A 246,793-nucleotide genomic window follows, 5' to 3' on the forward strand; every position below is an offset into this window, starting at 1 on the left:
CATTTCTATCTGTCGCTGGCATGTTATTTGTGTCTTCCACTGTGACGACCGACCCAAAAAACCTGTTCAGTTCCTCAGCCATTTCCTCATCCCCCATTATTAAAACTCCCTTCTCATCCTCTAAAGGACCAATATTTACCTTAGCCACTCTTTTTTGTTTTATATATTTGTAAAAACTTTTACTGTCTGTTTTTAGATTCTGAGCAAGTTTACTCTCATACTCTATCTTACTCTTCTTTATAGCTTTTTTAGTAGCTTTCTGTTGCCCACTATAGATTTCCCAGTCCTCTAGTCTCCCACCAATCTTTGCCACTTTATATGCTTTTTCCTTCAATTTGATACTCTCCCTTATTTCCTTAGATATCCACGGTCGATTTTCCATCTTTCTACCGTCCTTCCTTTTTGTTGGTATAATCCTTTGCTGAGCACTGTGAAAAATCGCTTAGAATGTTTTCCACTGTTCCTCAACTGTTCCACCATAAAGTCTTTGCTCCCAGTCTACCTTAGCTAGTTCTTCTCTCATCCCATTGTAATCTCCTTTGTTTAAACACAAAACACTAGTATTTGATTTTACTTTCTCACCCTCCATCTGTATTTTTAAATTCCATCATATTGTGATCACTCCTTCCGAGAGGATCCCTAACTATGAGATCATGAATCAATCCTGTCTCATTACACAGGACAAGGTCTAGGACCGCTTGTTCCCTCGTAGGTTCCATTACATATTGTTCTAGGAAACTATCGCGGATACATTCTATAAACTCCTCCTCAAGGTTGCCTTGACCGACCTGGTTAAACCAATCGACATGTAGATTAAAATCCCAATGATAACTGCTGTACCATTTCTACATGCATCAGTTATTTCTTTGTTTATTGCCTGCCCCACCATAACGTTACTATTTGGTGGCCGATAGACTAGTCCTATCTGTGACTTTTTCGCCTTGCTATTCCTGATTTCCACCCAAATGGATTCAACCTTATCCTCCATAGCACCGATGTTATCCCTTACTATTGCCCGGATGTCACCCTTAAATAACAGAGCACACCACCTCCCTTACCATCCACTCTGTCCTTCCGAATAGTTTGATACCCTCAGATATTTAAATCCCAGTCGTGACCATCCTTTAACCATGTTTCAGTAATGGCCACTAAATCATAGTCATTCACGATGATTTGTGCCATCATCTCATTTACTTTATACCGAATACTACGAGCATTCAGGTAAAGTACACTTATGTTGGGTTTTTTTTACCTCTGTTTTGAATCTTAACATGTCCAGTTTTATTCCTTTTCGTATTACTGGGCCTATTCACTGAGCTCCCCTCAGTCACTGTACCTTGTACTGTCGCCCTTTTTGATTTTTGACTATGTCTTCTCTGTCTTGAACTTTTTCCCTTACTTCCTTTTGCTTCTGTCCCTGTTTTACTACCTTCCAACTTCCTGCATCGGTTCTCATCCCCCTGCCATATTAATTTAAACCCTCCCCAACAGCTCTAGCAAACACCCCCCCTAGGACATCGGTTCCAGTCCTGCCCAGGTGCAGACCGTCCGGTTTGTACTGGTCCCACCTCCCCCAGAACCGGTCCCAATGCCCCAGGAATTTGAATCCCTCCCTCTTGCACCATCTCTCGAGCCACGCATTCATCCTATCTATCCTGACATTCCTACTCTTACTAGCTCGTGGCACTGGTAGCAATCCTGAGATTACTACCTTTGAGGTCCTACTTTTTAGTTTAACTCCTAACTCCCTGAATTCCGCTTGTAGGACCTCATCCCGTTTTTTACCTATATCGTTGGTGCCTATGTGCACCACGACAGCTAGCTGTTCACCCCCCCCCCCCCCAGAATGTCCTGCAGCCGCTCCGAGACATCCTTGACCCTTGCACCAGGGAGGCAACATACCATCCTGGAGTCTCGATTGCGTCCACAGAACCACCTGTCTATTCCGCTTACGATCGAGTCCCCTATCACTATAGCCATGCCATTCTTCTTCCTGCCCTGCTGTGCAGCAGAGCCAGCCACGGTGCCATGAACATGGCTGCTGCTGCCTTCCCCTGGTGAGCCATCTCCCCCAACAGTATCTAAAGCGGTATATCTGTTTTGCAGGGAGATGACCGCAGGGAACGCCTGCACTGCCTTCCTACTCTTGCTCTGTCTTTTTGCTATCTCCCTCAGTAACCTTCACCTGCGGTGTGACCAACTCGCTAAACGTGCTATCCACGACCTCCTCAGCATCGCGGATGCTCCAAAGTGAGTCCATCCGCAGCTCCAGAGCCGTCAATCGGTCTAACAGGAGCTGCAACTGAACACACTTCTTGCACGTGAAAGAGCCAGGGACAGTGGAAGTGTCCCTGAGCTCCCACATCGCACACGAGGAGCATGACACGGGTCTGGGATTGAAGCCTTTCTTGTGACAATATGCTATTATTATTATTAATAATAAGAAACGACTACTGAGCTTGGATCTTACGACATACCTAGATTTGAGCTGACTCTGTGAGATGGTTGTTTGTTATGAGGAATCAGAGTTCCTACTCCTCCAAAATCCCAAACACGAGTATTAGAAGAACTTTGCCTCAGTCACATGGGAATTGTCAAAAAACCCAGGCTTGTCTACATGTATGGTAGCCATGATGTGGAGATGCCGGCGTTGGACTGGGGTGAGCACAGTAAGAAGTCTTACAACACCAGGTTAAAGTCCAACAGGTTTGTTTCAAACACGAGCTTTCGGAGCACGGCTCCTTCTTCAGGTGAATCAGAGGAAGTGTCTAGTTTTACAATAAAAAATTCGGCAGCGCCTCCGCACCGAAGCTCCGCCTGGTAGGGGCCTAGCTGCGGCCCCGGGTAAAATTCCTGGCGTTCCCCATATAAACGGCTGGAGAATTGCCGGGTCCGTGGCCGCACATGCACACGGTATGTGGATACCTGAAGAAGGAGCCGTGCTCCGAAAGCTCGTGTTTGAAACAAACCTGTTGGACTTTAACCTGGTGTTGTAAGACTTCTTACTGTACATGTATGGTGACCACATTTGGATAAACACATCAGAGGAATTGTCAGTGACTGCTTTTCAGGCCAAGAAACAAAGTCCTCTCCTGCACCTGCCCGATTGCACCCATGTGGCTTAACCTGACCACCCATGGCAGAGACTTCATGTGGACTTTGCCAGACAACTTCTCAGACGTTATTGATTGCGATGGATGCCCACACAAAATGGTCTCATGTTATGCCCACAAAGTTAACTACTTCAACAAATACCTTTGATCCTTTCCGGCATATGTTCACTACCTTTGGATTGCTGGAGCAGATTGGATCTGACAATGGCATTCAGTTCACATCATATGTATTTCATTCCATGAAAACAATGGAATCAAGCAGCTGCAGACATTCAAAATGGCCATTTTAAAGGGAGGACGTAAAGAGATTGGGGGGCGGGATTCTCCGTTGCCCAATGCCGAAATCATATTCGTCGATTGAGTGGAGAATTCCCTTTTGCGACCGAATCGGGGCTGGCACGTTTTTTCGATGCTCCGTCCCTTCAAATCGGCATAATCTAGGAGCATGCCACAAACAGTTGCAACGGCATCAGTGCGTTGCTCTGAGACCCTCCCCCAATACTCTGCCCCCCCCCCACCCCATGGCCCGTAAACCTGGCGTGGTGGCTGAAGACTATGTCCCGCGTCGCCACAGTCAGGGGAAGCCATGCTGCTGTCAGGGGGGCCTTCGGAGACGGCTTGGGGGTCAGGTGGGGGGTGGTCCGGGGATGGTGAGGGAGGGTCCACTATTTGGCCCGCCGGGTCCATGCGCAGCCAGTTCAAGGGTGCGACCATTGCAGGTCGTCACCGTGTCCATGTGCGGCCACGGACCCGGCAATTCTCCAGCCGTTTATATGGGGAACGCCAGGAATTTTACCCGGGGCCGCAGCTAGGCCCCTACCAGGCGGAGCTTCGGTGCGGAGGCGCTGCCGACTTTTTTATTGTAAAACTAGACACTTCCTCTGGATATCGCCTCAAAATCAGAGAATCCAGCCCTGGAAGTTTTGCTGATGTATCATTAAACTTCACATTCGACAGCATGCATTCCTCCTACTGCGTTGATGTTTGGAAGAAAGCTGTTTACCAGGATGCTGTCTCTGGATTTGAAAGAAAAAAATTGGTTCAAAACAACATGATCTGAAAGGGTCACATAGCTCAAGTACACCAGCTTGTGAGTTTAGACTGGATCAGTCTGTTTGGGTCAGAAATTACTGTGGAAACCAAAGTGGCTCCTGGGAAGAATCAGCAAGATTTGAGGAGCATTGACCTGTGGTCTGGAATCTGGAAGAGACACACTGATTGGATTAGAGAAATCAAATCCAAAGATCCAAATTTCCAGCGATTTTCAGATTTGTGGGAAATTTATGCACCAGAAGTGAAACCCGACTTGGGGACGGGACAATGGGACAGTGGTTAGCAGTGCTGTGTGGAGTTTGTAAGTTCTCCCCGTGCCTGCGTGGGTTTCCCCTGGGTACTCCGGTTTCCTCCCACAGCCCAAAGATACTCACGTTAGGTGGATTAGCCATGTTACATTGCCCCTATGTGGGGTTACAATGATCGGGTGGGGCTTGGGTCTAGGTAGGGTGCTCTTCCGGAGGGTCGGTGCAGACTTGATGGACTGAATGGCCTCCTTCTGCACTATAGGGATTCTATGATTCTGCGATTCAATGACTGAACCGACAAACCTATAGCACCTGTAACGGCAACAGTTGAACTTTAACAGAAACAAGTGCAACAGCAGAACTAAGCAAACCAACTAAAATGCCGAAGCCAACAATCTTCTCCAGACCAAAGTGAATTTGCAAACCACTTGACCAATTTGTTCCTGGCTAAAGGGGAAGGAGATGTGGGCCAGAATTCTCAGGCCGATGGGATTCTCTTTTCCCGTTGGCAGTGGACCCCGCCCACGGGATTCCCGGCAGTGTGGGGTGGCTTCAATGGGAAATCCCATTGAGAAGAGAGAATCCCGCTGCCAATGAACAGAGCACTGCTGAGAAACAGGCTGGGGGCCTGAGAATCCCGTCCGTGATGTTTGTATCAAGTTTATGATTTTTTGAAAGAACATTTAGTTAAAAATATGTGTTAGACAAAAAAACTGCCAGTAATACATGTTAAAAATAAAGTCCCGACTGCATCTTTTTTTGGAGAGAGAAGAATAAAAGAGACTTATGGGCCGGGATTCTCTAATCCCGCAACCAAGTTCTGGCGCGGCGTGAAAAGTCGCGCCAACCACTCTGGTGTCAATGGTCCCCGATCATCAGGTATGCTCCCTTTCCTAGGTGTCTAGGGAGTGGTCCCCGCAGCTCCAGCAGGTGCAGCACGACCGGCACGAGTTCCCGCATGCTCGCCACGGCCGGCACGAGTTCGCCCATGCGTGTGGGTTCCTGTCTCCATGCCGGCCCCCGGGCAATATGGCGGAGCCCTACAGGGGCCCGGCACGGAGGAACACAGGCCCCCACGGAACCAGATGGCCCTCCGATCAGTAGACCCCGATCGCGGGCCAGGCCACCATGGCCCTCGACCGGCGGGGCAGCGATCCCGCGGGCGCCCAAGAATCGGCGGCGGAGAATCGGCGAGCTGGTGTCGGGTCGGCCAGGGGGTCGGAGAATCCCGGCCATGGGTTTTCATGGGAATCTCAGTCCAGAAGCGGACGTGTGTGTGTTTGTGTTCTCACTTGTTTAGAAGTGACAAAACATTTCAGAGAATTACTACAGAATTCCGAGGTGCAGAGGGATCTAGATGTTCTCGTGCATGAATCATGTGCTGATTAAGTTTGTGTTCTCTCCCATCATTTTAAACTTTCAAGGTATCATGCAATCTACATAGATATCTGAAGTCTTTTTAAATAAAAGCTTGCTTGAACGCCTGGGACCTGAGCCAAACTCCATCAGTTAGTTTTCAAGTTGAGCGTTGGTCACATACTCCAGATTTCTGCCAAGCTCTCTGTAGGTGGGTTGAAGTGTTTCTTGAAGGAGTTTGCATTAGTGAGACTGCAAACAAGCTTTTGGGAATGTTTTATTCTGCCTCTTTCTCTTAAGTGTGTGCTTGGTGCCTGCGTGTGTGCTGTATTCAGGGAGAACATTGCTGCCATTATTAGATTTCTAGTTTTTGCACCCAATGCCTGATACCGATCTTAGTAAAACAAAGTTGTGTGGGACTGTGCAATGGCAAACTATTAGTCAAAGCCCACTGCTTCTCAGAGAAGTTCACAATGATGACGCTGACTGATCAAATAATAATAACCATTCACACTGTGCTTCGCGGGTTAAGGACTTGTGAACGATGCGTGTTGCTTGCTGCCACAACTGATCTCTTGTTATCAAAGGATCCTTTGAGCTTCCGTTAGTTGAGTCATTGCTATACACAGGGAGCTCATCCCTTAGCTGGATGTGATCAGTTTTAGATTCAGCCTCTTGTTAGATAAAGACTTTGCTCTGGAACTTGTCTCTGCCAAGTCACGTGGATCTCACGAAGATAGAGGCAGCACCAGAATGACTTAGTAGATTCCTCAATGCTGATGGCTGGAGGAAAAGAATACATCATTTAAATGTCCACGTGAACAGGCGGACGTTATCTCAACCGTACGAAAACAAAAGATAACGGATGTTAGATTCAGAAATATAAAAGCAAAAAGTACTGGAGCAGTCAGCAGGTCAGTCAGCATCTGGGGAGTGTGTGGGAGAGCGAGAAACAAGTGTTCACATTTCAGGCCAATAACCTTTCATCAGGATTACTTAAAGAATGAGATCTCCAAAAATTCAGCCCACACTCAGTACTCTGTTGCAATACCAAATGGCATTATGGGCCGGATTCTCCAATAATGGGGCTATGTCCCCACGCCCGAGAACAAACGCACACGAATCACTCTGGACTTACCTGGAGGCTAGCAGGGCCTGGGAGTGCTCCTCACAGCTCCGGCTGCCGCTAAGGGGCCCTGCACTTCCGTTCGGGGGTCTGCGCATGCACACGGCGGCGGACTGTGTTGGCCGCCCCGTGCGACAAGGCCAACCCACACCGCGGACCGTCACCAAGAAGATAGTCCCCCCGCCCCCCCCCCCCCCCCCCCCCAGATTCACGCGCGCTCGTGGATCGGTGGGCCCGATCGATACCCTGGCTGTCCTGAAGCCCCTCTCCTCCCCCGGTGAATGATCCCCCCACACCCCACCAGGGCGGCCACAGACTGAGTTCGCAGCCGTCATGCCGAGTGCCCACCGGGTGGAACCATGAGAGAACCATGCCGGCGGGAACTTGGCCAGCTGCACTTGGAGAATCGCCGCCGGGGTTTTTTTCAATGGCCCCCCACCGGCGCCGCGTCGACTGCGCGCGCCCGATTGCCGGCGATTCTCTGGGGACCGGCAATCAATAGCAGAAATGCACACAGATCTTGGGCAGGATTGTCCGAGCCACCGCGCCGAAATTGCACTTAAATCGCAAGAGCGGCGTCGGACCTGATCTCAGGTCGGACACCAATTCTCCGCCCCCGCGCCGAGCGCGATTTCGGCCCGGTGGCTCAGAGAATCCCGCCCAAGATCTGTGTGCATTACTGCTATTGATTGCTTTCTTAAAGTTGGCATCAAATGCCGTTGTAGCAGCCACAGCATTTTGAGCTCAGTTTCCTGTAGAACAAATATCTGGAAAGAAAAGTGTAAAAATGATGATGAGGCTGATGGATTGCTGTGAAGCCCAGCCAAATGTCAATTTGGGTCAGGATTTGACTCGGTGACAGGAAGCAGAGGGTTGTGATCAATGGATGTTTTCCAGACTGAAAGGTGATTTCTAATGAGGTGTCTCCCAAGGTTCTGTTTGGGGCCCATTAATCTCCTCAACTTCGATAAATGATTCATACTCAGATGTAGGCTGCAGCGTGGTAAGCGTTTGCAGGTGACAAGAACCTTTGCAATATGGTGTGAATAGCGGTAAAGATAGTTCTTGACTTCAGGATGACTGGCTGATGATGGAGAGCTGATGGTGATGCCTTTGGATGGACTAATGTGGAAAGATAGTGGGCGGGATTTTCCGGTCTCCTATCCTGGGATTTCCCATTGAAGCCACCCCGCTCCACCAGGAAATCCATGGGCAGGCGTGCATTGCCAATGGGACGAGAGAATCCCGCGCCAATGAACGGACGGAGAATTCTGGCCGGTTTATTTAAATGACACAATTTTTGAAAATTGTAAATGATCAGAGAAGAATTGGTAACCTTTTGTCTCCATCTTAATCCTTTTTCTAATATCTCATACATTTTTTGTCTGAATGCAAAAACCCTTCCACCCTGCCACCCCTCCCCCGGGCATTCTGTCACCTGTTCTAAAGTTTGTTCCATCTTCATTGCAATCTCTCCCAGCTCTCACTATCACTGTTGCAGCTGTTCCACCCCATTTATATCATATCCAAGACATTTCCCCTCTCCTTTCATTCTGAAGAAGAGTTAAACGGAGTGCAAGCGGTAATTCTGTTTTCTCTCCTCACAGATGCTGCCAGGCCTCTCAGAGATTGTCCAGCGTCCTCTGACTTTGTTTCAGATTTCCAGCATCCTCAAAATTTTACTTTTATTGTAGTAGAGAAGCATTGGTGTTCACATACGCAAATCTTTAATAGTTGCAGGGAAAGCAGATAAGTTAGTAAAATAGCAGATGGTTTACCTGGATTTATACATAGTGGCACAGAATATGAAAGCAAGGAGATTATCGGCTGGATCCTCCCCCGCCCGCCGCAGGTAGCTCAGACCACACGTCAACTGCGCGCTCAGGAATGTGGCCCATTGAGGGCGGAGCATCGTGGGAGGGCATTCCGATGACGCGCCAATGCCGTTTCAACGCCGTGCAGCGCGCGACGCGATGATGCCCATTTCGGAGGGGGAGGCGACTCAAAAACCGGCATCAAACCTGCGCCGCCCCCAATTTGGGCATCAGGAGGGATTTTGTGTCCGATCGCTGATTACGATATCGGCCTCGGGTAATGGAGAATTCTGCCCCATGTCTTTTGAGACTCGTGGGAGGAAATCGGAACACCTGGAGGAAACCCACGCAGACATGGGAAGAACGTGCAGACTCCGCACAGACAGTGACCCAAGCCGGGAATCGAACTCGGGTACCTGGTGCTCTGAAGCAACAGTGCTAACTGCTGGGCTACCGTGCCATCTAAATGGCCATGACACGGTGACCTTACGGTGGGCCAAGGGGTAACTCTTTAAGGGCATTGCCCCCGAAGTAAATTGGAGGAGTCCCTCCCGCCCACATGCAAATCCTGCCCACACCACCACTTCCGCCCCCACCACCAGAGCCCCACCCCCAATTACAGGAACCCCCACCTCAAAGTCCCCCATTACAGAGACCTCTGCCTGGAAGCCCCCAGGCTAGCACCACCAGCCCAACCCCACCCTCCATCAACACACCCTTTGCACTGAACCCAGCCCAACCCCCGCATCCTTCGGACACAGAACCAAGGCAGTTCGGAGCATTGGTGAACAGGTGTTTACAGATATATATAAGTATTGAGCCCTAGCCTCAAATGCGAATCCTGTGTGCTTCACCCGTGCTGACTTTACTGCTGACTACCTTTCTAATCTTAGGTGTTCTCTTGCTCCATCTAGGTGGATCGCCAGGCGGTACAGCAGATTTGGAGTGGCCCACTGACCAGGGTTCCCTTTGGCTGCCATCCTCTGGAGTGATGGGGCCTGGATGAGCCCGCAGTCTTCTGGATGTCCCAGGTGGCATGGTGTCACCCCACCCTGTTCTGCCGCTGCCCATCGGATGTGCTAGGGACAGGTGGGGAGGATTCGGAAGGCGCTGCGGTGTCCAATCACCTCCCCTGCATGAGTCAGCGGCACGGGCCTCATCACCTCCTCCTCCCACGGGGTACCCAATAGCCCCTGGGCTACTCCTTGGGATGGGGGTGTGGCAAGAGCAAGGTCTGGGGGCTCCGCCATCACCTGGTGCTGCCAGTTCTGGAGGTCCGCTCTCGTCCCGATCAGGGTCTCCATGCTCGCAGCCATGGAGCACAGGGTCTGTACCAGATCCCTCTTGGACTGGTCAGCCAAGGTGACTCATGTGCCATGCGGACATCGCAATTAATTGGGGGGTCACTTGGTTGTCCCAGTTGACCTCAGCCTCAGCGACTGCCCGCTCTCCCACCCCACCAAGCCAGGTCCATCGCCCTCTGCTCCGCGGTGGTGAAGACTTGCAGGTCTCCAGTGTTCTCCTGTTCCCTGCGGTTGTGGGCTGCCTTTTCCGCTGCAGACCGATAATGAACAGCGTGAGACACAAACAAGTACAGGACAGGGGGTAGGCGGCTGGTGGCCTGCGTGTGCAGGGCACGCGGCCATGGCGGACGTTATGGGTGTTGGCATGTGTTGCAGAGTGGTGTGCAGCAGGCTGCCGACGGGTGGGGTTTGATCGCCCCCGAGGAGGGAGGGCAAATATACGGGGTGTGGGACGAGCGATCAGGAGCCCTGATCTCTAAGTGACATTAAAGACCCTGCTCCACGTACCCCGCTCCCTGCTCCCCCACTGATATCGTGACCTCCCTCCCGCATTGATGGCATGTCACCCATCACCCACCCTACTGAATATAAATCGCCAGCCTGATCTCCCCAAACGTAGATTGCCGGCCAAGGGGTATTACGGTCTCCCTATAGGCCCCGCTCCTTCAGTCCCTGCCACTTGGTACAGCCCCTGGCATCTGGAAGTTCGAACTTGGCAATGCCAACCTGAAATTGCCAGTTTTGTACTGCCAGATTGACACAGCGAGGATGCCAGGCCGCCCTCGCCATGTTCCCAACCACTCGGGGACTACAATCGTCTCTGAGCCTCCCGGCGTGGTCATCACATCTCGTCTCCATTTGAGGAGACCAATAGTGATACCCGGGCAGTGCCATGTCATGCCGGCATGTGGGAACATTGCAAACATCCTGAAAGAAGCTGACGACCTCCTCAGGGCAGCCAAGGTGAGTACCCAGCATTGTGCCCCTGGCACCAACCACCCTAGCCCCCCGACACATGTGACCTCCTCCCCCCACCCCACACACACATGTGACCCGCCACCCCAAGGGAGATGGTCCCACCCCCACCCTGACACACACGGCTGCACCCACCCATACCAGCCACAATGGGCGTGTGCCCTGTGCACTGATGCCATCGGAGAACCAACCCCTAGGCTGCAGGCGTCGGACCGTCTAACACTGTTGCTGTTTGTGCTCCACCCCCCTTCCAGGAGAAGTCCACTCAGAACCACCGGGAGCAGGAGACGTCCAAAAGAGGACCACCAGAACTGCGTCCCCTCACCGTGCCCGAGCAGAGGGCATTGTTGGAGGAGCGGGAGGTTGTCGATCCAGAGGTCGGAGGTGCGTCACCAAGTGAGAGCCCCCTGCCTGTATGCGGCCCCTCAAAACACATGTGTGCCCACCCCCACCCCCTCCCTCCACTCTCCAACCCCCTCACCCCACATCTCAACCCCACCCTCCAATCCCCTCACCCCATCTTCCAAATCCCTCTCCGCAACCCCGACCATCCCTCACCTCATCCCCCAAATCCTCACCCCAACCCCCCCCAACTCCCAGCCCCCTCACCCCTCCCCAGCCCCCTCACCCCACCCCCTCACCACCAGACGCCTCACCCCCATCCGTCTGTCTAACCACTAACCTCACATGCTGTCTTGTGTCTTGCAATTGTTCAGGCCATGCGGCGGCCCCCCCGCCCCCAGCCAGTGCACGGGTGATTGCCCCCCAGGGACCCAAGCACCAACGGGAGGGCAGTCGTAACAACAGCCCTCTGCCCGCAATGAGCCAGGACACCACGACCCAGGGAACAGAAAGACAGGGGACCGACACACAGCGGATCGACACACAGCGGATCGACACACAGGAAACCACGATACAGGGGACCAACATACAGGGGACTGACACACAGCACACCACAACACAGGAGACCCCAGACTTTGGGCCCAATGATGACATAGACTTTCCATCACTGCTGTCCCCTACACCCTCCACCATCTCAGAGACTATCACCTCAGTTGGGCTCTTTGGTAAGGAGGCTTCTGGGGCACTTACTGTTACGCACCACACAGCCGTTCCGGTACAGCAGGTGGAGGTTGGAGCAGCTGAGGGGGCGGACAGTCGGACGGCAACCCGGCCCCAGCAACCAGCTGCCGCACAGACGGGTCATGGGTTCTTGGAATATCCATTCCCACTCATAGTCCAGGTGCAGTCAGAGACCCAGGGACCAGAGAAGGGGATGACGGCCGGCTTCCAGCACCTGCCAACGCAGGCGGAGGAGTCAAACCACCTGCAGGACCAGGGAGTGGTGCTAGTCATGGGTGCCACCCAGGCCGAAACCGCATGGGGGGTGTCCACGGTGGAGGCAATGGGAGTCAGGCTATGCAAGGCCTGGGGCTATCTGTGCAGGCGGAGGCCATAGCCCAGGAGAGGGCTGCCCACTCACGGGCAGCCATGTGCCAGAGACAGCTGCAGATTGCCGCAGCGCTCCTCAGCGTGGCCCAGTTTTAACAGGCCGTGGCTGAGAGCATCGGTGCCATTGCCCAGGTGCTGGCCGGCGTTGTACAGACCCAGAGGGAGTTGGCGCAGCCTCAGGCAGGGGTGGCCCACTCCCTGTGCTCCATGGCCGCTAACGTTCAGACCCTGGTTGATACCAGAGCAGGCATCCACGACTAGCAGCGGCAGGTGTCGGGGGGGCCCTGGGATCTGGCTCCGCTCGCACCATGGAGAAGCCCAGGGGCCATCGGGCACTCCGAGGGAGAAGGAGGTTCTGGGGCACTTGCTGATGACTACTGCAGGGGAGGTGCCGGGACAGCGCCGAACCTCGGACTCCCCCCCGCTCCTGTCCCTAGTGCACCTGGTGGGCAACGGGCAGAACAAGGCGGCCCCACACCAGCCGGGACACCTGAGGAGCAGCCGACCCATCCAGGCCGGGCCGCCCAAGAAAACGTGCACCAACGGGAACCCTAGTCGCAGGGCAGGAGTCTAAGCAGTCCACCTCCACTCCTGCTCTACTGCCTGGGGAACCACCTAGGAGTAGTGATAGGGTTCATAACGCCAGGAAGATTGAATGCAGTTCAGTTGGAATGGGTGCAGGGCCCAGTTTAGTTCTTGGGGCTAGGGCACGGAATGTATACTGTACATTAAACACATGTTAACACCGATGCAGCCTGCCTCTATGCTCTGTCTGATGGGTGTGGGGGTGGGGCAGCAAGTGACGGCCACTGGGAGCGGCGAGTGGTGGGCGGATGGCCCAGTGGGTGGGCCTTGCAGCCCCCCCCCCCCCCCCCCCCGAACGTCCCCATCATGCCGTCCCCAGCAATTTGCCAGGGCCATGTGATGGACTGGCCAGCTCGCATGCAGGGATCACCCAGGTAGAAAGTGCTACTGTGGGCATGCGTCAGACATTGTCTGATGATGTGGAGCTTGAAGCTCATCGCAAAGCGGGCTGTCATCATCCTCCATCCCATGCACCAGGACCCGCTGTCACTGGCATCCCAGTGCCCCCAGCTCATTGTGCCGCAGCTGGATATATAATGGATGGGTGGTGTGCATGCGGGTAGTTTGGCTGTGTGGGAGGTGCGTGTGATCGGTGGTGGGGGAGGAGAGGGTGTTCGGTGCTGGAGCAGATGAGTGTGTTCGGTGGTGTTCGAGGTGAGGGTGTTCGGTGGTGAAGGGGTGTGGTATTGTGGTGTCCGTGCCTCTGCCGAGCAACCCCCCCGTGCCCCCCCGCCCTCCCTCGTAGTTGGTGAAACATGTGTCCACTAATGCATCCCTTGCGCGCTGGCCCTGGCGATAGCGTAGTGCTGCCTCCCGTGCCTGGCCAGCCCCCATGTCCTGCTCATTGTCCCCCTCCCCCTCATCCTCCTCATCTGACAAGGCCTGCCCTTGCTCCTCATCCTCCTCCAGCATATCGCCCCTCTGCTGGGTTATATTGTTGAAGATGCAGCAGACCACAACATTGCGGCTGACCCTCCATGACTCATATTGGAGGGCCCCTCCAGAGTGGTCCAGGCACCTGAAGTGCATCTTCCATAAGACATAGGAGCAGAATTAGGCCACTTGCCCATCGAGTCAGATCGGCCATTCAATCATGGCTGATATTTTCTCATCCCCATTCTCCTGCCTTCTCCCTATAACCCCTGATCCCCTTATTAATCAAGAACCTATCTATCTCTGTCTTAAAGACACTCAGTGATTTGGCCTCCACAGCCTTCTGCGGCAAAGAGTTCCACAGATTCCTCTTCATCTCTGTTTTAAAGGATCGTCCCTTTAGTCTGAGATGGTGTCCTCGGGTTCTAGTTTCTCCGACAAGTGGAAACATCCTCTCCACGTCCACTCTATCCAGGCCTCACAGCATCCTGTAAGTTTCAATAAGATCCCCCTTCATCCTTCTAAACTCCGAGTACAGACCCAGAGTCCTCAACTGTTACTCATATGACAAGTTCTTCATTCCAGGTATCATTTTTGTCAACCTCTTCTGGACTCTTACCAAGGCGATCACATCCTTCCTTAGATATAAAGGAAAACTGCTCACAATGGGGCGGGATTCTCCGACCCCACGCAGGGTCGGAGAATCGGCGGGCAGCGGCGTTATTTCCGCTCCCGCAGGGTTTTTAAATCTCCCACCGGCCAAAAACCGGCGTTGTGCAAATCCCGCCGGCAGCCTCTGAAAACAGCTGGCGCCGGCGGGATTTCATTTTTTTTTAGTGTCCACAAATCTCCGGCCCGGATGGGCCGAAGTCCCGCCGACGTGGCCACGGGTCACGTCGGCGAAAATCACAGTTGCTTTAAAACGTTGTCAACCATTGATGATGGTTGACGCCGTTCAGTGTCGGGGGGGGTGGGTTGGGGCATCGGGGGGGGGGGGGTGGGTTGCGGCATCGGGGGGGGGGTGAGTTGCGGCATGGGGGGGTGGGTTGCGGCATCGGGGGGGGTGGGTTGCGGCATCGGGGGGGTGGGTTGCGGCATCGGGGGGGGTGGGTTGCGGCATCGGGGGAGGTGGGTTGCGGCATTGGGGGGGTGTTGCGGCATTGGGGGGGGGTGTTGCGGCATCGGGGGGGGTTTGGGGGCAGCGGCGTGCAGAGAGGGGGGGGGGCGACGGATGCCCGGGGCCAACGCACCGTCGTCCCCCCCTCTGTACGCCGCTACCCCCTACCCCAACCACCCCCCCCTCACCACCCCTACCTCCCTCCAACGCCCCTACCCCCCTCCCCACCACCCCTACCCCCCTCCCCACCACCCCTACCCCCCTCCAACGCCGCCCCCCCATCTCTCGCAACGCCGCAACCCCCCACCCGCAACGCCGCAACCCCCCACCCTCAACGCCGCAACCCCCCACCCTCAACGCCGCAACCCCCCCTCATCACCGGGTCCCCCCCCCTCAACGCCGGTACCCACACACCCCCCCCTCTCTCCTCCTCCCCCCCTTCCTTCCTTCCCCCCCTCCTTCCTCCTCCCCCCTTCCTTCCTCCTCCACCCCTTCCTTCCTCCGTTAGTGGGGGGGGGGGTGTGGCGTTAGTGGGGGGGGGGTGCGGCGTTAGTGGGGGGGGTGCGGCGTTGGAGTGGGGTAGGGGTGGTGAAGGGGGTAGGGGTGGTGAGGGGAGGGGTTTGGGGTAGGGGCAGCGGCGTGCAGAGGGGGGGCGACGGTGCGTTGGCCCCGGGCATCCATCGCCCCCCTCTCTGCACGCCGCTGCCCCCACCCCCCCTTCACCACCCCTACCCCCCTCCAACGCCGCACCCCCCGACCCCCCACTAACGCCGCACCCCCCCCCACTAATGAGGAAGGAAGGGGGGGGAGGAGGAAGGAAGGGGGGAGGAGGAAGGAGGGGGGGGGTGTGGGTACCGGCCTTCAGAGGGAGGGGGACGGGGTGTGGGTACCGGCGTTGAGGGGGGGGACCCGGCGTTGAGAGGGGGGGGTTGCGGCGTTGCGAGAGATGGGGGGGGCGGCGTTGGAGGGGGGTAGGGGTGGTGGGGAGGGGGGTAGGGGCGTTGGAGGGAGGTAGGGGTGGTGAGGGGGAGGGAGGTAGGGGTGGTGAGGGGGGGTGGTTGGGGTAGGGGGTAGCGGCGTACAGAGGGGGGGGGGCGACGGTGCGTTGGCCCCGGGCATCCGTCGCCCCCCCTCTCTGCACGCCGCTGCCCCAAAACCCCCCGATGCCGCAACCCCCCCCCGATGCCGCAACCCCCCCCGATGCCGCAACCCCACCCCCGATGCCGCAACCCCCCCCCCGATGCCGCAACCCCCCCCTCCCCCGATGCCGCAACCCCCCCCCCCCCAGATGCCGTCAACCCCCCCCGATGCTGCAACCCCCCCCCCCCCCCGATGCCGGGTCTGTCTCTCTCCTCCCCCCCCCCCCCCAAAATGCCGGGGTCTGTCTCTCTCCTCCTCCCCCCCCCCAAAATGCCGGTCTGTCTCTCTCTCCTTCCTCCCCCCCCCCCCCCACCCCATGCCGGGTCGCTCTTCTCCCCCCCCCCCCCCATGCCGGGTCGCTCTTCTCCCCCCCCCCCCCCCCCCATGCCGGGTCGCTCTTCTCCTCTCCCCCCCCATGCCGGGTCGCTCTTCTCCTCTCCCCCCCATGCCGGGTCGCTCTTCTCCTCCCCCCCCCCCAATCACGCCGGGTCGCTCTCTCCTCCCCCCCCCCCCCCCCCCCCATGCCGGGTCGCTCTTCTCCTCCCCCCCCCCATGCCGGGTCCGCTCTTCTCCTCCCCCCCCCCCCCCCCCCCATGCCGGGTCGCTCTTCTCCTCCCCCCCCAATCATGCCGGGTTGCTCTTCTCCTCCCCCCCCCCAATAATGCCGGGTCGCTCTTCTCCTCCCCCCCCCCAATCATGCCGGGTCGCTCTTCTCCGCCCCCCCCCCATGCCGGGTCGCTCTTCTCCTCCCCCCCCCCAATCATGCCGGTCGCTCTTCTCCTCCCCCCCCCCCCATGCCGGGTCGCTCCTCTCCTCCCCCCCCCCCCCCCATGCCGGGTCGCTCTTCTACTCCCCCCCCCCATGCCGGGTCGCTCTTCTCCTCTCCCCCCCCCCCCATGCCGGGTCGCTCTTCTCCTCCCCCCCCACCCCCCCATGCCGGGTCGCTCTTCTCCTCCCCCCCCCCCATGCCTGGTCGCTCTTCTCCTCCCCCCCCCCCATGCCGGGTCGCTCTTCTCCTCCTCCCCCCCCCCCCCCATGCCGGGTCGCTCTTCTCCTCCCCCCCCCCCAATCATGTCGGGTCGCTCTTCTCCTCCACCCCCCCCCAATCATGCCGGGTCGCTCTTCTCCTCCCCCCTCCCCAATGCCGGGGTCGCTCTTCTCCCCCCCCCCCCCCCCCCCCCCCCCCCAATGCAGGGTCGCTCTTCTCCCCCCACCCCCCCCCCCCCCAATGCCGGGTCGCTCTTCTCCCCCCACCCCACTGGGTCTCTCTCTCTCCCCACCACACAAACGGCGGGACTCGCCACTTCCGCAGCTGGAGAAACTGACGCCTATCGCGTCAGTCCGCTGCTGGCCCTTCCGGGAACGGAGATTGCCGGCTGAAAAGAAGGCCCGGACGCCGGAGTCATGCGCACCGCTTTTTCCCGCCGGAAATGGGCGTCACGTCGGTCCGCGGAGATTTTCGCCCAATACTCCAAATGGGGTCTGACCAGGGCCTTATACAACCTCAGAAGAAAATCCATGGGGCAAAATTCTCCGCTCCCGGGAATAATCGGGAGGGCCGTCGTGAACTCGTCCGAGTTTCACGACGGCCTCAGAGGCCGCTCCTCACCCCCTATTCTCCCCTCCCGGCGGGGCTAGGAGCGCCGCTCCGTAACTCTCGGCCGCCGGGCGGTGCGCCGAGAGTGACGCGACGGCGGCGCCTTTGTGACGTCAGCCGCGCATGCGCAGGTTGGCAAGATTCTTGGTAGTGTAGATGAACAGAGAGATCTCGGCATCGAGGTACATAAATCCCTGAAAGTTGCCACCCAGGTTAATAGGGCTGTTAGAAGGCATATGGTGTGCTAGCCTTTATCAGTAGGGGGATTGAGTTTCGGAACCACAAGGTCATGCTGCAGCTGTACATAACTCTGGTGCGGCCACACCTGGAGTACTGCGTGCAGTTCTGGTCACCACATTATAGGAAGGATGTGGAAGCTTTGGAAAGGGTTCAGAGGAGATTTACTAGGATGTTGCCTGGTATGGAGGGAAGGTCTTCCGAGGAAAGGCTCAGGGACTTGAGGTTGTTTTCGTTAGAGAGGAGAAGGTTGAGAGGTGACTTAATAGAGGGGTGGTAGATATAGGACAGATGTCAGAGGCAGTTTCTTTACTCAGAGAGTAGTAGGGGTGTGAAACGCCCTGCCTGCAACAGTAGTAGACTCGCCAAATTTAAGGGCATTTAAGTGGTCACTGGATAGACATATGGATGAAAATGGAATAGTGTAGGTCAGATAGGCTTCAGATGGTTTCACAGGTCGGCGCAACATCGAGGGCCGAAGGGCCCGTACTGCGCTGTAATGTTCTATGTTCTTCTATGTTCTAACCCGCGCATGCGCGGCTGTCGTCACGACGGCTGACAGCTTGAACCCGCGCATGCGCGGTGGCCGTCTTTCCCCTCAGCCGCCCCGCAAGACGTGGCGGATTGATCTTGCGAGGCGGCGGAGTGGAAATAGTGCGTCCGATTGAGACGCCGGCCCGACGATCAGTGCACACCGATCGCGGGCCTGTTCCCTTCCGAGCACAGTCGTGGTGCTCATTCCCCACCAAGCCCCCTACAAGCCCCAAAACAGGCATCTCATGGCGATTTCACGACGGCAGCGACCAGGTGTGGTTGAGAATCACCGGTCGCCGTGAAAAACGGCGAGCGCCGATTATTCCAAGCGGGGAGTGGGAGAATCGCAGGGGGCGCCAGGGGGTCGTGAAATTAGTCGGGGGGGGGCCCTCCCGCGATTCTCCCACCCGACGTGGGGAGCGGAGAATCGTGCCCATGGTCTTGTATTCCAGCCCTCTCGACATGGATGCTAACATTGCATTTGCCTTCTTAACTACCAACTGAACCTGCACGTTAAACTTAAGAGAATCGTGAACAAAGACTCCCAAGTCCCTTTGTGCTTCCGATTTGCAAAGCATTTCCCCATTTAGAAAATAGTCTATGCCTGAATTCCTCCTTCCAAAGTGCATAACCTCACAGTTTTCCACATTGTATTTAATTTGCCACTTCATTGCCCACTCTCCTAGCTTGTCCAAATCCTTCTGCAGCCCCCTTGCTTCCTCAATACTTCCTGTCCCTCTACAGATCTTTGTATCACCAGCAAACTTAGCAACAGTGCCTTCAGTTATTTCTTCCACATCATTATTGTATATTGTGAAACGTTGTGGTTCCAGCACCAACCCCTGAGTCACCGCTAGTCACTAGTCACCGGCTGCCATCCTGAAAAAGACCCCTTTATCCCCACTCTCTGCCTTCTGCCAATCAGCCAATCCTCTATCCATGCCAGGATCTTACCCTTAACACCATGGGCTTTTAACATATTTAACAGTCTCCTATGCGGCACCTTATCAAAGGCCTTCTAGAAATCTAAATAAATCACATCCACAGGTTCTCCTTTGCCTAACTTTCTTGTTACCTCCTCAAAGAACTCTAACAGATTTGTCAGATGCGACGTCCCTTTGACAAAGCTGTGCTGACTCAGTCTTATTTTCCATGCACTTCCAAGTACTTTGCAATCTCGGGGAGGATTCCCCGACCCCCCCGCCGGGCCAGAGAATCGCCAGGGGGCGGTGTGAATCCTGCCCCGCCGCCCCGATGTCGGCTGCTGGATCCTCCGCCGCCGGTTTTTCGGCAGGAATCGCGTCGCACTGTTCAGGGGGCGGTGGCAGTGGCCCCCCAGCGATCCTCCGCTCAGCGATGGGCCGAGTGACCGCCTGTTTTCGGCGCGTCCCGCCGGTGTAAATCAAACAAGATCCTTACTGGCGGGACCTGGATCTGCGAGCGGCCTGCGGCGTCCTTGGGGGATGTCGTGGGGGGGATCTGGCCCCGGGGGGGTCCCCCACGGTGGCCTGGCCCGCCATCGGGGCTCACCGATATGTGGGCGGGCCTGTGCCATGTGGGCACTCTTTCACTCCGCGCCGGCCGCTGTAACGATCCGCCATGGCCAGCACGGAGAAGAATCCCCCTCGCATGTGCTGGGATCACGCCAGAACACTCTGGCGCTCCCGCGCATGCGCCGACCTGCGCCGGCCAGCAGAGGCCCTTTGGCGCCGGTTGGAGGATTCCGCACCTTCCGGACGGCCCGATGCCGGAGTGGTTCACACCACGCTTCAGCGCTGGTATGGCCCACCCCGTCGGATAGCGGAGAATCCCGGCCCTCATCTTTAATCTTACCAATGACCAAAGTCAGTCTAATCGACCCATAATTTCCCGTCTTCTGCCTCACCCCCTTCTTAAACAGTGGTGTTACATTAGCCACTTTCCAGTCCTTTGGAACCCTTCCTGCCTCCAGTGATTCCTGAAAGATCATCACCAATGCCTCCACAATTTCCTCAGTTATCTCTTTTAGGACCCTGGGGTGTAGTCCATCCAGTCCAGGTGACTTATCCATCTTTAGACTCTTAGTAATGGTCACTGCGCTCACCTCTGCCCCCTGGTTCACCTGGAGCTCTGGCATCCCACTAGTGTCTTCCTCTGTGAAGACTGATGCAAAGTAACTATTCAGTTCTTCTGCCATTTCTTTGTTTCCTATTATTACTTCTCCAGCCACATTTTCTAATGGTCCAATGTCTATTTTTGCCTCTCTCTTACCTTTTATATATTGAAAATAACTCTTCCTACCTTCCTTTATATTACTAGCTAGCTTGTACTCATACTTCATCTTCTGCCCCTTATTGCTTTTTTAGTTGTCCTCTGGTCGCTTTTAAAGACTTCCCAATCCTCTGGCTTCCCACCAATCCTCGCCACTTTGTATGCCTTTTCTTTAGCTTTTATGCTGTCCTTGACGTCCCTCGTCAGCCATGGATGCCTTGTCCTCCCCTTGGCGTGTTTCCTCCTCCTTGGGATTAATTTCTGTTGTGCCTCCCTAATAATCCCCAAAAGCTCCTGCCATTGCTGTTCCACTGTCTTCCCTGCGAGGCTCCTTTTCCAATCATCTCTGGCCAGCTCCTCCCTCATGTCTTTGTAGTTACCCTTATTTAATTGTAATACCATTACATCTGATTCCAACTTCTCCCTCTCAAACTGCAGGGTAAATTCTATCATATTGTGGTCACTGCTCCCTGAGGGTTCCTTCACCTTAAGTTCCCTAATCAAGTCTGCCTCATTACACATCACCAAATCCAGAATTGCCTGCCCCTAGTAGGCTCTGTCACAAGCTACTCCAAAAAACATATCTTAGACATTCCACAAATTCCTTTTCTTGGGATCCACTACCAACCTGATTTTCCCAGTCCACCTGCATATTGAAGTCCCCCATGCTTATTGTAATATTGCCTTTTGTACATGCCTTTTCTATCTCTGATTTATTTTCTGCCCCACATCCTGACTATTGCGAGGGGGCCTGTACATAACTCCCTATAGGCGTCATCGGCCACGACCGCAATGGGTAACCCCTGTCACCCAGCAACCAGTCCCGCAGCCGGGGGCTGGTGGTGGGATGTTGGGGGGGTGGGGGGGGGGGGGGGGGGGGGGCATGCCAGGGATGGATGATTGTGCCAATATGAATGAGTCCTGTACACTGCCCGGATACTGGGCACAGATGTGCAGGATCTTCATCTGGTGGTCACAGACTACCTGAACATTCATGGAGTAGTACCCTTTCCTGTTTATGAACATCAGCTTGTTATCCGCTGGTGGCCGCAGGGCGACATGCACCCATCAATTACCCCCTGGTTCTTGGGCATCCTGGCGACAGCAGCGAACCCCACTGCCCAGGCATCCTGGTGGGCGCAGTCCACAGGGAACTGTACGTACTGGTCCGCCAGAGCATACAGGGCGTCAGTAACAGCATGGATGCACAATGCTGGACGATGCCGGACAGGTCCCCACTCAGCGGCTGGAACAAACCCGTGAGATAGAAGTTCAGGGCAACGTCACCTTGACGGCCACTGGTAGCGGGTGTCCTCCCCCACTCCCATGTGCTGCCAGGTATGCCATCATGTGACAAATGTGAGCAATGGTTTCCTGGCTCATCCGCAGCCTCCTCCTGCATGCCCGGTCCAGGAGTTCTTCAAAGGACATGCGGCACCGGTACACACGAGGCCCCATCAGATGCCTCCTTGGCACCACCACCTCCTCCCTTTCCTCCTCGTCTTGTTCTCCCTCCTCCTCGCCCTCATCCTGTTCCTCCTCCTCCCCCTCCTCGGCCTGTCGGGCTGCTTGGACGGCTGCCACCTGCTCCTCTGCTGTAGCCTCCACTTCCTCTCTGAGCCGCATGCGCTGACGCTGCCAAAGGGCTGCATGCAGGGCAACAGCTCCCACTACAGTGGCCAACATCATTGGGTGGTGACTAAACATTATGATCTGCAGGGGGTGAAGGGGGACTTGTTAACATGGCGCATGGACCCGTGCACAATCAGGTGCCATGCTACATGGTCACCCCGGTTAGCACCGTGCGCCCCAACCACGCATGCCCCCCGCCCCGGTCCCACCAGTGCCCCCATTTCTGGCACCCGTGCCTGCTGCCAGGGCACCGTTTGATGGCACTGCACTCAATGGGGGCTGCCGTCAGTGTGGCCCTGGGTGTTCCCCCGGTGGGTGCTTGGTGCGTGGGCACCGCCCTGTCATGTTGGGAACTCCCCAACTGCTCAGCCTCGCCCCTCCCCCCTTCCCCTCCCCTCCGCCGACCCTGGCAGGCACTGGCACCGCCCCCCCCCCCCACCCTCAGATATCACGGCCGGCGTCCATTCCAGGTGCCCGGGGTCCCCCCACGCCAACCCCTACCTCCTTCCGCAGCCGCATCAGCCAGCATGCCGGCTTCACGATTTTTTATAGGAGATTAGAACCGCGCCATCGGGACTTCGGCCCATCCAGGCCGCAGAACCGCTCATGCCCCAGATAATCGCCCATCGGGGCACCTAATGCCATTCTCCGGGCCGAGCGGCGGGTGCCACGATTCCATCATGTTCGGGGGTCCAGAGAATCGGAAATCGGTGAGAAACTGACGTCAACACCGATTTCAGCATCCGAGCCGATTCTCCGGCCAATCGCGTTTTCTGATTTTGGCGCGGAGCTGCGGGGAATCCCGCCCAATGTTCTCCAAATTGATTTGCTTGGGAAGAAATGAAGTTGTGAGTTTCTTTCACAGAGTTATAGCATTGATTAGATCCTCCAGGGTTTTTGGAATGCTGTTACATGAATCCTTTTGTGGGAGAGATTGCAAGAGGGATGAGAGTTAATGAGCCAAGCATTTTTATTTCCCCGTTCGACATTTATAGTTTTTTATATTGATCAGAAATATAATCCTGACATGAACAGAAGTGGAAAATCCATCCCTTTAACTGCAAAATGCCATTGAACTGAATAATTCAGCACTTCTTTCCCAGCTACAGCACCTCCCTCCAAACTCTAATTATAATTCAACTATAAATGGTGCCCTTAGGAGCCTGTCCTTCATTGTGGCCACTGCTCAGCAATCGCAGGTCACAATTGTCTTTTGTTTGAAGCAGGCGATGAAACAAGGCATTTTTCTGTTTGCAAGTTATGCTGTCAGCGTCAAACTTCAGAACGCCAGCCCTTAGGCAGTTGAAGTCTAAACGTTAAACATTTACCAGAAGTATCTTTGAACAAGTAACCACTGAGCACTGATCTAGATATGATCTCAGCCTTGTTATAGTCACAAAGTGTGGCAAGATTCCTTCATAAACATTAGACTTAGAATATAGGACCAGGAGAGAGGAAAGATTCATTAGGGTCCAATCACCTGTTCTTTTGACTGAGAAAAGTCCTATCCACCCATTTTCTCACCACAACCAACTAACCATCAACCATTCCTCAACCCCACTCAACCGTGTTCTCACCACACCACTCAGCCCAGCATTTTCCCATCATATCCTTCAATGCATATTCACTATTACTCATTGTCTTTACTCACCAGATCCCTCAGTCAAGCTTACACTCTGAACCACAAATCCTTAACCCCCCCCTCCATCCTCTCACTATGTCCCTCATTCCATCTCTTTCCAGATACATCGTCCTACAAAAGAGATTAGCATTTAAAATTAAACCGCATGGGATTAGGGGTAGTTTGTTGAGATGGATAGAAAACTGGCTGGTAGTCAGGAAATAAAGAGTAGGAATAAATGGGTCTTTTTCCAAATGGCAGGCATTGACTATTGGGATACTGCAGGGATCGGTGCTGGGATCCTAGGGGCTGGATTCTCTGTTTCAGGGACTATGTCCCCATGCCATCATACAAACTGTGGCCTTTCACACCAGAAAAACTGGCACCAAAAGGCCAAATATTCACAGCCCTGCAGGGGGCTAGCAGGGACCCATCATGAAGCTCGCAGCTCCATCTGCAGATATGGCCCCCCCCGCACTTCTGGGTCAGAGGCCGCGCCATGCTCCATGGCGGACTCAGACCGCGGAGCTGGACCTTGTAAATAGTGCCCCCTGATCAGCCATGCCCCCGACCTGGACCGCCCGCTTGAAAATACCCCGGTCCTGTATGAGGCCCCCCCTGCCCTCCGATCAGCACGCCCCCGACCGTGGTGGCTGCAGACTGAGATTAGATCCATGCCGCCAGAACTTCGGCCAATCAGGGGTGGAGAATAGAGGGGCGGGCCTCTGACAATGGCCGCAGGTGGGTGATACGCGGCGCGGCGGACTTCCTGGGTACGCCGCTTTTCCTGGGCCGGAGAATCAAGGAACCGGCACCGGTCTCGATTCTTTGTGTGGAACTGGAATCTCCGCCACGGCGCCGGATACAATTTCAGCGTCGGGGTGCGGAGAATCCCAGCCTCAGATATTCACAATATATATTAATGATATAGATCATAGAATCATAGAATTTACAGTACAAGAGGAGGCCAATCAGCCTATTGAATCTGCATTGGCGCTTGGAAAGAGCAGCCTACTTGAGTTCACGCCTCCGTCCTATCCCCATAACCCAGTAACCCCACCTAACCTTTTGGACATTTAGCATGGCCAATGCACCTAACCGGCACTTCTTTGGACTGTGGGAGGAAACCAGAGCACCCGGAGGAAACCCATGCAGGCACGGGGAGAATGTGCAAACACCACACACGCAGTCACCTGAGGCTGGAATTGAACCCGGGACCCTGGAGCTGTAAAACAGCAGTGCTAACGACTGTGCCACTATGCCGTCCCATGAGGGAACAAAATGTAATATCTCAAAATTTGCAGATGACACAAAGCTGGATGGAAGGATAAGCTGTGAGCAGGATGCCTCAGTGTAATTTGGACAAGTTGAATGAGTGGGCTAATGAATGGCAGATGCAGTATAATTTGGATAAATGGGGGGTTATCCACTTTGGTTGCAAAAATGGGAAGGCACATTCTTATTGAATGGCCATAAATTAGGAGAGGGAAATGTACAATGAGACCTGGGTGTCCTTGTACACCTGTCGTTGAAGGTAAGTATGTAGGTGCAGCAGGCAGTAAAGAAGGCAAATTGTATGTTGTTCTTCATAATGAGAGGATTTGAGTACAGGAACAGGGATGTCTTCCTACAGTTATACAGGGCTTTGGTGAGACCACACCTGGAATATTGTGTGCGGTTTTGGACTCCTTATCTGAGGAATGATGTTCTTGCTATAGAGGGAGTGCAGAGGTTTATCAGACTGATTCCAGGATGGCAGGACTGACACATGAGGAGATATTGAGTTGGTTATGATTGTATTTACTGGAGTTCAGAAAAATGAGGGGGGGATCTCATAAAAACCTGTAATGTTCTAAAAAGACTAAGCAAGGTAGATGCAAGTAGGATGTTCCTGATGATGGGACTGTCCAGAACCATGCATCATAGTCTGAGGGTACGGAGTAGTCCTTTGTGGACTGAGATGAAGAGAACTTTCTTCACCCAGAGTGATCAGCCTGTGGAATTTGCAACCACAGAAAGCAGTTGAGGCCAAAATATTGTTTATCTTCAAGAAGCAGTTAAATATAACTCTTGGGGCAAAGGGGAACAAAGAATATGGGGATTAGGATATTGATTTGAATGATCAACCATAATTAAAATGATTGGCAAAGCAGGCTCGAAGGGCCGAATGACCTCCTTCTGCTCCAATATTTCTATATGAAACTATCCTATTCACCAATTCATATGGTCCAATTCAATGTTCTTAGCTGGACTGTTGCAGAGAGAGGGGGTAAGCCTATGGAGTGATTTGAACACCAGGACGAGAATTGTCAATCCAGTAGCCAGTGCACACCCATAAGCAGAGGAGTAATGGATGAAGGGGACTTGATGCAAACCAGGATGGACAGTGGGGATTTGGATGAACTGAAGTTAATGGAGGCTGGATGGCAAGGGGTCAGCTGGGAGAGCATAGCAATACATGAGTCTGGAGATAACAAATTTTGACATATTGATACAAATATTTGGGAGCCATAAAGAAAGCCAAGTTGAGGCCATGTATTTTTCTTCATTCGCTCATGAAATGCAGGTGGTGCTGGCTAGGCCAGCATTTATTGGCTATCCCCAATTGCTCTTGAGAAAGTGGTGGGGATCTGCCTGCTTGAACCGCTGTAGTCCCTGTGGTGTAGGCACACCTACAGTGCTGTTGGGGAGGGAGTTAGGTGTAGATCAGTGTTCTTCAAAGTCGGGGGCGTGACCTGCGGGTGGGTCACGGGTGGGTGTCGGGAGGGTCGCGGAGCCATTGTTCGCAGTGCTCCCGATCGCGCAAATCCCCGCGCAGCAGCCGGCTTTTCATAACGCCGGCTGCAAGAGGCCGGGTACATATCAAAAAAACTTTTGGCAGCATTGCGCATGCGCGCACGATGATTGGCGCGCATGCGCATTCCGCGAACATGTTAAAAAAATTCAGCCGCATTGCGCTTGCACGCACGATGATCGGTGCACATGCGCAAATCGGGCACGCATGTGCAGTGCGACCGCTATTTTTTTAAACAATTGCAGCTTTTCATATTACAAGTCCTGTAGTGGTTTTTATTCATTTAATTTACTCATTTTAATTTTTTTACAAGTTCGGGGGGGTTTTATTCATTTTTTTTCATTTATTTTATTCATTTTAGTTTTTTTTACAAGTTCATGGGGGTTTTATTAACTTTTTACATTTATTTTATTTTTTTTTACAAGTGCGGGGGTGTTTTATTCATTTTTTCATTTATTTTATTCATTTTATTTTTTTTACAAGTTCGGGGGGGTTTTATTCATTTTTTTCATTTATTTTATTCATTTTATTGTTTTCACAAGTTCAAGGGGGTTTTATTCATTTTTTTCATTTATTTTATTCATTTTATTTTATTTTTTAAAAAGCTCCGGTGGGGGGGGGGGTTATTTGATAAAACTTTACAGGAAAAAAATTTAGAACTTTGGACAGATGGAGACTCCATACTTTCCGACACAGGAAGGCTTCACCTTCATCCAACAGGTTCCATTGGAGGAGCATGTACGAGGGCCAAAGGGACCAAAAGCCATGTCCTCTATTTTTGTCAGCAGCAAACAAGGTAAGAGAAAATGGTGGGTCGCGCAGGTCGGCCAGTGTGGGACGCGAAGGTCGGCTGGCGTGGGTCGCGAAGGTCGGCCGGTGTGGGTCGCGAAGGTCGGCCGGGTTGGGTCCCGAAGGTTGGCCGGTTGGTAAAAATGGGTCCCCGGAAAAAAAGTTTGAAGAATACTGGTGTAGAGGTTGTAGGTTTGGAAGGTGTTCTGAAGGAGACTTAGTGAATTGCGACATTGCATCTTGAAGATGGTGCACACTGCAGCCACTACAGAGAGTCAATGTTTGTGGAAGGGGTATCAATCAAGCAAGTTGCTTTGCCCTGAATGGTGTTGATCTTCTTGAGTGTTGTTAGAGCTGCATTCATCCAGGCAAGTGGGGAGTATTCCATCACACTCCATACTCGTGCCTTGTAGATGGTGGACAGTATTTGGGGAATCAGGAGGTGTGTTACTCTCTGCAGAATTCACAGCTTTTGACATGTGCTTCCTGCCACAGTATTTGCAAGGCTGGTGCACTTAATGGTAACCCACCAGGATGTGAAGAGTGGGGGATTTAGTGATTAGTGATAGTAATGCCATTGAATGTCAAAGGGGGATGGTCAGGTTGTCGCTTGTTAGGTATGGTCATTGCCTGACACTTATGCTATGCAAATATTTCTTATTAGCCCAAGCCTGAACATTGTTCCGGTTTTGTTGCATTTGGACATGGACTGCTTCAGAATCTGAGGAGTCACAAATAGCACTGAACATTGTGCAGTCGTCAGCGAACAACCCCACTTCTGACCTTATGAAGGAAGGAAGGTCATTGATGAAGCAACTTAAGAATGCTGGGCCCAGGACACTACTTTCAGAAACTCCTGCAGTGATGCCAAAGGACAGAGATGGTGAACCGCCAAAAATCACAAGCACCTCCTTTTGTGTTAGTTATTCTGCAACCAGTGGAAATTTGCTCCCTGATTCCCATTGATTCCAGTTTTGTTAGGGCTCCTTGATAACATATTCAGTCCAATGCTGTCTTGATATCAAGGGCAGTCATTATCACCTCACCTCTGGCATTCAGCTCTTCTATCCATTTTTGAATCAAGGCTGTAATGAGATCAGGAGTTGAGCGACACAAGCAGAACCTAAACTGAGTATGATCGAGCAGGTTATTTCTGAGGAAATGTCATTTGATAGCTCTGCCAACAACCCTTTCCATCACTTAGCTGATGATCGCGAGTAGACTGATGGATGGGGGTGATTGGGGTGGATTTGTCCTGCTTTTTGGGGCGGGGCACATGTGGACAATTTTTCACATTGCTGGCTAGATGCCAGCATTGTAGCTTTACTGGAACAGCTTGGCTAGTGGTGGGACCAGTTCTGGAGCACAAGTCTTCAGAACTATTGCCGAATATTGTCACTATCCTTAGCCATTACAGTATCCAGTACCTTTAACCATTTCTTGATATCACATTGAGTGAATCAAATCCTGCTCACAAAATCTTGACAATTCTCCAACTCACTGCCTCCTCCCCACGACAATCCCAGTCATGATTTACCTGATCACCAAGCTGATGACTTCAAACCCATTCAATATTTGTAGGCTGGTGAACAGCCTCTGGACCTCTGCTTCATGCAGCCAATTGGGCGATGAAATGTTAACAAAGCCAAGCAGTTATATTGGACAAAGCCTCTGACTGCAGTTTTCTCCCAGAATTTAGAGTTTCCAGTGTGGAGTCACACAACCCTCAGATATAAAGGCCCTCTCACCCATAGCTTTTAGGTGCTCAATGGTGACTACTGTCAGAACATAACCTCTGACCTCCGCTCTTATCGAATGTCAAAGCCATTAATCTGCGGTTTCAAGCAAATACTCACTCACGGATGTACAACAGTGAGGCAAAAAAGTTAACCCAAAATAAATCATAACAGACAAAGTGCGAAGAATGTTATCATTGTCAAATACTCCAAGTGAGATTCATGTTGAAATTCATTGGAATATTTTGAGTTCCTTCTCAGTTGAAGAACAGAATGTGGTTTCCTTTATATATTCCTAGATTCTTGACGTCAGCGGAAATGCTGATTTTTGTTTTGTTTTGCCATTCTTAGATGTCCAGAGAAAGAGGTGATGGTGGGGCCTTCTTTTCTAACCATTTGCAGTGCATTGATATAATTGAGTGGCTTGTTAGGCCACTTCAGACGATGGTCTTGCATAGGTGTGGGACCTGATTCCAAAAATGACAGACCAGGTAAGGATGCCAAATTTCCTTTCTTATAGGAATGGCTAAAAAAATGCTTGTGTTGTGGTTAATGTCAGCACGCTGAGAATATGTAAAGGAGACATGCTCTGTTCCTTGACTGAGAAGGAATTTGCGCTATTCTAGTGCCATTCAGCATTTACACTGATCCAACAGCCTCATGATTATTTTTACTGAGACTTGCTTTTTATTTCCAGGTTTTAAAAACTGAATTCAAATTCAAAAACTTGTAGTGGTGGGATTTGAACACGTCGTCTCTGACTTATTTGTTCAACAACATAACTGTGACACCGCCCTCGCAACCAGTTAAGATTGTGCCGCTTAAGAACTGATACGTTTTTGTTCAGTGCCCTGTCATTGTTGAGCATATCCTCAAATCCCCTCCATCCCTTTTGCCCTGCATCCATCTCCCTCCATCTCCAATACCAGGCACTGCCAGAGTGACGAGTTCAGCCTTCAGTTCGACAGGAATGCAGCTGCAGACTAAAGGATGCCTGGCACCATTTCAACATGGTGCACTTGGCAAGGGAGGTGGGTGCTTCTCTCTCCATGTGTGCATTTTGGCAAAAGGCCAAGGTCAATTGAAGGTCAATCAATCCGCCCATAAATAGATAAAGGAAGCACAATGTACTATGGCTGGAATTTGTGTTATCTTTAGAATGCAATGCATTACCTCACCAGTCTCTTCACAGCACTTCCCAAAGGCATGACCCTGCCACCTAGAAGGAGAAGGACTGCAGTGGATGGAAACACCAATACCCACAAGTCCCGTCCCCCCCAAGTTATACATTATCCTGACAAATGTTGTCATTCCTTCATTGTTGTTGAACCAAGATCCTGAAACATCCTACCTTTTTCTTTTATTACTTTTTCTGAGTTATAAAGCCAGAGCTCAGAGTGTGGACAGGGGTGCACAATCCAGCTCCTTGCCTGCTCCAAAAAACAATTCAAATTGAATCCAATTCATGGTCCCCACCAGAGAGACATACCAGATCTGAGCCAAAAGGCCGAGCAGATACTACACTTGATCTGAGCCAAAAGGCCGAGCCGATACTACACTTGATCTGAGCCAAAAGGCCGAGAAGCGATCTGAAACATCCCTATCTAACATTATTGTGGGCGAGGGCCTTCCATTTGGACTGAAGTCAGGGCTACCAGACGGTAGTCATTGAGGCACGTTGCCTGGTTCTTCTTTGGCACCGCTATGGTGGTGGTCTTCTTGAAGCAAGTGGGGCCTCGGAGTAGAGTAGGGACAGGTTAAAGATGTCCACAAACACCTCTGCCAGCTGGTCCGCGCAGACTCTGAGTGCACGACCAGGGATCCAGTCTGGACCCGCCGCCTTCCGAGGGTTCACTTTCAGGAAGGCCGATCTGACTTTGGAAGCTGTGATGGTGGTTATGGGTGAGTTACGGGCTGCTGGGCATTCGACAATGGATTGTTCATTTCCTGCTTGAACCAAGCATAGAATGCATTAAGTTCATCGGGGAGGGGTGCGCTGCTGCCAGAGATACGGCTTGGCTTCGCTTTGTAGCTCGTTATGTTGTTTAGTCCTTGCCACAACCGCCGAGAGTATTCTTTCTTGGTATCTCGGATGGCTTTGCGGAGGACATACCTGGGTTTCTTGTGTAGGTCAGGGCCGTCTGTCTTGAACGTCTCAGACCTGTCCTTCAGTACGGAGTCAATCTCACGGTTGAGCCATGGATGCTGGTTGGGGAACATACGTACTGCTTTGGTACGCAGCCTTCCACACATTTGATGATAATTTTAATAATAATCGCTTATTGTCACAAGTAGGCTTCAATGAAGTTACTGTGAAAAGCCCCTAGATGAAGTCTGTGATGGTGGTGGCATACTCATTTAAGTTGGTCGCTGAGTTCTTAAATATGGACCAGTCCACTGTCTCCAAGCAGTCACGTAGTTGCTCTTCTTCTTCCTCGGAATAGTACCGCACGACCTTCTGCACAACGAGGTTGTGTCAGGCGATCAGACGGGATTTGTGCCGGGATGGCAGCTCTCAAATAATATTGAGAGGCTATTAAATATGGTTATGAACCCGTCGGAAGGGCGAGTCCCGGAGGCGATCACATCGATGGACAGGGAAAAAACCTTTGACCGGTTGGAGTGGCAGTACCTGTTCAAGACCTTGGTAAGTTTTTGATTTGGACTCAAGTTTGTGGCTTGGGTATGGCTACTTTATGTGTCCCCTACGACAAGTGTGACGACAAATGAGATAACCTCGGGTGTAGGGGAACAAGACAGGGATGCCCGTTGTCGCCATTGTTGTTCGCGTTGGTGATTGAGTTCTTAGCCATTGCACTCTAGGCTTCGGAGAGGTGGCAGGGAACGTGAGGGGGGTAGGGAAAATATGGTGCTTTGTGCACCGTCAACTTATTGTTGTAGAGAGTTAACCCGCTGGACAGCATGGAGAGAATTATGGATCTGTTGGGGAAATTTTGGGTGTTTTCCGGGTACAAATTGAATGTTGGGAAAAGTGAGGTTTTCCCGGTGAATGCTCTGGGGTGGAGTGTGAACCTGGGGCTCTGCCATTTAGGGTGGCTAGGGTCAGGTTTTGGTATTTGGTATTTAGAAGAGGTGGTGCGTGATTGGGCTATTAATCACAGATGGAACTTGAGGAGACTGGTAAAGAGGGTAAAAGGGGACTTGAAATGGTGGGATATGCCGCACCTATCGTTGGCAGGGTGGGTACAGATGGTAAAAATGAAGATGCTGCCAAGGTTCCTCTTTATCTTTCAGTCCCTCCCGATTTTTCTCCCCAAGGCTTTTTTCCGAAGAGTGGATAAGCTGATTTCAGAGTTTGTTTGGGCTGGCAAACGCCAGGGGTCAGAGGGCCCGATTGAAATGACGAAGGAAGTGGGGGGGTGTCTCTATTAATCTGCTACATTATTACTGGAGGTGAACACTGAGAAGGTGAAAGGGGGGTGGTTAGACTTGGTCCGGTGGGGGCAGGGTTGAGTGTCTTGCCGATGGCCCCATTGCCGTTTTCTTCGGGGAAGTATACAAGCTACCCGGTGGTGGAATCTTTTCTTAAGATTTGGAGTCAGATGAGGAGGCACTTTAAATTATAAATATGTTGGTGTGACCCAACTATGTGGGAATCACAGGCTTGTACCGGAGGGGGGGGGATGTATGAGACATGGCGAGAGGAAGGGGCACTGAAGGTGAGGGACTTGTTTGGGGAGGGTAAGTTTGTGGAAATGGAGGAAGTGTGGGAGAGGTTTGAGTTGCCAAGAGGGAGTGAGTTTTGGTATTGGCAGGTGCGGGACTTTACTCGGAAGGAGCTGCCCTCATTCCCTCAGTTGCTGGAATACACCTTGTTAGAGAAGTTGCTGCTCCCAGATGTGTGGGGGGGAGGGAGGATTGGGGATATTTGTGGGTGGTTTGGGGGAAAGGGGTCGGCATTGGTAAAAGGGTTCAGTCGGAAGTGGGAGGAGGCGTTGAGGGTGGAGGTGGGGTGGGGAATTTGGAGTAAAATAATGCGCCGAGTTAACTCAACGTCCTCCTATGCGAGGATGAGCCTCATAAAATTTAAGGTTGTGCATTGGGTTCATATGACTCGGACCCTGGTTCTTCCCGGGATTGAAGATGTGAGAGGTATGGGAGGCAGCTGGCTAATCATGTCCATATGTTTTGGGGGTGTACAATGCTGGACAGATTTTGGGAGTCGGAGTTTGAGACTCCATCAGGGAGTGTGGGAGTTAAGATAATGTAGGACCCTACGGTGGTGATTTATGAGGTTTTGGAGGTGCCGGAGGTGCAAGAGGAGAGGGGGACCGATGTTCTCGCCTTCGCCTCTCTGATTGCCCAGTGATGAGTTGGGAGGGATCTGACCAGGAAGAAGAACCTTGGCATACCTGCGTTTTATTTGACAGATATATCAATATGTCTCCAGAGTTGCTGAAAGCAGCAAGAAGCCAACTTAAGTATTGGTTTAAGAAGAAAGAGACTGCAAGCAAAGGCACTGACTTACTGGGGATCCTGGGTTTATAAGGCTGGCGCAGTAACATGTGCAAACTGCAGCAACTGTACTACATGTCAGGACTAAACCCCCAGAAATGCCACCAAACATCGGGAGGAGGCAAATTTAGCACAAGCCTGAAGATGGCTGAGGCCTCAAGGAAGTAATAGCTTGGATAAAATTGATAACGGTTGGAAGTTTTTAGTAAACTAAGAGTTAAACTTGAAGCATTGTTTTGTGAAAACAAGCATTTGCATTCATTGAAAAATGATCAGCACAGAGCCCTCTCTTATCTCACTCATGTACTCTCCTGACTGCCAAAACACAATATATCACCCACATTTACATAGGTCAGCTGCCTCCTTTCTATTCGATAAGGCAATAAATTTGAATCGTTACAGCTAAGGTCCCAATTAGATGAATGAATTTGTCGGCAGATGTAAATGAAGTTCCACAGGCCAGCATATTTGTTATTCACAGCTGAACAATATGTACACGTGATAGCCAAGTGCCCACTGTGTTTTCATATCCAACGCGCCTTAAATCTGCTCCGCTGGTTTTAACTCTACTCAAAGACGTTACTAAGGAAAAGTGGATACGATAGCAGGAAAGGAGAAAGGTGTCAGGGGGATGAATCTAAGCAATGACTCTGATAGGGTGGCCGGGGCAACTGAATATGAGTGAAGTCCTCTCTGCGCAATAACAATGGGAGGCTGGCAGAGGGAAGGTGAGACAAGGGCATTTTCACTTCAACAAGGAGAGAACTGTCAATAGTGGGCCGTCCACCCCCATCCCCTCTTTCTCCATTGTATACCACTTGCACATTTCCCTCCAAGCTACACACCAGCCTGGCTTGGAATTATACCGCCGTTCCTTCACTGTCGCTGTATCAAAATCCTGGAACACCTTCCCTAAAAGCACTGTGGGAACTGCAACACGTGGACTTCAGCGTTTCAAAAGGGCAGCTCACCACTACGATTCCAAGGGCAATTAGGGGTTGGCAATAAGTATTGGCCCAGCCAGCAAATCCCACATCTTATGAACAAATAAAATAGAATGCCCTTACTTCCGGTTGCGGCTATGCGGAGCTAAGCCGCACGTTCGGCAGCTCCCGCTTTAATAGGACTTGTGGGCTCTTTTAAGGGCCCCAAACGGCGCTGATTTGACGATTCCCGGTGGATAAAGGGGTCTGGAGCAAAACCCCCCGGGATTTATGGCGGGGACCCGGAGTGGGGCGAGGAGAAAAACGGCAGCAGCTCCCCTGGAAAAGCGGGGGAAGGTGGACAAAATGGCGGCCGGTGGAGCCCCTGAGGAGTGGAGGCAGTGGGTGGAGGAGCAGCAGGCGGCCCTTCTGCGCTATTTTACGGAGCTGAAAGGAGAGTTGCTGGAATCCCTGAAGGTCACGACAACTAAGCTGCTGGAGACCCAGACAACTCAGGGTGCAGCGATACTTGAGTTGCAGCAGCAGGCCTCTGAGCATGAGGATGAGGTCTTGGCCCTCGTGGGGAAGGTGGAGATGCACGAGGCGCTCCACAAAAAGTGGCAAGATCGTTTCGAGGAGATGCAGTTTCGATCAAGGAGGAAGAACTTGCAGATCCTGGGACTCGCGGAGGGGCTGGAGGGGTCGGACCTGCCGGCCTATGTGGCCGTGATGCTGAACTCGCTGGTGGGGGCAGGATCCTTCCATCTGCCTCTGGAGCTGGAGGGGGCCCACAGAGTACTGGCCAGGCGGCCTAAGGCGAATGAACCCCCGCGGGCGGTGCTGGTGCGGTTCCATCGGTTCAGTGACCGGGAGTGTGCGTTGTGATGGACCAAGAAGGTGAGGAGCAGCAAGTGGGAGAATTCAATAGTGCGCGTCTACCAGGACTGGAGTGGGGAGGTGGCTAAGCGGAGGGCCGGGTTCAACCGGACGAAGGCGGTACTCCACGGCAAGCAGGTGAAGTTCGGCATGCTGCCGCCTGCGCGCCTGTGGGTCACCTACAAATACTGACATTACTATTTTGAGTCCCCGGAGGAGGCGTGGGCCTTTGTGCAGGCTGAAAAGTTGGACTCGAACTAGGGATTGGGGGCTGTGGGAGTTTTTTTTTTGTATCACTGTGGATGCTGTTGCTGGTTATTCAGTTTGGTTTTTTTTTCTCTCGCTTTCGGATGATGTTGGTTATGGTTTTGTGTCTTAAGGTGGGTATCGGGGTTTGTGGTTGATCTGTTTGTGTTTGTACGGGGTTGGTAGATGGGTTGGGACTGCTATTTGGGAGCTGCGTTGGGGGGGTGGGGTGGGGCAGTGTGAAAGCACAGACTTTCCTCTGGTTTCCCGCGCTGCGGGACGAGGGGGGTGGAGCTGGTGGCAAGGGGCGTGGATATCAGATCCATTTTCCCGCGCTGAAGCGGTGCCAAGGAGCTGATGCGGGGGGGAGGGGTGACCCCATATCGGGAGGGGTCGGAGTTAGGGTGGGAGCTGCCGGGGTCAGCAGAGGTCAGCTGGCTCATGGGAGTACTATGGAGGGAGCGTCGCGGCTAGGAGGAGTCCTAGCCTGGGGGGGGGGGGGGGGGGGGGGGGGATATCTGGTTGCTGCTGGATTGGCCAGGGAGGAGCTGGTGTTGGTTGGGGTGAGGTTCTATCACCGTGGGAAACGGGCCGAGTGGTTGCTGGCCAGGGGCGAGCAGTCGATGGGCCATGGCTAGTCGACGGGGGGGGGGGGGGGGGGGGGGTCGGGGTGCCCCCTGATCCGGCTGATCACGTGGAACGTGAGGGGGTTGAATGGGCCGGTTAAGCAGGCCCGGGTGTTTTCGCATCTGGAGGGGCTGAAGGCGGACGTGGCCATGCTCCAGGAGATCCACCTGAAGGTGGCGGACCAGGTTCGTCTGAGGAAGGGGTGGGTGGGGCAGGTTTTCCATTCAGGGCTCGACGCAAAGAACCGGGGAGTGGCGATCCTGGTGGGGAAGAGGGTGACGTTTGAGGCGACTGAGGGGGTGGCTGATAGTGGCGGCAGATATGTGATGGTGAGCGTTAAGCTGCAGCGGGAGAGGGTGGTGTTGGTAAATGTGTACGCCCCAAATTGGGATGATACTGGTTTCATGAGGCATATGTTGGGCCGCATTCCTGACCTGCAGGTGGGGGGCCTGATCATGGGGGGGGACTTCAACATGGTGCTGGATCCCCTACTGGATCGTTCTAGTTCAAGGAAAGGCAGGAGGCCGGCGGCGGTCAAGGTGTTGAGGGGGTTTATGGACCAGATGGGAGGAGTGGATCCCTGGAGGTTTGGGAGGCCGAGGGCTTGGGAGTACTCTTTTTTCTCCCATGTGCACAGTGTTTATTCCCGTATTGATTTCTTTGTCCTGGGTAGGGGACTGGTCCTGAGGGTGGAGGAGGCCGAATATTCGGCTTTAGCGATTTCGGACCATGCTCCGCATTGGGTGGATCTGGAGATGGGGGTGGTGCGGGACCATCGCCCGCCTTGGCGTCTGGACGTGGGGTTGTTGGCTGATGAGGAGGTGTGTAGGAGGGTCCGGGGATGTATTGAGAGGTACCTCGAGGTCAATGATACTGGGGAGGTCCAGGTGGGGATGGTGTGGGAGGCTCTGAAGGCAGTGATTAGTGGGGAGCTGATCTCCATCCGAGCCCATAGGGAGAGGGGGGAGAGGAGGGAGAGGGAGAGACTGGTGGGGGAGCTGTTTAGTGTAGATAGGAGGTATGCAGAGGCCCCAGAGGAGGGATTGCTGGGGGAGCGGCGTAGCCTGCAGGCCAAGTTTGATTTATTGACCACCAGAAAGGCGGAGACACAGTGGAGGAAGGCGCAGGGAGCGGTCTACGAGTATGGAGAGAAGGCGAGCAGGATGCTGGCGCATCAGCTTCGCAAGCGGGACGCGGCTAGGGAGATTGGTGGAGTGAAAGATAGGGGTGGGAATGTGGTGCGGCAGGGGGCAGAGGTCAATGGGGTCTTTAGGGACTTCTACAGGGAACTGTACCGGTCGGAGCCGCCGGTGGTGGGAGGGGGAATGGAGAGCTTTTTGGACAGGCTGCAATTTCCAAGGGTGCAGGAGGTGCAGGTGGAGGGACTGGGGGCGCCGATCGAATTGGAGGAGCTGGTCAGAGGGATCGGCCACATGCAGTCGGGGAAGGCGCCGGGACCGGATGGGTTCCCGGTTGAATTTTATAAGAAATACGCAGACCTGTTGGGCCCCCTGTTGGTTCGGACCTTGAACGAGGCATGGGAGGGGGGTGTTTTGCCCCCGACAATGTCGCGGGCGCTGATTTCCCTGATCCTGAAGCGAGATAAGGACCCCTTGCAGTGTGAATCATATAGGCCAATTTCACTGCTGAATGTAGACGCCAAGTTGCTGGCGAAGATCTTGGCCACTAGAATAGAGGACTGTGTGCCGGGGGTGATACATGAAGATCAGACGGGTTTTGTGAAGGGGAGGCAGCTGAACACTAATGTGCGAAGGCTGCTAAATGTGATAATGATGCCGCCGGCAGAAGGAGAGGCGGAGATTGTGGTGGCATTGGATGCGGAGAAGGCCTTTGATAGGATTGAGTGGGGGGTACTAGTGGGAGGTGTTAGAGAGGTTCGGGTTTGGGGTGGGGTTTATTAAATGGGTGAGGTTGCTGTACGAGGCCCTGATGGTGAGTGTAGCGACAAATGGGAGGAGGTCCGAGTACTTCAGGCTCCACCGTGGGACGAGGCAGGGGTGCCCCCTGTCCCCCTTGCTTTTTGCGTTGGCAATTGAGCCTCTTGTCATGGCTCTCAGGGAGTCGGGGAGGTGGAGGGGTCTGGTGCGTGGTGGGGAGGAGCACCGAGTGTCGCTGTATGCAGATGACTTGCTGCTGTATGTAGCCGACCCGGTGGGGGAATGCCGGAGGTGATGGAGATTCTTGCTGAGTTTCGGAGTTTCTCGGGCTATAAATTGAACCTGGGCCAGAGTGAGCTGTTTGTCGTACACCCGGGAGATCAGGAGGAGGGGATTGGTAGGCTCCCGCTAAAGAGGGCAGTGAGGAGTTTTAGGTACCTGGGGGTTCAGGTGGCTAGGAGTTGGGGGACTCTGCACAAGCTTAATTTTATTAGGTTGGCGGAGCAGATGGAGGAGGAGTTTAAAAGGTAGGACATGCTGCCGTTGTCGTTGGCGGGTAGAGTACAGTCCATTAAAATGACGGTGCTCCCGAGGTTTTTGTTTTTGTTTCAGTGCCTCCCCATTTTCATTCCGAGGGCCATTTTTAGGATGTTGAACAACAGCATTCTGGGATTTGTTTGGGCGCACGGGACTCCGAGGGTGAGGAGGGTCTTTTTGGAGCGGGGCAGGGATAGAGGGGGGCTGGCACTGCCCAACCTCTCTGGGTACTATTGGGCGGCTAATGTCTCGATGGTACGCAAGTGGGTAATGGATGGAGAGGGGGCAGCATGGAAACGGCTGGAGATGGCGTCCTGTGACGGCACGAGCCTGAAGGCGCTGGTAACGGCGCTGTTGCCGCTCCCTCCAATGAGGTACACTACGAGCCCGGTGGTGGCGGCTACCCTCAAAATTTGGGGGAAGTGAAGGCGACACAGGGGGGAAGTGGAGGGCTCGGTGGAGGCCCCGCTGCGGGGGGACCACCGGTTTGTCCCAGGGAACATTGATGGCGGGTTCCTGGGGTGGCACAGGGCGGGCATTAGGAAGTTGGGAGACCTGTTCATTGACGGGAGGTTTGCGAGCCTGGGTGAGCTGGAGGAGAAGTTTGAGCTCCCCCGGGGAATATGTTCAGGTACCGTCAGGTCAAGGCGTTTGCTAGGCGGCAGGTGGAGGGGTTTCCTTCGCTGCCCCCGCGGGGCGTAAGGGATAGGGTGCTTTCGGGGGTGTGGGTCGGGGATGGGAAGGTGTCTGACATCTACCAGGTGATGCAGGAGGTGGAGGAGGCGTCGGTAGAGGAGCTGAAGGCTAAGTGGGAAGTGGAGCTGGGGGAGCAGATTGAGGAGGGGACATGGGCGGACGCCCTGGAGAGGGTGAACTCCTCCTCTTCATGTGCGAGGCTTAGCCTCATCCAGTTCAAGGTACTGCACAGGGCTCATATGTCCGGGACGAGGATGAGCAGGTTTTTTGGGGGTGAGGACAGGTGCATTAGGTGTTCGGGGAGCCCAGCAAAACATGCCCATATGTTTTGGGCATGCCCGGCACTGGGGGAATTCTGGCAGGAGGTGACGAGGACGGTGTCGAGGGTGGTAGGGTCCAGGGTCAAGCCAGGCTGGGGACTCGTGATATTTGGGGTTGGGGTGGAGCTGGGAGTGCAGGAGGTGAAAGAGGCCGATGTTTTGGCCTTTGCGTCCCTAGTAGCCCGGCAGAGGATCTTGCTGCAGTGGAAAGATGCGAGACCTCCGAGCGTGGAGACCTGGATCAATGATATGGCGGGATTCATTAAGCTGGAGAGGGTCAAATTCGCCCTGAGGGGGTCGGTACAAGGGTTCTTTAGGAGGTGGCAGTCTTTCCTCGACTTTCTGGCTCAACGATAAGGAGCTAGGTCATCAGCAGCAGCAACCCGTGGGGGGAGGGGGGGGGGAGGGGTGGGGGGGGGGGGGGTGGGGGGGGTGGGGGTGGTTTCCAGGGGGGTATTGTTTAAGTTAATTTGCTTATTGTTAATTTATTTTGTTGTTTATTGGGTTTGGGGGAGGGGGTGGGGGGGTTTGTTACATGCGTTGTTACGGGTGCTGGGGGTTGTTTTTTATTATTGTTATTATTATTGTTCTGTTGCGATATATTTTTTTTAAAATTCCAATAAAAATTATTTTTAAAAAAAATAGAATGCCCTTGCCACTCAATTGCTCCATGCTAGTGTTATTCTCGATATGAACTACATTGTGCTTAAGCAAGAGCACGACAAGGCTGTTAAATCGCAGGAGAGGCCTAAATTGAGAACTGCACCAGACGCCAATCTGTTTGTGATCAAGCCTGTCTGCTCCCAATGGTGAAATCAGGGGCGGAATTCTCCGACCCCCCCCGCAGGGTCAGGGAATCGCCTGGGACCGGCGTAAATCCCACCTCCGCCGTGGCTGGAATTCTCCGCCACCCGGGAATCGGCGGAAGCGGGAATCACGTCCCGCCGATTGCCGTGCCCCCTGCGGCGATTCTCCGGCCCGCGCTGGACCGAAGCTCCGCCGCTGACAGGCCCATCCCGCCGACGTGGTTTAAACCACCTCTGTGCCGGCGGGATTGGCAGCGTGAGAGGGCCCCCGGGGTCCTGGGGGGGGGGGGGGGGGGGCGTGGGGCGATCGGACCCCGTGAGTGCTCCCACGATGGCCTGGCCCGCGATCGGGGCGCACCGCACCGATTGGCGGGCGGGTCAGTGCCGTAGTGGCACACTTTACTGGTGGTGACGTCAGCGGCCGCTGACGCTCCGACGCATGCATGGACCGGCGACGGCCTTTTGGCCAGCCCCGACGCTGGGCGGCGTATCACCTAAAGCCGTTGGGGCCAGTTTTGGCGCCAGACGGTGGAGCGGAGAGCACTCAGGCGCGGGCCCAGCCACTAAAGGTGCAGAGAAGTCCGCACCTTTGGGGAGGCCCGTCGCCAGAGTGGTTGGTGCCACTCCGCTATGCCGGGACCCCCCGCCCCGCCAGGTAGGGGAGAATCCCGGCCCAGGATCCAGCCTTAACCTGGTGAGAAACCAATAATCACCACTTAAGCCCAACCTCCGTTCAATTAATGGGAGTGACCCCCTATCTAACGCACCTCCTGTGAACTAACGGCTTCCCCAGCAAGTGGTTATGTGGGCGCCGATGAGTACTCCGTTTTAAAAATGTGATGTTGGCGGAAGAGCTATTGCGAGAGCCTAAGGAGGTGAGTAGTAATTTTTGCTCCCGGCCAATGAGCCCAGAGGCACCAAGGTTGGTGCCCAAGTGGTTGAGGGGGTTGGGGAGACCTGGGTGGCCAGCTTCGGTCAGGGTAGGCTGCCAGATGTGGTGGTGGTGGTGGTGATGGTGGAGGGACACGGAGCAGGTGGGGTGACTGCCCATGGTCTGGGCTGGGCTGGCGGGGGGGAGATGGGTGTCTCTGTGCCCATGGGTCCGCCATACCAACCACTGGATCATTTGGTCCTGTTCCGGGGCAAACCCAGTCCCTGCCCGTCTTCGCCCCTGACCACTCCTAACTCCCACTGACCGTAGAGGCCTCTGGCCGCGCAGTTGAAGGCGAGTGCTAATTGGGGATTGGCAATCATGGATAAGTGAGCACTTCACACACCCCAAGAGGATTCCCGTGTGTAGGTGGGCCACATAGCATATGGAGGTTATTGTCTAGCACCCCAATCAGACCACGATACCTGGACACTGTGCCTGGGCACTGCAGGAGGCAACACCATGTACACAGCGGTCAACATATGAACATCCAGGGGCTGGGTGTGCGCCCAGTCCAGGTAATGTTACGTGTGGGTGCCTGTGGTCGGGGTTGCATGGGCATGGTATGCCTGGTTGAGAGGGGAGGGGGTAGCAATGGGGGAATGAAGGGTCCTGGTGTGGAAGTCGGCGCTAATTGTCAGTCTCTCACCATCTCCAATTCCTCAAATATTACATGGGATGGATGATATCTTGGACTCTGCGGAGGCTGTCCTCGCAGTGCTGCTGGTAGGGCAGGAAGCCAGATGCCAGAGAAGACGCTGGAAGCAGCGTCGGCAGAAACTCGAGGTGGTGGCCCATATGCAGAACCCTGCCCCACACCCTGAGGACCTGGTCACCCATCAGGCCAGGGAGAGACCAAGAGTGGGATGCCAGCGATGGTCTTTCGAACCGATGATTGACTGCGTGTGCCGCAGGAGCATCTGCCTCAACTGTACGGTACCTGTGCCCTGTCCTCGCGGACTTTGCACCACATGGTGCTCCCATTCCGGTGGCTGTCAAGGATACCCTATTTGCCCAGGCAGCAAACTATATAAACTTTGACATGGACCAGGCCCAATGACATGCCCGGGCAACAGGGTTCTCTGCGATAGACTTGATGTCCCAGTTCACAGAGTAAAAGATGTCATTCATGTTACCAAACCTGCACCGGGCCATCAGTGAGTGCCCTACATCAACAGGAAGTGGTTCCACTCCCTGAACATCCAGCTCATGTGCAACCATCACATGAAGATCATCAACGTGTCTGCATGCTTCCCAGGGAGTGTGCACCGCAGCTACACCCTGGCGGCTCCCAGATATCTGCAGCATGGTGTCGATGTCCTTGGCGATGCTCCTCAGTGACTGGGACATACTCTGGAGCGCCCAGCAATGCCCACAAGTGACATGGACATGCTCTGGAGTGCGTCAGCAATGCCCACCTTGTCATCATATACACGTTAGTATATAATGGTGCAGACACACAGTGACTGTCACACTGCAAGACCAATCAACACACACAACACAGCAGCCAATAACCAGTTAGAGCAGGCTCACTATTAAGCCAGAAGGCACTAGTTTTCCCGCTGATTCGGGATGCAGCCTCTGAGAAGGACAGAGCTCGCAACGTGTAGCACAGATCTTCACCATGAGCTGACAGTCTAGACTGGTCAGGATAGGCATAGGTCTCCAGTTTAATCTAACATAGTGTCGACCCACAGTGAAAGTATGTTCAACAGTTCCTAGCTTAACAAAATAGTGTTGTAATATTTCAAGTGTTGGTAGCCTGTATGTGTTACTGCTAGGGTAAACGCAGTCTCCACAGATCCAGAGTACCCAACACGTCACATCTGAAACTCCGCAGCAACTCATAAAGGTCCGCCTGGGTCTGGGACACGTCCCCCAGCGAGTCAGACATGCTGTCAAGGCGCTGAGCGATGGCCATCATTGACTGAGCCACACCTTGAACACCTCCGCTCATGCTGCTGACCTTGTGTATCAGGCTCTCCATTGAGGTTGCCACGCTAGCAGTGTTAACCTCGGTGCCACGCATTGCCGCCGCCATCTCCTGCACCCGTAGCATCTGGGACTCCCATCAATTGGCTATGGACCTGCTGGAGTGTCGTTGACATTCCACTCTGAAAATCTCAGCTGCATCCTATCAACGGCATCAGCTCCACAACAGACTGGTCCAGAGGCTCAGCATCTGACTGGGACCCAGCTGCGGCCTGGGAACCAGCAGACCTCCGACTGCTGTCTCATCTGGGCATTCCTGCCTCCACCTGTATTAGCAACCATGAGGTGCTCACAAGAGTGTGCTCGAGAAGCGTGACAACTACTGTTGTCCACTGAGGTGCGTGCCTCTGTGCTGGTGAAGCTTGGAGACAGATGTACCGTGGTGGTCTCCTCGAAACTCCCCTCTGAGGTTCTCATGAGATGCGGGGGAGGGGGGACTGCCCCTGAAGGGCCGGCACCATCGGATGGAGATCCTGCGTGATAATGGACATGCGGTTAATGGCAGGGATACGTCATTCTGTATGGCATTAGCAATTGACGTGTGACGGGACATCTGAGTGGTGGCTGGTGGATCCTCACCTCTGTGCCATATGCCAACCTTTATCTTGGTGACCGATCTGTACTCGGCCACCCCCACGACCTCCAAGGCTCATTCCTCATAGTCATGAGGACTCTGATGTCCGGCAGGGCCAGGTTGGGAGGGGAGGCGGAGGGAGGAGCAATGGGGAAATGGAGGGCCCTGGATTGGTCACTGGTTGTCAGTATTTCACCCTCTCCAAATCCTTACAGATATGATGTGGGATGGATGATATCTTGGACCCTGTGGAGGCTGCCCTTGTGATGCTACTAGCAGGCCAGGAGGCCAGACGTCGGAGAAGATGGTGGAAGCAGCGTTGACAGAGACGAGAGACGGTGGCCCATTTGCAGGGCCCTGCCCCACACCCTGAAGACCCGGTTGCCGATCAGGCCAGGGAGGGACTCAGAGGGGGATGCCGGCGATTGCCAGTCTTTCGAGCAGATTAAGAAAAGCGTGTGCTGCAGGAGCGTCTGCCTCAATAAGGGGACAGTGCGGCACATGTGCCATGTCCTCAGAGACTTGGCACCACATGGAGGTGGAGGATACTCGCATCCCTGTGGCTGTCAAAATCACTGCAGCCCTTAAGTTCTACACCTCAGGATCATTCCAGGGCTTGTGTGGCATTTCACAAACTGCAGTCCACAAGTGCATCTGTGAGGTCACAGTTGCCCTGTCTGCCCGGGCCGCAAACTATATAAACTTTGACTTGGACCTGGCCTAAAAACTCACGTGTGACAGGTCATCTGGGTGGGGGGGAGGCGGCACCTGTACGCCAACCTCTACCTCGTTGACCATTCTGTCCTCGGCCACCCCCACGGCCTCCAAGGCCCATTCCTCGTAAGGGGTGAGGACTCCTGTGTCCGGCACCCCGCCGCCCAACTGGGCCCCTTCCCGTCTTTTGTGGAAGAACATCTCCTGCAGGGACACAAAAGGGCATTGTGAGCCACATGCTTTTTTTATCGCGGGGGGGGAGGGGGGGGGAATGGGGCGGGTTGCGGTGTGGCTGGAACTGCTGGACATGGGTTGGCCAGGGCACGGTATTATGCTGGTCAGGGGTGGGACCAAGCATATGGCCATGAGAGAGTGGCGCGCAGACGGTGGTGGGTGGGGCCAGTGCCAGGTGGCTGGTGCCAACCCACACGTGCCGGTCCTCATGGTGACGCAACCCGAGCTGACAGCCGTGCCACCTCCCCCCCAGGTGACACTGGCTGCCCTGCGGCCAACCCTCCGAGCCCCTCGGGAGAACAGGACATCCGGTCTGGACTCGACCACATTCAACAATCTGACCAGGCCGGCATCCCCAAATTGTAGCACTAGTCTCCTCGGTGGCATGGCTGTGAGCAGTGTGGGGATGGCTCTGTAGGAGCGGGACTCCCCTTTTTCGGGGGTGCTTGCAGGCGCTGTCTGGGCGGATCAGTCGGCTTGACCATTATTTGCGGTTTGAAGCCTGTGGGGCCTCGTTAAGTGGACCAATTAGTGTTTGATACCGGTGACAGCCTCAGCCTCGGGTGGAGTGTCAGGAACCTCGAGGCAGTTCCCGCTCGCCAGCACACTCAGAAATGTTTCCATTAAATCGTGCCTGTTATTTATGGAGGTGAGTTAAGGGAGGTGGGATCCTTTGTTTTGGAGAACTGCAGACTTAGGTTTGAGGATTGACATTTGGAAGGTGATGAGGAAATCACCTTGTTCAAGTAGACAGTTTATTGAAATTAAATAGATCATGAAGTGCAGGAGCAACAATTTTATGTTGACCAATACCGGAACCAGGTCAGATGATCAGGCGGTGGTTCTTTCAGAAAAACAAAGCATCTCTGGATCAGATTGCTGCCATATAGGTGGACTGCAGTTCATTTATTTTTATATTTATTCTTTCACAGAATGTAGACATCACTGTCTCGGCCAGTATTTATTTGCCATCCCTAATTGTCTTGAGAAGGTAGTGAGCTGCCTTCTTGAAAAGCTGCACGCTATATGATGTAGATCCACCCACAGTGCTGTTCAGAGGGAGTTCATTTGGACCCAGCGACAATGAAGGAACGGTGATATATTCCCAAGTCAGGATGCTGAGTGACATTGGAGGGAAACTTGCAGGTGGCATTGTTCCCATGTATCTGCTGCCCTTGACCATCAAAGTGATATGTCTGGAATGTGTTGTCGAAGGAGCCTTGGAGAGTTGCAACCATGCATCTTCTATATGGTACACACTGCTGCGACTGTGCCTTGGTGGAGGAGGGAGTGAATGTTCAAGGTGATGGATGCGGGCGGGGGGGGTGGGGGGGGGGGGGGGGGGGGGGTTTGGGGGGGGGGGGGTGGTCACCCATGTGGTTTGCCTTTCCTAAATGGTGTTGCACTTCTTAAGTGTTACTGGAGCTGCATTCATTAATGCTCGTGGACAGCATTCCATTACACTCCTGACTAACGTTTTGCAGATGATGGTTTTGAGGAATCAGGAGGTGAGTTACTCTCAACAGAATTCCTTGTCTCTGACCTGCTCTTGTAGCTATATATTTATGTGGCTGATCCAGTTCAGTTTCTGGTCAGTTGTAATCCCTTGCATGTTGATAGTTGGGGATTCAGTAGTGGCCGTGCCATTGAATGTCTCTCTTTCTGAGGAATGCTGGAGGGATGCTCTTACCGCGCATGCTGGAATCTGAAATGAAAGAGAAAATTCTAGAAAATCTCAGCAAGTCTGGCAGCATCTGAAACTCTACCCCACCTCGACCCATTTCATTTCAACTGTCTTTTACCATTTCTTTCTTAATATACATTTAATTTTCCCCCCAATCTTATCCACTTTTTCTTCACCTTTCTCCTCTTTGCTTCCCCCTTCCCCTCCCCCCACATCTACAGATCATCATCTGTTGTTAGTTTCCCTGCTCTTCATTCACCTGAGGAAGGAGCAGTGCTCCGAAAGCGAGTGTTTGAACAAACCTGTTGGACTTTAACTTGGTGTTGTAAGACTTCTTACTTTCTGAGGTGGACATTGGTACTGGTACTTTGGTGGCATGAATGCTGCTTGCCACTTATGAGTGTTGTAAGGTGTTGGGCGTGGTCCAGTTAGTCTTATTAAGATATTCGAGGCCTTAGAAAGTTCAGTGAGTAAGTGTTTATCAACTATGAGAAACTATCTACATTGGTCACTAAAGGTCCAAGCTCAGAGCTGTCCCTATGCTTGTTTCTACACGTGGCTCTGTCCAACACTGCACTGACCCCTATGTGCAGGTAATTTGTTCTCTTGCATCACTGTGTGGGCGGTACCATACTCAGTCCCACATTAACCTTGGATAAAAGCAAATTACTGCGGATGCTGGAATCTGAAACAAAAGAAAAAATTCTGGAAAATCTCAGCAAGTCTGGCAGCATCTGTAGCTATCCACCACCTCGACCCATTTGTTTTCATTTCATTTCAACTGTCTTTTACCATTTCTTTCTTTCTTAATATACATTTAATTTCCCCCCCCCCCCCCCCCACCACAATCTCATCCACCTTTCCTTCACCTTTCTCCTCTTTGCTTCCCCTTCCCCTCCCCCCACATCCACAGTTCATCCTCTGATGTTAGTTTCCCTGCTGTTTGCCCTTTCACATCTTTCGTCCTCTCTGGGGACTGCCATTAACACTCTTTCCCCTTGGTTTCTGTGGCCATTAGCACCCGGTTTCCCTGGGTTTCTGTGACTATGACTCATCTTTCATTCTCACTCCACAGTATAAATATTTCCCACTTTCCCTGTCTGTTAGCTTTAACAAAGAGTCATCGGACTTGAAATGTTAGCTCTTAGCACACTGGGCTAAATCGCTGGCTTTTAAAGCAGACCAAGGCAGGCCAACAGCATGGTTCAATTCCCGTACCAGCCTCCCTGAACAGGCGCAGGAATGTGGCGACTAGGGGCTTTTCACAGTAACTTCATTTGAAGCCTACTTGTGACAATAAGCAATTTTCATTTCATTTCATTTCCCTACAGATCTTCCAGACCTGCTGTGATTTTCCAGTATTTTCTCTTTCATTCCACATTAACCTTTTATGTGCCAGATCCTTTTACTACACCTCGCCTGCCTTTATCCAATATATTTACAAGTTATCTCTGTTTACCCCATATATTACATCGTCTCCCCCATCTCTGAGTCCACAGGTTCAGGTAGACTGGAAACGTTATAACCTTTCCAGCAGTTTTCGCTACTGTCAGAGGAGTCTGCTCTGTCACTGCAGGTGAATTTTGTTCAAACAGAGATTGTTCTGCATCTCTTGTGTCTTGTACAACAAGTGGCTCTCAAAACAGTCTCTTATAGGGTCAGTCGGTCAGGAGACCTCTTAATCCTTTGAGAGCACCCAACTCGCTGGCCGGTGCTTCAGCAGTAGATGTGACTGGTGTTTGACACTCAACGGGCTGTCTCTTGATAGGTCGAGATGTATCCATACAGCTAGTTCCCTCAGTTCACTTTAAAACAATACTGGGTTCATCCTCGGGCACCTGAAACAAATTATGTCTATGCACATCCATCTTGCTGACAAGTCGACGAGGGCCAGATTGTTCCTCTAGTTCGGCACAAGATTTTCTTCTCTTTAAGTGGTCCAAATGTTTTTTCTTCTTCCTTGTACTTCGATCTCGTATGGCACTGGGCCAGTTCTGTCCATGATTGTTCCCAAGGGCCAACTTGAGCCAGCACCGAAATTCTTTGCAGAAACTAAATCTTTGAGGTATGGTTTGTTGTCTGCTCATTCTGCTTACCCTTCACACTCCACTCCAAATTTGGAAATCTAAGATCTAATCACGTTGTAATGCGCTGGCCCATAAATAACTCAGTGGGTGGAACACCTATGGTGGTATGAGGCACAGCATGATAGGTGAGTAGGAAATAATGCAGTCTGAGTTGTAAAGAGGTCAATGATTGCTTTTTTGTGCCAGCTTTGATGGCACTCTGAGCCAATCCATTTGAAGCAGGGTGGTAGGGAGCAGTCCGAACATGTTGATTACTGCTGATCCGCATAAAATTTCGCACTTTTAAAGGCAGTCCCATAGGTGGCGAATGTCGATCACATTTTTCTCTACTGTTGCTGATGAGGTTGTTGACTACATTTTGTGTATTTCCAACCATTTGGAGTGAGAATCAACGATAAGCAAGAACATGGAGTCCATAAATGGGCCAGTGAAGTCAATTTGCAGTGACACCTAGGGTTGACCAGGCCAATCCTAAGGGCGCATTAGGGATTTAGACGGCAAGTGTTGCTCCATTTGACACTAGTCACATTGTTTGACCAGATTCTCTATGTTAATGTCCAACATAGTACAACATAGAAAAGCACTGTACACATCCCTGTCAGCATCAACGGGGCCGAGGTGGAGATGGTTAGCAGTTTCAAATTCCTAGGGGTGCACATCACCAAAAATCTGTCCTGGTCCACTCACGTCGACGCTATCACCAAGAAAGCACAACAGCACCTATACTTACTCAGGAAACTAAGGAAATTCGGCATGTCCACATTAACCCTTACCAACTTTTACAGATGCACTATAAAAAGCATCCTATCGGGCTGCATCACAGCCTGGTATGGCAACTGCTCGGCCCAGGACCGCAAGAAACTTCAGAGAGTCGTGAATACCGCCCAGTTCATCACACAAACCTGCCTCCCATCCATGGACTCCATCTACACCTCCCGCTGCTGGGGGAAAGTGGGCAGCATAATCAAGGATCCCTCCCACCCGGCTTACTCACTTTTCCAACTTCTTCCATCGGGCAGGAAATACAGAAGTCTGAGAACATGCACGAACAGACTCAAAAATAGCTTCTTCCCCACTGTCACCAGACTCCTAAATGACCCTCTTATTGACTGACCTCATTAACACTACACTGTGTATGCTTCAACCGATGCCAATGCTTATGTAGTTACATTGTATATCTTGTGTTGCTCTATTATGTATTCTCATGTATTTTCTTGAATTTTGTTTAATTCCCTTTTCTTCCATGTACTGAATGATCTGTTGAGCTGCTTGCAGAAAAATACTTTTCACTGTACCTCGGTACACGTGACAATAAACAAATCCAATCCAATCCAATCCAATCCTAGGTCACCACACATAACTGTGCGCAAGCATCTTCATCTTCATCATCCCAGGATGGTGCAGTGTAACTCCTCTAACAATAGCTTCCTAGCAGGGGTTGGAATGACCACCCTAACTCTTCAAAAGAATACGCGTCTTCACAACTTATCTTGTCTTTTCTTACCTGAAAAGTGATAGCAATTCAGAGTTGTTACCGTAATGCCAGCCATGTAGGACCATGTTCTTGACTCCAGATAATAAGGGGTTTTGGATCCAAAGCTTGACCTGCCTCGCCAACACTGGCAAAATAACAAGGGAGTGCAAAGCAAGAACGATCTCCTGTGGTCCCAGTGGAGACGTCGGGGAAGACGTCCCAAAGTGTCCGCATTTGAAATGTGGGTGCCCAGCTGATGTTGAAAATTGTACTCATATGCTGCTAACAATAGAGCCCAGTGTTGGACTCAAGCTGAAACTATGAAGGGAATGACCATGCCCTCCCTAAATAACCCCAACAGGGCTTTGCGGTTGGTAACGGCTATGAAATGTCATCCAAAGAAGTATTGGTGGAAATTTTTGACTCTGAATATAGCGGTCAGTGCCTCCTTTTGATGGGTCAAAGTGGACCAAGAGACTGGATGACTGTGAAGCTAATTTAACCTGTTCAAAGGCTTCTTCTGATGCTCTCTGCGATAAGGTCTCTGGTTCTTCTTGAGTGGGGTGTGTAAGGGAGCCAACAATGTGGAAAGATTGGGAATAAATCTACTGAAATAATTTACCATACCTAACAATAATTTAAATTCTGCCATAGTTTTGGGGGCTGATGCATCTTTAATCGCTTTGATCTTCCCCTCCATAGGGTGCAGCTCTTTGGCATCTACCCTGAATCCTAAGTACGTCACTTCCTGAGCTTGGAACATACACCTTTCTCATTGCAGCCTTACTCCAGCCTTCTTAAATCTCATTCAGACTTCTTCAGGATTTGCTAGGTGCTCCTCTTATTAGAATTTACAGTGCAGAAGGAGGCCATTTGGCCCATCAAGTCTGCACCAGCCCTTGGAAAGAGCACCCTACCTAAGCCTACACTCCCACCCTATCCCCTTAAACCAGTAACCCCACCAAACCTTTTTTGAACACTGATGGCAATTTAGCATAGCCAATCCACATAACCTACACATCTTTGGCCTGTGGGAGTAAACCTGAGCACCCGAGGAAACCCACGCAGACACAGGGAGAAAGTGCAGACTCCGCACAGACAGTGACCCAAGCCGGGAATCAAACCTGAGAGGCTGGAGCTGTGAAGCAACTGTGTTAACCACTATGCTTCAAACGCCCCAGTAATTAATACATCATCTAAATAGACAACCACCTTGGGTAGGTTCTATTGTAAATTTTCCATGTGCACTGGAATATTGTACAGGCACATGAGACTCTGAAGGGTAGCTGGGTGTATTGGTACAAGCCTTTGTTGGTGTTTATAGTAACAAATTCCCTGCAGTTTCATCCAGCTCCAACTCTTGGTACGCATGACTCATATAAAATTTGGTGTAAGTAAACCTCCTGCTATGTATAGCCCTCCTTTTGGCACTTATCATAGCCTGGGCAAACTATAATTCCTTCTTTAAGGTAATCTCTGCCTCTACTAGCAATTCTTTTTATATGGCCAAGTCATTAACATGTTATTGAGGGGGTGAATGGCAGACATGTTAGCATGGTGCATATCCCCGTGCCCAACTAGGTCCACCGGGATACACGGTGGCCCATGTCTGCACTGCAACCCCTGCCCCTGCATGTTCACCTCCCCTTCCCCACATCTTGTCATAATATACACACAAGTATATGATGGTGCACAGACAGACACTGACTGACACACTGAATGACCAATCAACAACCAGAACACACCAGCCAATCACCAGACAGGACACGGCCATTATAAAGCCAGAGGGCACTAGTTTTCCCGCTCTCTTGGGATGCAGCCTCTGAGACAGCCACAGCTCGTGAACAGCAACACGAACATCCACCATGTGCAAGCAGGATAGTCTGGTCAGGTTAGCCTCAGGTCTCCAGTCAACTCAGTATTGTGTCAACCCACAGTTCAAGTATGTTTAACAGTTCATAGTTCAATAAAATAGAGTTGCATTTCTACAAGTGTTGGAAGCCTGTTTCTCTCACTGCTATGGTAAACGCAGTCTTCGCAGACCCAGCATACCCAACACGTCAATATCCACTCCCAGCCGTTCTCCTGGCACTCCACCCTCCACATCCCTGGCCCCATCGGTGCCTGGCATGATGGGGTCCTCTGGTCTTGGCGCCCATCCCTGCTGCCAGGCCCACCACGATTTTAGCTTCATGACCGACTCTCCACCCAATCACCTTTCCTAATTTCGGCACCGGCCGCGGAGAACCCCCTTTTCAGTTATGTTCACAAATTAATTCAGAAGGTGAATCTGTTTCTATCATCCTTTCAGGCAGTGCATTCCAGGGCTGGGGCACGTTCATTTAAAAATGAAATGAATGAAATGAAAATCGCTTATTGTCACGAGTAGGCTTCAATGAAGTTACTGTGAAAAGCCCCTAGTCGCCACATTTCGGCGCCTGTCCGGGGAGGCTGGTACGGGAATCGAACCGTGCTGCTGGCCTACTTGGTCTGCTTTAAAAGCCAGCGATTTAGCCTGGTGAGCTAAACCAGCCCCATGTGTGGAGACAGGAGCAGCTACCAGAAGCGGAGCGGAGGATGGCGTGGTTTAGTGGTAGTGGGTTGGTGGCATAGTGGTAACATCATTAAACTATTAGATTCATAATTTAGGTGCCCAGACAAATCCTTTGTGGACCTGGCTTCAGATCCCACCATTGAAGCTGATGGCATTAAAATTTAATTAATAAAACATTTGGATTGTCCCTTAATTGGAAAAGAAAATAATTGGGTACTCTAAATTTATTTAAAAAATAAATAAAACATTTGGAATTGAAAGCTAGTTTCAGTAATGGTGACCATGAAGCTTCCATTGAATGCTGTAAAAGCAATCTGGATCACTAATGCCTTTTAGGAAAGAAAATCTGCTGTCCTTACCTGGTCTGGCCTACATGTTACTCCAGATCCACAGCAATGTGGTTGACTTAACTGTCCTCATGGAAGGCCAAGCAAGCCACTCAAGTCTGGGGCAATTCATCATAGATAACCAGTTCTGATGCCCACATCGCATGAAGTAGCACATTTAAAACAGCCACTAACAACTTGTTCTCTATACATACACATATATGTAAAATTCCTTCTGGCTTTCTTGCCACGTAACTTAAACCATTGTCCTTTGGTTACCAACCAGCGTGAAACTTAAAGTTTTATCCTTATTTACTACCTCACAAACCCTCATAGTCTTCAACACCGACATCTCCCCTTCGCCTTCTCAGCTTCTCTCATCTGTCCACCTAACTAAGCCCCTCAACCCTGGTAAAATAAAGATTTTTCGAATACACAAGGATGTGGGGGAAAGGGAGAAGCCAAAGAACAGAATTAAATTTATAATCCACTGTAACCTAGACTGTAAGCTATTGAAAAACCCACTACTTGTGTGGGATTTAGCATTTTTTTTAACAATGCCATTGCGAGGTCAGTACTTTTTTAAATCATGAAATTCAAAAACCCACAGAAATATTTGGTTGAATAACATCCCAGAGTAATTTAAACGATTAACACCTTCACCCGGATTGGGAGTGATCTGACATAATTAACCTCAGCTTGCAGGCTGGGGAAAAGTGCACACTCCTGATTGACGGAAATTGGTTATTGGTGCAAAATGTCTGCTACTGACTGGGAAAGGAAGCACACATTTGTGCTGCTGTGTGTGTCAAAATAACATGCAGTGCTTGCCATCCAGGCTTGAACATAAGGAGCAGGCACATACAGTGAGGGTCCGCCTCCCGCCGCTGAGAAACACGGGGCTGCGAGGCTAGAGGATCCCGCCCTTAGTTAACAAAAATCAATTAATCTCGGATTTTTAAATGAACAATGATAACTTCATCCATTACTGTTTCTAGGAGAGAATCTCCAGGTTCGGCCATACTTCATGTGTCGAAGTGTTTCCTGACTTGTATCATGAAAGGCTAAGCTTATGGGCTGTATTCTCCCCCCCCCCCCCCCCCCACGCCGGGTGGGAAAATCGCCGGGGTGCCACGCAAATCGCGCCACGCCGCCCCGACCCCCACGTGCGATTCTCCCACCCCCCTGAAACCAGTGCCACGTGAATCGCGCCGGGCCGCTCACAGTATCGCCGCAAACGGTGAGCGGCGATTCTCCGGCCCAGTAGGGCCGAGTGGCCACTCCGACACAACAGGGTCCCGCTACCACCTAGCACCGTCCACCCCTGGTCGCTGCCGGCGGGAACTCTCGGGGGGCGGCCAGTGGGAGGGGGGGGGGGGGGGAAGAGGGGCTCCTTCACCGGGGGGGCCCTCCAAAGGGGTCTGGCCCGAGATCGGGTCCCACCAATCGGCGGGCCGGCCTCTCCCCACCGCGGGCCTACATTCTGCCATGGCTGGCCCCTGAACACCCACGCCATATTGCGTCGGGGCCGGCGCGCGCAAGAGGTTCCCCGCGCATGCGCAGGATGGCGCGGCCCAACTGCGCATGCGCAGGATTGAGCTGCCCCAACTGCGCATGCACGGGTTGGCGCGGCGCCCATTTAGCGGATGGCAGGAGCTCATTGGCAGGATTTTCCGGCCCTGCTGACGTCACTGGACTTTCGAATGGCGCATTTTACAGCCCCGTCCCTGCTGTGACAGGGCAGTAAAATTCCACCCTCAGATTCCCAAACCAGTGGATCCAGCTATCCCACCCGCTCCCCTTAATATCCTGAAAACTTTGATGCAATCACACCTTAAACTTCTAAATTACAGGGAAAACAACCCTGGATTTGCATAAGGGTTGGTAATTTAGCTCTTGCAATCCAGATGTCATGATATTAATTCATCTCAAGGAGCACCTTTTTTATTTATCTATCCACAGTATGTGGAAATCGCCGGTAAGAATGGCATTTATTTCCCGCCCCGAATAGTCTTTAAGAAGGTGGTGGTCGGCCACATTCTTCAAACATTGCTGGCTATGTGGTCCAGGACTGTAAGATAGGGAATTCCAGGATTTTGACTCACTTGATATTGCCCTCTTATCCTTCTATTCCTCTTTTCTTCCATCCACCTATTCCGCTTGAGTTTTGACGTTGGGTGGGATTTACCGAGCAACTCGCCACATGTTTCGCGGTGGCAGGAGGCGATTCACCATGGGCCGGTGGTGGGATCATCTGGTCCCGCCATTGTCAACGGAGTTCTCAGTTGAATGTGCCTCCCCACTGCCAGGAAACCCATGGCGGGGGGGGGTGCTGTCGGTGGGACTGAAAGATTTTGCCAGCGTGAACAGCAGTAAAATCTCGCCCATAGTTCTTGCCTCAACCACTAACCCTGGAAGTGATTTCTGCAGCCCTACAATTCTCTGTTCTCCTGTATTTTGTTCGAAATCTCTTGTATTTAACTTTGTTTTGCGGACCTTTGCTCTTGACCCCTCAATGATTTTATTTTTAAATTTAGAGTACCCAATTAATTTTTCCAATTAAGGGGCAATTTAGCATGGCCAATCCACGTACCCTTCACATCTTTGGGTTGTGGGGGGGGGGAAACCCACGCAAACACGGGGAGAATGTGCAAACTCCACACGGACAGTGACCCAGAGCTGGGATCGAACCTGGGACCTCGGTGCTGTGAGGCAGCAATGCTAACCACTGCGCCACCGTGCTGCACCTCAATGATAGGGAACATTCAGCTTCAATCAACCTTGCTCCATTCCTTCATAATTTGAAACACTTCTTGAACAGAAATGCAAAGGTGGGTTTCTTTAATTTCGCAAATATTGGAATCCTATTGCCAGTTAGCTGTCAGATTGGTTATAATTTTGTTTTTGTGCAATAGTATAACACAGAGGATGGTAGGAATGAAAACAGGGGGAGCTGATTTCCATCCGGGTCCATAGAGAAAGGAGGGAGAGAAGGGAGAGGGAGAGACTGGTGGGGGAGCCCCTAGATGTGGATAGGAGGTACGCGGAGGCCCCAGAGGAGGGATTGTTGGGGGAACGGCGTAGCTTGCAGGCCAGGTTCAACTTGCTGACCACCAGAAAGGTGGAGACACAGTGGAGGGAGGCGCAAGGCGCGGTTTATGAGTATGGGGAGAAGGCGAGCAGGATTCTGGCGCATCAGCTCCGCAGGCGGGATGCGGCTAGGGAAATTGGTGGAGAGATGGATAAGGGTGGGAATGTGGTGCGGAAGGGGGCAGAGGTGAACGGGGTCTTTAGGGACTTTTACAAGGAACTGTACCGGTCGGAGCCACCGGTGTGTTTTGGGGGGGGGGGGGGGGGGGGGGGGGGGGGGGGGGGGGGAGATGGAGAGCTTTATGAACAGGCTACGTTTCCCAAAGGTGCAGGAGGAGCTGGTGGAGGGGCTGGGGGCGCCGATTGAGTTGGAGGAGCTAGTCAGGGGGATTGGTCAAATGCAGTCAGGGAAGGCGCCGGGGCCGGATGGGTTCCCGGTGGAATTTTATAAAAAGTATGCGGACCTGGTGGGCCCTCTGTTGGTGCGGGCCTTCAATGAGGCATGGGGGGGGGGGGGGGGGGGGGGGGGGGGGTTTCCCCCGACGATGTCACGGGCGCTGATTTCTTTGATCCTGAACCGGGATAAGGACCCCCTGCAGTGTGGATCATACAGGCCAATCTCGCTCCTCAATGTGGATGCTAAGTTGCTGGCGAAGATCCTGGCCACCAGGATAGAGGACTGTGTGCCAGGGGTGATACATGAGGATCAGACAGGATTTGCCAAGGGAAGACAGCTTAACATGAATGTGCGGAGGTTGTTAAATATTATTATGATGCAGGCGGTTGAGGGGGAGGCGGAGATAGTGGTGGTGCTAGATGCAGAGAAGGCCTTTGATAGAGTTGAGTGGGGGTACCTGTGGGAGGTGCTGGAGAGGTTTGGATTTGGGGAGGGGTTCATCAAATGGGTGAGGTTGCTTTATGAGGCCCCGATGGCGAGTGTAGTTACTAATGGAAGGAGGTCAGAGTACTTCAGGCTCTACCGTGGGACCAGGCAGGGGTGCCCCCTGTCCCCTTTGCTTTTTGCACTGGCAATTGAACCTCTGGCTATGGTGTTGAGGGAGTCGGGGAGGTGGAGGGGTCTGGTGCGGGGTGGGGAGGAACATCGGGTATCACTGTATGCGGACGACCTGCTGCTGTATGTGGCGGACCCAGTGGGGGGAATGCCGGGGGTAATGGAGCTGTTGGCGGAGTTTGGGGGCTTCTCGGGCAATAAGCTGAATCTGGGTAAGAGCGAGGTGTTTGTAGTGCACCCGGGTGATCAGGAGGAGGGAATTGGTAGGCTCCCGTTTAAGAGGGCAGTGAAGAGTTTTAGATACCTGGGGGTGCAGGTGGCCAGGAGTTGGGGGACTCTCCACAAGCTTAATTTTACCAGGCTTGTGGAGCAGATGGAGGAGGAATTTAAAAGGTGGGATATGGAGCCGCTATCGCTGGCGGGTAGAGTGCAGTCCGTCAAAATGACGGTGCTCCCGAGGTTCTTGTTCCTTTTTCAGTGCCTGCCCATCTTTATCCCTAGGGCCTTTTTTAGGAGGGTAACTAGCAGCATCATGAGCTTTGTTTGGGCGCATGGGACCCCGAGGGTGAAGAGGGTCTTCTTGGAGCGGGGCAGAGATGGTGGGGGGCTGGTGTTACCCAACCTCTCGGGGTATTATTGGGCGGCCAATGTGTCGATGGTGCGCAAGTGGGTGATGGAGGGGGAGGGGGCAGCATGGAAAAGGTTGGAGATGGCATCCTGTGGAGGCACAAGCCTGGGGGACCTGGTAACGGCGCCGTTGCCGCTCCCTCCTACGAGGTACACCACGAGTCCGGTGGTGGCGGCTACCCTCAAGATTTGGGGGCAGTGGAGGCGACATAGGGGGGAAGTGGGGGGCTCAATGGAGGCTCCGCTAAGGGGGAACCATCGGTTCGTCCCGGGGAACATTGATGGGGAGTTCCTGGGGCGGCACAGAGCGGGCATCAGAAAGCTGAGGGACCTGTTCATTGACGGGAGGTTTGTGAGTCTGGGAGAGTTGGAGGAGAAATTTGAGCTCCCCTCGGGGAACATGCCCTGGAGAGGGTTAACTCTTCTTCTTCATGTGCGCGGCTTAGCCTCATCCAATTCAAGGTGATGCACCGTGCCCGTATGTCCTGGACTAGGATGAGTAGGTTCTTTGGGGGCGAAGACAGGTGTGTCAGGTGCTCGGGGAGTCCAGCGAATCATGCCCATATGTTCTGGGCATGCCCGGCACTGGAGGAGTTCTGGAAGGGGGTGGCAAGGATGGTGTCGAGGGTGGTGGGATCCAGGGTCAAGCCAGGCTGGGGACTCGCGATTTTTGGGGTTGCGGTTGAACCGGGAGTGCAGGAGGCGAGAGAGGCCGGTGTTTTGGCCTTTGCGTCCCTAGTAGCCCGGCGGAGGATCTTGCTACAGTGGAAGGATGCGAGACCCCCAAGCGTGGAGACCTGGATCAATGACATGGCGGGATTCATTAAGCTGGAGAAGGTCAAATTCGCCCTGAGAGGATCGGTACAAGGGTTCTTTTGGAGGTGGCAGCCTTTCCTCGACTTTCTGGCTCAGCGATAGGGAACTAGGTCAACAGCAGCAGCAACCTGGGGGAGGGGGAAAAAAAGGGAGGGGGTGTTGACTATGTTTATTTAATTTAATTTATTTTCAAGTTCTCTTGTTGTTTACCGGGTTTGGGGGGTGGGGGGGGGGGGGCCTCGATATATGCGTTGCTACGGTTTTGGGGGTGTTATGCTTATTATGTTGTTTTATTGTTGTTTGTTACTGTTTGTTGTTATATATTTTGTAAAACATTTTCAATAAAAATTATTTTTTTAAAAAGGAATGAAAACAGGGAGAGATGAATGTATAACAGGCCGGTGGTCATCTCTTACACTATCACGCTAACATCTCCCCCAGTGTACCAGGTATTAAAGAGGGGGCAGGATGAATAAGAATCGCAATAGCTGCAGCAGCCAGCAATAAGCGATCCATTTTCAAACCACAGGCTGACTTCACCAGAGCAGGCGATGTCAGGGACTAACTGGGAGCTGGGGGAAAGATTGGCGCAGACCAGGGGCTATATTGTGTTGAACTTACAGAGGCTGCGTCTGCATTGGGCAGTACAAACAGTTGATTGAGAGTGGCCCACTCTCGGACGCACTCTCCCTTGCATTCTGGAGTGTGCCCATCATGCAAACTGTGCCTCTATTGTGGCTTCTCCTCACAGTTCAGAAGCATTTCTTTGTGAGTGGTGCGGAGCCAGTGGTGTGACACTCTGTCTGCATTGTACCATGCACACCCAAAACCTCTAACAATCCCTTATGGTGCTCAGCAATCTACACCGCAGAAGTGGACAGTCTCCAAAGCATCCTCTTCAGGTTGGGAATTCTCATCAGTTTGTTTTTTGCATTGTATTTGCTGAAAAAGATTCTTAACTTAAAAGAAAATGGAATTTGAAAAATGCAAACGAATGACAACCTTTAGGCAACAATGGAACGTCCGATTGGTGTCAAAAGGATTAATGCTGAGTCTTATTGTCTGGTTAACTTGGAAAGAAATGTATTCGAAAATATCTTAATGATGGAAAAGTAAGAGCTAATTAATGATTTCTGATAAATAGCACTGAGTGGGAAAAAAACAAATTCAGTGACTGAACCAGGGAAGAAGTCAACAAGTCTAGTTTTGCCTTTTCGCTTAACATTCAAAAATATCAAATTCCTGTGCAGAATTACCAATTCAGTGTCTTAGTAAATGACCGTTTGTCTGCTGTGGTTTGTATTGATTTGTTCTGATATATGAAAGGAATTAGTCAGTTTTTTTTACCTTTGAGGTTAGAACCAGTTGCTCAATAGATAAACAGATCATAGAGCACAATAGGAGGCCACTCAGCCCTTCTTCACCTCTGCCTTGGGACAGACGTTTCTCCTTTTGCTCTCTGCATTTGTCTTTATCACTACCCTGTTGTTATGCCTCTCTTCCCCCTTTCTTGCACCATTTCAATGTATCCATCTGTAAGTATAATTTGCATTCTTACACGTCAGTCTTTTTCTTTGCTTTCAGGAAAGCTGTGTTATTCTACGTAATATGAATTTTAGTCACTTCCCATGAGTACGTCAGATTTTTGCAATGGGAAATTTGGGCTTTGTTTTTTTAAAATGCAGTTTAATTTTTCAAGGTTAATTAAGGTGCATTTCCTCTTGATTGTTAAAAGATGCTGCGAATTCCAGTTACCAGTGGCATGTTATCTTGTGATTGGCTAAGATGGCAATTTGGTAAAATAAATATTTTAATGCACATGGGGTCTTGCAAGACCCCAGGACATTGCAAAGTCCTTTCTAAACATTGGAGATCTTTCCTTCAAGGACAGCCACTGCTGTAATGTTGGAAGCGTGGCAGCCAATTTGCAGGAAACAAGATCCCACAAACAAAATACTGATCAGAAAATATGTTTTACTCATGTTGCTTGGGGGATACATATTGACCAGGGAAAGTTCTCCTGCTTGCTTCTCCAGAATAATAGAATGGGATCTTTCAGGTCCCCTGACAGGATCAATTTTTCTTATTTGAATGTCTGATTAGTTTTTTTATAAAAAAAACTAATGGCCCTTTCAGGAAGGAAATTTGGCCTACATGTGACTCTGGACCACACCAATATGTAGTTAAAATGGTCTAGCAAACTACCCAAATAAGGTATGATTGCTGGCCTTGCCAATGACATCTACATCCCATGAAAGGAAAAAAATAAATGAGCCATAGTTGATATTTCCATCACCAAATCAAGAAGGCCAGAAGCCTGACCTTTGATTAGTGTTGGACAGTTCAAGGGCTTCAGATAGCTTCAAACCTAGGGGCTAAGGAGAGGACTAAATCAAGCAAGATTCCTGTTCACCATTACTAATAACCCCAGGTAGAAGCACATTGGGTGAGAATGACACCAGCCTTGCTTGAACCTCGTACCAGGAAAGAATTAGCATCTCTGGAAGTCAGGAAGAGTTACAAAGTTAGTCATTAAGGTGGCTCCATTAAACAAATCAGGCTGAGATTTCACAAAGGGTTTATCACCATGTTGGACATAAGCTGCTGTCGTTGGTTACACTTCTGTGCCCAGATCGTCTAAGTGAAGAAAGCAATATTGGACCTTGTGGGCAGCAGCCCTAAAGTCCTAGTAAAAGGATTGGAACAAAGTGCAGGGGAACGGTATTAGAATAAGGTTAAGGTAAGGAGTTGGGTGGGATTGAGATAGAGAGATTGCTGTGAAATTTGGGGGGGGGGGGGGTGAAGGCAGTCTGGGGGTTGGAGTAGAAAGTGTTGGAGGGGAGATTGGGAGATTGGGGAGAAGAATTAGAGAAAGTGGGGGAAGAAGTTTGGAAAGAGTGGGTGGGGGAGATTAGAGAGGATTGGGTCGAGAGGGGGAGGGTGAGAGTGGGGGAGAGGAATTGGAGAGAGTGGGATAGAGAATGGGGAGGAGGATTGGGACAGAGTGGGGGATGGAGACTGGGGCAGGATAGTCGGGAGGGGCGACTGGAGACCATGGGGAGGGAAGTGGGCGTAGAACGGGGAAGGGAATTGAAGAGAGTAGGGGGTGGGAATTGGAAGATGTGGGAAGGGGGACCAGATTAGACAGTGGGAGATGAAAATTTGTTAGAGATTGGGGGAGGGGGGTTGAACAGGGTTTGAGGAGGGGGATTGTAGTGGGTTCATTGAAGTGAGAACAACACCAATTCCTCTGGAGTCTGTGTCGATCACTCCTGCTTCTCAAAAAAGTATCTTTTAAACCTGCCTGGGATGTTCTGAAGCAGGGCAGGACCAATATCTGCACCAATCATTGTTGACTAATTTCTGGATGGGACCCATCACCACGTGGGAGCCTGACAATTTCAAGAAGCCAAACACCACCCATCCGCCACAACTTTAGCAGTGGGAATAACATCAAAGCAGATTTGCCTTTCCAACTGCTAAACTTTGTGAGTGTTTAACAAACCTAAATACAAAACTATTTCTATGACAGCATCTAACTTAATGAGATGAGTGCAACGCTATAACTGCAGGAACTCCATCACTTTGATTTAAAACAATATAGATTTAAAGGAAGTCTGAAGAACATTTATGGATACCACAAAAATGCATACTCCCAGAGAGGGAGAGTACTGGGTGTGCAGGGAACTTTCTCCGACTACATATTTGGAATCTTAAAGCTTCAAACTTTGTTCCCTAACTATGGAATTCAACCCTCTCCCTGGCAGCAGTTGGTGATTAAACTAGTCTGTTTGCAACCTTGATATTACATTTGACCCTGAGGGGAGCTTCCAGTCTTATATTCGAGCCATTGCTAAGACCGCCCCTTTCCCCCTCCGTAACATCATCTGACTTTGCGCCTGTTTCAATTCATCTGCTACTGAAACCCTTATTCATGCCTTAATTACCTCTTGAATTGACTCATCCAATGCACTCCTAGCTGGTCTCCCACATCTACCCTCTGTAAACGTGTGGTCACCTAAAACTCTGCTGTCTGTGTCTTTAACTCGTACCGTGTCCCATTCCCTTTTAATCCTATGCTCACTGATTTGCACTGGCTCTTGCTAAAGCAGCTTCTTGTGTGTTTTTTCAGTTACCACTCTTGTTCTCAAATCCTCCATGGCATTTCGACTCCCTATTGCTGTCCCAATCCTCCTCCCCCATTCTCTATCCCACTCTCTCCAATTCCTCTCCCCCACTCTCACCCTCCCCCTCTCGGCCCTATCCTCTCTAATCTCCCCCACCCACTCTTTCCAAACTTCTTCCCCCACTTTCTCTAATTCTTCTCCCCAATCTCCCAGTTGGGCCGGTGCCAACCAACGCATGCGCAGTGGCCGCCCCGCACAAACATGGCGGATGGATCCAGGCTCGCCGGTGGAAGAAAGGAGGCCTGCCGACAGAGAGACCGGCCCACGGATCGGTGGGTCCCGATCATGTACCAGGTCACTCCGGCGCTTCCCCCCCCCCCCCCCGAAGGGCGCCGAAGTCAGCTTGCCCGGGGCGCCAGCAACCCTAGGGCCGGCGCTGGTCTCCTGCAGTCTGACAAGGCTTTGAGATATCTCTGCTCCTCTAATTCTTGCCACTTTTGCATCCTCAATTTTAATCTCTCCACTATCAGTGGCTGTGCGTTCAATTTCTTACACTCCAAGCTTTTGGTCATTTGAATTAATATCTCCATAGAATCCCTACAGTGCAGAAGGAGGCCATTCGGTCCATCGAGTCTCCAAAATTAGTCTTCCAAGGCCCAATTCCTTTCTCCCTTATCCCTGTATCCCCAGTTAACCTGCACATCCTTGGACACTAAAGGGCAATTTAGCATGGCCTATCCGCCTAACCTGCACATCTTTGGACTGTGGGAGGAAACCGGAACACCCGGAGGAAACCCACACAGACACGGGGAGAACGTGCAAACTCCACACAGATAGTAACCCACAACCGGATTTGAACCCAGGTCCTTGGCACCTTGAGGCAGCAGTGCCAACCACTGCGCCACCGTGCCGCCTTGTGAGACCCGGTGTCCTAATTTACTTTATAATGTTCCTGTGAAGTGTCCCTGGAATGTTTTACTTCATTAAGTTGTTATTGCAGTGTGATAGTTCGGTTCTGAAGAGAATACAAGCCCAATCTATCTAACCTGTTCTCGCCATTTAATCTTTTTGCCCCAGTCTCATTCTGGTGAAGTGCCAGTGGCATGAAGTCAATGGTATGCAACATTGGCATCAAATATATAAAAAATTAAATTAGGAGTAAAATGCTCGTAGCGAAACCCCTTATTTATTATTTTAAAAAGGATAGCCAGTAATCTGATAATAAAATCAATAAAAGACAGGAACACTCAGCGGTCAGACAGAACCAGCAGTGAGGAAACCAGAGTGAACATTTCAGATCAATCTTTCAGCGGAACTGGTCGAAACATCACAGATCATTTCACCCTTGTGTTTATTAGGCTCCCCCAGCTAAAATTTCTCTTAGGTTGACCGGGGGGGGTGGTGAGGGGGGGTAGAATTTCTAATGGTAGGAGAGCACAGAGCTATTTATTTGTCAAAAATACATGTTTGTAAAATTGCCTTTTAGAAAAACGATTATTATTTCAGCCCTGCAGTTCTGTGGCTACAGGTCTTGCAAAGGGGCTGGTCGAGAGCAGCTAAAGTCTTCGAGCACAATGAGAGTTCAGTTGTTGTTCTGACAGATGTGGGAGTTCACACAACATCCATTGCTCAGCCTGGTTTAAATCATCTCTTTGTTCTCTCTGCTCCATTGTCTATTGTGCAGGTCTCAATGAGTCTGATTGTCCCCAGCTGCTGTGTGTACATGTCCCATTGAGGGTGAGGTCTGCACCATGAACACATCACACTGCAACCTGGCACTTATAGTCGTGTGTCTCTTCCAGGGTGAGTACCCAATTCCACCAATAACTGTGCTAAAGTTTTGAAACTGCATGGGAGGAGACAATTCAACTCTTTGAAGAAGCTACTTAGTCCCAAATCCCATTGCAGAGCTCTACAATTCTTTTATTTCCAAACATATATTCCATTCCTGTTTGGAACATACAATTCAATAATAGTAATAATAATCTTTATTCGTGTCACAAGTCGGCTTACATTAGCACTGCAGTTAAGTTACTGTGAAACTCCCCGAGGCGCCATATTCTGGCGCCTGTTCGGGTACGCTGAGGAAGAATTCAGAATGTATAAATGACCTTGCGACACATCTTTCGGGACTTGTGGGAGGAGCCGGAGCACCCAGAGGAAACCCGCGCAGACACGGGGAGAATGTGTAGACTCCATACAGACAGTGACCCAAGCCAGGAATCGAACCTGGGACCCATGGCGCTGTGAAGCAACAGTGCTAACCACCGTGCTACCGTGCCGCTCTGTATAGACAATGCATCCCAGATCAGAACAATATGCTGCATTAAATACCTGAGTAATTCTCCTGCGACCTTTGTTTGTCAACCCACCGCCCTTCTCCTTATTTGCTCAGGAGGTGTTATGACTGGAATGCATGACTTGCACGGCTAGCGCAGGTATGATGGCCTTCCAATGTGCTCTAAGATTCAAAGATCCTATTTGATGATAATCTATCAAAAGCCCCCCATCTCTGTTGAACACGTCTGTTAAATCTCCCAAACGTCTCTGCACGAAGTAGAAAAATCCCAATTCTAACAATTCTTCACGTAATACAAATCATTTTGATTTTATTTATGTTTCTCCTCCTTTCATGACTGTTACCAGGCAGCAACCCCATGGCTGATGGTCTCCATCACCCATCTAACTATTCTCAGTTTGCGAGCTAAAAAGTGGCTAATGCGAGAGGAGTCAAATCCATAATCTTTTTTTTTTCGAAATTTAGAGTACCCAATTCAATTTTCCAATAAAGGGACAATTGTTAGTGTGGCCAATCCACCTACCCTGCACATCTTTGGTTTGTGGGGGTGTAACCCACGCAAACATGTGAATGTGAAAACTCCACTTGGACAGCGACCCAGAGCTCCGCGAAACTGGGACCTCAGCGCTGTGAGGCTGCAGTGCTACCCACTGCGCCACCATGCTGCCCTTCAGTTCCATAATCTTGACATGGCATGCCATGGGATCCGTGGTGCAGAAACAGGACCATTACTGCAAATTTTTATATTCCTCATTATCATCTAGCAAGTCTGGGCGGGATTCTCTGATCCTGTGGCTAAGTATTAATGCCGTTGTGAACGCCGTCGCGTTTCACAGTGGCGTCAACAGGCCCCCAGGATCAGCGATACTGTACCCTACAGGGGGCCAGAACAGGACTGGAGCGACTCACGGGCACCGTGATCTGCGCATGCGCGCTACGGCCGGCACGAATTCGCGCATGCGCGTTACAACCGGCGCAAACTCGCGCAGGCGCGCTAGTTTCCTTCTACGCACCAGCCCCGACGCAACATGGCAGAGAGCTACAGGGGCTCGGCGCGGAGGAACACATGTGAACGGCGCCGACGGGACTTGGCCTATCTCGGCAGCCACTCGGCCCATCGCGTGCGGAGAATCGCCGGGGGAGGCCACGTAGAGCGGCCCCGACCAGTGCCGTACCAACCGCGCGGACACCAATGCCGCCGATTCTCTGGTGACCGGAGAATCAGCGGACCGGAGTCAGAGCGGCATCACGTGAATCGCGCCCCCTCCCGCCAATTCACTGACCCGGTCTGGGGTCAGAGAATCCTGCCCCCTTTCTAGTGTGTGCGTGTGCGCATGTGTGTGTGACTGTGCGCATGTGTGTGTGTGTATATATGTATGTGTGCCTGCATGTATGTGTTTGCACATGTGTGTGTGCACATGTATGCGTGCATGTGCTGCATGAATGAAATGAAATTAAAAATCGCTTATTGTCACAAGTAGGCTTCAATGGTACGGGAATTGAACCGTGCTGCTGGTCTGCCTTGGTCTGCTTTAAAAGCCAGCGATTTAGCCCAGTGTGCTAAACCAGCATGTGTGTATGCATGTTGGTGTGCATTTGTGCATGTGTGCTCAAGTGTGTGTATGTATGTGCATTTGTGTACGTGCATGTGACTACTGTCGTGGAATAGCCCAAAGACATGGCTCACAAGTAAAGGATGGACAGAATGCCACAGAGCTGCTGAGGTGGTGTATCTTGTTCTGAATAAAGGGAGAAATAAAGGAGAAAGTAAATATTAATATATTGAAGATATCAGTTCATTAATTTTGCTAAGTTATGTGTGTTGGATCACAATTACTTGACTGTGAAGCAGAAAATGCTTTGTTGATTTGCCATTGGCTATTTATAGTATGGTTTCAAATTTATTGTATTGTTTTATAGATGGAAGCAATTATAGCACGCTTATTTTATTTTATTTTTCTAATTTAGAGTATCCAGTTCTTTTCTTTCCAATTAAGGAACAGTTTAGCATGGCCAATCCATCTACCCTGCACATCTTTGGGTTGTGGGTGTGAGACCCACGCAAACACAGGGAGAATGTGCAAACGCCACATGGACAGTGACCCGGGGCTGGGATTGAATCTGGGTCCTTGGAGCCGTGAGGCAGCACTGCTAACCACTACGCCACCCTGCCGCTCCAATTATAGCAAGCTAATGTGGAGCAGAAGATGAGTTGCTCAGAGGCAACCTAGATTCAATCACCTGACTGGAGGAGTGCTGTTTGAAATAATCGGCGTGGGCACCACAAAGAGCATTCGTCCCTTTTTCAGCACTAACCAGCAGGGTTAAGAAATAAATAAGCAAAGAACTTGCATTTATATATTACCCTTCATTACCTCATTTTGTGTGGATATTGGGTTCAGATGTGATGTGATGCCCCTTAAAGTCAAAAAACCATCTACCGCATGCTGTCCTGGGAACATGCCTGGAGGATAGTGAATTATCTAATAATTGAGTATTTAACTATTTAACTGTAATCAGGAGGTGGGCATTCACTGGGGTTTCATTGGAAATGCATATGTGTAATGTATAGCTCCTTAAATAAAGGCATATAGTGGCTGGAATTCTCTTTGGGATTCTCTTTTCCCACTGGCAGTGCACCCACCCATGGGGTTTCCTGGTGGCTTGGAGTGGCTTCAACGGGAAATCCCATTGACAAGAGGCGGGAGTAGGGAATCCCGCCACCAGTGAATGGTGTGCCGCCGAGAAACATGCAGCTGGGGGACCGGTGAATACAGCTCAATGTCTGTAAACACTGGGTTCCAGTTCTATCTTCAACCACTTGTTCCTCAGCATAGGTCAAAGATGGCAAAGAAACAGAGGTAACTGAAGGCAATAGACTTGCACCAAGCTGAAGTCAGCTCCTTCTGGAGGGCAGGATGGGGTAGAACAAAGATTATTCAGTGTTGTAAGGATTTTGAAGGTGTAGCCATCTCAGATGGCCACCTGCAAAGGACCATGGGAATTATGGCCAACCCAGGACTCAGACACACTCAGAACTTGTGTGTGTATTTGCAACCCAGATAGCTAGACGCGATTGAAACCCCCGCTCATTTGCATACTGATGGACCATTTCCCCAGAACAAAAGGACTGTACTCAGGTAACCGATACAGATGCAGACTAACCGGTGCCACTCCCTTTGCTAAGGATATCTAAGGAAATAAGGGAGAGTATCAAATTGAAGGAAAAAGCATATAAAGTGGCAAAGATTGCTGGGAGATTAGAGGACTGGGAAATCTTTAGGGGGCAACAGAAAGCTACTAAAAAAGCTATAAAGAAGAGTAAGATAGAGTATGAGAGTAAACTTGCTCAGAATATAAAAACAGACAGTAAAAGTTTTTACAAATATATAAGACAAAAAAGAGTGGCTAAGGTAAATATTGGTCCTTTAGAGGATGAGAAGGGAGTTTTAATAATGGGAAATGAGGAAATGGCTGAGGAACTGAACAGGTTTTTTGGGTCGGTCTTCACAGTGGAAGACACAAATAACATGCCAGCGACTGATAGAAATGAGGCTATGACAGTTGAGGACCTTGAGAGGATTGTTATCACTAAGGAGGGAGTGATGGGCAAGCTAATGGGGCTAAAGGTAGACAAGTCTCCTGGCCCTGATGGAATGCATCCCAGAGTGCTAAAAGAGATGGCTAGGGAAATTGCAGATGCACTAGTGATAATTTACCGAAATTCACTAGACTCTGGGGTGGTCCCGGTGGATTGGAAATTAGCAAACGTGACGCCACTGTTTAAAAAAGGAGGTAGGCAGAAAGCAGGAAATTATAGGCCAGTGAGCTTAACTTCGGTAATAGGGAAGATGCTGGAATCTATCATCAAGGAAGAAATAGCGAGGCATCTGGATAGAAATTGTCCCATTGGGCAGACGCAGCATGGGTTCGTAAAAGGCAGGTCATGCCTAACTAATTTAGTGGAATTTTTTGAGGACATTACCAGTGCAGTAGATAACGGGGAGCCGATGGATGTGGTATATCTGGATTTCCAGAAAGCCTTTGACAAGGTGCCACACAAAAGGTTGCTGCATAAGATAAAGATGCATGGCATTAAGGGTAAAGTAGTAGCATGGATAGAGGATTGGTTAATTAATAGAAAGCAAAGAGTTGGGATAAATGGGTGTTTCTCTGGTTGGCAATCAGTAGCTAGTGGTGTCCCTCAGGGATCCGTGTTGGGCCCACAATTGTTCACAATTTACATTGATGATTTGGAGTTGGGGACCAAGGGCAATGTGTCCAAGTTTGCAGATGACACTAAGATGAGTGGTAAAGCGAAAAGTGCAGAGGATACTGGAAGTCTGCAGAGGGATTTGGATAGGTTAAGTGAATGGGCTCGGGTCTGGCAGATGGAATACAATGTTGACAAATGTGAGGTTATCCATTTTGGTAGGAATAACAGTAAACGGGATTATTATTTAAACAATAAAATATTAAAGCATGCCGCTGTTCAGAGAGACTTGGGTGTGCTAGTGCATGAGTCACAGAAGGTTGGTTTACAAGTGCAACAGGTGATTAAGAAGGCAAATGGAATTTTGTCCTTCATTGCTAGAGGGATGGAGTTTAAGACTAGGGAGGTTATGTTGCAATTGTATAAGGTGTTAGTGCGGCTACACCTGGAGTATTGTGTTCAGTTTTGGTCTCCTTACTTGAGAAAGGACGTACTGGCGCTGGAGGGTGTGCAGAGGAGATTCACTAGGTTAATCCCAGACCTGAAGGGATTGGATTATGAGGAGAGGTTGAGTAGACTGGGACTGTACTCGTTGGAATTTAGAAGGATGAGGGGGGATCTTATAGAAACATTTAAAATTATGAAGGGAATAGATAGGATAGATGCGGGCAGGTTGTTTCCACTGGCGGGTGACAGCAGAACTAGGGGACATAGCCTCAAAATAAGGGGAAGTAGATTTAGGACTGAGTTTAGGAGGAACTTCTTCACCCAAAGGGTTGTGAATCTATGGAATTCCTTGCCCAGTGAAGCAGTTGAGGCTCCTTCATTAAATGTTTTTAAGGTAAAGATAGATAGTTTTTTGAAGAATAAAGGGATTAAGGGTTATGGTGTTCGGGCCGGAAAGTGGAGCTGAGTCCACAAAAGATCAGCCATGATCTAATTGAATGGCGGAGCAGGTTCGAGGGGCCAGATGGCCTACTCCTGCTCCTAGTTCTTATGTTCTTATGTTCTAAAGCCCAAACAGTCAAGGTCAATGACCGCTCAGGACACGCCCAGCCATCAAGGCACCCGCCCCTTTATTGACCAAAATCGAAGGCAGTGATCGAAGCCTGTCGAATTATTGGGTCCAAAGCTAAGGACCGCCCCAGAGAGCGCTAAATCCCAGAGGGATTGAAAGAAACACAGCCATGTGTTCGGTCTCCCTTGGCCCCGGCCTACGCCTAAAACGAAGTGTAGCATTATGACCAGAAGACAAGTTCAAGACCAACGATCGCTACCAGACGGATGAGCCTAGCAGAAACGAAGCCACTCGTCTCCCCAGCCACGCCGGATCCGAACAAAGGCTTTGGGCGCGATTCTCCGCTGCCCACGAATGGTCGGAGAATAGCGGGAGGGCCTTCCCGACAATTTTCTCGCCCTCCCCGCTATTCTCCCCCCCCCCCCCCCCCCCCCCCCACGGGCGCCCCACGACACGAATTGCTGCTCGCCGTTTTTTACGGCGAACAGCGATTCTCCCCAGGCCGATGGGCCGAGTTCCCAGGCTTTACGGCCGTTTTCACGAACGCGATCACACCTGCTCTCTCCGTTCGTGAAAACGGCCGCAAAGTGCCGTCCCGGGCAACCATGGCACCGATTGGCACGGCCGCACCACGGCCGTGCCAAGGGTGGCATGGGCCTGCGATCGGTGGGCACCAATCGCGGGAAGCGGGTCCGATACCCGCGCACTATTTGTTCTTCCGCCGCCCCGCAGGATCAGTCCGCGGGGCGGCTGAGGGTTATGACGGCCCGCGCATGCACGGGTTTGACGCGTCTGCGTGATGACGTCATCCACGCATGTGCGGGTTGGAGCCGTCCAACCCGCGCATGTGAGGCTGACGTCATCGTGCACGTCAGCCGGTGTGACGCTTGGTGCGCGGACTTAGTGACGGTCGCTAAGCCCGCGATGCCGTGCTTCACGGGGCCCCGCTGATAGCCCCACCCGGGGGGGAGAATCGGGTCCTGGGAGGGGGCGCGGAGGCTGCCGTGAAACATGGCCAGTTTCACGGCAGCTTTTACGACTCGTCGCATTTGCGGAGAATCGCGCCCCTTGTTCATCTGCAAAGAGCCGGTTGCCCTGAAGTTAAGTGTAGGTTATTGTAGTTGTTAGGTGTAGTTTAACTTCTGGTGTTTTATGTTGCATGTCGAAGTAATCCTTGTGTGTAAATAAACTATCTTTGAACTTGAACTGACTAACTGGTTGTTTGGTCTTTGATCGATATCCGGTAAAGCCTTGTGGTGGTATCATTTGATACCTGGCGACTCTGAAAAGCAATATTATCATTAATAACTGCCATATCTAGTTAATTTGGCAACATTCTTGGTGCGGATTGGTGGGATAGTATTCCATTCATTAAAAAGAGCAACATTATTGGTGACTGCGGTGCCAATTGGCAACAAAGGTCTTTAAATGAATTGTAACATTCACTCTCACCTGTGCCCTTACAAATCAATATTGCCCCATACAGAATTGGTCAATTCAGAAACAAATGATAAACCAGCCTTGATCTCCCTATGCTTCCTCCCTGCAGGGTCAGTCTGCCAGTGGTCTGTCTGGGTCGATGATGCTGTTTACATTTGGGAAGGAGAATCTGTGATATTGAACTGTTCCTTTCAGTACCCCGATCCATTGCGAGACCCCTCCACCGTGACCGCCAGGTGGCTGAAGAACTCTCCCTTTCCGAATAACCAACAGGCTGCTGAAATATACAACAGCAGGAACATGGAGCGAGTCTCGCCCGACGTGCAGCTGATCGGAGATCTGAATGAGAGAAACTGCTCGCTCCAGATTGACAACATCCACAAAGCAGACACCGGGATTTACTACTTCAGATTTGAACTGGGTCAGGGCAACAACTGGTCAGGAGAAGACGGGATCAGTGTTCATGTATATGGTAACCTAGAATTTGTATACTGTGTGCAAATTTTGTAAGGGCAGAATTGGTATTTATGTGATATCCTTTACACCTACATCATATCCCAAATACTTCATAACTATTTAACTAATAAAGCGTATACACAGTTGTAATGGAGGAAAGTGGTAGACATTTTGAACAGAGCAATGTGATAATGGCCAGATAACATGTTTTGAATAATTATATCCCTGGGATAAATATTGACCAGGACACTGAGTAGAATTTTCCTGCTACTCTTCAGTGTAATGAATCCCTACAGTGCAGAAGGAGGCCATTCAGCCCATTGAATCTGCATCAAGTATTCGAAAGAGCGCCCTACCCAGGTCCATTCCCCTGCCCAACCTGCCTTATCCCACAACCTAACTTGCACACAAAGGGGCAATTTTAGCATGGCCAATCGAGGAAACCGATTGAGAGGAAACCGGAGCACCCAGAGGAAATCCATGCAGAGACGAGGAGAATGTGCAAACTCCACAGAGACAGTCAGCCAAGGCTGAAATTGAACCCAGGCCTCTGGCGCTGTGAGGCAGCAGTGCTGACCTCTGTACCACCTTGGATCTTTTATGTCCACCTGTGCGGGGAGTCAGGGCCTTGGTTTGAATATTTCACCTGAAAGACAGCGCCTCTGACAGTGCAGTGCTAGACTGGGATGACAGCCCAGATTTTTTGCTTCAGTTTCTGGAATGGGCTTTGAGCTCACCTTCTGACTCTAAGGCTGTATTACTAACAGTGAACCACATCTGACACTCTGAATGTAGGAAGATCAAAACATAGGATGACGGTACTAAGGAATGAAACATGCATTCTGGGCACACGATAGATATGTCAAACACTCCCAGAATGGGTACCGGCAAAACTAGATCTACTATTAATAATAAGAAGCACTTATTGCCACAAGTAGGTTTTTATGAAGTTAGTGTGAAAAGCCCCGAGTTGCCACATTCCGGCGCCTGTTCGGGGAGGCCAGAATGGGAATTGAACCCGCGCCGATGCCTTGTTCTGCTTTACAAGCCAGCTGTTTAGCCCACTGTGCAATATGGATGCAGCTAAAACATTGATGTTTAGAAGCTGACAGAATTGACTGGGAGATTGTGCTGTAACTTTGTTTGATTTTCCCACTGCAAAGGTCGCCCTACGAAGCCGTATATATCTGTCCCGGAAGAAGTGCTTGAAGGTGATGAATTGGTGACTTTGACCTGTACTTCCACAAACATTGACCAAAGGGGGAGAGCTACTCTGAGCTGGGATGGTATCTCTGATCTGACGGAATTGGTTCCCAGGACTGAAGAACAGTGGGCTGGATACTCCTGGTCACTCACAAATAATTTTGCATTCATCCCATCCTACCAGCACCACAACAGGATCATCAAGTGTATGGTCAATTACATACCATACCCATACACAGATGAAACCTACTTAACATTACAAATAAGATGTAAGTTCAAGAGGCTTTCAATGATTTTCAACTACAGACAGAACCCTGAGCCATATTAATAGAATTTTGAGATAAATGTGAAGATCAATGGTTAGGTTACACAATAGAAATATCATGAAGGAGATTGATCTGGCAAATCCATAATTGATCTATGTATGGGAAAAGGGCAACGCTTGTCTTTCAACTCTGAGACTCTTATTGCCTCATTAAACACGCTGCGTAATGCTTTGCAGTGCTGAGGAAATTCCTGCTTCTTTTTGGTCAAAAAGACAGTGTTAACTGCAGGGATGGAGAGAAAGGGCAAGGAAGGAAGAAATTGAATAGGAAGAAGACAGGGATCAATGAGGAAAGAAGTCAGGAAGGCAGAAGATGTGAGCAAGAAAGAAGAAATGAAGCAGAGAAGCAAAATGGGCAAAGACAAGGAGAGAACATGCCAGAGAAGGAGAAAGGAAAGGATAAAGGAGTTATGTACAAACATGCAATGGTATTCTTGATATCCACAGTATAAACAGACAGTAGTTTATCTGCTATCTACAGGTAATGTGTTAAATATAAACTTGGCAATAGTATTCCCTAGTGAGCGATGTGGAAAAGTACAAGGATTTTCTTGGTACCAACATGTCATGGGATTATATATAGACATGTAATGGCATTCATAATTCCTACAAGTAATGTGTTATTTATAAACATACAATGTGTTTCTCATAACGTTGGTGATAAATGAAGTAGGTGAGGAACTTGTGGATGTTCCAATTCTGAAATTCCAAAACTTCCTTGACTCAGGCATTGTCCTCTTGGATTGAGAAATTTCACTCCAGTCTTTCAGAATGGTAGGAGAGATAAACCAGGAGATAATGTGGAAGTTACCGGCTCTGTTATTAGGGACATAGGGCTGAACAAATGTTTGAACAACTATAAACTGATCAGACAAAGCCAGCATGGATGTTTAAAGGGCAAGATATATCTCACTGCTGACTTTATTTTGAGGCGGTAACTAAAAGATAGATTAAGGAATGTCTAAAAGTGCCATTTTATGTCGGCTTCCAAAAGGCATTTGCTAAGATTCCATTTAACAGGTTGTGAACAAAAATGAGAGTGCAGCAAATTGGATGTAGCAGTTTGGGAGGTATTAGACCAAGAATTGAGAATCGTGCTCATATTGAGTGGACATAATGAGCGGAGTGCCCCAGGATCTACAATGGGACCTTTCACCATATTCTTAGATTGCATTAATGAAGAAATTGTATATCCAAGTTCGCTGAAAACACAAAGCGAGGTGGCATGGCAAATAGTATAAATGGGAGAGGAAAGTTGCAAAGTGGGTGGGAGAAGACAGTCTAATGCAGGGAGGTGTGATGTTACCTATTTTAACTATGACAATCATTTACATGACTTGCTACAACAGGCTCTTCCAATTCTGTGTTTTGTTGTCACCCATAAAGTATAAACACATACTTTAAATGTCAATTTAAATGTTTTTTGTACCTCTAGACCCTCCGAAAAACACAGTCCTTCTTGTGAATGCATCACAGGAAGAAATAAAAGAAGGTGATTGCGTTACATTGGTGTGTGTCGGCAACAGTTTCCCTGAAGCTAACTACACCTGGTACAAGAAAGACAGATTCACAAATAAAACAGCAGTTCTGAATACTGCGAGTAGCAATATGTTATTCCAAAAGATATCGAGGAAGAATTCTGGATTCTATAACTGCCTGGCCACAAACTATTTGGGAAGCAGTTTGTCTTCAGAAGTGGAAATTGATGTGCAATGTGAGTATTTTTTTGTATATTCGTTCATAGGATGTGAGCATTGCTGGCTCAGCCCAACATTTAGTGTCCATCCCTAATTGCCCTTGAGAAGGTGGTGGTGAGATGTCTTCTTAAACTGCTGGAGCCCATGTGGTCCATGTATACCCACAGTGCTGTTAAGGAGGGAGTTCCAGAATTTTGACCCAATGACCCAGAAGGAACGGCGATAGGGGCAGAACGGTAGCATGGTGGTTAGCATAAATGCTTCACAGCTCCAGGGTCCCAGGTTCGGTTCCCGGCTGGGTCACTGTCTGTGCGGAGTCTGCACGTCCTCCCCATGTGTGCGTGGGTTTCCTCCGGGTGCTCCGGTTTCCTCCCACAGTCCAAAGATGTGCGGGTTAGGTGGATTGGCCATGCTAAATTGCCCGTAGTGTCCTAAAAAGTAAGGTTGGGGGGGTTTGTTGGGTTACGGGTATAGGGTGGATACGTGGGTTTGAGTAGGGTGATCATTGCTCGGCACAACATCGAGGGCCGAAGGGCCTGTTCTGTGCTGTACTGTTCTATGTTCTATGTTCTATATTTCCAAGTCAGAGTAGTGAGTCACTTGGAGGGGAACTTTCAGGTGGTAGTATTGCCATGTGTCTGCTGCCCGTGTCCTTCTAGATGGTAGCAGTCATGGGTTTGGAAGGTGCTGTCTGAGAAGTCTTGGTGAGTTTCTGTAGTGCATCTTAAAGGTGGTACACACTACTGCTACTTTGCATCGTTGGTGGAGGGAGTGAATGTTTTTATGTGGGGTGCCAATCCAGCAGGCTGCTTTTTTCTGAATGTTGTCAAGCTTCTTCAGTACTGTTGGGCTTGCACTCATTCAGGCAATTGGAGAGTATTTGGATATTTATGTTCCCTGAATTTAATTAAACATTTCAAAGGTATGGTATTGTAATAGTTACAGTACTATATCAGTATCTCATTTTTTGCAAGTTCATCTGGTAACATCTGAGCTGTAACTGGTTGTAAAATGACAGTGAAACATGTTGAATTGTAGTTAAAAATCCAACTAACTAACCGATGTCCTTAAGGGAAGGGGTTTGCCACCCTTGCTTGCTCTGGTCTACATCTGACTCTCCCACACATCCTGAAGTCTTCTGATTGCGCTGTTTTTGACATAGAATAGCAGTAGTGCAGAAGGAGGCCATTCAGCAAATCAAGCCTGCACCGACCCTCTGAAAGAGCACCATACCTAGGCTCACTCCCTGGCCTATCCCCATAATCCACCTAACCTGCACAACTTTGGACTGTGGAAGGATACCGGAGTATCCTGAGGAAACCCACGCAAACATTGGAGAACGTGCAAACTCCACACAATCATCCAAGGCAGGAATTGAACCCGGGCCGCTGGCACTGTGAGGCAGCAGTGCTACCAATGTGCTACTGTGCCGCCCCAGGAACTTTTGTTGTTGCATTGAGAATTGCACGGGAGTCTCTGTCAGTATCACTCTACCAGCAGGCAATAACAGATATACCAACGTTGAGGCCAACAGATTATGCAAATGTTTGGAGCTCATCAAATGTGCATGTACAACCGGGTGCAGTAATATACAAAACTAAGAATCCGGTTAAGTGTAGAATGCACTTTACTAACTTGCAGTGGAGAGGCTAGCATAGCGCCAGCATATGGGTTAGGAGGGTCCGACTTTCACTTCCCTAAAGATGGCACAACTTAAATATACAATTCATCTCACAGACAACCTCTTGTATCTTTCAGGGGAGATGGTAGTGCCATGATTATGTCACTTGATGTGTATTCCAGAGGCCAGGCTAAATCAGGAATTATGGACCTAGCCATTAGTGATGAATCTAACATCGATTGATGTATAAACCCATCTAACGTCCTGCATTGAAAGAGATCTGCTGTTCCTCCCTTTGAAAGGGCCTCAGTTTAGCACAGGGCTAAATCGCTGGCTTTGAAAGCAGACCAAGCAGGCCAGCAGCACGGTTCGATTCCCGTAACTACCTTCCCGAACAGGCTCCGGAATGTGGCGACTAGGGGCTTTTCACAGTAACTTCATTTGAAGCCTACTCGTGACAATAAGTGATTTTCATTTCATTTCATTTCATTTCATTCACAAGTCAGGTGGGGTGACCAGCAATTAGAGTTGGGCAACAAATGTTGGCCTTGTCAAGTGGCACTCATATCTCATGTAGGAAAGAAAAATCATATCCAACCAGTCTATGATGCCAACATGTCCCACCTGCCTGTGCCTCAAACTAATAACTCATTTCTTCTTTGCATTACACCTAGCAATAATTATAGGGAACTCTGTGCTCTATTGTTTTGTTTCCACATGGTTATTTAATCATAAATATTTATGGATTTCTAACCCAAAAGTAGGGCAAGAAAAAGGGCCATGGAGAAAAAGATAATAGATAAGCACCTGTTATTGAGACAATATGTATCAGTTTTGCATAAAAGGGAGACATTCTACCTCTTCCCCAAGATTTGTGATAGGAATGTAGAAAATAGGAGTAGGAGGAAGCCATTTGGCCCTTTGAGCCTACTCCCCCATTCATCATGATCAGGGCTGATCATCCAACTCAATTGCCGAATCCTGCCTTCCCCCTATAACCTTTGATCCCCTTTGTGCCAAGTGCTGTATCTAACTGCTTCTTGAAAATTTTGGCTTCAACTGCTTTCTGTGGTGGCAAATTCCACATGCTCACCACTCTCTGGGTGAAGAAATTTCTTTGCCCCGTTTCTTCAGACTGTGACCCTGGTTTTGGACACACCCGCCATTGGGAACAGGCTTCTTCCATCTACCCTGTCTAGTCCTGTGAGAATTTTATGGATTTCTATGAGATCTCCCATCATTCTTCTGAACTACGGCAAATACAATCCAAAAGCACTCAATGTCTCCTCATACGTCAGTCTTGCCACCCCAGGAATCAGTTTGGTAAACCTTCTTTGCACTCCCACTCGAGCAAGAACATCCTTCCTCAGATAAGGAGACCAAAATTGCACACAAAATCCCATGAGCCTGACATAATTGGAACACGCAACCTTCTGACCTGGATTCAGATGCAGTATCATTGCGCTATTAGCCCACCATAGCCATTGCCGCCCTTTGATATACATGCATTTTTTGCAAACAAGTCTTCCTCCTATGAGTCCTCTTCAAGATGATGAGTAACATTGAAGAGTAACCTGAACACCCCTCCCTGCTTTGAGTGATGCAATCAACTTATCTTAGGTTAGCAATGGAGAGGTTACGTAGAGCCCAACTCTCTCTTTGCAATGGACTGCACTCATTGAATAAGATTAACCTTAGATCACTAGTATCAGTCTCAGCTCTAAATGAGAAGCTCTTAGGTTCAATTTCACTCAGGGACTTATACTGACTGCCCAGTGCAGTACTGAGAGACGGTCGCATTGTCAGAGATTTCAATGTTTGGTTGAGACACTAAACTTCAGCAAATCTTGGTGGAATCTCATTAATAATAAGTAATGGCATTACTTTGTAGTTTAACAGGAGAGTTGCCCTGGCCAACCTCTATCTCTCAACCAAGATCACAAAATAAGCTTATCGCATTGTTGTTTGTGGGGCCTTTAATTTTATTTGCACCGGTTTTCACATGAGGTCTCCTTCCCCCCCCCCCCCCCCCCCCCCCCCCCTCCCCTTCCCTCATTGGTAGTTTAGTTCCCCTCTTAGTGTTTCCGTCTGCCTTGGGTATTGTGCTCCACTTCTTTCTGCTGGGGCTTTTAGTTTTTATTGTTGGGAGGGGGGGCTTGCATGGACCTTCCCCTCCTTCCCTTGTCCCCGTGCTTCGTTTTGTGCTTCCCTTGGGTTCCTTTCCCTCCCCTCCCCCCTCTGCCGCTTTCTCTTGTGTGTGCCTTCCCTTGTCTTTCACCCTCTCATCCACCCCCCCGCCAGCTCTTCCTCACCGCTGTTGGCCTTCAACAGGTTTTGGAACATGCTGATAAATTGTCCCCACACTTTGCGGAAGCCCTCGTCCGACTCTTGGATGGTGTACTTGATCTTCTCCAGGTAGAGAAGTTCCGCCAGGTCTGCCAGCAAGTCTGCAGCTGTGGGTGGTGCTGCCGATCGGCAGCTGAGCAGGATTCTCTGGCATGAGATTAGGGATGCAAAGGCCAGGGCGTCGGCCCTCTTCCCCATATGAAGATCTGGCTGATCCGATACCCCGAAGACTGTCACTCTCGGGCACGGCTCCACTCTCACCCCCACAACCCTGGGCATCGCCTCGAAGAAGGCTGTGCAGAACCCGACAGGTCTGGGGCAGGCCCAGAACATGTGGGCATGGTTGGCCGGGCCTCCCTGGCACCGTTCATATTTGTCCTCCACCTCCGAGAAGAACCTGTTCATTCGGGTTCTAGTTAGGTGGGCCCGTGGCACCACTTTAAACTGCATGAGGCTTAGCTTAGCGCAGGAGGAGGTGAAGTTGGCCCTGCTCAGTGCTTCGCTTCAGAGTTCGCAACCCACTTCCATCCCCAATTCGTCCTTCCATTTCCGCTAGCTTCCTCCAATGGCAGTCTTGCCCTGTCCAGCAATCATCCGTATATGTTCCCACAGTTCCTCCCCTCCTTACTGTCTGTGTTGATTAGTTCCTCTAGTAGAGTGTCTCTTGGGGCCCTGAGTACTTTGCCGTCTCCTTGCGGAGAAAGTGTTTAATTTGGAGGTGTCTGAGCTCCTGTCCCATCGGTAGGTCCATGTCCTCTGTCAGCTCGTCCAAGGTCATGAGTCTGTCACCTATGTAAAACTTCCTAACCGCTATCATCACACCATCCTGCCTCCATTTTTTAAAGGTGGCGGCAAGCATGGCTGGAGCAAAGAGTGTCGCTCTAAGCGGATGATCTGCTCCTCTACATTTCGGATCCACAAAACAGCATGAAAGCAATCATGCAACTTCCGAAAAAGTTTGGAGCCTTCTCTGGCTACAAACCCAAAATGGAAAAGAGTGAGGCATTCCCAGTGAACCCGAACTGGGGAGGACACAGTTCAAGGGGCTTCCATGAGGGCTGGTTTAGCTCACTGGGCTAAATCGCTGGCTTTTAAAGCAGACCAAGGCAGGTCAGCAGCACGGTTCGATTCTCGTACCAGCCTCCCCGGACAGGCGCCGGAATGTGGCGACCAGGGGCTTTTCACAGTAACTTCATTGAAGCCTACTCGTGACAATAAGCGATTTTCATTTCATTTCATTTCAAACCTTCCCGAAACAAAATTGATACCTGGGGATCCAGATAGCCCATGACTGGATGGGGTTCCAGATCGCCCACGACTGGACACAGATCCATAGGTGGAATCTGACCAGTCTGGCGGAGGAAGTGAAAAAGAACCTACAGAGATGGGATGCACTCCCGCTTTCCCTGGCGGAGAGGGTGCAGATGATCAAGATGAAAGTACTGCCAAGGTTCTCTTCCTCTTGAGATCCATACTGATCTTCAGCATCAAGGCCTATTTCCACAAAGTAGACAAAATAATTCTGGTGTATGTGTGTGTGCATATGTGTGTGATGATGGTGGGGTGGGGTAAGAACCAGAGGATCCCTAAGTCGACATTGTAAAGGAGGAAAAACATGGGCGGTCTGGCCCTGCCGACTCTCCAGTACTACCACTGGGCGGTCATAGCCGAGAGGGTGAGGGGATAGATGCGAGAACCAAGCATGCAATGAGTGAGGCTAGAGGAGTCCTCCTGCAAGGGAACGACCCTCTGAGCCCTTGACACGGCAGCCTCCAATCCCCCCATCAAAGTACACATCCAGCCCAGTGGTTGCAGCCACACTGAAGACGTGGAATCAAATGAGGCTGCATTTAGTCTAACCGAAATTTCTGCGGTAATTACTTTGCAAAAATTGGCTGAAGTGTTTCCTGTCTTTCCAAAGTGAGTACATTTTAAAAGTATTCAATTGAATGCAAAGTGCTTTGGGATGTCCTGAGGCTGTGGAAAAGGTTACAACTACAAGTCTCTTCTTCTTGAAAAAATTCATGTCCAGTTGAAAAGATCAGAGAATAAATCGTTTCGAATCAAATACATTACTGCAGCAACTATTTAAAGGGATGGTTGTTAAACTGCAGAGGGATATGTTGTAATTGTTGCTTCATAGCCCTTTGATGCTATGGTACTGCTTTCATTAGAATGACCTTTAGTTGTAGTTAATGTTGAATTGGGTTTGTGATCCCACTAATCTGGGATCAGCAGTATGGAACTGGCTTGGAAAGATCTGCTAGATGCCAAGACAATCAGATCATTCACACTCTGGGTGGCTACTTGCAACTCATCAAGGCTAACTTGACAGCACCTTCCGAACCCACAACTTCCAACATCATAGAGTCATAGAGTCATAGATGTTTACAGCATAGAAACAGGCACTTCGGCCCAGCTTGTCCATGCCACCCAGTTTCTATCACTAAGCTCATCCCACTTGCCCGCCCTGCCCATGTAACTGTCTAACTGCCCATGTAACTGTCTAACTGCTTTTTAAAGGAAAATATTGAACCTGCCTCTACTACTGCCTCTGGCAGCCCGTTCCAAATGCTCACCACCCTCTGTGTGAAAACATTTCCCCTCTGGTCTCTTTTGTATCTCTCTCCTCTCACCTTAAACCTATGCCCTCTAATTCTAGACTCCTGTACGTTTGGGAAAAGGTGTCGACTATCTACCTCTCTCCCAGTATGATCAGACAGATCTGTTTGTAAGTGAGGTGCCTCCATTTGCAAACACGGGGTGTCCTCTTTCAAAGTTATAAAGAGAGGCTAGTAGGCTGGGACTTTTTTCCCTGGAGCATAGGAGGCTTAGGGGTGATCTTATAGAGATCTATTAAATAATGAGGAGCATAGATAAGGTGGATAGTCGACACCTTTTTCCAAAGGTAGAGGAGTCTAGAACTAGAGAGAATAGGTTTAAGCCAAGAGGGGAAAGATACAAAAGAGATCAAAGGAAAAATTTCTTCACAGAGAGGGTGGTGAGCATCTGGAATGGACTGCCAAAGGCAGTGGTAGAGGCGGGTACAATTTTATCCTCTAAAAAGCTGTTAGACAGTTGCATGGGCAGGGTGGGTATAGAGGAATATGGGCCAAATGCGGGCACGTGGGACAAGCTTACTGATTGAAATTGTGCAGCATGGACAAGCTGGTTCGAAGGGCCTGTTTCCATGTTATGTACATCTAGTTAATACGTTCATATTCATCCCACAGTGTTCTGGCTTCCCGCTCTGCCCTGTGAGTCGGTGAGCTGCAGGCAAATCTGACGTCAGCAAAACGTCAGTTTGTTCGAGTCGTGTTCTTTTGATATTCATTCATGTGATGTGGCCATCACTGGATGGGCTAGCATTTGTTGTCCATTCTCAGGCCATTCGCTGGTGGCAGGATTCTCTGGTCCTGCCGGCAGCTCATCCCCTCCTGCCTTCCCGGTGGCTGGGATGGCTTCTTTGAGAACTCACATTGAAAGCAGAGGTAACTGAGAGGCACGCTGCCTCCCGCCACATGCAGCTGGATGGCCGAAGGATCCATCCCAACATTTCAAATCCCCATGCCTATTTTGTGAACTTGGTTGCAAAACCATCTTCATTTTCCGTCTTTCTGAAAATTTACCATATAAGATCGGCAGCTCATAAAATATTTAATAGTTCGACATAAAATACTAGTTGCTCAGATTTCTGACCAACCCTTTTGTTAAGAACTATATGATATGGCCTCGGGGGCCTATACAGGCCCCAGGATAAGGAGACATCTGAGAAACAAATTGAAAAAGTAGGCAAACGCTCATGGCTATAATGTATATAACTTCGAAAGGCCTCGTAAGGAACTGACACAAAAAATAGATAAAAGAGCAGGTGTGAATCGAGAAACACTTCACAAAATATCTACTATGCCCACTTTTGATCCTTAACTGAAGTTCTTTTCCACATATGTGCACATGCATAAACACACATGGACATATACAGACCCATGCATGTAACACAGACACAAACATGTAAGAAACAAATGGATATATGTACGCACACCCACTAGTCAGAAAAGATTTTTCCAAGAGGCTCTGAGGCCAGTAGTAGAACTGCTTTGCCTCAAATGAGTTATTTGATAAAAGATTAAGACACAAACCCAGAACCTATTTACATGGTCCAGTGTCAACTCTGAACCTTAACCCACTGAGCCACTGGTTCATTCACTCCAAGCAAAATCACAGATGTGTTGATAGGTTCGTAGCCTGTTGATGAATCCAAAACCAAGACACAGAGCTTTTCTTTACGGAGAGACTCGATTGGCTTGTTCGGTCTCACAGCACTCCCCCCACCCAACCCAGTGTCCCAGCTATCCCCTGCTCAATGAATACCCATCACCTGTTTCTCTTAACTTTAACAATGGATTGACAAGGCAGTGATGGCATAACGGGTTTCATTTTCTCTTGCAGACAAACCTGACAAGGTCACAATCAGACATGAAGTTCTATACAAGTGCATTGCTGAGGCCAGTCCTCCTGCAGTCATCACGTGGAAGATCAGTGACGATAGTATAAATCTCACTGATCCCAGGGTCAGTATAAAGTCAGAATTCAATGGCACTCATTCAGTTAGTACGCTGAGACTGGAAACAACAGCAAGCTTTTGTGTTTCGTGCCTAGCTCAGAATAAGCATGGAGTGTCGGTGACAGAGAGGTGCCCACCTGGTAAGTGTAACAGAAGTTCTCTGGGTTAACGAAGAGTAAGTATCTCTAAGCTATTCATTTTGGTCCTTGGATTGTCAACTATTCCTGGGAAATTTCTGCATTATGTTATGGGCCAGGGTGTAGAGAACGCCAAAGTGTATCATGGAGCTCACCTGACCCACAACTTTTAATAGATTCTGGTATGGGGAGCACACGGCCCACCCTACAGGTGTGATACAGCAGAAATGGAAAAGTATTTTTTTTAAGCAAAATAAAGTTTATTCCATGAATTTTCAAGTTAAAATAAACAGTGAACATCTTAGCAACCATTAATTCAAATACAACCCCCAAAGAATATAACACTAGGTAATCCGTAAGCTGCCCTTTTAACATCCAGAAAACTTTAAAAAATCCTTTAAACAGAAGCACATCAGGTTAAAGTTACTACTGCGAGCAGTTATTAGTTTTAAATCACCAAAGGATCGATTTGCATTCTTTAGATTACAGAGGTAGACTCTAATACACCTCCTGGCTGTGACTGCAGCTATCCAGCTCTGAAAATGAAACTAAAACACACCCTGCAGCAAACAGCATTATACAAAAGTAAAAATCTGACAGACAGCCCAGCTCCACCCACTCTCTCACATCACTGCAGTAATAAACACCCATTGCTGAGAGGTATTCTCACTACAGATATTTATATACAGACCCATTTATAAACACCCATTTCTTAAAGGTACTCTCACATGACACCTCCCCCCAAGGAAAAAAAAACCCATCAACTTCAAGATGTTTCATTTTTCACCTTTTCACTATCCTTTAAGAAATGCACACAGTAAATATACTTTCTGTTTCAAAAAAAAACAACACAGGCAAACAGGTACAATATTATAGTCCATTTTTTTCAGTTCTTCTTCCAACTGAAATCCTTCTTGATTGACAGTCTCTTTGAAGAAGAAGGTCTCTGCACGATCCGTCCATTGCTCAATGCCTCAGCATTTCTCTTTAAAGTCAGATACTTTAGTTCAGTCTTTTCACAGAGTCCCTTGCAATTCTCCAAAACATGAGCATTCGTTATCACGGGCGGGATTCTCCGACCCCCTGCCGGGTCGGAGAAACGCCCGGGGCTGGCGTCAATCCCGCCCCCGCCGTGTCCCGAATTCTATGCCCGCGAGATATGGCGGGGGCGGGAATCGCGCCGCGCCAGTCGGCGGACACCTGCGGCGGTCGCCGGGTCCCCGCGGCGATCCTCCAGCCCGCGATGGGCCGAAATCCCGCCGCTGACAGGCTCTCCCGCCGGCGTGGATTAAACCACCTACCTGACGCCGGGGTCCTGGGGGGGGGGGGGGGGGCACTGGACGATCTGACCCGGGGGTGCCCCCACGGTGGCCTGTCCGCGATCGGGCCCACCAATCGGCGGGTAGGCCTGTGCCCTGGGGGCACTCTTTTTCTTCTGCCTTCGCCATGGTCTTCACCATGGCAGAGGCAGAAGAGACCCCCTCCCCTGCGCATGCGCCGGTATGACGTCAGCAGTCAATGACGCTCCGGCCCAAGCGCGGACTTACGCCGGCCGGCGAAGTCCTTTCGGCCCCAGCTGGTGTGGCGCCGAAGGCCGTTCATGCCAGCCGGCAGAGTGGGAACCACTCCGGCACGGGCCTAGCCCCTCAATGTGAGGGTTTGGCCCCTAAAGGTGCGGAGACTTCCGCAACTTTGGGGCGGCCCGACGCCGGAGTGGTTCACGCCACTCTAACACGCTGGGAACCCCCGCCCCGCCGGGTAGGGGAGAATCCCGGCCCATAGCTTTCAGGCAGTCAAATTCCTGTTTAAAGTCCGCTGTCCATTGAAATTTTCAATGTTTCTTCAGCAAGTCCGTCAGTGGAGCAATCACGCAACAAAACCTTTTCACAAATGTTCGATCAAATCCACTCAAGCCAAGAAATCGGATTATTTCCCTTCGTCTTGAGAGTATTGGAAACTCCTCAATAACTGGGGCAATAATTGGGGCAGCAGGGTAGCATGGTGGTTAGCATAAATGCTTCACAGCTCCAGGGTCCCAGGTTCGATTCCCGGCTGGGTCACTGTCTGTGTGGAGTCTGCACGTCCTCCCCCTGTGTGCGTGGGTTTCCTCCGGGTGCTCCGGTTTCCTCCCACAGTCCAAAGATGTGCGGGTTAGGTGGATTGGCCATGCTAAATTGCCCGTAGTGTCCTAATAAAAAAAAGTAAGGTTAAGGGGGGGGGTTGTTGGGTTACAGGTATAGGGTGGATACGTGGGTTTGAGTAGGGTGATCATGGCTCGGCACAACATTGAGGGCCGAAGGGCCTGTTCTGTGCTGTACTGTTCTATGTTCTATGTTCTAACTGTTGGTTTCACATCCCGTGTGACCATTCAACCCTGTCCAATTGTATGGCCAAGGAAAGTGACTTGAGCTTTTCCAAAGGTTTATCACAAAACCCACCTCCTGGAGTCTGTTGAATAACTCCATCAGATGTTTCAAATTTTCTGTCCATGTCTTTCTGAAAATTACCAGATCGTCGATGTATACCACACAATTGGGTAATCCTGAAACGACTTTGTTAGTTGACCGTTGAAATGTGGCTGGGCTGTTTTTCATGCCAAATGGCATAATTCTGAATTGATATATACCACCTGGAGTCACAAAAGCTGAAATCTCTTTCGGATAAAGGTACCTGCCAGTAACCTTTAAGTAAATCCAGTTTGGTAATGAAAGTTAATTGTCCCACTTTCTCAATGCAATCCTCCATACGTGAGATAGGATAAGAGTTCGTTCTTGTAACTGCATTAACCTTTCTATAGTCCACATACAACTGTTGGGTACCGTCTGGTTTAGGTACCATCACTATGGGTGAGCTCCAATGGCTGCAACCCACTTCAATTATGCCATTGGTAAGCATACCCTCAATATCTTTGTTAACCTGTGCCAATTTTAAAGGGTTAAGTCTATATGGATGTTGTTTGATTGAAACAGCATTTCTCACATCCACATCATGTATAGCCATTTTAGTACTTCCCAATTTATCTCTACAAACTTGCCCACGTGATATCAATAACTCTTTCAGGCCAGTCCATTTTTTCACTGGAAGGTAACACAACAATTTATCCTAATTTTAAAGAACATCTTTGTTTTCCAATTTAGTTTGAGATATGTCAAATTCACACTTATCTGGATTTGGTTCGTCACTTTGAGTTAGAATCATTAAAACCTCCTTTTTCTCTCCTATTTCAAAGTACCTTTTAAGCATATTCACATGACACACTCGGTGAGTCTTCCTTCTATCTGGTATTTTTACCACATAATTCACCTCACTTAATTTCCTTTCAATTTGATAAGGTCCACAAAACCTAGCTTTTAAAGGCTCCCCCACCACTGGTAACAACACTAAAACTTTATCTCCACAGGCAAAACTACGAACTTTGGATTTCTTGTCCGTTACCCGTTTCATCACATTTTGTGCAACTTTTAAATGTTGTCTAGCCAATTCACCAGCTCTATTTAATCATTCCCTAAAAATTGACACACAATCCAATAATGCAATTTCTGAATTCTCACTCACCAATTTTTTCTTAATCAATTTAAGTGGTCCTCTTACCTCATGACCAAAAATTAGTTCAAAAGGACTAAATTTAGTTGACTCATTAGGTGCATCCCTAATTGCAAACAGTACGAATGCAATTTCTTTATCCCAATCCTCTGGATAATCTTGACAATAAGCCCTCAACGTGTCTTTAATGTCTGATGCCACCTTTCTAACGCTCCCTGCGATTCTGGATGGTATGCAGTTGATTTAAATTGTTTCATTCCTGAGCTATCCATAACTTCTTTGAATAACCTTGAGGTAAAATTTGATCCTTGATCCGATTGTATTTCTGTGGGTAGTCCATATCGAGTAAAACATTTAAGTAACTCCTCCACAATCTTTTTAGCTGTACTATTACACACTGGAATGGCCTCTGGAAACCTAGTAGACACATCCATTAATCCATTATCATCAAAAGATATTGATTCCCACTTTTTGTTTTAGGAAGTGATCCCACGCAACCAATTAGGACCCTTGTAAAAGGTTCCCCAAATGCTGGAATGGGTATTAAGCACGTTGATTTTATCACTGCTTGAGGTTTCCCTGTCACTTGACATGTGTGACATGACTGACAAAATTTAACTACATCTTTATGTAGTCCAGGTGAATAAAAATGTTTCTGGATTTTAGCTTGAGTATTCCTTATTCCCATATGACTCGAAACACCTCTTTTCTATACCCTACTGACAATACAACTTGATGAACTTCTGCCGATTTTTCTTCCGCCTGCATATGTAAAGGTCTCCATTTTCTCATCAAGACATCACTTTTACAGTAATAGCACTCTGGTATACATGCAGATTCCTCTTTCATATATGCTTTCTGATACATCCATTTTATTTCTATATCTTTCTGTTGTAACTCCGCCAATTGTCCTGAACTAAAAATATCCACCTTATCCTTCACCTGTTCTTGTTCATCTGATCAAAAATCGTTTCTGATAACTGCACTTCAACTTCATCTTCACTCTTTGATTTCTCCACTTGTCTTAGCCTGTGACTTTGCGACATTGTTACTACACAATCGGAAAACTCCCAGGGTATTAATCCTTCAGCACTTCTGTTGTCTGATTTTCCACTGGCTTATCAACCACAGTAGGCATCATCCCCACCTGTGATCCAGCTATATCATTACCCAAGATAAACTGTATTTCTGGACAAGATAGTTTCTCTATTACTCCTACTACCACTTCACCACTCTTCACTGGACTTTCCAACCTTACCTTATATAATGGAACACTACTCCTCTCACCTGAATTCCACATATTACCACCTTTTCTGGCAATATTCTTCCCAGACTACATAACTCCTCATCTCTTACCATTAAAGATTGATTAGCTGCCGTATCTCTTAAAATTGTGACTTGTGCTCCTCCTGATACACATGAGTAAACTTTACCCACACAAGAGAACTCTTTAAAGAGATCTGGCATCTTCTTATCAATCACCTCTTGCTCAGGCTGTACAATCTTTTGCACCTCCTTCGCTTCACTTGGGCTTTCCTTTACCACTTTAACAAACCCCACTGTATTATCCTGTTTTACTACATCAGCCTTCCCAGTGCTTTTCTTCAATCACCAACACTGTGACTAGTTTATTACAGTGAAAACATTTGAAACTTTTCATTTCTTTTCCACCCTCCTGGATTTGTTTTTCATCTGAGGTACATTCTCCTTATCATCTCCAATCAGATCACCTTTACCTCTACCACTTGATTATTTCTCATATCCGCAGTTTCTGTCCCTCACAGGCTGAAACTGATGTCGGAAACCAAGCTTTGATTTATGAACTAATTCATAATCATCTACCATTTCTGCTGCTAACCTCGCACATCTGTTCTTCCACATGAGTTCTCACTACATCAGGAATTGAATTTTTAAACTCCTCCAAAAGTATAATTTCTCTGAGAGCTTCATAGGTTTGGTCTATTTTCAAAGCCCTTATCCACCTATCAAAATTACTCTGTTTGAGCCTTTCAAACTCCATGTATGTTTGACCAAATTATTTTGTTAAATTTTGAAACCTTTGTCGGTAGGCTTCAGGAACTAGTTCATATGCACCCAAGGTGGATTTTTTCACCTCATATGTCCCAGATACCTCCTCCGGTAGTGATGCAAACACTTCACTAGCCCTACCTACCAGCTTTGTTTGAGTCAGTAATACCCACATGTCCTGTGGCCATTTCATTGTTTAGCCACCTTCTCAAATGAAATGAAAAACGCTCCTACCTCCTTCTCATCAAACCTTGGCAATGCTTGGACATATTTAAATAGATTCCCACCAAGCCTTCGACTTTGACCCTCTTTCTCACTATCCTCATCACTATCATCCAACTGTACGTTTCCCTTTATGTCTACCAATTTTAACTGACTGTCATGTTTCATGGCCATTTTCTGAAGTTCAATTCTCTCTCTTTATATTTTTCCATGAACTGTATCTCCCTTTCTCTTTCATTTTGTTCTGCTCGGGCTATTCTTTCTTTTCTCCTTTCTTCTCTCTCCTTTTCTTTTTCCTCCCTCTCTCTCTTTCTTTTTCCTCTCTCTCTCTCTTTCTCTTCCTTTTTCCTCTCTCTCTCTCTCGTATTCAAGCTGCTTTAATTCTTTCTCATGTTACATTTGTTTAAAATGGAAACGTTTTTTTTAAGCAAAACAATGTTTATTCTATGAATTCAAGTTAACCTTTTTAAAACAAACACTGAACATCTCAGCAACCATTAATTCAAAAACAACCCCCAAAGAATACAACACTAAGTAATCCGTAAGCTGTCCATTTAACATCCAGAAGTCTTAAAAAAAACCTTTAAACAGAAGCACATCAGGTTAAAGTCACTACTGTGAGCAGTTATTAGTTTTAAATCACCAAAGGATCGATTTACATTCTTTAGATTGCAGAGGTAGACTCTAATACACCTTCTGGCTGTGACTGCAGCTATCCAGCTCTGAAAACGAAACTAAAACACACCCTGCAGCAAACAGCCTAAATCAAAAGTAAAAAGCTGACAGACAGTCCAGCTCCACCCCCTCGTTGACATCACTGCAGTAATAAACACCCATTTCTTAAAGGTACTCTCACATGACAATTACTAGGCTAAAAACAAACTCTAACATTACAATTCTAAATTGTTTCAAACAATGATAATTTCCTTTGTTCTGCAACACTCAATAAATACTTCAAGAAATATATTTAGAACTGTATGCTGGTCTGAGTGGAAAGTGATGTTAAATTTAAATTCAAATGTGGCAAGACCACACTTGGAGCAGTGTGCCTGCCTCCAAGCTATGAGGGGGGTGTTAAATCATTGGCTGTAATTTTTCAGCCGTTCCCACAGATGGGATCTTCCCGTGCCACCGATGGTGACCTCCCTCCCATGGCGGGTTCCCTTATGGCAGGGGGTGCAGAGTATGAAAAGCCGCATTGACATCTGCGGGATGGGAAGATCACTCTGCCAGCCAGTGGCAGACCTACTCCGCCCCTGGAAAATGCGCCGCGAGGGGAGCTAGAAAATCCAGCTCTATGTCTTTTACATGACCAGATCCAAGTTGTTGCAACTAGACAGTTAAGTCAGCTAGGGCTTTGTTCTTTGGAAAAGAAAAGACAAACATAAAAGACTGATGGAGATCTCTCAGATTATGAAGGTGTTTGATCTACTGAATGTGGAAAAACTTGTGGGTGAATCTATAATGAAGGTCTTAAATATAAGATAAACGTTAGTAGATCATATAAAACATTTTGGAGACAATGCTTTGCACAGAAGGTGGTGAGAACAGAGATAATACTACCACATGTAGTCTTTGCAGCAGATAGCATTAGAAACAAAGGCTGAATTTAATCCCCCGAAGAGTTTGAGCTTGGCAGTGGCATTAACCTAAGTGGGAAGGTGTAGGGTGAGGACGTTGCTGTCTTCCCACCTCCACCCTTTTAAGTCCAGGGCAGGAAGGCTCATGGATGATCTCCCAGCAGGGATGATGTTTGAGGCCATTCCAGCTAACGGGCTCATTCCACTGTCACTGTCAGGTTTGTTTGTGGGCGGTCCCTCATTCTGAGATACTCAGTGCCTGATTGGGCGATGCAGAATTCAGGAGTGCTGGGGGATGGGTGAGAGGAGTGGGGGTGGGGCGGGTGGAGGGTTCCTGGCGAGAGTGATGCACTGCCCTTTAGAACATAGAACACTACAGCGCAGTACGCTCTGACCTTCTCCCTTTCTGTAACCAGCAACCCCTTCACCTTGATCCACATCCTGCCTTCACTTCACTCACCTGTGGTCTAGATCCCTCATCAATCCTGGACCTCTGGTGGGCTCATTACCTTCAGCAGCCATCACTCTCAGGAGTGCTAACAGGCATTGGCGATCTGCTGGCCTCTGATTGCCCAGGAGTTCTCGAGAGTGGGAATCCCACCCCTGGGGATCTTAAGCCCTGGACAAAGTCTAACTCTGGCCTGTTAAGGCCCCAATAAGCACTTAATTCTGGGCAGGCCTTACCCAACAGAGACAACACTCTCCAACTGGTATGTGAGACCTTGGTCACTAAAATTGAACTCCACCGAAAGAATCAGAGCAGGAAGCCACTTGGCCCATTAAGCCTGTGCTGGCTCTTTGGTGGATCTATCCAAATATTTCCACTTCCCTCCTCTCTCCCTACTAACTCCTTTTCCTTCAAATATTCATCATGTCCCTTTTTGTTGAATTAGTTACACCATCCTATCAGGCAACAGATTCCTGATTAAAATAATTTGTTGCATGAAGTACGTTTTCCTTCATGTTGCCTCTGGTTACTTTTGCCTCTGTTTTTTTTTGCCAATCATCTTACATCTGTCTCCTCTGGTTACTAATCCTTTTGAAATGAAATGAAAATGAAAATCGCTTATTGTCACAAGTAGGCTTCAATGAAGTTACTATGAAAAGCCCCTAGTCACCACATTCCGGCACCTGTCCGGGGAGGCTGGTACATGAATCGAACCGTGCTGCTGGCCTGCTTGGTCTGCTTTAAAAGCCAGCGATTTAGCCGAGTGAGCTAAACCAGCCCCTTTTGCAGTTGGAAACAGTTTCTCCTTATTTGTTCTGTCTGAACCATTCATAATTTGGAATACGTATATTGTTATGATCCCGGCTGATGTTACTACTGGACAAGTCAGATCCCAGGATAGAACCTGGCTTGATAGATCCTAACTTTTATTTTTTGTTTAGATACATAGATGAACAGAGTCACAGACTGTCGATGAACGTGCAACAAAATAATAAAACATATATTAAACAAGAAAAGATTAACAATAATACACTGCCCCGTCACCCAACCTATACCTTTACAGATATACACAGCTTTGTAAGGATGGTACAAGGCTACAAAATTTATCTTATGTTCTAATGGTCTCAGTAAGTACACAGTCCATGTAAACCAACAGTTAACATGTGGCCAGACACACCACACTCTGAAACCAAGTGGCAGATATAACTTGTGTGGATTTCTCATCAAATTCTTCCAGATGCTTGTCATGCTCTGGGCCAACTGCTCTCATTGGAACTCTGTCTTGCACACAGGAGTTTCCAATCTCTGCTCTCAAAGAGCATACATTGGAATCTGCTCTCAATGAATGCTTTCTCTTGGATCCACTAAGGATCCACCTCCAGGATTTCAACCTCCCCTTTTGGTATTCCTCTGCTCTGGATCATCAGGTGTATTCAAGCTGCCACACAATCACTCAGGCACCCAGCCACACCAGAACACCACTGCTTCACAACCAACCTTTTGATCAGCTCAGATATTTGGTTTCTCTCAAGCCAACATCCCCAGCTCTGTACTTTTCAGCCCTGTCTTTAATTAGGAGCTTCTATCTGTTCCTTACTTTAACTTCAGTGAACAGTGTTTTGTTAAAAGCAAATTACTGCAGATGCTGGAATCTGAAACGAAAGGGAAAATGCTGGAAAATCTCAGCAAGTCTGGCAGCATCTGTAGGGAGTCATCGGACTCGAAATGTTAGCTCTTTTCTCTCCCTGCAGATGCTGCCAGACTTGCTGAGATTTTCCAACAGTGCTTTGTTCTTTGTTTAATGACCAGACACCACTAGTGGCTAGGATACTGGACCAAAACCCCAATTGTTTAGCTTATTTGAAAGAAAGTGTGGAAAGAATGATTCGCTCCAGGAGTGGTTGTATAAAGAAATTGGGCTTGGTTATTTTAAAATAAAACTTTATTATAACTATAATATTAAACTGTTTAACATCACACCCAAAAAGAACAGCTTATAATTTACACCTTAAACATTACTATTCAATTGCCCATTAAACAACAAGAAAATAAAGATCGAGATCTGAATCTATCTTACTGTGGGAGAATTTAGTCTTATAGATAGGTTATTGATTAATAAGGGGATCGGGGTTATGGGGAGAAGACAGGAGAATGGGGATGAGAAAATATCAGCTGTGATAGAATCGCAGAGCATACTCGATGGGCCAAGTGGCCTAATTGTGCTCCTGGGCAAGATTCTCCGCTCCCCACGCCGGGTGGGAGAATCGCGGGAGGGCCGGGTGAATCACAACACGCCGCCCTGGCACCCCCCGTGATTCTCCCACCCCACCCCCAAAATGGCATGTCGCGGAATCGCCGCACGCCGTTTTTCACAGCGACCGGCGATTCTCCGGCCCGATGGGCTGAGCGGCCTGATGAACCCAACCGGTTCACACTGGCGCCAACCACACCTGGTTGCTGCCGGTGTGAACATCGCGCAACAGGTAAGTGTGGGGCCTGTGGGGGGGCGGAGGGAGGATCGAGCACCACGGGCATGCTCAGGAGGTTACTGGCCCACGATCGGTGCCCACCTATTGTTGGGCCGGTGTCTCTAAGACACGCACACTTTCCCATCCGCCGCCCCGTAAGATCAAGCAGCCATGTCTTGCGGGCAGCGGAGGGGAAGACGCCAACCACGCATGCGCGGGTTGGAGCCGGCCACGTCATTCTCGTCGCGCCACTTTGACGCAAGCGTCAAGGCCCGACGGCCGAGTTTCACGCAACACCGCTCCTAGCCCCCCGGGGGGGAGAATAGGGGGCGAGGAGCGGCCTCCGACACCGGAGTGAAACACTCCGGGTTTCACTCCGGCATCGGAACTCAGCCTCCCTTTGGGAGAATCGCGCCCCCTATGTCTTATGGTCTTATGGTCTAATTGTGGACTCAGCATCAAGCAGATCAGAATTCAACTCCTCTCTCCAAAGTTCCTCCACCAACTGCCTCTTTAACACTTTCAAAGTGTCTCTCTGCCTCCCTTGGCTCCACGCAGCAATGACCTGATCTCCCCAAGCTTAAAAGCAAATTATCTCTGCAGGCTGCAAAGCAGTTTAACCACCAGTCAAACCACAGTCCATTAGCCAAGACTGAAAAAGTGGGCGCGATTCTCCGCCCCCCACGACGGGTGGGTGAATAGCGGGAGAGCCTCCCGACATTTTTCACGCCCTCCCGCTATTCTCCCCCCCCCACGCCCGAACCACGCCACGAATTCTCCGAGGCCGATGGGCCGAGTGGCCGGGCCTTCACGCCCGTTTCAACACGGCAGCAAACACACCTGCTCGCTGCCGTCGTGAAACGGGCGCCAGATGGCCGTTTGGGGCATCTAGAGGCCCGATTGGCACGGGAGCACCACGACTGTGCTCGGGAGGGGACAGGCCCGCGATCGGTGCCCACCGATCGTCGGGCCAGCGTCCAAAACAGACGCACTTTTTCCCCTCCGCCGCCCGGCAAGATCAAGCCACCATGTCTTGCCGGGCAGCTGAGGAGAAAGGCTGCAACTGCGCATGCGCGGGTTGGCGTTGTCCAACCTGCGCATGCGCGGCTGACGTCATCGGCCGCGTCAGCCGCCGTGACGCTTGACGTGCGGCCTTGACGACCGTCATCAAGGCCGCACCACCGTGACGCACGGGGCCGCACTCCTAGCCCCGCCCGGGGGGGAGAATCGGCCCCAGAAGTGGCCGTGAAGGCTGCCGTGGGTCACGGCCTGTCCCACGACAGCCTTTACGATTCTCTGCATTTGCGGAGAATCTCGCCCACATTCCTTTATCAATTTCACCCTCTGGCTACTAAAATCACCCAGGAGCTGCTAAACAGAATTATTATTGAAACCACCATGAGTATTGCAGTTAAACACACTCTAACGCCAAGTGTTTAACCCTTAAATTGCCTAAGACTTAGAACCCAATATTCTTAAAGTCTTCCAGTTGTCAAACATTATTCCTTTGACTTCATAATCGTTCCTGGGACTTTCCTCTGTCCCATTCCCTGGTTTCTGGGACTGTCTTCTTTATTTTCTGGGACTTGCTTTCTGTTCCTCCACATTGTTCTGCCCTTATTGGAAGTGCCTGTGGAATGTAGCTTTCCTCTGAGTTACCTGGGGCGAAATTCACCGAAGTCCATCGTGACGCCCTTGACCGGCGGGCAAAAACGGCGCTGGTGACTCAGGCGTCGGGGCCCGCTTATCAGCCCGAAATCTCCCATCCCGAAAGGACCAGCAGCGGAGTGATGCTGTACGCGTCAGTTTCACCCGCAGCGGAAGTGGCGCGTCGGTTGACGTCGGGCGACATCATCAACGCCGCCCGGCGAAACATGATATAAATAGCGCCCCCACCCCCCCCCCCCACCCCAACCCCCCCACCCCCCCACTCCCCCCCCACCCCTACCCCCACCCCCCCAATCCCCCCCCCCCCCCACTCCCACCCCCCCCACCCCCCCCCCCCCCCCACCACCCCAACCCCCGGCACTCGAAGTTATTGATTTCACTCTCTCTCTTCACAAACCCCCCCCACCCCCCCCCCCATCCCTACCCCCACCCCCCCCACCCCAACCACTCCCCCCCCCCCCAACCACCCCCCCAACCCCCCACCCCCCCACCACTACACCCCCGGCACTCGATGTAAGTCATTTCACTCTCTCTCTTCACAAACCCCCCCCCCCCCCCGGCACTCGAAGTAGGTAATTTATCTTTCTCCCGGCCTGTCACCCACCTCCAAGATGAACAACGTCAACCATCATCAATGGTTGACGCCGTTATAAACCAACTTTGATTTTCGGCGACGTGACCCATGGCCACGTCGGCGGGACAACGGCCCATACGGGCCGGAGAATAATTAAGCCTCAAAAATCAATGGCATCCCGCCGGCGCCAGCCGTTCTCAGAGGCGGGCGGCGGGATTTGAAGAACGCCGTTTTATGGCGGGTGGGAGAATTTTGAACATGGCGGGAGTGGGATTATTTGCACCCCCGGGCGATTCTCCGACCCTGCGTGGGGTTGGAGAATTTCGCCCCTGGTTCCAAACTCACTCTTAACTTCTCTTGTCTTGGTGTGGCTCCTGGTTGCTCATTTTTTTATACCATGGGCGGGATTCTCCAATAATGGGGCTATGTCCCCACGTCGGTGTGAAAAGCGGCGCCAACCACTCCAGCGTCAACGGTACCCGATAATGGGGAATGCTCCCCTTCCTAGGATGCTAGGTCGGCGCCAGAGTGGTCCGTGCAGCTCCAGCTGGTGCGGAAAGGCTGGCGCGAGTTCATGCATGCGCGCGATGGCCGCTGTGATTCCATGCAGGTGTGGGGGTTCCCTTCTCCATGCCCGCCCCCAGACAATATGGCGGAGCCCTACAGGGGCCCAGCGCTGAGGAACATAGGCCCCCACGGAACCAGCCCGCCCACCGACCAGTGGGCCCCGATCGCGGGCCAGGCCACAGTGGGCCCGCCCGGGGTTGGATGGATGTGGGGATGGCCCCCACAGACTCACCTTGCAGGTACCTCGGTGTGGGATCTGGGTAACCCATGCCTGCGGGACTCGGCCGAACTCGTTGGCCGCTTGTCCCATCGGGGCCCGGCGAATTGCGCCCCCTCTGGGGATTCTCCAACCCGGCGCAGGGTCGGAGAATCCAGGCCCATGTGGTTGCTTTAGGGGTAGTAAAACCTCAGACACACAATACAAATATTAATTACTTACAACTATCTCTAATTCCAAACACTATCAAGTCTCCATTTAACATTTCTGTTCTAAGAAGAAACCCCTCCCCCAGCTTCTCTACTCACTCCATAGAAGTGAAGACTCTTATTGGTGCATTTTAGTGAAACTTGACGCACACATGGCAGAGAAAAGAATTGATGGTCATGGGTTTGTACAGGAAGAAGTATTCAAGTAGGAAGAGTCTCACATGGAATATAAATCATGGCAAATGATCTGTTTCTGCTGCAGAAGTACCTCTTTACAGACTAAATCCAATGTGACAACATTGAAGAGGCAATTCTCTGTCTGCCACTCTTTTTCAAGTCAGTTCTCTCTGGCAGATGAGAATCAGTTAATGTGCTTCCACATTAATGGGATTTACACAATACACTGTATATGTATCATTATTAAAGAAGTCATAGGGTTTTGTCAGTTCTTCCCCATCTATATCCATAATGGTTGCTTTTTTTTCAAGCTATTACTGTAAGGCAAAGTCACAATGTGCAGTGCCTATTACATTGCATCGCTGATCACTTTTGGTACCTTTTGAGTTTTTTAACTTTTGAGACTAAAATCCATATTTAAACATGGAATTACTTATAAAATCCATTTCTGTATTCCTATGGAAAAGGGTAGGGGGGTGGCGTAGGGAGGAGAAAGTTCCCCCTTTCAATAACATGGGCAGAAAAGTCAGTGGAAGTACGGACCCCATCATCTCTGCATGCCAACACTTTCATCTACTAATTGAGGGGATGAATTCCATTCCACTCATCCCATGTGTATGGTGCTCAGCTGAGCACATCCTGTCTAACTCTACCTTTAATGTTTTGGTCGGTAGGTTCTTTTACCAAGTCGTTGCTGCTGGCAGTTGGGGTCATTGCCAGCGGAGTGGTTGTCATCATCATTTTTGTAATTGTTGCATGGAAAAAAAAGAAGGAAGTGATTGAAGGTAGGTTCACTTCGATATTGGTGTCATTCTTATTCTCTGCCTCATTATTGGGCACCTCATGTAGGTGTTAGGCGATTGTGATGTCGTGGTGGGTCACAGTAATCCAAAGGCCCAGGCTAACACCCCGGGGGCAGGGGCTAAAATTCCCAACATGGCTGTTCATGGAATCTGAATTCAGTTCGTGGGATAAATAATATGAGGACTGTGTGTGTGTGTGTGGGGTGGGAGGGTGGGGGGGGGGGGGGGGGGGGGGGGGGAGACTCCCTTCCTTGCCACCCTTTAAACATTTAAGTTCAAAAGTTGGCTTCCCACTCCCACTCTACTCCGCACACCAAAAGTTTTATGGTGCGGGCAGCATATTACCAGGGTCAATAGGTTTCATGAAACGCCTAATTAACCCTTAATTGTTCATCTAAATATGGTGGGCCTTCTGCCAAATTAGACACCCATAGAATTAAGCTCAATAAATCCAGGGTTGAAAGCTAGTATCAATTGTGGGAACCATGGCAACAGTTATCAATCGCTGTAAAATCTGGGGCTGGATTCTCCGTTTTGTTTCCAAGCCGTCGGGAAAACTGTGGGGCGGGATTCTCCAACCACCCGCCGGGGCGGAGAATCACTGGGGGGGGGGGGGGGCGTGAATCCCGGCCCGCTGTTCCGACGCCAGCTGCCGAATTCTCTGGCACCGGTTTTACGGTGGGGGCGGGAATCGCATATCGCCGATCGGGGGCCGTTGGCAGTACCCCCCCACCCCGGCAATTCCTTGCCCCATGATGGGCCGGGCGGCTGCTCGTTTTCAGCTGGTCCCGCCGGCGTAAATCAAACCAGGTCCGTACCGGCGGGACCTGGCTCTGCAGGCGGCCTGCAGAGTCCTCGGGGAGGGGGGGGCGGGGGGATCTGGCCCCGGGGGTGCCCTACGGTGGCCTGGCCCGCAATCGGGGCCCACCGATCCGCGGGTGGGCCTGTGCCGTGGGGGCACTCTTTCCCTATGCGCCGGCTGCTGTGAACCTCTGCCATGGCCGGCGCGGGGAAGAACCCCCATGCGCATGCGCTGCGATGGCGCCAGTACACGCTGGTATGCCCGCGCATGCGGCAACTCATGCCGGTTGGCACGGCGACAAGCCCTTCCGTGCTAGCTGGCATGGCGCCAGCCCAGCCAGCGTTGCCCAAGCCCCTGAAGGTGCGCAGCCCGACGCCGGAGTGGTTCACGCCCCTCCTCAGCGCCAGTACAGCCTGCCGTAGAGGAGAATCCCGCCCGTAGTCTTTTACTGCAGGAAAAATGGCATCAAAAGGCCACAGATTCCCCATTTTACAGGGAGCTAGTAAGCAGCTGCTGTAGAATTGGCAGATCTATCTGCCAATACGACCCCCCGCACCTCCGGGCCAGAGGCCGCGCAGGTACACAGCCGTGCTCCATGGCGGACACAGCCCGCGGACCTGGACATGCAAAATAGTGCATTGGCCGCTTGTGCACCCCGGACCGCCCGCACACATTGCCCCCAGCTCCGAATGAACCCCCACGTGCCCGTTGATCGGCCCTCCCCAGACTGTGGTGGTCCCGGACTGAGTCCACAGCCGCCACGCGAGGATTCTGGACGGTGAGTCCGCACGAGTCCCACGCCGTTGGGAATTCGGCTGGTCGGCAATGGAGCATCGCATGGCGGGCCTCAGGCAAAGGCCTGATGCGGTGGATACTTGGCGCGGCATACTCCACGAGTACACTGATTTTTGGTGTGCGGAGAATTGAGAAATTGGCACCGCTCCCGATTTTGTGCGCCAAAACAGATTATCTGTTTTCGGCATCAAGAAACGGAGAATTCAGTCCCTGGTTCACTAACTTCCTTTCAGAGAAAAAAATCTGCCACTCTTATCTCACTCATAATCGCACTTAGTGCTCCTCCCATTAGATTGCGCCCATTATCATTGCTGAATCCTCCACTATCAACATCTTTGGGGTTACTATTGATCAGAAATTGAACTGGACCACTCATATAAATACTGTGGCTGCAAGGGCAGATCAGAAGCTAAGAATTTTGTGGCAGGTAACGTACCTCCTGACTCCTCAAAGCCGATTCACCATCTACAAGGCACAAATCAGGAGTGTGATGGAATACTCTCCACTTGCCTGGATGAGTGTAGCTCCAACAACACTCAAGAAGCTTGAAACCATCCAGAATGAATCAACCTGTTTGATTCGAAAGGGAAAATGCTGGAAAATCTCAGCAAGTCTGGCAGCATCTGTAGGGAGAGAAAATAGCTAACGTTTCGAGTCCGATAACTCTTAGTCAAAGCTTAGCCAAACAGGTCTACAACCTGTTTGATTGTTGCCCCATTCACAACCTTCAACATTCACTCTGAGCACCATCATCATGAGATGGCAGCAGTGTGTACTATCTACAAGATGCACTACAGGGATTCACAAAACCTGTGACCTCTATCACCTCAAATGGCAAGGACATTGGATGCATGGGAACACCACCACCTAGAAGTTCTCTCCAAGTCACACAACATCCTGACTTAGAAATAATATATCGCTGTTCCTTCACTGTCGCTGGGTCAAAATCCTAGAACTCTCTCCCTAACAGAAATTTGGGTTTACCTATACCACATAGACTGCAGTAGTTCAAGAAGGTAGCTCACCACCACATTCGCAAGGGCAATTAGGATGGGCAATAAATGCGGGCCCAGCCAGTGAAGCCCATATCCCATGAAAGAATAAAAACCCTCAGCGGATTTCTCCATCAGCAAGATCCTCTGGTCCACCGGCAGCCCACTCACGCCCATGGGTTTCCCAATGGCGTGGGGTGGCAACAATGGGGAACCCCATTGGCCAGCTGTGGAAACGGAGAATCCGCTGCTGGTGGGGGTGTGCAGTACCGCAAAATGCGGTTGGCGGACCGGAAAACGTGGCTGGCGGACCGGAAAATCCTGCCCCCTGCTTCAGGTCCAGACCGATGCACTCTGCGTGTTTCACTGTGAATCCCATGTTCTCAGTTCGAAGCCAAATTTGTAGAGATCTCAGCTTAGAAAATTGGGGCCAACAGATAATGATTTTAAATCCATTACATGTCCCCTTCAAGTGTAGTTTCTCCTTGGAAGTGCAAAAGATAGGGGGTTTGCCTTTTGATCTTATTAATTATTATATGCTTTTCTAATGTCTCAGGACAAGAATTGGAAAGTGATTCCCAGCCTGTAATCTACACTGAAGTGCAAACACCGAAGAAGGTTTGTAAAAATGCTTCCAGTTGAGGCAGCCTCTTGTTGTTGTATTGTTGTAGCAGCTTTCGAAAACCAACACATGACGAAAAGGGGGAGGCAATAATTGATACAATGGATGCTTAGTTTAGCATGATTGATAGCTCAGTCTACAAGTTGAGAAAGCTGTTGAAAGATGTAAAGTGAATTGGAGAGATTGAGGGGTTTAGGAAGGGTGACCGAGATAGTTGAGCTGATGGTGGGGTTGTGGGTAGGGGCCCAGAAGGCTAGAGTCAGAAAACTGAATTGTGCAGGAGGATATGGAAGAGGTGCACAGATTGGGTGTATTGAGGACATTGGAGGCATTTCAAGACAAGAAAAAAAGGATTTTAAAATAAACTATATAGGGATTGCTTGATGGAAAAGAGTGGGGATTGTCCCTTCGAGGGCAACACAGCAGATTAAAGGTCACTTGGCTTGGGGGGCAAAGTGGGGATTCAGAGGGGGGAATCACCCTCTGGGGTGGAGTCCTCTTAGGCAGGAGACCTGTAGGGAGCTAGGTGCAGCCATGCTGCTGGTGTTCAATCCTTATTGATAAACACCTTTTGTGTTTGTTAATGAAGTCTGTAAAAGTGCATTTTTACATAAAGGCAAAAATTCACCTGCCAGTCACATGATACGAAGACAATAAATTGTCGACTAATAATGCCAATCAGTCTCTATCAATTATTCTGCAACTGAACCAGATATGAGGTGAGCAGTGGAGAGAATTAAGAACCATACTTTCAAAAACATCTATTTCTTCCAAGCATACGGCACATGAATTATTCAATGCAGTTGCATAATGATAAGGAATAGTGGCACTGTCCACATCCACGCTCAGGGATGTACTGAGAGCAATGGTAGCTCCTTCACCCTGTCATCCCACTGCTGTCTTGCAACCATTAAACTCAACCACAGAACAACTTGCTTCTGTTTTAGGGCCTTAGACATAGTAACCACCCCAAGGTCCTTTAGGGGAGAGAAAATGGATAGTCATCAAAATTGGGAGAGATGACAGATTATTTTTTGAGAAAGAATTTAAGGATGAGGAGAGACTGAGGGTGGGATTCTCTGATCCTGAGGCTCAATGTTGACGCCGTCATAAACGCCGTCGCATTTCCCGACGGCGTCAACATGGCCTCAGGATCAGCAATTCTGGCCCCTACAGGAGGCCAGCATGGCACTGGAGCAACCCACGCCGCTCCAGCTGCCGATCCTGGCGTCAGATGGGTGCCACCGGATCTCGCATGTGCGGTGGGACCGGTGCGATTTCCGCGCATGTGCGGTGTTTCCCTTCTCCGCACCAGCCCCGACGCAACATGGGTACAGGGGCCGGCGGGGAAGAAAGGAGGCCACCAGCCCAAGAGACCGGCCAACTGATCGGTGGGCCCCGATCGCGGGCCAGGCCACAGTGGAGGTTGGGGGGTCGGATCCCCCCTCCCCGTCCACAGGCTGCCCCCGGACCCTTCCACGCCCAGGTCCCGCTGGGTAAGACCAGGTTAGAACGGCGCCGACGGGACTCGGATTTTTTGGAACGGTCAATTGGCCCATCCAGCACGGAGAATCGCCGCGGGGGCCCCATAGAGGCCCACCTGGAAACCCACGGGCGGGAGTGCACAATCAGCAGGAAAGGAGAATCCCAACAACCGGAGAACTCGGGCTATCACCCCATTCCCCACTCCTTCAACATAGCCCTATCGAATTTCTTCCTTTCAAGTACAGATCCATTTTGGAAGTTACTGTTAAATCTGTTTCTACCACCCTCCAGACCATGCATTCCAATTATAACAACTTGCTGCTTAAAAAAATAGTCCCAGCTGCCTTCATTTTACTACATAATGTAGATTGCAGAGGCAGGATAGTGAGGTCATGAAGAGATTAGGGATGGGATTTACCGACCATCCCACGCGTGGTTTTTGGCGCCAGAGGCAGCCCGCCAGCGGGATCTACTGATTCCCCCCATTGTCAATAGGATCTCCCATTGACTGCACCCCTCGTCGCTGGGAAACCCGTGTGCCGGAGTGGGAGGCAGATTTCCCACTGGCGTGAACAGCCGGTAAACCCCACCCTAGTACTCTCGGATGAAATGGAGAATTAAACATTAGAACCTCCTGAACTGGTACCACAACGGGCAGGGTATTTATCCCACTGAACCACAGGAAGATTTGAGAGTCAATAAGATGTATAATCACACTAGGGCCTACGTTACAATACCAAGGGGCTCTTCATCATGTGTTACAAAGCTGTGCCCCGTTGGTTTTGAAATTATGGGCAGGAATTCTCTGTCTGTTCATGCCAGCGGGATTCTCTGGTTACGCTGCAGTGAATGGAGTTTTGGATGGGCACCAAATTCTCCGTGCTCGCTGATGGCGAGGCGAACTCGGATTACAGAATTCCAGCCATGATTTTTCAACTTTCAACTGACGGAAACTTTTGCAATTTGAAGTGAGACACAGAAAATTTCTTAAAAATGCAAGGTCACATTCCAAGGTGAAGGGGGGAAAACACATCATCCTCAGGAGAGTGTGAAGAGAGAGACACTTCCTATAATCCAGACATCGATCAAAACTCGTAATTGTCTGTGAGGCATTAAAAATGTAACGTACTGGATACTGAAGCAATAGCTGCTACAGACACACACCCCAAACCCCTTGGGCATACACAATGGGGAAAGTTGATGGAGACTTCGGAGATGGAAATGGATGAGGCAATGAAAGGTTTTCTAAAACGAGGATAAGAATTTTAAAACCCAGGGACTGTTGGACTGGGAGTAATGAACATGGGATTGCTAGGTAAATGGAACATGATGCTGGTTAGGCTGCAGGTTTTTAAAAAAAACTTCTGTAGCATTTTGACTTGTTCCGCTCTTTGCAGACTCAGGCAACTCAATCTGAGGCCAGCGGCAGACGGGAAAATGAATTTGCATACGCCAACTTGCAGCATGACTCAATCGGCAAACAGCAGGCAAAGCGTCAAAGCGATCGAGTGGAAATCTTGGGGACTGTGTGAAAGAGCAAGGAAGTAACTCTGCAATCAGTTCAATACTATGGATGACAGAGAGTCAGCAAAACTCTGAATTGACACTGTACAAATTGAGTGTGGTAATTTTTACGGGTAAAGTAATTTGGAAATGATCCCTGACCATATTTCTGTGCAATGGAAGTAAAATAGTTGCAGGCTGTTAAATGTATAATGTATCAAACTCCTCACACATTATGTGCACTCCTGGAATTTACTTCCTGTCTTCCTTTGTGTCACACTCTCTCTCATCCCTCTTTCTCCAGCCACGCCTCTTCCCCACACCAGCTTTCCCCTTCACGCTTTTTACTGTCATGCAGTTTCACATCATGTTTTCTTCCCTTATCCTAGTGAACACGCTTGTGCTTTACTTTATGCCCCACATTTTTCCTCACATTTTGTTCGTTTCCATCGACTGAATTGAGGCAGCGTCTGCTCTGACTGACTGATTTGTCACAAAACATCTGCTAATACTCCATTAAAGGATGACTATGTTTCATTGTAAGCTGGAGCATTGCAAATTCTTATAAACCTCTTGTATATTTTAGATACATATTGGGTCTACCCTGCTTTTGTAAATTATCATTTATAAAAAACTGAAAATGTATAAAAGGTGCATGATTGAATCGTGCAGTGGACGAGGCCTTGATCTTCCACGTCTTGGGTTCTAAGTGCAAATCCAGCCCGCATGGATGAGAGAAAAATCTCATCTACTGACTGCAGGGATACTATGTGACGTGAGTTTGACTAGTCTTATTCCAATTTCTACTCAACTTGAGCCTCCAGCACAAAATGGACAATAATACACCCAGATTTTCAGTCTCATTCAAAGATTTACTGAATGAGATTGGGGCAGAGCAGCGCGAGTTTGGACACAGCTTTACTATTTTTCGAATTGTTCTATGTCCTATGAACACTTGATGCTGGCACCTGAGGCGAGTATTTCAGAAGTATCTGCCTAAGGAAACACACATTAGAAAATCAAAGTTTACTCCGGCTAAAAAGCAAGAATAGCTCACCATGCCTCCTCAACACGTTCCCTGAACTGGCCAATCTCCTCAAAATGTTCACGAAGTCCACTCTTTGGCACCTTGAGGTCTTCTCTGTGAGCATGAGCACATTCAAAAATTCTCACAGACATGTGTAAGGTTCTTGTGTCTTTGGCACCTCCTCCATCCCCTCCAATATTTCTACCACCCCGTGACCTTTCCTCTTCAACTGCCTCTGTCTGCAATTCAATCGCTTGACTTTGTGTTGTCGGGTTGCCAACTCGGTTTGGACATATTCCAGGAGATTTTTCATAGTATCTCAAAACGCCTGCCCTCACGCTCCTTCCACTGGCCAGCCAACAGGTTCACCTTCCCAGTTACATAATTGGAGAGCGAACAAACTCCTCATTGCCTGGCTGAATCATTCCTGACTGTCAGTCAAACAGCCTTTGTTCCATTGCCCAAAATTTATTTTCTGCCTCTTTGATTTTTCTCCTGAATTCTCCTCATATATTGCAGTGCTGTCCTGGAGTTGAATCTTTAATTCCTGGAAACATGAGGATAATCCAGGAGGGTTGGTAACTATGGTGGGTTGGCCTATCTTTATTTCTATCTACCTGTCTAATGATTTAGTTCTTTTGCTTTATTTCTATCTCTCTATGTATCTATTTATTTATCTTTATATCCTTCTGTGTTTATCCCTACCCCTCACAATCTTCAGTTTTGTTTGTAAGTATGTCTCTATTTCTGTCGCTCTTTCTCCCTATTCTCCCTATCTATCTTGCTACCTCAGTCCCTCTTTCTCTCTATATATCTCCCTCCATATATCTCTATCTCAGACTGTCTCCGATTTCCTCTCTTCTCATTAACTTTTTTTATTAAGGAATTAGTGTAACATTTCGTAGGAGAACTCATATGAAGCTAAACACAGCACCCATTCGAATAATTTCAATTAAAATAAGTTTCGCCAATGCAAGCATAGGGAGAAATCTAGAATTTTAATAAAAGCTAACAGATAAAAGATACAGGAATCTAAATCAGCAAATAATTTTTCAACAGCTAATATATGTTTTATCAAATCAAAATTAATCACCTTAAGTTATTTTGTTTCTCTCTTGTTTAAATATAAACATTGATTTTAGTGATTCAAAGTTTTCAGAACCTCCAGACACTGATCTCAGGAATGAAACATACCGCCACTTCTGTGGAACAGAGATTTGCATTTCTCAAAAATGTTCTTTTCGTGTTCTGAACTGGGATAATTACCAAATGAGTAGAATGGTTAACTGGTTTGCAACAGGAAACCGTCCATCCCATCAGCTGCGTCTGGCTATAGTTTAGTACAATGAAATACAGGACAACTGTGGTTCTATGGCAGCATCAAGCTGCATTATATAAAGCTTGGTCCTGTCTGTGTGGAGTTTACACATTCTCCCCATGTTTGCGTGGGTGCCACCCTCACCACCCAAAGATGTGCAGGGTAGGTGGATTGGCCATGCTAAATTGCCCCTTAATTGGAAAAAAGATTTGGGTACTCTACATGTTTAAAGTTTGGTCATTTTAACTTTGGGGATGGAGATATTGAATTGACCCCCACACCCCCAGTATACATTATGGCCCCGTATCCACCAGTATACATTCTGCCTGATTCTCATTTCCATTAAAGTCAATGGAGGAAACAATCAGCCAGAATTCATAATGGGCAGCAATTTGACATCGCTATCACCCAATGTTAGAATTACTCCAAATCGTTCCTTCCACACGTCGTCACTGGTTTGTCGGGAGCGGGAGCCTGGGGATGTCTGGTATGTTACAGTGTCTTTTTTTTAATATATATATTTAGTGAAAATACCTTTGTGACTGTACAGCTGTGGCTTTGTCTATGATCTTCATTGTCCGTTGTCTTGTAATAAATCTGTAAATCGAGTAATCGTGGATTAATTACTAACCAGAATATTCCACCCTGAGAAATAAATAAAACACATATTCAGAATTGCTTTGCTCATTGTTGTGTCTCTTTACAATGATGGGTTGTGTTTTCTCTTTGTGTGGTTGTTCATGAATAAGTATGGAAAGGTTCCCTAAGGAATCACTGGCTGAACATTGGAAGAAGCTGAACCAGCTGGATTGTTTAATGCCAGATTTATTTCCCTGTAACTGGATTACAACAACACATTTGACTCCTAAGGTTCGGTCGTGAATTCTCTCGTGCCTGTCGCATCCTCTTGACTTCCCAAAGCATTTAACAACCTATGAAGTAATTTTTTGAAGTGCGATATAAAGAAAATTGGATGGCAAATTGTGCAGAGTAATGTCCCACAAACAGTAATAGAGTCATAGTGCTGCAGCTGTGGCCTAACCAGCGTTTTATACAGTTTTATCACAACCTCCCTTTTCTTATATTCTATGCCTCGATTAATAAAGGCAAGTATCCATATGCTTTCTTAGACACATTATTTACTTCTCCTGCTTCTTTCAGGTATCTATGGACATGTGAACCAAGGTCCCTCTGATCCTCTGCAGGGTCCTACCATTCATTGTATATTCCCTTGCCTTTTTGGTCCTCCCAAAATGCATTACGTCACACTTTTCAGGGTTAAATTCCATTTGCCACTGTTCTGCCCATCTAATAAACCCACCTATATCGTCCTGTCGTCTAAGGCCTTCCTTCTTACTATTTACCTCTGCACCAATTTTTGAGTCATCTGCAAACTTATGAATCATACCTTCTACTTTCACAGCCATTTGTGTACACTATAAACAGCAACAGACCCAGCACTGATCTCTACGGAACACCACTGGACACAAGCTCGCAGTCACAAAATAACCTTCGACCATCACCCTCTGCCTCACGCCACTCAGCAAATCTTGAATCCAACTTACCAAATTGCCCTGGATCTTTCCTTCCAGACCAGTCTCCCATGAGAGACATTGCCTTACCTAAGCCCATGTAGACTACATCAACTGCACTGTTCTCAGTTACACACCTAGTCACCTCCTCGAAAAATTTAATTAAATTTTAAGTCATGAGGCACAATTTAAAGTGATAGAAACAGAATCCTGTTTGGGCGTGTTTAGCTCGGTGTTTCTGGTGCCATTTTGTTTTGGCCTCGATGGGACCGCACTTACATCATTTCCTGCAATGATGAGCTCAGCTCACCAGTGTAGAAAGAGTACTCACGAATTGGGGCACCATTTTTAAATGCCGCCCCAATCTTTCGACCCCCTCAGCCAGCCCACCACTACCTATAGGTGCCACACTGAACCCAACTTCCTCTTATGGGGGCCTTGATCCCTCCCCCCCTACCTCTTAAGGGCAGGGCACCCCGGGCCTGATTGCTGGTATGGATAACCTGGCACTTTGGCACATTGGAATGCCAGCCTGGCAGTGTGGCAGTGCTCCTGCCAGTCTGACAGTATCACCTGGTCATGCCAGGGCGGCACTGACAAGGTGCCAGGGTGGCACTGCAAAGGTGTCCATATATCAGCATGTGTGCAAGGGTATCAACCCTGCCCATAGCCCGACCATCCAAGGGTCTCTGATGGTCTCGGAGACCCCTCTAGGTGCAGTTGCGTCTGGTCCACATTTGTGGAAACCAGTACTAGGCAGCGCTTTGGCGAGGTCTCCCAGGCACGGCTGTTAGTTCCCGGGACCAGGGAGAATATGATGTCAACATATTTAAATGAGCCTAACGTCTCACTTAAATATATTAATCTGTATCACGCCCAGCGAAGGTGAGATCCAGATCCCGACATTTCGTGAGATTCCGTTAAATCCTGCAAGACGTTTCAAGCGGCCTCTCGCAAGATTAAATGGGTGTGATGAAGCCATTAAATCTTGCCCATGATCTGCCTTTGACAAAGTCCCGTTAACTACCCTTGATTAATCCTTGCCTGCCCAAGTGGAGATTGATTCTGTCCCTCAGAACGTTTTTCAATTGTTTCCCCAGCACTGAAGTTAGACTCACTGGCCTGTTAGTTCCTTTTTTTTCTCCAACACCCTTCTTGAATATTGATACCACATTAGTTGTCCTCCAGTGCTCTGTCACCTCTCCTGTGACCAGAGAAGATTTGAAAACTATTGTCAGAGCCTCTGCAATCTTCGCCCTCGCTTCTCACAGCAGCCTGTGATACATCTCCTCTGGGCCTGGGAATTTTTCCCCTTTTAAGTCCACTAAACCCGCTAATTCCTCCTCCCTTTCAATATTAATTTGTTCAAGAATATCACAGTTCCCTCTCTGAATACTATCCCTACATAGTCCTTATCCATTGCAAAGTACTCATTTAAAACTTCCGCTACATCTTCCGGTTCCACACACACATTGTCACGTTGGTCTCTGATAGGCCCTACTCTTTCCTTGGTCATCCTCTTGCCCTTAATATACTTATAAAACACCGTTGGATGTTTCTTTATTTTATCCGCCAGTGATTTTTCATGGCCCCTCTTGTCTCTTCTAATTTCTTTTTAAAGTAACCCCCTGCACTCTCTATAATCCTCTTGGACTTCTGCTGTTTTCAGCCCTCTGCCATAAGACCCCCTTTTTTTCTGATCCAAACCTGGATATTCCTTGACATCCAGGATTTTCTGCACTTGTTGCTTGTATCCTTCACTTTTATAGGAACATGTTTGCAGGGGGAGGACGTGCAGACTCCACACAGACAGTGACCCAGCCGGGAATCGAACCTGGGACCCTGGAGCTGTGAAGCATTTATGCTAACCACCATGCTACCCTGCTGCCCAAAATAGTGCTGCGGGATATTTTCCATCCCCCTTACAGAGAACATGGAGCCTTGAGTTGACATCTGATCTGAAAGAACCACTGAATCATATAAAGTTGTGTTAATCCAATAAAGCCAACAGTTCTCACCACTTATCAAAATAGAACAATGCTGACGTAATGCTTTTATTTGTCTGAATGGGAATTCCCTAAAAATCTGGGCCTCAGTGTTTATGCGTTCACTTTATATTTGCATTTGTGCGTACTTACGTAATTGTTGCAATGCAAGAAATCATGTAAGTGTCATATGCTGAGATGAATGGATTTGATTAGTTAGAAATCTTTTGATGTTGTTATTCTTGTAACATTGCCCCAATAGAGGCTGTCAACCCTTCTCATTTATGTTGCATTTATTAATTTGTTAATACAAAAGATGTATAACTGGCTTCTGAAGGTGCATATGTATGTATTTCTGTATATATAGATATATATGTGAGTATTTCTGCATGTGTGGAACTTGTGAGTGTGCGCAAACACCTGTGTACATCTATGTATGTGTTTCTGTATCATGTGTGCATATTTTTGTGTGTATACATGTGTGTATGTATGCATCTGTGTATGTGTGTATCCATGTGTGTGTGTTTGTGTATCTGTGTGTGTGTATCTGTGTGTCTCTGTGTGTATGTGTGTAACTGTGTATCTGTGTCTTCAGACTGTATTTATGAATATCTGTGTGTGTGCATGTGTCTGCCTGCATGCCTGCATCTATGTTTGTGTGTGCATCTGCATGTGAGTGTGTGTGCATCTGTGTGTGTATCCATGTGTGTGTATTTATGTGTATTTATATGTGTGCATTTGTGTGTGGGCATATATATGTGTGTACCTTTATGTGTGTGTGCATCTGTGTGTGAATGTGCGTGTATATATGTGGGTGTATAAGTATGCATGTATGTGTGTATGTGTGTGCTCAGCTAAATGTTTGTGTGTGTATATGTGAGTGTGTGTGTAATTGTTTATATGTGTGTGTGTCAGTGTGTGTGAGAGAGTCCGAGCATGTGTGTCTGTGTATTTATATGTGTATGTATATGAGTGTGTGTGTAATTGTTTGTATGTTTGTATGGTTATGTATGTGCGTATGTATGGTTATGTATGTGTGTTTGTGTATGTAATTGTTTGTGTGTGTGTGTATAATTGTTTGTGTGTGCGTGCGACTGTGCATGCATAATTGTTTTTGTGTGCGTGTCTGTGTGAACACCTAAGGAACACTAAATTCTGCCTTCCGTGATTACATCCACCAAAGGGTCCTTTAAAGAAGTGATACAGATTCTATATGAGGCCTTTGCCCATTTCTTTAATCATTCACTCAAGTCAAGAAACATTCCCTCGGATGGAAAAGAATGTAACAGTCCCAATTTGTAAAAGGGGGAAAAGGCAGAACTGGGTGATGAAAGGCTGATTAGTTTGACTTCAGTAATGAGTAAGATGTTAGAGGGTATCATTAGGTTTGTCTGACAAAATCACTCACAGAGAGATGGCCTTATGAAGAAAAACAAACATGGTTTTCTCAAAAGAAGGTTGTGAAGCTGAAATAAACTAGATTATATTCACAGACCAGTTCAGTATAAAGTGAATCATTTAATTTGCTGCCAAATTCTCTGATGTCATCTGTTGCCACCCTGCTGTAAGTGAGAATGGAGAATATGGCGTTCCATTCAAAACTCTATTCATTTTCAGTGGGACCGGAGAATCCCAGCCGGAAGCAGGGTCTGAGAATGCCGGCCTTTGTCTTTGCACAAGGCTGTGCCTGGGTCTCAGTTCAAATGCTGCATTCAGTTTTGGGCACCTCACATGATGCTGAGGGAGGGGCTTTTTGAGAATTTGGAAAGGGGAGGTGGAGAGCATATGACTAATTCCAAATTTAGCTACGCAAATAGGCTCAAAGGGTTGCCTCTGCATTTTTCGCAAACAAGTCAGAGGTGATGAAATTGCAGTTATAACATAATTAACAGTGTAGATTTTTCTGATGTGGATCAATTAGAATAACTGGATGTGCTAGGGAGGACCCAGTGGTCATGTTTACAAGTTACATAAGGGCAGCATGGTGGCAAAGTGGTTAGCACAGTTGCTTCACAGCTCCAGGGTCCCAAGTTCGATTCCCGCTTTGGGTCACTGTCTGTGCGGAGTCTGCACATTCTCCTATGTGGGTCTCTTCCGGGTGCTCCGGTTTCCTCCCACAGTCCAAAGATGTGCAGGTTAGGTGGATTGGCTATTCTAAATTGCCCTTAGTGTCCAAAAAGATTAGGTGGAGTTACTGGATTGCGGAGATAGGGTGGAGGCATGGGGCTTAATAGGGTGCTCTTTCCAAGGGCCGGTGCAGACTCGATGGGCTGAATGGCCTCCTTCTGCACTGTAAATTCTATGATTCTATGTTTCTATGAGAACAAGGTTAAATGTTCAGCAGTTGTTTTTCCAGAGAATACATAGAACATAGAACGATACAGTGCAGTACAGGCCCTTCGGCCCTCGATGTTGCACCGACATGGAAAAAAAACTAAAGGCCATCTAACCTACACTATGCCCTTATCATCCATATGCTTATCCAATAAACTTTTAAATGCCCTCAATGTTGGCGAGTTCACTACTGTTGCAGGTAGGGCATTCCACGGCCTCACCACTCTTTGCGTAAAAAACCCACCTCTGACCTCTGTCCTATATCTATTACCCCTCAATTTAAGGCTATGTCCCCTCGTGCTAGCCACCTCCATCCGCGGGAGAAGGCTCTCGCTGTCCACCCTATCTAACCCTCTGATCATTTTGTATGCCTCTATCAAGTCACCTCTTAACCTTCTTCTCTCTAACGAAAACAACCTCAAGTCCATCAGCCTTTCCTCATAAGATTTTCCCTCCATACCAGGCAACATCCTGGTAAATCTCCTCTGCACCCGTTCCAAAGCTTCCAAGTCCTTCCTGTAATGAGGCGACCAGAACTGTACGCAATACTCCAAATGCGGCCGTACTAGAGTTTTGTACAACTGCAACATGAGGAATAGTGGACCTGTGGTACAAGCTGCTGTCTCATGGAGCGAATGCCGATTTACTGAGTTTCTTAAAAGAAGAGTTAGAGGTGTCTCTGGCTGGAAGGAGACTAGCTTGCACACAAGACAAGTGGCCTGTGATATAAATAGGAGTCCTTGCCGGTTTATTGGAGTATTTTTAATCACCAATGCACGTTATGGGATGGTGGCACTCAGAGAGAAATTTTGTAGATCTGGATGGGCTGGGGACTGTATATCTTCTGCTGACATCACAACTGTGAGGTACTGGCTACTTCATCTTTACCTGTCTGTAATCTTCCTTTGTTCTGGACAGGCAGACTTGCTGATTTATATCCTTTGCTATTGTAGTGTTGAAGTCCCAAGTCCTGTACCATCCTGAGGCCAGCTGACCATTCTGTCAACCGGGGACGGAGCCTGGCACTCTAATTCAATCTTTCTCTTCTCAGTGATAGTGGCGTGAAAACTTTCAGTCACATGTCTTGACACAGATCGAAGAGTGATGCACGATCAATTGTACAAAGACTCAGATTGGGTACAACTGTGGCTTTATTGCGGTAAGATGCATGGCCTCCTACAGCAGCTGGCAAAATGGCAGTTGAATGGAGGACACGCATATTTATACTCCTCTTCCTGGGCGGAGCCAGCAGGCAGGGGTGTAGCCACCTAAGATGGATACTGGGCTACCAAAATGGAGAACTGCTAAGGCTGCAGGGAGAAAACAGTCTTAGTAAGGACAAGCAGTTTGCAGAAGGCTAATTAGCATTCTGCACATACAAAAACCAGTTTATGGCCAGGTGCAGGATCTCAGCTTAAGGTGTAAATGGCAACAATGATTTGCATAGTAATGAGGTTATCCAGATCTGGGCCCACACAATAGAAACATTTGGGTTTGAATGGATACTTTGAGTGGACGCCCAGACGAAACGGCACCAGAAGTATCCATCACAAAGAACCCTAGAGACCGCCCCACCCATCGAGAAGAGACCCTCAGATTGGGGGGTTTGGAAAATATCGATTGGGAGAAGACCCAATCGATATACAGCAGGTAGAGACCGCCCCGAAGAGGCACGGACTTTGGGGGGGGGACCTATAAAAGTAGACCCCGCACATGGTCCGTTCTGTTTTGCTCCGGCTCCGCTGCTGTTTTGCTCCGGCTCTGTTGTTTGGCTCCGACTCTCTGCTGTCTTCATCGCTTTGCTGATACATCGCATCCTGACTCCAGTTCCATCACCAGCCGTTGAGCACCAGCTATCGTTCAGTAAGTGCCAAAACAACGCTCGCTACGTGACCCAGGCATTGCTATTACTCTAGCCGACTATTAGTGAACAGAAGGTGCAGTCCAGAAAGGAACAAAGGCCTTGTCCCCTGACCTTGCTGGTTCCTACTTAGATAAGTATTTAGTCGTTTAATAGTAGAAATAAGTATTAGTCTTTAGCGTATGCATGCGTATTTATTATATTGGTTATAATAAATATCAATCGTTTGAACTTACTAATCGGTGTACAGTTTTATTACTTTGAACCTGACCTTGATATACTTGTGAGGTGTCTAAATACGGCACCTGGCGACTCCGAGCAGAATTACATACACAGAGCTGTAGTAGTGTTAAGCACACGGCCTTTAAACGGAGGCGTGTTAATACACTCCAATAAACGCGTAATACACTCAAGTAAAACGTGCAACAGGGGCTACCGGCGAACCTGTAGTATAGGTCCTACCTTACATCACCTAATACAGGTGTAACAGTGGTTTACCACAAAGAGTGCAGCTGGCAGCAACAGATGTAGCTGACTGCTGGGTAGACTGCCTTTTCGAAGTGCCTTTAGAGCTGCAAGAGGCAATGGCAGAAAAAGTCTGACTGAGTAACATCAAGACATGAACAGAGCCAACTAAATAGTTCACTCAATGCTCCTGAATCTTCGGTTTCATTGAATCCATATCCTAGTGTCAACTGCAACTCACGGGGGCTGGCTCATCTGAAAACCACGACAAAACCAACTTGCATTTGTTTTACATCATTAATGCAGTAAAAAAACAATCCCACAGCAGGAATTAGCAAATGCAATTTGGCACCAAACCACCTGAGGAGATATCAGAACAGAGGATCAAAGCTCGATATGTTAAGGAAGGAGAGAGTGATTGGAGCAATGGCTGGTGAACAGAGTTTGTTTAAGCAGCTGGAGACAATGACTCCAGTATTATGCATATTTAGTTGGATGGCATTTTTGCACATCCACCATTGGATGTCAGACTTGCAGGGTGAAAAATCAGAGAGAGTGGAGCTTTCACGGGAATTGGCACTGAGGTGCAGTTGGGTGGCATCAACGTTTTTGTGGAATTTGATGTTTACTTGGATTGTGTGGCTGAAAAAACCTCCTGGATGAAAATTAGAAGGAGGCCTAAGATAGATCCTTGAAGGGCTCCAGGCTTTTTTTAAAATTTAGAGTACCCAATTATTTTTTCTCCAATTAAGGGGCAATTAATGTGGCCAATCCACCTAACCTGCACATCTTTTGGATTGTGGGGGTGAAACCCATGCAGACATGGGGAGAAAGTGCAAACTCCACACGGACAGTGACCCAGGGCCGAGATTCGAACCCTGGTCTCAGCGCCACAATCCAAGTGCTAACCACTGTGCCACATGCCGCCGAAAGAGGCTCCAGGCTTAATGGTGTGGGAATGGGAAGAGAAGATATTGCAAATGATTATTTTTCTGGAACTGAGTAGATAAGAATGGAGCCAGGGGAGTACAGTAAGCAATAAGCGATTTTCATTTTCAGTCCTCCCAAGATAGACAAATGAGGAGAGGAGTAGGCAGGTGATAGTGCAATAAACTGTGAAAAAGGTTGAAAAGGTTCAAAAGGATGGCGATGGATATTGTACCATGGCCACAGTATCTTGGATATCATTTTTGTCATTGCTAAAAAAGTTTCCAGTTCTGTGGTGAGATAGAAATCTGATTGGAGGGTGATGTGTTGGGTAAGCTGGGTCTACGAGGACTGCGTTTACTGCAGTGGTGAGAGAGACAGGCTTCCAACAGTTGAAGAAATGCAACTCGATTTTATTGAACATTTAACTATAATACATGCTTTAACTGTGGGTTGACACTATGCTGACTTGACTGGAGACCTGAGGCTAACCTGACCAGACTATCTTACTACCACATGGTGTTTGTTCTAGTTGTTGCTCACGGGCTCTGACTGTCTCCAAGGCTGGATCCCGAGAGAGCGGGAAAACTAGTGCCCTCTGGCTTTATAGTGGTCATGTCCTGTCTGGTGATTGGCTGCTGTGTTCTGTGTGTTCACTGGTCATCCTGTGTGTCAATCACTACCTGTCTGCACACCATCATATACCTGGATGTATATTATGACAGAGGGATTTAAACTTGGGTTGTGGGAGTTGTATATTTTATATATCTCACAGCAATGCAAAAATGACACTAGTTTTTAAGTCATAATAGATTTATTTACAAGAGTTTTTAAATACCTCTGTAATCACAAAATATCGGCACATTTACTTATCATAGCTCAGTTTCTGGTAACTTCTGTGGTGTTGGTTTGCTTTAACTCTGGGTTCACACCCAGGCTTAACCAATCAAGCACAGTGAGCAAAAATCAGTTACCAGACTCAAATAATCACATGCAGAACAATTGAACACTAGAGCTGGAAAGATGGACACGGATTTGGGAGACTTTGGAGGAGAAGAAATGTTGAAGATGGACATGAGTTGCAAGGAGAGGAGTTTTTTTTTGCGGAGAAGGTTAATGAGAGCAGATTTGAAAGTGAATGCGACAGGACCTGAGGACATGGAACCAACAGAGGAGCCAGGAAGGGAAGTTGAATGGGCAGCAGTTTAGTGGGAAGAAGTTTTGAGGGAGTAGGAGGTGGGCTTCATGGACAAGATGAGATTGGAGGGAGCAGGAGGGACAATCGGAGAAAAACAGGAAATATCTGAGTTCAAGGCTAGAGCAGGTGGGAGCATTTGGGAATGTTTGGTCTGGTGGGCTAGGGGAAGAGAGGGTAATGATGATTTCAGATAAATTAATGGACTTGCAATAAATAATCCCATGAATTGCTTGCACACCTTGTTGGACATGAGGGAGGAGGAGATGGAGTGGAGGGTTTCTCATCGTGGTTTGTAATGGACAAGAAGCTCAAAGTTGTCTTTGCATTCTGGGTGATCGGGAAATAGTGAGCAGCTTTGGCAGAGGAGACCAGGACCTATTGATTAAAGCAGTTAACCACCTTAAGTATTGAAGTCTGTCACGCGCCCTGGGCTAGTGTGCAGTTAATTCATTCTCACTTGACCTGAAGTTGCAACACAGGTGAAATAAGATTTTGTTTCGGTTGAGCCCCGTAAACCGTAGTCACCAGGTTAGTAACTTTAACACAAGTAACCTTTTATTATGTACAGTAGTATAATTAAATGGACAGAAAATGTAACTGACTATCTAATACGCCTTTCCTAACCCCCCTTCCAAACTCTCCCCACTCTCTCTATACACACACACACAGAAAAACAACACAGAGGGAAAAGGGTGGTAGAAAGGGAAAGAAAATATTAATCAAAATAAAAGGGTAAGGATCCCATATGCACTGGGATGACTTCTTGGGCTGGATTCTTCAGCTCCACCCGTCGCAAGGTCAACATGGACAGGACGCGGACCATGTAGAGGTCCATTGACCTCGGGCGGGAATTTCTGGTCGCCGGGTGGACAAGGCCGTACAATCACGCCCCTAGTGATTTTCTGAAGTCCAGCTTTCATTTTAATACTTCTTCCTTCTAGGCTCGAGATGGTTTTCTCTGGCAAGGTTATTTACCTTCTCTGCAGAGTCTGCATAATTCCAGGATGTGCTCATCACTCTCTCCTTTCAGAACAATAGAACAGTTCTTTCACTTCATCAAGTAGAAGAGGGAAAGGTCCTTTGACTTCCAAGCTCTAAATGCTTCTGCCAATTTCTCTCAGAAAGCATCACACTGGAACGAATCACTGATCATTGTCAGGTAGAACATTGCCCCTAGCCAACCCAACAGTTGGCAGTTAACCAACCGATCTGACTCAAATGGACCGATCCGATCCGAAATGAATAGACTTATTAGCAATAAGCAGTAGATTTTATGAAGGGGAGGTCGTGTCTCACTTATTTGATTGAATTTTTTGAAAAGTGATGAAGATGATTGATGAAGGTAGCCCAGTGGATATTGTCTACATGGACTTCAGTGAAGCCTTTAACAAGGTCCCTCATGGCAGACTGGTAAAAAAAGTGAAGTCACATGGGGTCAGAGGTGAGCTGGCAAGATGGATACAGAACTGGTTTGGTCATAGAAGACTGAGGGTACCTGTAGAAGGGTGCTTTTCTGAATGTATGGCTGTGACTACGGTATTCTGCAAGGATCAGTGCTGAGACCTTTGTTGTTCATAGTATATATAAATTATTTGCAGGAAAATGTAGTTGGTCTGATTAGTAAGTTTCCAGATGACACAAAGATTGGAGGAGTTGTGGATAGTGAAGAGGATTGTCAGAGGATAGAGCAGGATATAGATTGGTTGGCTTTTTGTGTGGAGAAGTGGCAGATGGAGTTTAATCCAGACAAATATGAGGTAAAGCATTTTAAAGGTCCAGCACAGGTGAGAATTATGCAGTAAATGGCAGAACCCTTCGGAGTATTGACAGGCAAAGAAATCTGGATGTACAGGTCCACAGGTCACTGAAAGTGGCAACCCAGGTGGGTAAGGCAGTCAAGAAGGCATATGGCTTGCTTGCCTTCATCAGTCGGGGCATTGAGTATAAAGATTGGCAAGTCAAACCACAGCTCTACAGAACCTTGGTTCGGCCACATTTGGAAAATTGAATAAAATTCCGGTCTTCTAGAAGAATGTGGATGCTTTGGAGAAGGTACAGAAGAGGCTCACCAGGAGTGTTGGCTAGTCTAGAGGGTATGAGTAGAGGTTGGATAAACCTGGATTGTTTTCACTAGAACGATGGAAGTTGAAGGGTGATCTGATAGAGGTTTACAAAATTATGAATGGTATGGACAGAGTGGATAGTCAGAGTCTTTCCCAGGGTGGAAAAGTAAATTACTAGGAGTCATGGGTTTATGGTGCAAGGGGGAAAGTTTAGAGGAGATGTGCGAGGCAAGTGTTTTACACAGGAGGTGGTGAGTGCCTGGAATGCGCTGCTGGGGGAGATGATAGAAACAGATACAATAGCGGCATGTAAGAGGTATCTTGACAAATTCATGAATAGGATGGGAAGAGAGGAATATGGACCCAACGTTATGACTCAGAGTCAGTGGAGGAATGCTGATATATTTACAGTAAGAAGTCTTACAACACCAGGTTAAAGTTCAACAGGTTTATTTGGAATCTGGCCCATCCCTACCCTTCCCATCACTACTCGGAATGCACAATCCACGGATAAATTTAAGATCACTCAGCTGAAACCAAACTGAACCATAACATTGAATATTTAATGCATTTTAAAGCTATGCACCAAAAATAAACAAGAACAGACGGGAAGAAAGATGTGACCAATGAAGAGAGAGAGATTAAAGAGAAAGAAAGAAAACTCTTTGAAATATTACTTTAATCATTAAGTTTTTGAAATGTCTAACAATAATTATATTCTGAGGGAATTAAACTCCATGCTTACATTTTTCACGGTCAGATGGGTTATTTCACAGCCATTATTAGAACATTAGAACATGACAGCGCAGGACAGGCCTTTCGGCCCTCGATGTTGCGCCGACCTGTGAAACCAATCGTAAGCCCATCTACACTATCCCATCATCATTTGCCCGGGGAATGGACCACCTCCCTCTGAGACTGCGCCACATCACACTGTGACTGTGCCACCACCATCTAGGTGTGTGCCACATCAGCCAATGAATGCAGCATGTCCCTCTGGGTCTGTGTCATGTCGGTCAGAGCAGTCCAGGTACCTGAACCATATCTTCATGATGCCTAAGCATCGCTCAATCACGCTTCTGGTCACGACATAGGTGTCGCTGTAGCGGGTCTCCGCTTCGGTCTGTGGCCTCCTGATAAGCGACATCAGGCATGACCGCAGCGGATAACCTCTGTCGCCCATGAACCACCCCTCATCCGGAATGTGCTTCAAAGACGTCAGGAACCGTCGAGTGTGCTAGGATGACGGCATCATGCACACTGCCCGGGTACTGGCACAGGCTTGCATGATGAACAGCTGATGGTCACACACCAGTTGCACGTTCATCAAGTGGATCCACTTTCAGTTTGTGAAGTCCAGGCTGTCATGTGCCGAAGCTCTTGGGGTCAAATGCATCCCGTCAATCAACCCCTGGACCTGGGGAATCTCGACGATGACAGCGAACCCCACTGCCTGGGCATCCAGGTGGGCTTGGTCCTCATTGTATTTGATGTCTTGTGGTGACCGGGCATATAGGGCTCTGTGCTGGCATGGATGCACTTGAGCACCGAGGACTGTGATTTCCGGACAGGTTCTCACTTGGCGCCTGGAAGGATCCCGTGGCATAAACGTTTAGGGCGACCGTCACTTTGACAGCCACCAGGAACGAGTGTCCTACCCCATTTCCCCACTGTGCCAGATGCGCCATAATCTGGCATAAATGTTGCACTGTCCCTCTGCTCAGACAAAGTCTTCGGCATGCCTGGTTCGGCAGGTCCTCGATTGACTGGCGCTGCCGTAACACACGATGCCAGATGTGGCACCTCCCTTGCACCTCCTCCTCAGCCTGTTGGACAGCCGGCTCTTCTTCCTCACCACCTGACTCCTGTTCCTCTGGGGCATGATCCACTCCTGCAGTGTCCTCCTCGGCCAGCTCCAGCTCGTACAGCCTCAGTTCATCCCACAGGGCTGTGGCGACTAGGACGAAGGCTAGCATTCCTGGAATGCCACCATTCCTGGTTAAATTTTGAAGTCCATTGTCTGCAGGGAGTGACAGTAAGACATGTTAGCATGGTGCATACCCCCGTGCCCGACTAGGCCCACTAGGCTACACGGTGGCCCCAGTCTGCATTGCAGCCCTTGCCCCGCATGTCACCTTCCTCCTCCTCCCCAATCCCCACACCCACACCCACACCCACCCCCGGCCATTCCCCCGGCACGTTACCTCCACACCCCAGGCCCCATCAGTACCCAGCACCATGGGGGCCTTTGGACCTGGTGCATATCCCTACTGCCAGGAGTACTGGTAACTGGCGCTACTCATGCCAGCGGTATACTCCATGGCCCCTCTCCGGCACCTTCCTGCAGGGGCTGCTGTGGATGTTGCCCTTGGGTGGGCCGCATGCTGGGCCACTGGTGGGTGGTGGCCGGTTGGAGGGAGGGGAGAGTCGGCGGAATGGAGGGTGGGAGCAGGGGTGCGGGGGTGGTGGGGTGGGGTACCCATACGGCCGGTGTCAGTCTGCACAACCACAGGCCATGGTGGGCGGTCAGTTGGTGCGCAGCAAGATGGCTGCTTTGCAGGCAGGGTCAATGGTGGTCCTTGCCTGGGTGCCCTGGTCCCATGGGGGGGTCACCCCTGCTCCACGACCCCCATCATCCGCCACCCCTTCCCCCCCCTACCACCCCCGGGCCTGGTAGAGGTCCTTCTTCCCCCCAGCTAGCCATGCCAGCGGCAGGACCTTCCTCCTCCCTCTCCCTCATCAGTCACGGCGCCTGTTTCCCAATTTTTAAAACCACAAAACTCGCCATTGGTAATTCCAGCGGCGGAGGTGGAGCATCGCGAAGGCCCCGGAGATTACCAGGTCAGGCCCACTAATCATATGCCAACGCCGTTTACTGTCTGTGCAGAGTAGAACGAATTGACGCCGCTGTCGAGGCACCAGAGCATGACATTCTGATCTGCGCCCGGCACCCACCACGATTTTGGCTTCACGACCGATTCTCCACCCAATCACCTTTCCCAATTTTGGCATCGACCGACGGGGAGCCCTGCCACGCGTATTGAAGCTTTTCATCTTATTCTTAATGACGAATATATGCAAACATACCAGTCGTGAAGAGGACAGCAATGTCTGCAACATGAGAATGCTGTTTGGCTGACAATCAGACACTGGTAGAGACTTCACCCTGGTACATTCACCATGGCAACGCCTCTACTGATCAAAGTCCACTTGCCAACCAATCAGCACCCTCTTCTCATGCAGTACAATTTGTAGTTTCCTTTACAATTGGTTTTCTTGCGAACTGTCCTGATGAGTGCAAGATGAAGAACTTTGACAGCATGACCCTTTTCTCAGCAATTTAAAACGAATCGCCTGCAGCTGAATGTGTCAGCTCTAACTATGGGATTGATCTAATGGAAATGTTTCTCAGTGTCATTTGTGGCTGGTTTTGCTGGGAGTTTCTGCCCCAAGTTCCCCACCGCTATCTAACCACACTTAGTCACTTTTTGGGCCCTTGGGAGTTTCTCCCCAGTCAAGCCCACACTTTGGATCATTTTAATCACTGGGGAGTTGAACTCTCTGGCCAGACTGTTTCCTCAGAGATGGGTCCGCCATTTTGAAAGGGTGCCCCAATCTCAAAGCATCCCACCAGCAGCTCATTTCTGAGATACATGCAGAAATGCGAACTTACTCTATTTATCCGCCAGTCCATCACTAAAAACAATAGATATACAGAGCGCGATTTACCGGCCGCGACCCCCACTCCCCCACAAGTGCGCAATGTCACCCCCCACACACATGGGCATTGCCCCACACACATCCAAGTGACCCCGCTATGTAGTCACTGAGGGTGCCACTGAGAGTCCATGCATGCACCGAACGGTCCACGTATTCCCGCGCATGTGCGGAACGGCTGGCGTATTTCTGCACATGCGCAGGGGACCCGTTCACCACGCCGGCCCCCGGGCAATATGGCGGAGCCCTACAGGGGCCCGGCGCGGAGTAAAGTAGGCTCACACGGAACCAGTCCGCGCACCGATCGGTCGGCCCCAATCATGGGCCAGGCCACCGTGCCCCCCCCTCCCCCGGGGTTGGATACCCCCCTCCGGGGTGGCCACCGCACACTCACCTTACAGGTAGCTCCATGTGGGAGGTGAGTAATCCATGCCGGCGAGACTCGGCCAAACTCGGCAGCCACTCGGCCCATCGGGGCCCGGAGAATCGCCGGGTGGGCCACTGTCAATGACCCCAGATCAGCGTGGCAGTGATCCCGCCGGCGCCCGAAAAACGCCGCCAGAGAATGGGGATGCCGGCTTCGGGGCGCGATTCTAAGGTCCCCCCGGGGATTCTCCAACCCGGCGCCGGGTCGGAGTATCCCGGCCCTGACCTTCAAAACTCAGATGATGATAGAGTAGTGCCAGGATTCGGTCACCTGTCGCTGTCTCTATAAAATCTAACTCTTTCAGCGAGCTTTTGATCACCTGGCTTAACATCTCCTTATATGGTTCAATGTCAAATCTTATTGGAATAGGTCACTGTGAAAATGCCTTGGGGTGATTTCCAATGTTAAATGCGCCATGTAAATGCACATTGTTATTTTGGTAATGCAGTGAGTTCGACTAATAACCCAGAGAACAGGAATTCAAATTCCATCAGAAATTCCAAGAAATCTGGAAACAAAATGCATCAGTGAAAATGTCCATGAAACTGTTACTTTAGCTTGTGGTAACTTAGCATGGGACACAGTGGTTAGCACTGTTGCCTTACAGTGCCAGAGACTGGTTTCAATTCCGGCCTTGGGTGACTGTGGAGTTTACACATTCTCCCTGTGTCTGTGTGGGTTTCCTCCTGGTTTCCTCCCACTGTCCAAAGATGTGCAGGTTAGGTGGATTGGCCATGCTAAATTGCCCCTTAGTGTGCAGGTTAGGTGGGGTTATGGGGTTGCAAGATTGGGGTATTGAAGTGTGACTGGGTGCTGTTGCAGAGGCTCGGTGCAAATCCAGTGGGTCAAATGGTCTCCTTCTACATTGTAGGAAATCACTGATTCTAAGAATAAAACCACAACTAGTTCTGTTTTTTGAGGACGGAAACCTGCACTCCTTACCTCATCTGACTGAGTTGTGACTATAGATCAATTGCATCGCTGACTCTTAAAGTGGCCTAACAAGTTCTCAGTTGAATAAAACTGCTTTGATCAAACATGAAGTAAGAAATAAGGACTTGTATTAATATGGCCTATTTCACAGCTTAAGATGTGGCAAAGTGCACTATAGCCAATGGGGTTCTTTTAAAGTGTCATCGCAGTTGCCCAATCAACTTGTGCATACTGTAGAATCCAATGGAAGAGACGCAGGAACTCACGGTAGGACGGAAAGAACAAAGGTTTATTAGGGTATACACAGTGGGAGATCCTGTGGTCATGCTGCACCTGAAAAGCAGCTCACCGAGGCGCAGCGTGGCCAGTAGAAGCCGCGAAACACTGCTGCGGGATTTACCTGGCTTGCAATGCCTCAAAAGATCACTTTTTGGCAAATCTGCATATTAAAGCGAGACAGCTCGTGCAGATTTCCTAGATACCTGAGACATTGTGATCTATCCCCTTCGCCTCAAAGACCATGGGCGAGCGCCTGAAGCAATCCTCGACCACCCAAAGCCCCAAAGGACTATGGGAGGGTCCTCGGGCACTACCCCCATGCATCCCACCCCAACACCCATACAGGGCAGGGCACCCCCGGCCCAATTGCCACCGCGCAAATAATGCCAGACTGTCACCCTGGCAGTACCTGGCACTGTCAAGGTGTCCAGGTGGCATTGCAAGCTGGCAAGGGCACTGCCAGGGTACCAGGTTGGCACCATTTAAAAATGGCATCCCGATCTCTTGCTACACTGAGGAATTCAGGCGAGATGGGCTCCTTAGGGCACAAAACGGGGCCATGTGTGGCCTCTGCCGTGCGTTCCCTGCTGAGGCCCCCTTTCTACCCGGGATGCTGTTTTATAGCGCTGTGTTTCTCGGCGCGGCGGCTAAACATGCACGCTGTAGGACTTTGTTCCCATTTAGTTAAATCCTGCCCAATAAGTACAAAAGCAACAACTCCTGTCCCTGAAGGGCCACACTCCCCCATCTGCTCCCAGGTCGGGGTTTTTACACTAAGACGTTCCCCCTTGTTTTTTTTTTAAATTTAAAATGCCCAATTCTTTTTTTCTTTAAGCAGGGACATTTAACGTGGTCAATCCACCTACCCTGCACATCTTTGGGTTGTGGGGGCGAGACCCACATAGACACGGGGTGAATGTGCAAACTCCAGATGGACAGTGACCTGGGGCCAGGATCGAACCTGGGTCCTTGGCGCCATGAAGCAACAGTGCTAACCACTGCGCTACTGTGCCACTCTAACATTTCCCCTTATTAAGTGGGAAACCCCATCCCCAAATCATACTCTGTGGTAAAGGCGGGGAATTTTATAGAACATAGTCCTTGGCCTCTGAGGGAATTGTAATACCTCTCCCTCCCCAACTCCGGAAAAATGTCCATGCCAAGGCAGAGGCCCTCTCCTTCATTTAGATTGCAGACGATGGTTCGACTTCGAAGCAGCAGGGCCGGTAGGTCTGTAACGCACTGGTGACTGCCGTTTTTGTGCGGAGCATTGAGGCGGGAGTGGTGTGGCCAGTAAGGGCACCGGTGTTGAAGGCGATGGGACGGCTATGTCGGGTGGGCCAGTGGCCATGTCAGAATCGGTGCCAGAGTTTACCAAGGAATCTAAGCCTCCTGGGCCTCGACGGGCAGAGGTGACGGTGATCGATTGGGCGATCTGTGTGGTGCACCAGGGGGTGGTCTAGGCGGTGATGGAGACTGCGGGTGGTCTCAGACTGATTCATCCTGAGCCAGCTCTGGAGGTTCCTGCGTGCGGCGGTGGATATGTTCCAGGTGGCGGCTGGCTTTGTGCCTCTGTGCACAGACCCAATCGGAAACCGGACCAGTTGCCCTGAGTACCACGCCCGGGATCCAAGTGGCGGCGGCACGGAAATTTCAAACATATACAGGCTCCCCTAGCTTGACATTGCACAGCTGTGTGCGCCGACCAGTGTCCGTCTTGGAGTGGTCCTGTTGCTGGTGGATCCCTGCACTTTTGTCTGGGAGGACGAGGCTGAGGCAAGTCCTGAACCGACATCCCTTCAGCAACTCATCCGGTGTCACTCCCATGGTGGCATGAGAGCTTGTTTAGTCACTGAAAAGAAACTGGGCCAGCCGCTTTTCCCAATATCTGGTGGTTAGCTTCTTCATAGCCCGTTTGAAGGTTTGGACTGCACTTTCGGCAAATCCATTTCAGGCCATTTGACACAGGGAGTCCGCACGTGTTGGATTCTGTTTGAGTCCATGAATGACTCAAACTCCCTGCTGGTGAACGCGGCACCGTTATCAGACATCAACACTTTGGATTTTCCATGTGTACTGAACGTGTGATGCAGTCTTCCACAGTCACCTTCGTAGTCAGAGTCTGCACCTTGTGGACCTTGTGCCAAAGTCGATGTGGACCTGGACCAAGGTTTTCCAGGTCACTCCCAAGGGTGCTTCGGAGCAGCAGGTGAGGCCTTCTGGTTCACCTGGCAAGGGCCGCAAACTGGGCCACCCTCTCGGTGTCCGAGTCTATGCCAGGCCACCAAACATAGCTGCGGGCGAGCATCTTCATTTTGGCTACCCCCAGGTGTCCATTGTGGAGATCTTGGAGTGAAAGCACACATCCGCGTTCCGGGATGACCACCCGTGACCCACAATAAAACGCCATCCTCCACGTTAAGCTCTGGGAGCATCGTAGTATAGGCCCGCAGGCCGACTGGCAGGGTGCTGTGTTGGGCCCCGTACTGGACCATGTGATGTATCTGCTATAACTGCGGGTCCGTCTGGGTCTACTCTTTGAAGCAAGTGTGGTAGTATGACTAGGGGTCTTAAGGTACCTGGGAGTGTGAGCTGCTATTGGTGCAGAAGGCTCACTGCCCATTGGTCCAAGTGTTGTCTTCTCATTGGTCGAGTGGAAGGTACCTCCGCCTACGAGGTGGAGTATAAGAACTCGTATTTCCCAGCAGCCAGGTCATTTCTGTACTCCTGCTGCTGGGCACACTTCTTGTAGATTAAAGCCTTCGATTCGGAATACTCCTCCATTTCCGTCTCCATTGATTGCGCATCAATTTAATCTACAAGAGTTTAAAGGATGGAGCTCCGCATCAAGCCAGAGTGGTCTACGGCTCAGCCCCCACGCAGCTAACGCAACAGCCGCATTCAAGCACTGGCTGGCTTGCTTCAACAGCTACCTTAGTGCGGCGGAAAACGTCCCGACGAAGGAGCAGAAACTACACATCCTCCACTCGTGCGTTGGCACCGCCATATACACGCTCATCGAGGACACGACAGACCACGACGTGTCTTTGGACCTGCTCAAAGGACATTTCATACGGCCGGTAAATCAAGTCTATGCTCGGCACTTACTAGCCACAAGGCAGCAGATCCCTGGTGAGTCACTGGATGATTTTTACCGTGCCCTCCTTGTGCTGGGGAGGAACTGCGGCTGCCCACAAGTGTCTGCTAATGAGCACACGGAACTCCTCATCCAACACGCCTTTGTTGCAGGCATGCAGTCCTCGCAGATCTGCCAGAGACTATTAGAAAGAGAAACCTTGAGCCTCACAGAGGCACGGGTCCTCGCTACCTCTCGGGATTTCGCGAACAGAAACATATGCTCATATGCCCCCGACCGTGCGGCAGCCCCCTGGGCAGCGTGGAACTCAGTGTCTCTCTCCCCCACGGACTCGGACTCCCCCCAGGCCTGCGCTGCAGGGCTCCCCGAAAAACCCGCGGGGCCCCGCTGCTATTTTTGCGGCCAGGCGAAGCACCCCCCGACAACGTTGCCCAGTCCGTTCTGCAACCTGTAAGGGCTGCGGGAAGAAAGGCCACTTTGTGGCCATCTGCCAGGCCAAGGCGGTCGCTGCGGTCCTGGGCAGCGACCGCGGGACTTCCCCTTCTCTCTCTCTAAGGGCCCCATGCGGCCCGCGAACCTCACTGCCCCCATCCCCCAACACCACGTGCGACATCCGGGCGCCGCCATTTTACGCCCCCGTGACCACGTGCGACCCTCGGGTGCCGCCATTTTGTGCCTCCGACGCCACGTGCAGGGGACGGGCACTGCCATTTTGTCCACCCCCCACCATGTGCGACCCTCGGGTGCCGCCATTTTGTGCCTCCGACGCCACGTGCAGGGGACGGCGCTGCCATTTTGTCCACCCCCCACCACGTGCGACCATCTTGGATCGCCTCCGAGGACCCTGCGGGTGACTACTCACTGCCCGATGAAGACTACAACTATCTGCCACGACTCGCTTCAGTCACTCTGGACCAGTCTCGACCCCGCACCTTCTCTACGGCAACAACAAAGATATTGCTCAACGGCCACGAGATGAACTGCCTGCTGGACTCTAGGAGCATGGAGAGTTTCGTCCACCCGACCACGGTAAGGCACTGTGCTCTCCTTGGTTACTCGGTCAAGCAAAAAATTGCCCTGGCCTCTGGCTCCCATTCAGTACAGATCACGGGGTGTTGTATGGCAGACCTCACGGTCCAGGGGAGGGAGATTAAAAATTACAGACTCTACATCCTCCCCCACCTTGCACGGCCGCACTCCTGGAGTTAGACTTCCAATGTAACCTCCAGAGTCTACATTTAAATTCGGCGGCCCCATGCCTCCCCTCACTGTCTGCAGCCTCGCGACCCTCAAAGTCAATCCCCCATCCTTGTTTGCAAACGTCACCCCGGATTGCAAACCTGTCGCCACCAGGAGCCGACGGTACAGTGCCCAGGACCGGACCTTCATCAGGTCTGAGGTCCAACGGCTTCTGAAGGAAGGGTTCATCGAGGCTAGCAACAGCCCCTGGCGAGCACAAGTTCTGGTGGTAAAGACCGGAGAGAAGAATAGGATGGTCATAGACTACAGTCAGACCATCAACAGGTTTACGCAGCTGGACGCGAACCCTCTCCCCCGTATATCCGACCTGGTCAACAGGATCGCGCAGTACAAGGTCTTCTCCACGGTGGACCTCAAGTCTGCCTACCACCAGCTCCCCATCCGTGCAAGCCATCGCAAATACACTGCATTCGATGCGGACAAGCGGCTCTACCACTTTTTAAGGGTTCCCTTCGGTGTCACAAACGGGGTCTCAGTCTTCCAAAGGGAGATGGACCGAATGGTCGACCAATACGGTTTACGGGCAACTTTCCCGTATCTCGATAATGTCACCATCTGCGACCATGATCATCAGGACCATGACACCAGCCTCCGCAAATTCCTCCAAACCACAAAGCTCCTGAATCTGACTTACAACAAGGACAAATGCATGTTTAGCACCGACCGCCTAGCCATCCTCAGCTACATAGTGTGTAATGGAGTGATAGTGCTCTGACCCGGAACGCAGGCGCCCCCTCCTCCACTGCCCCAAAGCCCTCAAGCGCTGCCTTGGGTTTTTCTCATAATACGCCCAGTGGATCCCCAATTACGCCGACAAAGCCCGTCCCCCCATCCAATCAGCCACGCTCACCCTGTCGATGGAGGCCCACCAAGCCTTCAGCCGCATCAAAGCGGATATCGCAAAGGCCGCGATGCGAGCTAACGACGAGTCCCTCCCCTTCCAAGTCGAGAGCGACGCGTCCGATGTAGCTCTGGCAGCCACCCTCAACCAAGCGGGCAGACCCCTGGCCTTCTTCTCTCGTACCCTCCATGCTTCCAAAATCCGCCACTCCACGGTCGAGAAGGAAGCATAGTAGAAGCTGTGTGACACTGGAGGCACTATCTGGCCGGCAGGAGGTTCACCCTCCTCACAGACCAATGGGTCGGTGGCCTTCATATTTGACAATGCACAGAGGGGCAAGATAAATAACAACAAGATCTTGCGGTGGAGGATTGAATTGTTTACAACTACGGCATCTTGTATCGTCGTGAGAAGCTGAACGAGCCTCCCGATGCCCTGTCCCGCGGCACCTGTGCCAACGCACAAGTGGACCGCCTTCGAACCCTCCACGCGGACCTCTGGCACCCGGGGGTCACCCGCTTCTTTCACTTTGTAAAGACCCGCAACCTGCCCTACTCCATCGAGGAGGTCAGGACAGTCACGAGGGAATGCCACATCTGCACGGAGTGCAAGCCGCACTTCTACCACCCCGATAATGCGCATCTGATAAAGGCTTCCCTTGAACACCTCAGCTTGGATTTCAAAGGTCCCCTCTCCTCTACCAACCTCAACACGTACTTCCTCAACGTGATTGATGAGTAATCCCGCTTCCCGTTCGCCATCCCCTGCCCCGACATGACCACACCCACCATCATTAAAGCCCTCCACACCGTTTTCTCCCTGTTCGGATTCCCGGCGTACATTCACAGTTCCTCCTTTATGAGTGAGGAACTGCGGCATTTCCTGCTCAGCAAGAGCATTGCCTCAAGCAGGACGACCAGTTATAATGCCCGGGGTAACGGACAGGTCAAGAGGGAGAACGGTACGGTCTGGAAGACCGTCCTGCTGGCCCTACAATCCAGAAATCTCCCAGTCTCCCGCTGGCAAGAGGTCCTCCCAGACGCCCTCCACTAAATCCGGTCACTGCTTTGCACATCTACCAATCAAACGCCTCATGAACGCCTTCTTGTCTTCCCCAGGAAGTCTTCCTCAGGGACCCCGCTCCCGATCTGGCTGGCTGCCCCCGGGCCCATCCTGCTCCGGAAACACGTGCGGGTGCACAAGTCGGAACCGTTGGTCGAGAACAGCTGCTCCACGCGAACCCACAGTACGCGTATGTGGAGTACCCCAACGGCCGACAGGACACGGTCTCCCTACGGGACCTGGCACCTGCCAGATCCCCGCTATCACCCCCAGCGCCAGTCCCCCCACCCCCCCTCCAGCCGCAACTGCTTCTGGCAGGCGCTCCCCTCCCTGGCCCGCCAACCCCCTTACCCGCGCCGCCTAGAGGACCAGATGCCCCTCCCCCGGCCCGGCCCTCACCAGCTCCGCCGAGGGGTACGGACGCAGCCGCAAGGACCGGATCATCGCTCCCGGAGTCACGGACGCCTACAACTCCAACGTCTCCAGCGAAGCTCCGCAGGTCACAGAGGACGTCCAAGGCCCCCGATCGGCTGATCGAGTCTATGTGAACTGTTAATGGACCTTTTTTGTTTGTTCTCTCGTTTTTCCAACTCTGTAAATAGTTACCGTGTTTTAACACGTCCTTGTATATAGTTACGGGCCAGTGGGCAGCCACCGTTGGAGAGGTATGATCCCACATCACTAGTCATACTACCAGTCTCTTATCCCACTTGCACGGGGCACCCCACCTCCTCCCTCTGAAGAAGACATGGAATGACTGACCTGCACAAACCGTCAGAGGGCTTCGGCCAGGTTCTCCAAATGTTCTCTGTCCGAGGCCCCAGTGATGAGTACATTCTACAGGTATACAGCCACCCTTGGTAGGCCCCGCAGGATGTTTTCCATCACAGGCTGATGAAACTCCAAATGGCAGCCAGGTACAACCCTCTGTGGGTGTTGACTATGATGGCCCTCAGGGGGATCGGATCTAGGATCAGCTATATAGGCATGGCTCATATCGAGTTTTGTCAACGTTATTTCTCCCCTGAGCTTGGTGGACAGGTCCGTGATGCGAGGGATCTGGTAATGATTGAGGTGAGAAACTCGGTTCACTGTCAGCTTGTAGTCCCCACATGGATGCACGGACCCGGTTGGACTTTAAGACCTGGACCAGCAGCGCAGCCCAATCAGCGAAGTGGACATGGCTGATGATGCCCAAGCGCTCCATGTGATCCACTCTGCATCAATCTTGGGGCACAGTGCGTATGGTACTGGGTGGGTGCGGAAATAACGGGGTTGTATGTTTTCATCCACACTGATTTAGGCCACTGCACCTTTTCGCATGCCGAGAATGCTCTAGGCAATTTCCCCAGCACTCCTTCCAGGCCATGGGGATACATGAGGCAAATGCGTTGGCAATTCAATTTTAAATGGCACAGCCAGTCAGGGCTCAGTAAGCTGGATCCTCCACCGCTGACTACCACCAAGTGCAAACATGCCAACTGGTCCCCTTATGTCACGGTCACGAGGGTGGTCTAAATGGCTAAAGGTCTCCTGTATACGCAGCCAACCGGGCATCTGTGTCCCGAATGTCCAATTTCTGGAGAGAGGCCCGGATCATGGTTAACATCTGGTGGCTGATTGCCAAAACTGCCCCTCCGGTGTCGAGTTCAATGTCAATGGGGTGTCCATTCAACTTCAAGCAGCCGGTGGGTGTGACCCTGGGGGCTTCAATGCAATGCAACTGCTGGTATGCATCCTCCTAGCCCTCGACAAAATACGCTTGGCCTCAAGAAGGGGGTGGTTATGCCTGGTGGGGTTGGCGGGGGAATGGTGCCTTCCAGTCTGGCGTCCCGGCCCTGGTCATGGCACCCAACCTGCTGCCTGTGCCACCATCTTGGTACTCTGCCTCACGGGAGTCGTCTCGTTTGCGGTCGGTCGGTCGGTCCTGCTTTATGGAGTCTCGCGTCTCTCGGGTCTGGTCGTGTCTGGTCAGCGGTTGCTGTGGCAACCGAGGTTCAGGAATGCCATGTGCCGTGAATCTTGGACTCCGCACTCTCCCGGGAAATGGCGATGTCCGCCACCCTTTGGAGGGTTAAATGTGTCTCCATAAGGAGTTCCCTCTGGGTGTCGCTGTCTCGGAGTCCACAGATGAAACAGTCCCATAATGATTCCGACATTGAGGCCCCAAACTCACATGAGATGGCAAGTGTCCACAAGCGTGCCAAAAAATCACCATTGGAATCCCCTTGGGCCTGTGAGGCCATGTGAAAATAGAACCGGTGGACCATTATTGGGGGCTGTGAGTTTAGATGTGCCTCGACCTGGGCTACCAATGCTACCAACTGGTGAGCACATATGTGGGTCCCCCGACTGCAGTCAGTTGGATAACGGTTTGTCGCTCATGCCCAACAATTGCATTAGACCGAAAAACATGCTGTACCCGCTCGACATGCTGGATCTAGTCATCGATACCAGTATCAAGCTTTTCGATTTGCGGCATCTCTCCATTCGGAGTGGAGGCATCTCTCGGCCTGGACAAAGTGGGTTGGCGGTATATAGCACAATGGCTGTGGCAGATCCACTTCACCCTCGTCGCCAGTTTAGAATCCAATGGAAGAGACGCAGTAACACACATGATAGAATGGGAATGAACAAAGGTTCATTACGGTATACACAATACATACAAAAGCAATAACTCTCCCCGAAGGGCCAGCCTCCTCAACTGTACCCTGTGCTGATATGCATCACTGTCGATACACAAGGGGTTAATGTAAGTACACATAGACTAGCTAGACACAGAGGGAGCACCAGAGACATGGCACACAGACACTCAACCAATAGGTCAATAAAATAGGACACGACCAATGAGCATTCACGATACACACAGAAGTGACACTACCACAGGGGGGCATTACACCAACCCATATTTAAAGGACACGGCACACATGATCTTCCTCTTTCCAGTGGAGACACTCAGTGAGTACAGACACAGGGTTGATTCAACATAACACCCACCACGTGGATTGTAGCAGACTGGTTCGTCAGTCTGAGCAGCTATAGAAGGATCCACAGTACAGGCGAATCCGAGCAGGAGAATTTTAAATAGTTTGATAAACGTGTTGAAATTATCTCCACGTCTGAACTTTCCTTTGTCAGAGTGAACATCAAAGAAGCAGCTTATGCTAGGCCAAGAGCATAACAAGACATGGCACCAGTTGAGTGACTGTTTCAATCCATATAGTTACAACTCAGCAAGTAGTGACAACCAGCAACAACACCTAAGCAAGATGATCGATATTCTGGTTCCACAGTGGCTCACATGCCATGGCAATCTTAGTGCAAACTGGCAGGCATTCAGGCAAAGGTTTGAGATCTTTCTGTTAGCAGCCGACCTACAAGACGTGGCCGATGCTGAAAAGACAGAGGTTCTGCTCACCATCGCCGGTGCCAGAGCATAAGAGATCTTTAAAACATTAAAGTTCTCCAAAGGGCAAAACAGGAGCGACTTCCAGGCAGTCCTGGACAAATTCGAACAATACTGCGAGGAAAATACAAACAAACCAACAGAAAACGGTCAGAGAGGCGCCAGTACCTACCGCAAGGCCGAGTTCCTGGAGCAGAGAACGACAATTTTGATTGGCGGCCATCTTGATAAAGGTACTGCACATGCGCAGTTGCACATGTGCACATGCGCCGTTTGTGCATGCGCGAGAAGCCACACATGTGAAATTGCGAAAAAAGCCCCCAGTAAAGGAACAGCGATATGCGCATGTGCAATCGCTTCCTACGACCTATGTCACGCGCTTCGTGACCTCAGAAGCCCCGCACCATGCCCACTTAAAGGGGAACTGTCCCAAAACACAAAAAACATTTTTTAAAGCTGTTAAACCTGATTCTTTCACCTGGAACGACAGCACAATGCCTGAAATTCAACCAGTAGCTGAAAGTAACCTCCGCAGAACCCTGCAACAAGCAATTAGCACCACCCAAAGAGATGATACAGTCCTTGAATACTACAACTCCGACCTTTATTTCTTCTTTGGACATCACGACCCCAATGCCAGCTCCGACGCAAAAAGTGATGATATGGTCCTTGAAGACTACGACTCAGACGAAGGTTTCATCATTCGAGATGGCGACCCCAGTACCAAATCCGAACCGCAACAAGATGTGTTCTACAATGAAGAATCCGACACAGGCGCGGATGTGTTCTTCGGATTGGGGAATCTTCAGCCCAGCATATATGACATCCGACTCGTGAGTGCAGGATTATGCTGCGGCCTGACACTAAGAGATAGAGAGCGGTACAAGCCCACGGAGAGCGGCCTGCTGCCACACAGAGAGTGGTCCACGCACCATGAAGGGTCCCAGCATCTACACAGGAAGCGATGAAAGACTCAACAGCGAGACAACTGCAAGCCTCTACAGCGAGCTCGTGGACAGACTCCACGATAGAAGAAACGCAAGACTCCACACCGCAGTCCTTGCATGAACAAGCAGTGACTCGAGTGAAACAAGCCTCTACAGCGAGCTCTTGGACAGCCTCCATGATAGAAGAACGCAAGACCCAAAGCGCAGTCCTTGCATGAACAAGACCATGAAAGTCTAGCAACCTCCTCTGAGCAACCAGCAGCAGACGATGCAAGTCTTCCACGCTCAAGTGAACAGCAGAAGGACTATGACAGTCTGCCATTCTCAAGTGCACAGCAAGAAGACTATGACAGTCTACCATGCTCCAGTGAACAGCAAGACGACTGTGACAGTCTACCCAGCTCAAGAGAAGAACAAAGCGACTATGACAGTCCAAGCCCAAATGAACAACAAAGCGACTATGACAGTCCATCCACATTGTCTGAGCCACCAGAAGAAGACTCTGACAGTATACCCAGCCCAAGTGAACAACAAGAAGCTACTGAGGCTCTACCCACTGTATGTGAGACAAGTGACAACAGCATCCCACTTCCCAGACAAGATCTGCAACATGACAGACCTAAGCTAGTGTGTACAGAGGCACTCGACGATCACAGTGAGACCACTGGTGACTCCGGTGACACCACGTTACTTCAAACCTCATTCGCTCAAGCCTCTCCACAAGCAAATGCATTCCTGAATGTTTTGACTCCAGACATGGAGCATCAAGAAACCTCAGCTGACTCCAGTGAACCTGCTATGACTCCGGACGGGGAGCATCGACAAACCACAACTGACTCAGGTGACACAGACCAGACTCCAGATGGGGAGCAACCAAACGCCAAAGCTGATTCAAGTAAGCCGTACATGACTCCAGACGGGATGCGCCGCAAACTCAGTGACGGCACGCTCGAGAAAACAGCAGATGCCACAAAGCACGCTGCCACGTGTAACTGTGTGAAGGACTCGTATTTTCCACAGAGTGTGGTCCTTGTCTGCAGTGAACACAACAACAGAACCATCCAACACAACATCATAACCTATGAAAACCATATCAAAGACAACGACGCGACGCATACCAAAGGCAACATCGTCGACAGCAAGCATGACAAAGACTACACCAATGGAACTACGACTGGTACGACACGGTACAAATTTGCCCATGAGGGACACTGTTAGTGCTCAGCTCAGTACAATGACATACCATGGCAGGACGATGCATCTTCCCAATTCACGTTTGCTGCACTACCAACAGGCAACCTGGCTTTCAGGACAGATGTCATCCAACATCACTATCACAAGCATCGGAAGAAAAAAAGTTTCCAAATCAGACAACAAAGTGATTTGACCACTTCTTGGTTCCTTATGCACAGGGACACTGATGGCGTTCACAAGGACATGCCACCATCAACATCACCAACTTACCAACCCAACAAGAAAGACATTCGACCATGATAATTGATGGGTTTTGGACTCATACATATGACTTTGGACTTATTGTTTAATGATCACTGTTGACATAACTTGTAGAGTGCATCGCTTATCTAGCTGTTTTTTGTTCAATTTTCTTTAACAGTGTACAGAAAATATGTAACACGATAAAAGGGGGGATGTTGTGATATACATCACTGTAGATACACAAGGGGTTAATGTAAATACACGTAGACTAGCTAGACACTAGAGTGAGCACCAGAGACACGACACACAGGCACTCAACCAATAGGTCAGTAACATAGGACACGGCCAACGGGCATTCATGATACACACAGAGGTGACACAACCACAGGGGGGCATTACACCAACCCATATATAAAGGACACAGCACACATGATCTTCCTCTTTCCAGTGGAGACACTCAGTGAGTACAGACACAGGGTTGATTCAACATCACACCCACCACGTGGATTGTAGCAGACTGGTTCGTCAGTCTGAGCAGCTATAGGAGGATTAACAGTAGAGGTGAATCCGAGTAGGAGAATTGTAAATAGTTTAATAAACGTGTTGAAGTTATCTCCACGTCTGAACCTTCCTTTGTCAGAGTGAACATCAAGGAAGCAGCTTATGCTACGCCAGGAGCATAACAAGACACCCCAGGCTGGGGGTTTTATACTGAAAGATTCCCCCTTGTTAAGGGGGAAACCCCGCCCCCAATTACATGGGGAGTTCATTCTCTGTGGTAAAGGTGGGGAATCTTATAGAATATAGTCTTTGGCTCCCGAGGGGGTCATAACACATACCGCATGCAACAATCAAATAAATGACCAGATCATCTATTTCAGGCTCACTCCTACCTTTGCAGGACAACTGTGAAATAAATGTGTGCTCAATGTCAACATTTATTTGCGATGTGGAGATGCCAGCATTGGACTGGGGTGAGCACAGTAAGAAGTCTTGCAACACCAGATTAAAGTGCAACAGGTTTGTTTCAAACACTAGCTTTCGGAGCACTGCTCCTTCCTCAGGTGAATTAAGTCTTCACAGGCTATAATCAATGTTTTACTCTGTGAAAGGAAATTTAATAGACTAAAGTTGTTACCTTACAATATGTGTTACAGGATGTTTGTACATTGTTGTCTTTTAATGCCTGCCTTTGTTACTTTTCAGGGGAGGCTTCTCATCTACTTCCTTGTTTTTTTCTAGCTGCTGGTGGTTTCTGAGAACCGTGTGTCTGCATTGCTCGGTCTTAATGTGGGTTACGACAACCCAGTTTCACAATTGCTGCTTTTCCTTTTACTCTTACTATCCCCACATCTGTCTAGAACATCGCTTGAATGTAAGAACTGGTCGACTTAAAGGAACGTTGTGCCAAGGAAGGTGACAAAGGTGAACGGTAAGGGCATTTTCAGTCTTCTTTGCATTAAGATAAAGTGAGGAAAGGATGAGTTTGCCTATTTTTACGCTGGGTAAATAATTCTGAATACTAGGCAGTCACATTTTTGTCATGAATCAAGCTAAAAGAACAAAACTCTTACCTTTACGATCCAGAGCTGTAAAATATTTTATGCAACTGTTTAAAAAGAGTTGAACAATGTTTAAAAATAAAAGGAAGATAACTAGATTTCAGCTAATTGGCAATAGAACCACAATCGAGAGATTAGGCGCATTTATTAAACCTAGCAATGTGTTCTGGGCTCGAGTGCACTGCCTGAAACGGTGGTGGAAGCAGATTCAATAAGAACTTTCAAAAGGACTACCGGTTGTGACCATGGAGTGAGTGGGCACATAAAGTTCCAGCTTAAAGTCACAGAAAAGGGCTCTTTTTACCCAGATCCGGGTGGAATTTTGATGAAAAGGCGTAAGTGAATGTTAAAGGAGTAGTTTACCCCTGGAATGATATGTCTTCTGATTAATGGACCCGGCAGAAAACAGTCAGAAATTTGGCTGGGAAGTTGAAACAGTCTGGTGCTGCAGCAACAGCCTGTTCCAGCATGCAGGGGAGGAGGGGCAATCTGTAATGCCCCAGATACAGGAACTGATGACTTTTATCAAGGAGAAATTCCATAAACAGAGGAAAGAAATGCGTGAGGATCATGCAAAGGCTATTGCAGAAGCTGTGACACCCCTGAAAAGTACTTTGGAGCAGATGGAGAGGTGTTTGGAGGTGCAGAGGTCACAGATTCAGGGGATTGAATGAGTGATCTCGGACCACAGCGATCATGTGGTGGCTCTGGAGGCGGAGGTGGGGCTCCTAGGAGACCTTTGTAAAACGTTGAGGGCAAAGTTGGAGGAGCAGAAGAATGCCTCGAGAAGGCAGAACCTGCGAATAGTGGGTCTGCCTGAAGGAGTGGAAGGGGCGAGTGCCACAAGGTATGCCTGGAAGATGCTGGCGGGGCTGGTGGCAGAAGGGGTGCTGGATAAGGCACCTGAAGTGGGCCGAGTGAATAGGTCTCTGAGGCAGAAGCCTAGAGTTGGGGATCCGCCGCAGGCGGTGATCGTGAGACTCCATAAATTTGTGGAGAAAGGGAATATCCTACGGTGGGCCAGGGAGAAGCGTAGCTGCGTCTGGGAGGGAAATAACGTCGGATTTATCAGGACATCAGAGCCGAGTTGGCAAAACGGCGGGCAGGTTTCAACAAAACCTAGGTGGTGCTGTACCAGTGGCAGATCAGGTTTGGAGTGCTCTACCCAGCGAAATTATGGGTGTCGTTTGGAGGCCGGGAGCATTATTTCAAGACCCCAGAAGCGCCCGAAGACTTCATTAAGGAGCATAAATTGGCAGAGAACTGAGTGGACAATGCTTGGGAACCGGGGTGCTGGCACTATGTAATGGTCGGGAGCATGTTTGAAGTGAGTGTAGGGATTGGTGGATTTGCGCCTTTTTTTTGTGGGGGTTTTGTGGGGGTTTCTGTTCAATGGTGAGATTGTAAGGGGTTGTAGGGGTGAAACGTTTATGTGGGGATGGATGTTCCCATCCCCCCTTCTGTTTATGGGACTGTTTGTTTTTTAACATCTGTTTGTTTGCTTTTGGAGAAGGCTACCTGGAGTTCAGGAGAAGTCCTTGTTTGGGTGGGGGAGGGTAAGGCCAGCAGGAGGCCTTCTTCTTTGAGCTGGGGAGTGGGGGGAGGGGGGGGGAGGTGAGAGGGAGGGGGAGGTCATTAAGATGTGCCTTTGGGCAGGGGCAGCCGTGCTAGCAGATTATGCTGCTGAACGGAAGTGAGGTGGTGGGGTAGAAGGCCAAGAGGGGTGGCCGGGGGGAGGGGGGAAAGGGGAAGTGGGGGGGGGGAAGAAGGGGAAAAGTGGGGGGAGGAGGGTTTCTGCAACACGGCAGGGGGTGAGAAATGCCATGGTCAAGGGCGAAGAAAGGGGCCACTTGGGATATACTAGGATCAGAGTGGAATTAAAGGGGCAGGAATTAAGTGGGGAAGATGACGGACGGTAGAGGGGATTGGAGGCACAAGTAAGGGTGGTAACGTGGAATGTCCGGGGACTGAATGGTCCTGTTAAACGGTTGCAGGTATTCACGGACCTCAGGAACTTGAAAGCAGGGATGGTCTTTTTGCAGGAGACATACCTCTGTGTGAAGGACTAAGTTAGGTTAAAGAAGGGGTGGGTTGGGAAGGTTTTTCACTCGGGGTTTGATTCGAAATCAAGGGGTGTTGCGATTTTAATGAGCAAAAAAATGGGATTTGTGAGTGTGCAGGAGGTGAGGGATCCAGGTGGGAGATAGGTGACTGTGAGTGGGATATTGGAAGGGGCACCGGGAGTGTTGGTAAATGTGTATGCCCCAAATTGGCATGGTGTGGGTTTTATGAGGGGGTTGCTGGCAGCAATCCCGGATTTGGCCACGTACCAGTTGAGCATGGGAGGAGATTTTAACTGTGTCCTGGAGCCGAGGGTGGATAGATCGAGCCCCAGGTAGATAGGTAGGGTACGAATGGCAAGGGAGCTGGGGGGGGTTTGAGAGGATGGGTATGGTAGATCCATGGCACTTTCAGAACCCACGTCTATAAGGTGTATTCGAGGATTGATTACTTTGTAGTGAGTCGGGAGATTTTGGTTGGGGTGGAGGGGGCAGAGTATGCGGGAATAGGTATCTCGGACCATGCACTCCACTGGCTGGATATTCGGTTCAGTACGGGACGCGAGCAGAGGCTGGGATGGAGGTTTGACTCAGGGTTGTTGGCGGATGGAGGTTTTGTGATAAGGTGCGGTTGGCGATTAGGGATAATGTGGAGTTCAATCAGAATGGGGAGGCGTCGGCGGACATTTTTTGGGAAGCACTGAAGGCAGTGGTCCGAGGAGAAATTATCTCAATTACGGTTCGTGCGAATAAGGAAAGGAGGGCGGAACATAACCATCTAGTGAGCGAGATAGTGGAGGTGGACAGGGAATATTCGAGGGTGACCATCGTGGAGGGATTGGCGAGGAGGAAAACGTTGCAGGGCAGTTTGACAGGCTGACAACGGGGAGGGCGGTAGGGCAACTGCGTAGGGCAAGAGGGGTGCAATACGAGTATGGGGAGAAGGCGAGCTGCATGCTGGCGCACAAGCTGCGGAGGCAGGCTGTGTCCAGGGAAATATTGAAGATCCGGATTGGGGCTGGGGATGTGGTGTCAGAGCCAGGGAAGATAAATGAAGCATTTAGAAAGTATTACCAGAGACTTTATGAGGCAGACCCAGGAGGAGAGGAGGGGCACATGGGGCGGTTTCTGGACAAGCTGGAATTTCCACAGGTGGAGGAAGCAAAGAGGCAGGCGTTGGAGGAGCCCCTGGGGCTGATGGAGGTGCTGGATAATATCAGGGATATGAAGTCAAGGAAGGCCCCTGGGCCGCATGGGTACCCAGCAGAATTTTATAAGGAATTTGCGGCGGACCTGGCACCACATCTGTTGGGGGTGTTTAGTGAAGCACTGGAGAAGGGGGAGTTGCCAGACACGATGAAGCAGGCAGTAATCACACTAATCCCCAAAAAAGAGAAAGATCCGGTGGAATGTAGGTCATATAGACCCATATCACTGTTGAACATGGATGTGAAAGTATTGGTTAAGTTGTTGGTGGGGAGGATGGAGGATTGTGTCCCGGGGATGGTTGCAGAAGATCAGAAGGCTTCGTGAAGGGCAGGCAGCTCGCAAGTAATATAAGACGGCTGTTGAATGTGATGATGAATCCGCCGAGAGCTCTAGTACTGGAGGTGGTGGTGTCCATGAACGCGGAGAAAGCATTTTATCGTATGGAGTGGCGGTACTTGTTCGAAGTCTTGGGAAGGGTTGGGTATGGGCCGAGATGTGTGGCATGGGTGCGTTTGCTGTATGTGGCGTCAAGAGCGAGGGTGAGGATGAATGATATGAGCTCACGAAGCTTTGACTTACACAGGGGTACATGGCAGGGGTGCCCGCTGTCGCCGCTGCTGTTTGCGCTGGCCATAGAGCCATTGGCGATGGCTCTCAGGGGGTCGGCAGAGTGGCAGGGTATAATGAGGGGTCAGAGGGAGCATCGGGTGTCGCTCTATGCTGATGACATCCTGCTGTATGTTTCAGATCCGTTGGAGAGTATGTGAAGGATTAGATGCCTGTTGGGGAGGTTTGGAGGGTTCTCAGGATACAAGCTGAATGTCGGGAAAAGCCAGGTATTCCCGGTGAATGAGCTGGCACAGCGGGCTAATTTAGGGGGTTGCCAGTTACGGTAGCGAGGGATAGGTTTCGGTACTTGGGGATTCAGGTATCGAGGGAATGGACGGGGCTCCATAAGTGGAACTTAATAAAGCTGGTGGAGGAGGCCAGGGAGGATTTTAAAAGGTGGGATACACTGCACTTAAAGTTGGTGGGGAGGGTCCAAGTGGTGAAAATGAATATTCTGCCGAGGTTCTTCTTTATCTTGCAGGCTCTCTCGATCTTTATACCAAAGGCCTTTTTTCGGCAAGTGGACACAATCATCTTTGACTTTGTATGGGCGGGGAAGGTGCCGAGGCTGGGAAGGACCCTGCTACAGAGGCAGAGGCAGCAGGGGGGATTGGCGTTGCCAAACCTGCTTCATTATTATTGGGCAGCGAATATGGACAAGGTGCGGCGGTGGTGGGAAGGAGAAGGGGTAGAGTGGGTTAGGATGGAGGAGGAATCTTGTAAGGGGTCTAGTTTGAGGGCTATGGTGATGGCAGCATTGCCAATGGCTCTGAGTAGGTATTCAGGGAGCCCAGTGGTGCAGTCCACAGTGAAGATATGGAATCAGCTGACGAGGCATTTTAGGATGGAAGGGATGTCGGTGCTAACGCCGCTGTGCGAGAATCATGGGCGGGATTCTCCGATCCCCCCCCGCCGGGTGGGAGAATCACCAGGGGTCGGCGTGAATCCCGCCCCCACCGTCCTCCCAATTTTCCCGCCCCCCCAAAAACCGGCGTGATTCGCGCCGCCCGCCTCGGAGAATGGCGGGTCCGGCACGACTCAATGGGTGCCGGGACCATCCGAATTCTCCGGTCTGTGATGGGCCAAAGTCCCGCCCACCTGTAGGCGGTCCTGCCGGCGTAAATCAGAGTAGGTTCCTTACCGGCGGTGTGGGCAGACTCCAGGGTTTCTGGGGGGTCACAGGGGCATCTGGCCCCGGGAGGTGCCCACACAGTGGCCTGGCTCGTGGTCGGGGATCACCGATCCACGGGCGGGCCTGTGCCATGGGGGCACTCTATTCCTCCGCATTGGCCGTTGTGGTCCTCCGCGATGGTCGATGAGGAGACAAACCCTCTTGCGCATGCGTGGGGATGAAGCCCGCGCATTCACAGACTCGCGCCGGCCGGCGGAGGCCCTTCAGCGCCGGTTGGCATGGTGCCAGGCCCCTATTCCGCCGGCCAGCGGGGCGCAAACCACTCCGGAGCCAGCCTTGCCTCTTAAGGTGCGGAGGATTCTGCACCTTTGGGGTGGCCTGACGCCGGAGTGGTTCACGCCACTCTGTCCCGCCGGGACCACCCGCCCCGCCGGGTACGGGAGAATCCCGCCCCATGGGTTTGTTCCGGGGGGAGGATAGGGTATACAGGAGGTGGAGGGAAGTGGGGCTCGTCAAGGTGAGGGATCTGTATTTGGAGGAAGGGTTCGCCAGTCTGGAGGAGCTAAGGGAGAGGGTAGAGCCGCTGAGGGGTAGTGAGTTCAGGTATCTACAGGTTAGAGACTCTGCACGAAAGGTCTGGAAGTGGTTCCCTAGATTGCCGGGATACACCCTGCTGGAGCGACTGCTGCTTCCAAATGTGGAAGGGGAGGGAAGAATTGGGGATATATACAAGTGGCTGGGGGAGCAGGGAGGCGATCTGGTGGTGAAGATCAAGGAGAAATGGGAAGCGGAGTTGGGAATGGAGATCAATTGGGGAGTATGGAGTGAGGCACTGCGAAGGGTAAACGGGACCTCCTCTTGTGCAAGGATGAGCCTGATACAGTTTAAAGTGGTGCACATGGTCATATGACTCGGGCGAGAATGAGTGGGTTCTTTCAGGGGGTAGCAGATGAGTGTGAGAGGCGTGGGTGGGGGCCAGAGAATCATGCGCACATGTTTTGGGGTTGTGAAAAATTGGGAAGATTCTGGGCAGGAGTGTTTGCGGTCTTAGCCAGGATAGTGGAGGAGGCAGTGGACCCGGACCCTTTGGTGGCGATATTTGGGGTTTCAGAGAAGTCGGAGCTCATGGAGAGGAGGAAGGCCGATGTCTTGGCCTTTGCCTCTCTGATTGCACGGCGACAAATTTTGCTTGAGTGGCGGTCGGCATTGCCACCGGTGGTAGCGGCATGGTTGGGTGACCTGTGTGACTTCCTGCGGTTAGAGAAGATAAAGTATGAGTTGAGGGGCTCAGCAGGGGAATTTGAGAAAAGGTGGGGGATGTTTGTGACCGTGTTTGAGGAGCTGTTCGTCGCAGGGGGGTGGGAGGGTTGGGGGGGGGAGGGGAGGGGGTGGTGGGGGGTGGGGGTGAAAAAGGAGAAAAATCTGTACAAACTGTATAGTTGATTGTTGGGAAGAATATTTCCCGGGGTGTTTATTTGCTGTAACCTGCTTTGATACAAGTTTGAATAAAATGCGTCCAAACAAAAAGAAGGAAAGATTTCAGAGCTACGAATGAAAAGAGGGACTAATTGCTCCTTCAAAGAGCTAGCATACATCTGAATGGCTGAATGTGCTGCAAGCCTGTATGATAGTCCATGTACAGCAAGCTTGGGTTTTCAGATAGAAAATGCTTTCAAAGAGAGGGTTTGAAAATCGGAGGGGGAATGGAAACGTGGTGTTGGAAGGGCCTTACTGGAGGGAGGCTTTCATGCTTGTCAAGGTGAAGGATGCCAGGGCAGGTGAATGGAATACTTTTCCATTCTCCTGGCTGCAGAATGAAGTCGCATCTGATCTTCACCAACTGCTTCAGGCTCCTTCATGTCACTGGTGCCAGTACTCTGGATGCCCTGAAGCCATGCAACGTAATGGCACAGACTGTGTTGCTCACCACTTGGCAGTGTGACCCACACAGAGCCTCATGTTCGTCAAGACACTGGTGCAGGCATGCAATACGTGTGCCAGCGGTGTGAATGTTGTCAGCAAGTAGATTTGGCTAATTTGACATGATTTTCACAAATTTACTCTGCGTATGTCTGTTGAACATTGTGTTATTCTTCCATCGGTATAAGGGAATCCCAGCAGCATTAATTAAAGGACCTTTCACCATCCTGCTGCTGTGGTGCTTTTGGTTTACCTCTGCTGTGTCAATGTTTGTGGAAGTCCCATGGCATCGTCTTTTTAGACGTTATTAAGTGAGCTGCTGCGTGCATTTCAAGAAGAGAACTGCACCGTTTTTGCGGGCTGTGGTTGCAGTGCCTCTGAGTCTGCGTCACAATTGGGAAATGGAGCTGAGGTAGCAGAGAGGTCAATCTTTGCAAAAGGAGAGAGGAGGAAGGGGGGTCTGCACAAAACACTGCCCTCAACATGGGCATTTTGAAGGAGCATTTCTCATATTTCCACCTCCCTCAGGGGCAATGTCAGTGGCAACTCAGATTCAACCAGGAGGTATTCACACCTCTTTTAACATGACCTGGAGTCTCACACCAGTACAAGGTCAAACTTGGTGCAGGCGACATCTCCCTGTACATTATCGTTGTTCCATCCGGGAGGTGACAGAGACCACTTACATAAGGAGATGTAAACCGTTGTTCCCTCCCTCAGCAGGGTGAGAGGGTTTTGCCAGGATTGTGGAATTCTCAATGGTGCAGAGCACCATCGACCGCAGGCAAGTAATTCTCTGCCCATCACCCCTCCCCACCCCCCTTCCAATGTCAACATGGATGGAGGGGCACATGAACCTTAAGGGCTACCATCCAATCGATGCCTAACTGATGTGCGACCATGCACAGTACGTCATATCGGTGATTGCAAACTCCTAGTAACAGCCACAATGCTTCCACCCTCATGCAGTCCGCCAGCCCACATAGTGTGGTTACTCTGGAAATTAGGGATACTTAGATAGTCCGAACTGATGTTCCACCATGCAACCACACAACAACAACGGATGTATAAAAAGAGCCATGGATTTACTTTTTATCAATATCTTTAACCAGCAATGATGTGGAGATACCGGTGTTGGACTGGGGTGGGCACAGTAAGGCATCTTACAACACCAGGTTAACATCCACAGGTTTGTTTCAAATTACTAGCTTTCGGAGCAGAGCACCTTCCTCAGCTGAGTGCCTGATGAAGGAGCTGCGCTCCGAGTGCTAGTGATTCAAAACAAACCTGTTGGACTTTAACTTGGTGTTGCAAGACTTCTAACTTTACCCAACAACAGATCCAATAATACAAACAAACCCCGTGTATATTCCCTTCCTGTGCTTGTATTGTGGCCTTGGAGGACACATTCCTGTAGCTATGTGCCTGTATCAGACTGTGCCACTTCTGACACGTGTGGCTGTTCGGGCAACATCCATTGCTAAGCCTGATTTAAATGATCAGTTTGTTCACTCTGGTCTATTGTCTATTTTGCAGATATCAATGAGTCTGCTTATCCTCAGCTGCTTTGTGTACATGTACCATCGAGGGTGAGACTTTCAGAATGAGTGCATCACACAGGACCCTGGTACTTATAACCTTGTGTCTCATCCAGGGTGAGTATTCAATTCAACAAATCACTGTCTAAACTCGAATGTTTCACTTCCCTTTCTTCTCAGTTCTTTTCCACTCTTTTCTCTGATATGCCTTTTAACTACATGATAATTAGTCATACAAATCGTCCTGCCTAGCCAAGATAGGAAATCGTTTACATTGTTGAGGTGTGCGCCTGCAAGTAGCAAACACGGCTTCGAGATTTTTTTCAAAACGCTGTGAATTTCTTTTTACTTCTCCTTTCGACATATTTTTCTCTCTTTGCCCAATTCTTTTCCTCTCAATTTATTTCTCAATCCATACCTGGGCCTGGTTTCTCCGGTCCCATAGTCACGTGTTTCTCGTCAACCGCCATTCGCTGGCGATGGGATTCTTTCTTCCTGCTGCTTTTCAATGAGATTTCCCATTGAGGCCACCCCCACACTGTCGGGGAACCTGCGGGCAGGGGTGCACTGCCAGCGGGAAATAGAGAATCCCAATGAACGGGGAATTCCAGCCCTGACCTCCATTGTTGCACCTTCTTTCTCAATCCTCAAAGCTTAACTGGTTAAGGAGCAAGACCATTGGTCCTACTGCATTCATAACTGTCCCGTTATCAGCTCACACTTCCAGAAACTTATCACCAAAAACTTCAAACTGAAGGGAGCTGCAAGTGTTGAACTAATCTGTCAGGTGTCTCACTAAAGTCTGACTTTGTCTAGTATGTTGCGTAAGCAGAGCAGGAATTTACAAAGAGACATTGACAGACTAGGTGATTGAGCAGGCTATGACAAATGTAATTCGGTATGGGGGAGCGTGAAGCCATCCACTTTGGATTTGACAAAGGCAAAACTGAATATTTTCTCAAATGGTGGATCCTTGGCAGAGCAACGGGATTCAGACACAAAGCTAAAAAGGTGGCGGACAGGGACAAAAGTACTCAAAAAGGCTCATAATAGTTTGCCCATATCTCAAGCAAGTTGAAAATACAAGTGAAAACTGGTTCCTCAGTTGTACAGGATCTTTAGTCAGACCCCATCTGGAGCACTGGGTTTAGTTCGAGGCACCATACCTCAGGAAGGAGTCCTTAGCCTCGGAGGAGTTGCTGCGCAGATTTGGCAGAACTATACGGGACTTAAAATGTTCAGTTCATGAGACGAAGCTGCATAAACTTGCACAGGGATTTGCTACCAACAGAACTATCCCATCCCATTGAAAGTCACAGCAGGGCCGGAATGCCCCAGCCTTGCACTCCCTCAATGGTTTTTTTCCTCCGTCTGTCCATCTATAACACAGTAAAAGCTGTGCTTCGCGCACACGTCTTCTTTTTGTGTAGCTTCGTTACTCATGCTGAAAATCTGTGTGATTTTGTTTTCGTGAAATGCAAGTATCAAGTTAGAACATGTCGGTTCTCCCCAGAAGTTAAATGTTCTTCAACGGATGCAAGAGCCATACTGTCTTTATATTCAAAAGGAGCTATAACTTAAGCAAGTAAAAACTTGTGATCACCCAGTGTTGACTTAACAGCAATAAACTTTGTGGTCTTCAGGTGAAATTATAACAGCAGAATGATACATTATTGGCGAGGATTTTAAATTAAATTGACAGGGGTATGGGCATTGTCATATTGGAGTAGAAAAAGGGAATAAGGTACGGGAAAGGTACAAAAAGTGAGAGTGCTGGATAGTTTAGAAGGAGCTAGTACGATATTAGATACAAAGAGACTAACAAGAGCCCACAGAATAAAACATGGGCGTAGATTGTATGTACAGATGTGGGCACAAAGTACGGTAAATAATTTTGGTGAGCTACAAGCTCAAGTTGTGTGGGAACTCAAGAAGTACCAATATCCAAAAATTAAAAGTGCCGAGGACTGTGTTAAACGGGTAGATAGCCACTTGTTAGGTGAATTGGACATTCCGAATGCTCCCTCAGTGTACCCAAACAGGCGGCAGAGAATGGTGACTCGGGGATTTTCACAGTAACTTCATCGCAGTGTTAATGTAAGCCTACCTGTGATAATAAAGATTATTATTATTCTTTATTAAATTGGCTAACAGGAAACTTCTGATGATTCACAACAATTTCATTGTGACACAATAGTTCAGCACAAACATAGGTTTCTACTCTGCTTTCTGGATCCTGTCTCTGTCCAGAAGCCTCTCACACCAGGGAAAAACCCAGCTCTTAAATACACGCTTCATTGAACATCACCTGCTCTCAATCCACTACAAAGCTCGTCCTAGTTTAGTCTAAAAGGGACCTGCATTTCTAACATTGACAGACTGGACACTTAATATTCAAGGTACCAACATCCAGAAATGATACGGAAGGAAAAAATGGCAGTAATGTTGAGAGAAGACATTGTTGCATTGGAAAGACAGGGGGCGCGATCCTCCCAAAAGTATCCTGTCGAGTGCATTTAGTCACCTGTTTCCCAGCGACTCGCGTTGAATAAGGGGCCTGAACAGGGGAAACGCCGCCGAGGCCGACATAGCCCTGTTTTTTCCAGTGGGGAGCTCTGCTCGTCAGAACTCCCCACTGTAGGGAGAGATCAGGACACCATGGGCGCGATTCTCCGCTCCCCACGCCGGGTGGGAGAATCGCGGGAGGGGCGGGTGACTAATTTCACGCCCCCCTGGCGCCCCCCGCGATTCACCTACCCCCCGATCGGAAGAACCGCGCGCGCCGTTTTTCACGGCGACCAGCGATTCTCCGACGGCCTGCCATTCGCGACCGTTTCACAATGGCGGCAACCACACCCGGTCGCTGCCGTCGTGAACATGGGCGCCAAAGGCCCGTTTGAAGCTTGTGGGAGGCGGAGAGGGGAGTGAGCACCACGGCCGTGCTCGGGAGGGGACTGGCCGCGATCGGTGCCCACCGATTGTCGGGCCGGCGTCTCAAAGGGACGCACTCTTTCCCCTCCGCCGCCTCACGAGATCAAGCCGCCACGTCTTGCGGGGCAGCGGAGGGGAAGACGGCCACTGCGCATGCGCGGGTTTGAGCCGTCAGCCGTCGTGACGTCAGCCGCGCATGCGCGGGTTGGAGCCGGCCAACCTGCTCATGCGCGGCTGACGTCACATAGGCGCCGCCGTTGGCGTCATTCTCGACGCGCCGCCTTGACGCAAGTGTCAAGGTCCGGCTGCCGAGAATAACGGAGCACCGCTCCTAGCCCCCCCGGGTGGGGGTGGATACGGTGAGAGGAGCGGCCTCCGAGGCCATCGTGAAACTCGACCGAGTTTACGACGGCCTTTCCGATTTTTCCCGGGAGCGGAGAATTCCGCCCCATGTTTAAATGGTGTCCGGATCTCCGAGGCCGCCAAAACAATCCCCGACCTACCACTCCAGCCCGAACACACTACGGGAGGGTCTGTAGCCCCCACCCCCACATACCCCAACACCCACATCCAGCAACCCCGGCCCAATTTTGCATATGCAAAAAATGCCAGCTTGGAACCTTTGCAGTGCCAACCAGGCAGGTGGAAGCGCCACCTGGGAACCTTGGCACTGACAGGGTGGCACCCAGTTAGCACTGCTAAGGTGCCAAGCTGACACTGCCAGAGTACCCAGGTGCAACAACAGTGTCAGGGCACCACACTTACCAAAGGGCTGGGGCCTCCAATCCCCTGGTAGACCCCCATGAGTGACCTTTCATCTGGTCAGTTCCGTTTATGGGGACCAGTGCTGAATGGCGCTCACCCGAGGTCTCTGAGACAAAGCCTCAGGTACCTCGGGAATCTTCACATTGGAGTAAGGCTTATTATCGCGCTCTAATATGCAAATTTGCCAAAAAGTGATCCCACGTACGTGGACGGGATTCACCTCGCAACGTCTCGCGAGAATTGCATTGGATCTCGTGAGGCGTGGTGAACGGGTAGATCCCGGCTTTCAATGGCCATGTTGCGCCGTGGCGAACTGATTTTCGGGTGCAGCGTGGCCATTGGATTGCACCAGGATGTCATTGAGGGGGCAAGGGTAGATTTAATTTGCTTAGAATTGAAAAGGAAGGTGGTATTTTGCATGGCTTCAATACTTAGAGAGAGTGAGGCAAATCTGCAGGAAAGTCACAGAGATGTGCAAGGACTATAGAGTGATGATATTGGGAGACTCTAATGGCATTTTACCCAAATATCAACTGGGATATGTTAGAGTAAAGGGAAAGGGGTAGGAATTTCTGAATGGCTTCCTTCTTTACTGAAATGATTCCATGACACTGTGCATTACCAGGTACAATGCTGCTTTGCATTATTTGATTACGCCTGAGCAATAAAATTAGATCGCTTTCAATATTATTGCTAAAATGAAGCTGCTCGGGCAGCACGATGGCGCAGTGGGTTAGCCCTGCTGCCTCACGGCGCCAAGGTCCCAGGTTCAATCCCGGCTCTGGGTCATTGTCCGTGTGGAGTTTGCGCATTCTCCCATTGTTTGCATGGGTTTCGCCCCCACAACCCAAAAAGATGTGCAGGCCAGGTGGATTGGCCTCGCAAAATTGCCCCTTAATTGGCAAAAAAATTATTGGTACTCAAAATTTATAGAAAAATATAAATTAATAAAATGGATCTGCTGCATATACAGTTCCTGTTTTCTGTCATGTTTGCTTTGTTAATGTTTCATCATAAAAATAAGAGATTGAAGATGAACAGCTATTGAGCAAGAACACAGAGAGAAACAGGTAGGTCTATGGGGAGAGCAGCTCGTTTGGACAGCAGAAATGATTAGCTGCCAAAATCGATGATGGGACGAGGCAAAAGATAATGGTAAAATGATATAAAGGAAACAGCAGGGAATTGTGAATAGTTACAGCAGAATAGCAATTCACCCAAAATATTTCTCACAATTTTTTTTTCTCACAACCATTTTATGTCTGATTGACCTGACAACAGTTATTAAACAAAAAATATAAAAATTATGAGCTGTGAGCTGAACGGCACAATACAATGCAGCTTTAGCAGAATTCATTTTGATGTGCTTTACACTCTAACCAGAACACGCTTAACAACCTGATGCATTTTCATATTTCTTGTCTACTCTGGACCCTTCAAGCCTTTTTATTTCCTTTTACATTCTCTGGAGAGTGGAGGTGAAGTGCTCACTCTGCAGGTTGTTGTGATCCGGAATGCACTACCCACAGGTGCAGTGGAAGCACATTCAGTAAGTGACATTTAAAAGGGATAGACATGAAAAAGAATGTGCAGAGCTAGGGGACCAGAGGACTGTGACAAATTATATAGCACTTTCAAAGAATTTGTGATGAACCAAATGGCCTCCTTCAGTGCTCTGTGATTCTATCTTTGGTGGTGAATTGCCAGATTGTACGTACAGAGAGTCTAATTTTAATTTTGACTTATTTTAAGTGTAATTTTCCCTTCTCGTGACATCGATTTACATCTCTTTCAAACTTCCTATTTTTCTTGCATGCAGCTGTTATCAGAATGAACACACATTTTCACCCCATCATTTCCTCCCTCGGATTTATGTCTGCCGTTATTAGGGGTTGCCCTATGCTCTTCACTCTTGCCTTTTTGAGCACTTTGCTGGTCTTTTCATTTCTCGCCAACAACAATCTAATGGGGTATCCCGAGGTTCACAAGAGCAATGAAACAAAATGTGACACTGAGCCATGTGAGGAGATATTAATCCCATGACTGAAAGCTTGGTCAAAGAGGTGAGGAGTGCCTTAAACGAAGAATGCAAGGTAGACAGACGGAGGAGAGCTGAGGAGGGCAGCGGGGGAGGGGTCTCCAGAGATTGGGGCCTAAGCAGCTGATGATGCAGCTGCTAATGGTAGGAGTGATCACAATCGGGTTTACGCAAGATGTCAGAAGGAGGAGAGGGAAGTGATCTAATGAAGTCTGTACGAGGTTACAAAGATAAGGAGGACCGAGGGATTTGGAAACAAGGATGTGAGTTTTGAAATTTTAAACAGCAAAAGTTGAGTTGATGCTGCTTACTCGACTTTATGTAATCTATTGTCCTCACCTGGTCTGGCCTTCATGTGGCTCTAGCCCCACTGTAATGTGGTGGACTCTTAACTACCCTCTCAAGGGCAATTAGGGAAGGGCAATAAATTCTGGCACAGCCTGCGACACCCACGTCCCATGAACGAATAAAAAAATTGTAAAGAGGAATAAAATGGTTCATAGCCTTAATTTCACTTTAAATAACGTAAATGAATCTACTCAGACCTGGTGAATTTCAAAATGCTTGAAATGTGTCCACAATATGTATGAGTGTATTTTAGAAATGTAACATTTAATTAGGGAGTGATGGAAATACATTAAAACAGTGCTGCGGGGAGAATGGCAGCAGGTTGGGGCAGAAGGAAGCTAACATTGAACATCTGCTTCAACTGCCTAAAATAGCTCAGCCACTTATTAAGAGTTGAATGGCTCCTTTTGGGTCATGCAGCTTTCATTTGTCAGACACTGAGCGGCTGAGTAAGGCCCCAAAATGGTGGACAGAAAGCACACGTACACTTCTGATGCACATCGTATTAGGGAAGAAACAGACATTATGGGCACGTTTTAATGGCCTCATTGCACCCGACTTGATGTCGGGACAAGGTCGTTGAATCTCGCGAAAAGCAGAATTTCATGAAATCTCATGTGATGTCGCGATATGGATCTCGTCCTCACTGGGTGAGATCCAGAGCTACATATTTAAGTGAGCCATTAGGCCTATTTAAATATGCCTGCATCGTATTCACCTGGGGCCTGGGAACTAACGGCCTCCCAAACGATGCCTCAACACATGCGCGAACCAGGCATAATGGCACCTGTGGTCGAACTCTGGGCAAGGTGGTACCCAGGCATTGCCAGGGTGCCTGGGTAGCACTGCTGGGCAGGCAGGGGCACTGCCAGATTGCCAGACCGGCAGTACCAAGGTTCCAGGTTGCCCATGGCAGGGATCAGGCCCGGGGTGCCTTACCCATTAGAAGTGGAATGAGGGGGTGCTTGTGGACCCCGGAAGAGGTAGGTTGGGTGCAGTGGTCAAGTCTGAAGGTCGCGTTAGGGATACCGATGGGGTGGAAAGATTTGGTTTGCCTTTAAATATACCGCCGCGATCCGCGAATGCACTTCCTGCACTGGTGAGCTGAACACATCAGTGCAGGAAGTGATGTAAGTGCGGTCTCGACAGAGCGTTCCACCGAGGCCAAAAAACGTGGCAATTTGCCATTGAACAGTGTGGCGTTTCTCGATGCTGCAGCCGCCGAGAAACACTCTTCTAAACGCACCCATGAGCGGACTCTGATTTTTTTTTTCACATTAACCCTATTCTATTTGCAAGTGCAGATAAATGGCCTAACATTTGCTGGAAGTCCACACTCTGACATTTTTGCCCTGAGATAGCGAGTGCTATTGTGGGTTCCATAGAATCCCTACAGTGTGGAAGGAGGACGTTCGCCCAACGAGTCTGCACCAACCTTTTGAAAGAGTACTCTACCTCGGCCCATTTCCCCCACTCTATCCCCGTAACCCCACCTCACCTGCACATCTTTAGACCCTAAGGAACAATTTAGTATGGCCACTCCACCTAACCTGCACATCTTTGGACTATGGGAGGAAACCGGAGCACCCAGAGGAAACCCATACATACATGGGGAGAACGTGCAAACTTCACACTGACAGTCACCCAAGGCTGCAATTGAACTCCGGTCATTTGGCGCTGAGAGGCAGCAGTGCTAACCACTGTGGCACTGCGCTGCTCTCAGTGAAACCATTCCATGGATTTGCCTTCCAAACAAGAAGGTCAGTAACTTACTTGAATGTGGTTCTGGGCGGAGTATAGGGTGCAGCTGACTACAAATGTTATAATGAATTAAACTTCCATGTAATTCTTTCTGTATAAACCACATTGACAATCATCAAAATCTAAATTCCTGTTTGGGAACTTAAATACTTTGAATCTATCACATTGAACATGCTCAGTTCTCATTCATTGCATTATCAATGTTTATTTACATTATATTTGCATTTAATCTTGCTGCTGGGACTAGTTTATTATTTTGTTCAACTAACCAAAAGAACATACGAACAATGACTGATATTGAAATGTAAATGAAATGAAAATCGCTTATTGTCGCAAGTAGGCTTCAAATGAAGTTACTATGAAAAGCCCCTAGTCGCCACATTCCGGCACCTGTTCGGGGAGCATGGTACGGGAATTGAAGCTGCGCTGCTGGCCTGTCTTGGTCTGCTTTAAAAGCCAGCGATTTAGCCCTGTGCTAAACCAGCCCCTAATATTGAGCAAGGTCCCAGGTTCCACCAATTCATTGTGAGGGCTGCTGTTTCCAGCTAGAACTGACACTTGGTGCTTCACAAATGCCAGTGGGACTGGAGGGCAAATAAATCAGCCTCGCTGTTTACATTCAAAAATGACAAACTGGAAAAGATGCTCTCCAACCTCTTCCCCACAACTGTAATTGCTGCACAATATATACACTTCCCACCCCGTCCTGGAAGAGGCGAAGAAACAGACTAATAATGCTTGCCAAGATTAGAGAATTGGAGCTGGGCTGTGGCCCTGGGAGTTATTTTTACTTTCGCTTTGAGTTTGCACTGGTTTTGTTCTGCACAGGTTGAAAGAACGTTTTTTCTCCATCTGCATTTTAAAAGCTGTTTCCAGACTGATTGATAACTTTAAAATAAAGAACTGTTTTCTGGAAGAAATTCAAACCTGCTGTTTTAGAAAGGCATCAGGAGCATCCATAACAGGTCTTGAGTGCAATGTGCTGGGCCATAACTTTGAAAAGGGTTTTCCGGTTTATGGGATCTTGTTATTAAATTTGAACAGGTGAAGGGGGATTTTGTTATTTAATTCTTCTTTATTCTCCTCCTTTTTCACATTTTGTCCCATATTTACACCCACCAACAATAAACAATAATCAGTAACAAATCTGTCAATCCCCATATCGATAACAACGATATCATCCTCCCACCAAACCCAAAACATTCGTCCACATATTCACATAAACAAATGACAAAAAGGAATCAGGAATCACCCATAGCCACCATTAACACCCATCGCCACCTCCCCCCAACCCTCCCACCCAACCCTCCAACTAATGTTCAATGTTATCCAGTTCTTGAAAGTGCACAATGAATAATGCCATGAATTGTAGAACTCTTCTATCCTTTCCCTCAGTTCAAACTAAACCTTCTCAAGGGTCAAGAATTCCAACAGGTCTCCCAGCCACGCCAGGGCACAGGGTGGAGAGGTAGCTCTCCAACCCATCAGGATCCACCTTCAGGCAATCAATGAGGCGAAGGCGACACATCTGCCTCCGCTTCCAACCCTGGCTGGTCCAACACCCCGAATATGGCCTCCTGGGAGCCCTGGTCCAGTTTCACGTACACCACTTTAGAAATTAACCAAAAAACCTCCTTCCAGTAATCCTCTAGCTTTGGACAGGACCAAAACATATTAACATGTTTAGCCCCCCCCCCCCCCCCCCCCCCCCCCCACCCTCGGCAATGTTCACACACATCTTCTACTCCTTAAAAGAATTGTCTCTTCGTCGCCCTCATGAGGTCTGCTCTGTATACCTTCTTCAGCTGCATAGGCCCCAACCTTGCGCACGAGATGGAGGCATTCACTCCTCCGGAGCACCTCACACCAGAACCCCTCCTCCATATCCTCTCCCAACTCTTCCTTCCACTTTGCTTTGATCCATTCCAGTGGTGCCTTCTCCTCTTCCAAAATAGCTCCGTAAACCACTGACACTACCCCCTTCTCCAGTCCCCCTGTCGTCAGCAATGTGGAGGCCGGCTCCTCCCGGAAGTTCTGTATCTCCTTTCTGGTAAAATCTCAAACCTGCATGTATCTAATCATTTCCCCCTGCTCCAGCCCACACTTCGCTTCCAGCTCCTTCAATCCTGCAAACCGACCCCTAAGAAACAAATCTTTCAGTGTCTTAATCCCCTTCTCCTCCCATTTCTGAAAATTTCCATCCCACCTCCCTGGCTCAAATCTGTGGTTCCCCCGAATTGGCATTTCCCTTGACCCTGCCCCCAAAACAAAATGTTGGCGAAACTGCCTCCAAATTCACAATGAAGCTATTTTACCGAGCTCCCTGAGTACTTCCCCGGGGCTATCGGGAGCGGCGCTGTTGCTAGTGCTTTCAATCCCGACCCCCGGGACAATCTCTCCTCCATTCTGACTCACTGGAAATCAACCCCTCTGACCTAGCTCCGCACCTTCTCCTCATTCACCATCCAGTAGTAATACATCAGGTTCGGAAGACCCAAACCCCCTGCCTGCCTCCCCTCTGTAGTAGCACCTTTCTAACTCTGGCCACCTTCCCTCCCCATATGAATGACATAATTCTTCCCTCAATCTCTCTGAAAAAAGCCTTTGGCAGGATAGTCGGCAGACATTGAAAAATAAATAGAAATCGCGGCAACATCTTAATTTTAACCACCTATACCCGACCCGCCACCTTGCCAGATTAGCTTTCACTCTCCCCACCAAACTAGAAATGTTGTACCTGCGGAGCCCCACCCCCCACTCCCGGGCACCCTGCACCCCCAGGTAAAGTGAGTCCCTGCCCTACGGAATGGCAGCCCCCCCACCCCTGACCCCCATCCCGGCCGAGACACCACAAAATACTCACTCTTATCTAGATTTAGTTTGTACCCCGAGAAAGACCCAAACACTCGAAGCAGCTGCAATATTCCCCCTATCGACACACTCGGTTCTGACACGTACAACAGCATGACATCGGCATATAAGGACACCCTATGCTTTAACCCCGGAAAATTTTAGACAGAAAGTTAGATCTCTGCTCAGGTTTTACTTCCAAGGATAGGCCATAATATGTGATGCATCAACTTTTCTATTTCTATCTTAGCTGTCATTCTTCTTAAAGCTAAAGCTTCCGTAAATTGGGTGGTTATATCCCTGACCGCAAGATAGGCACATGGAGCACACCACAATGACAGGGAGTGGGATAGCTTGATCTTGGTTTCGGACAATGCTCGGCACAACATCGAGGGCCAAAGGACCTGTTCTGTGCTGTACTGTTCTATGTTCTATGTAATACATCATATATCTCTGCCTTCGTAGCTTTAACTAACAACTCTACTTTTAATTCACTTGCCAATATAATTAACTTGTCTTTTTGGAGCCCTTGTAAATAAACCAAAGTCAAGTCTTCCACCTGAAGAAAGGCATTAGTAGCTTCGGCAGCTATTATGTTACGCTATTACAAACCTGGAGTCTCTTTCATATATACTATTGTCCAAATCATCACTGTCTACCATCCCAAAGATCCCAGGACTGAGCCCCCAAACAAAAAGGAGGCATTTGTCAGGGCTAGAAGGCTGGGAACAGACGAAGCCGGTATGGAATATAAGGAAAGTAGGAAGGAACTTAAGCAAGGAGTCAGGAGGGCTAGAAGGGGTCACGAAAAGTCATTGGCAAATAGCGTTAAGGAAAATCCCAAGGCTTTTTACACGTACATAAAAAGCAAGAGGGTAGCCAGGGAAAGGGTTGGCCCACTGAAGGATAGGCAAGAGAATCTATGTGTGGAGCCAGAGGAAATGGGCGAGGTACTAAATGAATACTTTGCATCAGTATTCACCAAAGAGAAGGAATTGGTGGATGTTGAGTCTGGAGAAGGGTGTGTAGATAGCCTGGGTCACATTGAGATCCAAAAAGACGAGGTGTTGGGCGTCTTGAAAAATATTAAGGTAGATAAGTCCCCAGGGCCTGATGGGATCTACCCCAGAGTACTGAAGGAGGCTAGAGAGGAAATTGCTGAGGCCTTGACAAAAATCTTTGGATCCTCACTGTCTTCAAGTGATGTCCCGGAGGACTGGAAAAAAGCCAATGTTGTTCCTTTGTTTAAGAAGGGTAGCAAGGATAATCCAGGGAACTACAGGCCGGTGAGCCTTACGTCAGTGGTAGGGAAATTACGAGAGAGAATTCTTCGAGACAGGATCTATTCCCATTTGGAAGCAAATGGACGTATTAGTGAGAGGCAGCATGGTTTTGTGAAGGGGAGGTCGTGTCTCACTAACTTGATAGAGTTTTTCGAAGAGATTGATGCAGGTAAGGCAGTGGACGTTGTCTATTTGGACTTCAGTAAGGCCTTTAACAAGGTCCCTCATGGTAGACTGGTACAAAAGGTGAAGTCACACGGGATCAGGGGTGAGCTGGCAAGGTGGATACAGAACTGGCTAGGTCATAGAAGGCAGAGAGTAGCAATGGAAGGGTGCTTTTCTAATTGGAGGGCTGTGACAAGTGGTGTTCCGCAGGGATCAGTGCTGGGACCTTTGCTGTTTGTTGTATATATAAATGATTTGGAGGAAAATGTAACTGGTCTGATTAGTAAATTTGCAGACAACACAAAAGTTGGTGGAATTGCGGATAGCGATGAGGACTGTCAGAGGATACAGCAAGATTTAGATCGTTTGGAGACTTGGGCGGAGAGATGGCAGATGGAGTTTAATATGGAAAAATGTGAGGTAATGCATTTTGGAAGGTCTAATGCAGGTAGGGAATATACAGTGAATGGTAGAACCCTCAAGAGTATTGAAAGTCAGAGAGATCTAGGTGTACAGGTCCACAGGTCACTGAAAGGGGCAACACAAGTGGAGAAGGTAGTCAAGAAGGCATACGGCATGCTTGCCTTATTTGGCCGAGGTATTGAGTATCAGAATTGGCAAGTCATGTTACAGCTGTATAGAATCTTAGTTAGGCCACACTTGGGAGTATAGTGTTCAATTCTGGTCGCCGCATTACCAGAAGGATATGGAGGCTTTAGAGAGGGTGCAGAAGAGATTTACCAGGATGTTGCCTGGTATGGAGGGCATTAGCTATGAGGAGCGGTTGAATAAACTTGGTTTGTTCTCACTGGAACGAAGGAGGTTGAGGGGCGACCCGATAGAGGTCTCCAAAATTATGAGAGACATAGACAGTGGACAGTCAGAGGCTTTTCCCCAGGGTAGAGGAGTCAATTTCTTGGGGGCATAGGTTTAAGGTGTGAGGGGCAAGGTTTAGAGGAGATGTACGAGGCACGTTTTTTACACAGACGGTAGTGGGTGCCTGGAACTTTGTACCGGAGGAGGTTGTGGAAGCAGGGACGACAGTGACATTTAAGGGGCATCTTGACAAATACGTGAATAGGATGGGAATAGAGGGATACAGACCAGGAAGTGTAGAAGATTGTAGTTTAGTCGGGCAGCATGGTCGGCACGGGCTTGGAGGGCCGAAGGGCCTGTTCCAGTGCTGTACTTTTCTTTGTTCTTTGTTCTTGGAAAGCGCTACCTGGGAGAGTGGTGGAGATGGATTCCATAGGAAGTTTCAAGAGAGAGCTGGATATATATTTGAAAGTGATGAATTTAGAGGTCTGTGGAGATATGGCTGGGGAATGGGACTACCTAGGTAGCTCTTTCAGGAGCTGATGCAGAAGGGCCGAATGGCCTTATTCTGCACTGTAAAATGTAATGATTCTAATTCAAGTGCACAAAGTTTGTACCCCTTTAGGTGATCAACACTATGAACATGTGTTCATCCTGGCTCTACATTGATCTCCACGCCGGCCAGAAATAGGTCGAACTCTCACTTGTAGCAATTCAGTGAATCAGTTAACATCATATATTCTTGTTCCACAAGGGTGGGGGGGAAACAGTGGCGTAGTCATATTGTTGCTGCACCAGTAACCTATAGATCCAGAGCAGATGGTGGAATTTAAATTCAATGAAAAATAATCTGGAATTAAAAGTCCAACGCTGGACCATTAAAACAATGGTTGTAAAAACCCATCATAGCATCAAACATGCCAAGGAAAACTGCTGATTGCTATTTAGCGATGGACATTGAAGTCACCCACCCAGAGTAATTGTGCACCCTTGCCATGCTCAGTGCTTCCTCCAAGTGGTGAACTTCAATGGTGGGGGCCATTTTGCCCATCGCCAAGTGTGGCTCAGCAACACCACTGCACGCTGAGCTGGTCAGGTTCTAAAGGATATGACTGTCAGATTGAGTCTGGTGAAGGAACCAGCTGGAGGGAAAAACATTCTCACCAGCTAAAAAAGGTACTAATAGTGGCATAAAGGTAAGATAGAGGATTGTGTTACTAGTAGAATAAGATTTCACAGAGTGCTGATCCTTGTTCCGCTTTTAACACATTCTGCTTTATGTCATTCTCACCTTCTTTAGTCTTTAATCTTTAACGCCCATGACATTTTTGTCAAATCTCTCCTAGCTCTGACCTATCACTGACATTCTATTTTGCTCCACCCCTCTCTTCAATTCATCACATGCCTGCCTCTCTTTAATTCTGAAGCAGGGTCATATAGACTTGAATCAGATGCTGCCAGACTTTACAGTCTTTCCAGCATTTTCTATTTTAATACTTGCGCACAAACACTCAGTTTGGGTTCTGTCAGGATCATTCAGCTCCTGGCCTCGTTATAGCCTTGGTTCGAGTATGGATAAAAGAGCTGAATTCCAGGGGAGATAAGGGTCACTGCTTTTGAAATCAAAGCAACAATTAACTAAGTGTGATATCAAGGATCCCTAGCAAAGCTGGAGACAATGACAATCGAGGGTGGGGGTGGGGAGAGGAGTTCTCTGTTGATTGGGGACATACCTAGCACAAAGGAAGATGGTTGTGGTTGCTGAAGGTCGATCATCCCAATTGAAGGACATCACTGCAGGATTTCCTCAAGATAGTGCCCTTGGCCCAACCACCTTCATTTGCTTCCCAACATAAGGAAAAGGATTCTCCGACCCCCCACCAGCACCAGAGATTCGGCGGGGGCGGGAATCGCGCGCGCCTGTCGGCGGGCCCCCTCTGGCGATTCTCTGGCCCGCTATGGGCCGAAGTCCCGCTGCTGTCATGCCAGTCCCGCCGGCGGGAATCAAACCACCTACCTTACCGGCGGGACCAAGCGACGCAAGCGGGCTCCGGGGTCCTGGTGGGGCGCGGGGCGATCTGGCCCCGGGGAGTGCCCCCACGGTGGCCTGGCCTGCGATCGGGGCCCACCGATCGGTGTGCGGGCCTGTGCCATGGGGGCACTCTTTTCCTTCCGCTTTCATTAATCTTCATTAGAACACTGTCAGAGGGCAAGGATAAAGAGGTCAGAGTGGTTGAGGGGTGGAGAATTAAAATGACAATAGCAGGAAGCTCACGTTCACTCTTGTGAACTGAACAGAGGTATTCACAAAGAGATCGCCCAGTCTCCATTTGGTCACCTTAATGTAAAGAATAGCACATTGTGAGCAGGGAATAAGGTATACTAAATTGAAAGACTGCATGAGCCATTCAAGACATGCTAATGGGCCAGCAATCCCAAATAAAACATAAAAATGTGCATCTGTTCAATACCTCTGTGCCCCTGGCACCACACCTGGCATTCCCACCCCACGTGCACCTTGCCGCAAGGGCAACTGAACATGAGCCGTCAGCAACCCACTCACAACCCATGCTGCAGCACATGTGAAAACCCATACCGCCCGCCATGGCCGGCCACTAGCCATGGGCCCTCTGTGCTGCCCGCTGTAATATCCTGCACGAAGCACCCCGGACAGGTTTGATGATAGTCCCCGTGTGGCTCGAGGAGTATGCACTCCCCCGTTATCAGCAGGGATTGTTGTATATAAGGTCGGCCTGACTAGAACAGGCCTCCAGAAAAAAGGACATGTGAAGCCTAACTGGTTTCTGTGTGTATATACGTTTCTGCTGTGGATAAACCAGTACTTTATTTTTACTCGACTGATTCCATTGCCTTTACAAAACTGGCAACTGGAAGCTGTCGATGTATACCTCTGCCGTCTGTTGCTGCTTTCGCTCGCTTGGGATTGAGGTACATCTTGCTTGTTCACTATGCTTCTGTTTGGAAGGTTCGATGCTTTTAACCTGACAATTGAATCCTGGCCCCAGTACACAGAACATCTCCGGTATTTCTTCAGGATGGATAATGTTACCAAAAATGAACGCCAGACTGTAATTCTGCTAACAGCCTGCGGTGCACATACTTTTGGAATTATTCGGGGCCTTGCGTTTCCAGCGGCACCGGAAACCGTTGCATTTCACAAATCAATTATCTCCCGGCTAAGAAAAATTGTTGAGTATTGTGATTATGGTGCTGTGCTAGTAAATATGCTGAGGGACTGTTTAGACTGCGGCATTAATGACCCTGATATTCAGAAGCGTCTGCTTGGGGAATGTTCCTGACTTTCAAACAGACATCACAAATTGTTCTCTCACAGGAAACTGCTGCTCAGGGTGAACAAGAGCTGGAGGGAATGGAAGTTAATGCCCTCAAGCGCTGCCCTCCACGCCAACCCCACACCTCCGTGGGCAGGCCATTGCGAGACTGCAGGACAGCGATGTCGTGATCAGAAGTACTGGCGCACACACTCTCCAGACTCCGACGGAGCAGATGGCATATCCTGGGCCTCCGCAACCTGTGGCACCATGATAGGTGCCGCCCTGCCCTCACGGGCCATGCTACTTGCCGACCCCATGCTCACACCCACATGTGGATTATCCTGAAGAGACTGACGCACATCCAGAAATATAGCTGAACTGCCTGGCTGTGCCCTGAGTGGGTCCGATTTGTGTTCCAATGGCCATCTTCTCTGAATGGAGATAGACCCGGGTGCTGCTGCTTTGGACCTGGTTAACTATTATAGGCACTCGTGGGCAGCATGGTGGTGTAGTGGTTAGCATTGCTGCCTCACAGCGCCGAGGCCCCAGGTTCGATCTCGGCTCTGGGTCACTGTCCGTGTGGAGTTTGCATGTTCTCCCCGTGTTTACGTGGGTTTCGCCCCCACAACCCAAAGATGTAGATGGATTGGCCACACTAAATTGCCCCTTAATTGGACAAAATGAATTGGGTACTCTAAATTTATTTTTTAAAAACTATTATGGGCACTTCCTGATGGATTTGGCTACAATGCTGACCCCCCCTCCATTGGTTGCTGCAGAAAGACAAGTCGTGAACGTGAAGTGCAGCACAAGACTTGGTGAACTAAGCGTTTGTCTTGTCCTACGTTCTTATGCATTATGGCGCCATCAGAAATCTATAATTTTGTTTTAATTTAGAGTATCCAATTGTTTTCCAATTAAGGGGCAATTATAGTGGCCATTGCACCTACCTGCACATCTTTGGGTTGTGGGGGCGAAACCCACGCAATCATGGGGAGAATGTGCAAGCTCCACACGGACAGTGACCCAGAGCCGGGATCGAACCTGGGACCTTAGCGCGATGAGGCAGCAGTGCTACCCACAGTGCCACCGTGCTAGAACCCTATACTTGACATGAGACACCTCGCCTTATGGGATTGGTGCAGTGCTCTCTCACCGTACCTGTGATGGCCGTGATTGGCCCATTGCTTGTGCCTTCAGAATGCTGATGGCCGTGGAGCGTGACTATGCTCATATTGAAACAGAGGGCTGGATTCTCCGTTTGGAAGACTAAGTGTTAATACCAGTGGAGCATGTGTGGACTTTCACGACAGAAAAATTGGTGCAATACCCTCATCGATTCTGGTACCGATGCGGGGCTAGCACCGGTGCCGAGTGAAACTCTGCGGATCGCACCATAAACGACCGGAGATTGGCCGGGTCCCGGGCCGCGAAAGCACACCGCTGACGTCCTGCACTGGTCGCGATGTAAAACATGGCACCGGCCATGCGTGAACCCGACCCACCAACCGTGACCCTACAGCCCACCATCGGCCACCCCCCACCAGTCCCCCCAGCCCTAGCAGAAGCCCCCCCGGCCAGTGGCATGGACCCCGGGCAAGTGTGGCAGCGCTGGACCCTGTCTGCAGCCGGCACTCCGGGTTCCTGCACGCTTGGGGCCACATGTGGCCTGCGCCGTTGGGAACCCGGCCCACCGGTAGTGGAGTATTGTGGGTGGGTGGCCGTTGACACGCAAACCGCAATGAAACGGCACGCGGCACGATAGTGCTGGTATGGAGGGGGCGAAGCATGATAGACCGGCATCAAACTGGCGCTGACCCTGATTCCGGCCTTGGAATCCATTTGTATGATGGTCATTTTTTTATTATAATGGACTACAAACACTGCTGGGCCTGTTTCGGGAAGTCAAAGCGGTACCGCCGATTGCTTTGGCCCGCAAACATAGGTGGGCCCTACTTTTGGTGGCCATTCAATATTCTTTTGAGCACCTCCCCAGAACTTTGATTACACACATGGATATCATGAGTTGCTTCCTATTGTCGGAGGAAGCCGTTGACCGATCCAAGATGTACAAAGTCATGTCGGTGCTGAATTTCATTGACTCCTTGCCTGCGATGATGACATAAATCCACGACTGGACGCACAGTAATACCCCATTCTATCCAAAGTCTGACAATGGTTCTGACCTGTGGCCCACGCCAACAGCTCACAGAGCTACTGGAGACTTTTTCAACAAAGATGGCAGAGTTGACCGTGGAGGTCAGGGGTCCTCTTCTGGAGTACCAGAGTTGTCGTTCCCGAAAAATGGTGGTTGCTGATCCTGAAGGACCTTCATGCCACGCATCTCGGAGTGGCCAAAATGAAAATGCTGGCCCAGAGCAGTGTCTAGTGGCCTGGCATAGATTCGGACATAGAGTTGCTCACTCAAAGCTGCACCATCTGTCATGTCCATCAAAAAACTCCAGTGGCAGCATCCCTACAAACGTGGGAGTGGCCTGAGTGTCCCTGGGCACAGGTTCACACAGATTTTGCCAGATACATTGAACGTCATCTATCACCTCACGCGCCATTGTCGACCAACTACATGCTTCTTTTTCCACACACGGATTAGTGGTCTGAGTTATGGAAAACGATGCCTTGTTCACTAGCAAGGAATTCACTGCCTTCATGGAATCAAACGGAATCCCGCATCTCCATACGGCTCTCTATTACCCCGCATCAAACAGATTGGCAGAACCTGCTCTCCAGACTGTCAAACGGGAACTAAAAGTCTATGGGATCGATGGACATCAAGCTGGCTCAATTTCTTTTTTTGCAGCGCTTCGCATTCAGTCACTCTGCATACCTCGGCCAAAGTGCCTGCGTCACCCACAGCCTGCGGGGCTGAAGCCGGATTCTTCAGTTCCTTCATCGTCATCAGTATACCTGACTTCTTCTTCGTCTTCGAATTGTCTATATCATCCTCATCTTCCCTTGAGGGGGTCTTCAGACTTGTGGGGGCGATTGGTGTAATATCCCCCACAAAGCACCCTGGACAGGTTTGATGATAGTCCCTGCGTGGCTCGAGGAGTATGCACTCCCCCGTTGTCTACAGGGCAGGAACTGTTGTATATAAGGTCGGCCTGGCTAGAACAGGCTTTCAGAGAGAAAGAACTGGTGAACCAAACCAAGTCCTGTGTGTGTATATATGCTTCTGATGTGAATAATAATTTTTACTCGACTGATTCCATTACCTTTACTAAACCTGTGAGTGTCTCATACCCTGCATTATCTGTTCCCCAAGGAGAAGACGGTCCACAACCGCCAGAAGATGGATCTGGTCAGTCGGGTGGGAGACTGGGTTGTAGCCGAGGCACAGCATGAGACAAACAAGTGAGGCCTCAATATGTTGTGATGTCCCCATGGCACGTGAGTCAAACCACACCCCCACACCACACCCACCCACAATCTCACCATGCGTCTTGTCTTATGTCTTGTAGGATCACCTTTCGACGAAGCGGGACAATCTGGGACCCCTTGCCTCCAGCCGCAACCGCTCAAAACCCCGGAATATCAGTCCGGGGATGTCACCGACTTCTCCTCACTGCTGTCACCCACCTCGGTGGGTCATTTTAGTGAAGAGGCTCCTGGGGCACTATCTGGTGCACACTACACACAAGCAGTGGTGCATCAGGTATAGGTAGGAACCCCAGAGGGGACAGACAGTTAAAGGGCAACCCAGTCCAGGGACTAGCTGCTGTCCAGACGGGTCTTGCGATTCTGGAAAGGGCAGACTCATCAATGCTGGAGATGCAGATTCAGAGCCGGGGACTACAGGAGGGGATGTCAGCAGCATCCAACGCCTGCAGGTGCATTTGGAGGTGTCCAACCGCCTGCAGGAGCAGGAGGCAGTGCTGACTATGCATGTTACCCAGGTGACACCAAAAGGGTGGAAGCCTTGGATGCGAGGGTCATGGCCATGGGTCAGGATGCCCAAGGTCTGTGGAACACTGTGCAGGCAGTGGCTGAGACACAGGACATGGCACTTCTGTCACAGGGAGCGATGTACATGGACATTGCTGTGGCGCTCCAGAGCTTGGCCAGTCGCAACGGGTCGTGGATGCGGGTCTGGAGAGCAATAGCTCAGCACTCGACGACCTAATCCGGTCCCAGAGGGATGTGGCACAGTTCTTGTGCTCCATGGCTGCAAGGATTGAGACCCTGGTCGAGATGAGAGAGGGCCTCCAGGGCTGGCAGCGTCATGTGATGGCAGAGCCCCCAGAACTCGTTCCGGCCGCAACCCGGCCCACTGAGTAGCCTGGGGGCCATCGGGCGGGCACCCTGAGGAAGGAGGAGGTGATGGGGCCCGTGCTGGTGACTCCCGCAGGGGAGGTGCTGGAACACCACAGCACCTCTGAATCCCCCCCCCCCCCCCCCTCCCCACCCCACACCTGTCCCTGTTGCATCCGACGGATAGTGGGCAGGACAGGGTGACACTATACCACCGTGCTATCGAGAAGATTGCCGGGCCCATCCAGGTCCAGTCGCTCCCAGAGAACGGCCTTCAAATGGGAGCCAGGCCACAGGGTGAGATACGCAGCAGGCCGCCTCCAAATCAGATGTACCGCCTGGGGATCCACCTCGAAGGAGCATTAGTAAAATTAGAAAGCTAGACAGCTGTTAAGCTGGCACTGGGGCAAGCACACATAAGGGACTAGGGCACCATACTTGTATATATCACAATAAACACCAGTTCACAAATGTTCCAAACTGCCTTGGTCCCCTGTCTGAGGGGTGTGAGGGATAGGCTGGGCTGGGTGCAGAGGGTGTGCCGGGGCAGTGGGGGGAGGAGGGAGGTGTTGGTGTGTGTGTGTGTGTGTGTGTGGGGGGGGGGGGGGGGTGGTGTTGTGTTGAGGGCCAGTAATGTGAGGTGTGGGTGTTGGAGGAAGACACGGAGTAGGGCCTCCAGGACAGTCTGACGTTCCACCTGAGGTCGCCCTCAGATGTGGCAGGAGACTAAGCCAGAGATGTAGGCGCACCATGTAGTAGGGCCTATCTGGTGTGTGACCCATCTCCCGCTCCCCACCCTCATAACCAGGGGGAATGGTCATAGGGGTGCAGGGGTGGAGTATATTCATAGAATTTACAGTGTAGAAAGAGGCCATTCAACCCATCATGTCTGCACCGGCCCTTGGAAAGAGGACCCTACTTAAGCCCATACCTCCACCCTAACCCAGTAACCCAGTAACTCTACCTAACTTTTGGACACTAAGGGGCAATTTATCATCCCAGTCCACCTAACCTGCACACCTTTGTACTGTGGGAAGAAAGCGGAGCACCCGGAGGAAACCCACGCAGACACGGGGAGGAAGTGCAAATTCTACACAGTCACCTGAGACCAGAACTGAACCCGGGTCCTGGGAGCTGTGTGGCAGCAGTGCTAACCACTGTGCCACCATATTGAGGTGTGAAGGGACGGTTCAGCGGTTAGTGATGAAGCTGCCTCGTCAGCGAATCTGGAGGGCGTTAGGTTGTCCCATGCACGCATGTCCTTCCATATATGTTGTGCAACCTCCTGTGCCTCCCCAGGACATGCCCTGCCCATCCTTAATCAGATGAGGCTCGGTGTTCTACCTCCTCCTCCAAAATGTCACCCTCTGCAGCGCGATGTTGTGGAGGACACAGAAGGCCAGTACTATATGGGAGATCCTCCTTGGGCTATATTGGAAGGCCCCACCAGAGTTGTCTAGGTACCTGAACTGCATTTTTAGAATCAAGATGTACCGCTCAATGACGCTCTTGGTTGCTACTTGGGCGTCATTGTAACGGTTCTCAGCGTCGGTCTGAGACCTCCGGGCAGGCGTCATTAACCACGACCGCAGCGAATAATCGTTGTCGCCCAAGAGCCAACCCCTCACCCGAGGGAGTGCATCAAAGGTGTTGGGCACTGACTACTGTGCCAGGGCACATGCGTTGTGCACGCTGCCTGTGTATCGGGCGCAGATGTGCATTATGTGCAGTCGGCAGTCACACACCTCCTGCACGTTCATGGAATGGAATCTCTTCGTATTGATGTCGTTTGTGAGCCGGTGCCTGTCAGGGTACATGGATCCCATCGATCACCGCTGGACCTAGGACATTCCTGCGCTAGTGGTTCATCCTACTGTCTGGGCAACCTGATGGGCTTGGTCCACATTAAAGTTTATTTAGTCTACTGCCCAGGCATTTTGGGCATCCGTGATGGCGCAGATGCACCTGTGCACAAAGGTCTGGTAGATCCCAGACAGGTCCCCACTCGGGGACTCGAACGACCCTGTGGCATTGAGGTTCAGGACCGCCATCACCTTGACGGCCACCAGGAGCAGGTGTCCTCCCCGAAACCCCCGCGGTTCAAGGTGCGCCATAATCCGGCAGAAATGTCGCACAATCTCCCTGCTCAGGTGACGTGTTTGGCAACGTGCTTGGTCCAGCTGGTCAAATGGCAGTCGCTTCCGATGTACACGAGGCCTGATGCTGGTTCCCCTTCCCATCCCCTCCTCAGCCTGTTGGACGGCTGGCCCACCAGCCTCACTGGCTGGCCCCTGCGCCTCTGGGGCAAACTCCTGTTCTGCAGGGTCCTCCCCAAGTAGCTGCTGTTCATGCAGCCTCAGTGTGTCTGCAAGGGCACATGGCCAGGCAGATGCCAACCAATCCTGGCTGAACTCCAAAATTCATTGTTTGCAGGGCATAAAGGAGAGACACGTTAGCATGGTGCATACCCCCATGCCAATCCAGGTCCAATGGGTTACATGGTTTCAATGGAGCTCCTGCCCCCACATGTCCCCCCTTCCAATCCTTCTCCCACACCCACCTGTTCCCCTGATACATTGCCTTCTGCCCAGGCCTATGATACGCTCGATGACCTCTGTCCTACGCCCTGCTGTGTGGTCAACTGTGGGTATCCTTGGGTGGATTGTGTGATACCCCACCATCTGGGTAGCACCAGGTTGTGGGCTGGGGTGCGGGGATGATGCTATGAGCCAGCAACCGGCTCCATGCTTGGTGGCATGGGTGCAGGCAGAGCCCATGGAAGGGGCTAGGCGGGGATACCTGCTGGGACCTTAGTAGTTAGCACTATGGCTTCACAGAGTCAGAGCCCAGGTTTGATTCCCACTTGGGTCACTGCCTGTGCGAAACCTGCTGCCGAGGAGGTGGTGGAAGCAGGTATGATAGTGACGTTTAAGAGGTATCTTCACAAATACATGAATAGAAGGATGCCAACTCGGAAGCATAGAAGGTTTTAGGTTAAATGGGCAGCATGGTCGTCAGAGGCTTGGAGGGCCGAAGGGCCTGTTCCTGTGCTGTATGTTTCTTTGTTCTTTGTTCAATGTTATGGGGTGATATTTGGGGTCTCTAATATGGTCTCTGGTATGGAAGGGTGGAAGAATTTGCATTGTGGGAGGGAGGGGGCCCTCCTATGGACTTGGGGGGCACATACCTTAATTACTTAGCCTTTTTATCCACTGTGAGTTTCACTGCGTACGGCCATGCTGGGAAATACTTGTACCACTCCATGCCCAGGTGCTACCCAGCCCAGCGGGCCAGAGAATCAAGGAGGCATGGAGAATCCGGTGTCCAGCCCGTCAAAAGAATGCAAATGATTCAATTTGATGGCACTGGGAGCAAAACCCGATGCCACCACCAGCGGGGGATCGAAGCTTCGGAGACGGATCGGCTTTGCCTGACACTGGATTCGTCCCCCACATTGGGAACTCCACTACTGGCAGTGAGCGGAGTAAACTCCAGCCCCTCGTCTCCATAACGGTGACTGTGAATTTCTATCAATTGTTGTAAAACCGATCTGGTTAACTAATGTTCTTTAGGGAAGGAAATCTGCCATCCTTACCTGGTCTGGTCTACATGTGGCTCCAGACCCTCTGAAATGGCCCAGCAAGCCACTGAGTTCAACAGCAATGAGGGACGCACAAGACAATGACAATGAGGCCCACATTCCATTAAAGAGTAAACATTTCCATCTTCTTTGCATTGGTACTTGAATCCATGGCCTTGTCTCTCAGAGGTGGGAGTTACGAAACTTCAATTTTCTTGTTATAAATCTTCCATTTAAATGTCTCATGAAATTGTGGAAAAATAATTGAATGGCACAGAACCAGATATTGCCATGGTAAATTTCAGGAGTCACAGAGGATTTAGGGCCCACTGATATCATTGTGTTTCCTGCTCTTTCTCCTCTCCAGGTCTTATGGCTACAGGTGAATGGAGTGCTTCAGTTCCTCATTCACTTTCTGCATTGCAGGGGAGGTCTGTGATTTTTCAATGTTCTTTTGAATATCCTCACAAAAATATACCAACAGCTGATATAACTGCCATATGGTTAGGAGCCCCATGTGAGCTTGATTCTACAGTATTATACAACAATGAGAAGAAAAACGAGTACACTGGAGTGGAATTGATCGGAGACCTGAGCCAGAAAAACTGCTCCCTTCAGATAAGTAATATTCAGACAACCCATGCTAACTGTTACTGCTTCAGATTTGAAATAAAAAACGTGGACAAGTGGACAGAAAAGAATTGTTTGAATCTCAGTGTTTATGGTAATTATTCCTTCTCCATTATTATTTGGCCTTGCACAAGTTTCAGCTGCCTCTATTTACAATTTCTTTCATAAACTGAATGCAGAATCAGACTTGACGATCTTTACCTTCCCTTTCCTTCCTCTTGCAGCTCGTCCGGGAAAACCCACTATCTCATCCTCCACAGAATTGGTTGAGGGGATGAATAGCAGTTTGATTTGTTCGTCCTCCAATGTTGACCGAGAGGACCAAGCCAGTCTCAACTGGACTGGCATCTCTGGTCAGGCAGCAGGTCAATGCAAAGGTGAAGCCCAGTCAACACTCAGAAGCTGTTACAGCTTCATCCCATCATACCAGGATCACAACAAGATCGTCAAATGTTCCGTCATTTACAGGAAATTCGCGTATTTGGATGAAGGCAACATAACCCTGGATGTAAAATGTAAGTTTTTTTTTAATTAAATCTGCTTTCAACAGCAAAAAAAACACGATGCATTTCTCCAGTGAAAGATTTCCTATTGTATTTCACAGAGACATGAGAAAAATGGATGTTGAGTCAAAGACAGATTTTGGGGAGGGTTCAGAAACAAGGAAATCTTTTAAGAAACCACTTTTCAAAATTTCACAAGCTCACACTCCCTGTGAGGTATTTTAGTGACGATCAGCAAAGGCCGAGAGCAGATGAGAAAAGCGAAGTCGAAGGAGCTGGCACCAACAACGGCATTCTCCGTTGTATAGTCCAGCACATAGAAAGAAAAGGTGAGGGGTGGGATCAACGATGCCACGCTCTGACTAAGCACAACCCAAAGATGGGCAGGGTAGGGGCGGTACGAGAGCACAGTGGTTAGCACTGTTGCTTTATAACGCCAGGGTCCCAGGTTCGATTCCCGCCCGTGTAACTGTCTGTATGGAGTCTGCACATTCTCCCGTGTCTGCGTGGGTTTCCTCCGGGTGTTCCGGTTTCCTCCAACAATTCCTGAAAGATGTGCTTGTTAGGTGAATTGGACATTCTGAATTCTCCCTCTTATGTACCCAATAAGACGCCGTGGTATGGCGACAAGGGGATTTGCACAGTAACTTCATTGCAGTGTTTTTCTTTCAATAAATTTAGAGCACTCAATTATTTTCTACCAATTAAGAGCAATTTAGCGTGTCCAATCCACCTAGCCTGCACATCTTTATGTTGTGGGGGTGAGACCCATGCAGACAAGGGGAGAATGTGCAAACTCCACACGGACAATGACCCGGAGCTGGGATCAAAACCGGGTCCACAGTGCCGTAGGCAACAGTGCTAACCACTAGGTCACCATGTCGTCCCCATTGCAGTGTTAATGTAAGCCATGTTGTGACACTAATAAAGATTATTATTATTGGCCACACTAAATTTCCCCTTAATTGGAAAAAAAAAGGAGAATTGGGCAATCTAAATTGATACAAAACAATTTCACTGGTGTCACAGCCATAATCTCACCCCCAGACCCTGCATCATCTCTCTCCACCACCCTCAGTGTTTCAGGCCTGGACTCCACAGTATCGCTCTCTCTTCCATTGGGCACTGCAGCATTTCTTTCTCTCCTCTGCCCCCTGTCATAATTTGGGTTCTTTGTTTTGGTGTGATGGTGGCTCACTGATGAGATCCTGAGACTTGTGTGTTTAAACATGAATGCCTTTATGACAGACTTTAATTATCTACAGATTTTGTTATGGTCATGCATGGTGTGCTCCACAATGCAGGTTAGTTGCTTACGGAGAGTGCTAATGGACTGTTCTCTGAAAGTCTCTTACCACATGAGTACAAACATCACACTGTGGGCAGCACCACTCTCCAGTCCCACATTAACCCTTGCTCTGCCGAGCACCTTTACATTATAATGCATGCAGGCACATATCATCACATCCCCCTTTCTTTTCAAAAAAAATAATTGCCCCCCTCCTTTAACAGAGTATTGCAATAACAATTTTACTTTCTATCCTTGCTGCTTGAAATCAGATAACCTTATGTCTTGACAGTTCTACCAAATCCCACGAAGGAATGGCCACAGTAGTTTCTGGCACTTTTAGATCCTGTGATTATGTTTATTTCTCTGATAATGGACTATTGTAATCTGAAGATAGCTTTTCAAGCCTTTCTCCTCTTTAATTCATTTTTCAAATATGTGACCGTGTCCTTCATTGCTTTGTGTTGCCGAGCAATGACGTCCTCTGTCCCAGCTGTAAGACCATAGCTACTTCTTTCAGTTCTTGTTTTGTAACTGAGAGCTCTTCCTGTGACAGACAAGAGATCAATTTCCAAAGGCCTTTTAAGATAAGTTGATTTTAGTTCTTTCTCTTTCCAGTGTTTCAATTCAGCATCTTTTTCATCAACAATTTTCATATTTTCCATTTGTATGACCATTTCAGCAGCCTTTCCTGGTACATTGCCTCAACTTCTTTCTGTATCTGAATTGCTTTTTCTGCTGTCAGTTTCAATGTTTTTAACTCTTCGGTTACTTTTAAGTGTCAAGCTTCCTTCTTTTAAAAAAAATATTTTTATTGGTATTTTCAATTTATATATAGTAACACTTTATATTTAGTATTTACAGCACATGTGGTTCTTATATACATATTGTCAGTCTTGGTGTTTCCTCCCCCCCCCCCCCCCCCCCCACCCCCTTTCTCTTCTCCCCACCTATCCCTCCTTTGCCATCTCCCTCTTTCGTTCAGGGTGATCTGTCCCTGAGCGCCTATTCTCCCCTTTCCCTACCCGCTCCCCTTTATGTTTTCTGTTGCCAGCCTTGTGGTTTGAGGTGCGGGGTGGGGGGGGGGGGGGGGGGGGGCTTCTGCCCTATCTCCCCCCCACACCCGTGCTTCTCCCTGCCATTCCCCTGAGTTCCCTCCTCACTTCCACCCCCCCTCCCTCCCAGAAGTTTGTGTCCCTGTCTGTCTTCTCCCATCTCTCACTTTTTCCCTACTCGCTGTTGACTTCGAACAGGTCTTGGAAGAGGCCGGCAAACTGCCCCCATGCTTTGAGGAAGCCTTGCTCCGACTCTCGGATGGTGTATTTGATCTTCTCCAAATGGAGAAATTCCACCAGGTCTGCCAGCCAGTCTGCAGATGTGGGTGGTGCTGCTGTCAAGCTTCCTTCTGAAGTCTCTGAATAGTTTCTTCAGGTTGCTTGTTGAAACTTGAAAGTTCTAAATTCAATAGCTCGATTTCAGTTTTCTAACCACATTTCAGTTTTCTGAGCACTACACCCCTTATTTTCTTCTCTAAACATATTCTTCAAGCTTTCATTCTCCTCATTCAATTCTTCACTGGACATGTTCTTATTTTCCAGTTGCCTCTTCATGTAGTTTGGCGAATTCTCCACAGTCTTTGTTAATTCACCTTTCTTCTGAACTGCATTTTATAACTATTTGGAACTTTCCTGTCTTTGGAACTTTCCTGTCTCCCAAGTTTGCCATCAGCCATTTTCTCTTGTTGGTTTAATTTCTTCTCTGAAGATTTAACTCTTTTTGCAGATTTATTTTAAGTACTTCTATTACTTCCATTGCTGAATCCTCTTTATGTTGATGTGAAGATGCCGGCGTTGGACTAGGGTGGGCACAGTAAGAAGTCTTACAACACCAGGTTGAAGTCCAACAGGTTTGTTTCAAACACTAGCTTTCAGAGCACTGCTCCTTCGTCTATGTGCGCGATCTTCCTGGAGATCCTCTCCACTTTGAGCCGGCAGTTTGAGGTGTCGATGGTCGCCATGATGTGGAGCAGTTCTCCGAAAGCTCGTGTTTGAAACAAACCTGTTGGACTTTAACCTGGTGTTGTAAGACTTCTTACTGTCCTCTTTATGTTCAATAACTTCTAGCTTCTTTTTGGAGGATTTTAATTTCTGCGTTTCTTCCGAATGAAACGTCCATCATGTTTTTACCGGAAAATTTCACTTTAATTTCCACCTGTCTTAACAGCATCCAAACACTACTTTCAAGTCTTTTTGCAAGCATTTGAATCTTTTCTTTCAGCTCAATGGTTTTTCGTACATGTGAGGCATCCAGTTGGCTTAGTGGTCTTTGCACTCCTGCCATTCTGTCACTGGCAGAGTGCTGACTTGTTTCATTCTGTAATTCTCTCAATGCCCTCCTTCTGGGGCGATTTGGTACCCTCTCTCTGGGGTATCTTATTGCCCGTCATTCCATGCCTTCTGTTGCCTCCTTTCTGGGGTTTTTCATTGCTTTCCTTCTGGGGTCTTTGTTGCATCTTCTTTGAGGTATTTGTTGGATCTATTTTGGTCCTCTGCATGAGGTCTTTCTCTAATTTTTCTGTCGATACACATTTGTTTGTTCTTGTGATTGCCGCGTGATGTGCCATCAATTAACACAAGACGAGTAGTGCACAAAACTGTGGCTTTAATAAGCTGAACACTGATCCCAAACTGGGACAGGGCCGGAGATCAGCCACCTTTATACCGAGGGGAGGAACCACAGTGGAGCCATCAGGCAGTGGTTTACCACAATACATGTAGAACAGTAACAGTTTACCACAATACATATAATACACTAACAGTGATTTACCACATTCACCCCCTGTTCAAAAAGAGTCCAGTGGGGGTGAAGTTGACTTAAAGATCGAGTCTGTTGGGGGCTTTGACCTTCCGCCGTGATTGCCTCAGTCCCGGCTGTGGTGTGTGCACTGGTGTTGAGACCTGCCCGTCCGGTAGCGTGTTGTCTTCTTCTTCGCCCGTAGTTGCGTCGGTGGAGGGAGGGGGGGGGGGGGGGGGTGTAGGGGCGTGGGTGGTGGTGATGGTCGCCGGTGGGCCTGCGGGGGCCAAATCCCAAAGTAGCCGGGTAGTGGTGGAGGGAGACGGTGTAGGGTCGGGGGTGGGGATGATGGTCACTGGGGAACCTGCGGGTGCCAAATGCCAGAGGGAGACTGTGTCCTGCCGCCCGTCATGATGTGCCACGTAGGCATATTGTGGGTTGGCATGGAGGAGCAGGACCTTCTCGACGAGGGCATCCAATTTATGTTTCCGGAGGAGAACGGGCCCTGGGACTGTCAGCCAGGATGGGAGCAAGACCCCTGAGGTGGACTTCCTAGGGAAGGCAAACATACGTTCATGAGGGGTCTCATTGGAGGCAGTGCACAGGAGCGTCCAGATGGAGTGGAGCACATTGGGATGGACCTCCTGCCAGCGGGAGACTGGGAGACCTCTAGACTGTAGGGCCAGAAGGACAACCTTTCAGACCGTTGCATTCTCCCTCTCCACCTGTCCGTTTCCCCGAGGGTTGAAGCTGGTCGTCCTGCTGGAGGTGATGCCCTTGCTAAGCAGGAACTGACACAACTCGTTGCTCATGAAGGAGGAACCCCAATCGTTATGGATGTAGGTGAGGAAACCGAACAAGGTGAAGAGAGTGTGCAGGGCCTTGATGATGGTGGCAGAGGTCATGTCAGGGCATGGGATGGCAAAGGGGAATCATGAGTACTCGTCAACAACATTGTGGAAGTACACGTTACGGTCAGTGGTGGGGAGGGGCCCTTTGAAGTCGATGCTGAGGTGCTCAAAGGGGCGGGAGGCCTTTACCAAGTGTGCCCTGTTGGGCCGATAGAAGTGCAGTTTACACTCTGCACAGACCTGGCAATCCTTGGTCATGGTCCTGACCTCCTCAATGGAGTAAGGCAGGTTGTGAGCCATGATAAAATGAAAAAAATGGGGGACCCCCGGGTGACAGAGGTCATTGTGGAGGTCCCGAAGTCAGTCTATTTGTGCGCTGGCACATGTCCCGCGGGATAGGGAATCTGTGGGCTCATTGAGCTTCCCAGGTCGGTACAAGATATTGTAGTTGTAGGTGGAGAGTTCGATCCTCCACCTCAGAATCTTGTCGTTCCTGATCAAGCCCCGCTGTGTATTATTAAACATGAAGGCAACCGACCGGGGGTCAGTGAGGAGAGTGAATTGCCTGATGGTCAGGTAATGCCGCCAATGTCGTACAGCTTCCACAATTGCTTGGGCTTCCTTTTCGACGGAGGAGTGCCAAATTCCGGAGGCATGGAGGGTACGGGAGAAGAAAGCCACGGGCTTGCCCGCCTGGTTGAGGGTAGCGGCCAGGGCAAAGTCCGACGCATCGCTCTCCACCTGGAACGGAATGGACTCGTCCACAGCGTGCATCGCGGCTTTGGCAATGGCAATATCTGCCTTGATGCGGTTGAAGGCCAGGCGGGCTTCAACCGTCAGAGGAAAAATGGTGGATTTAATGAGTGGACGGGCTTTGTCCGCATAATTGGGGACCCACTGGGCATAATAAGAGAAGAACCCCAGACATCTCTTCAGGGCCTTGGGGCAGTGGGGGAGGGGAGGTTCCAGGAGGGGGCGCATGCGGTCAGGGTTGGGCCCTAGGACTCCGTTTTCCACAACATAGCCAAGGATATCTAGGCGGGTTGTGCGGAAAACGCATTTCTCCTTATTGTATGTGAGGTTAAGGAGCTTAGCGGTGTGGAGGAAATGTTGGAGGTTTGCATCATGGTCCTGCTGGTCATGGCCACAGATGGTGACATTATCTAGGTACGGGAACGTGGCCCGCAGCCCGTACGGGTCAACCATTCAGTCCATTTCTAGCTGGAAGACCGAGACTCCATTAGTGACGCCGAAGGGAACCCTGAGGAAGTGGTAGAGGCAGCCATCTGCCTCGAAGGCAGTGTATTGGCAGTCCTCCGGGCAGACAGGGAGCAGGTAGTATGCGGACTTCAAGTCAACTTTGGAGAAGACTCGATACTGCGCAATCTGATTGACCATGTCAGATATGTGCTTGGGGGGCATGCATCAAGCTGCGTGTACCGGTTGATTGTCTGACTGTAGTCGATGACCATCCAGTGCATCTCCCCAGTCTTGACGACCACCACTTGGGCTCTCCAGGGGCTGGTACTAGCCTCAATGATCCCCTCTCGAAGAGTCGCTGGACCTCCGACCTGATAAAGGCCTTGTCCCGGGTACTGTATCGTCTCCTCCTAGTGGCGACGGGCTTACAGTTTGGGGTGAGTTTAGCGAAGAGCGAGGGTGGGGCGACCTTAAGGGTCACGAGGCTACAGACGGTGAGGGAGGGCAGGGGCCCACCGAACTTTAAGGTAAGGCTTTGGAGGTGGCACTGAAAGTCAAACCCCAGTAATAGGGCAGCGCAGAGATGGGGGAGGATGTAGAGTTTAAAGTTAGTGTACTCTATGCCCTGTACTGAAAGGTTGCGACACAGTACCCCCGGATTTCTACGGAGTGTGATCCGGAAGCCAGGGAGATTTTCTGGGTCGCGGGTAAAATTGGGAGGGAGCAGCGTCTTACCGTATCTGGGTGGATAAAGCTATCTGTGCTCCCGGAGTCGAAGAGGCAGGCCATCACGTGCCCGTTGATCTGGACGGTCATTGTGGATTTCGTGAGATGATGAGGTCAAGACTGGTCAAGTATGATGGAGGCAAGCTTCGGAAAGTGGTGGGTGGGCCAGTCGGAGGTAGTGCTGGCCAGCATACAACCGGGTGAGCAGGAGTCCCGGGAGGTGGGGGAGTGGTTCCAAAATGGCGGCCCCCATGGTTCGCGCGTGGCGGGTGGCATCGACGGTGGCGTCAAAGATGGCGGCCCCCACGGGTTGCACATGTCGGATGGCAGCGGAGATGGCGGCACCCACAGGTAGCACATGGCGGGTGGCGCGGCAGATGGGGGTGGTCCTGACAGGCAACAGGCAGCGCGGCTGGGCCTAGGAACTTTAGGTACAGGTCGGGCCTCGCAGACTTTGGCAAAGTGGCCCTTCCTCCCACACCCATTGCTAATCGCATTCCGTGCAGGGCAGCGTTGTCTGGGGTGCTTACCCTGGCGCAAAAGTAGCATTTCGGGCTTCCGGAGTTGGCGGGCTGCTGCACGGCACAGGCTTGTACCACACTCGAGTCGGGTGATGGCAGCGCCCATGACGTCCACAAGGGTGCCGTGTGGTCGGAGCTGTAGGCCTCCATGTTCTGGAAAGCCACTTCCAGCGAGTTCGAGAGCTGCACTGTCTCCAGGAGGTCGACTGTACCCCCTTCCAGCAATCGCTGGAGGATGTAATTGGATCCCCGTGACATAGGCATCCCTGATCAGCAGCTCTATGTGTTGGACAGCCGATACTGCCTGGCAAACACAGTTCTGGCCGAGTACCCGTAAGGCACGCTGGAACTCGGCTTGTGATTCTCCGGGGCGTTGTCGCCTCGTGGCAAGGAGGTGCCTGACGTACACCTCGTTTACTGCCTTTACGTGCTGTCCCTTCAGCAGCATTATCGCCTCTGTACACGGGGGGGGGGGGGGGGGGGGGGGGGGGGATCACTGATAAGAAGGAAAACTTGCAGGCTCACCCTGAGTTGAGTATTTGAAGCTTTTAGAGGTCGGTGACGTCGTCGGTGGAGGATCCGAGGTAAGCTTCGAAGCATGTTAGCCAGTGCACGAATGTCGCAGTGGCGTTGGCTGCTTGTGGGTCCAGCTCCAGGCGATTCGGCTTTTGTGATGAATTCATCTTAAAAGTTTAGTTTATTAAATTGATGTGCCATCAATTAACACAAGGCGAGTAGTGAACAAAACTGTGGCTTTAATAAGCTAAACAGAAAGCCTCCTGGCCACTGATCCCAAACTGGGGCAGGGTCGGAGGTCAGCCACCTTTATACCGAGCCCGAGGGGAGGAACCAGAGGGGGAGCCATCAGGCAGTGGTTTACCACAATACATGTAGTACAGTAACAATTTACCACAATACATATAATACACTAATAGTGGTTTTCCACACCGCTTACAATGTGTTTCTCCCTACAGTCCCAAGCATGGCCATGCATGGTGTGCTCCACTAGACAGGCTAGCTGCTTCCAGAGAGTTGCTTCTAAACTTTCTCTGAGAGTCTGCTACAATGTGACTGCATACTTCACACAGTGGGCGATGCCGCTCTCCAGACCCACTTTAATCCTTGTTTAGCTGAGCATCTTTACATTATAATGCATGCAGGCACACATAATCACAGGTCCTCCAGAATCTCTGTCCCACCTTGGCCTCGGAGCGTCTTTCCTTGTCTCTCTCTCCTGGGCCCTGTCGTGTCTCTTTCCACGAGGACCTGATGCTTCTCTCACACTTTCTCTCCCCTGAGCCCCACTGTCTCTCCCCTGAGCCCATAGTCCCTCACTCTCTCTCTCCCCTGAGCCCCACAGTCCCCCTCTCTCCCCCTGAGTCCCACAGTCTCTCTCTCTCTCTCTCCCCTGAGCCCCACAGTCTCTCTCTTTCTCTCCCCCTGAGCCCACAGTCTCTCTCTCTCTTCCGTGGATCCTGCAACATCTCTCTTCTCCCCTTGAGCCCCACTGTGCCTCTCTCTCCTCTGAGCACCAGAGTCTCTCTTTCTCTCCCCCCTGAGCCCTGCAGTGTCTCTCTCTCTACCACCCCCCCCCCCCCCCCCCGCCCCCATTCTCTCTCCCCCCAGGGCCCCGCAGCAACTCTCTCTCTCTTGCTTGCTCTCTCTCTCTTCCCCTCTCCCCAGGGCCTCACAACATCTCTCCCGCTCTCCCCTGAGCCCTTCAACAACTCTCCCTCTCCCCTCCAGAGCCCTGCAGCAACTCTCCTCTCTCATTTCCTCTGTCTCTCTCTGCATTTCTCTAACCTGAGCCCAGCAACGCCCCTCCCTCGATCTCTTCCCTGTGCCCCACAGCATCTTCCTTCTCTCCCCTGATTCTGCAGTCTCTCTCTCTCAGAAGTCCCCGCCCGCTGACTTCATGGGAAGTTTGGATTTCTAATGGGCAATCCCCCTGTATCTGTAGACAATCAAAAGTCGTCAGACTTTGTTTCTAATAATCTTTTAAAAAAATAATCTTTATTGTCACATATAGGCTTACGTTAACACTGCAATGAAGTTACTGTGAAAATCCCCCAGTCGCCACACTCCGGTGCCTGTTCGGGTACACTGAGGGATAATTCAGAATGTCCAAATTACCTAACAGCACGTCTTTCGGGATTTGTGGGAAGCAATCGGAGCACCCGGAGGAAACCCATGCAGACATGTGCAGACTCTGCACAGACAGTGACCCATCCAAGCCAAGAATCGAACCTGGGACCCTGGCTCTGTGAAGCAACAGTGCTAACCGCTGTGCTACCGTGCCGCCAAGCTACTTACTTCCCAGAATAGTCAGGATTATCCAGGAAAAGTTAGGATATAAACTAGTTCTAAATCCTGGGAACACCAAACTACTGACTTTTCGACTCCCCCCTAGACTTTTGACTGCACCCCACAACCACTCGACTACACTCCTGACACCTCAACCACTCCTTCAACACCCCCCCAACTATATTAGCATCTTTTAGTATGAAGATTGACAGGAAATATTTATTTAACTCCCCTGCCATTTTCTGCTTCCCGATTATTATTTCCCCTGCCCCATTTTCTGAGGGGCCGATGTTCACTTTGGTCTCTCTTTTCCTTTTTATATATTTAAAGAAGCTCTTACTTTCCATTTATATATTCCTTGCCAGTTTACCATAGTTTATCTTCTCCCTCTTTCTTTATTGTCATCATCTTTTGTTGGTTTTTAAAACTTTCCGAATTCTCTGGCTTATCACTAATCTTTTCCACATTGTATGTTTTTTCTTTCCTTTTCGTAGTATTTTTAATTCCTTGGTTAACTACGGTAAATTTATCATTAATTCCTCAGCGCTGGGACATATCTTTGTTGTGAGTCATGAACCACTTTCATAAACGTCTACTATTGCTGATCAACTATCTTTTCATTTGCAATCTACACCAGCCAACTCTGCCTTTGTTCCTTTGTAATGACCCTTATTTAAGTTTTGCGCAGTTGTTTCTGACCCAAGTTTCTAACTCTCAAACTGAATGCTAAATTCTACAATATTATGGTCACTGTTTCCGAGGGTATATTTTACTCTGAGATTGTTTATTAAACCTACCTCATTTCACAATACCAGATCCAAAATGGCTTGATCCCTGGTTGGACCCATAACATATTGTTCTGAGAAGTGTCCCAAATTCACTTCATGAATTCTTCCTTATGGCTACCTGTGCCAATGTGACTTTCCCAATCCACATGAAGATTAAAATCACCCATGATAAATGTCTCATTATCTCCTGATTTATTCTCCAATTTACAGTATATCTACTGTAAGCTACAAACTACTCTCACCAGTATCTTCTTTCCCTTGTTAGTTGTACCTCCATCCATATGGGCTCTACACCTCCGATCCAAGATTATTTCTTGCTGTCAATATAATTCCATAACATGGATCGCAGTTACCCACTTTTAACAAAGTGCTGGCAACTATAACCTGGTCAGTTTGTGGGAACGCTTCAGAGATTATAGGGGGATATTTTCCACATGCTCCCCGTGACATGTTTCCGGGCGGCAGGAGGCGGCCCGCCATTGGCTAGTGATGGGATCTTCTGCTCCCACTGCTGTCAATGGGATTTCCTATTGAATCCACTCCCCTGTTGCAGGTTTCTCAGTGGCCTGGGTTCACCTTTGGCGAGACCGGAAGATCCCTCTGGTAAGAATGGATGGAAAATCCTTCCCAATAACCAGGAACAAAATTGATCAGAATTTGGAAGAGCGTAGACCACTGAATTCAAATCAGGATGGATTTATTCAAGGCAAATCAATGTTTGATGGGTTGACAGTTCTTTGAAATACTGACGATGGTAGTTCATAAAACTGTGTTGGTGCTGTGTGTTGGGCATTTGGCAAAGCACCTTCCAAACCAGTGACCTCTACCAAATAGAGAACGGGGGCAGCAGTCATTTGGCAACACTAGCATCTTCCAGTCCCCCTCCAATTCACACACCACCCTAACTTGGAAATATATCACATTCTTTTCACTGGCACTGGGTCACAATCCTGGAACCCCTCTCCAAGAGCACTGCGGGTTTACGTATACCAGATGAATGCAATAGTTCAAGAAGGGGTCTCAATTAGAGAAATTAGGGATGGACAATCAATTCTGCCTTTAAATGCCACTGATACTCATATCCCACCAACACAAGACAAACAGTTGTTTCTCAGACAGGAAAGGAGTCTTTATTTCAATATTCTTTCATGGGATATCAGGATACCTGCTCTTGATGTATTTTAATGACCTGGACTACTGTGCAAAAGGGATAATTTCTAAGCTTGGAAATGATTCAAACATATAAATGTAGTAAATAATGAGGAGGATAATAGAAAATTTCTGGAGGACATGGGTAGACTGGTAAATGGGCAGACACATGGTAGGTGCAATTTATCACAGGGATGTTTGAAGTGGTATACTTATATAATATAAACTAAAAGGTACAATTTTGGAGATTCAAGAACACAGAGACCTAGGGGACAACTTTTGGACATGGTGGGACAAGATCAGAAAAGCGTGTGAGATCCTTGATTTTGGGTTGGCTTCTCCGATCTGGAAACTAAATCCCCATGCCAGCGTGAAAACGGTGGTATTATACGCAAGGAAAACTGGCGCAAAGCGGCCACTGATTCCCTGTTCCGGAGTGGGGGGGGGGGGGGGGGGGGGGGGGGGGGGAGCTGCCAGCAGCCAGGCAATGCAAGCTCCCAGCTCTAGCTGCCAATATAACCTGGAGTATTGCTGGGTCCATGGCCGCGCATGGCGGCTGCCTGCAGGGGCCGCGCGTGCTTCATGGTGGATGCCACTCGCGGACCCGCACCATGCAATAGTCCCCCATTTCAGCCGGCTTGTGTGCCCCAGACCACACCACCACAGTGCCCCCAGCCCCGAATATGTCCACCCCTGCCCGTGATCAGCTCCCTCCCAACTGCGGTGGCGCTGGACTAAGTCCACAGCCGCCACGCTGAGTTCCTGACGGGTGAGACCACACATGTCCCACGCCGTCGGGAACTCGGCTGGTCGGGAACGGAGCATCGTGGGGCTGGCCTCAGCCAATTTACGAAGGCTATGGATACGGCTCACGGCATACATCACCGAGTATGCCACTTTTCAGGGGACAGGGCATCGCAAAAGCGGCACCACGCCCAATTTTGCCGTCATTGCGGATTCTCCACCACGTCGCCATTCGCAATTTCCGCGTTGGGATTGGAGAATCTAGTCCCTTAATAATAGTGGCACATAGCGCTCAAACGCTTGGACGATTGCTAAAAACTATAAAAGCATTGTTTCGGCATCAAACGGTTGATTTGGTTCAACTCTGTACACCACATTGTAGGAAGCATGTCGAGGTATCAGAGAAGGTGCAGAAGATCATTACTAGATTACAGAGATGAGGGACTTCAATTATGGGAAAAGGCAAGAGATGCTGGGATTGTTCTCCTTCGAGCAGAAAAGGTTAAGAAGAGCTTTGATAAGAATGTCCAAAACCCTGAAGGGTTTTGACAGAGTAAATAAGAAGCAAGTGTTCCCAATGGCATGAATTTGGGAACCAGAGAATACAGACTGGAGAAGAACAAAAGGTGACATGAAGAAACATTTATTTATTGGGGGATTATTGTGAACTGGAGCGCACTGCCTCAAATGGTGGCAAAAGCAGATTTACCAGTAGATTCTCAAAAAAATTGATAAAATATTTCAGGAGAAAATATTATCAGGGCTATGAGAAACGAGTGGGATTGTGAGGGTCAACAAAGAAAATCTGAACAAGCTTGATGGGCTGAATTACCTCCTCTTTCTATGAATCTGTGAATCGATGTACAAGATTTCATAATTTCCCTTCATAACAAGATGAGAAAGTATATCTCAACCTATTCCTTTGGGGACGGTGAACTATGGAGGAAGACAAATTAACTTAATAGCTATCAGTGTTACAGACATAATTGTGCTGTTCTCCATGTTATTATCCCACTAACTACCTGTTACTTTCAGATGCACCCAAAAATGTAACTATTCAAGTCGTTAATGGATCACATTTGGAGATCAGAGAGGGTGATAAGTTCTCTTTGACGTGCACCAGTAACAGCAATCCTGAAGCTACATACACCTGGTATAAGAGGGATGTTGACAAAGGTCACACAGAATTACTGAATGCCATGAGTGAAAATATGTCCTTCCACAGTATTTCAAGAAGTGATTCTGGGTTCTACATCTGTGCAGCAAGAAATTACCTTGCAAATGGGACCTCGGAAGATTTGGAAATCAGTGTCCAATGTAAGCAATAATGCATTTTTAGTGTCTGTAGGATTGAATTCATTCTGTGGTAAGTGCTTTGCTGCTGACTCTCAATCATACTCACCGTTCCCTTCCTCAAATTTGATCCGTCCATCCTGCCCTAAATCCCACACAGTCTGATTGTATTGGTCATTACTGAAGCAGCAAATGAGAGAGAGAAAGAGAGAGAGAACGAGAGAGAGAGAGAGCAATTGATATGAAAAGGCTTGATAAAACATTAATACTTCGGTTTTCCACTTCATATGGTGAAAATTAATTTCAAACCTTCCAAGGATCCTAAAAAGATAACCATTAATGTAAATGATGAATCAGAGGGGTAAGGTATTATTACTAACTTGATCAATAACACTTATACTGAAGCTATTTAAATTTGGGACACGATAGAGGAACACAATTGCTAAACAAAGGGCAGACTCTACCAGAGTTTGGTGAAGTGTGAGGCTCAGACTGAAAACTGGTGTGTAACTCTCCAGTTTGCACAGACCAGTTTCTCTCCAGATCTTGAGCATCTTTAAAGAAACAAATAGAGTGGGTGTGGTTCATGCTATCTCTCTGGCAGGACGGGGCCTGATAAAGACAGCAACCGGCACCACAGAGAGCGGGGCACCACCTTTAAAGAGCGCAACGGTCAGCACTGAGACATAATGGCCCCCAGCCCCAACCACGGAGGTATCGGGCTCTCTCCCCAATTGCCCCGGCAATCATTGCCGGCATTGCCACCTCCCCCCCATCACCATCACCACAGCGTAATATCGCTGGAACTCCCCCCCCCTCCCCAAAATCAGTATCCGTTCTCCCCCTTCCACCACATATAAATGAACCTACCCCAGTGGGGCTCACACTATGACCCTTCCCTGGGTCCACCCCTAACACACATTGGCACTGCAACACTGGTACTGCCAGGCTGGCACGGTGCCAACCTGCCAGTGCTAACCTGTCAGAGCCAACCTATCAGTGCTAATTTGCACCAGGGAGCAGTGACAGGGCACTGCGCAGGCATGCCCCTCTCTCCTCCCCTCTCCCCAGGGGCTCTGGACACTCGGAGGGATGCACACTCAGAGGGATGCTCTTGCCTGAGTCTCTTTTGGCCCAACCTATTGCAAACCTTGCTGACGTGATGTCACGTCGGAGAGGTATGAATATTTAGTCAGAAGGGATCATGTGGCAGCGACCGTAAATAATATTCAAAGACATTTAAATTTATTTAAATGAGGTTGACAACCTTTGTGTGCTTGAACCTTATCATGTCGCTGGCAAGGGGAGGGGAAAGCGAGAAACATGATTCCTCCAGTGAGCATCACATTTCCTGATTCTCTATGGATTTTCCGCCCACATCGCGATCCCACACACGGCTATTGTGAGAGAACCACCACCAGAATCACTTCATAGCATCAGCAGCAAGCAGGAAGTACAACAGAGATAGATACAGGATAAATACAGGAAAAGTATTCTGGAAATGTTGTTTCCAAACCTTTTAGGGAGTGAAACCCATCTGTGGAATTGCACGGACCAAGTGTTAACTGTAAAGCCAGTGGCTTTGCCCACTCACAATCCCATTCAACTCCTTCATAAATCTAAGTTGAGTATCAGTGCACACTGTAGTAGCCAGAAACCTATACCAGAGGCACCTTATTCTCTGGAAAAAGAAGCGCAACCTCGAATCATATTCTGTTTCTCCATCCTCCATTGTTTAAAATCATGTCCTGTGGTCTTCCCAATCTGTCACTGGAAATATTTATGCACAGAAAGACTACCTAACCCATTCATTACTTTATAGACTTTATCACAGTCACTTGCAGAACTTTAGACATCAATATTTTTCAATTCCAGATGTGCCCCAAAACATAACCATTCAAGTTGATGGATGACATTTGGATATCAGTGAGGGTGACAAGTTTTCTTTGAACACTAACAGTAATCCTGAAGCTACATACACCTGGTATAAGAGGGAGGATGACAAATGCCAAAGAGAATTTTTGAATGCTGTGAGAAGAACTCTGTGCCGCCACAGCATTTCAAGAAATGATTCTGGGTTCTATGGCTTTCACTCAATCATGTTAAGCCTTCCCGTCCCCAAATCACTGCCCTTCCCCAAACAGTCCGATTGTTTTGGTCACTACTGAAGCAAATAAGAGCGCGAGAGAGAGAAGAAATTGGCATGATAAGACGTGTTAGAACATAGATAATTCTACATTCCACTTATAGAATTTACAGTACAGAAGGAGGCCATTTGGCCTATCAAGTCTGCACCTGCCCTTGGAAAGAACGCACACCTCCACCCTATCTCAGTAACCCCACCCAACCTTTTAGATACTAAGGGGCAATTTAACATGGCCAATCCACCGAACCTTTGTACTGTGGGAGGAAACCAGAGCACCCAAAAGAAACCCACACAGACACGGGGAAAAAGTGCAAACTCCACACAGACAGTCACCCGAGGCCGGAATTGAACCCGGGTCCCTGGTGCTGTGAGATAGCAGTGCTAACCACTGTGTCACCGTGCCACCCTCTTAAAAAGGTAACCATTAGTGTGAACAAAGAATTAGAGGTGGAAGAGAACTGTATGATATTACTAATATGATCAATAACAGTTGTGCTGAACAGTTATTTAAATATAGAGCAACAGAGAGGAACATAATTGGTAAACAGAAGGTGGGCTCTTACCAGAGTTTGGCAAAGTGTCAAGCTGAGACTGAAAACCGGTGTGTAGCTGTCCGGTTTGCACAGACCAGTTTTCTTCCTGACCCTGAGCATTTTGAAAGAAAGAAAATGAATGGGAGTAGTTTATGCCATCATTCTGGTTTGGCGAGGCCTGATAGAAGCGGCAACTGGGCCCACAGAGATTGAGATACCACCTTTAAAGGGCACCACAATCAGTACTGCAGTCTAATGGCCCCCAGCTCCCACCATGGAGGTATTAGGGGCTCCCCCATTCTCCCCACTGAAATGTTCTGCCAGCTTTCCATCATCCCCTTCCACCCTCTCATCTCCACAATCCTCCCCCCACCACACATCAATATACTCCCCTCCCCACTTGGCTCCCACAAAGGTCCACACCTGGCACTTCCCCGGCACATGTTGGCACTGGCAGGTTGGCACAATGCTAACCTGGCAGTGCCAACCTGTGCCAAGGGCAGTGACAGGGCACTGCACAGGCATGTCCCTCTCCCCTGTGAGGGCATTTACCTATCTCTGCATCCTCGGAGGGATCCCTTTAACTGCTTCTCGTTTGGCCAAACCAGTACTCCACAAGTCTGGGGCAAGACCAGAACATGTGGGCGTGTGTGGCCGGGCCTACTTGGCATCATTCACATCTATCCTCCACCTCCGGGAAGAACCTACTCATACAGGTTCTTGTTAAGTGGGCTCTATGTCCCACTTTTAGCTGCGTCAGGCTGAGCATCGTTGCACGTGGCGGTGGGTGGAAGAGTTTTTCTTTGAATTCTCTCTAAATCTCCTGCCTTTTAACTTCTCAGAGTATTTATCCCCCTTTGGATTTGATACCTCCACTAAGGGGAAATATTTCTTCACATCTACCCTATCTATGTCCCCCATAATTTAGGACACCTCAGTAAGGTCCCCCTCAGCCTTCTCTGCTCTAAAGAAAACAGCCCAGCCTAACCAGCCTCTCTTCATAGCTGAAACGCTTTAGCCCAGGCAACATCTTGGTGAATCTCCTCTGCACCCTTCATAGCACCAAGTCAACTTGCTTCCAAATCTAGAGGCAAATCCATTGGCACTGCATCCACATTTTTCTGATTTCCTAGCCAAAGCTCTTCTCCAGTTAGGAATAACCAGATTTTGGACATGGATAAGGAGTCTCGGTGCATTGACCAATGGCGGAGAGATTTGAAGCTACCTATTAGAATTGTCCTGTTCGGGGCAGCACACGGTGGTGCAGTGGGTTAGCCCTGCTACCTCACGGCTCCGAGGTCCCAGGTTCGATCCCAGCTCTGGGTTACTGTCCGTGTGGAGTTTGCACATTCCCCCCGTGTTTACGTGGGTTTCACCCCCACAACCCAAGATGTGCAGGCTAGGTGGATTGGCCATGCTAAATTGCCCCTTAATTGGAAAAAATTAATTGGGTACTCTATAAGACATAGGAGCAGAAGTAGACCACTTGGCCCGTCGAGCCTGCTCCACCATTCAATGAGATCATGACTGATCTGATATGATAATCCTCAACTCCACTTTCCTGTCTTATCCCCATAACCCTTGATTCCCTTACTGATTAAAAATCCATCGATCTCAACTTTCAGCATACTTAATGACCCAGCCACGATAGCTCTCTGGGGTAAAGAATTCAACAGATTCATTCCCTCTGAGAGAAAGAATTCCTTTCCATCTCTGTCTTAAAAGGGAGACCCTTTATTCTTCAATTATGCACTCTGTCCTCGAATCTCCCGCAAGGGAAAACAACCTCTCAGCATCTACCCTGTCAAGTTCCCTGAGAATCCTATATGCCTTAATGGCTTCTCATTCTTCTAAACTCCAATGAGAAGGAGCCTAATCTACTCAACCACTCCTCGTAAGAAAATCCCTCCATTCCTGGGATTAACCTAATGGGCCTCATGGTAGCATGGTGGTTAGCATCAATGCTTCACAGCTCCAGGTTCCCAGGTTCGATTCCCGGCTGGGTCACTGTCTGTGTGGAGTCTGCACGTCCTCCCCGTGTGCGCGTGGGTTTCCTCCGGGTGCTCCGGTTTCCTCCCACAGTCCAAAGATGTGCGGGTTAGGTGGATTGGCCATGCTAAATTGCCCGTAGTGTAAGGTTAATGGGGGGATTGTTGGGTTACAGGTGTACGGGTTACGTGGGTTTAACTGGGGTGATCATTGTTCGGCACAACATCGAGGGCCGAAGGGCCTGTTCTGTGCTGTACTGTTCTATGAACCATTTCAGGACTCCCTCCAATGACAGTATATATTTCTTTCGATGAGGGAAGCAAAATAGTTCACAGCATTCTAGGTGTGATTTTTCCAGTGCCGTGCATAGTATTAGCAAGGTTTCCCTATTCCCTTTCAAATAAAGGCCAATATTCAATTTGCCGTCCCAATTACCTTCTGTACTTGCATGCTGGCTCTTCACGGTTCATGAAGATCCCTCAATCCCTCTATGGCACAGCTTTCTGCATCTTTCACCATTGAAATAATATTCAGATCCTTTATTCTTCCGACCAAAGTGCATAACTTGACATTTTCCTGCAATTTATTCCAACTGCCGTGTTTTTGCCCTTTCATTTAACCTATCTACATCTCTCTGTTGACTCTCAGTGTCATCCTCACCACTTGCATTCCCAAATATTTTTGTGTCATCTCAAATTTTCCTAAAGTACATTCACTTCCCCCATCCAAGTCAATCATGCATGTTGTAAATAATTATTTCAGTACTGTAGGCATCATCAGAAATGCCATCTCCACAATTAGAAACCAAACACTTTCCCAGGGCACTACTAAAATTAACACTTCACATTTGTATGAATAGAATCCTGCTGCATCTTTAGAGAATGTGGGAAGATGGGAATTGCTTTTACTAACAATATTTTTATTGAATTTTTAACATATTATAACAAAGGAAAAACCACGACATAGTCAACACTACTCACACATAAATCAGAAAAAAACAAGCAACAACAGTAATATGAACTCCAACAGCTATAATACTGCCCAGTACAATCACCCCCTCACTAACCTCCCCCCCCCTCCCTTACCACTCCACTAATAGCTAACAGTGACCAACTCTTTAAACGAACGGCCGCCATCTTACGATAGAAACCGTCAATCAACCAGCTTATCATAAACTCAACCTTCTCAAAGTGCAAGAATTCCATTATATCACCCAGCCATGCTTTGGCATTGGGTGGCATCGCCTGCCTCCAGATCAACAGTATTCGTCACCATGCCAACAGAGATGTGAATGCCAGAGCATCCGCCCCTGCCCCTGTCCTCAGTTCCGGTTGGTCTGACACTCCAAACATAGCGACCAATGGGCAGAGTTCTGAGTCAAGCTTCAGGATTGCCGATACGGTGCAGAAAAAGGACCTCCAATATTAATCCACCTAGAAATCCCAAACATGCTGCTCTACTCCAACTCCGCAAACAAGATGATCCTTTCCAGCAAGGTGGACGGTGGTGCCTCTGGAAAATTTGGAATCACTTGCTTGCCAAAGTCTCTGAAAATATCTGAACCTATCCGATCTCCCAAGCTGTGCTTTTTCCTTCAATTCCTCCCAACCCATAAAGGAACCCTCTCAGAGCAAATCCCTCACCCTCTCTAGTACCTTGACTCTCCACCTCCTAAATATAGCATTCAATTCCCCCGGCTCTAATAAATGACTCCGACAGATTGGGGGCCACTTTGACACCACGCTCAACTTGAAATGCTGAGGACATTGTCGCCATGTTTTTAACATGGAGGTTACCACCGGATTCTCAGAATAGTAATGTACAACAAATTTGGCAGCACCAACCCTCTCACCTGCCTCTCCCTCTGTAGGACCCCTCTCCGGATCAGAGGTGTTCTTCCCACCCATAAGAAGCCCATTTTGAGCTCCTCCATTTCCCAGAAAAATGACTTTGGCAAAAAAACTGGGAGGCATTGAAGTAAGAACACAAATCGCAGCAAGATGTTCATCTTATAAGACTGAACATGGCCCGCCAGCGATAGTGGAAGGATATCCCATCTTTGTAAGTCTGCTCAGACTCTGCTCACTAGTCTTGTGAATTCAATTTGTGGAGTCGCATCCAATCTTGGGCCACCTGCACCCTGAAATAGCGAAAGCTGGTCTCCACCAGACAAATTGGGACTCTCCACAACCCCGCACCTCTCCTTGGCAGACTAACTACAAAATACTCACTCTTCCCAACGTTTGATTTATATCCAGAAAAGGACCCGAAATGCTGCAATACCTCCATTATCTCTCCCATACCTAGCTCTGGATTCCTTTTATTTTTGTAATTTAAAGTACCCAATTATTTTTTTCCAATTATGAGACAATTTAGCGCGGCCAATTCACCTACCCCACACGTCTTCAGTTTGTGGGAGTGAGGCCCACGCAGACATGGGGGGAATGTGCAAATTTCTCCCTGGAGTCGGGATCAAACCCGGGTCCTCGGCACCATGAGGTAGCAGTGCTAATGACTGCGCCACCATGCCTAACATACAGTAGTAGGTTGTCAGTGTATACTCCAACCCCCGCAATTTCTTTCCACTTCCCCAAGTCCCTCAAAGCTTCGCTAATGGCTCAATCGCCAGTGCGAACAATAGCGGGGACTTAGGGCATCCCTGTCTCATCCCTCTCTGCGGCCTAAATGACCTCAAACTCATGTTGTTCATTCAAACACAAGCAGTCAGCGCTTCATATAATAGTCGGATCCACAACGCAAACCCAGGGCCAAACCAAGTTTTTCCAGAACAGCAAACAATTAGCTCCATTCGACTCTATTGAATGCCTTTTCAGTGTCTAGAGACAACAATCTCCGGTTCAGATCTTACTGCTGGTGTAAGAATTACATTAAGTAATCATCTTACTTAGAGGACAGTTTTCTGTCCCTTACAAACTCCGTCTGATCTTTCCCCACTCCCTCCAGATTGTTTAAGAAAAGAATTTCACCATTCTGTGACCGGTGGAAGAATAGGTTTTCAAAATCTGGATGCTGAGGAACAAAGAGCTTATGGTGGCAGTGGTGCAAGGAGTGAGGTGGTTTCAACCCAGTGGGACTGGAGGAGGTTACCGCAATAGGGAAAGGCAGTGACCACATTAACAGTGATAATAAAGTGGATATAATGAACACAGCTTAAAATGAGATGGGCTTGTTGTGCCCCGACCAATTTTCAAAAACATTTACAATCCTAAAATCATACAAGTGTTCGGAGCAAATTAAGTGTTGGGTTCATGAGATTTACTCAGTCCAAATAACCCTTCCCACCCCTCTCAATCCCTCCGCTATCTCTGCCCACAACCACCCCCCCCCCCTCCCCCACCTCCACACCTTTATCCTGCATATCCAAACCAAAAAATTATGTTCAATAGTAAATAGTACTGAACAACAGTGTGGAGTCTCCACTTTCTCCCTGTGTCTGCGTGGGTTTCCTTCGAGTGCTCCGGTTCCCTCCCACAGTCCAAAGATGTGCAGGTTAAGTGGATTGGCCATGCTAAGTGGATTGGCCTCTTAGTGCCCAAAAGGTTAGGTGGGGTTACGAGGTTAGGGGAGAGGGTGGAGGTGTAGTCTTTAGGGTGCTCTTTCCAAGGGCCGGTGCAGTTTTGATGGGCCGAATGGCATTCTTCTGCACTGCAGCGATTCCTTGATTCAAATAACCCTTTGGACGCATGGTACCAACCCCAGCCAATAGGCAGGCATGGATAGCAACAGCCAATAATTAGGCCTGGAGAGCAACTGCCAATAGACATACACGGAGAGGAATTCCAACCAAGAGGCAGGCATGGATAGCAACAGCCAATAGATAGTGGCAATCACATAATCCAGAGACACTCATTCTGGACTCAAGGATGAAAATTGGATAAAGTATTGGAAGGGCTGTCAATTCCCACAGAAGAGAGGTTCAATGAACCGTCTTCCAATTAAATAGAAGGCAGTAAGGAGAGAAAACCAATAACCTGTGAATGACTGAGGTTCAACTTCTTCCCACAGACAAACCTTATGATGTCAACGTCAGCCAAACTGGGATGAGCTTTATTTGTATGGCCAAAGCCAATCCTCAGGCACAGATTATATGGAACTACACAGGCAATGTCAAACCAGTGATCAGTGGCAGCTTTAACAACAGCACACTGACTCTGCAAACAACATCAAGCATTTGTGTTTCATGTCAAGCTCAGAATAAATATGGCCTTATGCGTTCTGAGCAATACTGTTTCAAGTCAACCCCACGTAAGTATACATTCTTAAAATGATTTTTAGCATGTAAGATGAAAGGAAAGAGAAACCTTATAAACAAAACCTAAATTGCAACAAAAGATCGAGAATACATTTTTGTCACAATATATCGCTAGCGAATTGACTGTGGTGGTTCCCAGTCAGTTGCTGAAAGTGTTTGTTTATTTTAATAAACTAGGGAGTTAGAAGAGAACATATTCTCCATCACCCCTGTCTTGATGTTCCAGTGGTCAGTGTCTGATATTATATTGTGACAGTTGAGATCATCAAAATTAATATGAGGTACTAACCTGTCAGTTGATAACGGTGAATGTCAACACAAATTTATGACCAAAAATTCTGAAGAGCTAAACTATGGAGATATGGAACAGGAGTGGTAGAAACAGATGATTTCCAGTGGCTGAGGGGGTGTGGGCCAATGGAATACTGGAGCACATGGACAGGAGTTTGTCATTCAGTCACTCAATCGTGTTCTTGTTTTTCAGTTTGGTCACAGCTGATCTATATCTTAACTCCTTTGACCCACCTTGGTTTCATAATAACCCTTGAAAATTGACCAATCATTGATGTGCTGAGTGGACGCACATTAGGTGGCAAAAAAGGCACTTTTAGTCAAATTTTGCCGAAATCTCGAAGACAAAAGTACTTCAACAGCAAAAGGAGGGCAACAAACAAAGGATGCCAGCAAATGGGAGCTCGATGGGCCGAAGAGACGGCAGAAGTGGCGGAAATAACCACGAGCAGCAGGCGGACGAGATGGCAGACCCATGAGGTGAAGGGGCCCCGGCCACCCAGGAGAGAGGGCGGCCAACGACCCGAGCATCACCTCCCCCCCCCCCCCGACTACCTGGAGATGGATGGAAGAATTTCCTTATGAAAGAGCTGACCGCCATCAAAGAGGTGATCAGGATAGAGATCCAGGTGGCAGTTTCAAGTCAAGGTAGTGGTGGCAGATGCGATGGCCACCATGCAAAAGGCAATCATTGGGCTGGGGAAGAAAGTAGAGACTCAGAAGAGGATTCGTCGACCTGGAAAAGGCCTCGATGGATCAGAGCGACAGAACATCGCCCTGGAGGCCGAAGTGAAAAGATTGGTGGCAGCCCAGGGGAACTTATAGGGGTAAGTCAGGACCAAGAGAACAGGTCCCGATGACAAAATATTCGGATCGTGAGCTTGCCGAAAGGCATCGGGGCAGAGACCCAATGGACCATATTGGCCAAATGCTGTGCCTCTTATTCGGGAGAGACAGCTTCCCCAAACCCCCAGAGCTCGACAGAGCACACAGGTCACTCGGCCAAGACCCAAAGCCAGGGAGCACCGAAGACTGGGAGAGGATCCTGAGATGGACATGCCAGCACCTGGGAAAGCGAGCAATTGGGAAGGTCACAAAATCCAAATCTATCAGGAAATTGGGGCAGATCTAGCAAAACGTAGGGCCGAGTTCAACCAGGCGAAATCAGCCCTGTACAAGAATGGGGTGCGATTCGGTATGCTGTTCCCAGCCAGGCTCTGTGTAACGTACCAAAAGAAAGAACATTATTTTAACACCGCAGAGGAAGCAAATAGATTTGTCCACACCAAAAGCCGGGACAAGAGACAGGCAAGGCAAAGGCGAGGGTGATGCGCAGAAAGACTGTGAAAGAGCAAAAGACTCATTGGACAGTGAGCATGCTGCCTCGCTCTGATGATAAAGGGAAGACCGGGGTTCTCAAAAGAAGTGAGGACAGGGGAAGGCAGGTGAGGATTTAAAGAGGGAAAACGGGCAGTCAGTGGGCATAAGGAAGGGGCTAGATCAGCCCCAGGAGGGGGGCCACCACACTAACAAAAATAGCTAGCACGGGAAGACAGACAGCAAGGATGTGGTAGTCACCACTGTTTGTATAATATGTATATGAGAGGTAATACGGTAAGGCTCCTGTACTACAGGTACGGGGGTAGATCCCTGCCTGCTGGCTCAGCCCAGTAGGCGGAGTCTAAATATGTGGGCTCTCCGAGCTGCAGCCATTTCGGCGGCAGCTGTAGGAGGCAACACATCTCTGCTTATTAAAGCCTCGATTGCTCTCTACTCTCGTCTCGTCGTAATTGATAGTGCATCAATTTATTACGCAGAGATATTACAACGATGTAACTACCAGTCAACCCTAAGCCAGCGAATCCTGGGGGGCCCAAGTGCTATTTCTGCAGGCAGACAAAGCATCCCCGGCAGCGCTGCCCGGCGCGGAGGGCAATCTGCAAGACCTGCGGGAAGAAAGGACATTTTGCTGCGATGTGCCAGCTGTCGATCGCCGCTGTATCCAAGCCCATTGTTCCTGCACCCCCCATGTGCGACCCGTGGGCGCCGCCATTTTCTTCCCCGCAGGCCAGTGCGGCCCGTGGGCACTGCCATCTTCCCCCCATCCGACCTCATGCAGCCCGTGGGTGCCGCCATCTTTAAGGCCACCCGCCACGTGCGCCCCAATGGCACCGCCATCTTGGGCGCCATTTTGGGCACCTCATCTGGCCGCTCATTGCCTGCCACCGCTTCTGACCAGCCCTGGGCCTACCAACACCAACCGCAGCTTGCCTCCATCACGCTCGACCAGTCCCGGCCGCACAGCCTCGCAAATGATTATTGTCACAAGTAGGCTTCAATGAAGTTACTGTGAAAAGCCCCTAGTCGCCACATTCCAGCGCCTGTCCGGGGAGGCTGGTACGGGAATCGAACCGTGCTACTGGCCTGCTTGGTCTGCTTTTTAAAAGACAGTGAGCTAAACTGGGAAGGCAACATTGAGGGCAGCAACAGCCCCTGGAGAGCCCAAGTGGTAGTTGTAAAGACTGGGGAGAAACACAGGATAGTCATTGACTACAGTCAGACCATCAATCAGCTCGACGTGTACCCCCTCCCACGCATATCTGATATGGTCAATCAGATTGCACAGTACCGGGCTCTTCTCTACAGTGGACCTGAAATCTGCCTACCACCAGCTCCCCATCCGCAAGGCAGACCGGCAATACACTGCGTTCGAAGCAGACGGCCTTTACCACTTCCTTAGGGTTCCCTTCAGCGTCACTAATGGGGTCTTGGTCTTCCAACGGGTGATGGACCGAATGGTTGACCGGTACGGACTACGGGCCACCCAGATAATGTCACCATCTGTGGCCACAACCAGCAGGACCACGACGCAAACCTTTTCAAATTCCTCCACACCGCCAAACTCCTGAACCTCACATATAACAAAGAGAAGTGCGTGTTCAGCACCAACCGCTTAGCCAACCTTGGCCATGTGGTGCAAAATGGAGTCCTAGGGCCTGACCCCCAACTGCATGCGCCCCCTCTTGGAACTCTCCCTTCCCCACTGCCCCAAGGCCCTCAAACGATGCCTGGGATTATTCTCATACTACGCCCAGTGAGTTCCTAACTATGCGAACAAGGCCCGCCCACTCATCCACACCACAGTTTTCCCCCGACGACTGAGGCCCACCAGGCCTTCAACCGTATCAAGGCTGACATCGCCATGGCCGCGATGCACGCGGTCGACGAGACCCTTCCCTTTCAAGTGGAGAGCGATGCATCAGACGTCGCTCCGGCCACTGCCCTCAACCAGGCAGGCAGGCCCATGGCATTCTTTTCCCGCTCCCTCCATGCCTCCGAAATTCGGCAGTCCTCTGTCAAAAAAGAGGCCCAAGCCATTGTAGAAGCTGTGCGGCATTGGAGGCATTACCTGGCCGGCAGGAGATTCACTCTCCTCACTGACCAACGGTCGGTTGCCTTTATGTTTAATAATACACAGCGGGGCAAGATCAAAAATGATAAAATCTTGAGGTGGAGGATCGAGCTCTCCACCTACAATTACGAGATTTTGTATCGCCCTGGTAAGCTCAATGAGCCCCCCAATGCCCTATTCCGAGGTACATGTGCCAGCGCACAAGTGGACCGACTTCGGGCTCTACACAATGGTCTCTGTCACCCAGGGGTCACCCAAATCTTTCACTTCATAAAGGCCCGCAACCTACCCTACTCCGTTGCGGAAGTTAGGGCAGTCACTAAACATAGCCAGGTCTGCGCGGAGTGCAAACGCACTTCTACCGGCCAGACCGAGCGCACCTGGTAAAGGCTTCCCGTCCCTTTGAATGCCTCAGCATGGATTTCAAAGGGCCCCTTCCCTCCTCCGACCGAAACACGTACTTCCTAATGTGGTCGATGAATACTCCATATTCCCCTTCGCCATCCCATGTCCGATGTCGTCTCCACCGTCATCAAAGCACTCAATAGTATCTTCACCCTGTTCGGTTTCCCCGCTTACGTCCAAGTGACCGGGGATCCTCCTTTATGAGTGATGAGCTGCGTCAGTTCCTGCTCAGCAAGGGCATTGCCTCAAGCAGGACGACCAGCTACAACCCCTGGGGAAATGGGCAGGTGGAGAGGGAGAATGGGACGATCTGGAAGGCCGTCCTGCTGGCCCGACGGTCTAAAAACCTCCCGGTCTCCCGCTGGCAGGAAGTCCTCCCCAACGCCCTCCATTCCATCTAACCGTTACTTTGCACTGCGACTAATGAAACCCCCCCATGAATGTCTCCTCGCCTTCCCTAGGAAGTCCACCTCCGGGTTTTGCTCCCAACATGGCTGGCAGCTCCAGGACCCGTCCTCCTCCGCAAGCACATGTGGCTCCACAAAGCTGCAGGAGGCAACACATCTCTGCTTAATAAAGCCTCGATTACTCTCTACTCTTGTCTCGTCGTAATTGACAGTGCATCAATGGTGGACAACGGCACACCTCCCGGCAGGATGAACACGGAAAGAGCAGAACAGGAAAATGAGTTGAGTTTCGTACGGGCTTTGGTGAGTGAGGAATGGGCTGAGGAAACAAGATTGCGGCGCAAGCAAGTCCTTAGCCAAAGGGAGACCCTAGAGTGCAGGGGTGCACCCACGCGGCGTACACATTGTTGGTGGCATGTCGGGTGCCTCCTGGATGAAGAGAAATCCAGGAGGGGCCTGACATCATGGTGAGAACGTGACCCTGTCCATTTTGGAGGGCCCCATACAAAAGGAAACTCCAGAGTGGATTGGATTGGATTTGTTTATTGTCACGTGTACCGAGGTACAGTGAAAAGTATTTTTCTGCGAGCAGCTCAACAGATCATTAAGTACATGAAAAGAAAAGGAAATAAAATAAAATGCGTCATAGGGAAACACAAGGGGCGAAATTCTCCGACCCCCACGACGGGTCGGAGAATAGCGGGAGGGCCTTCCCGACATTTTTCCCGCCCTCCCGCTATTCTCCCCCACCCCCCGCCCAACTCCCGACCCGAATCGCTGCCGCCGTTTTTTTACGGCCGGCAGCGATTCACAGCTGATAGATGGGGCGAAGTCCCAGCCCTTTACGCCGTTTTTACGAACGGCAAACACACCTGGTCTGGCCGTTCGTAAAAACGGCGTCACAAACTCGCTTTTTATAACCATGGCACCGATTGGCACGGCAGTACCACGGCCGTGCCAAGGGTGCCCGCGCACTCTTTCTCCTTCCGCCGCCCCGCAGTATCCATTCGCGGGGCGGCTGAGGGGCAACCCGGCCTGCGCATGCGCGGGTTTCGCGCAAATACGCGATGACGTCATCCGCGCATGCGCGGGTTGGAGTCTTCCAATCCGCGCATGCGCGGCTGATGTCATATGACACGTCAGCCGGCGCTAACTCCGGCAAGCGGGCTTAACGATATTCGTTAAGCCCGTCATGCCGGAGCCTACGGCGTCGGGCTGCTAGCCCCGACCGGGGACCAGAATCGTTTTGGGAGAATCGCGCCCAAGGTATACAATGTAACTACATAACACCGGTATCGGGTGAATCATACAGGGGTGTAATGTTAATGAGGTCAGTCCATAAGAGGGTCGTTTAGGAGTCTGGTAGCAGCAGGGAAGAAGCTGTTTTTGAGTCTGTCCGTGCGTGTTCTCAGACTTCTGTACTCCTGCCCGATGGAAGAAGTTGGAAGAGTGAGTAGGTCGTGTGGGATGGGAGTCTTTGATTATGCTGCCCGCTTTCCCCAGGCAGCGGGAGGTGTAGATGGAATTAATGGATGTGAGGCAGGTTTGTGTGATGGACTGGGCTGTGTTCACGACTCTCTGAAGTACCTTGCGGTCCTGGGCTGAGCAGTTGCCATACCAGGCTGTGATGCAGCCAGATAGGATGCTTTCTATGGTGCATCTGTAAAAGTTGGTAAGAGTTAGTGTGGACATGCCGAATTTCCTTAGTTTCCTGAGGATGTATAGGCACCGTTATGCTTACTTGGTGATAGCGTCGATGTGAGTGGACCAGGACAGATTTTTGGAGATGTGTACCCCTAGGAATTTGAAACTGCTAACCATCTCCACTTCGGCCGCATTGATGCTGACAGGGGTGTGTACAGTACTTTGCTTTCTGAAGTCAATGACCAGCTCTTTAGTTTTGCTGGCATTGAGGGAGAGATTGTTGTCGTTACACCACTCCACTAGGTTCTCTATCTCCCTCCTGTATTCTGACTCGTCGTTATTCGAGATCCGGCCCACTATGTTGTATCGTCAGCAAACTTGGAGATGCAGTTGGAACCTAATTTTGCCATGCAGTCATGTGTGTACAGGGAGTATAGTAGGGGACTAAGTAAGCAGCCTTGCGGGGCCCCGGTATTGAGGACTATTATGAAGGTGATGTGGTTTATTCTTACTGATTGTGGTCTGTGGGTTAGAAAGTCGAGGATCCAGTTGCAGAGTGAGGAGCCAAGTATTAGGTTTTGGAGCTTTGATATGAGCTTGGCCTGGATTATGGTGTTGAAGGCGGAGCTGTAATCAATAAATAGGAGCCTGATGTAGGAGTCCATGTTGTCGAGATTCTCTAGGGATGAATGTAAGGCCAGAGAGATGGGGCGGGATTCCCCAATTCTGGAGCTAAGTGTTAGGAATAACAGGAAGGCAGAGTACTGGGCTAATGGTAAGATTCTTGGTAGTGTGGACGAGCAGAGAGATCTCGGTGTCCATGTCCATAGATCCCTGAAAGTTGCCACCCAGGTTGAGAGGGTTGTTAAGAAGGCGTACGGTGTGTTAGCTTTTATTGGTAGAGGAATTGAGTTTCGGAGCCATGAGGTCATGTTGCAGTTGTACAAAACTCTGGTGCGGCCGCATTTGGAGTATTGTGTGCAGTTCTGGTCGCCACATTATAGGAAGGATGTGAAAGCATTGGAAAGGGTACAGAGGAGATTTACAAGAATGTTGCCTGGTATGGAGGGAAGATCATATGAGGAAAGGCTGAAGGACTTGAGGCTGTTTTCGTTAGAGAGAAGAAGGTTAAGAGGGGACTTAATTGAGGCATACAAGATGATCAGAGGATTAGATAAGGTGGACATCGAGAGCCTTTTTCCTCGGATGGTGATGTCCAGCACGAGGGGACATAGCCTTAAATTGAGGGGAGATAGATATAGGACAGATGTCAGAGGTAGGTTCTTTGCTCAGAGAGCAGTAAGGGCGTGGAATGCCCTGCCTGCAACAGTAGTGGACTCGCCAACACTAAACGCATTCAAATGGTCATTGGAAAGGCATATGGACGATAAGGGAATAATGTAGAGGGACTTTAGAAGGGTTTCACAGACGGTGCAACATCATGGGCCGAAGGGCCTGTACTGCGCTGTAATGTTCTATGTTCTATGTTCTAAGTGTTGGCGCCGTCGTAAACGAGGCCCCGACCGTGGAGTTCTGGCGGAGAAGAAAAAGCTGCAGATGGACTTTAACCTGCATTCACCAGGATAGAAGTGCACCCACTCCACCAGATACAGGGGACCTTCTATGAACATGCGGAAAATGCTGGCTGCTTACTGGCTCACCAGCTGAGAAAGCAGGCAGCCACGAGGAAGATAGCACAGGTGAAGGATAGTAGAGGCAGACTGGCAATCGAGCAAAAAGAGGTCAACCAAGCATTTGAGACCTTCTACCGAGGGCAATACACCTCCGAGCCCCCTGACGGGATGCAGGGATGAAACGGTTCCTCAATGGACTGGACATGTCAGTCATGGGGAACGCTGGACAGGGGATCTGGGAGCACCTATAGAACTGGGAGAGATCATGGAGAGCATCAGCTCCATGCAGGCAGGAAGGCACCGGGACCCGGCAGGTTCCCGGCAGACTTCTATGAGAAATTCTCACCAGGCCTGGCCCCACACCTATGGGACATTTTTGCAGACTTTCTAAGAAGGGCACTCTGTCTCCTGCGCTGACACAGGCCACGATATCACTGATACCCAAAAATAGAGAAGGACCCGATGGAATGCAGACCATTTCACTGCTTAATGTAGATGCGAAGATACTCATGAAAGTCCTGGCCGAGAGACTGGAGAACTGCGTTCTGCAGATGGTTGCAGAGGACCAGACGTTCTTTGTCAAGGTAGGCAGCGAACTGTGAACATCAGGCAACTGCTGAAGGTAATTATGACCCCATCTGGGGAGAGACACCAGAGATGGTCGTTTCCCTGGACACAGAAAAGGCTGTCGACAGAGTCGAGTGGAAGTACCTCATTGAGGTATTAGAGCGGTTTGGGCTACAGACAGGGTTCACCTTGTGGGTGAGACTCCTGTATAATGTCCCCAAGGCGAGTGTTTGGACCAACACCACCAACTCTGGATACTTCCTGTTGCACTGAGTCACAATTTAGGGATGCCCACTGTCCCCGCTCTTGTTCGCCCTGGCAATCAATCCCCTGGCAATCGCTCTGCGAGACATAAAAAGCTGGAAAGGCATCCAAAGAGGGGACAGAGAGAGCACAGAGTGTCACTCTACGCGGTCGGCCTGCTTCTCTGCGTCTTAGACCCACAGAACGGCCTAAAAGCAATCACACAACTTCTGAGAGGCTTTGCAGCCTTCTCGGGCTACAAACTCAACCTGGGCAAAAGCGAGACTTTCCCGGTGAACCCAAACGGGGGAGGGACAGAGCTGGAGGGACTACCATTCAAACTAGCCCATAACAAATTCTGCTACCTGGGACTCCAGACAGCCCATAGCTGGACACAAGTGGAATCTGACCAGTCTGAGGGAGGAAGTTAAAGAGGACCTACAGAGATGGGATGCACTCCAGCTTTGCCTGGTGGGGAGAGTGCAGACGATCAAAATGAATGTACTGTTGAGATTCCTCTTCCTGGTGAGATCCATACCGATCTTCAGCCACAAGGCCTATTTCCACAAAGTAGACAAAATTATTATGGCATTTGTGTGTGTGTGTGGGGGGGGGTTAAGAACCAGACGATCCCTAAGTCGACACGGCAAAGGAGAAAAACTTGGGAAGTCTGGCCCTGCTGAATCGGCACTACTACCGGGCGGTCGCAGCCAAGAGGGTGAGGGGATGGATACGAGAACCAAACATGGAATGGGTGAGGCTGGAGGAGTCCTCCTGCAAGGGAATGACCCTCTGAGCCCTCGTCACGACAACACTCCCACACTCCCCCCCCATCAAAGTACATATCCAGCCCAGTGGTGGTAGCCACACTGAAAACACAGAATCAAATGAGGCAGCATTTCAGTCTTACCGGAATGTCCTCCATGGCCCCCATCTGCAGTTACTACAAATTCCCGCCAGCCATGCTTGATGCCACCTTTAGAAAATGGAGACAGGATGGGGTGACGCTAGCGGAGAGGCACATTTACATCGGGGACAGAGTCATGACCTTGGACGAGCTGAATGAGGGCATGGACCTGCCGATGGGACAGGAGCTCAAGCACCTCCAAATTAAACACTTTCTCCTCAAGGAGATGGCAAGATACCCCAGGGCCCCGAGAGACAGTCTACGAGAGGAACTAATCAATTTGGACTGCAAGGATGGAGGGAACTGTGGGAACATATACGGATGGTTGCTGGACAGGGCAAGACTACCACTGGACGAAGCCAGATGGAAATGGGAGGACGAATGTGGGACGGAAGTGGGTTGGGGACTCTGGAGCGAAGCACTGAGCAGGGCCAACTCCACCTCCTCCTGCGCAAGGCTCAGTCTCATGCAGTTTAAAGTGGTGCACAGAGCCCATCTAACTAGAACACGAATGAATAGGTTCTTCCCGGAGGTGGAGGACAAATGTGAGCAGTGCCAGGGAGGCCCGGCCAACCACAGCCACACGTTCTGGGCCTGCCCCAGACTTGTCGGGTTCTGGACAGCCTTGTTCGAGGCGATGTCCAGGGTTGTGGGGGTGAGAGTGGAGCCGTGCCTGAAAGTGGCAGCCTTCGTGGTATCAGACCAGCCAGATTCTCAGATAGGGAAGAAGGCCGATGCCCTGGCTTTTGATTCCCTAATCGCAAGTCGGAGAAACCTGCTCGGCTGGCGATCAGCAGCACCACCCACTGCTGCAGACTGGCTGGCAGACCTGGCAGAAATTCGCCACCTAGAGAAGATCAAGTACACCATCCGAGGGTCGGACGAGGGCTTCCACAAAGCGTGGGGGCCAGTCAGCAGCCTGTTCCAAGACCTTTTGAGGCCAACAGCAACTAGTAAGAGAGGTAGAGGGTGAAGAGAGGGAGGAAGTCAAGGGAAAGCACACACAAGAGAAAGGGGAAGGAACCCAAGGGAAGCACAGAATGAAGCACGCGGACGAAGGGAGGAGGGGAGGGACCATGCAGGCCCCCCTCCCAACAATAAAAACTAAAACCCCCAACAGAACGAAGAGGAGCACAGTACGCGGTGCCCAGGGCAGACGGCAACACTAAGAGGGGAACTAAACCACCAATGAGGGAAGGGGAGAGGGGGGGGGGGGGGGGGGGGGGCGTGTGCAGGGAGGGGAGAGGGGACCTCCTGTAAAAATCATTGTAAATAAGAAACAAACATGTTTGTAAATACCAGATACACTTGAGCTGTTACTCTGTAATAACTGGAAAGTACCAATAAACAGATTTTTTTTTTAAAGAGACAATCAACTAATCTCCGTTTTGAAATTTTCAATTCACCTTAACTATTTTTGGGGAAAAGGGTTTCAAATTTCTACTGTTCCTTGTGTGAAGAAGGGCTTCTGGACATCACCTCTGAACATCCTTTAATTTTAAAGTTATGCCCTTTGTTCTGTGCTCTGTATTGCAGAGAGGAGGAAACTGTCGCTTCCTTTAATCATCTTAAGCACCTCAATGAGATTGCATTTTGCCTTTCTATTCTATATGGATGTAAGATTAAATCTGAGAGATTTGAGGAAGTGGGGAACTTTTTCCACACAGTGTTGCAAGGCTGAGGGATGCACAACTAGAGTTAGCAGTTGAAAGAAAGACAATTCTCCACTGTCGGGATTCTCCGTTGTGCCAGCAGCCCGGGGATTTCCCGACGGCTTGAGGCTGCTCACAATGGGAAACCCCGGGCGAAATTCTCCGCCCCCCACGACGGGTGGGAGAATAGCGGGAGGGCCTTCCCGACATTTTTGCCGCCCTCCCGCTATTCTCCCCCCCCCCCCCCCCGCCGAAGTCCCGACCCGAATCGCTGCCGCCGTTTTTTTACGGCCGGCAGCGATTCTCAGCTGTTAGATGGGCCGAAGTCCCAGCCCTTTACGCCGTTTTTACGAACGGCAAACACACCTGGTCTTGCCGTTCGTAAAAACGGCTTGACTAACTCGCTATTAATAACCATGGCACCGAAGGGTGCCATGGGCCCGCGATCGGTGCCCACCGATCGCGGGCAGCGGGCCCGATGCCCGCGCACTACTTGTCCTTCCGCCGCCCCGCAGTATCCATTCGCGGGGCGGCTGAGGGGCAACCCGGCCCGCGAATGGCGGGTTTCGCGCAAAACGCGATGACGTCACCCGCGCATGCGCGGGTTGGAGTCTTCCAAACTGCGCATGCGCGGCTGACGTCATATGACGCGTGAGCCGGCGCTAACTCCGGCAAGCGGGTTTAACGATTTTCGTTAAGCCCGTCTTGCCGGAGCCTACGGCGTCGGGCTGCTAGCCCCGACCGGGGACCAGAATCGGTCCCCGGTCGGGAAGGGGCGCGCTGCCGTAAAAGCCGCCCGGGTTTTACGCCAGCTTTACGATTTCTCCCGTTTTGGGAGAATCGCGCCCCCCATTTGCCGGCTAGAGCGACGGAGAATCCCGTGCGGGGGGGGGGGAGGGGGCGCACCAGAAATCTGGTGCAGCAGGACAGAGAATCCCGCCCAATGTCAACATATAATAAGAATGGATTTGATCCGTGGTTGAAAAAAGGAGAATCACGGAATGTGGAAAAAGACGTGTTGACGGCATATGGGATTAGGATTATTGCTTGTGTAAGGGACAACATGTACTGGTAGATTGGGTCTACAGCCTGTTCCTGTGTGGTGATGTTGATAAAACTAAATCAAACTCACTTTCCAAGTGAGAGAATGGAAAATTGGAAGAGAAATAGAGCAAGTGATTTAATTTAATCATTTACAGATGCAAATAATCAAAGACACTTTATTTGCGATTGCAGCATCTTTTCTGCCATTCGTGATCACAGGATCTATTGTTGGGGTGTTCCTTCTCCTGGCCATTGTACTTTTGATACGAAGGAAAGACTTGTTCCGAGGTAAGGTCCTTGCTGCCAGTTCTTTCTTTACACGGCGCGAAAGAGTCCAGTTATGATCATTGACCAATCATGGAATCATGCAGAATAGTAAGAGGCCATTCAGCCCATCATAAATAGACTAGTTCCTTGAAAGAGTAACCCAACTGGTCCTACTCCACTGTGCACTGATGCCTAACCTTGACCATTCCTGTTGAAACGGTTTACCTGCACTCTCTGGGAGGCCTTCTTGCCGTGTGATACGGCCATTACAACTTCCCATGAACCTCCCAGTTCCTCTATCGCTTCAGTGTTTTCCTACCCATCTATTTCTTCATTGGCTGATATTCTTTGCCAAATAGTTTGCCCTTTTTTCCATATATATCTTCCTCTGTAGCAATTTCTCGTGGGCCATATGGCTGGATATTTCTCAGATCTCCCTGTCTTCAGTTCATCCGCTGGTAACTGATGGGTTTGCTTCTAACTAAAGGCTTTGTCAGTGTCGACTAGAGTCCATCCATTATTGCAATTGCTTCTTCACTAGCACCTCCCAAATCCATATCTCCGATCACTTCAAAGGAAAAGGACAGTAAGTGTATGCCAATCCAATCACTTCTAACTTTCCTTGCACATCACACATTATCTTGACTGGGACGTATTATAGACCCTACAGCAATGTGATCGATCGGCACCCTAAGGTCTGAAGAGGTCTGAACAGCCCCAAAGAATGCTTTAAAGGGCACGGTGGCACAGTGGTTAGAACTGCTGCCTGAGGCACCGAGGACCCAAGTTTAATCCCAGCCCCGGGTCACTGTCCGTGTGGAGTTTGCACATTCTCTTTGTGTCTGTGTGGGTCTCACCCCCACAACCTAAAGACGTGCTGGTTAGGTGGATTGGCCACGCTAAATTGCCCTTTAATTGGAAAAAGAGAATTGGGTACTCTAAATTTATTTTAAAAGAAAGAATGATTTGAACAAAGAGTTCTTGCCTCATCTCAACAGAAGCAAACCGAAAGTCACAAGTGCATAGAGCAATGTCCCATGAAGCCTAGTCGCTACCATGTCCTCCCTCTGTCTTCAGGGACATTATAAACCTTGCAGTTGGTTTTCAATGTATCAATATAGCAGTTTCTTGGTCCAGCAGTGTATCTGCTGTTCATCTGCTGGTAATCATTAAATTCAGAGTTCTGATCAACTCTTTCTGAGAATAGCTCCTATTAAGGAAGAAAGAAATGGCATTTTTATCGTGTCTTTTCTGACTACGGGATTTCCAAAAGCACTTTGTGACCAATAATGCGCTTTTAAACTGTACTCACTGCCATAACGCAGGAAGTCCAGGGTCCTTGCACACAGCAAGGTCTCACAAAGAACAATGTGATAATAACCAAATGATCTGATGTTAGCTGAGTGATACATTGGCCGGAATTCTCCTGCCGTTTGCTGGTGGTGGGATTCTCTGTTCCCACCGACAGCGTACCCCTGTCTGTAGGTTTCCTGGCGGTATGGGGTGGTATCAATGGGAATTCCTATCGGCAGCGGCAAGGACAGAGAATCCCACCACCAGCGGACAGTGCATCGCCTCCCGCTGCTGAGTAACATGCAGCTGGGAGGCTGGAGACTCCTGCCCATGTTGTCATGGGAGAACGTTCGAGGCATCTTTTACATCCACCTGAGAGGGCAGACAGGCCCTTAGTCTAAATGTTTAATTGAAAAGATAGCAGTTCTGACAGTGTAGCACTCCCTCTGCACTGCACTGGAGTGTCAACATGATCTATATGCTGAATCCTTGGAGTGGAACTTGAACCCATGGATTTCTGGCAGAGCCCAGAGCAATACTTACTGAACAAAAAAATTCTTTCTGTTTTCTGTTTCAGAAAGTAAGCCAGAAATTGAGTCAGAACCAATGTCCCACAATGAGATACAGGAGCCAAAACAGGTTTGTGAAGATCTCGTCAAACATACTTGGAACTTTGTTTACATCTTGGAGAGGATTATTTAGGGAGGAGTCGTATAATAGTATGGAATTGGTCATCGCTTACTCCTCTTTCACCGATGGTCCTCAGTAACCTTACCGCTATATCCATCTATCCACATGATGCGACCAGAGGGAGCATTTCCATTCTGTTTCCTCTCCTTCTCCGAGAGTCCAGTCAGTCCTAGGATGACGAGGACAGCAAACCATGCCATACAGTATTACATTCCTGAGACACAGATCAATACAGCACATGCTATTATGTCCAGGTTTTATATTTGATGCCATTTACTGTCTTGGAGTCTATTTTTTGATGGTTGGTCCTCATGCAATGGTCGAGGGGGCAGACATAGCCTGTTTGATGGCCTTCTTGTCCTCACCGGGAGGGGCATGCTGTGCCCCTTGCTTTGTTTCCAGATTTCTGTGCATTTTGGCTTTGTCCGTGTACGGGTGGGGAGGTGGTCATACTCTGGCTTGTGCGGCATAGAGGCTATAGCATCTCCCCCCCGCAGGAGCTTTTTGTTGTTGGTTGGGAGGCGGCAGTGGCAGAGTAGGTTGTATGAGCACGTTTGGTCCTTCTATTGCCTCCAGCAACACATGATGGAAATGGCAAGCCTGTTTTCCCCATGATACTTTCAACTGGTTTAGGTGGTACCACTCTGCCTTCCTGCTGTCCAATAATATCTTGCACACCGAGGGGCTAATTGTGTCCACGATGTAATATGGCCTCCTATACCGAGAAATGTCCCTGGCTGATAGCCCCAGACTACGACTCTTTGTCCTTCCTCAAATTCTGTGGGGTCACTCTGTCAGCAAAATGGGTGTTGCTAGTTTGTTTCCCTTTTCCAATTTGACTGCAGCGGCCATGTGCGCTGCTTACACATTCTCTGATAACTGTTGAACGGTTTACCCCTGTGACATGACTTGCACCTTGGGCTCCGTTAAGTCCAAACCCAACAAAAGCCTCGATTCCTCTCATGGGTCGCCGGGTCTTCTTTATGTGTGGTGTGAAGCCTGTAGAACTATCAACTGTGTTTCTTACAGTGCCAGGGTCCCAGGTTCGATTCCCCGCTGGGTCACTGTCTGTGTGGAGTCAGCACGTTCTCCCCGTGTCTGCGTGGGTTTCCTCCGGGTGCTCCGGTTTCCTCCCACAGTCCAAAGACATGCAGGTTAGGTGGATTGGCCATGATAAATTGCCCTTAGTGACCAAAATGGTTGGGAGGGGTTATTGGGTTACGGGGATAGGGTGGAAGTGAGAGCTCAGGTGGGTTGGTGCAGACTCGATGGGCCGAATGGCCTCCTTCTGCACTGTATGTTCTATGTTATTATCATGAGGGCAAATGGCAATACTTTACTCCAGGTGGAGTTATTTTATTGGACAATTTTCCGAATCATGTGCGGGATTCTCCGTTTCTTGAGACTAAGGAGGCGGCATTCTCCCCTACCCGGCGTGACGGAGGGTGCCGGCGTAGGGGAGTAGCGCCAACCACTCAGGGGTTGGGCCTCCCCAAAGGTGGGGGTCGGAGAATTTCGGCCAGTGTTGACGCCGACACAGAATTTGTGTAGTTCCATGCCAGCAAAACTGGCGTCGCACCTGGACCGATTCAGCCAGTAATAAGGGGCTAACACCGGTGCCATGTAGAACACAATCAGTTCCAATGATAAACTGCACTGGATTCGCAGGTTTTGCGCTTGACATTCAGGAGGCTGACAAGCTGCAGCCGCATATAGGCACTTCATCCCCCACACACACCATCCCAGCCTAGAAGATGGCAGCAAGACGGTGGCGCAGTGATTAGCACTGCTGCCTCACGACGCCGAGGACCCAGGTTTGATCCCGGCCCCGGGTCACTGTCCGTGTGGGGTTTGCACATTCTCCCTGTGTCTGCATGAGTCTCACCCCACGACCCGAAGATGTGCAGTTAGTGGATGGATTGGCCATGCTAAATTGCCCCTTGATTGGAAAAATATTATTGGGTGCTCTAATTTTTTTTTTTAAAAAGCATCCACCTATTTACTGAATGTATCACTTTTGACCAAAATATACTTGTATCCTCCCCCCCAAACACACACACACTTTACAGGGTGGCAGAGAGCCAATATAGTCAATCTGAAATTGCTCCGCTGGCCATCTACAGGTCGAGTATGTCTATGCTCCGCTTTGTTAGCAGTCTGCAGTTGGCAATCTGGGTTATTTTGGACACTAACCAAACAGTTTTCTAAGTAATGTTTCACGTCATACATCAACATACTCTTTATTCACTCAGCTGTATTCTCTGTCCCCTGGTGTCCCTGGGCATCATGGCACTGATATATGACTTGGGCAGGGAAGATGTATTTCCCATCTTTTATTACCACAGAAGCGTAGAATTCTTGCAGTGCAGGAGGAGGCCATTCAGGCTATTGGGTCTGCACCAAACGACTCAAAGAGCGCCAAACGTAGGCCCAGTCTCCCGCCCTATCCACGTAAACCTACCTTATCTGCATGTCTTCGGACACAACGGGGCAATTTAGCGAGACCAATAGACCTAACTTGCACATCTTTGGACTGTGGGAGGAAACCGGAGCACCTGAAGGAAACCAATGCAGACATGGATAGAACGTGCAGACTCCGCACAGTCACCCAAGGCCGGTATTGAACCCAGGTCCCTGGCGCTGTGAGACACCAGTGCCAACCACTGTGCCACCATGTTGTCCTACGCATTCTTTTCCTGGAACGACTCCTTCCAATTATTGTACGGGCTGGTTGGGTGTGGGGGGTGGTGTTGGGTGCTACCCCTACTGAAAGTTGTTTTAAGTCATTGTCTGCTTCTTTGACTTCCACCAAATCACTCACCTGTATTTGGCTGATGGTTACCGTACACATTGGCTGTGAATCTTTTCCTGACATATGTCCGATTGGTGGTTCCCAGAGAATTCCTTCCCTTGCTCTCTGTTTAGCCAATTCATCTACCCTTTTAATTCCTTTTGGAGTGATTTGACCTTAACAATTCCATACTGATTACCCTCTGCTTTCGCTAAAATTAATTTCAGCAGGGCGGCAGGCGGCAAAGGTTTATTTTCGGCTGACACAAATCGCCTCGCAGCCCATTAAGACGTAAAAATCTGTCAAACTGCTGCACCCATTCATACTGTCTGTATAGATGATGGCTGATGATGGAAAATCATCCTGGTAACTTACTACATAGGCAACCGCTGCCAAATCAGCAATTTGAGCACTCATTATGGGGATAACTTTAGAGCTAATTCCACTTATTTTTTTCCTGTTGGATCCTGTATGTATATACCACTGTCTTTCTAACCCTATTCTCTGCCGTAGGGGATCCATCCATGAAAATTTTAAGAGTGAAATTCACCTTCTCCTTTTGTCCCCTGTTGTTTTGTCACAAAAAGTTTTTTGCGGGATTTTCTGACGAAGAGCTACATTCATGTGATGCGATAACTAATATTATGTACTGTAGTGATTCTATTCAATGGCATTTAAGGCAATGCAGGAGCCCCCGGTGTCCCATATAAATTCTGCAGGATGGCCTCCAACCCCACCTGTGACAATTGGGCACCCTGCTCATCCCATTTGGTATGATATAGACACCCTGGAGAGGCCTGCCGCCATCAATCCTGTTGGCGACGGTGTTGGCCGGCACCAGGTGGATCATAATGATTCTCAGGGTGTTCTCCTCGATACACTCCATCCTGCACCATGGAGTGCATTGGGTGTGTCCCATTTCCACGCTCCAGGCCCTCTCAGGGGAGGGGGACAGATGGCCCCTGTCCAGGTCCATGTCTCAGGGGTGCCTCATAATCCTGCGCAAAATGTCCCAGTCCACCATATTTTTATTAAAGAGAAATTAATTAATAACAAACAAAGTGTACAATATCAACCTGAAAAAAAGGATTTTACAGAGTGCAATGTAAGCAAAAAGGAAAACACAGTAGAGAACAAAGAAGACACAACGAAAGGGGGACCCCCAAGCTCCTGTTGGGCAGACATCTAGTTGTGTCCCCTTGAGATAGAACCTATGTATAGGGTTTCCTCCCACACTGACTCCCAGTAGATTCCAGAGACTCTAGAGGAGTTCAAGAAATTTTATGCACTCCAGCCATTTTCCTTGTCAGTACTTCTGAAGTACCTACTAGGGGCTTTTCACAGTAACCTCATTGAAGCCTATTCGTGACAATAAGCGACTTTCATTTCATTTCATATCAGGCTTCACCAGCGAATGCCATTGTGTCTACCAAGCTTTTGGGAGTTCCATCTCGTCTGTGGCTTTAGGGCTGCCACTTTAATCGATCCCACCCAGAGACGCCAAAGGTTGGCCAAGAACCGGCTTGATGAGCTTAGGTGGTCACAACAAAGACACCTGATTTTAATGCAACTCTACTTTATTCAAAAAAGCTAGCTTAATGGCGATTTCGGAGAACATAGTACAGAGATCTAGGTATTATAACATTGATACTCTTTATGACCACAGAAGATGTTAATTGCTGAGAAAACCAAGTCCCGGGGGAAACTTGGCTTACACGCCAAAACCCTTTTTTTTGTATCCTAAAATGAGAAGACCTACTAATCCCAGCAGCAAAAAATTCCAGTACCACTTTTGGGATTAAAAAAATAGATTTATTAACATGTTGAAAAGAACACACAAGAACTAAAGTTACACAGTTAAAATAGTTTCACAAAGCATTCACCAAAAGAAACCACTTGGTCACAACCACAAGTAAATACCCTTCAGACAACACTCCCTTTTGGGGCAGCACGGTGATGCAGTGGTTAGCACTTACATTGTGATGCAATACGGTTGCTGAGGACCCAAGTTCGATCCCGGCTCTGGGTCACTGTCCGTGTGGAGTTTGCACATTCTCCCCGTGTTTGTATGGGTTTTGCCCCCTTAACCCAAAGATGTGCAGGGTAGGTGGATTGGCCATGATAAATTGCCCCTTAATTTTAAAAAAAATGAATTGGCTACTCTAAATTTATAACAAGAAAATAAAAAAACTATAAAAGTCCAGTAATATTGCCCAAGGTAAACTGCTAACTACTGTAATAAAGGTATCCCATGTGACCTCTCAAACCCATTTCCACTCTGCTTTGGAAACCCAAGAAACTTTAGGAACAAATCAATGATGACCGTGACCGACGTCCCCCCCCCCCCCCCCCCCCCCCCCTCCCCACAGTCAGTGCTGTGTCGGGTCGGAGAACCTTGGAGCGCAATTCCTGTTCTGTGGCATCATAATTCAGTATTCTTCTTGCTCACACTCTCATCTGCAACCACCATTGGTACCTGCTCCAGTCTGAAAAGTGGCATAAAGTAGTTTTAAGTGGTATTAGCCTCACTTGAACATGAGCCCCCGCTAAGGCCTGCAATGCTGCTTCAAACAACATTTAGCGCAATACTAGCATGCAAATCGGAAGGTCAGGGCGAGGGGTAATTGTAATACTTCCTGTTTTCAGGCTCTCCCCCCTTTCATGGCTGTGACTCTCACCCAATATTCAACTCCTGTACACCTCTTAAAATGCCTGAACTCAATCGAAAGAATAATATTTTTAGACTCCCCAATTGTATATCCAGTGTCTTTCCAATTACATGGAGGCTTTAAAAACAATTATTTTCTTTTTAAAAAAAATTCTTACTGAGTTCTCTTTGATAGGACAATCAGGAGAGCATTTCCGTCAATAACGGAGAATATGACAACATGTGCATGAGCGAGAGTCCAGCTGTGAATAAAAGCGCTCCGAGGGGGGATTCTGCAGATGCTTTGGTGTATGCTTCCATACAGTTTGGCAAAAAAACGGATCTAGAAAATCCCAAAACAGAACAAGCAATATGTAGCAGCATCCAGGTAAGATAAATTTACATAGAATTTTACAGCACAGTAACAGACCATTCAGCCCAGCAGGTCTATCCCAATGTTTCTGCACCAAGCAAGCCTCCTCCCACCACATTTCACTCACCCTGTTAGCATATCCTTCTCCCCCTTTATTCCTTGTGTAACATTTCTAACTTCCCCTTAAAGGCATTGATACGAATTCCTTCAAATACACCATGTGCTACGAAATTCCATATTCTGAACATGTTTTAGCAAAGAGTTTTTTTTTGGATTTGTGGTAGTATGGCTAGAGAGATCATATTACCTTAGAACCAAGCTGCCATTGGTACAGCAGCCTCGCTGCCCATTGGCCCAGGCAAGTCATGTGCCTCTCTGTCAATTGGTTGTGGCTGGTCATGTGACTCCCCACCGATTGGCTGAGAGGTTGGTAACTCCGCCTACAAGGCTGGGTATAAGAGCTCGTACCAGCTGGCAGTCGGCCATTCTCTGTATGACCATCTAGCGTATTAAAGCCTGTGGTTTGGAACTTCACTACGACCAATTGATGGTGCATCAGGATTTATTAGTGATCTCCGAAATTTATGACCCTCAGTCTTAAACTCCCAACAATTGGAAACATCTTCTTGACATAAGCACATAAGCTCCATTGAATTCTTTCACTATATAAAGATCTTTATTTGGTCATCCATTGGTGTTATCCTGCCTCCTTTTTTGTTAATATTTACGGCCTCTCAATTCTCGTTTTGCTCCGCTGTAAATCATTTTTGCACCTCCACCAGTGCTTGATGTCCTTTTTTGCAGTATTGGCTGGAGTTTTGCGGCATTCCCACCAGCGAGATCTTCCGGACCCAACGACAACAAAGCTCTGCCACGTGTTTCCCGGTGGCAAGCGGTGCATACAACAGGAAACCCTTCCAACAGCGGCGGGATCAGAAGATCTTGCCACTGGCCAAAGCCAGGCCACCTCCGCCCAAAGAGCGGAATTTTCAAAAAACAAAAGGCAACGTGTCAGGTTTTGGCTGAAACCGATGTGCTTCTCCCCAGAAACACAGCCATGTTTTTTGAGCAGATCTTCTGACAGTGTGTCAAAAAATAATCGGGGGCGTGGTTTGCACCGTTACTCTGGCGGGTGGGGCCTGATAGAGGCAACAAGGCAGGTCCCACAGAAATCAGGCGCCATCTTTAAATCTGCAAAAAAATAAACTCCATCCCATCTCCCATGGCCATTGACTAATACCCCACAAGCTTTCGGGCGACCTTCCCCTCCATGGAAGTATTGAGGGACACTCTTCCCCCTTCCCGCACTGATGTCCACCACCACAATACATAAGGGAACACTACCTGCAATAGAGGACAGCTATTCCATGGCAGTGTTCCCGGCAGTGCCCACCACAGTCCCACATCAGTGCCACCTGGCTGTGTCCCTTGGCACTGCTAATGTTTCATGGGGAAATGCCCAGTATCGGCTCTCAACCCCAGGGTCTCCAGGTACTACTGTGCGCCCAGCGTGTTTATCACATCTGGTTTTCATTTTTGAAATGAGGGGAGCAGGCAATGAGCATTCAACCGTGCTGGATGCTATGGTGTATGGCCATTCAATTATAATTAAATTGATGTATATTCAGTGAATCAGGTTGGGTGTGAACTTGATTATGTCACCGGTGGTGCGGGGTGGGTGGGGGGACTGGGGAAGATATCAAACCGAGACCCGACTAGCTCAAATTCCATTATGGCCTTCTCGCAAGACTTTGTAGCCGTCACGGGATTCGCACTCGTAGATAACGGGCCCACTAAATCCCACCAATGGAGTCTGGAAGATCCACGTTACTCCAAGTGTGGCCTCATCAAGGCTCTTTACAAATTTAACATAACCTTTTTGATTTTGAATTCTACTTCTTTGGAAATTAACCCCAGTGCTTTGTTTGCAGTTTCATGATTGAAATGAAATGAAAATCGCTTATTGTCACAAGTAGGCTTCAAATGAAGTTACTGTGAAAAGCCCCTAGTCGCCACCTTCCGGCCCCTGTTCGGGGAGGCTGGTACGGGAATTGAACTGTGCTGCTGGCCTGCTTTGATCTGCTTTCAAAGCCAGCGATTTAGCCCAGTGTGCTAAACCAGCCCCTTTACTAACCCGAGTTACGATTATATTTTGAATCTGCACCTCAAGATCTCTTTCCGCCATGACCCCGATTTTGACCCATCTTTTCCAAATAGATGGTCTCCTTATTCCTCCAACCAGAATGCACAACATTCCACCTACCTATACTGAAAGTAATTTGCCATTTATCTGCCTATTCTGCAAGGTTCTGCAAGCCTTCTTGGGCTGTATTCTTTGGGCCCCCGGCATCTGAAGAAAACCCACACAGACACGGGGAGAGCATGCAAACTCCACACAGTCACCCAAGGCTGGAATTGAAGCCAGGTCCCTGGTGCTGTGAGGCTGCACCGCTAACCAGTGTTAATTTGCTTTGAGCAAGGTTTTTTGATACTTTATTCCACATTTTAAAACTTTTACATAGCCAACATCTGGCGATTGTGAGAATGGATATTTTGTGTGACTTTTGTGTACTTAAGGTGCTAACGAGAAGATTGGGTTGAATAGCAGTAATAGGGACAGATGCAGTAGCATCAGGATATTCTCATGGGAGAATGTTGATACGTCACTCTCTGTGTACCAGTCCCAAAAGCTAGCCCAAGAGTGCCTGAACAAAGGTTGGAGAGAGAACTCGAGAAACAGAGCAGTTTATGGAGGAAATTTCATCTCTCCGGGCCCATGAGCAGCTGAGGAACATCCTCCAATGGTAGGCCGAAGGGCATTGAGCATAGAGCTCTCAGAGAGTCGTGATGCTGGAAACAGTTATGGGGGTAGGGAGGGACAAGGCCTTCGAGAGATTTGAACACACGGTGATCATTTTAAAATCGAACTGGATGAGAAGATAATGTCGCTGAGTGAGTAAAGAGACGAAGGATGAATGGGCTTTGATGTGAGTTAGAATAAAAGAAGCTACGTTTTGGGTCAGCTTAAGTTTACAGGGGGTGGAAGATGGAAGACCAGACAGAGGAACATTGGGATAGACACATCTAGAAGTAACGTAATCGATGAGGGTTTCAGCAGCCATGGACTCTGACAGGGGCAGAGAGGGGAGCGATTTCATTTTACAGAACAGCATTTTAATTTATGCAGGTCTAAATAATTTTATCATCCAATCAGCAGGATGATCAAGTTGCTGACTCCTCTGTGTATGAGAACGTGGACAAGTACAAAACCAGCAGCGAGGAAGCAAGCATTAGCAAGAAGGATTCGGAAGATGCCATATTATATGCCTGCATTGTTTTTAAGGATAATCCCTGCAGTCAGCGAAGCACTAAGCGCAACAAACTGTAAACTACGTCATATGGAAAAAAGTATGTTCAGAAACGGAAGCAGATTTATTATGTGAAGGGTCATTGGGTATTCAACCACATCATACTCCTGGAAATGCTTCTCCTGTATACTGCGAATAATGTTGTCTCAGAATGCTGGAATCACTGACAGGTCTGCTTATATTGCCTATTCCCAGTTGCCGTGAGGCGGGCTTCTCCTGGGATGTCTGCAGCTCTTGTGGTGATAGTGCTATCAAGAATGGTGCTACATAGTGTTCTGGGATACTGAACCTGCAATGCTGAGGTGGGGGGGAGGGGGGGGGACATGAGCTGGATTCTCCGATTTCCAGACTAAGGGCTGATGCCAGCATGGGAACAATGACGTTTTATGCCAGAATAAATGGCGCAGCAGCTGCATCGATTCCGGGGCCGTGGGGGGCTAGCAGCCACGCGGGGTAAAACTCCTGGCTCCCAGGCCAGTAAAGGCTGGGGAATGGCCAGGTCCGTGGCCGCTCATGTGCATGGCGGCAGCCTGCAGCGGCAGCACCGTGCATCATGGCGTTGACCGCGCACGGACCCAGACTGCTAAATAATGACCCCCAGTAACCCAACTCATCACCCCCGGATCACACCCCACCAATCCCCCCAACCCTTGCCGAAGGCCCCCGGCCATTGGCACTTCTCCCCCCTGACTGGCAGCGTTGGACACAGTGTGCAATCACTATGTGGGGTCGATGAAAAAAATAGCATGTGTTCAGCGCTGTCGGGAATTCAGCCCATCGGGGGCGGAGGATCAGGGGAGGGGCTTCTGTTGACGCACCAACACCTTTCCAACGGCGTGCAGCTCGCAACGCGATGATGCCATTTCAGAGGGGGCAAATCGCCCCCCCCCGATTTGGGTGTCGGAAGGGTGTCCGCCCAATTGCCGATTACGATATCGGCGTCGGGCAACGGACAATCCCGGCCCCATGTATATGCAAGGCAGGCTGGTGAGTCCCCAGGAGCGGTCTCAATGGAGATATTGCTGCTTATGAAATGACAGCCGTAAGGACCCGACTCTGCTGAGTGTTACCACGACAAGATGTCAGTCAGGGTTCCTGCTCCCAAAAGGGACTCCAGTGACCCCTGCTGGAAAGACAGTTGAAAACAGGATAAAGCCTCTATTCCAATGAGAGAGAGAAACGTAACACATTGAGAAGCCTGGAAAAGTAGGAGCAGGAGGAGTCCATTCGGCCCTTCGAGTCTGCTCTGGCATTCATGATCATGACTAATCATCCAACTCAAAAGCCTGATCCCACCTTTCCCCCATATCCTTTGATTCCCTTCGCCCTTTGACTATATCTATCTGCTTCTTGAAAACACACAGGGCGGGATTCTCCGATCTGCCAGCCACATGTTCCTGGACGGTGTGCCCTCGCCAGCAGTGCAATTCTCCGTTCCCACCACCTGCCAATGGGATTTCCCATTGTGGCCGCCCCACGTTGCTGAGAAACCTGTAGGCATGGGTGTGCTGCTGGCGCAACGGAGAATCCCGCCAGCGGAAAAACCCACCCACACTGTTCTGGTCTCAACTGCTTTGTGTGGTAACAAATTCCACAGGCCGACCACTCTCTGGGTGAATAAACTTCTCTTCATCTCAGTCTATCCCGTATCCTCAAAAAATGACTCCTGGTTCTGGACACACCCACCCATCGGCAACATCCTTCTTGTCCACCGTGTCTAGTCCTGTTAGAATTTTATCGGTTTCTATGAGACTTCCCTCAGTTTTCTGAACAGCAGCGAATGCAATCTCAACCAACTCATTCTCTCCTCATACGTCAGTCCTGCCATCCCAGGAATCAGAGAGAGAGAGAGAGAGATTAGGAGAGATACAGGGCAAGCTAGGTACAGAGATGGAGTGGAAGATACTGCAGAGGCAGCGACAGGGAGAGTTAGCTAGAGAGAGGAGAAACAGAAGGCTTGATCTACTGGCGGCATCCCGTCGGAATTGGAACAGGACCCGGCCGGTAAATGCTGAAGATGCCTATGCCAGGATCCCCGACAGATCCTGGGATAGGCATGTTCCCACTTAACCTTGCTTATGCCAATCTAACCTGCTCCCAGCATTTATCGGCCTCCCCAAGGTCCACATACATGTACACCAGTTGGAACGGCACCTGGGGACAGGACAGGGTGGCACACTGGCACCTTTGCATTGCCAGGCTGACACCTTCACAGTCCCAAATTGGCACTGCCAATGTGTCTGGGCTGGTAGTGCCATGAAATGCAGACATGCAGATAATGATATACAGACAGGCAGAGACAGGCAGCTAATGAACACAGAGAACAGGACATGACCAGTGAGCAGGCAGGATACTCAGGGGTGGTATCTCACTATAAAAGGCAAGAGGAACTCACACTCCGGCTCTTTCCACAGGCAACACTTAGAGAGTAGGACAGGGGCAGATCAGAAGCATCACACCCACCACGTGGCTTAGAGCAGACTGGTTAGTTAGACTGAGTTACTATAGCAAGATTAGCAGGAGAGCCGAACTCATAGAGAACTGTGCTAATGGTTTAATAAATCACATTGAACTTACTTCAAAGTCTGGAGTATCTTTTGGTCATTCTGCATCGTGTTGCATCCTGTGTTACCCAGAGTACATAACACATCAGGTAGGAGCACTGCCAGGGCACCAGGATGGCAGTGCCAGGCTGCCCGGGCATCAGGGTGACAAGGCTAAGAGTCAGGACCCAAGGGGGCCATGCCCATGAAAAGGATGGTGAGGGAGGGGTATGAAGGATGTGGTGGTGAGGGCAGGTATGAAGGGGCCTCCAAAATATTGGGTTGTGAAGGGTGGGGGTCCTGGAAGGGGGGGAGCCTGAATTGGGGCTTATGAAGGCCTGAAAAGGGGGCCCTCAGCAACCCTCACTTGGGGCGGGGGGGGGGGGGGGGGGTTACTGTGTGTGAGGGTTAACATATATGTGGAGAGTAACATTGTCCATGGGTGGGGGGTATGGGGGAACCTCAAGCTCACTTAGTGATCGGGGCACTCTTTCAAAATGGTGCCCCAATCTCTGAGGAGCTGGTCTGGCCATCGAGGTCTGCACCCTAGTGATTAAAAATATTCTGGGCGGAATTTACCAGCTGTTCACACCGGCAATTTATTCTGATCCCACCGACGGCATACGGGTTTCCCGGCGACGAGGTGTGCAGTCTACAGGAAATCCTGTTGGCAATGGGGAGACAGTAAATCCTGCTGGCAGGTCACCTCCGCTGCCAAAAACACACGGCGGGGTGGTCACTGTATCTCGCCCCATAAGTGAGGACTAGCTCCCAGGGCTCCAAAAAATGATAACCTGTGGTTAGATAGCGGTGGGAAATCGCCGACAGGGCCAGGGAGAAACTCCCAACCAAACCCGCCTGAAATGACACTTAAAGAACGCGATATCCCCAAATAGGGACAGAGTCCCATAGCGCACGACTAGCCAGGTTTTGCTATCTGCCGCCTATCCGGGTAGATGGGAAGCTTCAGCGAGGAATGTGTGGCTGAGGCCTCACCGAGTTAGGTGAGGAGCATTGAAGAGCTCTGTGCGCCGGAACTCCTCAGTGCAGGAAGTGGTGTCCCAATCTCTTGAGCATGCGATGCGACTCCTGAGACCCCCCCCCCCCAAGCTCCAACTCACTATGAAGGGGTCTTTGGGATCCACCCACACTCGCGCAGAGCACCCCCCCCAACCTGATCCCCATCGCTAAAAATGCCAGCTTAGCACTTTGGCAGTACAGTCTGGCACTCTGGCAATTCCCCTGAGAGAGAAATTAAGATAGGGAGCAAAGTGGCCTTGATGTTGTGGCATACACAACTTAAAGCACCTCAGGCTCCTGAAATGGGTGGCAGCACTCTGAGCCTAATTGGCAAACCACTTTGATGCCCTGCCAATCACCTCCTCAAAGAATAATAATAATAATCTTTATTAGTGTCACACGTACGCTTACATTAACACTGCAGTGAAGTTACTGTGAAAAGCCCTAGTTGCCACACTCAGGAAGGGAGAATTCAGAATGTTCAAGTCTTTCAGGGCTTGTGGGAGGAAACGGAGGACTTGAAGGAAACTCACGCAGACACGGGGTAAATGTGCAGATTCCGCACAGACAGTGGCCCAAGCCGGGAATCGAACCCAGGCCCCTGGCGCTGTGAACCAACAGTGCTAACCACTGTGCTACCATGTCACCCAACAAGAGCCCTGCCATTCAATTCATCACTAGCACAGCAACAACATCTATGGAAAGGGAAAATTGCTTGAGATTCCTGGTTGCTGGAATTTGGTAAAATAATAAATCACAGTCATATCATTTGTTTATTTTCAGGACTAAATGATTTCTCCTCGAGTCTTACTGAAGTGAATCAAACAGGGCAACGCATGTGCATGGGTAGATTTTGTCTCTCTTCCCTGCCACACTCCATTTTGTTGAATCTCCAGTAAGGAGAATTGTTGAACAGAAGTCCCTGTTTGCTTAAGGGTTTGTTCATGACAGTGGAGGCCTCACTGAATGCCTCCATCAGGAGGCACATGTGAGCTTCCAATACTTCCCGAGTCAGAATGCAGCAAAGCAACCAGAGTGCCCACCCATTGGGTTGTCAACTCTTGTCCTAAACATTTCTGAAGGAAATCATCACATTATCCTCCCACCTCCAGTCACCCGGTCCCTCTGCTTCTGCCACTGCGCAGCTAACATCCTTGTGGGGCACTGTCTTGCCACACTGATTGGGAAACTGCAACTATTGGCTGGTTCCTGAATATCATTCAAGCCCTTCACTCAGAATCTTCAATATTTGCATTTAAAAACACTGCCCAATTTATTTATCCAGATTTCTAATTATGTCACCAGGAAATGGGAGGACAATTCACACCCAGCTCTTTATCTGGAAGGTGCTTTCTGAATGAAATTGTACAAGGGGTTCAATGCTGGGCCTATTCCATTGCACAATTAAGTGGAATATTAACTGTAACACCGGACCTTAGTGATACTTTCAGGAGAAATGGCGAGACACCCCTTCCCTCCATGTGCAGAGCAAGAATTAATGATTTAATGTGTAATTTGATGCAATCTGGCTGACTGGACTATTGGAGTGCTGTCCATGTTAAGTACAAAACTCAACATTGTATGGTGTTCAACACAGTCCAGCACTAGTGCAGTAATAACACAGCACTACTAATGCAGCGCTAACAACACACTTACACAAAACAAACACAGTGCCAACGCCACACTAACGCAGGATTAATTCAGCACCACTACAAAATTAACATAATACTAACACAGGACTAGCACAGCGGCAACACAGAATATCATAGCACTAATGTCACAACTTGCACCACCCGAAAACAGAACGAACACCATAACATGGCAGCACTAATTCAGGATTAATATGGCAACAATAGAGCAATAGCACGGAACAAATGCAGGATCATTACAGGGTGAACATCACACGGAAGGAGTGCTACTGCATGATTAAAGCAGCACTAATTCATGACTAACGCACAACTCCTACATGTCCAACATAGTGGCAGCACATGACAAACAGAGGACTAGCAACAACCAACACAGCTCTAAGACTGGAAAAATACAGCACTACTACTTAATTAATCGGACTTACAGAAGACTAATAAAGCACCAACATTGAATTAACAGGACTTACAGAAGACTAACACTGCAGTAACACTGAATTTCTCGGACTCACAAAAGACTAACACAGCACGAACACTGAATTATTCGGACTTACAGAAGACTAAAGCAGCACTAACATTGAACAAATAGGACTTACAGAAGGCTAACACTGCACTAACACTGAATTAAAAGGACTTACAGAAGACTAACGCAGCATTAACACTGAATTAATAGGACTTACAGAAGACTAACGCAGTACTAACACTGAATTATTAGGACTTACAGAAGACTAACGCAGTACTAACACTAAATTAATAGGACTTACAGAAGACTAACACTCTCTAACACTGCACAAATATATGACTAACACAGAACTAATTTAGCACTAAAAGAGCACAAATACTGCATCATTGTTCGGCTGGGAGGGTGTTTATTTATTCAATTGTAGGTCACAATTACAATCTATACATAGAAACATTATAATACATGTGTGGGAATTACAGCTGGATTGCTGGCATCTGATTTAAAGGGCATCTAACATTCCTGGAATAGTGCCATTTGAAACCTCAAATGAGTCATTGGGATTCAAAGAATTTCAGGAATTCCTCCACTTGTTGGAAAGAATGCCAACAGACATTTACATCAACGTTGGCCTTTCACATTCATGGAAGGACAATCAGTAATGGAGAATCACAGAGAAAAGTGCCATGAGGCAGTTCTGACAAAACACCCAAGATGACCACTCATCTGCAATTTTTGAATAATCCCTAACATGCACCTATTTCTCCTTCAGATCTCCAGACATTTCTTAAAAATGTTTTTATTAAAGGCCTGGGTACACCTCTTTACCAAAACGCATTCATGTATTTAGAGACACACAGTGCTCCAGCCTTTACCCTTCATGGCTACATGGGTCTGTACCATAGACCTTTTTGCATGGAGGTACACAACATGGAAGCAAATTACTCACCCCAACTACAATGGTGCAGATGCATCATCTGGGCCTCCACCCAACCCTCCAAATTGAAAAAGTTTGGAAATAAAATCAAATCTTCCCGAAATGATCTTACCTTAAAATAGATCAACAGTATTACTGGTACCAGTGGGATTTGACATCCCATTTTTCCCTTTTCTTAACATCCATTTCTTTGTTTCTCCTTTATGTGTTTCTCCAGCATCCCCTTCAATGGACCTGTGTTATTTACCTCCAGCAAACTTGTGGTAGCAAGTTCCACATTCTAATCACTGTCTTTGCCATCGAGTCATAGAGCTTTACAGGACAGAAAGAGGCTCTTCAGCCCATCGTGTCTGAAATGGCTTTCTGCATTGGATTGTTAGTGGCTACCTCAGATGCACGACATCCAGTTAGTTTGGTTCTCCCTGGTTATTCCTGATTACCCAGAACTCTTTCAATTTTAAAAATGTAATCATTGCAATTAATCCTTAATCGTCATGACTATTTCATCAATACATTTGCACCAACACTATTTCAGTATTGCTCTTTTGTGTTGAAGCCCATCAGAGCTAGTGTTAATGCCCAAAGATATGGACTCCCTCTTCCTGTCACAATATATTCAGCCATGCACTGAGTTATCTTCTTGTCCTTCTTGCACTTGATTGGGCAAGTAATCCTGAGTTTAATTCCCATGGATTTCTTTTCCGTAACTTCAAACCTAATCTTCTATCTCCACCTGGCATAATTTCAGGTCTTTGCATCAATCATTTGCAGCCAGTGAAGTATGTTTAACATGTAGTCACTGTCATAATATCCATTCATGTATATAATGAGATGCAGACAGGCAGTGATTGACACATAGGATGACCAATGAACACACAACACAGAACAACCAATCACCAGACAAGACACCACCACTATAAAGCCCACAGGGCATTAAGACTCCCGCTCTTTTCAGGACCCAGACACTGAGACAGTCAGAGTGCACAAGTCAGTGGACATTATTGCCATGTGGTAGCTAGTACGTCTGGTCGAACTAGTAAGAGGTCGTCAGTAGGATTAGTAGAGTGTCAACCCACAGCTGAACATGTACAGCCGTTCATAGTTTGAATAAAACCATGTTGGATCATCCTCGATGTTAGACATTTATTTCTAGCTTCCCTGTATCCAGTTGCAGTCAATGTCAAACCAACCCGCCTAACACATCAGTCACTATTATGAAAGCTAATTTGACCACAGTGAGTTCCCACAAACAGCAATGAGACAATGACCGGCTCTTCTTTAAATGATATTGACTCAGGAATATTGTCCAGGAAAAGGGGCAACTCTCCTGTTTTTTTTCCCTGATTAGTGCTGTGGGACCTTTTGGCTTTGGACTAACAGGATCTTGTTTTAACGTCTCACCCAAAAGACAGTAGGGTCGACACTGTTACACTCCCTCAGTATCACACTAGAGTGTCAACCTGGAGCCTGCTGCGATTGTCTTCAACTTCTCAACACCGAGGGGATGTGGTGGGAATCATCCAGGGGTCTTACACCTCTCTCCGCCGCCACTACAGGGTGCACGTAGGAGGATTTTGGGAGCATACTGGAACTGAACTCAGTTATGATGCCTCCTGTACTTGAATGACATGCTGCCAGCTAACCTTGAACTACTGGTTAACATCATTATCTCCTTCACTCTTTTCAAACCATGAATCCAGAATCTAGACAACAAACCTCTTGACAAAAACAAACACAAGCATCCTGGGTTCTAAGCCTTGGCTCAGTTGGTAGCCCTCTTGTTGCTAAGTCCAATGGCTTCAGGTTCAAATCCCGCTCCAGGATCTAAGAATGAAAACTAAACTGATGCTCTAATACAGGGCTGAGGAAGTGTTGTTGGCGGTGCTGTTTTCTTTAGGATTTGATGGCACTATTTTCAAGACAAGCGGGGGAGTTATTCAGATTCTTGGGCTAATGTTTGCCCCTCAATCAAGCTCATTAAGAACACATTCTCTGAACATTATCACATTGCTGTTTGGAGGAGGTTGCATTGTGCAACTTTAGCTGACATAATTCCCACTTTACAACAGCGATCACACTTCTAAAGGCTCTTCATTGGCTGTAAAACACTTCTCTTACATCTGGGCCAGGATTCTCTGCTGCAATGCGTCTTGCTCCCGCTGCCAGTGAGAAATGAGAATTTGGCACTCAGTTAAACCTCCATTCACTGCAGCGGGAACGCCGTCATGAAGGAATGGAGAATCAAAGTCCTTCCTGATCATCGTGCAAAGTACAAATAAATGAGTGCTGAGAACGTTTACTCATAAAATTGGTTAAAAAAAATGATCAAAATTACTTCTAGTTGGCAGTTATTAGTAAAGCAGAATTTGGACCTAGACAGCTTTGAACTATGTAATAAACTGACAAAAAAAAGTAACCATTAATTTTTGGTTAAATTTAGCATGAACAATTTTTTAAAAATGCAAATTTCAAACCCTTGTTCCCTATTTCCAGTCAAAAGTTAATGTTGGATACATATAAATATTCTACTTGAAAAGAAACAAAAAATACTGTGCTATGGTAAAGAGCAAGAGAGGGCGACTACTTTGATAGTCATTTTTAAAAGACAGCAGAGGCACAATGGTTGGGAAAGCATTCTTGTGTGTAGTAAAATTCTATGATCCTATGAGGTTGGGGATTGACACCTGTACTATTTTCTGCTTCATTCATTTTATTACTTTATTATTGTATTAGTTACTCCTTTGCCAACCGCTCCTTTTTCCTGACTCACCTGACACGTGCTAAGCTGAGGGAATGGTACCATGAGGACACTGTCCAGATGAATCCAATGATGCCCATGATACCCACCCAATGCCATTTACTAGTGCTCGCTGCTAAAGCAAAAGTCAGATTCCCCAGGAAAGCCCTTAATTCCTGCTAGAATCTGGCATAGACTTGCCTTTGGGTTAACAGTAACCTGGGGAGTATGCACAGGCATGCACAGAGGCAGGAATCATGACGGCACATTGAATCGAGTGTGATGGCAAACATAGGGGGTGGGATTCGTTTAGCTCAGGCCTGGCCGGAGAATCGCTGGGTCGGGCGCGAATCCCCGATGACGCCCCGAACGCTGATTCTCCAGAGAGCAGAGAATCGGTGCTATTGGCACCGGGCCCAGTCGGCGCGGCGGTGGTTGGGGGCTTCTCCACGCGACCCCCACCCAGCCCTCTCCCCCCCCCCCCCGCCGATTCTCTGCCCGGGATGGGCCGAGCAGCCGCGCAAAAAATTTGAGTCCCGCCGGCACTGTCCATGTGTGGTCTTACCCGGCGGGACCTCGGTGTGCATGCATGCCTGGTGGGGTGGAGGGAGGTCCGGCCCCGTGAAGGGCCTCCGCTGTGGCCTGGCCTGCGATCAGGGCCTACCGATCGGCGAGCTGGCCTTTCGGGCTGGGGGCCTCTTTTGTTCCGTGCCGGCCCGTGTAGCCCTATGCCATGTTGCGTCGGGGCCGGCACGGAGAAGGGAGCCACTGCTCATGCACAGACCCACGGCGCCCAGCTGACGCCGGCATCGGCAGCTGCAGCAGCATGGGTCACTCCAGTGCCATGCTGGTCCCCTGCAGGGGCCAGAATTGCTGATCCTGGGGGCATATTGACGCTGCCGTGAAACGCGATGGCGTTTACGACGACATCCACACTTAGCCTCAGGATCAGAGAATCCCGCCCAGGATTCTCGCTGGGAACAAACCCACTGCCAGTCTCTTGCCTCACTCCGCCAAAGCCAATCAGGTTCCCAAGGCCCCAATGAGGTTCTCACCCACAACAAGCCAGAGCATGTTAATTGCCATTTACATTCATCTGAATGTAATTATTGGGTAGGAAGTATGATTCACTGGCCTCCTGAGGTGCTCCAGCACCCCCCAGCCAGGAGTCCCAATGCTGTTGATTGATGCAAGTCCTGGCAAGTGGGGACCTAGCGTCTTATATTCTGATGAGTCAAAGGGGTGAGTACCCACCCTCCACTTGCCTCCAGGATGCCGAGGGTTTTTTTCAGGGGAGGTGGTCATCGGGGTGGCTTAGGCTGGGCAAGAGGAGCTCAGGTCAGGGATCTTTCCCGGGATGGGGGTCGTTTGGCTGTAACCTAGAAAATCATGAATTGTCTTTCAGCATGTCAACTTTCAGTTTTAAGTTTTCCCTCTGATGTGTTGGAATCCTTTGATGTCTCTGCCGGCATGTCAAGTTCAAAGATCTGTCAGAAGAAGGTGAAAGTGTTCCCTCTGTGGCCTCGAAAACTTTGATGTCTCTCTCAGCCTGTCAATATCAATGATCTGACAGAAGAATGTGAAACTCTTCTCTCTGGAGCCTTAAAACCTTTAGAACTCTCTCCCATCATGTTGATATCAATGACCTGTTAAGAACGTGGAAGTCTTCCTTTTAATCCAATGGAAACAATGATTAGTCAATTTCACTTCCCTTTAACCTTTTCAAGCCTTTGTGTATGCCTCGAAGCCTGAAAGCATTGAACTGCATTTTTACGTTCAATTTACAGTCCATTGTCTTTTACAAGCCTTTTTATTGATAGGTTCAGGCTATTTCAAAAGATAGTTTACCGTTGTTTTTTTATACACCTGTCAGAGATCCATTAAATCTGAAGTGCTTTTTCTTTTGAACAGGTGTTCTTTCTCCCTGCAGTTTTTTTAAAGAGGCTGTCTCTTTGTTCTGAAGACCTTCCTAGAAAGACCAGATGCTTTGGCAGGGTGCTGCCCCCACACCTACATGTATAAATGTACAAAGGTGTATGCACAATTACAGTATGCAGTTTATGGTAAGAATGGGTTTCTTTGCTACAACCATGGAACAAATATCTCCATGCCTTCATCGTCACTGAGTCACAATCCTGTAACTCCCCAAGTAACAGCAATCATCCTACAGACTCCAACAGCTCAAGAATATGGCCCAAGGCCCACCTTCTCAAGGGCTCCAAGGGTAGGGCAACCATATGGTACCATTTCCCAAAAAGTGATCTGAGAGTTCTTTGCTTTGAACAAATCTGCTGGTGAGCTATTTGTGTTTGCCCTCCTTGCTGAATGATGAGGCACTCAAAGAAAGTGGTGGAAACAAGATGCAATGGAATGAGAAAGGCACCGCAAGACATTTGGAAAGAATCCAGGTGACATTTCAAGAAGAAAGATGTGCCACCAATGAAGTTGGCACCCTGGCACTGTTTGTTGTGCATGGTGGTGCTAGCAAGCTTCCCTTCAGTCTATTTTTCTGTCTTATTTGTTCTTTCTTGGTCCTGGTTTTCTTCATTTTCAGTGTTTTTTTTATTAAACACTCTGTGTCGAAATTGACTGTACTGTCAATTGTGCAACATTAAGATTAAATTAAGGGATATGGTATAAGATGAGGACAACAGTCAATGCTGCAGACTGAAATATTGTAATTACAATTAACCATACTGTAGATAGATGGTACAGAATCACTGTAGTTGCCATAACTATGATGCTGACTGAATGATAATTGGCTGGACCACAATGAACCCTGTCGAGGCCGACAACTTTTAAAAGGAGATAAATTCCCCAACAACCGAGAGAAAGAATGGAAGGGCAAAAATGTCATGTATAAGACTTTTACTGCAGCAAACAGTAATCTAAAAACAACAGAGATCCAACATTAATTAGCAGACAACTTATACGTCAAAATAAAGAAGAGGTATTTTGCATTTACTAACACAACCAAAATCGTAAGAAGTCTTACAACACCAGGTTAAAGTCCAACAGATTTGATTCGAATCACTAGCTTTCGAAGGGCAGCTGCTTCCTCGTGTGAATCACCTGAGGAAAGAGCTGCGCTCCGAAAGCCAGTTGGACTTTAACCTGGTGTTGTAAGACTTCTTACTATGCCCACCCCAGTCCAATGTCGGCTGCTCCACATCATGGCAACCAAACTACACGTTAAGAAAGAGTTTTGCACAATGCCTCATTTCTTGCTGATATCTAGCATGACAAGAACTGTACAACAGGACAGTCACTTATAGGGGGCGCGATTCTCCGCAAAGGCGGAGAGTCGGGAAGGCTGCCACGAAACCAGCCGTGTTTCACGGCAGCCTCCGCGCCCCCTCCCGGGACCCAATTCTGCTCCCCGGTCGGGGCTAGCATCGCGGCCCCGTGAACTCCGGCATCGCGGGCTTAACGAATTTCTCTAAGCCCGCGCGCCAAAGGGATTGGACGCCTCCAACCCACGCATGCGCGGATGACGTCATCCACGCATATGCGTCAGACCCGCGCATGCGCGGTCCGTAATGCCCCTCAGCCGCCCCGCGGACTTATCCTGCGGGGCGGCGGAGGGAGAAAGAGTGCGCGGGGATCGGTGCCCACCGATCGCGGGCCCATGCCACCCTTGGCACGGCCGTGGTGCGGCCGTGCCAATTGGTGGCATGGTTGTGCAGAACGGCACTTTGCGGCCGTTTTCACGAACTGGTATAGCAGGTGTATTAAAAATCGTGAAAACGGCTGGAAAGGCCTTGGAAATCGGCCCATCGGCCAGGGGAGAATCGCTGCTCACCGTAAAAAAACGGCGAGCAGCGATTCGTGTGGGGGGGCGGGCATGGGGGGGGGAGAATAGCGGGAGGGCGGCGGACCAGCGTCGCCGTAAAAATTTGTGCTGCCCGCTATTCTCCGCCCTGTCGTGAGTGCGGAGAATCGCGCCCAGGGTACTTCCAGGTGAGTTCACGGAATTCAAATAGTAACATAGTCTGTATAGTATTCTGTTTGTTACCTTTCCATGTGTTAATCAATAAATCATCATTCTAGTTAAGCCACCAAATGTTCTGTGTGCATCATTACAATGGCAAGACCACAGAAACAACAAAGGTAAGGTAATTAAAATAGGCTTTAGTGATTGCCAGAAGATCAACACTAAGGAATTCAGAATCATGTTTGTTTCATAGAGTAAGAACAGAAGAGTTTGAGTTATAAAACAACAGGTGAGCTTACTTGGCCGGAGAAATTTTAAAGGAGGGATAATCAGCTTAAAGGTCAGTTTGAAGATAGTCCAAGGTAGAGTATGTAGTTATGGAGATGGTGGAGCTTAGAAAAACTCTTTGGTTTCAATTTATCTGGGTGTTTGCTGGAAGACCTTTTTAGTTGCAGCTTGGATCTGAGTGGTTTGCAACTCACTGTGGGACATCAGGATCTGGAAGAAGGAACTGAGGGCATTGAGTTTGCAGATAATACAAAGATATATAGAGGGACAGGTTGTGTTGAGGAAGCAGAGATGCTGCAAAGGACCTGGGCAGGCTTGGATAGTAGGCAAAGAAGCGACAGATGGAATAAAATGCAGGCCAGTGTGAGGTTGTGCACTTCAGTAAGAAATATAGATTGATGGACTGTTTTCCAAATTGGAAAAGGCTTTAGAAATCAGAAGAGCTGGTTAATGGGGTGGTGAAAAAGGTATATGGTACACTTGCCTTCATCAATCGTAGCATAGATTACAAAAGCAGGAAGGTCACGTTGGAGTTCCATAGAACTTTGGTGAGGCCACAGCTGGAGTACGGTGTGAAGTTTTGGTCGCTCCATTATACGAAGGATGTGATTGCACTGGAGCGGGTGCAGAGGCGATTCACCAGGATGTTGCCTGGGAAGAACATTTAAGTTATGAAGAGAGGTTGGATAGGCTTGGGTTGTTTTCGCTGGAGCAGAGAAGACTGAGTTAGGGCACCTGATCAGGGTGCACAATATTATGAGGGGCATGGACAGGGTGGATAGGGAACAGCTGTTCCATTTAGTTGAAGGGTCGATTACAAGGGGACACAAGTTCAAGGTGAGGGGCGTGGGGGGGGGGGGTTCAGGGGAGATTTGAGGAAAACGTTTTTTACCCAGAGGGTGGTGATGGTCTGGAACACATTGCCTGGGAGGGTGATAGAAGCACTTGGCATGTCTTAACATTCGAGGCTGTGGGCAAGTGCTGGCAAAGGGGATTAGGATTGGCAGACCAGATGCATTTCATGCGGCGGTGCAGACTCGATGGGCCGAAGGGCCTTTTCTGTACTGTAGGTTTCTGTGATTCTGTGAGAAACACAAAGGGACGTAAGTGTCCTAGTTCAGGATTCTCTTTTTTTTAAAATAATTTTTATTAAGATTTTCAAAAACATATCAAAAACATAAAATAACAACACAAACCCCCCCCCCCCCCCCCCCCCCCCCCCACGGGTTGCTGCTGCTGCCGGCCTATTTTCCTACCGTTCTGCCAGGAAGTCCAGGAAAGGCTGCCACCGCCTAAAGAACCCTTGTACTGATCCCCTCAGGGCAAATTTCACCCTCTCCAATTTGATGAACCCCGCAAAAATCATTGATCCAGGTATCCACGCTTGGGGGCCTCGCATCCTTCCATTGAAGCAAAATCCTCCGCCGGGCTACTAGGGACGCAAAGGCCAGAACACCGGCCTCTTTCGCCTCCTGCACTCCCGGCTCCACTGCAACACCAAAAATTGCGAGTCCCCAGCCTGGCTTGACCCTGGATCCTACCACCCTCGACACCGTCCTTGCTACCCCCTTCCAGAACTCCCCCAGCACTGGGCATGCCCAAAACATATGGCCGTGGTTCGCTGGGCTCCCTGAGCACCTAGCACACCTGTCTTCGCCCCCGAAAAACCTACTCATCCTCGTCCCGGTCATGTGGGCCCTGTGCAGCACCTTGAACTGTATGAGGCTAAGCATCGCACAGGAAGAGGAGGAATTCACTCTCTCCAGGGCATCCGCCCACGTCCCCTCCTCACTCTCTTCACCCAGCTCCTCCTCCCATTTACCCATCAGCTCCCCCACCGAGGCCTCATCCACCTCCTGCATGACGTGGTACACGTCCGAAATCCTCCCCCCCTCCAACCCACACCCCCGGGAGCACCCTGTCCCGCACCCTACGTGGGGGCAGCAGAGGGAACCCCTCCATCTGCCACCTGGCAAACGCTCTAACCTGCACGTACCTAAACATGTTCCACGGGGGGAGCCCAAACTTCCCCTCTAACTCACCCAGGCTCGCAAACCTCCCATCCACAAGCAGGTCCCTCAACCTCCTAATAACTAACCTGTGTCAGCCAAGAAACCCGCCATCGATGCTCCCTGGAACAAACTGGTGGTTCCCCCGTATCGGGGACTGCATTGAGCGCCCCACCTCCCCCCATGTCGTCTCCATTGCCCCCAAATTTTGAGGGTAGCCGCCACCACTGGGCTCGTGGTATACCTCGTTGGAGGGAGCGGCAACGGCGCCATTACCAGCGCCTCAAGGCTCGTGTCCACGCAGGACGCCATCTCCATCCTCTTCCATGCTGCCCCCGCCCCATCCATTACCCACTTACGCACCATCGCTGCGTTGGCAGCCCAATAGTACCCACAGAGGTTGGGCAACGCCAGCCCCCCCCCCCCCCCATCCCTGCCCCGCTCCAAAAACACTCCTTTCACCCTCGGAGTCCCATGCGCCCATACAAATCCCGTAATACTCCTGTTGACCCTCCTAAAAAAGGCCTTCGGGATAAGGATGGGGAGGCACTGGAACTGGAACAAAAACCTCGGGAGCACCGTCATCTTGACGGACTGCACCCTGCCCGCCAGCGACAGCGGCAACATGTCCCATCTTTTAAACTTCTCCTCCATTTGCTCCACCAGCCTAGTGAGGTTAAGTTTGTGAAGGGCCCCCCAGCTCCTAGCCACCTGGACTCCCAGGTACCGAAAGCTCCTCCCTGCCCTTTTCAGTGGGAGCCTACCAATCCCCTCCTCTTGATCCCCTGGGTGCATGACGAACAGCTCACTCTTACCCAGGTTGAGCTTGTACCCAGAAAAGCCCCTAAATTCCCTAAGCATCTTCATCACCTCCGGCATTCCCCCCACTGGGTCCGCCACATATAGCAACAAGTCATCTGTGCATAATAACACTCAGTGCTCCTCCCCACCCTGCACCAGACCCCTCCAATTCCTCGACTCCCTCAACACCATGGCCAGGGGCTCAATTGCCAATGCAAAGAGCAAGGGGGACAGGGGACACCCCTGTCTCGTCCCCCGGTACAACCGAAAGTACTCCGATCTCCTCCTATTCGTGGCTACGCTCGCCATCGGGGCCTCATTTAACAGCCTCACCCAACTGACAAACCCCTCCCCGAACCCAAACCTTTCCAGCACCTCCCACAAGTACCCCCACTCAACCCTATCAAAGGCCTTCTCCGTGTCTAATGCTACCACTATCTCCGCCTCCCCTTCTACAGCCGCCATCATGATAACATTCAGAAGCCTACGTATCTTGGTGTTCAGCTGCCTTCCCTTCACAAACCCCGTCTGGTCCTCATGAATGACCCCCGGCACACGGTCGTCTATCCTTGTGGCCAAGATCTTCGCCAACAGCTTGGCATCCACATTTAACAGCGAGATCGGCCTATATGATCCACACTGCAGGGGGTCCTTGTCCCGTTTAAGGATCAAGGAAATCAGCGCCCGTGACATAGTCGGGGGCAAAGCTCCGCCTTCCCTTGCCTCGTTAAAGGTCCTAACCAACAGGGGGCCCAGCAGGTCTGCATGCATTTTGTAAAATGTGACCGGAAACCCATCCGGCCTCGGCGCCTTCCCCGACTGCATGCTACCTGTCCCCTTGACCAGCTCCTCCAGCTCAATAGGCGCCCCCAGCCCCTCCACCTGTCCCTCCTCCACCTTCGGAAATCTCAGCCTGTCCAAAAAGCGCCCCATTCCCCCCCCCCCCCCCCCCCTCCACCGGGGGCTCGGACCGGTACAATTCCCCATTAAAGTCCCTGAAGACCCCATCAATGTCCACCCCCCTTCGCACTACATTGCCTCCCCTATCCGTCACTCCACGAATCTCCCTGGCCACGTTGCACTTACGAAGCTGATGCGCCAGCATCCTACTCGCCTTTTCCCCATATTCGTACACCGCTCCCTGTGCCTTCCTCCACTGAGCTTCCGCCTTTCCGGTGGTCAGCAAGTCGAACTTGGCCTGAAGGTTACGTCGCTCCCTCAACAGTCCCTCCTCCGGAGCCTCCGCATATCTCCTGTCCACCCTCACCATCTCCCCCACCAACCTCTCCCTCTCTCTTTGCTCTCCCCTCTCCCTATGGGCTCGGATGGAACTCAACTCCCCTCTAATCACCGCCTTCAATGCCTCCCAAACCGTCCCCATCCGGACCTCCCCATTATCATTGGCCTCTAAGTACCTCTTGATACACCCCAAACCCGCCCGCCCACCTTCTCATCCACCAGCAGTCCCACCTCCAGGCGCCAGAGCGGGCGCTGGTCACTCTCCTCCCCCAGCTCAAGGTCTACCCAGTGCGGGGCATGGTCCGAAATGACTATGGCCGAATACGCGGCATCCTCCACCTTCGAAATCAGCCCTCTGCTCAGGACAAAAAAATTGATCCGGGAATAGGCTTTCTGCACGTGGGAAAAAAATGAATACTCCCTGGCCCTCGGCCTCGCGAACCTCCATGGATCCACCCCTCCCGTCTGGTCCATAAACCCCCTCAACACCTTAGCCGCCGCGGGCCTCCTGCCTGTCCTGGGCATGGATCGATCCAATGGGGGATCCAGCACCGTGTTAAAGTCCCCCCCCCCCATTATCAAGCCCCCCGTCTCTAGATCCGGAATGCGGCCCAACATGCGCCGCATAAAACCTGCATCATTCCAATTTGGGGCATAGACATTCACCAACACCACCCGCTCCCCTTGCAACTTGCCGCTCACCATCACATACCTCCCTCCACTGTCAGCCACCACCTTTGACGCCTCAAACGACACCCTTTTTCCCACCAGAATCGCCACCCCCCGATTTTTTGCATCCAGCCCCGAATGAAACACCTGGCCTACCCAGCCCTTCCTCAGTCTAATCTGGTCCGCCACCTTCAGGTGCGTCTCCTGGAGCATAGCCACGTCCACCTTCAGCCCTTCAGGTGCGTAAACACCTGGGCCCGTTTGACCGGCCCATTCAGACACCTCACAGTCCAAGTTATCAGCCGGATCAGAGGGCTCCCTGCCCCCGTCCCCTGCTGACTAGCCATAACCCGTCCCCTGCCCGCCCCAGGCCAGCGCCCCCCGCTCGGCCCGTTCCCCGCGGCGGCAAACCCCCACTAGTTCAGGATTCTCTTAAGGTTAACATGCAGGTTCAGTTGCCAGTTAGGAAGGCAAATGCAATGTTAGCACCCGCGAGGGCTAGAATACCCACCTGAGGAAGGAGCAGTGCTCCGAAAGCTAGTGATTACAAACAAACCTGTTGGACTTTAACCTGGTGCTGTAAGACTTCTTACTGTGTCCACCCCAGTCCAACGCCGGCATCTCCACATCAAAGAATACAAGACCAGGGATGTACTTTTGAGGCTTAATAAGGCTCTGGTCAGACCCCATTTGGGATATTGTGAGCAGTTATGGGCCCCATATCTCAGGGGGCACTCACCATGCTAAAATGTCAGCCTTTCACAACCTGCAGACAATGGATATTGGAATACAATCAGCAATGGTGGCCTTCCTCCTAGTCGCTGCAGCCCTGGGAGATGCCCTCTGGTTGAATGAGCTGGAGTTGCTGCCAGAGGAGGAGGAAACTGCAGCAGCGGAGCCTGCCCAGAGGAATAGGAGTTAGTCTGAGGATGGAGAGCCAGCCGCCCAACAGGCCGTGGAGGAGAGGGTACAAAGGAGGCACCGCATAAGGCCTCGTGTGTACGGCAACCTGACATTGTGGACCTGCCGGATTGGGTATGCCATCAAAGACTCCGGCTGAACAGGGGAACAGTGCGACGTATCTGCTAGATCATGGCACACCTGGCACCGCGTGGGAATGGGGGAGGACATCTGCTCCTGATGGCCATTAAGGTAATGGTCGCCCTGAACCTTTACGCCACGGGCTCGTTCCAGAAGCCTAGTAGGCAAGTCCGGAATCTCACAGAGCTAATTTCACAGGTGCATCGATGCCGCCATGGAGGTCCTATTTGCCCATCTCAACAATACATCCATTTCAATGTTGGCCGAGCCAACCACGATGCCCGGACAGCAGGATTCGCAACCATCACCGACATGCCCTGGGTCCAAGGGGTGATCAACGGGGTGCATGTCCCCCTATGAGCACCAGCAGGTGACAGGCCACTCTACACAAACCAAAAGGGATTCCACTCGATTAACGTGCAGCTGGTGTGCGGCTGTGTGATATGCCCAATACCCGGGAAGTGTGCATGTTGCCTTCATCCTGGCACACTCAAAGCTTCCTGACCTCTTCAAGGTGCACCTTGGGCTGGGGGGTTGGTTCCTGGGCATCAGAAATTATCCACTGCGATCGTGGCTGATGGCACCTATCCAAAGGCCACAGCATGCAGGCCCGCTACATCAACGCCCACGCAGCGACCAGGAATGTGATCGAGCGATGTTTCGGCCTCCTGAAAATACGGTACAGGTGCCTGGACCGCTCTGGAGGAACCCTCCAATATAGCACCGGGAGGGTCAGCGGCATTGTCGTGGCCTGCTGAATCCTCCACAACGTCACGCAGCAGTGGTGATGTGTTGGAAGAGGAGGGTGAATGCCAGGTCTCGTCCAACGAGGTGGATGCAGGGCAGGGCAAGAATGGACAGGACATGGGGCCCAGGAAAGCACATGTGGCCGCACAGCATGTGCGCCAGAGCCAACTCGCATGGGATGCTCTGATTGTCTCCAGGTTTACTGACCAGGGAGGGGGACTGGCCAGGGGCACGGACATCACATTCCACCCACTCCCCCATCCCCACTGAAGCGGTGAACGCTGTTGGAACTGCGATTCCTGAGCTAAGCCCAACCACAACGTCTGCCAATTCCATCACCCTTCTCTGCGACCAGCCCCACCAACCCCCGACAGTGTCTGAGGCAGGTTGTAACATTATACACAGGTGTTTAATGTGACAACATATATACAGATTCGTGCCCTAGCCTCTATCATTCCACTGTGCCCTGAACACATGCCAACTTAAATGGTGTCTACTTTTCTGGCCTTACAGGCCCTAAAGCTTTGTCTTGGTGGACCACCCAGATGGTACACCAGGAGTGGAGGCAGCCTGCCGTGATCCCCGCCGTGCGACCTGGGTCCCCTTTGGCGGCCGTCTTCTGTGGCGAACTGGCCTGGATGGGCCCAAATACTGTTTGAGTGCCCCAGGTGGTGTGGTGCTGCCCTGTTCTTCCCACTGCCCAACAGATGCACCAGGGACAGGAGAGAGGGGAGTCCGAGGTGCTGCAGTGTTCCTGCACCTTCCCTGCAGGGGTCACCGGCATGGGTTCCATCTCTGCCTCCCTCAGGGTGCCCGGTTGCTCCTGGGCAACACCATGGGATGGGAGTGCAAGCGGGGCTATCTCCTGAGGTTTCCCCACCATCTGGTGTTGCCAGTCCTGGAGGCCCGCTCTGGTTTGACCAGGGTCTCCATGCTCGTGAGCATGGAGTACAGGGAGTGTTCCATCTCCATCTGGGACTGTGCCACATCACCAATTGACTGTGCCACCACCTTTTGGGTTTGTGTCACATAAACCAATGACTGCGCGATCTCCCTCTGGGACTGGGCCACATCCGTCTGTCACTGTGCCTCATCAGCCAGAGCCTGGGCAATGCCACCGATGTTCCCAGCCATGGACCGCTGTGACTGAGCCATGCTCAAAAGCGCCGCTGCAAGTCCAGGTGGCTCTGGCACATGGCTGCCTGTGAGGCGGAAAACCTGTCCTGGGCCTCGGCCAGCATCTGCACAGAATGCCCAAGGCCTTCGACATGCTGATCCATAGCCAAAGTCCTCGGACCCAATATCTCAACCGCGGACTCCACCCTTGTAGTGTTGGCCTGGATGGCATGCATGGCCGGCACCACCTCCTGCTCCTGCATGCGGTTTGCCTCCTCCACCTTTGCCTGCAGATGCTGGATCGTCGCCACAAACCCGCTGATACAGTCCCTGGATCTGCGACTGCATCTCCTCGATCGATGGGACGTCTGTTCCAGAAACCGAAACCCGTCTGGATGACAGCTAGTTCCTGTGGTTGGCCCGTCCTCCGACTGCCTGCCCTCTCGGGAGTTCCTACCTCCACCTGATGTACCAGAGCATGTGTGTGGTGTGCACCAGATAGTGTCTCAGGAATCTCTTCACTAAAGCGCCCAACCAGGGTAAATGTCTCTTGGATGTTGGAGGGTGTTGGAGATTGCTGTGACAGAAAATCTGTGTCAACATCGGACTCGAGTTCTGGGGTGTCCTGGGTCTCGAGTTGAGGGCTGCTGTCCAAGGTGCTCTGCTTGTCACTGATCAGCTCACGGGGGAGCTTGGGCTGTGACACTGGCTTAGGGCAGGGGTCACCTGTTAGACCCGCCCCATCACCAGCAGGTCCTGAAAGACACAACACAAGACGCATAATTAGACCGTAGGCTGGGGGAAGTTGAAGTGGTGGGAGTATGGGTGGTGGAGGGGTGAGGGTGTTCTGGGGTGTGTGTGGTGTAGGGGATGGGTGTGGGGGTGAGGGTGAGGGTGAGTATGGTGTGAGGGTGAGGGTGATGTGGGGTGAGTGTGGTGTGGGGGGTGGCTTGGGGGTGAGGGTGGGGGTGAGCGTGAGGGTGGTGTGGGATGTGGTGTTTTGGGGGTGTTGGTGTTGACAGACATGTGATGAGGAACCGCGGGGTCTCACTTCCTTGCCTGCGGCTGACTTTCACCCCGGTGACCTCCCTTTGCTCAGGGCCGCCGACCACATCCAGGGCCCTCTGTCTCATGGTCAGGAGCCACATATCCGGTGGTCCCCCTCCAGTTTTCTCCCACTCCCGGCGGCTATGAGCACCTTCTTCTGGGGGTGCGGAAACAGAAAATGACCATGTTAGACAGTCCGACAGATGCAGCCCAGGGGGTGGGTAGCTGGTGGCCTCAGTGGCCAGGGCACCCGGCCAATGGCTGCCGGTATGGGTGCTGGCATGTGGTGCAGGGTAGGGGTTCAGCCACCCTCTGGGTTGGGGGGGTGGTCGGGTTACGGATATGTAGGAAGGAGGTTTGTGCCGGGGCACAGTGCTGCCTACTCACTCTGGCGGTCCTGAGGAGGTCGTGCAGTTTTTTCCGGCACTGCTGGCCAGTCCGGATGGTGTTGCTGGTGGTGCTCACCACCTGACACCTGCACCCAAGCACGGCAGACTCCTGCCCGGGCCAGGGGCTGGGTCAACGACCTCTCCTTCACCACATGCAGGAAGGTCTCCAGCTGGGCGTCGGTGAATCTTGGGGCCACTCTCCTCACTGCCATCTTGTTGGATGTGATGGTGTGTGTGGGAGTGAAATATGTGTATGTGGAGGCAGCGTGTCAGCCTCGTGAATGTCAAACTCAGACACGGCGAATCCGGCATCATTTCTCATTGGGAGCGATTGTGTCCCATGTGGCGCTGGTGCTGGCCCCTTAACAAACACTGAATTGGTCCACTGCGGCACCAGTTTTGCTGTTGTAGAACTCCACGAATCCTGCTCAGCACCTAGTCTCAGGAACAGAGAATCACGCTGTAGGTGTTGATATTGGGACTGAATCGATAGTATTCTACTACAGCAAAATTGGTGCCGCTCCCAGAGAAATTCATCAACCGTTAGTGGGCTAGCACCGGCGCCATGTGGAACACGACCGATTCCAATGGAAAATGGTGGCCATTTGCCGGCTGTGGACTGACACTCGAGAGGCTGACACGCTGCACCCGTATTTCAGCACTCCACTCCCCCACACACTCATCCCAACCAACAAGCTGGTAGCCCGAAGAGCGGCAACCTGGTTCATGGACGATGAACTTGAGTCCCTGCGGGATGCCGTGGAGAAGAGGCGGGCTACTCTGTTCCCCGGGGTGGGAAGGAGGTTGCCACCGGCCACTATGCACTGAGTGTTGGCGGAGGTGGCAGACGTCATGAGCGCTGTGAAGCACAAATGTAAAGGAAACTGGCAGAACTGCTCCTTTTGGAGGTGAGATTTTTGAGGTGGGAGAATGGCCGGAGTTCTCTGTTTGCCGGGATTCACATTTCCCATTTGCAGCACAACCCCATGGAGTTGTTTCAATGGAAAATCCCAATGACAGGTGGCAAGAAGATGGAATTCCCCACTGCCATCAAGAAACACGTGGCTGGCAGACCGGAGAAGGTCGTGCAGTTTTTTCCGGCACTGCCGGCCGGTCCAGATATTGGGACTGAATCGATGGTATTCTACTACGGCAAAATTGGCGCCGCTCCCAGAGAAATCCATCAACCGTTAGTGGGCTAGCACCGGCGCCATGTGGAACACGACCGATTCCAATGGAAAATGGTGGCCATTTGCCGGCTGCGGACTGACACTCGAGAGGCTGACACGCTGCAGCCGCATTTCAGCACTCCACTCCCCCACACACTCATCCCAACCAACAATGTTTTGTGATAGTGGGCCCAATTTAACAGGATTGTGTTCTGTTTTGGCACGTTCAACCCGGCACCTGGGTACCTGGGAAGAAAGGGCTACTAGGTCAGCCCTTCTCAGCTAACCTCTCGACAACCAATGAGTCAGAGCCACAGAATGCCCACAACGCCTGGTCCGCCTTAAAAGACACCATTGTCAGTACCTGCGAGGAGAGGCTCGGGCTCTTGACCAGAAAGCACCAAGACTGGTTCGACAAGAATGATCAGGAGATCCAGAATCTCCTTGACCATAAATGTCCCTGAACTGACAGCTCCACCAAGATTCGAGAGAGAGGAAAGAAGCTTGCCAGCAACTGAAGGCCAAGGTCCAACAAGAACTTGCGACTAAAGAACAGATGATAGTTGGAAAGAGTGTAGGAAACTCAGCAACTTGCCGACAACCACTATATGCACTGCTTTTTCAGTGCGATTAAAACCATCTATGGTCTGACTACCCAGGAACCAGCCCCACTGAGAGCCAAAAACGGTAAGGTGCTCAACAAAGGCAGAAAGGTAGTCACCGTCCACTGGAGAGGGCACTTCGAGGACCTCCTCAACCAAGACACAATCTTCAACGCAAGTGCCTTCCTGGAAGACACCATCCTGCAAAACGCTACTCGCCACCATTTCAGCACAACACCAGCTCGCTGTGAGGTCAAAAAAGCCATCTGACAGCTGAAAAACACCAAGGCCTCTGGCGCAGGTGGAATCCCCACAGAAGTATAACAACGCAGCAAGAATCCACAACCTCATCATCCTTATCTGGAAGGAAGAGAGCATGCCGGATGGTCTCAGAAATGCCTTCATTGTGACCTTCTCCAAGAAAGGAGACAGGTCCGACTGCAAAAATGACAGAGGGATTTCCCTACTCTCCACCACGGGAAAGGTCATCGCAAGAATCCTCCTCAACTACCTCCTTCCATGGCTGAAGAGCCTCTGCCTGAGTCTCAGTGCGGCTTCCCCCCATCAACAGGCTCTATGGATCACCTTGCGACAAATCCAGGAAAAGTGCAGGAAGCACCATCAACATCTGCATATGGCCTTCTTCGATCTCGCAAAGATTCTGATTCTGACAACCATGAGGGATTCTAGAACATCTTCCTCAGATTCGGCTGCCCGCGGAAATTCAGCACCATTCGGCACCTATTGATGAAGGGCAATCCATGCCAAACCAGTGCTTGGGAGGTGACATGCATGCCATCGATCACCCCGGACCTGGGGCAGAGCAGCGATGGTGGCACATCCTGCTTTCCAGACATCTTGTTGAGCCTGGTCCAGGTTGAAGGTGATATCGTCTGATACCGGGCGCACAGGTAATCAGTGCAGGTGTACCTGTATGTGGACAGATAAGGTAGGAGCAGGAGGAGGCCATTCATCCCTTTGAACCTGCTCCACCATTCGTTATGATCAGGGCTAATCATCCGACTCAATAGCCTAATATAGGCTTGTCACCCCTATACGTTGATCCCTGTTATAACCCCACAAGACCCAGGATGATGATCCGATTAATCTCCCCGTGAGCCTCGTGGACAATGGCTTCCGCCACTGACCCGGCTGAGGCTCAGTAGCGGGCTCATTAATTCATAACCATAAAAGCCGCCCAGGTAGCAGCCGAGCTGCAGGTATTCTTGACTAGGACCAGGAATGTTACTTGTAAATACTTTCTTTTGGAAATAAATCTTATTTTGACTCTCTTTTCTGGACTTCTCCATGATACTAAATTGGCGAGAAGGATAAAGTGGAACTACAGTCGGCGCTACTAACCATTTGGAGCACAGCCATCTCTCTTGACAAAGGAATAATGTTTGCACCATTTTGAAAATGCAGCTCTATGGCAAACTCAATGCATTTGATGCAGCCGTAGAGGACTAGGTTCAGATATGTGCTTCTTTTTAAGGCGAATGCTTTTGATGGGTTGATTGCCAAATGGTAATTATTCTGACCACCTTTCAGCATCATAAAGAGCCTGACATTACCCCACAGCCCCAGACTCCAAGATGTTCAAAGAGCTAGTGGCACTTGTGACAAAGCACTACGACCCCAAGCCATCAGTCGTCTGACATGGTAACGATTTTAATGCGGCCTAAGAGGACCCCAGGGGAGACCGTTACCTTTTCAGCTGCTGGCGAAAGTTGAGGACGAACTCAGTCAACTAGAAGGCCTCAGGATCATCCGGCCAGTATGTTTGGTTGATTGGGCAGCGCAGGTAGTCCAAGTACTAAAACCTGTCAAAATTATATGCCTGTGCGGAGATTATAAATTGACCATAAACACGGCTCCCCCTCTGGACAGGTACCCAATGCCGCGGATAGAAGACATATAAACGAAGTTAACTGGGGGATACTCCATTTCCAAGCTTTACATGATCCATGTCTACCTCCAGCTGGAGCTGGATACCGATTCCAGGCATTACGTAACTATTAATACCCATAGGGACCTCTATGAATACACAAGGCAGGGCAGCACGGTGGCACAGTGGTTAGCATTGCTGCCTACGGCGCTGAGGACCCGGGTTCGAATCCCGGCCCTGGGTCACTGTCCATGTGGAGTTGACACGTTCTCCCCGTGTTTGCGTGGGTTTCACCCCCACAACCCAAAGATGTGCAGGGTAGGCGGATTGGCCATGCTAAATTGCCCCTTAATTGGAAAAAATAATTGGGTACTCTAAAAAAAAATTTTTTTTTAAAATGAATACACAAGGCTACCATTTAGAGTGTCATTGGCTTGCGTAATATTTCAGCATGTTATGGAGAACATCCTGAGGGGCCTATTGCACCTAGCAGTCTACTGGGACGATGCCCTGGTCACCGGAGCCAAGAGAGCACCTAAGCAAGCTGAAAGAAGTCCTCTGCCAGTTTTCTGAGATGTGCAGGATGGACTACGCCCAGTTGAGGAGCAGGTGCGAGCAAGCCCCCACTCTGGAAAAAGCAACAGAGTTATGGGGCTGGATTCTCTGATATTGAGGCTATATCCAGAGGATACGTGGTGTTTTGCGTCAGAAAAATTGGGGCAGACCCAGCACCGATGCTGCAACCGGTGAGGGGACAGCAGCCACGCCACGCAGAACGCCTGGCCTCCATGAAATAAATGGCCAGAAAATTGATAGGTCCATGGCCGCTCATGCGCACGGCGACGACCTGCAGCAATCGCGCCTTACAACAAGGTGCCGGCCGTGCGTGGACCCGACCTGCCAGATAGTGCCCCCCCAGACACCACCTCGCCACCCTCCACCAGCCCCGGACCCCCCGCCCAGCAACACAGCACCCGCCCGACTGTGGCGCCACTGGACACAGTCCGCAGCCACCACGCCAGTTCCTGACCACTGAGACCACACCCCCCCGCACGATCGGGACGGAACATCGGGGGAGGGCCTTCAGGTGACATCCTGAGGCCAACCTAAAGGCGTGCGCCGCGATGAAGCTGTTTTGGAAGGGGCGGAGCCTGCGCAACCTGCATAAAACAGGCTCCACCCCCCGATCCAGTCGTAAAAATGGATTCTCCGCCCGATAGTCGATTATGAAGTCGGTGTCAGGAAACGGAGAAACCCATACATGGTCATTCTTAGGTCTTGTAAACTACTTTGGGATATTTCTTCCAAACCTGGCAACTATCCTTGCCCCACTACATGTAGCGCTGAAGAAGCACAAAGAATGGAATTTGAGAGGAAGCTAAGGAGGAAGCTTTTGCCAGGGTAAAGCAGCAGCTAATGTTATCCTCTTATTGACACATTATGACCCCTCCAAGCCCCTTTTGGTGATGTGCAACTCCTTGCTTTACTGAATCGGAGCTCTATTGTCCTCTTTTTACAGAGGACTTTCAATCTTGCCAATAGCGTCTGCCTGAATAAAGCAATGGGCCCTATTGCTAGCAGCATAGGAATACACCTTTGAGTATTGCCCATGTATGCAAATTGTGAATGTGAATGCGCTGCGCAGGCTTCCGCTGCCAACGCGTCCCCCATTCCCTCACAGAACTGTTGAAGTTGTTTTGACACTTTAGTTCATGGACACCTTGCGGGTTAACACTGCTCAGCTATGTGATTGGACACTGTTGGGGGGCTCATAGTCCCAAGCCAGGGCTGACAGGCGATTCTCCAGGATCTGCACAATGGACACCTAGGGGTGTCAACAATGAAGGTGCTGGCCAGAAACTGTATGCGGTGGCCAGGCCTGGAT

At 49.7% G+C, this 246,793-nt stretch overlaps 1 protein-coding gene and 1 pseudogene across 1 annotated transcript; one reads left to right on the plus strand and one right to left on the minus strand.

The window, feature by feature from the left end:
- Positions 1 to 30,726: 30,726 nt before the first annotated feature.
- LOC119965522 lies at positions 30,727 to 30,935 on the minus strand (annotated as a pseudogene).
- Positions 30,936 to 59,463: 28,528 nt separating this feature from the next.
- Positions 59,464 to 218,926, plus strand: LOC119964258. The gene is made up of 17 exons (XM_038793537.1): positions 59,464 to 59,768; positions 64,678 to 64,796; positions 72,073 to 72,435; positions 73,583 to 73,891; positions 75,383 to 75,661; positions 84,061 to 84,315; positions 98,688 to 98,798; positions 101,962 to 102,023; positions 104,910 to 105,042; positions 171,631 to 171,987; positions 172,118 to 172,408; positions 185,796 to 186,077; positions 194,748 to 194,987; positions 207,393 to 207,488; positions 209,338 to 209,399; positions 215,085 to 215,276; positions 218,476 to 218,926. Exons 2-17 carry the CDS (start codon positions 64,745 to 64,747, stop codon positions 218,647 to 218,649), a joined length of 3,258 nt encoding a protein of 1,085 aa, XP_038649465.1. The 5' UTR covers positions 59,464 to 59,768; positions 64,678 to 64,744; the 3' UTR covers positions 218,650 to 218,926.
- Positions 218,927 to 246,793: the final 27,867 nt, after the last annotated feature.

This window comes from Scyliorhinus canicula, chromosome 4 (assembly GCF_902713615.1).
Source record: "Scyliorhinus canicula chromosome 4, sScyCan1.1, whole genome shotgun sequence".
Lineage (NCBI taxonomy): Eukaryota > Metazoa > Chordata > Chondrichthyes > Carcharhiniformes > Scyliorhinidae > Scyliorhinus > Scyliorhinus canicula.

Coding starts and splice junctions, on each gene's coding strand:
- LOC119964258 (XM_038793537.1), top strand. CDS start 64,745: ATGAACACATCACACTGCAACCTGGCACTTATAGTCGTGTGTCTCTTC. Junction 72,436..73,582: donor GATCAGTGTTCATGTATATG/GTAACCTAGAAT, acceptor CCCACTGCAAAG/GTCGCCCTACGAAGCCGTAT. Junction 84,316..98,687: donor GACAGAGAGGTGCCCACCTG/GTAAGTGTAACA, acceptor TTTGGTCGGTAG/GTTCTTTTACCAAGTCGTTG.